The sequence below is a fragment of the Pteronotus mesoamericanus genome, unplaced genomic scaffold (genome assembly GCF_021234165.1).
Source record: "Pteronotus mesoamericanus isolate MK-2021 breed Mesoamerican mustached bat unplaced genomic scaffold, CSHL_Meso_final contig_73, whole genome shotgun sequence".
In the NCBI taxonomy this organism is placed as follows: Eukaryota; Metazoa; Chordata; class Mammalia; order Chiroptera; family Mormoopidae; genus Pteronotus; species Pteronotus mesoamericanus.
The window spans coordinates 5,418,691-5,707,048 of record NW_026555245.1 but is presented as its reverse complement, the minus strand read 5'-3'; positions in this window follow the sequence as shown (position 1 = coordinate 5,707,048).

Genomic DNA, 288,358 nt, shown 5'->3' with positions numbered 1-288,358 from the left:
GCAAAAGCTAAGTGGCAGTAGAAATTGGGGATGTTTAGAAACTTTCATTGCAATTTGACAGAGTAATAATAAAAAATGTCGAGGTTTGTATTTTGTATATATTTTTTGTGTGCCATTTTCCCAGTGATTCTTTTCTATTGCATTTTACATAATGTCAGTCCACAGTGGATGGGGATACGGAGATAAGGAAACTTGTTTATCACCACAGAAAGTTTGAGAAACTGTGATCTAATGTACATGCTTCACTGGGAAGCCTGGGATGAGTTAGCATTCTGGAAGCACACGACAAGACTTTGAGGAGAAATTTGCCTGTCTGCATTAAGGAGGAGCTTTAACAAATGTCCACTATAATCGTGGACCTAATTTGGAGAGAGGAAGGACACTCTCAGTCTTACTTTAGCTCTCTTATTTTTTTATGCTTTCTTCCACATTGATCTGCCGTTTTTTCAGAGTACTTGGTAAGAATTTACTCTGCCTGAGCTTTGCATATGGCCATTTTAATAGGGTAAACATTACACGGGCATTTGTTTACCCTCCCTATTGTAACTTTTATTAGTAGAATCACAGTAATTGAATGGCTGTCCTAAGCCTATGAGAAAAAGGCAACTTCGAGCTAGACTAACACAAAGTACTTACTAATTGGATCTGATATTCCTGTCCATGGTGTTGGCACTGAGATATGGAAACTGCAGAGCCCTATAAGAAGTCTAACAAAATAGTTACTTAGGACAAATTTCAGGGACCTAATTTTGTCATTAAAAATACATTTTAGAATATACTTTCAGATTATCTTTCTCAGGCAGTTGTATAGCAAGGAAGTGTGTAGCCATTTGTCAAACTGGCTTATGGTAGTACCTGGGATTTTTTTGTACATTTTATTTAAGCAATATAAAAATAGGAATAGAGGGATCTGGATAGAAATGCATCAGAAAGTTAACAGTAATTGTTTTGAAGGTGAGAATCTATGAGATTCTTCCTTTCAATTTTACGTATTTTTCAAATTTGCTCTATAATAATTTCTAAATGGGAAGAAAGCCATAAGAAAGATATGTCTTTTACTTATTCCTAAGATAAACATAGTGACAGTTCTTAATTTAGGAATTGTGGACACATAGTAGGCACTCAGCAAATGCATAAATACCTGCATTTACTACCTGCAATGTAAGCAGCTGCCTGAGATTCCCTACCCTGTAGAACACCTGCAGTCCTGTCAGCTGGAGGGGCTCATGTCCTACTGTCAGGGACCTTGCAGGACTTGACAAACTGATCTGCCTCTACCTCTTTGTTCAGTGACACGAATGCTTTGACAGGCATTCTCCTGGGGTTCCCAGAACCAATCTTGCTAGATTCACTGATGGGTTTCAGAGCAATTAAAGCTCTATTGGACCTTCTGTAAACAACAACATAGATATTTGGGACACAGGTTACTTGTACAAGGCCAGGCAAGCAGTGCAAGGTAAAGCCTCCACAGTCGTCAATATTGGTACTATATTTATTACTATGACCTCCTCCTTGGAGTTCCCTTCCGAGCTCCCTGCAAAGGGGGCGTGGCTTGCAGGCACAGCCCCTCCCCAGGCCTGTGGGTAGCTTCTGAAATGTCGTGGAATCCCGCGGGGGTTGAAGTTCTGAGAAAGCACGAGACCAGGCAGTTGGGGATGGAAATGACGGTTGGAACAAAGGATCGTTCCGATAGGGGAGGGGGAAGGTCAATTGGGAGTCCAGAAACTTTCACAGATCTTGTGTTTGAATTAAATGTCAACTCTTAACTTCCATAAACAATGAAAGTAGAGCCAGAAATTTGAGGTTAGACATCTGGCCCTTTGGTCCAGTTTGTAAGAAACCCAAACCTTAAACCTCTCAAGCTCCACCCCTTGATATGACCCCGCCCCTCAGCATCACTGGGCCCTTTGCTTGTGTTGGGTGGAGGATGTTGGGTGAAGCCTCCCCATAGAAATCCTTCTCATTGCTTGCACATCTCTACAGAGGTTTCTGAGCTCCACTAGGTGCATTGGCTTTGATGACGTAAACATAGCCTTGGTCCTCTGGGAGGGTAGATCACCAAACCAGATATTCCACACTGTATGAAAAGTGTTTTGAATTAGAAAGCAAAGATATTTTCTAGCTTGGGAAGATCAAGGAGAGCAATCAAGGGAAATCTTTCAATATAAGTGGAGGGAAGGAGGTAAGAGAAGATGGAGGTTTGTGTCTTGGTATTGTTTTTGTTGTTGAAGTTTCTGGAATGAAGAGTTCTGATTTGATGACTTCTCATTTATCTGTGGTGGTCTATCATGTACACTCAATGAATGAGGAGTATGGATAAGTTGTAGGAAGGTGAAATAGTTTTGAGTACTTAGGCAAAAGAATTGGCTATGAAAACAATCATAGAATCTCCACCAACACAGGGAGCTTTTTCCCCTTCAAGGGTGTGTTCCTAGTGCTTAGACAGTGCCTAGTACATATTAAGCACTGAAGGAATGAATGGACTGTTCATGCAGTGTTGGGACTGACAATTAGCTATAGAACATAAATTTTTGGAGGCACAAATATATTTAATTGTGTGATCTCATGTGAGAGGAATCAGTCTGTAATTAGAAGACAGGTCTAAAGAAGGCAGAGTTGAAGTTTTTCAGGTAAGACAGATGAAAGGAGTATGAGAGAAGCTGCTTAGAGTAGAGCTATTTAGGTTTGGGATTAAGTGATGGATCTTGCAGTTTTCCTTTGAGAGTAAATGAAGCCAAAAGGGTGTAGATGGACAGGGAGAAAGTGTAAAGAGGCTTGTAGTTACTGAATAGGTTGAGGGATTGACATAGTGAAGGCATTAGCTGAAAGAATAAAGTTGAAAGGATGGAATGTCAGGCTATATTTTCAGAAAGCAGAAGTGCTCCTGGTAATAAGGTCTAGGAAATGACCATAGCTAAACTGTAATGGAGGTAAAGAGCTCTAAGATAAGAAGGGATCACAATAAGAGGGCAGATTATTGGATGCTCTGTCCACATGGATATGGGGGCCTTTGACTGATCCTCCCACTTCCAGTTTCTCTCCTGGGCCCCATTCCACCTCTTTCCTACCCCAAATTCTCCACAGTCATCATTTCCTGAAACTCCAAGTTTGAGGAAATGAAATTACTCTGGACAAGAAGGCAGTAATGAGGAAGTAAGAGACAGGGCTGTAGTAGACACCTGTTTTGTTTGGGGACCCAGCTTTTACTCATCTTTGAGAAATAGTCCCTATATCACCCCTGTATTGCCCTTTGGGAAACTAACCTCACACCACCTACACCTTCATGCCACCTTCCTTTTCTTCTTTGAATACTCCCATTTCTTTGATGTGTTTCTACCAGCCTGCACTTCACTTGGACATTAAATAAGTTTTACCTTCATGACATGGATATGGAAGAGGACAAGCACTTATTTGGCACCTTTGGTCACTTTTACTTCAGTGAACTAAGTGAGGTTTCTAAGAAGACACCCTTATGGTAGGAAAACTTTTAAGAAAGTTGCAATGAATCCCACACCTTTTGATATTTATACTTATGTGTAATTATTCAATCCCTTGAGTATAGTTTGGACTTAGTGATTTGCTCATGAATCATAATAAAAGGAAAAGGTAATATCCTCTCATTTCCATTATTAGTTTACAAAAGAGTATAATTTCTATCTTGTTAGTCTCACCTGACTTTGATGAAGCAAACTGCTGTATTTTGAGAGGCCTAGATGACAAGACACTGGGAGTGGCCTCCAGCCATCAGCCAGGAAGGAATTAAGGACCTCAGTGCAACAGGCCTTAAGGATCTAAATCCTGACAAAAAATATAAATGAGTACACAGGTGGGTTCTTCCCCATTTGAGCTTTCAGATGAAAATGCAGCCAGCCCCAGTGGACACCAAAATTGTCACTTTTTGAGAAACCTTGAAACAGAGAACTCAGGTAGGCTTCACCTGGATTCCTGACTCGCAAAACCTGTGAGATAATACATGTGTATATTTTAAGATACTCAATATTGGGGTACCACTTATACAGTAAGAGACCACTAAGACATTCCTAATTCACTCTAACCTTGATGTACTGTGGCTGGGAAGGCATGCAGTAAATAAGAGGACAGCCTCCCTGACAACATCCCTGTAAATACTGTCTTCATGCTCAATAATTATCCCAAATACTCTTTTGTTGAATTGGTACTATTGACTTCTACCAAGCCCTGACTACTTTCTAAAAGGTGAGGTTGAGGTAAGATAGTGTTGAGTGAAAATGATGACTAGGATGTGGTCATGAGGTATAATGATGAGATCATTCTTTTCCTTCTTATTTTTTTCTTCTTTCCCCCTGCCATCTATCATGGATGTTAGTTTCTCTCTATTTTTCTCCCAAATTTTGTGTAGCTGCCTTGTGATCACTCCTGCAGGTGATGGCCAGGTGATCTTATGTTCTTACAATAATGCCATCAAGCTAGGCCAGAAGAGCTTGTGTTGTTGCTCAAGGTACTTTCACAAGCATGAAGACCTCATTGTCAAACTCAAAATGTGCCTTCCAGACAGATTCACATTCCACATAAAACACATTCAGCAGCCAACCCACCCATTTCCTATACCCTTCCCTGGTCAACCCAGTGACCACAATTGTACAACCCATCCATGCACACCCCAGTCCATGACCATCTACCTCTGATATACTCTGAAATAGCAACTATTTCCAAATGAAAATAAGTCACTGTTTTCAGGGAAATATTAATATCCCTTGTTCTTTTCATAATTGCTAGTTCTATCTTCCCTCCTGCTCCAGTAAGTATAGAGAAAATAGCAGTGGTGAACTGCTACACATTTATGTTAGAATATATCAAGGAGTGGGGAACATGTCCTACCACCCAACTGTTTTGTTTAATTCTTTTATACTCAGGATTCACAAACCTTTCTATAAAAACTACCTGAAGTGCTCTCTAAAACACTCATTCTGTTTTTGTGTTTCAGTCCGTACTAAGGGAGTTGACTTTCCTGCAGACCTCTGTAGTAAGGGTAAGTATGTGTGCAGATTTGGCCAAAGAAAGCATTTTTTGGAGGTCCATGTGGAGTCCCTAAAATCTGCATCCCTGGTGTATAGTCAAGAACTCACCTTTGGTTCATGAACTGCAGGTGTTCTGGGGGAGATTTACTATAGCTTTCCACCAAGGCGATGGATAACAAAGGTGGCAACTCCATCCTGATAAATTAAATGTACATGCTAAGGACAAGACCTAGCATATTTCCACTTCCAAAACAGGGATACCATGCATGGTGACATCCCTGAAAATATTGCTTCAATACTCAAAAAACAGTCCCCTGCCTTTTTGGTGTAAGGCATTGGTATGCCGTGCAGTGCTCTGAATTTGCTGTTTCCACTGTCTCCATAAAGAGATTTACAACTTCTTTTAAAGGGTGTGAAGCTCCCAGATTTGGAGTCCACCTCAGAAATCAGGTTGTTTGAGTAAAGAGAGTTGGAATTGAATAAGGAATGTGATGATGTTTCTTTCAGTTTAAAGATCTCTCTGGATTCCAGGACCTTGGACGGAAGGCCCCGCAACATCCTCATGTGAAACATGGTAACATGGGCTTCCAGCATCTACTGTGCACTGGACTCAAGGAAGGAAAGCTTTTGGGATGTATTCACGCAGTAGTCTCCACCCACTGATGGTGGCTAACTTCTCTGTTTTATTTTGGTTTGGGATTTCATTAAAAACCTCTGTTGGATAGCATGTCATGAACTATGCACCATCCCAGGGATCCAACTCTCATTAATTTCCTCAAACTTCTTGCTCAAATATGCTTTCAGGGCACTTTCTAGTTGTCTCTGACTTACATTCCTCCCTGACACAACTGACTGTTCTCCTGACAGACTCATGTATCTGTCTAGGTCTTTCTCAGCATCATGCTCCACATCCTTATCTAAAGAGCTCTCCGAGTCACTCAAAACATGATCTTTGGATCATTCCCTGGGCTGTGTCTAATCCTTCTGCTTATCCTCCTCTAGCTGAAACATTTCTGACCCCTCTCATAGAAGCTTCCTGGTTGGCTCAATCCAACATTTATATCTTTGCTATTCTGACCCTTTTACACAGAGATCTATTAAAGGCAATAATTTTTCTTTGGCTCAGATATGTCTGAATAATCATTCGGAGGCCTCATCAGTGAATAAGACTCATGAATCCTGCAGGGCAGGCCCTGCCAGTGTTGAAGGTGATGCTCTAGTTTCTCCTGAAATTCACAGCTGAGGGGAAACGCCACAGGAAGGATGGAGATTGAAACATGGACATGAGAGAGCCAGCTGTAAGGAGAATTGGGAGCTGAAGAACAAAAGTCTTACTGAAACCTTTGCACCACAGAAGGTAAACCCAACAAAATTTTCTGCTGTTTCTGCAACACATTCCATTCTAGGTGTTGAATTTCAGATGAGGTGAGATATTCTGATTCACTCAGGGGTCTATGAAAATACACTCCACAGCTCTTAATCTGGAGTATAGAACATGATGGTAGAATTGAGTGTGGGCATTGAAGGTGGACCTGGGTCAAATCTGTGTGAGAGATAGGGGCTGGGATTGGGGTAGGATTTGAAGTAAGCGTTGAGGCTGGACCTCAGGCAAGGATGGAGGTAGAGGATATGAAAGTACTGAGAATTCTTGTCTTGTGGATGCATTTGAGATTTAATTGAAAATAAAGATTGAGGAATAGTCATCTGAGACATGAACAACAACAGCATGCAAGGATTTGTTGTGCAGAGATGAGACACCACAGAAGAATGGATAAGATTTGCTAAATTGTCCTACCAGGTCTTAGGGTGTGATTACTGCTAATAGATGTGAAGTTTTTTTGGTTTTCCTTTGTTTTTCCAGAAAGGAAGGGTGATTACTGAATCATGCCCATCAGCAATGGAATCTGACATTTTTCCTGAATAATTTAATTTGGGTTGTAGACAGACCCAAGTAGTTTTGCAAAAGACCTCTTTTCTTTTTCTTTTCTTCCAAATAAGAAATCACCCCTATTTTGTACTTGTCATTCCAGGAGTGCCAGCACATCAGAGCTAAGAAATAAAAGGTTTTCAGAATCTACAAGATTGGCTGCGGGGTCTCACCCAGAAGATGTATTTGTAGAATTTAGGGTAAGAAACTCTTGATTGAAATCACATCATGACAAGGTGGAGAGGAACAAATCTTTAGCAAGAACTCGGGAACAGAAAAAGTCTGAAATTGACAGGCATGGATGCTCAGTACCTTGTGGGACATTAGTGGACAATGCACGAGTGCCATCTGGAGTTGAGTTCTTTGAATTTGAACTGATAGACACTCAGGCTGCTTCCAAATCTTGGCAATTGTAAATAATGCTGCAATGAACATAGTAGAAATATTAACAATATAAGGCCTTGCTTCTGTCCTCAGGCAGGTCTTAGTGCAGTAATTGAAACCTGCACACAACTAGAATGAAGTGATATGAACTAGAAAAGAAGTAGGAATAAGAACACAAAACAGATAAAGAAGAGATTAAGTGTTCTGCAAGGAGGGAGAGGAGAGAGGGGTCAGGGAAAATCTCAGATTTGGTACCAACTGAAATGGGCGTTGTGAGGTCTTCTGGTTCCCCTTCCTTGTTGTCTTCATCGTTCTCCTCCTGCTCTTCTACCTTCATTAGATTTTATTTTTTAGAGCAGTTTTAGGTTCACAGTAAATATAGTATAAAGTGCAAATATAAAGCATACTATATACTATGGTATAAAGTTGTTCACATGTTAGTAAGTATGGGATAATTGCTTGTTGAGTGAAGGAATTATTTCCAAGTGGTTCTGAGACACCAGTAGAATTGGTTGAGAGATTTAATCCAATAATGATCAACTACTTAAAGGAAGACACAGGAACCTGTGAAAAAACACAGGATTGAAATTTTTCCAGACAGGAAGGATTAAAGGGGACTGGAAAGAGCCCATTTGTAGTGGAGATTTTAAAATATTAGTTACACAGTAGACCACCAAGTCTAACTTGATAAGTAGACCACCAAGTCTACCTTGAGGGAAACAGGAGCTTTGTGGACTGACAGGGAGTAAGTGGGAAAAATGAATGACCTGGAGTAGAAAAATTAACAAGGGGCATATATGCTGGAAGGATAGGTGGATGAGGTCAAAGGATGGAAGGCCAGACTATTACTCTGGATGGCCAAGGTGTTCATGGCAATAAGCTCTACACTGTGGCAGTATCTGTGCTAGAGTGGAAGCAAAGAACCCCAAGATGAGATGAGGTAGGAAAGGAGGTCTGGGTTATTGGATAATTTGATCCACATTAATGTTAGAGCCTCTACTGCCTGCTCACTTCATCAGGTTGCCTACACTCAACTCCAGTTCACTCTCTTGTTTCTCCAAGGGCTTCCACAAAATAGGCATTTTTTGTTACCCTAAGCTTCAGACATTGCAGGGTCAAAGGCATAACTCTGGAAAAAGATACAAGTGCGGTAGTGAGAGATGTTTGTGGTGAACATCTGCTTTTTTGTTTGTTTTTTGTTGTGGTTGTTATTCTTTGACACTCAGGATTCACAAAGCTTATGGAAAAACTACCTCACGTGCTCTCTAGGACACTCATCCCTTTCTGTGTCCCGGTCTGTACAAGTGGAGTTGACTTCCCTGCAGACCTTTATTGTAATAGTGGGTATCTCCGCAGATTTGGCCAAAAAAAATGCATTCCATGGAGGTTCATGGTGAGCCCCCAAATACCTGTAACCCTGTTGATTAGCCTAGAACTCACCTCTGGTTCATGAGATGCAGGTATTCAGGGGGAGATTTACCAGAGCTTCACCAAAGCCATGAACATCAAAGGTGACATCTCCATCCTGATAGGTGAAATGTCCATGCTAAGTAAGGGCCAGACCTTGTATATTTCCATCAAGCATGGATGGAAAGAAGGCACCAAGATCACCTTCCCCAAAGACAAGGATGCCTTGCCTGATGACATCCCTGCAAATATTGTTTCAGGTCTCAAGGAACAGCCCCCTGCCTTTTTGGTGTAAGGCATCACTATGCTGTGCAGCTCTGACCAGCCATGGCAGGTGGAGCTTGAATCAGATTGAGGAATCAGGGAGCAAGACAGGGTCACAGTATGGGGATGAGGAGGCATAAACTTTTGTTCCACCAGCAAAGTCACTCTTACCCCTCTCCATTGTTTTTACCTTCTTGCTTAGTCTAAGGCATCTTGCACTTACTTTAGGCTTTATTTACCTCTGAGTTAGGTGACTGCCTGGTTAACATTTCTCCCACTGATAGCTGACTGATGCTTTTGCCCAGCAATAAACAAACAAAAAACAAACAAATTTCATCAATTCTGCAGTGTGAAAACATACCCAGAGACAGGAACTTCAAGGTGACCTTTCAGTGGGGATACTTCAATATCAAGGTTAAAGTATGCCTCAAAACATTAACATGACCCATGACACAGATATTTAAGCAGATCTGTATTGTTACTAGACTTTTTTCCAACCAGCCCAGGATTCACTGCAGCAACATTTGCCCAAACACTCCCTTTCAGTGTTCATGTACCTGTGAGACCTTCTAAATAATGACTAAGCTAATGTCTTTCTTTACTGATAGTTTACGGAAAATATACCTGTCCTTTGTCTTCTTCAGATATAGAAGGCCTTACTTCTCTAATGTTTGAATGGATAGTAAGCATTCCCTGAGATGGGAAGGTGTAGACTTCTATATACCTAGTTTCTTAAGGCTAAGCTACAAGGTAGAGGAGAGAGCCCATGTCCTCAGTCCCATCAGGGAGGAAAGGGGCTTTCTTTTTTTTGTGAGAGAAAGTTCTAGGGAAGCTGGTCACTTTTGGAAGCTAAAGAAAGCAATCAGTAGGAGTTCAACTAACATTCCTTTCCTTAAGAACAAGCCCTGAGATATCCCAAACTCCATCACAGTACACAGAAAAAAACATCATTATTGTTAGAGAAATATTTATTAAGGTGAAACAATATTCTCCACAAGGAATTATTCAGGGGTAGGGAATTTTTCTCCCTGAAAATTCTGCACATGTGTTTTGGTCTAAATAGTTCAGGCTGATCTCTAAACACAAGACCTTCAGCAGTGGCGAGACCCTGGGCAGCCTGAAACCTGCAGGGGAGGCTTGGTTGGGACACAATTCTTCGTAGGGCAGAGATTGGGGGTGCTTCTGACATAATTGCTGGTCTTCTCATGTCACAACTTTCTGTGGGTGTCCGCCCTCATTTATGGTATGTCTGCTACTTGTAAAGCTTGCCCAGCAAAGACAGCTGCTGGGAAGCAGGACTTGATGTTTGTCACTTCACACGAAGAAGCCCTGGGGTTGAAAGGGTGCCCCTGGACATGCTTCACCCAGGCCACACTGCTGCCACCTGCTGAGCTTTTCCAGACTTCACTGCAGAGAAAAGGGACTTTTGAGGGCAGGTGGTATCTGTTGCCTGCCAATGCCCCAGTTTTCCTTTAGAAACTGTCATGACTTTCTGAGTTTCCGTCATTTCAGTAAAGGCAGGTCTACTTTTAACTGGGCCTCTACTCTGCAAAGATGTACAGGGCTTCCTTTTCCTGAGAGTTTTCTTGCTTTTTGCATTTTATCCCAGGATGAAGCCATTGAAAAAGGTGCTTAATTTTATTACTAAAAAGGGCTTCAGAGCAAGATTGTGCCTTCTGAGATAGAACCTGGAAAACCTTGCACCCAAGCATCTCCTCTAAGACCATGTCCTGAGTAGGAAAACTCTTCCTTCTAGTTGGCATGTTCCCAACTCTGCACCTCCTCCACCAGTCTCTTCTTATTTGCAGCCTGTGGGGCTCACTATTCTTGCAGCTGTTGGGAACTTGTTACCCGGGCACAAGCTTAGGACATGTGTAGGGGCCCAAGGCCCCTGCCATTGCTCCAGAATGACTCCTTTATCCTCCAGATGGACATGAAGCACCTGGGGAGCTCACATGTCCACCCTGGAGACATCCAGAGCATGTGTTAGGGAGGCTTTGGAAGTCAAGCTGTCTGAGTCATGGGACATGTCGGTGAGTTGGCCTTGGGTCTGGCTATGCCTTCTGTTCTTCTATTTAGACTTTGACTCAGCAATTAAGTTCTTCTCTAAGGTCTGATGATTTAGAATTTTGGAGAACAGATATGTTTGCTGGGGAGTTTTCAGTGGTCACAGTATTTGATCCTTTATCCTCATTCACATTAAGCCTTTGGGAGATTCTCAGCCTGATGGTTGTCAAGATATCATTAGATTTGGATTGAAAAACATTGATCTTCTCAGCCCTGAATGTCTCCCTGGACATATTGGGCATGGAAACAGGTTCTGATTTCTTCTCCATCTCTTTGCCCAGCCCATTCCATACCATTACAGGTGACTTTATACCTGTAATTATTACTTTGATCCTTTGTCACTTGTCTGGTCCTGGCTTGCCTTGTGGGCAGCTTTGCGGGGAGGTGAACATTGGCTATTGGAGAATGTCTCTCACTTACTCTGCCAATGATGCTGTTTGTGACAGGCAGAAGAGAGAGTCTGGCATCCCTAATTCTCTGAATCTCCTCTGTAAGTCTGTGTGGATATCAGAGGATGATTGTCTCATGGTGCCCTGTCCTTCCTTGCCCCTAAGTGAGATGACTGAGAGGGGAAGATTCAAGATGGGATTTAGAGCTTCTCAGGGGCATGAAGCCTCCAGATTTGGAGTCCACCTCAGAAATCAAATTGTTTGAGGAGGAAGAGTTGGAATCAAGCAAGGACTGTGAAGATGTATCTTTCATTTTAAAGATCTCTGTGGATTCAAGGACTTTGGCTGGAAGGCCCCACAACATCCTCATATGAAACTTGGTAATATGGGCTTCCAGCATCTGCTGTGCACTGGACTCAAGGAAGGAAAGCTCCTGGGGTGTCTTCAGGCAGTAGTCCCCAACCACTGATGGCAGCTAACTCCTCTATGTTATTTCAGTGTGGGATTTCACAGAAACTACTTGAGAGCATCCCCTGAACTATGCCCAGTCCCACGGGGCTGACCCTCATTGATTTCCTCAAACTTCTTGCTCAAATGTACTTTCAGGGCACTTTCTAGTTGTCTCTAACTTATACTCTGCCCTGACAGACTCATCATGTAACTGTCTAGATCTTTCTCAGAGTCATACCCTACATCCTTATCTGAAGACTCTTGATTAAAATCACATTTTTGCCAAGATGAAAGGCAACAATTCTTTGGCATGAGCTTCATGACAGAAGAAGTCTGAATTGACAGTCTTGGCTGGTCTGTGCCTTGTGGGACATGAGTGGACAATGCATGAGGACTATCTGAAGATGAGTTCTTCAGAACAGGCTTTGATGAGATGTAAACTGACTTAGATTGAATTAAGTTAAAGTGTGGTCTGGTGGTGGTGAAACAGACAAGGTTAGTGGTGCCTGATTATAACTAACTGATCCTGTGGGATTCACTGTCTGGGACAAATGTGATAAAGGTTGATATTTTGAGAGATGGAGAAGTCAAGAGGGATGGTATTCAGGGTCAGAGCAGTTTCCCCACTCTATCATGTGGTGGGAGAGAGGGTAAGACAAGTGGTGGAGGTGGGGAATGGTCCACTGGGAATTTGGATTCCAAAGGAAGAAAATGCTCTAGAGGCTAAATTTGACCCAGTGATGAAGGTGACAGAAAATCACCCCAGGGAAGCATTGGGTTAGGACAGTGATTTTCACCTTTTAATCTTATGGCACACAAAAACTAATTACTAATGTTCTGCGGCACAAAAATGTATATATGTATACACACTTATATATTTTTCTGATCTGTCAATAAACATGTATAATTTTGATTCATTCATACTGGACAGCTATTATTTTGTTAGCTGTTGTCATTTTTATTTGACAGTCTAAGGGAAAAGAGGTCAGTGCCCCTAAAAAATAGGCATTGTATGTTTTCAAAATTCATGCAGCATACCAGTTGAAAATTGCTGCGTAAGGGCAGGGGAAGAAGTGGGTGGTGGGCGAGGCTCAGGCAAAGGAGGTGGTAGAACCATAAAACACAGAGAAAGAAACAATAATTGTTCTGCAAGGAGGGAGAGGAGAAAGGGGTCAGGGAAAACCTCAGAGTTGGTGCCAACTGAGATGGGTATTATGAGGTCTTCCTCTTCGCCTTCCTCCTTGTTTTCATTATGGTCCTCCTACTCCTTTTCTTCCTTCATTAAACTTTATTATTTGGAACAGTTTTAGGTTCACAGAAAATATAGCAGAAAGTGCAAAGTTCTCGTATGCCCTCTGACACCCCACCACACACACACCACCTTCCCTACTATAAACATCCAGTGCTGGGAGTGGGCCATTTGTTACAATTAATGAACCTACTTTGACATGTCATTATGACTAAAAATCTATAGTTTACGTTAGGGTTCACTCTTGTTGTCATGTGTCATACATTCTTTGGGTTTGGATGAATGTATGATATGTATTTACCATTATAGTATCATGAAGAGTAGTGTCATTGGCCTAAAAATTCTCTGTGTTCTGCCTGTTCATCCCATTCTCCCCACTAATGTCTAGCAATGATTGATCTTTTTACCGTATCCTGGGTTTGCCTTTTCCAGACTTTTACTGAGATAGATTCAGACAGTAGGTAGTCTTTCCAGATTGGCTTTTTTCACTTAGTAATATGAATTTAAGATTCTTCCATGTCTTTTCATGGTTTAATAGCTCATTTCTTTTTAATGCTGAATAATATTCCAGTGTCTGGATGTATCACAATTTATTCATCCATTTTCCTTGGACATCTTGGTTGAATGCCAGTTTTGGCAACTGTGAATAAAGCTTCTATAAACTTTCTCCTTTTCAGTTTACTTTACTGAGGCATAATTCACATACCATACAATTCACATATTAAAAGTATACAGATCTATTTTGGTATATGAAAGTTGTGCACCCATCACCACAATCAATTTTAAAAACATTTTCATCACTATAAAGAAACTCTGTTCCCTTCAGCCTTTATACTTCAATCTTATCTCCTTCAGCTCTAGGTTACCGCTCTTCTTTCCATGTAAATGTGTCAATTCCAAACACTTAATACAAATGGAATCATACTATGTGTTTTTTAAAAAATATTTGGTTTCTTTCACTTAGCATGTTTTTAAGGGTCATTTCTCTTGTAATATGTATCACTACTTTATTTCTTTTTATAGGAAATATTTTATTGTATGGATATATAAAGTTTTGTTTAAAGATTAATCAGCTGAACATCTGTGTGTTTCTACTTTTTGCCTATTATGAATAAAGCTGGTATGAACATTTGTGTACATGTTTTGGTGTGGATGTATGTTTCTATTCCTTGCTTATTTATTTTTGCGCTAACTTAAAGTTATACTTTGTCAAAGCTTGTTGATTTCTGAAATATAGGTGGTGTGACCATTAGACTCTCTAGGAAATGAGATCGTTGGGGTTTAAATACAGCTTTTATTAAATATCAGGGTCATCAATTTGCCTTCCTGTCAACACTCAAAAATAGTCACTGAATCAGCAGGAATGATGGTGATGTGTGATGCTTACCATTTAAAAATAATGAACACCTTATGTTTTCAAGGTCCTTTTATTAGAAAGCCTGAAAATGGTGTGGGTAGAGGAAATCCAGTGTAGCCAGAGGGAACATGAGCAAACCTATAACATGCATAAAAAGGCATGCCTGGTCACAGTAAAGCATAAAGTAAGTGTCTGAGAAGGAGATTAGGAAAAATTTAGGCCAAAAATGTAGAAGAGAACTCAATTGTGGAAGACATTGAATGGCAGTTTTCAAAGCTGAATTTGAACTTTGTGCTGAGGGCAGTGAAAAGTCAAGTTTCTCATAAGCAGAAGAAAGGCCTACCCAGATCTCTGTTTTGGAAGATGATTGGCAAAAGAGAAAATGGTTGCGAGTTTGTGGAGAGATGTGCAAATTAATCACTGTGTCACATGGGACACTTTCTCTTGCACGTGATAGAAAATCAGGTGAATTCAGGCTTCAGCAAAAATGTTAATTCATTGGCTTATATCTCTCCACAATACAGGACTAGACTGAGCTTCTGACTCACTAGCCCTTGGTTCTGCTTCCTCAGTGTTGACGCATTCCCAATCCACTTCTCTCGTGGTCCCAAGATGGCATCCTGGCAGGAAAAACAGAATTGTTGTCTCAGTGTTCTCAGCTAACGTCCCACTATTCCCCTGAATGGGACTGGCTCAGTCACATGAACATCCTGAAATAATTCCTGGGAACCAGAGAATACTCTTAGCCAAGTCTATGTCAGTGCTACTCAAAGTGTGGTCAGTGGACCACTTGCCTGTCCTCACATCTTTGTTATTGTCAGCAAATGCTAAGTGGCAGTAGAAATTGGGGATGTTTAGAAACTTTCATTGCAATTTGACAGAGTAATAATAAAAAATGTCAAGGTTTGTATTTTGTATATATTTTTTGTGTGCCATTTTCCCAGTGACTCTTTTCTATTGCATTTTACATAATGTCAGTCCACAGTGGATGGGGATACGGAGATAAGGAAACTTGTTTATCACCACAGAAAGTTTGAGAAACTGTGATCTAATGTACATGCTTCACTGGGAAGCCTGGGATGAGTTAGCATTCTGGAAGCACACGACAAGACTTTGAGGAGAAATTTGCCTGCCTGCATTAAGGAGGAGCTTTAACAAATGTCCACTATAATCGTGGACCTAATTTGGAGAGAGGAAGGACACTCTCAGTCTTACTTTAGCTCTCTTATTTTTTTATGCTTTCTTCCACGTTGATCTGCCGTTTTTCAGAGTACTTGGTAAGAGTTTACCATGCTTAACCTTTTCAAATGGCCATTTTAATAAGGTAAACATTATATGGGCATTTGTCTGTCCTCCCCACTGTAACTCTTTTTACTAGAATCAAAGCATTCTAATGGCTCTCTTAAGCCATAGAGAGAAAAGCAACTTTACACTAGACTAACACACGGTCCTTACTACACTGATCCAAATTCCTTTGCCATGTTCTTGGCATTAATATATGGAAACTTCAGAGCCCTATAAGAGGTCTGAAGTAAAAGAATTACTTAAGACTAATTTCGGGGTCCCAAATTTGTCATTAAAAATACATTTTAGAAAATTGTTTTAGATTACCTTTCTAGAGCAGTTGTATAGCAAGGAAATGTGTAGCAGTTTGGCAAATGGCAGCTTTCATTTCTCTTTTAAAATAAAAAAGAAACAATAAAAACACAATGAAAATAAAAGGCATAATCTGAAAGAAAATAATTTTGATTCCTTTTCTGTTTTAAATTCTGCAATGAAACGTTGGCTGGACAGAAGCCTGTGTTTTTCATCGCACTGTCTCTTCCAGGGCTCCTGCAGGCTCAGGACTTGAGGTGTCTGCTGCACTGGGAGCTGGGCATGGCCTTGGAGAAACTTTTAGTGTGGCTTTCTCATTTTACAAACTGGAAAGTGTGGACAGGGAAGGGTTATTTTTCTCTTTAATCTTTTCTTTTGTGCGTTTTTTCCGATTTGTGTGTGTGCACGCATGTTTTCTCATAAAGCTTGGAAACGTGGGGTTTGCATAATTTTAACAATTCAAACCCCATATACTAATATGAGACTTCTTTCTTTTCAGGGCCCTAAATCACCTTCCGGTATAAAGATAAGTACTCAAAAATGACAAAAGGTATCTGGTATTGCCTCAAAACTGGCAATTTTTGCCCGAGTGAACTTTACAAACAATTGAGATAGCAATGCTCTTTTGTGGAAATATAGATATGTCTTTATGGCTTCTGCAATAAAATATGCTTAGCAAGCTTAGTCTACTGAACAACTGAGGTACTCCAGGGGAACACCAGGGGCGGGTAGCCTGGGCTGTAGACACAAATGTGCATTGACTCCAGCAGTGGTCCCAAACCTGCCATCATTAAGGTTTTACCTCTTTTTCATATGAACACCATCATTGTTTATCAAATACACACACAGAGCAAAACACTGACCTATGACAGAACTGCCTTTAGTCAGCCACATAACTACCCTTACAAGTTAATGTAGGTTGGTCACTTTTGTCTGCTCTTGGGGTGAGGGAACAACAGGGATGAAATGGAATAGAAATAATGGTTGGTAAGTACTTAATAAGTGCCCCAAGTGTTCATTTATTCCATTTTGTAACTATCCTATGAGGGAATAAATAGGTTTCTCATTTTACAGATAACAAGACTGAACCCCAGAAACTTTAAATAGTTTCCCAAGGCAACAGAGATAAAAAAAGCAACACAGTGAAGGTTGGAATTAAGCTTGCTGTGGTTCCAAGCCTGCATCTTTACAAGATGCTATCCCAGAGAACAGAGCTATTAGGTCATAATCCCTGAATCTTGTACTCCATTATGATGTAGCTGCTATATTTTATTGCATATTTTATTGTAAAAAAACAAAACAACAACAACAAAACCCACAAAAAACACCACAAAACATACTAGCTTAAAACTGAACATTTTTTTCCTCACTATTCTGCAATCTTAGTTGGGCTTAGCTGGGGATTCTTCTGCTGATCTTGCCAATGGTCACTCATGTGAATCCGTGTAGCTGGTAGGTCAGCAGGGACACTGGGATGGCTGGACTTTTCTCTCAGGGCCTCTCTTTTTTTATGTGGTTTCTCCTATTGCCTCTCCACACAGCTCTATCAGCGTAACAAAATTCTTATAATGCTGATCACAGCTCCTTGGACCATAAAAGCAAAACTTAAGGCTTCAACCAAGAACACTTACAGCATCACTCTGCTACTTCTGGTTAGTTAAAATAAGTCAGATTGCAACTCAGCTTTAAAGGGAGAGGACTACACAAGGGCAAATACTGAGCTGTGGACCATCTCACTGGGGTCAGCAATGTAACAGCGGTCACCGTAATCTTCAATGTTGGCATCACTAACTCTAAAGGGTGCTGTTTCTTCTGTTCCTTACATTATGTCCAGTTTTCCTCTCTTCTGCTGTGGCTCTCCACTTTCTGCTTCCATTTCTTAGTTTTTCTGAAGTGTAACTGGACTTCCTTAGCCAGCTATAAATGGGGGATTCCTTTCTTTCAACTCAGAAAACTGACCAATCATGTCATGTCAGCTCTATTCTTTTGTTGCCAGTCTTTGCAGCTAAAATGTCCTATTTACAAAAATTCCTTTGGTTGTTTTGTTTTGATTTTACGTCTGTGTTCAAAACTGGAAGTCTAGTTTAAAAGAAAATAACACATCATTGCATCAGTTGGCAACTTACATGAAGATGCTTAAATTCTTGTAAATAAATTCTATAATCTGCGATACCCTTTGTCAGTTTTACCTGCAAGAAGGCAATATGTCCAGTTCAATGGCCAAGTCAACAAATCAATGTTTACCATGTTTTACATGCTTTAAATTCTTTTAGCAGCCATTCACCTGGACAAAAAAAAAGAAGATAGGCCTGCAAGAGTAAGATAATCCCCAGCATTATCATTCTAGTTCACAGCAGGTTGTCTCTCACAAGAGGCTAAAATGAGATCAGATTGTGTCCACTGAATCATTCAACCTGTCTGATCACTGTTTTCTGCTGTCAAGAGGGAGTCAAGAGTACCAGGAAGTAGTCAGGGCCAGAAGATCAGGTGTACAGATATCACCAGCATGAGGAGGGCAAAGGAAATGAGAAGAAAAAAAAAAAACTTGAACATGCAAGGTGAAGATCTTTGCAGAAATAAATCATGGGTTTCCATCTGAAATATTAAAGAATTGAAATGAAAGTTAAAATCAGGGTTTCTAAATCTGTTCACTGACAATGTTAGTCATCATTTCTTTTATTCTTCTCCTCAGGCCAGTCATTGAATCCTTGAGTGTTAGATTACATCTCCACCAGGTATTTAGGTACAAAAGTAAAAAAAAAAAAAATTCAATTTGGCTATTTATACATTTAATTTGCACAAGTGAAGGAGGTAGCTGAAAGAAAATGCCTTTGTTATTATTTTAAACTAATGCATTCACTCTAATCTTATCTCTGCTATGTAGTCACAAGCATCAGAAGTTGATTCAAACATCAGAAGGTGTGCATAAATTCCTACTTAAATGGATTATATATAAATTCATTACAATCCTTATGATGATTTACACAAAATCTAATTAACAGTGTATGATAATTTTGGAGCATGACTGCATTCTTATGTTCTCAATAAGAAAAAATAGGCAAGTTTATCAAAGAAAATTTTTAAAGAAGAATCTGAGATGGGGCTAGCCACACTAGATATTTTAATATATTACAAGGCTATGATGATTTAAATGAGACACTACTGAAAGAAAAAAAGTATATAGATATATAAAACATACTAGATGATTCAGAAATTAATTTTGTTGAATATAAAAATGTGTGAGAAAATAAAAGTGACATCACCGAAAAGGAACTAGTCATTAACTCATGAAGGAGTAGCTGGGTAGGAATTTCAGGGAAATAAAATTTATTTAGGTCCACACCTTCACAATGTAGAACAAAATAAATCCAAGATACATTTAAAAGGTTAAATATTTTTAAAAGAGCCTTTTCCAAATGTCCATTCAAATAAAGTATTAGATCTGTGAATCTCAAGGATGACTTCCTAAGCTTAACATCCTTTTAATAAATCATAAAGTAAAAGACCAACTGATCATATTACATAAAATTTAAAATTCAAATCAAGGTCAGGTCAAATCAGGTCAAGTCAAGGAACATGTATAAAGGACCTATGGACAAAGTCAAAGTGGGGGAGGATTGAGGGTAGGAGTTGGGGTGGGTGGGGCAGGGGAAACTGGTGGCAAGAAAATGGAGACAAATGTATTTGAACAATAAAAAATTAAAAAAAAATAAAAAAACAACTTTTACTTAAATAAATTTATCTCTTTTCAAGCAATAATTTCTGTAAAATCAGAACTTTCTTGTAAAGAGTTAAAATGTATAATATAAAATTTAAAAATATAAATCTGTCTGCCTCTGAAAATTACCCATTATTACTGTGACAGTTAATGTGTCACCTTGGCTAAGCTGTCTTGTTCTTTGATCAAATATGAGTCAATATTTCAGTCATGCTATTTGTTAGATGTAATTGCCATTTAAATCAGTAGATCTTGAGAAAAGTTGATGACCCTCCATAATGTCCTCATGCAATCAGTTGAAGAACTTGAGAGAAAAGACTGAGGTCCTATAAAGAGAAAGGAATTCTACCTCCAGATGGCCTTCAGATTCAAGAAGGTAACATCAGCTCCTGGGGGAATTTCTAGCTTGTTAGCCTGCACTGCACATTTTGAATTGGCCAGTTTTCACAGTTGAATGAACTAATTTCTCAAAACTCTGCTCCCATCCCCCACCTCTGCCCCTCTCTCTCCCTCTCTCTATTTGTGTGTGTATACACATCTTATCCTATTGGTTCTGTTTCTCTGGAGAACTCTAATACCTTTACCAGCCTTTGGGAACACTGACTGAACATTCAAATATTCTGGTTTAGGCGTCAAAGTCCACCTTAATCTGTCTCTGCTCCCCTATTTCAAGTTCATTTCATGTGACTTTCTAATGCACACTCTGCTTTACTTCATCCCATCACCTCATGCTTTTATGCTCTGCCCTCTGCTGAGAATGCCTGGGTGTGAGGCCTCCCCGCCTTCTGACTTAAGGCCTTGATCAATTACTTCATGAGGAACTAAAGATGAAGTAATCGTGTAAAACCAGCTTTGGAAAGTAAGGTTCCATCTCATGCACCAATGCTGACTAATTGGTGGTGGCTATTTGAACGTTTTAGGAAAGATTCTGAGGCTCTGTCTGAAGGATCGCAGTGATCTATTAGTGATGCCTGATGGTAGAGAGTGAGAAAGGTCAGAATGAAAATAAGTTTTATACCCATTTGCCACCTCTGGCCTGGTTATTCAGGAAACTAACCAGAATATTTTCCCAAGCCCTTTCCAATGCCTACCAAACAAAGTATTAGATCTATGACCCTTTTTAAAAAACTGATTTACATTCCAGTCATTTCCCAGATTTACATATGTAGGGAAAGTCAAACAAGAGCATTCAAAAAAGACAGAAAGAGTACAGAGAACAGGGAACATTTGCTTCCCCTAAACCCCTTTTCTCCTGTGATACCAAACATTAAGGCAGAACTTGCCTGCTGGGATGGGTGAGTGGGAAATACAAATATCCCCAGCTTGCCCACTTAGCTACTCCTTGGCCAAGCTGCTCAGCACCTGACACTGGAACATCCCTATAAATACTTTTGAGAAATGATTAGGTATAAAAATTCTCTTGGGACATAAAGTTGCATTGGTCCTTCCCTCACTTCACTACCTTCCCATTTCTGGATTGCTGAAACAAGAACAGAAGCAACACTTTGTAGCATAGCAAGAACAGAATTTGATCTTTTGATACAGGTTTTCCTAAAAATCAACCCAAAATTGTCCTGATTTTGAAAAAATTCCCCTATACCTGGTTTTCAATGGTTCTTTTCCGTGGTCCTTAAGATTGGTGGTGGGGTGCAGCATCATTATTTATACAAATGGATTAGGTTATTTTTATTTATTTTGAACTTGAACACCTCTTTCCAACAACACTGTGATAGGCATTAAAGATACAAAGAGAAATCATATTTGACCATGCTTTCAGGAACCTCCTACCTTAATTGATAGTCATAGAATATATGAAATCATTGCTTAGACTAGGGAAGGCAAACTTTTTCTAATATAATAGGTCAGATAGTAAATGTTTGCATTTCTGTGGGTCATTTATTTTCTGTTGAGCCTACTCAACTCAGCTGTTGTAGCACAAAAACAGCACAGAAAGTACTCAAATAAGTGGGCTGATTATGTTCCAATAAAAATTTATTCAGAGAAAAAAGGCTACTGGCCAGATTTGGCCTGTAGGTTGATGACCCCTGACTTAGACTCTATTAGACAAATTAGAACCTGAGATGGGCAACTCTGAGAGAAAGAGTTAAAAAAAAAATTAGTGGACCAGTCTTTGGTTAGTGTGGTCACTTGAATAATCAAAACCTTTTTCCTTGTTTGTGATTTATTGGTTTATTAAAATTCCACATAAGGTCTACGGCATCTCTTGTGAATATACCAGGACACAAAGCAGGCATGTCCAGAGGTATCCAGCCACGCAATATGAAAACAAAGACATTTATTGAAGAAGATGCAAGACACAAGAAACATTGTACATAGGAAAATGATGCCTCGGGCCCCTAAAAATTAGGCACCTTGGGACCTCACATGGTTGTCCCAATCTCCATCAACTGCCCCGTCATATTTTCCTGAATCTCATCGACGGCCTGAAATCTCTTCCTTTTCAAAGGTGATTTTAGTTTTGGAAAAAGCCAGAAGTCACACGGTGCCAAATATGGGATGTAGTGGGGCTGAGTCACCTGGGTGATTTGATGTTTGGCAAAAAAACTCTGCATGAGACATGAAGCATGAGTTGGAGTGTTGTGGCGATGAAGTAGCCAAGCACCAGTTGTCCATAGCTATGGCCTTCTGAATCATCTGAAGAGTTTCAGTGGAGGAATGTTCAAGCTTAATGTAAAATTTCATGCAGATTTGTTGCTCTACTCGCTCAGTCATTTTGAATGGATGGCCACATAGTGCACATGCTCACTTAACAGTGTCTACCACTTCCACTGACTAGTACAGTGAAGTATTCATCATTCATGTATGTGCATTACAGTACTTTCCTTGGGTGCCAGGTTACATCAGTGTCATGCAAACTGTTCTCCTTGTATTAATAATAGCTGGGCTTTTTCCAGACAGACCTTGTAAAAATGAAAACAACAAAAACTGACCTCACAATGAACAAACAAGGCAGACAAAGAAACAAAAATTCATAGGCACAGACAACAGTATGGTGGTTACCAGAGGGAAAGGGGTTTGGAAGTGTATTAAAGGATAAAAGAGGTCAAATATATGGTATGAGAAAAAAATTTGACTTTGGGTGGTGGGTGCACAATACAATACATGAGCATATTTCATGTATGAGTGAAATCATATGGTTCTTGATTTTTCCATCTGACTTATTTCACTTAACATGATGTTCTCAAAATCCATCCATGTCATCACAAATGGCAGAAAGCACTATTTTAATGTTAGGTACACGAATGTTCCAATGAAATCCTGGCCTTACAAAAAGGACTTTTTTCTAAAAAGTTGATTTGAGAAGTCCACTGAAACACAAAGAATTTGAGAAGATAGTGCTACTGGTTCAACTCCTATGAAAGAACAACTTACCTTCCCAAGTTCATTGCACATAGTCTCTCATGATATCATTAAATTTGTACAGTGCTCTAGAAGTTAGGGGAGAAAAGTACTCTGTATTTTATCCTCAAACAAAAGTCCAGAAAGATTCAGCTACAGTCAGTAGTACAACACTACCATCATTCATAAAATGACTTTCATATCTAGAGGAGACAACAGAAGCAAAAACTGAAGAACAGGCCACTGGGCAAACTTCAGTTCCACATGACCGATGTCCCTGCCCTAACCCAATACATAGATTTCCTTTATACTTGAATCTTCATCAAAACATCCCAAATATATCAGTTTATAAATATTAACCTATCTCTTACAATTAGGTATTTACATTTTCAAAGAGGACTCTTGAAGACCAAACAGTTTTTAAGGCCTAACAATGAGTTTGTAAAGTAAGATTTCAAGCATTACAAGTGACAAAATTACTTTTTGGACAAGGAAAGCAGGTTTCTCTGAAACTAATCCTGATTACTAGCTTCCCCAACATGTACAAAGCAGTCTTCGTCAATAAAAATAGTAGTGGATAACCAGCTGTTCATTCACTATGTCAAACATGTTGCAATTTTAACACAAGTTGTCATTATAAACTGTAATGGATTTGGTTAACTAACTTTCTAAGTGTGTTTATGTAAAGCCTCACTCTCAAGAAGCACAATCTCTGAGTCACAAACTCTATTTATTGTAGAGTGTTAGCTGCTGGGAACAACAAGGATTGTAAGACATGGTTCCTGCCCTGAAAATTACATGGTCAAAACAATAATAAATAGTAAAGCAAATCATAGTTTGGCCAATATAAATCTCCTTCCAAAATGCAATAACACACCAAAACCACTCAGTTTTACACTAGTTTCCCACTGCAATTAGAGTAAAAACAAAACTTCTTAATAGGGCCTATGGAAACTCGTACACTCTAGGTGACAATGTTTTCTCTGGTCCATAGTCTACTTGTTCTCTCTGCTCCAGACATACTACCCATTTTTCAGTCCCTTGTTCTTCCTCCCACCCCAGGGCCTTTGAACAGACATTTTCCTGAGCCTGGAAGGCTCTTCATTTAGGTCTCCGTAAATAGTTCATGTTCATTATCAACATTCAGATCAGGTATGACTCCACCACCTTCAGTATATGCTTTCATTGCCCCCATGATATTTTTCACTGTAGTGAATCTTTTATTCATTAAATATTAATTAACATATTTCTCTCTACTCAAAACTCCATGAAAACAAGGAGCGTGTCTAATTTTTGCTTAGCACTGAATCAATAATGCTCAGCAGTATAATAGGGATTCAGTAGATATTGGCCTAAATAAATGTATAGATGTACAAATGAATATCTAACATAAACAAATTAATACATATATTTTTTATTTGATAATAATCATTTTAAAGTCTAGAGGTCACCCAGCAAACATTTATGAAATTCCTTCTGCCTACCTGGCACTCTGCTAAGCACTGTAATATAGAGATAAAGATATTGTCTTTACCTATGCTGCCTACTAAGAGATACAGATGAATGAACAAATAATTTCAACATAACATACCTTATATATAAAAGAAATCCACAGTGCTGTGAAAACATAGAGATAAGAATTAACTCAAAGAAAGTGATATTTGAGTTCTTTGGGAAGAAACAAGAGAACAATGGGCAAAATGAAAAATGGCATTTCATGTACGAAGTGGAATGTGAGAAAGGGCAAAAGTTTTGAAGAGCTTGGTACAGACATGGAAGAGCAAACAGTTTGGTACCATTGTAACTTAAAATGTGTGGAAAGGAAATGACTTGAAATGGGATGGAAATTGTAGGCTGAGGTGAAGTGGTGGGGACATGATAAATCTGGGGTAAGAACAACACACCCAAGAGGAACCGAATGGCAATTAGTGGCAGGTACAGAATAAAGGCTTGGGAAAGTAATAAGAGATATATGTTCATGGGAATGATGATGGGTATTTGGGAATCAGGGGCTCCCTCTTCTCTGATCACCTTTAAGGATCATGCTTTGTAGAACAGTGTTTCCTATACTTCCCTCATGACAACAATCACATGGCTGTTAAAATACACTTGCAAGAGACATATCCAGCCCTCCTGCATCAGCATCTCCAAAGAAGAAGACTGGAATGTTTAACCGACACCCCAGGTAACTCTTGAAATCAGGGAAGCTTGAGAAACATTCTCAAGGGGAACATCCATTGTCACCTTAAAGGTAAGGCTTACCATCCTTTTCCCTGGCACTGTCCACTGGTCAGTCAGGAATGTGCCTGTCCAAGAAAATATCAACATCAATTGACAATTAACATAATGACCTTTTTCCCCAATGCAATAATAAAACATTACTGTCCTACACAGATAAAATACAATCATCATCAGCATGTCATTGGAAGAATTGCACATGCCACTTGAGGAAAAGCTCAGCCAATTATGTTCAGAAGGTAGGGAAACCAAACTCTGAAGGCAGAATGAAGAAAGCCAATGAACTTCTACTAGTATGAAGGCTATGAGTGATTTTTTAGGTCTCCAAATTCATTTGCCTCTCCTCAAGTGACTAACTAAATTATCAGTTGACATCCCAAGAACAATGGGGCTGACAACAGAACAACAGAGATTCTTTCAACTCTTAGTTGTTGGGCCTTCCATAGACAGAGAATGGAGAAAGTACACATATTAAACAACACAGTCCTATGTCTGAGTTTATCATACCCACTGTACTGGGGGGGAAAACAAAACAAAACCTCTTTCTGTGCTATTGAGGTATTCGTGTTCAGAGTTTGAGTTGCTCATACAATAATCATTTGGATAGCAACTTTTCATTGAGCCCGCATACTTTCTGTGACCAGCTGGGTCACTACTTGACTATCCATGACTGCAGATGTAATGGAAACTTGGTTGGTGGCTTCTACCCTTCTTGGGAATCCAGCCTGGTAACTGCCTTCAACGCTGGAACTCATTTGAAAGAATTGGATTGTTTATATAATCTCCTTCATGGCTTTAGCTAGTTTCCTTTACCTGTGCCTCAGTTTCCTCACCTATGATTCATCATAGTGATGAATATAATAGAATGAAAATAAAAAATGTTTTTATTAGTTTGCTTGACAGGATATCAAAATCACTTGTTGGTATGAAAGTATATTTGAACAAAAGCCTTTTCTATTCCAATGGGCAAATATGTGTACCTATTGTTTTTCTCATTTTTAAATTGAATTGAATGAAACTAAATTTACCATAGGTACTCTATTTGAGACAATAACATATTGCTGGGAAGGGATAGATTTGTTCAAAATCAGAACGCCTGAAAAGTAAATACTGCTATGTCTCTATGTCACTTTCTTTCCTAATGGCATTTGAATGTAAAACAAAATGCTCTTAATAAACAATAATTTGTTTTTTCAAAATGTTGTACTGCTGATTAGGTAAAAGGTTTTGTGGAAGGAGAGCTAGGAAATGGAGGAGAAAAATTAATTTCTGAGAGTTACTGAGCTGTAAACAGATTTCTAAAAATACCAGAAATTGTACCGCGTTGGTCAATTATGTATTTAAATAAGGAAATGGCCAGGAAATGCTAGGCATTGCTTTGTAAATGGTCATCTGTAAATTTTACAAATATTGTGTCCAGTCACAAAATGATCTATGGAGTATTCCAAGGTTTCTTTCCCTTTGGTCCAAATGGATTTTCTCAAAGAGTGCTTACAATGGATAACTATAAGAATTATTTATAAAAAAATAAAATTGAAGAGTCATGTTCAGGACCTAAGTACAATGGACATCTGATGTATAACAAAAATGAAACTACAAGATACAGGGAAAGAATGGTCATGACAATAAATAGTGTTAAAACAACTGGATATCCACAAGCAAGAAAATGATGCTGAATTCAAGACTTTAGATAAAAAATAACCACAGTATGCATTTTGCATCTCATGGTATACAACAGTGCTTCTCAAAGTGTGGCCCATGCACCAGCTGCTTCCAAGTCACTGTGTGATATTTAAAGACACAAATTTCTGAGTCTACCTTAGACTTGTTGATTTGCTGGGAATAAGATCTAAAAATCTATATTTTTCTCTCACTCTCTTAGATGATTTTTAGTACATTAAATCTTGAGATAAACTTGTGGAGTGTTTTGCAGTTAGAAAAACAATTACCTGAATCTCAGCTCTGCCCATTATGGGCAAATTAATCTGTCTTCATTTCAGTTTTCTCACCAGTAAAGTGTTGATAATAATAACCTTATAGGTAGAGTATGATGATTAAATGAGATATTGTATATACAGTAGTCCCCTGCCTTATCCACAGTTTTGTTCTCCATAGTTTCAGTTAACTGCAGTCCGATAATATTAAGTGAAAAATTCCAGAAATAAACAATCCATAAATTTTGAATTACATACTGTTCTGAGTAGCATGATGAAATCTTGTGTAGCCCCACTCTGTTCTGTCCAGGATGTGAACCATCTCTTTGTCCCTGGTATCCATGCTGTGCTTCCCCTCAAACGTTAATCACTTGGTAGCTATCTCAGTTTTCAGATCCACTCTTGCAGTATCACAGTGCTTGTGTTCAAGTAACTTATTTTACTTAACAATGGCCCCAAAGTGCAGAGTGCAATTGGGACTTGCCAAAGAAAAGCCATACGGTGTATGTGTGCATAGGTAAAAATGTAGTACATATACAGGTTGGTACTGTCAGCAGGTTTAGGCAGGCATCTACTGGGGGTCTTGGAATGTACCCTCTGCAGATAAGAGGGGACTACTGAACAGTGCTTAGCATAGTCCTAGTTCACTCAGTAAATGTTAGAATTACTCTCCATATCTGATAAACCTACTAGAAATAAAGTGTCACTAACAAAAATTTTCATTGCAAAATTATAATTCGGTACCATGTGACTGCATATACAAGACAGCACCTCCACTTGTGTGTCACTATACTGGGAGAAGATGTGGCGGCGGAAGACAGTGATACTGATGATACTGACCCTGTGAAGGCTTAGGCTAATGTGTGTGTTTTGTGTCTTATTTTTAACAAAAAAGTATAAAAAATAGAAAAGTAAATTTTAAAATAGAAAAATATTCATAGAATAAGAAATAAAGAGTATTTTTAACAACTGTATAATGTGTTCATGTTTTAAGCTACATGGTGTAAAAATTGAAAAGTAAAAATATTAAATTTATAAAGTAAAAACATTATAGTCAGCTAAGGTTGATTTACTATTAAGAAAAGAAAAATGTTTGGTTTTTTTTTTTTTACAAATTTGGTGTAGCTTAAGTGCACAGCGCTTATAAAGTCTACAGTTGGGCACAGTAATGTCCCAGGCCTTCACATTCACCCACCACTCACTCACTGACTCATCCAGGACAACTTTCAGTCCTGCGAGCTCCATGCATGGTAAGTGTCATATATAGATGTGCCATTTTTTTAACCTTTTGTACCATAATTTTTCTATACCTTTTCAATGCTTAGATATGTTTAGATACACACATATTCTCCACTATGTTATAATTGCCTGCAGTATTCATTATAGTAACATGGAATACAAGTTTGCAGCGTAGGAGCAATGGGCTATACCATATGCCCTTGGTGTGTAGTGGGTTATACCATCTAGATTTGTGTAAGTGCACTCCGTGGTGTTTACATGACAAAATTGCCTAATGACATATTTCTCAGAACTATCCTTGTTGTTAAGCAACACATAACTGTATATTACACTAAAACTGTGCTCCTATTGCTTTTCTGATGCCTCAGTGAGTCAAAAACTCTGCTGTCTGCTTCCTAGGTGCCGGGGGGCCACTTCACTGGAATGCAGTCTTGTTCTAATCTGCAGGCCCATGTTTGGGACCAGGCAAATGAATTTCTCTCAAACGCTGGGCCGCATTCAAACATGAAGAACAAGACAGCCTCCCTACATAGTAAATTGCACCACCTGGGTGATGGCTTGGCACCTCCCTGGAATTTTTCACACTTGGAGCTATATCTTAAAGATGGATGAGGTAGATGTGATGTGTTATCTTCTTAGATGTCTATCTCTCTTTTCCAAGCTTTAAAAATTGTCTGTGCATAATTTATTAATTAGTCAGAGAGTCAATCACTTTTTTGTTTATATTCTGATGTCTGTTTTGCAATGGGCATAATAATGTATTAATTACTGATTTAGTTATTTTCTAAACGATTATACCCCTGATTTCTCCAGACAGTGCTGTTTTTGTTTCATCACAGTAACAGTTATATATAGTGTATTATATCAATTAAATGTATATGATATATGATATATTTTATAATAATTCACTTATTCATGTTATATATAATAAAATAATTATATATAATATATGTAATAATATATCCACCATATACAGAACATATAATAAAAGATAATATATGAATATTTATATAAAATCAGATTATAAATATGTATAAAAATTATATATAAATATTTGCCTAGATAGATGGATAGGAAGGTAGGTTTTACTGTCATGACAAATTAACCTCCAAATCTGAATGGATTTATTTCTTGATCACACTGAATGTCTAACATGATTGGTGAGGGTATCTGTTCCATGTAGTTGCTTGGAGTTCCAGTTGAGTCATCATATGATGCTGCCATTTCAACATGTGGCATCCAGGGTGGCCAGTCAAAGAGAAGAGAGTATGGAGAACGCACACCTTCTCTCATTTGCCTCTGACCACATATGGCACGTAGAATTTCCACTCACACGATCAGTAAAATCTAATTACATGGCTTTCTCTTAAGTGGAGAGGAGACTAGAAAATACAGGGAAGTAAATGGACTATTTGGTAAGCATTACTGCATCTGCTACAGTAGTAACTAACAGCTGGATGAACACTGCACTCCCACCATTGGAATGGCATGAGTGGAGTTAGACTTGTAAAGGAAGAAGAATAAATAACCCCAGAATAAAACTATTTTCCTGCCAGCCCTAACTCCAAGATGAGGATAAGGAGGAGCAAATGAGTACATATATATCATGTTTCTGTGTACATGTGTACACATACATGTACCCTTTAGTGTTTTCGAGCTAAAGTATCATTGGCTATGGGGAAAAAAGCATTTTAAATCAGACACAATAATGAAATTTTAAACTGGACTAGACAGGACTCTTGTCATGATCACCAGAAGAAGCAGATGGACTACCCCCAAAATAAATTTGTTTGTGATGCAGAGCTGATGACACCACATACTCACAAACGCCAAGAATGTGTGCAAAGATTGATTACTTACATAATTGAGGTCTCTGGAGAGAGCAGGGTAGGTCCTTTACCTTTAAAGCAGGTTTAAAACTGTTTGAGAGAGCCAGAAAAAGAGTTTTTCCTGTGGTTCAGGAGTGGGGTTGAGTGAAAGTTTGCCCACATGTGTGCAGGTCAGAGCTTGTGTGACTTGAAACTCTTCTTCAATGCCAGTGGAGGAAACACCACTGTTCCTATCAGCTAGCCCCGATGCGGGGTACAAAAGGAAGAGTTAAGGAAACACTTAAGAGTTGTTAGCATCAAGTATGAAAAAATGGAGTCAGAGCCCTAGTTCCAACCCTGAAAGTGATGAGTGATTGTGGAATCTGCCTGAGGCATTCATGTTTGAGGGTCAGAGAGGAAAGGCGACATTTGCAGCATAAGAAAGGGAAGGTGAGAAAGCTCCTGTTAAATTCCCTCTAAGGCAGAATGGCCTCTGAAACAGGGTGAGACGTCATCCATAGGTCAGTTTATGCCCCTGTTACCTAAGTGAGTTTCACAAAGTTGAACAGTGCTTTAGTTACATTAGTATCTGTCAGGCCAAGTGAGGGCAGGGAAGTCCAGCCCATAGGACTTGGGTATAAAGCCCTGACTGGCCAGCTTTACGATGAGCTTCCCCCCACCATAAAGCGCCAGATGTGGTATAGTAATGGGGCTTCCAGAGAGTTGGCATTTAGGCCAGAGGCTGAGAGGAGAAAGGCATCAGGGTACCTGCAAGTACATTATGAACCAGTGGCACGTATCTTGGTACACATTAGTGTCTTACTCAAATAAATTATACCATTTAACATTTAATTAGCCATGTAAAATAGTTCAAAAGCTCACAGTGGAATTATTTTAGAATGGAAACTTAGGTTAGGAGAGAAGAGACATTTGGATGAGGAAAAAAACGTGAATATTATGAATTAAAGTGTCATCTCTTTTCCATAGTGTTTAAAGGTTATTCTCCATAACCTTAATTTAAGGCCTTCATGCTTTTGGGTTAAACTGAAATTTTATAAAAGCACTCTGTGTTAAAGTAGGGATCATACATTCTCCTTCGCTTTTCATGATATACGTATTGCTATAAATTCTAAATTAACTAGGGCTGTTTGTCCAAATCTGCTAATATTTTGAATTAACTGGGACCCATGTTAAAAATATGGATTTCTAAGCCTCACTGCATCAGAGTACTGTTCAGATTTGTCTTTTTTCATATTTCAGATACAAGTGAACCTCCCTTTCCAGATGATTCTGTCAGCAGCCAACTGTTGTTGCCCCTTCAACATATAACCTGGTGTAGGACCTCAGTTGTACTGATAAGGTCTTTACTGTCAGCTGAGGAAAGGCTGGGGCAGTAGAAAAACAGTGGTTTTGAGAACATATGAAGTGACTTTCCTCTTTGCTCTAATAGCACCTTGTCCACACCACTATTAAGCACAGTTCACACACTATTGCCTCTTCAGAAATGTCTTTTCCCTAAGACTGAGTTTCTTAAAGACAGAGAATAAGTGTTTCCTAAATTGCAGCTTTTGCAACTAAGACAGGGATTATTTTTTGAGAAAATGTAAGAATTAATGAATAAATTTATGCATGAATACATAAACACATGAATGTGATAATTACATTATTTAAAGAGGTTCAAAATAATTATGAAACAGGCAGATAACAAAAAGTCAGTCGTTGGTTTTCAAGGAGAGCTTGTATGACTGTTATTCCCAAAGAGCTACCTACATACCCAACACCATACAAATCTGAGGGCTAAAGTTTATATACAATGAAAGGGCAGTAAAACCTTCTCAAGGTCTTTAGTATAAAGGAACTGCTAAAAATTCTTAACAGGGAGAACATTCTAAGAAGAAATAAAATGTGCCTATGTATATAACCTAAAACCATGTATATGTCATGCTAGGAAGCTTTATAAGTAGGAACTTGTTAAACATTTTTACGTAATTTTTATTCATTTATTAGTCTGGGTTCTTGCCTGGCATTGCCATGTTTCTCTTCATTGAAGGATTTTATGCTTGCCTGTCTGTTTATATGAATGTCTATGTTTATGCCAAATTTTTTTAACTTTGTATAGTATCTAACATACTGCACTACACACGTTGGTACTTAATAAAAATTATTTGAGCATGAAGATTTGATTACTGGAAAATGGCAGTTGAATATTTAATAGAAGATGACATCTTTGCATTTAAATGTGCACTCATTTTTTAAATGTTAACCAGAAATAGTTGGGGAAAACCTTAAAGAATGAGCTATTATGTTTCTGGGTTATGTCGGCAATAATTCTCTACTATATTAGTTCCTTCAAAGGTGAATGATTTTTGATTATGATATAACCTTAACTTGCCATCTGTTATGAAACAGTGTGTGATTCTTAAATTTAGGATTTTCAGCTTCACAAACTCTCCAACAATTATGAACCCTGACTTCATAATTAGGCCTAGACAAGGGTAGCGATCACCTGCCACTCTGTTAATGTTATTGTTCATCTGCAAACCTTGCAAATTCTTGTAAGTAGCTGTGATATTTGCTTTGAAAAACACATATTCTTACAACCTTTCAGGGAGTGAAAAATTCTACCACAAATCAGGGATACTCTTGTAGCTTCAGAGGCACCTACAATGACATCCAATCCAACTCTGTCTACTTCTGGGAACAGAGCTCCAAGTTGAAGTACATAAAGAGTATGGAACTTTTTTCAACATCAACTATGCCAGGCAGAGTTGGGATTGGAACTCATGTTTTTCTATTGTAAAATTTTCTGCAGTGTCCCACACAAGTTCAAGAGGAAGATATTTTATAAACAAAGACAAAATTTACCCATGGTAAAGCATTCAGAAACTATGCTTTTATGAAATAATATTCTTATGATTATGCTGCTAGATGACTCCTACATAGGTAATTTACAGCAACTTGCTGCTGTGGGCAGCATCTGCTGTTGCTATATATGATTTGCTGAGTGTTTCTCTCAGTAGACTATATACTTTGGTTACTGGATAGTCAGCATGTTATGAACTATATGTTCATATATAGTTCTTATCGACTATAACTTACTTCTTGCATAGCTCTTAGTGATGACCAGGAATTTAATAATAATCACAGGTGTTTGCCTCTGATATGAAAAACACTTCCTCAAATGATATTAAGCTTACTACCATTACGAAGGAAGTTTCTCTTAGTTCATCCCAGCTCAGCTTAGGGTCTCTCTCTATCTGTCTCTCAGCTTAGTCGGTGAAAGGTAGAAAAGAATTCTAACAAAGGAGGGTTTGACCCCAAACTCTTTGCTCTTAGCCATTATTCTGCACTTCCATCAGTGTGACCTGCTCCTCTTTCCTCCATGGGCCAGCCTGAGCTAATGGACACTCTCATGGCTTGATGCAAACAATTTAGGGTCCTTGCTCAAATGCACCACAGCCTGGGACCCTCTCTGATCCTGTCGCTGTCATTCACTGTGGTAGACACAGAAAGCTGCTTGTTGTGAATATTCAACATTTTGTTGACCTTCAAGATTTTTTTCTCTTGAATGAAAGCCTTCTGGAATCAAATTTTCATAGTCACCAGAAACTCTGTTCCTCTCAGCCATGTTCTTTCATGATGAAAAACACCCTTTACCACTTAAAGCTGCCCTTCCCACATACACTGAATGCAAAGCAACCCAATTTAATGAGAACGTGTCTGGCCAATCACAGGTCATAAATGAATGTCTCTACTCTGGGTACATTTGACATAATAGAAATTATTCTCAGAGGAGGGCTATCAATTTAAAATATACAGTTTGGGGAGATAGACCACTGATTCCACTGCTGAGCTATTCTTTTTGACACAGTCAAATGTGTCTTTTCAAAGAACAGGCTTCACAGTGAGTCAGAGCACAGATATGTGAGGTGCTGCAATAATCAAGCAGCCACCCAGTCGCGCAGCTTTGCATTCTTTCATTAGGTCATTGTCTTCCCCTTTCAGCCTTTCAGAAGAAAGAAAATATTATTCCCCATGGCAACATCTAACGAGTTACATTGGGCCCATTTAGAAAGGAATTCCAGAATGAAAGTAGGATATTTTTAAGTAGTGGAAAGATAACTCTGAAGTGCTCTGCCATGGAAAAGACTGAAGGGTAGACAGAGTTGTAGGCTTAGGGTTTGCAAGAGAGAAATGGTCATTGACCAACCACTCCTTCCCACCCAGCCCTTCTCCTCATCCCCTGTCCTTTCTACATTTTACTCCTCTCACCCATTGTTTCCTCAATTCATTCCTTCCTTTTGCAGAATTGTGTTGAATAACTCCTATATTCCAGCACCTAATGAGATGAAGGGTACAACCTGCCTTCACATGGGACTAACAGTGGGTAACACATGACATTACAGAGCAGAAAGGGGGGCATTGGTGGGGGAACTTCAGAGCAGTGATTCACAGCTGCAACAACAGCTGTGGTTAGAATCCCCCTGGGCACGTGAAATAAATAATAAATGATAAATAAAACAATGCTAGGGATGCACACCAGAACAACTGAACCAGAATTTTTGGAGAATGGTGGCCCAGTGTTTTTTCAGGAACCAGAACCACTGTTTTTGTTTTGTGTTTCTAACTTCCCTGGAGGTAACCTACTAGCCCCTGGCAGCACAGAGCAGATCAAGAATATCTAGGAACACAAATACCGGTTCACTTTCCTAAAATTTACAAGGCAAAGTATCTTTCATTTCCTTACCAGTTTATACTGTGGTAGTTACAAAGCAATCTATTGACCCTTGGAATTACAATAATATACAGAGTCTTGGAGATGGCCTGGTATCTGTCTTCTAGAGGAGGAAGCAAGGCTCACCTGGCATCTCTTAACCTGGGCAGCCCACCTGTTTTCTGAACCACAGCTTGTGCTTCATGAATTTCAAGTTGTGAGGAGTGAGCCGCACAGAAGAAAGCAAGTGTTAGAGACTTGAGGGAAGAGCGAGTTTCCCTTCCAGGGATAGCAGCACTGGAGGGATCAGAAGCTCAGAAAATATTTGCACAGCAGACAGTATCCAGACCATTTTATGGGGAGAGGAAACTGAAGCAGAGTTCAAGTGACTCACAGACCTCCACTGTTTTTTGGTGTAAGGCTGCTTAAAATGCCTATCTCCAGGTTCCATGTCCATATTTCTGTACCATGATTTTTAGTTATGGAACAAACCATGTTTTTAACAAGTGACAAGTATCAGTCATGAAAACAGAAAAGGCAATCTTTTCATTAACGAAAAAAATCATATTTATTTAGCTTATATATATATTGGAGTTGGGAGACTTAGTAATAATTCCTCAAACTGAAGACAGAGTATAAACTAGAGGGCAAAAGGTATGATTTTGGACTTGAGGGATCAGAATAATTGCCTGGCATCCAAGGAAGGAAGGAAAGAAGGGAAGGAGGGAGGGAGGGAGGGAAGAAAAAAGAAAAGGCATGGGAGCAACAGTAGGTAGTTTTGTGGACTGTCGACAACCCAAGGTATTGCTGTGGATCCACAATGATTGTGAAAATGACCATGGGTCTCAGTGTCAGCCTGTGAAGTGCTGTAGAGCCATGTCTGCAAATGAAGCTTCATTCAGTGATACAAATTGTTGGGTATGGCTGAGCTAGAGTCAAAACTATGAAATGACCTTGCTATTTTGGGGGCAGGGGAGGGGATGTGAGAGGGAAAGGGAAGGGAGGAGACGTGATCAAGAGTGGCTGATGTGCAGAACCATCTCTTGGCTCTCTTATAAATTTGTAGTGCTAGGTTTTGTGAAGTTAATTTTGTTCTTGGTTTAGCAGATAATTACCAGAGATGAAACAGGTAACTAGGTGTCCAAACTTTTGGCGTCTCTGGGCCACACTGGAAGAAGAAGAGTTGTCTTGGGTCACATGTTAAACAAACAAACACTATCGAAAACTGATGAGCAAAAAAAAGCTTTTAAGTAAATTTATGATTTTGTGTTGGGCCTCATTCATAGCCATCCTGGGCTGGCTGTGGTCCATGGGCTGCAGGTTGGACACCTCTGACTGGGGAACACTGGAAGAAGATGCCGCTGATGTGATTTTTATATCCTGCTTGGAGGACAATCTGTTTAAAGGTCTTGGCTCTTTCCAGCCCTATGGCGTTCTAGATCAAATAATCCTGAAGAATTTGGTGTTGAACAACATTGGTCTGTGTGAATGTCTTACTGTAACTATAAAGCAAGACCACATTACAACTGGCTCAGGTGGGGTATTATATCATGAGAATGGGTATTCATACTATTAATCAATTCGGAGTAGATTATCACTAGACCAGGAATATGGCCTCAAATAAACCTTCAGCCTTGAGAAAGATACCCCTTCCCTCCTCGGACCTTGCCATGAATGGTCTTGAACTCCAAAGCCTAGGTGCTCAAAATATTCTTGGTGAAATGGGTGAACTATCTCTGCAAAGTAACAAAAATTTATAGGCTAGAAAGTGATCCTTTGGATGAACCAGAATATGTCCTTTCCATCATCCTTGCTGTTTAATTAAATCACTGAAAATCTTACAGTCTGGTCTTAAAGATATTGGGGAAGAATTAAGGAAAGAACTTGCTTTATGTATGGGAAAGTGAAGTTAAATGGAGGTGTGCAACTCCCTCCCACCCCACCACCCCGCAAAAACAGAGTGGTGGTAGCAGAAACAGACACCCTTAAAAGGATGTCTACACCCAAAGGAGTGGTGGTCCTGTCACAGGACCTTTGGAATTGCCATCTATAGAGTCCTGAGGACGGTGAGAGCAGAAATAGAGGATGTGAGCCAAAGGCCATGAGAGCCCTGATTTTGAATATCAAGGAAGCAGCAATGGGAACTCTCAGAAAGAACTTGCAGTGTGCAAGTGGGGCCCTGAGTAATTAGAATTGGAGTATAAAAGGAAACGAAACCAATTAGAGCCAAGTCAGTGACGTTTGTACTCTGACTGGCAAATATCCTTACGACATGATCCAGGAACCAAGCAAGTATTCTAAATACACTGCCAAACATTGTCATCTGTTGTTCTTACAAGCCAGGCCTAATAATGAAAACTGCCAACAAACCTGTATTACATGTTTTTTATGTGCCACATACAGTGTTAACACTTTAAAATTCTTAGGATAACATTTTGAGTTTTATAACACCAGCCTCTTTTTGTCAATGAGGAACCTGCAGTTTTAAAAGGTTAAATAAATTGGCCACCATCACTGCTAGTAAGTAGCGAAGCTGGGAATCAAACAGGGATCATTTGTTCTAAAGCCTAAGCTCTTGACCACAGTGCTATGCTGTCCATTAAGACAACACTAAAGGCTCAGGGGTAGTGGGGAGGGGAGAGGAGGGGAGGGCAAGAAGGACAGAACTAATATAATTCCACCATTTTATGATGTATCTTCAATATAACCACTTTTTAGGAAAAAGAAAGAAGTAAAATATTTAAAGTATGTCAATTGTAAGATAACCCCTACTTTCAGAAATATTAAAGTGAGAAAAATGAGTACCATAGACTATGGAAAATATAGCATATTAAGTACTTCCCATATTCCAAGACCTTTGCATATCTTATTTAATATTCATAAAGATCCTCATTGAAGAAAATTACTTGCCCAAAGCTATGTAACTGGTCAGTGGTAGTACCAGAATGGAAACCCATACCTGCCTGAGTATTAACTCAATACTTAGGGGATATAAAACCTCTTTTCCTATTTTCTTCTTCTGTGACAGGATCCCATGACTTTACACTTGAAAGAATGTTCTTAGATGTCATTTCCATAATGGCTGCTCTAGAAAGCAATGTAGATAAGACTTCTACAGTCACATCCAGACTTTTTGGATGCATTAGACAAAATGATAATGGCTTCTGCAATTTAGCTAGTAACTACCATTTCAAGAGCTTTCCTTTAGAGCCAAGTTACTTATGTGATTTTCAGCCAGTTTACTTTGGAACCTAACTCTGAGGTTGCTCAAGGCATTGTATGTGAAGGGTTATTATTATTTCTTACCTAGAAAAGTTATAAATATATTTCAGCGTGCCAGCTTCTTGAAACGTGTAATATTCTTCTTTGTGTATATATATTTGGAAACTACAACAAATGATTTTGGAAAAATTAATTCAAACTGATACCTATTACCCTTTTGGTTAAAAGAGTTAAATGTAACTTCATAAAAGTTTCCTACTGATCATGAAGGCATAGCTTAACTGCAGGGAGTATTTGTCTCAATGAGTAATAGAATTCTGGAAAATATAATTGCCATGGAAGAGACTTATAATAGAAAGTTCAAATAATTGTTGCAAACTGACTCTATCATCTTATATATATATATACACACATACAAATGTGTGTGTCTACAGATATGTGAATGTATATACATACCCACATACACATATACACTGGGAGAAATCATTTGAACTCCAAAAAAGGTAATAGATATAAAAATATCCTTAGATAAATACATTCACACATTGTCACAGGCATAAATACATGTACTCACGTGTATATATGAAGTCTATCTGGAAAAAGTCCAGCCATTGTTAATATAACAAAAATGGTGTGCATGACATCAATGTAACCTGTCAGCCAAGGAGAGTGGACTGGAATGCACATGCACGAACAATGACAACTTCACTGTATGAGTCAATGAGGCAGTAGATGGCGTTGACTGAGCATGTGTGCCGTGTGGCCGTCCCATTCAAAATGACTGAGCAAGTAGAGCAACAAATATGCATCCAATTTTGTGTTACATTTGAACACTCCTCTGCAGAAACTATTTGGATGATTAAAAGAAGGCCGCAGCTATGAGCAACTGGTGCTTGGCCACTTTGTCACCACAACATGCTGGCTCATGCGTCACATCTTGTGCAGAGTTTTTTGGTGAAACATCAAATCACCCAGGTGACTCAGTCCCCCTGTAGCCCAGATTTGGCACCCTGAGACTTCTGGCTTTTCCCAAAAACTAAAATCACCTATGAAAGGGAAGAGATTTCAGACCATCAATGAGATTCTGGAAAATACAATGGGGCAGCTGATGGAGATTGGGAGAACATTGTGAGGTCCCAAGGTGCCTACTTAGAAGGGGATTGAGGCATCATTGTACTATGTACAATGTTTCTTGAGTCTTGTATCTTTTTCAATAAATGTCTCTATTTTTCATAGTATGCTGGATACTTTCTGGACATACCATGTGTGGGCACATGCGTGTGTATGTGTGTGTGTGCACGCACATGTGCATCCCTCATTAAAGAATAGTTCTAAAAAATTGACTGTAAATTATATTTTTATTGAAATTGATTTTAACTAACTTGAGACAGTATTAACTGAAATACTTTTTTTCTTTTTTTAAATTTATTTTTTGCTCTCTTGTTCTATCTAAATTTTTAAAATTTTATGTTTTAAATTTTATTTTTTTAAATTGAGGTATAGTTGACAAATTACTTTTTTAAGTTAAACATTCTTGGGCAATTTATATGATTTACAAAGACAGAAGTGTATGTTTAATCTTCTCAAAGCATCTACATTTTCAATTGGTACATGCATGACATTTGTTAGTTGTATTCTCAAAACATCTATATTTTAAATTTGTACATATATGACATTCATCCGTGTTAGTCACACAACAAATATTTATTTAGCACCTACTGTGCACCTAGCACTCTACCAGGTACAGGAGAAGTGGTGTGTGTACACACACATAAATAAATGTATATATATATCTGTATACATCTATATCTATTCAGTATATCTAGATATACATAGATATACACAGAATTAAGGTATGTATTTATAAACAGAAACTTACTGAAATTATAAAAATTTCTCGGTCTCCCAGCAGTCTGTTGGTCCTTGGAACTGTTAGCAACTGAGATCCTTAATCTCAATCTTTTAGTGTTCACCAGACATCTATACTTGATTCCCACATACAAATTCAAGCCCCTGGCCAGATAGTTCAATGTATTCATTTTAAAGTTCATTCTGCAACTTCAAAGTCAGGAACAGATTGAGAACATTACTCCAAGCAGAAAAATGCGTATTCAGATCTTTAAACTTTTTACTACTACTTGTAGGGTGAAAAAAAAAAAAATCTAAGGATAGATGAACAAAAGACAAAAGATACCTGATGAGCATTTCAATGTAGTTAGTAATCATTTCTTTGTGTACCCAGGACTGTATGCTTTTGAAAATCCTTCAACAGTTAAGTAATACCAAGAAATTGGCCCCCCTCGAGCAATAAATTACTTTGATATTCACCACAACACAACAACAAACTGGCTGTCAAGTTTGGCAACCAACTGAAAAGAGGCGGGCCTCCTTTCTGAACCCTGAATGGAAACATTATTTTTCCTCCACTAGAAGCCATCATCACTCTTTCACCATAAGGAAGGTCACACCATCTTTCACAAAAGATTTGCCTGCTTGTAATTATTGCCTGCAGCGTACAGACAAACGCAATCTTTTAAAATGCTAACTGTGTTATACTTATACCCAAGGGATCCTGGGTAGAAATGTACGGCGGCCTCACCAGTTTGTCTTAGCGAGACCTTCCAGTGCTGATTGAAAACAGCTGAACTAAATCAACAGTTACCTTGAGCCAGGGGCCTTTGGAGAGCAATTAGAGTCAAGGCTTGGGTTTTGAACCCAATATGCTCTGTCAGTCTCAATGATTTGTGTTTGTTGTACTCAGTCTCATTTCCTGCATGAAATATGAGGCTGTATAAAGAGGAAAAATTCCCAAGATTAAAAAATATTTGACCTCAGTGCATTTGTGAGCATAGCAGTACACATGTCTAAATGACCATTTGGGTTTGTAGTACAAAGTTCTATTGATGTTGGCAGCCTGAGCTTCCCAGTCTCAAAGCCACATGAATGGTTTTGAGTTTCAGTCAAAAAATGTTTTCCACATGCTTTAGTGTGGGCCAATTTACACAGTAGATTTCGTGGAGACAGCGGCCAAGTGCTTCATAAAGGGCTGCCTTCTCTGGGATCAGGGAAACCACAACAGACACATTGCTAATGCAATCTAATTATCTGCTTGAATATTTTTCCAGATGTATCCAATGTCTAAAAATAATGCAATAAAAAAGGTATTATTTGGCTCCCTCGACTGAAACAGTGGCATAAAGAACCTGTTTGTCTAGAGGGAAAGTTATGACATTGTACTTCTATGACTGCATTTAAATCAGTGAAACAAAACAGTACCCACAGTGTGGGCCGGGCTTTCTGTTTGAATGAGTCTTCTTAACCAAGACCTTCGTCTGAGAGATCATTCCTTTCCGTGAAGGGGTGACCCTCTCAGTTATAAGTTAATTCCTCTCATTCGTGGTTTCCTCACTTGACTGAGGTTGGTTAGTGTCATTCATCACAAAGAGCACCCCTGCTTTTCCACTGGGTTCATAGTAATCCTCACACAATGGGACAGCAGGCCCTTTCCTTCCTGTCAGGGGGGAAAAAATCTTTTAACTAATAAGTTGAGATTTTTACCCTGTCCCCGTAGAAAAACTGGCTGTTCTGAAGGTCTTAATGTTTCCCTTTTGTTTTTCTCCAACAGGATTTATTTTTGTATAGCAAGGCCCATACTTCAGCCGAGTTTCCTTTGTGTCATTTGGATCTCAGCTAGCCCAGCGGATACATGATGTTATGCCAGGTTATTGTTCAAGTTGTTGGCAGTAAGACTTATTCCTAACACGTCCAGCTGCCTAGCATACAAGCACATTCAGAAGGAATTTGTTAACTAAATTGAGAGGTCAGTCTTACCAACTTGTGTCCCTACCTACACTTTTACCAAAGGCTCCAGAATGAGCTCTAAAATTCTAAATAAATCACCAAAGCTAGGCAACACACACACACACACACACACACACACCCGCCCCCCCGTTCCCCCCCCAAGAAACTAAAAAAACTTATGAAAAATTTTATCTTTGTCCTTTTTTCCCTAATTCTCCTTCTGGCAACAAGGTCGAGGGTGGGGGACATTCTGCATTACACCTCTCAGGAAGTGATAAATCAGAGGCAAGGTATTACCTTCACTGTTTCAACTGGTCTCAGTCACAACCGTGAAACCACTCTGCCAGTTCCTCTAATTCCCACATTGCACCAATGACGTGAGCAGAGATGCCCAGCGTGGAGAAACCTTTAAAGAGTTATGTGCTGAAGTTGTAGCTGAAATTAAAGAAAAGAAAAGCAGAGAGCCAAGAACTTCTGCGAGCTAATGATAAGTAAGCGAGTCCCCCCAGGCTGGTTCACTCTGTTCTTCTTAATTGAGCTATTCTCCTTGCAATAAGAGCTCTTACCGATTGATTTGACTCCATTGTTTCTTGGGAAATCTTGAAACCATATCCTCATTCACTCCACTGTCTTTTTTCCTCTCCTTGGCTGGGATATGGTTTCAAAATCTGTTCATAGTTCCCTAAAAAGATATCCCTAGGGAATGAGGTCACTTGGGTTTTCCAATTAGAAAAAATAAACAGTTTCATTCTTCTGGCAATCCTTTCCCATTACATGACACTCTCCCTCCCCCTCCCCCTCCCCCTCGATGCAATGTATGATTATCCTATTTCCATGTAGCATCAGGATGTTCTCAGGGAAGAGGGGGAGACAAGGGATGCAGTGAGATGCCAGTCACTTTGGCAAATGGAGAGTATTTTATTTAAAAGAGGATTGTGTTTCAAATGTGTATTTATAATTTAGTTGTTTGGGATTCAATTTGTATTTTCTTGTAGAAGGAATGTTATCAATAGAAATAGGCTCACACAAAGACTTTTTAAACCATAATAAAACCTGTAATTTATGTAAAAGTATTATATTAGCATAAAAAGTCTTCCAGTTTTAAGACACAAACCTACCTCCCATTTAGATAAGAGCCCTAAGACCAGAGTTTAGGAATAAAAAGGAAAAAAAGAGTTTATTTTTACTCACAGGGTTATCCAAGCAAAATTTTGGAAGAGACAAAGCTGGTTTGGCACCTTCTTCCAGAAACTCATCTATAATGTTTCTCTTACTTTCTCACAATCATCTTTTAGGACTTAGCAGCCTCATGTTTCTCTAGAATTTTCTTTTTCTTTTTTTTTTTATTTTGAAGACTTCCTTTCCTATTGTCCCAAGTGTAGAGCCAATTATGTATAGCCTTTCACTGACCTTAATCAAAATACCTTGGTATCATCAGTAGAAATGCCTAGTGATCAAAATGATTTGTGCTGAGGTATGAATAACATCAAAATCAGGCTATTTGCATTTTCAGAAAGCATGCAAACTAATCATACGTAATGTTTAATTTTTTTCATTTCAGGAAATGTGATAAAATTGAAAAAAATTCAATCACTTGGGAAAGACAAAATCTTGGTCTGGATCTCAACCCATAAGTAGGTCTTCCCAGCTCATGGCTTTGTCCCTGAAGTAAGTGTTCTGACACTGCACATATGATTTCTCCCTGAAGCTCTGCATTCTGGAGAAAGGACCCTTTGGGGAAGCTTCACTAACTCCCTTCACTTCTGTCCTTTGTCTGACAGTAAGAATAGTACAAGGGTGATTGTAAACACAAGACTGACTGCAGTAGGAAATAAGGTGTAGCTCTGAGATCTAAATTTCAGTCTTAAAAAAATGCTACTGTAACTTTCATAATTGTTTGGGCAAACAGAGTCAAGATACATTTTTAAAAAATTTTTCACAGAACAAGCTAAGAAATGAGACACTTTGAACTGAATTGCTAGGGACTAGACTCATGGGCCTGAAAATTGGCAATTTTGGTTTTGAAAGTCTGTGTTTTGGTTTTTATGGTTTTGAGAATCACAGTGTGACATGGAAGTGTGTTTTTCAAAGTGTAATTCATGAATCATTTGTGTCCTCTGGTGGCTTTTCAGCAAATAGTTTAGGACTTTTAGGGGGAAAAAGAGATTAAAAAGTATGTTTATAAATTTTCAACAAATTTAAAATGTAGGACTGAATAGGATTCTCACTGAGGTCTGCTATGTTCTTAATAGTCGTTAACATCCTAAAGTTCAACCACTCTGATTGTATCCGAGCAAAGCAGGACCTATGTATGTGGCACCTTGATGCATGACCCAGCAATTAGTGTTGGAAGAAACAAGGGTTTATTTACAGGGGTGAAACCTTGGGGGAGGAGGCTGAGAGCACTTCTGCTAAGAGTCCTCTTCTAAAAGACCCAGTGCTTCCCTTGTTCCCCACCAGGCTATAAGCCAAAACCAAGCCCAATAGTTCCCCATATTCCTATCTGTTTTTAAGCTGGCTGTGCGAACAGTTTTCCAGCCCCCTTGGAAATGCACTTGTGGATTTCAGAGTCTCCATCTTCTCACAGCAGCTCTCTTCTTCAGGATCTGGGGTACGTTGTTCTCAGCCTCCATGTAATAGTCCATGAAAACATGTGCCACGTTGCACTGGATCATGATGAAGTCCAGGAAAGGCAGAAGCCCCAAAGAAAGTGACTTCTCTGTACATTCTCACTCCCAAGAGTCCATATGGAGTCCAGGTTAGCGAGGCAGCAAGTCAGCATCTTGCAAGAGAAAGTCCTTGGTGGCTTCAGAGTCAGCTAGAGTGGGCATGATCAGAGTACCTGCATGCTGTTCTCTCCCTATTGGCTGCTGCTTCCTTATTACACCAGGCCACATGGCCGAATCCTCAGAGGAACAGATGTAGCTATTCCCTCACTACAGGCAGCATGGCTGAATCTTTCTTACATGACTGCCCTCCTCACTAGAGACTGGTACAGCTGCTACCTACTCTTTCAGCCCTCATGGCAGACCCTTCTTCCTCTCTCTGCCTGCCCTTAGTTTAAATCCTGACCCAGAGCTTCCTACGTGACCACCTATCTGGCTCCTCCCATAATGTGCTGCATTTGCCAGTTTCCCATATCTTCTACCCTCTTTTGGCTGCCATTTTCAGTCAGGGCAAGACCGAAAGCAAGAGCTCCCATGACACAACACTTCTGGGGAGGGCATTCGCCTCCCCGGGCTATGTTACAGAGTCCCTGAATGCTCTCAGAGTCATGAAGAACAGCTTTTATCCAGGGGCGGTAGCACAGCTATTAGCTTGCCCTTATGTTTACAAAGTATTTTAAATGTTGTATCATATCCTTCCCACATCTCCCCACCATGGGCCATGGGGACTTTGGAGACCCCTTGCTCTCCACCCCATTACATGTTGATCAGAACTCAGGTTCTACTCAGTTAATTAGATGTAATGCGTTTAGGTTAATTTATTTTTACATTACTAACACATTACATTAATTACATTTGCCTTTTCTTAAAAAAAATTGTTTCTGTCAAAGTTTATTTCTAGATTCTTAATTTTACTAAAAAGAAATCACACACAAAAGCAGTTTATGCTAATGTAAAGATAGCTATAAAAGTAGTGGCAGAAGCATATCTAGAAGCAGCCAGATATAGAAAGTGAAAATAGAAATCCAAAAATAAACAATGGAAAATTGTATTTAAGAAGACTGCCAATTATTTTGACCCTGATGTGTAGTGAATTGCTTTTTATAAAACTTGGTTAAATCAAGTCATGAAGACATCAAAACTTTGCATCTATTACATTTCATTCCTCTCTGGTTTAAAAAAAAATGATTGTTTCCTATAGAAATATTTTCCAGTTTTAAGTTTCTGGATTTTATTGCTAAATAACCTGGGGATATCAAAACTACAGAGACATAACTCAGAAGTTACATTTTTTTGGTAAGCAAAAACAGGTAGAGGTACAAATCACACTTTTCCAAGATAGCTGATAAAACTAGCTGGAAAGTTAATAACAAATAATGAGCTCAAAGTGAAAGCTTAATAATCATTTGCAAAACTTCCCCATCATTTGACAATTGCATATCATGGAACATGAATGGTTTATAATGTGTGTGATTTAGGAGATATTTTGCTTTTCTGTTGGTAAAGCCACTGCTGAATAATGTATGAAAAACATCTTGGCTAATATGTGACACTTAGGGAAAAGTGCTTCATGATCTTTTTTGTTTTGTTAATCATTCAAATTCCATGCTAGAAGAAATTATTAATCTGTCACTAATGTTTTTCTGAAGCATGAGAACCATTGGGAAAGGAGTATTGGTACTGTCCTAACAAGGCATCGGGTGTGTGACCAGCAAGGTAAAGGATTGCTACATAAGACAGGATTATGACAGGCCGCCAATGCACACACGTCGCTGTTTACACAGAATGGCTGGCAATCAACAATATGCCTTCGAATCTTAGCTCTGTATATTTTAAAAAATAAAAATTTGTGGATATAATCAGATGGTAGTATGTCTTTTTAGCATAATCTGGGAAATAAGACTCTTCTTTTTCACTCAGAAGTATGTTGGCTTCCAAGAGGAAGTGTTTGTAGCTTTTGATGAAATATAACACACATAGAGAAAGGTGCATAGCACCTAAATGTGCATTATATTGAATCATTAGAAAGTGAGCACCCTTTGATCACCACCTAAGTAAAGAAATAGAATCTTGTCTACACTGAAAAAGAACCCCCATCTCTGAATTACATTTACATTTCCTTTATTCTGTTTAAATAAAAAAGTAATACTGTATTGATATGTATGATAATTTATTCCTTGATAGTCTCTGTATTTTTATTGCTTTTTATACAACCCTAAATAAAATAACTAATACTGACTGGTTTAAAACATTGTATAAATGCTTTCATTTTAATTAAATAATTACTTAATTAAATGGTTTTTCAATAAATAATGTTTGTAAGATTTGATTAGGTTGTTGTACACAGCTCGTTTAACTGTAGTATAAAATTCCACAATTAAACTAGAGCTATGTACAACTTCAATTGTACATAATTTTTAAAATTGTATATAATTGTACATAACTTCCATTATATTAACAACCATAAATTATTTATCAGTCCTAATATCCTACTTCTGGATGGGTGCTGGAGTTGCTTTTGACTATTGCAAAAATTATTGCCCTGAACTTTCTTTGACATATTTTCTGACACACACATGAATGTGTTTTTCTTTAGACATATAGTTGCCGCAGAGAGCGTTGCGTTGCGGGGAGCGCCGCGGTGGAGTGCAGGGCTCCCGGATCTGACGGTTACTAACCGGAGCCAGCTGAGGAGGGAGCAGGGCTCTAAATCCCGCAGAGCCCCTCCCAGGGTTGTCATGGATGAGGGGAATAAACATGAGTCGTTGCAAACACTTCTCTGTTTGCCAGGAGAGGGGACATGGCTCTTTCCTCTAGGGGAGAGAAGGCCCTGAACCCCCATGTCCGAAGGCTTTTATTGAGAACCATATGCACATGGGTATGGAAGCAAAGCTCATCAATCAATGTCAAAAGGCTAGGTTAACAGAAAACAAATAGAGATCATGGATAAAAATTGAAGGAACACCAGAGATCTGCCTCAGGTTAGGGTCTATGAATAATGTAAATCTCCCTCCCAGTATGAGCTGGTTAAACAAAGCATGTTTAGAGGAACTTCTAGGCCTACTGTCCCCAGGGAACCACCCCATCCAGTTTAGAGCTGTACCTACCTTTAGCATTGTTTCAAGCCTGAGCCAGGTGGGCGGGGCAGAGCCACCAAGATGTCAGGACACTTCTTTCAGATAGAATGAGGACTCTGGCCATGTCTAAGACAAACCAAGGGGTGCAGGCCTTTTTGCCTTTTCTCTGTGTTCCCCAAGTCCTTATCCCACTGCCCGTATTGGCCGATGTCTGCCTTAGGTCATCTCTTCTTGGGAGAGAACTTACCCATCATGGATCACTGACCATCACAGGGTCAAGCAGCGGTCTGTGAGGGAGACAGAGGCTGCGCCCCTGCCAGGGAGACAGGTTTTGTCTCTTTAGGGGCCTATTTGCCCAAGGCCTCCTTGATTAGCTCCAGTCCTGGGGCCCTCTGGCCTATCGGGGAGGCTACAGTCCCTGAAACCAGGCGGGGCATTTCCCAACCTATAACCTGGAATGTAATTGTTTGGTATTGTTTGGTAAAAAGATATTGTTTTGTCACAGATATGTGTGGGTAAGGACAAAATTTGTCTAAAGTGGTTGAGTCAATTTTTGCTCACATGAGCACTACACGAGAGTTTCTTTCTCCATACCTTCACCACACTTAGTATTTCAGACTTTTATATTTGACCATGTAGGCGGACCTCATTGTCATTTTAATATGCATTTCAGTGAGGTAAGTATGTAGACAAATTCTTGAAATTATGAATGCAATAAAAATATCTTCATAAAATTGTTAACAACAGTGAACATCTTTTCTATTATTTGAATGGTTCATTCAAGTGGTGTGACTTAATATATTCTCCAGTATCTTGAAACTATTATTTCAAAGCTGAAATTTCATCACTTTTAATATTAATTATTATACTAATATTAATATCCTAATGTTTATCACAAAAGCTGGGCTATGTCACACAGGCGATATCTGCTGTTTTGATACTTTCTCAATACTTGATACTTTGCTTCATTTGTTAGAGAAATAACTTAATGATTAATTGACTTCATTTGAAAATTACACTCAAATAACAAATAGAATATAAACAAATACTTTCCCAAAGTTAATATCATTAAAAGATGGTGGTAATAATTCATTTGCTGTTTCTTCCAACTCAAAACGTTGATGCCTCCAGCTTTTGTTTACATTCTGCTCACTGACCTCATTGGTGAAAGAGAACTGGATGTTATTGTCAGAGAATTCTCGCCATAATTTTCGGTTCAATGTACAATAGAAATATGTAAATTTTCTGAGAGAGTCTCCACACAAATGCTGGCATTTTAATGATATATAATGTTGCAAAAGGACACTTTAGTGTACTTGATATAAATACTAAAAACAAAACTGAATACAAAAGTCATGGTTAGCACTATTAGAGTAATTTTTATCCTTATGGAGAATGCCACAAAACAATCTCAATCTTTGATAAAATAAATGATATGTTAATAGTAATTATATTTTATATTATGCTTTATATTGTAATTTAAATTATTCTGATACTATTTTAGAAAATTAATGATCACAATTATTCCAAAATACCAGTAAACAGTCTATCAATGATCAAAATTTGTTAAACACTGGTATGCTATGAAGTACAAAGGACTGAGAGCTCGTGATGCGGCTCCAGAATGGACTTGGTGCCGCAGCTTACTGACAATCTGGGAGGATGGCTAATACTCCTGGGTTTCCATTTCTTTATCTGTAAAATAAATTGCATTATAGCTTCCTTGACCTCTTCATATTGTCTTGTCCAATGAAATAACATAAAAAATATTTTAAAGTCCATTCAGTTATGAAATAGCTGGTATTAGACTGTTCTATAACAAGAACTTTTGAAAGTTGGATATAATGCAAAAAAAAAAATGTTTTTGAAGGTGCAGGAGAACCACTGAGATAGTACAGGAGGGGCTAAGATTCTAGAGAGAAAGAAACCGTGGGCCTACATTTGCAGGTAATTTCCCTCAAAGTATTTTGTGACTGTTATTCAGTACTTGAACAGAGCAAGACACTGAGAAAATATGGAGAAGGCAACTACAGGCATCCCTTGGAGATACTGCAGGTTCAGTTCCTGACCACAGCAATAAAGCTAATATCAGGGCATATCTAAGTTATATTGGCACTATGCCATAGTCTGTAAAGTGTGCAATAGCATTACATCTGAAAAATGTGCATACCTTAATTAAAAATACTTTATTGCTAAACAATCTAACCATCATCTGAACTTTTATTGAGTCATAGTCTTTATGCCAATGGAGGGCCTTGCCTCAAGGTTAATGCAAACACATTGCCTGCATAGAGCAATAAAGCAAAGCACAATGAACAAGGGATATCTGTACTAAGTTAAGCAGAGGTTATCACAGCTTCAGGGTTTTCCAAAGAGAAAGGACCCTAATAAACACTATAGGCTTTTAGTGGAGAACCCTGAGAGTCTACTCCTAGGAGGAATAACAAGCCAGAAATAGACTAATCATAATCGAATGAAGTTGATATACTTATATTCTATATGCTTCTGAGATGAAACCTAAATCTTTTCTAGAGGAGATAACAGCACCTATCAACACTAGGTTAATTCATATGTATTGTTTAGCATTCATTTAAAAATGACCACACATGCCAAAACATGTAACTAAGTCTACAAAAATCAAGAGAACATAGAAACAAATTCATAAATGATCCAGGTTTTGAAACTAAGAGATGTATTTTTAAAAAATGAGATGGGAAACGGTACATAATTTCACAGTAAATTAAGAAACTATAAAAATAATGAAATAGAAATCTTTGTAATTAATGCATTTGTTAGCAGATTAGACAAATAGGATTAATAAACTAGAAGATAGGTTCATAGAAAATATCTAGATTGAAGCAAAGGGAGAGAGAAGAAACATGCTTTAAAACCCATAGGAGATAAATGGGACACAGTGAAAAGTCTGAACTTAGGCATAATTGGAATCCAGAAAAAGAAGTGAGACAGAATAAGAGACAAGCTTTTTAAAAAGATTGAGGCCTAGAATTATCCAAAATTGTTGAAAGACCTACTGATTCAAGAATATCTATAAATCAAAAGCAGTATAAAATCAAAGAACATCACACCTAGACACATCATAGTAAATCTGTTAAAAGACAAAGACAAAGAGCAAATCCTAAAAGTATTCATAGGATAAAAAGACACATTACCTTCAAAAGAACATTAAAGTGATGGTCAAATTTACAATAGTATCATTTTTTCTTAAATGTTTGTAAGAATTCACCAACGGATCTATCAAGGCATGAGATATTCTTTGTGAGAAAGTTTTCAATTTATACTCAATTCATTATAGATATTAGACAACTTAAATATTCTTTTCTTTGGTCAATTTGATAAGTTTTTGAAAGAAATTTGTTCATTTCTTCTAAATTTTATAATTATTACATACATTTAAAAATCATATACTCCCATTGTTTTTTTAAAGTGTACTTTGAAGGAATATCTTCTTTTATTTACATGTCAATTTGTGACTTTTTCTATATTTTCTATCATTCTTTCTAGGTGTTTATTAATTTTATTAATATTTTTAAAGACTAAAATTGGCACTTTGTTTATTTTTCTTTATTGTATTTTATTTTCTACTTCATTGACTACATCTCTTAAATATTTTATTTCTTCTATTTCTTTGACTTTAAATTGCTGTTTATTTTATAGCTTCTTAGGTGGTTGCTTACTTCTTTAATTCAGGCTTGTTTCTTTTCTAATGTATTTACTTTTACTCCTAAATTTCCTTCAATAATTGCTTAACACATTTTATGAGGCCTGCATAACTTTAACACCAGAGAACATCATGAGAATTTCTGAGTTGTAATGGCCAACTTTTCCTATTGAAATAGATGCATTTCTTTTTTAAATATAATATTAACAAATCTATTCATTTATGTAAGTGAAACAGAAATTACCTCTCATAGCAAACTTCACAATGTGATAAGAATATTCATTAAAGAGCTTTGATGCAAATTGTGGGAACACAGAGGTCTCTACTAGATCAGAAATTAACAACTAGCACAGAAAAAAAAAGCTAAAAGAAATGTCCTAGTGGTTGCTTGACAACATAATTTAAAATATTTTTATGTGGTCTGTGGAATAAGAGCAAACTTTAGGATTCTTGAACAAACTTCCTTCATTCTGTTACCACATTTTCCACTTTCTCATTGGAGTAATGGTTTCTTAATGCACTGTGTTTGTGTTTCCTGGACACTTTCATTTTGTTCCGAAGATAAGCTGTCAACACAATCCCAGAGAGTCTTTGGAAGGGAAAGAATGCTTGGGGGATACTACATCTGCCTGGAGCCCTGCAGGAGATACATGTCCTAAAAATGTCCCTTTTCCACCAATTCTTGGTTCTTGGAGAAAAACCAATTTTCTTTGTTTTTGGAATGCAGAAGATATACAGAGGAGCAAGGAGGAGAAACTTGGCATATCATCCTAAGAATACCTTGGTCTTTGGTCTGGCAAAACATCGTCACTGGAGGTGCTAACAGCTGTGCAACAATTTACGGGAGTGGCATGGAGTCTGGTGACCGCTTTTATTTTTTCCTCTTCTGGAAGCTTGTTTCCTTTGAGTCACCTTTTGACTGTAATGGATTTATTTTCTGGTGTATATTCATTTCAAAGATCTTGGGCAATCTTTTTCAAGATTCATGGAAACAAAGATTCATGGTACTGATGAAAAAGGGTGTTTCACATCTGTTAGAGCTTATGTTCCTGCACATTTAGATATGGCACATATCTGACATTCTAAAAAGTTGTGTAATATCCATGATGATACATCGAAATTTCTAACTTATCAGTGCTTACTGGCTGCTCCATTCATAAGTAAAACTTAACTGTATTAGAAGATTTAGATTATCATCTGCCCTGTATAGGTATGATTATTTTAAATGAAGCCTATATTACCTCTTTAATATGAGGCTGTTTCAAAAAAGGGAAAATATAACTTGACAAAACAATAGTTTGTTTTCTAATATTAACAAAGAGGGAGCATGATTTTAGGTGACATTCATGACCTTCCTCATTTCAGGCAGCCAACAGGATTTCAAGATAGGACATGTCTTTATTCACTTGTAGCTGTGGGGTTATTGTAGGAGAGTCATTTATGTTTTAACTAATAGTTGGTCTAAGTAGGTAACTGAAATTTTTTGTCTTCTGAAATTATGTATACAAATTCAGAATATTTTTACCTTAGTAGATCTAGTCATTAATAACAATTTTTAAAAATAACAAATTTATATAATGTCTCTCTTCTTTTTTCATGACAAATGTAGGTTTAATGGGAGAAAGGGGCTAGTAAAAACATAGCTAACAACTCTCCCCCATTCCACCACATTATGAGTTTGGGCAAGTTCGATCTAGGCACCCTTTCATTCCCGCTTTCATTTCATTCTGAGTCCTGTGCTGACAGTTTAGATTTTTGCTTATGAGCCATTAGGAAATAACCTAAATTTTTAGAAAAATAACCAATTAGGATATAAACATACAAGATAACAAAAGGGAGTCATAATAAGAAAACTCCATTAGAAGAATATGAAGGACTGGCAAAGTAGGATGGAAGTCTGGTGAACCAACAAGGAAAGGACAGGTACCAGGGAAGGCCTATGTATCAGGAACCAAGGAAGGGTGTTTGGAGAACCGCTGGTTGCCAAGGCTGTGGCAGTTCCAGCCCTTTGTCCATGGTTTGCAATTCTGGCAGGGGGGCGGGTATCTAATTGGTTTAGATTGGGTCACGTGCCACCCATTGACTAGGGGAAGGTAAGACATCTTGATTGACATGCTGAATCAATCAGCTATTGCAGTGCAGCAAATCACTCTAAAATTCCATGGACTGAAATCATACTCCTTTATTTCTTCAGGCATCTGCAGATAGGCTGGAGATCAGCTAATCTAAGCTGGTGCCAGATGTGTGGCTTTGTTTAAAGATGTGGGTCCAGTGGCAGAGGTATGTTTCACACATGTTTTTCTTGCAACCAGGTGAGGGACAGCAGTTACAAGGCAAAGGAGTTTCCCACGGCAAAGTGCAGGAGTGCAAGCCCTGCCACGAAAGCAGAGTTGAAGTCTCTGTTTATATCACATCTACCAGCAGCCCAATAACCAAAGCAAGTCATCGGCCAAGCTGAAAGTCAAGTGAGAAAGCACACTGTGCTTTTTGAGGGAGTGAAGGCAGAATCAAATGGCAACAGGAATAGACAAAGGAAGAAGTAAAAAAAGGGGGTCAATGATTAAACTGGGGTAATTGTACAAGAATCAAAAAGAGAAAATTACCATAAAACAAATCAATTTAAAAAAAAAAGATGTTTAGTAGTGAAAAGGAAATGAATCCAACAAGTGCTTAATTCCTAAAAGACTTTCTTCTCACCTGGTTCTTATGAACTGCACCAGCACCTTAAAATACAAGCTGAAGAGGTCAGATCACAGCTAGATAATGTGCCTACTTTTAGTAACGCACTTGTAAGTGATTGTGATTTTAATATATTTAGAAAATTTATATAAGAGAAGAAATTGTTGCTGTGTTATTTACTATTCTAGAATCTGTGGGCATCCAAGCAGTTGATAAATTAATCCAAAGCAACAAGCCCAGCTCTCCCAGCTCCTCTGGAGCATCTTCTGGTGGACAGCAGTGAGTGTTACCTTGCTCAGAAAGGGCTGATAGAATTTGGAAATAAAACTTTAATGAATGAAATATCACCTCATTCTGGCCCTTAAATCTAGTCTAGGGTGGCTACATCAAATCATATATTCAGACCCTAAGGCTCCACTCCTGAGAATTCTAATTAAATATATCTGTGTTGAAGCCGTAATACCCATTTTTCTTCTGACACTCCAAAAGTTTCCATGTGATTCCAAGGTTTATCCAGGTTTACAATCTTAGGCCAGATTGCTTTACGTATGAAAACCTGATACCTGGAGTAGCGACACTGACTTTCTTTCCAGTGTCGCACAGCTGGTCTGTCTTATGTCAGAACTTGGACTATCACCTGACCCACTTTACTGCTTCCCAGTCCAGTGCTCATTCTCTACACCCTGCCATCTCCTTCATGTAAACACCCAGAAGACCTGAGTTTCTGGAAAGTGAACACCATCCCCTTCCCATTCCCAGACACCTTAATTCCTTTCACCCTGGAGCACCTATGGTTTGAGATATGTTTGTAATTTATGTAGATTTAATTGCTTATGGGTTGACCTATTCTATCAGTCTTTGGTTACTAGAAAAGTGAGCTAAAATCATTTTAAAATAAATCTCTGAATCCTTTTAGCCCCATAGGCACAAAATATAAGCCAAGGGTCACCGTGATAAGAGAGACAGCAGCAGGTCCCTGGAAAAATCCTCCAGAGCAAAATCATCAACCCTCAGTGGAATGTGAATTGAAAGCCAAGAACAGTTAGTAAAAAGAAAAAGAGGAAAGAAGGACAGGGGGAAATGAGCAGGAGGTGAGAACGCAGAAAGCATGAAATAAGCCCAGGGAAGCCTGTCTCTGAGCAGGTCAGCACACACAGGTTGGCACGCAGGATAAGAGACAGCCACCCAAAAGGAAGAAAGATGGTCTTCAGGAAGGGAAGATATGCTTAAAGTTAAACACAGAGGAGGAAAAGGGTGTTTACAGTTTTCTGAGATGAGATTCAAGGCTGAAGTCATAGTTTGGCAGCCAAACCAAAGAAATTTGGTTTCCCTCTGAAAGATTTATGTCTTCTTGGGTTGAGAAATACGCCTGGCTGCCAAGGGTTCACAAAGCAACAGAGAAAGAAATACTACCTACTTTAGTGTTTGGCTGGGGACTTTTCACCTTTATTTGGCAAGGTGTTTTTCATTTTGGAAGAAAGAAAACAATTCATGTCAGCTTCCTATGAAGATCTCAAAGCACTTTGCCTAAATTATCCAGTGGTTCTAATGGTTTATTTAACCATATACAAATATTTTAAATAGGGAATTAAATTTGTTGAGGAACATTAACAGAACCTGTAAAACTCATAAACTTTCTGTTCCAAAACCCTTTGAGATAACGTCACCTTCAAAAAGAACAAAAAGAAATGTAATCAAACCCTTTGGGAATTTCACATAGTAGCTGGGAGCAGTAAAACTCAGAGCCAGCTCTGCCCTTTGTTATTTGTGTGACCTTGAGAAATTACTCAATCCCACTGTGCCACCATGCCTTATCTGTGAAGTGGAGATAATAACAGAATCTACTTCACAGGGTTGTTGAAAGGATTAAATGGCTTAAGCCCTTAGAACAATGCTTGGCACTCAAAAAGGATTAACTTTTATTACTACATATTCTGAAATTTTTGAGATATCTCAATTTCAAATATTCTCTCACTACAGTCATAGATCATAGAAAAATCCTAAAAATGCCAAATAACTACATTTTTTATTTTATTTTTCTGGTTTGGAAGTGACAGAAATTCCTTTATCAGGTTATGTGTCTTTATTTTTGAGGGTCAGAAAATGTAGTTAGGTTGAGAAAGGACAGAAGTTTTGAAACAATGGGGAGGGGAAATTTTCTGCAGTCTTCTCTAGCTCCAAACCACGGTTTTCATTCACGGGGACATGTTCCCCTGGCAGAGTCATCTGCATGTCCTAGCCACAACTTCCCCCACCGCCTGTCTGCCAGCTCATCTTTCCATCTCCTCTGCCTTCCTCTTCCTTCCCTTTCCTGCTCCTTCTTTCTCTTTCCTTATGTCTTTTCCATCCTTTCTCTCTCCCTCTTATCCTTAGTCCCCAAAGCCTCCTCCAGGCACGATGCCTTTTTCTTGCCAATGCCCCCAAGTTCATCTAATTTCAGGTCTAGACAGATGTTAATTTCTCTGCCGCACCTTCTCTTTAAATCTTCCCTCATGCCTTGCATGTTCTTATCATCCAACTCTTCTGCTAATGCTCTGCCTCTAGTTTTTTCTCAACAAGGCTTCACTATTACCCAGGGCACATCGTAGACAAATAATGTAATTGATAGATGGAACTCGAACAAAAGGTGAGCAATCTTGGTTCTCCTCTTGGTTCTTTTAATTGTCATTTGAGTGACCTTGGGCAAGGCACTCAACCCAGCTGGGCTTCATCCTCCACATATGTACACTCTGTGCTAAGGAACAGTACTATCAGATTCATATAAGACAGTTTAAGTCAAGCAATATGTTTAAGTGTCATGTACTGCCATTAGTGTCATCATTGCTCCATCCCTCCTGATAGTCTAAATATCCTGCTCTCTTCCAATTTATGGAAGAGGTGATTTTCACTTACAACCCCATTGTCATTCCTATTGGTAATTATTATATCCCTGACCATTTTTTCCCCAACCTCAACTCCTCTCCTCACACTGTTTCCACCAGTAATTTGAAATCACTCAGAGTTTGCCACACTTGACAAGCTGCCTCTCCTTCCATGACCCCTCAGAGGCTGTTCTTGCTGCTTTCCATCTGCTTGCTGATTGTTGCACCTCAAAACCCAGCCCAAGGATATTTTCCTCTAAGAGATCCTCTCTGTCGGTGACATAGCTCTATTGTCATTTCAGCTCAAAATTGTCTATCTTCATATCTGTCACCCCTATTAAACTTTAAGCTTCTTGGAGGAGGCATTGCTACTCTCAGGTCCTAGCATGGTGCCTGCGCATGGTATGTCTGAGAAACATTCGTTGAGGGGAAATATAAATTCAAGTAATCTTTTCTCTCATCATGTGAATATAGACTGACACTGTTTTTGGAATTCTCAAACTTGGATTCAAACTCTGGCCAGCCATGAATATTGGCTTTCTGACCATGACCAAGTCATTTAACCTCAGAGACAGTTTTTTCGTATGCAAATGGGGGACAATGACAAACCCTGCTTATTGAATGTTCATTATTTGCCTTTTATCACTTAATTCTTAAAATTACTCTGTGATGTACCTATTATTATTCCCATTTTACAAGGAAGAAATCTGAGGCTAAACAACTAGTAACCTTATAACTAGAATCCTTGCTTCCTACGCTGGCATTGTTCTTCAATCCACTTTGTTAGAGTATCAAGGATGATCTTCAAATAATGGTATACCCTTTGCAAAACAAACACACAAAAAACCCGCTAGTGGCTTAACTGCATTTAGAAAAAAAATCTCCACATCCTCTTATGTCCTGCCAGTCTCACATGCAATCTGGCACCTAATTACCTCTTTGATGTAGGTCATAATGTACTGCTTTTTCCCTCCTTTACAGCATTTAGGGAGACTGCATGTGTTGTTTCTTCTGCCCTGAGTATCCTTCCAGCAGATCCTTAGCTGGGTCCTTCTTATTCAGTTCTTTGCCAAAAATGTCACTTCCTTGATGTATTTTTTCCTAAAACCCTGCCCCATTTAGCTTCAGATCTATTGCTTTCTCTTTCAGTGCCCTTTTTTATTTTCCTCAGAGCGCTTATCACAGTCCAAAATCATTCTTCACTTTATTACCTGTCTCCTGTATTCTCAGTTCCTGGCATAACAGATCAGCACTAATTGGTTAAAAGAATAAACTGTCCAAGAAGGATGGAACTGAGGACCGTCTGCTCCAAATTTGAACCCAGGCCTGTCTGGCTCTGAAGCCTATATGCTTAACTGCTGTCTTCTTTCTCTGCCATAAGATTATTGGGAAGAAACAGCAGGCTGACATGGGGACATGCTTTGTAAACTCCAAGGGTCGTATCACTATGAAGCAGCAGAGTTATGCAATTCTGTCCCTCTTTGTCCTCTACTGGATGATGTCATATACATTCAAACTGTCCACTCTCAGGAGGAGAAAAGTCACCACCAATGTTAAGAAAGAAAGACCATTGGCTACAAGGAGTCCTTCTGCTGATATTCCCTAAAGAATTATCGGTGACATTTGTGAGACATGGCCTCCTCTTTTAACTCCACTCTTGGTCAGACCCTTGCTAATGCTAATGACCCTTGTCTTCTATGCTGTTCACCTTGCTTACCTTGCAGCTATTAAGGGGAAATTTACCTAAATCTTTCATTTATCTTTCATTAATCCATCTAAAATATTCTATTTTCATGGAGATTTTAGGTTTCTGTTCAATCCCAACTATGCTGTATCCCACAGAGGGCTTAGGGTAACAAAATTTAACTTAGAGCTAAAATGAACAATGTGGAATCCTAATTTTAAGACTCCCCCCTCTTCCATTACCATAGGAAAGAAAACTGAAGCATATAGGTCAGTCTGAAATTGACAAACTAATCACACAGATAGTTAATGACAAAGCCAGAATGAAAACCTGGTCCCCATGTGCTTCTTTCCTAAAACCTGTTGGGTTTGTGTGTGTGTTCTCTTATTGAGTCAGTTTTTTTGAAAAATCATCATGTAAGTTTACAGTGTGGTTATGATTTGATGACAAAAAATATATTTTTACATCTAACCAAAAGTAAATGTTTATCCTCTGGTACACAAATAAAGTAGCAACTCATATATTTTAACTTTGTATTTATAAAAGTTCCCAAATTTCACAGGCAAATAAACTTGCAATATCAGTGGCACGAATTAATGTCCCTTCACTATATACCTTTGGTCTCTTAAGCTGCAATCAGCCTAATTTTAGAATTTGCTAAGATCAAAAGTCACTAGTATGACTTAATACTTAGGTATTTGATAATTCTGTTTTATAAGGAAAATATAGATCAAGTCTTTAAAACCTACTAATTGCAAGACAGTTTTTTTTTTAATTTTTATGTTGTGAATATTTTTGGAAATAGACTGTAACTTCTTCATGTTTTCGACCTTTAGGTTCCACTGATGTCTTGTCTTACAAGGATGAAGAACTGAAATGAAGACAATATAGTCAAAGCACAGAGTATGATGCAGTTGTTTTAGCAATTAGATCATAGAAATTAAAATAAGATGTGAATTTTTCCTGATCTAAATGTGTAAGTCATTTTTCCTCATTTAAAGAAAGCATGTTCTTGTTTGTATGGCACATACATATAACCAAAAGGAAAAAGGACAAAACCCCCGGGCCTTCTAATTGCCTCCCAAGGTGTTTCTCTCTGGCACAGGCGTGCCATATGAGCCTACACATTCAACCACACTTTCCACAAGAAAGTTTTGAACTTCATTCTTTCCATATATGAAAAAAAATTGTTTTCACTTTTTTCCCCCATCATTTTTAGTCAATGAAACTAGTTTCTCCTCTCTATAGGAAGTAGATTATTATGTTTGAGTCATAGATCATTGCTATTACTAATACATAATGCCACTTGGAGCACACTCACATCCTAGAAAGTTTCCAAGTTTACAATGTCTATTTGAATTTTTCCAGAGAACATTTGTCATTTCATTCAAGAGCAGGCCTATGGATAATCATTTAATCAAAACTACTTATAGTGATTGCCACTTATACAGAAAATTATAAAGCTACAGCAGGAGTAAAGCCAGGATTGCCAAGTCTAATGCCAAGTCTAAATAGGCACTGCTTTTTTTTGTTAAGTGTTGGGTAAGAGTGAATACCACATCCTTAAGTTTGGAGGAAATTAAAGAAAGAGTACTATTCTTTGGTCAGAACTGCATTTCCTAATCTTCATTTATTCTGTTTTATTTATAAATATACCTAATGAAAATTCATAGAAGTCACAGAGAACATTTAATTATGGTTCATGCATTTAGAGAAAAGTCTTACTGTAGCTTTGGGGCCTCTGATATATCACTTTTTTGAAGAGTCCAGAGTTTAAAAAAGAACAATGAAAAACATTACATAGGATATTTTTATGCTTCATTATGATTTTATATATAACAACTATCAAATGGAAAAAATATGTTGAGAAGATAATTTCTGAGATATCTAGTTCTAACATGTGAATAAGAGTTTACTGGGAAGCAAGTTAGGATGGAAATAACGGCTCTTCTGGAAAGAAGCTTTGTTTTGAGATGAAACTCTATAAATTATGCTTTTATGAGCATAAGTCTGTCTTACTATCATTATGTCTAATGGATGTAAGGTTTAGTATATTGCTAACTATAGAGATGACCCCTTAGGGAACAGTTGAATATGTATACTGCAGAAAGTAAACACAGTTCCTTAAAGGGTACCATAGTGAGGTCATATTCTGAAAAGAGATGATAAAGACAATTTTAGCCTACTATTTATTTTCTTTTCCAATAGCATTCTTTAAAAAATGAACTCAAGTTTTACATTAGAAGGTGATTTTCTCAAATATTGGCATAAAAAGCAGGTTCAAATTGTTACCCACAAAAGAGGAATTCATCCCTTATTTATGGTTAATTAAATCATGGGTGAAACATGATTGATACTGGATCTCGTAATGGCAAAATATATCTTCTGTTTGGAAATAAAGCATGTAAGTTCCTGCTGCTATCTCACATTGGCAAAGGAGACAGGAAGCTCTAAATGTGTGGCCTGTATGAGCACTGAAAGACAACATGAGCAGATAGGTTTTGGAAGGACTACCCCACCCTGAGAGATCTGAGCGTGTTGACAGAAACTCACTAATTCACTGCCCGGAGACCAACAATAAACAAGACTGCCCGTGGAGCATGTTTAACCACCATAAGAAAGGATTTTTTTTTTTCTAACAGCAAATCATCCTAAAAAGCTTTCTTATTCAAGTTTAAATATAGTTCTTCATGCTTTAAGGCTATGATGGTAAAATTTGGTTTCTGTGAATTTCCTTACAGCAATAAGGAAGTTGTTTATATCCACCATATTGAGGATTGGTGTGCATTTATTCGGTCCATGGAGTTAAAGCCTGGAGAAATAGACTGAAAATTATTCTAATCTTGGGCAGCAGGAGAACCAAGCTGATTAGAGGGCAGGGACCTGCAGTTCAGCTGAACTGAAGACCTATTTTACTTAGAACAGAAATTATATCCAGGGAGAACAGCAAAATCAGGGAGGGGCAGGCAAGAACTGTGGAGTCAGTCAAGCTAAAGGTGAGATACTTGAAAAGAGCAGAGAGAAAGGAAAATGAAAATATGATTGCTCAGCGATTGAGTCAAAAAGAGCAAGATTTAAGCCCCATCTCTACTTCTTTCTGCTTGTGAGACTTTGGACACTTGTGGTTGATAGCAAGGTTAGCCATGCGACTTGCATAGGCAATAAAATATTAGTAGAAGTAATGAAAGTCATGTCCAGATAGAGGATTTAAGATCCATTATATGTTTGTTTGTTTGTTTATTTTCATTGTTCTGTTTACTCTGCCATGAGGAGAGTATTTTGCAGATGAGGTCTGTTCCTTTAGCTGGGATTCCAAAATAAAAATGACTTGTAGGAAGGGCCAGACCCAAATCGCAGAACTGTAGCTGGCACTTATCATGAGTCTGTGCCCTTAGCTACTTAAATTTGTTACCACAGCATAACCAGGCAAAAACTGACTAATACAAGTTCCATAAATCTCTTTATGTCTCAGGGTCCTCATATGTAACATTAGGGTAAAGCTATCATGAAGAAAAGATGCGATGATGTTTGGATATTTGGTATTTCTTAGCAGCATCTATGAAGTAGTAGTGACCATTGTTTATTCCAGGGACTCAGGCTGTGAATCTGTGAAACGAAGCATCAGGAATCCAGAGGAAAGATGAGGAAAGAACTGATGAAGACCACAAGGCCAAGGGTCTACACAGCTAGATGTTGGGGTTTAGCTAGAGGCATGAGTAACAGACTCTGGGGGACGGAGTACAGGGAGGCAGGGGAGTGAGTATGATATTTTTGGGGCCCTAACTGCTCCCTAAGAAACATTTTGTAAAGACTTCCAAAGTCAACTGAGAACATAGGCAGATCCAAGCTATTTGATAGGGACAAATATGTAGCTGGGATAGTAAATAGTTATTGACATGAGGTTTATATGAAGCAAGTCTTTCCAAAATAAACTGCTTTATTTGTTCCCAAGCAGTTTTTTCCACTCTTTAGTGTTGAGTGAATACATTATGGTTATGTCTGAAATTCCACAATGACAAAATTCTCTCCTTGTGTATTGAGTTACCATTTTTATGAAAGTTACATTATTTATGTGTCTAAAACTACTTTAAAAATAGAAAATGGGCTAGTAGCTATAAGCAAATTTTAACCCTGTTAACACAAACTCATATACTTATAATGGCAGGTATGGTTCATTTCGATGGTAGCGATAAAGTATCCTGTTGCTGCCGATGCTGCATCAGTCATGCGGATTTTCTTCCTTAGATTATTTAGAGGGGAAACCTGATCGGCTACTTTCCCTGATGCAGAACAACTGATACACCAGACAAGGAGGTCAACAGGGCCAACCATGTTTTATTGGGTAAGACACACCTCACCACTAGAATGATTTTGTGAAGCTGTATGGCAGAAGCCAAACCAAGCATCCATTGAAAGCGTTTCAGTGGTTTTCAGTACTGGCCACACATTAGGATCACCTGGGGCAATTAAAAACTGATACTCAGATACCACTCTCAATAAATTAAAAAATAAAATAAAAAAATCCCTAGGGCTGGGGACTAGCAATCCAAACACAAAATCAATAATAATCCCCAGTGTGCATCCAGGCTGAGAACCATGAAGTTAAGGGATGGAGAAGTCCAAGGCTGAGTAGGACTCTGAGGAAGAGAGCAGCTGAGAAGCCAAGATGAACAGAGGAATAGAGAGAATACTGACTAGTACTCCTCAAACTTCAATATGCATTGGCATTGCCTAGATGTCTTGTAATAGTGCAGATTCTGATTCAGCGCAACTGAGGTGAGTACTAAGCATCTCCAGTTTCTAACAAGCTCCCAGGTGATGCTGACAGCCCGTGGACCATAGTGGAGTAGATAAACAAGTAGGAAAAACAAGGAACTGGAGGAGATAAGCAGGAGTTGTCCCCTAGGCTACTAAAGCCTGAGTGACTCTGTAAAGGCTGCATGGGCAAGCCAAGGGTAGATAAAACAATGGTGGTAATTTGCCAATAGACAAAATATAGTGATTACACATAAACAAAATTATGTTTATCATAGTTTGAATTAGTTCTAAGAGTTTCATCAGAAGAAAAAAAAGATTTGGATTACCTTATAGCAGATGAAACACATAGAACTAGAAATTAAACATAGTAGGAACCTTGCATATTAGTCAAGGTAATTGCTTTATAAAGATCATTCACTCTAAGATAAAGTAGAGGCAACATAGCAGAATTGATATACAACCATGACAAGAACCAGCTCAGAAAGCAAAATTAAATGGTCTTAAAAGGCATTTTTAAAACACTGATATTACCGAGGTCATTTTAGTTGGCACCCAGACATGATCATCAAGTATATTGAATCACATAGTAATAACATTATTTCCTTCTTAATTTTCTTTCAATCTTTCTGATTATCTGCAGGGAAAAAAAGTATTAGTGTGAGATTATATGTTTTTAATAATTTTCTAATATCCACTAATTACATTTTTTTCTTATCCTCACCTGATGACATTTTTCTCATTGCTTTAAGAGAGAGAGAGAGAGACAGACAGACAGACAGACAGACAGACAGACATTGATGTCAGAGAGAGACTGATTGCTTGCCTTTCACACACACCCCAAACAGGGATCAAACCAGTACCCTGGGTATGTGCCCTCACCCAGAATAGTACCCATAATCCTCCTTCAGGATGATGCTCCAACCAACTAATGGTTAATTAGCTCCAGCCAGGGCTAATTAACCCTTTTAGCAAAAAGAAAGCAGTCCCACATTCAAAATGCTAGGAGGCAAAACATATCACTGGTTTATTTTTAGTATAATTATATGTGTACTTACTTTCTGCTTTCAGTAAGTGATAGTTTTTGTTTTGTTTTTTAATTCTGGTAGTGATGTTTAGTTTTCTTTTAATATAAATTTAAGTAAATTAAGCTAGTTTCCTTAAATAAAGTATTAGTAATATGGCAATAGTGTACAGATAGGGCAAAATCATGAAGGTGGTATTTGAATAGACAAAGTTTGAAAATCTGACATGGGACAAATATGAAACTACTTTGAAACCTGTGCCATTAACAAACTCAGGTCCTAACAAATATTTATATTGATTTATTTAGCAAAAACTGCACTTGGAATAGGCTTACAAAGACAAACCAAATTCAATCAACAAATATTTGTCTAAACAAAAAGGCAATTTTTAAAATTCAAAAATTTCAATGTAAGAAGAAATGGATCATCATGAAGAAGGCTTAGCTATTGTTCCTGGCTCTCCTTCCTGTGACCCCATGGAATAATGCTAATATCTCATCCAGCTATTTGAAAGACATTATTAGGATCCTTTGAATCATCTCTTTAACACATAGAACATTTGTACTTCTTTAACCTGGTGCGCATGTGACAATATTGAGTGCTATCACCATGGTGTTAGAACTCTCCAACGTGTCTTTGGGCTTCCAGCACCAATTTTGTATACCCATTGCTGTCCTGTTATTAATTTATTGCTGAGAAACCTCCTCTTCTACACATTTGCACCCTCTGACATCTTCAGCTTAGCATCATCCCAATTAACAGGCACATGTCTCCTGTTCCCCTTTATCAAAACTGACCTGTATCATTTTGCATACTTTAAACTCTGAGATATTAGTATTTACAGGTTTATGAATGTTTGCATCTTGACAATCTTCAATTTCTTACCTAAGGGAATGAGTACTCTGGGAATTTTAGGAACAGTGAGATAGTTAGTAAGGGAGGACCTACCAGCAATGATACTTCTTGGCATCTATATCTTGACATGAACCTCTATGTGTTCAATTTCAATAACATGTACTTGGATAATAACTGTTTCCATGAGCATGTCTGTGTGCTTGTGTTGTGATGCAAACAGGCAAGAGGGAGGCCAAAGCATGTGCTAAGGAAAGAGAGCTAGGCACTGTGGTTACTGTTGATTAAAGAGGAGATTTCAAATAAGACTATCTCAGGATATTACTAAGACAGGAAGCCAACAAATATACCTTTATCCTAAAAGCCTATAAACAGGCATTAGCATTAAAATAACTTCCTAACTTGATCTAGTGATTGTCATCAACATTTCTTCTAAGGATCAAACTAACATAATGTGGGTTAAATAGCATTGACCTTTAATACTATTTAATCCCATTGATTTCCCTCATTCTCATTTCTGAGTTTACATTTTTAAGTGACATTTAAAAGTGCATATACTTAACAGCACTTAATCTCTTTTTTTAAATATCAGGGGACAAGTGTATAATAAAATGGTGTCAAAAGCTAAGAATGAAAGGGGAAGGGTGTTTGATATTTTAAAAGTGAGGAACAATAAATGGCAGAGGGATGCAGAGGGAACAAGAGTCGTCCGAGCCCCTTCAGGCTAGGAGTGAAGAGTGCAGACTCAAACAGGGAGTTGCAGTGACCCTGTGCATTCACACTGATTGGCCAGCCTAAACACAGTTTTTAGTAGCTGGAGTAGATTGCTGTTCAGATGCTGTCTACAATGGATCCAAATCATATGACTAGTATCCATGTTCAGCTAAACACGAGGCAGATCAGGACTTATCTCTGTGCTCCATGTTTCAGCACACTTTCACCCTAGACCTCCAAGCATCTTAGAAACATTGGCTCATTCATCTCTACAACATTCCATTTGGGGAGTTAAGTTACAAATATTATGGGGCCTCCTCTATAGTTGAGAAAGCTAAGTTACAGAAAGGTTCAGTAGCTTGCTCAAGGTCAGAAATTGGTAATAGAGATCAAGTGCAGACTGGAGGGGACCCAGCAATAGTTCCCAGGATACTTCAGCAGTGTCACTCCAAAATCCTTTCAGTGATTTCTCTGTGTTATTCCCCCAGGGCAGCAAATTCACAAGTGCTAATAGAAAGCTTCTATGGGGCAATTGTACAGGCAGGGTTCTTTCTCTAGGGGACAGATACTATGCTGTTATTTTAGACTTCTCCTACATTTTCAAAGGGGAAGAATTAATGACTAAATCCATCTAACACTGGATACACTTCACATTTAAAGTCAGAGACACCACCTTTCAATACAGACAGCCATGGTTCAGAAATGCTTCTTGGAGAAGTTTTTGCAATGCAAGAAAACTCTTGGGCTTTCTGAAGCCACAGCCTAGATATAGTTTCTTTTCCTTCAAAGAGGAAACTTGAGAGGGAACATTTAGAATACCTTCACAATCAGTCCTTTTTGTGGACAGTTTTGGCTTAAGAAACTTCAAAATGTTGTCCTTATTCTGTGGTTATCTTCATCTCCAAGTACATTTTGAGAACTTTATATGAAGGGATTTAAGGCATTTTTTGTGTGTGGGTTCTTACATTTTAGCTTTCTTACTGGCAGTCCAATGGGCTCACAAGGAAGGGAGGAAATGGAAAGGAAAATTGGAAGTGTGCAGTTACTCTCATAGGTGAGGCTCATATTTCTGGTGGTGGCCACACTTGCCTCACCAGGCATAGAAGTTTAAGGCTTTTCTATTCTGTTTTCCAGGGTGAAAAGACAATTAAAAAATATCTACAGATTTTTGGATCCAAATGTTTGCGATGTAAGTGACACTATTTTCTAGGATTGTTAACTTTTGATGTGAGCCAAATGTTTTAGATGTTTCTTTACAGCTACTACAAGTTTTCTGAATAATATATGGAAAAACATAAACATTTTTACAAAAATAAGAAATATTTTATTTCTGAACCATTCAAAAATGTATATTCTCTTTAAACACATTGTTACCTTGAAAGTTTACAATATTTTGCACATAAATAAATCAACAATAATTACTATTTATTAAGCTACATACTACCTAACTGTAAAAAATATATATGTAAAAATGTAAAGATATATGTATACATATAGGTGTATATATATATATATATATATATATATGCATAGTTACAGAAAATCTTGTTTAACAATTCTAACAACCCTTCGTGTAAACTATTCTTATTTTATTTATGAGGAAGAGGAGACTCTAAGAGATTCATAGTCTCAGAGTTTACATTGCTGACAGAGTTATCTGACATTAAAGCACACAGTTAAATTTGAAAAAGAGAGACGCAAGTGGTTATCTATATACTTCTTTGTACAACATATCTGGAGAGAAAAAATACTAGAAAAAAATCATTCTCTAATTTCACTGTCAGCATAATCTACATGGTGGTCTAGAACTATTAGGCCCAGTTTTCTGATGGACACTATGAGGCTCACAAGATTGCAAGTCCTTGCTGTGACTTGTGTTCATGGCAACCGTGTGTTCAATAGCAGAGTCAGGACTGTGGGAATCTGCCTTTGTTTATTATTTAAATTCACTAAGAAAACTATGACATTTTTAGATCCTAAAATCGGGATAGAATTGCCTTACCTTGTGCCATTGGTACTCCAACAGTAAGACGGCATAAAGTTATCCATGTTGGTGGGCACAAGTGGTGGGTCTGGGTACACAAATATCCGTGTGAGCCCAAGCAATAGAATCATAGTTGATGGGTCAAAAGTGTCAAAATCTGTAAATAGTAGCATTTAAACTTTGCAGAGTTCAGAAAACATTTGCTGCATCTTCAATCCTTAGAACTTTGGAAACTTGGGGTGAGAATGACTTCTTGAGTTAAAATGTGACTAATGTATTCCTTCAGGTTCTGTTACAATTTCAGAGTCATCTCACACTGGAACTCTTCATTTCCATGACAGGTCAGTTTGTCTCCACTGTGTCCCCTCACCTGCAGGTGGGCTAGTAGGGATAAGGCCGCTGAATATCTTTCTATGTACCAAGTATGTGGGTAAGTAGATAGGTAGGTAAGGTAAATAAGTAGCTAGGTGATGATAGATAGATAGATAGATATTTACATAAGTTAGATGGAAAGAGAGAGAGAGAGAGAGAGAGGTAGATCACTCTCCTGGATCTGATACTGAGTTGCTGTAACATTGTTTTTTCTACTCCAATAAACTCTGAACAGCTGATACATTTTCTCACTCTCTCTATTGGTCCTCTCACAGTAAGTCCTTCATAGCAAGAGGGTTTCAGAAATCCTAATTTACCAGTATTTGAATTATCTACATTTCACCTGGCTTCTCCACTCAAATGCATTTTTAGGCCAAGAGCCCAGCAGTGTTATTCTTTTAATTTTATATGCCCATAGAGCTGAAACATTTGAAGTGCAAGCATGGGACCAAATACATTTCAATTAGATGTTGGCACATACAAACACTCACAGACACTAACTGGCACAGACCAACTACCATTCACTGAACTTAATGTATATGCTCTAATGGCATGGCTGATGGTAGAGCAATTTTGGAGCTCAAGAAATGTAGAAGCAGTGGAAATTATAGTTCACGGCACAACAAGAAGTCCTTTAGAAAGGTTTTGAACAATTAGCTTATTTCAGAAATGAAGAATGCCAATTGGATTAATTTGCCAAGTCTTGGCAGAACATTGATACCGATTTCTTTTTGTCACAACTTATATATCTCTCTGTTTTCTTAGGTCTAGAGGACCAAAAAAAAAAAAAGATTGTTTCTTATCAGGGTCAATGAGTATTTATATTAAAACTTTTTTACTTGAGAAAACACAGAGTGGCAAGTCCTTTTCTCTTTTTCTCCTGAACCCTGTGAATGTTCAACTTCAAGTCCTTTTTTATTTTTTTCATATATAAAGTTTCTTATTAAATATTCTAGGTCTATGCTTGGATTGAAATTTCTTTATTTGGGGCTTATAACTACAAATCAAAATTTTTATCTATTGTTATTATTATTTGCAAATTTCTAGTAATCATTTTTATAGTCTACAACTATGAGTGTTATTGTTCCCTATCCATGTTATAATTTCAAGTAAATCGAGCAATGAAAATTTTATAGTGCATCCCTAATTGTGCACCAGACTGGAACTGTTCATACAAATTCCAAGCAATTATAAGGCTTTCTGGGAAACATTGGCAGCAAACACTGGATTAAACGTTTATAACAGCAAGCCAGATGGGAAACAGAGATAAGGAAAATCTCATGGAAACTTACTTTTTTTCCCAAACCACAACACTATTTTAAATTAACCAGACTAAGGGGAAACATTTTCACATTGCTGACCAATAATGAGTTTTTGGTAAGTAATATCAGTTAAATTGTGGGAATAATTTTACAAAGCTATAACTCTTTGTATCAACTGTGACTGATGTTACAAACAGACGGTTGATGAATGAGACTCCAAGGATGTATTAGAGAATGCAAATTTTTAAAGTGAATACTGAAAAGATGCTCAACATCACTAATCATCAGAGAAATGTAAATTAAAACCCCAATGAGATATCACCTCGCACCTGTCAAAATGGCTATAATAAATCCACAAAGGGCAAGGGTTGGTGAGGATGTGGAGAAAAGGGACCCCTCATGTGTTGTTGATGGGAATGCAGGTTGGTGCGGCCACTATGGAAAACAGAAATGGAAGTCCTCCCCGCACTGCCCAAATTAAAAATGGGGCTGCTTTATGACACACCAATCCCACTACTGGGTATCTATCTGAAGGAACCCAAAACACTAATTCTAAAGAATTCATGCACTCCTGCGTTCATTACAGTGTTATTTATAGTAGTCAGGTTATGGAAGCAACCCGAGTGCCCATCAGCAGATGATTTGATAAAGAAGATGTGGCACATATATATAATGGAATATTGCTTGTCCATAAAAAGAACAAAATCATACAATTTGCAACAGCATGGATGGACCTAGAGGATATTATGCTCAGTGAAATATATCAGTCAGAGAAAGGCAAATACCATCTGAACAAACAAAATTGAAACAGACTCACAGACACAAAGAGTGGATGGGTGGTTGCCAGAGGAGAGGGGTTTGGAGAAGTGGGTGAAAAAGATGAAGGGATTAAGAAATACAAATGGGCAGTTACAAAATAATAACAGGGATGCAAAGTACAGCATAGGGAATATAGTTAATAATATTGTAATAACTAGGTATGGTACCCGGTGGGAACTGGAAATATCAAGAGGAACACTTTGTAAAGTTGATGATTGTCAAACCACTATGCTGTACACCTGAAACTAATACAAAATAGTGTTATAAGTATACTGTACTTGAAAAACAACAAAAAAGTGAATGCTTTAAAATTAAAAATATGGTTTATCTTATATTGAAGATAGAAAAATTACATGGAAATATTAAGCTGAACTTGAAAATGTTTGACATAGAGACTGTGGTGCTTATACGTAGAGTCAACATACACTGACAATACCCTAACTGCTTGAGAACTCAGGGTAAAGGTTGCCACTTTTATACATAAAATCTCTTAATGGACTTGGTCAGTAATATCTCCCACCCCCTTGAGCTCATGCTTGCTTCCTCTAATGTGATTAAAATGATCTCAAAGCTACAGAGAGAGAATTATAGAAAAGTTAATAACACAGAAGTTTCAAGCCTCTTCACTTGCCTGGACATGGTCCCTGGAGAGATTCCTAGCAATGCATTCACATGCTCATATTCTTTTTTAGGTTCAAGAGGAAAGATATTCTAACTGTGATTGGTTAAGACCACTGTCTCATTCTACTCTGATTTCCCCTCCTTCACACTTCCCCCTGTTAGGTGGGTTTAGAGTGGCCACAAGAATTTTTGGATTATGGATAAGTGAAAGTTCAATTTGGGAGACATCTGTTGGGTTTGGTCAATATATTTATGTTAGACGCAGCAAATTTCATGTATGGTTAAGTTAGTGCTACTGTCCAAGTTTAGACATGGCTTCTGGGAGTAGTCTACCCCCACCCCATGCCTCTCCACTTGTCCTGGAGATATGAATGTGTGGGCCGGAAGCACTATTAAAGCACTGTTAACGTGTCTTACCCTGCCTGGCATGCCCTAGTGGTGGAGACACAAGGTTTAAAATGCATACATCAAGGAGGTAGTCTACAGAACATTTTTCTAATCAAAAAATGTGTAAAAGGAATTCATACTTAAAATACAAATATAATGACTTTAAGAATACTAAGCTATATTTTTCAGGGATTAGGAAAAGAACACAAACATAAACAAAGTGCAAAAATGTAGTTAAAATGTTGGTCAGGCTCAAAAACAGTATTTTAACTGCTGGTTGGAAAGATGTTTTAGAGTATTTAAGCGAAAAAGATGAGAAATTACAGACTTCTGATTTGGACAGACATATATGAAGAGAATTTCATTTTGCCACCTTTAATTTTATTTCTCACAGGAGTCAAAAAATATTAATATAAGAATAAATTAGAAATTATTCTTATCGTAAGAAGGGAATTTGACAAAGATTTTCATACCAAACCAAAAGCAGGAATTTAAGTTGAAGAGATACATTTTTAGTAGAAGAAATGTCAAGCCCTGAAATTGTTGTGAATCTAATAATGAAGAAAATGAATCATAAGAATGTATTTAGGAAAACACATTTCTTGTTGTACTAATAAGCTTCTGCTGTGTAACAAACTTTTCTAAAACTTAATGGCTTACACATTACCCTATAGGCCCAATCTGGCCCACAGCTCATTTCTGTGTGTTCCATAGCTAACAATGGTTTTATATCTTTAAAGAGATAATTTATAAAAGAAGAAGAAATGCAGCAATGACTACAAGCAACCTACAAAGCCTAAAATATTTATTACTGGTCCTTTACAGAAAAATTTTGCTAACCTTTGGTTTAAAACAATTTAGTTAGCTCATTTTCACCATGTTGGCAATTTGGTCTGGACTCAGTTGAACAGTTCTTCCACTGCCCTTGGCAAATCTCATTCATGTGTCTGCAGTCAGGCAGAGGGTGATCTGGAATGTTCTCCCTTACAGGTTTGGCAGTTGACTGGCAGTCAACTGGGATGACTGGGCCACAGCCTCTCATTGTTTAGCAGAGAAACCAAGGCTTGTTCTTATGATGACAGTTGCAGTGTTTTCAACAACAACAAGCAGAGAAAAGCCCCACATCCAACCACTTTTTAAGTACCTATTTGCGTCGTGTTTAGTAATAGTCCATTAAATAGTCAAATGACTAAGTCCAGAGGTATTGTGAGAGGATTCTACCAAAAGACACAGATAAAGAAAAAGGAAATAATTGTGAACATTTTTATAATCCTCTGACTTGTTGATTTGACAAGAAATAATGACAATAACAAAGATAATACAAAACTAATAAAATGCCACTATTCTGAGGACATTGATAGCAAACTTTTAAATAAGTGACATCAACTCAATGTGTATTTAAAATTAGACACACTCCTGAAATTTTACATAGGATTATCAATAACAAGTTGTACATTTGAACAAATCTTGGTTAAACTATCAATAATAAAAATACTTGCTAATAGACTCAAGTATTTTTATATTCTTTTTATTGAAAAGATATTACACAGTTATTGTCATGAGTCAGTAAGGAAAGCACATACAGCCAAAATATTTAGAAGAAAGGTAGTATAGATGAGTGCCAGATACTTCAGTTTAAATATTTTTCTGGATTTTGTGGGGTGGGTGGTATTTTTCACTTTCTAAAATTTGTAGTTTGTTGTGATTTCTTTTCATATTCTAAAACATAGTTACTTTCATACCTAAATTTATATATATATAGTTTGAAATTTTTTTCCTTATATAGGGCTCCTAAAATGTCCTAAGTTTCAGGTCCCATAAAACCTGGATTCACCTAGGGAAGGAACAGTAAGTACTCTTGCTTTGAAAGCAGCTGGCACAAAGAGAGGAGGGAGAAGGGGGTTGCCAGTTTCTCATGTGGGGGTGGGAGTGAAGAATAAAGAGGTGGTATTTTGAATCATGAATCTTCTTCTCAGCTCCAAGTATGATTTTAAAACCTTTAGTAAGCCTTTCTGCTCACAATCAAATCACATAAAATCTACCACCTCTAGGGTGATCAAAACTTCAATAGCTTTTGGGACTGCTAAGCTGATCTACTGAATACCTACCCACTTTTGTTGTCCTCATTCCTACTTCTCTGGCAATTTTTCCCACCCTGGAGTGTTCCTATGAGATCAGAAGGGAATTTCACTTGGAAAGTGGAGGAAAAAGCCTCTGAGAGGTCAAATACATTAGGAAAGCCAGGATGGCAAACACTGTTTATCCATTGACAAGGACCATTCTTTTCCCACCGTCTTCCTCAGCTTTCATCCTTCCAATGCAGACTCTGCCTTTCTAAATTACTGAGAAATATATGTTATTTGCAAACTGAAACTTTATCATATGGTAGTTAGCATCTGTCAAATGCCTTCTACCTGCAGAGCCTATATTAATACCAGAAATCCAGGAAAAAGAGGGGAAAATATATTATTTATATACATACTATATATGTAAGTTTTCATAAGTCAAGATTCAGGTAGATGGCTTTGAAGGGACTATGTCAACTGAAGATGAGCAGGTGGGGGCAACTCAGAAAGAGAGGAAGAATGATGAGCAATGACTGGCTTTATGCAGGGGTATATCTTTATATAATATATTATATGATATCTCTCACAAAGTGCAGATTTCCAAAAGGCTGTCCGGATTCCCACCAGTTACATGAGAGGCACTTTATTTTATCCACCCTCACCAACCTGACTCACCAGGGATCAGCCAGCCAACCACAGAGCCATGGTTCTTAATTGTATTTCCTCAGCACACTTTCGGCTAAACTATCAGAACCAACCATGGTATTATTATTTGAAACTTAGAGAATTGCTATTTTCTAAAGCCATTCCAATATTAATTCAGACCCTTAAAGTTACTTCTAGTGTTTACTATGCTGTACCCTCATATTTTTCAGATTTTATTCCAAGATTGAAATCTCTAACTCTTATTCTTAATTTCTACGTGTGGTTTATTTTCATTTTTCCTTGTACTACTGAGACAGTTTAGAGATAGCAATGCACAGAGAGAATGTCTCTTTCAATCAGAATTGGATTCTTCCCATTCCAAGAACAGTTTGAGAACCATATCAAGGAAGCTAGGTGATAAGGCCATTTATATTGAAATTTAGCTCTTGATAAAAGCAAATGAATTCCTTGTACCTTATCTCTTTTGTAAGTGTCTACAATATGTTATAAACTTAATATTTACTTGGTAGTAAGCATCATGGGATATCTAGACAGTGATTCCACATTGTCCTTATAGCTCCTAGTTATCATTTTCCCTTTATGCCAAATGACTAAATTTTGATTCTGGATGGAAAAAAATAAGGTTGAGATAAGCTATTTCCAAATGGCTCAAAGGACAGTTCTCAATGCTCCTAGGAAAAAAATAATGCTAAGCAGTTAAATATGTATAGCCATGTAAATTTTTGTCTTTTAAAAATTATCTCAAATGATCATTTTAAGAACTCTATAAAAGTAAGTAGAACAGTTATTATTAACTATATTGCAGTTGAAAAAATGAAGGTACAGAGACATAAAATGATGAGCTTAAGATTATAGAGCACAGTAAGGACACAACTAGTATAAAGCCCCAGGTGCTGGCCTGGGTTTAATGTTTTTATCCCTTCTCTATACCATTCGTCTTTCCCAAACTATATATAACCATCCCAATGCTTTCTCCCACATCTATACTAAATAAAAAGAAATTATATCCTTGACTTTCCGTATTGTTCAAAATTTTTTATTTTCTTCTTCAATAAGTAGCCTAGTGCTTCTACAATAACTCTAGACAATGATGACGAAGGTCACTTCTACATAAAAATATTTGTGAGTAAATGATAAATAGCTGTGAAAAATCTATAAATCAGCTTAAACATTTCTCCAAGACTTGAAGGCCAAAATGAACAAGAGTTGTTCCATAATACCTGCAACCATTTTATTTGATCATGAACTCCACTTGGGATTGAAGATCAGATGTCTGTATATTCAGGACATTGTTTATAATTTAAAAAATGTATCCAAAAAATAAAACCTAACTATTAATCTATTATATTTATTAGCTTTTGGTTAACATGTCCAGAAGCTATTGCCACAGTGGTTACTCAAAGCTAGCACACAATACTTTATTTTAACATTTCTAGATAAAACAACAAAATCGTACTTATTAAAAACACTACATCACTTTAACGTTCAGTTGCTTCTCACAACTACTCTTCCCAGAGTCATTTGTCACCTGATGTGGGTCCAGGGCCTCTGAAAAGAAAGCCCACAGCAAGGGGACTGAGCTATGAGGAAATCTGGAATGACTGTGTAAGCAGGTCTTAATGAATGTTTTTTGGCCTAATTTACAAAGTCTTCTTCCTACACGTTAGCATTCAGATATTTGAGAAACAAAATTAAAATAATGCCACAACCAAGTCATGGATACAAGTCCAAATGCTGTGCAATTGCTTCATCACCCTTAGGAGATGTTCTGATTAAAATGAGTCACATTGACCTTGGATGACTCGGCTTAAGGGGCAATTATTTCCCAAGGGACTTAATTAAATGCAATTAGTCCAGTGAGAGTACCTTTAACGAGGCCCCTTGTGATACCTATGTTTCTAATTTATTTTTCCAGTAACTTTCACTAGGATTTGATTCACTTAACATCCATCAATAGATAATGATTGGACACTTACTACTACTAGGTGATGGTGAGATGCATGCATCTCATGATTCAGGATACAGAGAGAAAAGGGACACACGACAAGTTAGACAGCCATACAAGAATGTTTGTGTTTATGGGCCAGATGGATAGTGGGAGAAAGGGCAAAAGAGAGTTGAAAGAAGAGGTGCTCACTGTGGATTTGAGGCAGACACAGGTGGCTTTACTGACAACTTGGAGGACTTAGAGGATGTGGATGAGGGTAGATGACACCTCTGAATCATGGGAGTCTAAGCTGGAAAGAATTTTAGGATTCATCTTATCTCATAACCTCATTTTACAATGAACACTCTAGAGTTCTTAATGTGTTATCTGGCTTACTCAAAGCCACCCGACAAGTGGCATGAGGATATGTTAGAAAAGAAGAGTGGTATGAGCGAGCTGAGAGGTATAGATAGATGTATGAGGTGTATTTGGGGGATGGCATGTTAACCAATTGAGTGAGGTAAATAGGACAGGTAAAATATTGGTTGAAAATATGTGGGCCTATTTATAAAATCCCATGTTTGGGGTTAGGAATTTATTTTGTTAAGAAAAAGGAGTGTAGATGCATACTTGAATTGTAAGTTCTTACAATTAAAGTAGTGTTTTCCAGAAGATTAATCTGGTAATTGTGTCAAAATTAATTAAACAAGAGCCTCATGTGGGAACAATGATCTTTAGCAATAATAGGAGCAGCCCAAATATTGTGCAAATTATTCTGGACAAGGGAGGAACAATATCAAATATGACTTCTAGGTTTAAACCAAAGATGTCAGGAGACAGCAGGCAGTGGAGGACGTCAGAGAGAGGAACCATTTGTTGAATCCTGCAGAGTGAAGGAGACACCGAGGAGAAAAGCAGTGGTTCAGAACAAGAGAATTCTGGAAAGACCCAGGAGCTTAGTCAGCAGTGAGCTAGATAAACAGTCTGGACCTGAGGTGAACTTGGGCACTTAAGGCCTGAGTAAAGCCATGGCTTGGAAAAAACACCCTGCTGGAGGCTAGGAGGGCTCAGTCACTGAAGGGAAAAGTACAGGCTGCTCAGACCAATGGTCAAGGGTAGGAAATTTTGAGTGGACTCTAAGATCCTGACCCAGACCAACAACAAACCTGGAGGGTCTGGTGAACAGGCAAGGCCAGGATTCAGGCACAAGATCACAGGCAGGTGTAGGTGAGCAGCATTAAGGAACCATTGAAACTCTTAATCAGGGTCCCTCATAGGTTAAAGTGATTCCTTAGAGCATCTGCAAATCTGGAGAAGCACTAAGGAAAAAAATAGTAAAAAAGTATGAAAGTGTTCATCACAGGAAAAAAAGAACACTATAGGATTCTTTACATAACAGCGCACACACACACACACACACACACACACATACATAGACATGTATATATAGATGTATACATATATATGTGAAACTAGTACTGTTTTTATTTTTAATTACATGGGGGCAAGGATTGTGTAAGGAAACAGAACATGAATTTGTCAGTGAGGCTAAATGTACCTGTCTAGTTCTGCTGAATACTGAGGAAACCTTTGCTCCAAACAGGAGGTTGCTGAGATGTTTCATTTTGTAATATTGGGTTGGTCAAAAAATTAATTTTTTTTGTAAGATGGCTCTAGTGGCACTTAGTTGTCTCTAACTTCATTTGAAACTATTTTGTTGAATTGTATTGTGATAGCTTAAAAAACCTTATCAAAAGTGAATTTTTGTGTAGCCATTTTAATTTGAAGTTGGAAGAAAATAAGCAACATTGTTGGCATATTATGCTTTATTATTGTAAGAAAGGTAAAAACACAGCTGAAACACACAAAAAAAATGTTCAGTGTATGGAGAAGGTGCTGTGACTGATTGAACTTGGCAAATCAGAAGTGTTTTGCAAAGTTTTGTGCTGGAGATTTCTCGCTGGATGATGCACTACACTCAGGTAGACCAGTTGATGTTGATAAGGATCAAATTGAGACACTAATTGAGAACGATCAATGTGGGATGCAGCTGACATACTCAAAATATCCAAATCAATAAAGTTATTGGTGAAAATAAAAAATATGTCTTTTATTTTTATGGAAAACACTAAATGAACTTTTTGGACAACCTAACATTAAGGGACTATCTTATCCCAGAATTGCAGGCATAATTAGGGTCACGCACACTCCTATTTATAGAGAGAAAACTAGAGAGGGAATTCACCTAGATCTGACTTAGTTCTTGAAAAAAAAAAAGGAAGGAGACACCATCAGGAAACAGAGTTGGTGTCCAGGAAGATTGATGAGTTTGCTTTTTTTGTTATGTTAATGTGAAGCTGACAGCAGAACATTGAATGAAAATTCTCTACTATGCAGCTGAAGGAGGCTAAGACGTGGAATTGTAGATTTTGGAGCCATCCATAAACTGATAAATGAAGGTGAGTAAAGGAGGCATGGTTGCTTCTCAGCAGTAGTCACATCAACTGTTATTTATGTGAAATTGTTTCTGTTGCCTCCACTTTGAAGGTGCGGACTCATTTTACTCAAACAAGAGCATGACTGGCTGTAGTAGACTGTGACCTCAGTTGGGCTTGAGCACAATTAGGTGAACAGCTATGGAGGTTTGTGGATTGCAAACCCATCTGGTGGTGCGACATGGATATAAAAAGAGGCATGCTGGGAAGAGGTGGCAGGCCAGGGCTCAGTGGCTGGCTGGTCATCAGCAACCACTGGGCGTATGCTTAATAAAGGAGGATTTATAGCTCCATCAGTCACTGGAATTAAGACTGGCTCATGCCAGCATTTGAAAAATCAGGGGAGATAGGGCTGAAAAGATTCTCTCTTGAGGCTTCAGTTATTTTCTGGTTTCTATTGTAGCAGTCTTATCCTGGCCTTTCACAGTGCAGCCTGGAACATCTACACCATTATAGTCTGAACTACAGGGACAAAGTCAAAACAAAAAATGAGGTCAAACCAAAGTATTCTGTGGGGAAAACTGCTTTTGAATAAAGATTGTCCTTGTTTATATGCATTGGTTTATGAAACCTTTGAATTTAGATTGCGGTGTCTGAATTCTTCAGGTACTTGTTTTTTTTTTTTTTCACTGAGCCAGCCTTAGTGCCATTAACCATGGGTGAACAACTGGATGGGTATGACACGGAATGCAGAGACAGGTCTGGGTCCATTGGCTGAGTAATAGCAAGAATGAGTGTGTTCCATGCCAGCCCTGTTGAAACGCACCCAATTTTGGAATGACAGTTTAATATAAGCAGCTAAACATGGACTTCATCCAACCTCAAATGTCCTACTAAAACTGTGTGATGGCTCATAAAGATAGCTCTGTCTCTAGGAATTTTATGGACTAAGGCAGTGTGTTGAGGTGATGAATAGCACCCCCAATACCTCCATTAAGAGCTATGTTATATTGCCTTGGACCACCATGCAGCACAAAGAAATGTTCAGTAGAAAGACATTAAGTATAAAGTCTATATGTTCCTTCTACCTCTGATTCTGCGCATAAGTCCATTTTTTAGAAATTCTTCAAAATGCAAAGAAAAAGTTCTAATAAGCAAATGAGAGAATATTATGACATCCCACTGTTTTTGAGAAGGCATTTTTTAGTCATTAATGTCCCTTCGGTAACAATTCATGATCCCTGACATGTTTCTTTCAGAATTTACTGCCATGTACCCATATTTTCTAAACATCTTTAAATTTAAATTCAAATATTGAGGAATATATGACACACTGGGTTTGCTTTTAGCACTAGTTTCTGGGGAGCTCAGAGCTAAATTTGCTGCTGAATTTCTTATCCCAAATGTCAAATACAATGACCCTTGCCCTCTTTTCAAAAAAATCTCTATTATAAGCATAATTTGGCAAGTTTTTAATCTCTCAATATTATGGGTAGTTATATGGGGATAAAACATTCAAGAAAATCAAGAAATATGATCAACTCTTCATTACCCATGCTTTGCATGCTCATCCTGATTTGAACTACTTTTCCCAGTGCAGCCTGGTTTCATTGAGCAGGTCACATTAACGCTCGATATATTGTCTTGACACTGAGCTTACTATGTGATCTTATTCCTATTTATTCCAAACTAGAAGGGGGTAGATTTCAGATGGGAGGATAGAGAAGGTGAGGTGTAGAAGGAACAACGGAAGAATCCATAGTCGCGTGAACAAGTAAATGAAAATAAAAATGTGTTCAATTAATTTGTATCAAATACTTTGAAATTTTTTCTCTCTCTCTAATTTTATACATCTCCTCACCATTACTATTAATTAATGAGGAGCTAATGGCAGCACTTTATGAGGTCACAGGAAGAATGATGGCATATAAAATTTTGATCATACGGAAGAACCATTGAGGCAAATACTAAAATTACCTGTATTTTGAGTCTATATTTGGCCTTAGAAACTGATATGTTTTACTGTTATCCAACTCTTTTTGCTCTTGCATTTTGGGGACCAATATAATGTGTCTTAGGGTATCTTAAGGTATCATCAACTATGAGATTTGTAACTGCTAATGAAATCATAGTGTAATGGGATGTAGACAACATGGGTCCCCTGGTGTTAGGACCTCACAGTCCTGCCTACAGGCAGGGTTGGGGGAAGGGAGGAGTGAGTGGAAGGTACAGTGTTTAAGATACATTGCATAACAAAGGGAAATTAACAGCTGAGCCTTCCTGAAAGGAAGAAGAGTACTGCCGGAGCAAACTGTGTTGTGACTGAAAGAATGTGCAGTGACTTGTGACACAGCCAGGGAGGCAGATGACCTGTCTGGGTGCTTCTGTGTCACTGGAAGTTTTGCCCTGACTAAAGATGGCAGCCAAAAATGGTCCGACACTGGGGAGTTGACAAAAACGGTGGGCACTAATGTACCATAGGAAGAGCCAGATAGTAGAACACACAGGAAGTTCTAAACAGAGCATTTAAATTAGAGGAGGTTGCCTTGAGGTCTAGAAGTCAGGAGGTCTGCCTATAGGTCTGTCTGTGGGTCTACCCAGGAGTCTGTCATGAGGTCTGTAGAAAGGTCTGCAGAGGAGGCTGCCATGAGGTTGGGAAGTCTGCCTGGAAGTCTACCTGCAGAAGACTGCAGCAGAGCTGGCTGTGCTGCAGGGATCTGCCTGGCCACCCAGACTTGTGAGAGATGCTTGGAACTGAGCTGTGACTGGGAATACTGAGCTGCAGACTTCTGCTTTTCTGAAAGATGGTATCTCTGAGTGGCATATTCTTAAACTGGCCTGGTTTGGCAGAAGGAGGTTGGACTATTTGTTTTTGGGTATTTTTAAAGGGAGTGGGATTTAATGGCAGAAATCTGCCATTATTCTAAATCTGTATAACTTTTAAATAAACAACCCTTTTCCTTTATCACTAAACTCTTGCCTTGGTAGTCGTGCTTCTTGGAGGTGGGCAATCAAATCCCACGGTTGTCCCAGAACACCACTGTCAAGGTTCTGTAACAACAGGGTACACAACAAAATGAACTTCTGGATTGGGCTGTAACTGATGATTTGGGATGGAAATTGCTCATAGAACTTATGAATGCATTTATTGAGTGAGAGAAAAAAAATACCAAAATGTGCTGATTTTTCTGGATACCTGACGACTAAAATTCTATTCATATTCTCAATGAAGTAGAAGAACTTGTATTCATCTGCTGAAATTTTAAAGTAGACATTGTAGATATAATGGGATTATTTAGGGAAGTCTCTTACATAGCATGAGAAGATGATAGTCAAGAAACTAATTTTATATTTTGAAAAATGTATACACTAAGGAATAACAAAGCACCCACATATGTAATAACAATCTTCATTTATTATGACTGATAGGAGAAATTTGATGAGAAAGGATTGATGGAAAATTGATGCTTTTATCAATAGTTGCATTTCCTCTTCATTTGGTTGCTTAATCTTCATTTAGTTTCTTGAGCACTGCTGAAACGCTATCATTCCTTCTGAGGTCTAAGACCAACTGAGTCTAGGTGGGGTTATAGGGACTCTTCATTCTAATTGAGTTAACCTTTCAAATTCATTAAATAGGCCCAGTTTCTAATAATTGGACATTTTATTGACTAAACTGATTGATTTAAGTTGTTTTAGGATCACAAAAAACATAGCTGTGGTACTCAACAATCTCTGTAGATTTAATAGGTCTTATTGAAATCTAATGCTTGAAAACAAAAATGCTCATCTCTAAGGAGCATGTGATCCTAACAGACAGAACTATTATCTTATTTGCCCCTTAAACTTATAACTAGGGACTGGTGGGTTACTACCATGTTACAATGTCCTTAAGTGCAAGGCAAGGAGGTGCGATGGATGGACATGAGCCGGGCACCTAACCCACACCGGAGCATGAGTGAAGGCAGAGACCAGACCAGGCTCCTCAGAGCATCTGGGAGGAGATGGGGAGAGAATAATGCAACAAATACATGACCGATTTTCCACTGTATCCACAAAACAAAAACAGAAAAGAAGTAGGAGGAGAGTGGAATACTTATGCTTTCCATAGCAAGGATATGAGAGAATACTCATCCAAACTCATCCAATGGTTTCTTGTGTGGGTGTGTGGTGTGTGTGTGTAGCAGGAAACTGCAGTACCATCACTTTCTAAGAGTGAGAAAGAAAAACCAGATGGGAAAATACCAACAGGGAAGGTTGTGTGAAGGACGTAGAAGGGTTGAGAAAACTAAAGCAAATTTGAAATAGCTGCTATAAAGAACCAGAGAGTGAGAATGCCTTAGAAAAAATATAATGGGATTGCCAAGAACATTGAGGGGCCAGTTAAGACTAGAGATCATGACCTTTTAGAGGCATAATTTCCCATCGTTCTGTGATGTTGACCTGCAGGAATCCACTGCCCAGGTGTAGCTACAGAGGAAATGGAGAGATGTGTGAATGAGAGTGAGGGTTTTGTTAGGCTGGAGTCTTAAAATAATCACAGGCAAAGAGTGAGTTCAGAGACATAAACCATGCAGTCTCACCTGAAAAGGAAAAACAGTGAAGTCTGAGTGAGACTGGTTGGAGAGGTTCAAGGGAGTGTGAATCTCAGCAGGGTTAAAGATCAAATCTAAAGAAGTATGTGACTCAGTAAGAGGACTGAAAGATAAGAATTGGTGGGGGTCAGCATATGAATGTATTCTTGGTAGGGGAGCAGTTCTTGACGATGACATGGTGCAGTGTGTGTCTAAAGGAACAGATGGCTGAAGGGAAGTCAAGGTAAAGGCCTGTGAAGGAGGATCCCTGGGTGTCAGGGGACACATCCATGTAGGTGTGGGAGTCACATAGGGGGGTATTAAGATGTAAGGTGTGCTAGAAGACTGAGCCCTGTGCTAGGCTCACTACAACAGGTCAGTATGTCTCTCACAGAAGCAGAGTTTTAAAAAGATACTGGATGAAGGACAGCATGGGAAACTGGGTGAACACCAACCCCACCTTCTGCCCCATGCTGGGAAAATGTGACGCTTCTAGAGAAGGTATCAGTAACCCACTGTTCTCAGGAGAGAGCCTCCAGGAAGAAAGGTGAAGAGTTGAAGATTTAGACATGAAGAGGGGCCATGACTTGCCCACAGTCACCAAATAAGGCACTGCCCATACCCCGTGGTGCTTAAGATTTTAGTACTTGCCAAGGGCTTCTTGCTGCAAGTACCTGCAACTCTCTGACAAGGGCTTTCTATGACTGCAGGACACAGTGCTCTCCCTACCCTTACACAGGGCAAACAGAAGCGGTGGTGGAACTTATGCCCCCAGGATCAACCCTTCACAAACAATGGAAGGAGGTGGTGGATACATGCCCCAGGTTCCTCTGTAGCCAGATAAGACAATTCTAAGGTATATTCTACAGTTTACTAAAGTCCCCAGAGAGACTGAGCTACAGTTGTCCACACTTGCTAAGTAGTACAGCCTGTGTTGGTTTCCTTCCTTTGCCTGTCTTATGTCCCTATTCTCTTAGCTTCCTGGGATTGGGGTTGATGGGTAAAACACAGGATGCTCAACTATATTTGAATTTCTTATAAACAATAACATTTTTTTTAAGTCTAAGTATGTCCCAAATGTTGCACAGGACATAACTTATACTAAAACATTTTCTTGGTTACTTGAAATTCAAATGTAGCTGAGATCCTAAATTTTTCAGTAGTTCCCCTTAACTGTGCTTATGCTTTCCACAGTTTCAGTTACCTACAATAAACACAGTCTGAAAATATTAAATGGAAAATTCCAGAACTAAACTATTCATAAGTTTTAAACTCTGTGCCATTCTGCGCAGTGTGATCAAATCTCATGCTGTACTACTTCATCTTGCCTAGGATATGAATCACCCCTTTGTTTAGCAACACCACGTTGCATACATTACCCACTTGTTAGTCACTTAGTCATCCTCTTGGTTATCAGATCAGCTGTCATGGTATCACAGTGCTTGTGTCCAAGTAATCCTTATTTTACTTGATAATGGCCCTGAAGTAGTGATGCTGGCAATTTGAATATGCCAAAGAGAAGATGTAAAGAGCTTCCTTTAAGTGAAAAGGTGAAAGTTCTTTGCTTAAAGAAAGGAAAAATATTGTATGCTGAGCTTGCTAAGGTCTACAGTAAGAACAAACCTTCTATCCGTGATATTGTGAAGAAGGAAAAAGAAATTCATGTTAGTTTTGCTGTCAGACTTCAAGCTGTAAATCTGGCCACAACGCCTAATGTGTGCTTTGTTAAGACGGGAAAGGCACTAAGTTGTGGGTGGAAGACATAAACAGAAAACGTGTTTTGATTGACGGTAATGTGTTGCCATAGAAATCATGGAGCCTATACGGAGACTCCCCTGAAATGCGTGAAACCAAGCCATTTACTGCAAGTAAAGGATGCTTATACAGATTTAGGAATAGGCTTGGACTGAAAAATATAAAAATTACTGGAGACTGAGAGGGAGAGAGAGAGAGATCACACATTCACGTAACTTTTGTTACAGTACATTGTGATAATTGTTCTGTTTTATTTTTAGTCATTGTTATTAATTTATTACTGTGCCTAATTAATAAGTTAAACTTTATCATGTATAGGAAAAACATAGTACATATGTTACAGAGCTCACCAAAATTGTAAGTGAGCAGACTGAGACCCATCCACATAGCTAGTGCCTTGGTGAAAGGCCCAAGATTTAATGCTGGAAGGAGCAGATCTTTATTTACAACATTCCAACCCTGGGGGTGCTCAGAGAACCTCAGCTTGGAGCCCTCCTTTCCCATGAGACTCAGCCTTTCCTATGCTTCCCACCATGCTATAAACCAGAAAGCCCAAAATTTTCCCATATCCTTATCTGTGCAGGATCTGAAATACATTGTCATCAGCCTTCATATAATAGTCCAGGAAAGCATGTTCCATGTTACTCTGGATCATGGTGAAACTCAGGAAAGGCATAAGTTTTAATAGTCCAGGTAAAATCCAGGTTTAGAAGGGTAGGATCTTGCAAGGAAGTCTTTTGCAGCTCCCCAGGATGCCTGGCCTCCTTCCTCACTATAAACTACGTCCTGCTTTTATTCTTCTTTCTAAGCCACATGGCCAAGACTGCTTCCAAGCCACATGGTCCAGAGCCCCAACATGGCTGCCACACTTGAGTTTAAATCCTTACCCTGATCCTCCTCCATAACCCTATTTCCGACTCCTCCCACAAACGGCTACCTCTGCCAGTACTCTAGTCTTTTCTGCCTATCTTGGCTGCCATTGTTTGTTCAGGCAGGCTTAGCCCAGTGAAGTAGGAGAATGGCCTTCCTGCTCTCTCTGGAGGTAGGGGGGCAGACAGCAGGACCCTCCAGCTACCTCACAATAAAAGTCCTGTCCATCTCCCTGGTTCCCAGTGTCTGCCTCAGCTACTTAACCTATCTATGAAGCTAGCCAGCTATTACTGATATGCAAAGTAACTCTCAATGGCTGTCCTCTGCTTCTCCCTCTCCCAAGCCAGGTTAGTGGGGGACTTCCTCATTCTGGGGACCTCTATATTCCCTGTTACACATATAGCATTTGGAATTAACCATGGTTTCAGGCACTGGCATTCTTAGAATGCATCCCCTGTGGATAAGGGAGAACTGCAGTTCTGCTAAATCTGGAACACTATCTGGGATTGCTTTCTGAATAATCTACTTGCAATCGTATCCTTGCCTCAAGGTCTGCTTCTGATAGAGCCCAAACTAAGTCAAAAAGTATCTTAGAAGAATAAATGTTGAAGGATTAAAGAAAAAACTTCAGGAGCAACATTCTATTGCAACATTCAAATCAGAATGAAATGATAAAGAGCTGCTGCTCTAACACCAGCTATAAACTGGTTACCAGGAAAAGGCCCCAAACTAGCCTCAGCACATTTAGCTTGGTTAGTAGAAGCTATCATCTCATCAGGAAAACATCTGTTTTCCAGTCACCTGTTGATTCCATCATCAAATGTCCTAAATGTCTATCACTGGAGAAGAGCTTCTATTTCAATAGAATAACATAACTGATTAGGAAAGGGGTATCTCTGCATGCCCAGTGCCTTCCTTGACTTGCCACTTCCTAGCAATTAGTTGGACTGCATTACATCAACATTGGGGATCTCAGGTGCATTATTATTAATGAGCTTTCCTACTGAGGCTTGTTTGTTAATAGTTCAATTAAAACCCCAAGTGTTTACTTGTTGCTCTTCCTCCTGAGAGAACCCTCTGCACATTCTGAGTAGGCACTAATTCACCCATTCACCCCAATAATACCACCAACTCTTTCCAAACTGTTATTTACTGAGCCCTGATTCCTTCTTTCCAGGAAAGCCTCCAAGCCTTAATGGAAGTGTGGTTTCATTTCTCATCACTGTAAAAATAAGCTTTTCAGAGTATCTGCATCTCCTCAACATGCCTGGTGATTTCTTTGTCTTGAATTTCGATGGCAGTTCAGTTTGTTTATTACTTCTGTTCATGTGCAATGAATACAAAACATTGGTGCTAATAGAAAGTTGGGTTCAATTCAGGTAGAAAACTTGTTCAAGTATTGAATAAAATTGCTAGTTTGTGAATATGTGCTAACTTCTCTGAATACTTAAAATGATGTCTCATCAATGCCATCTAATTTGGACAGTCACACTATTATTATTTTAATGTAATACTGGGCTCTTTCATTGCAAGGACAGATAGCGCCAGTCTATGGCAGTATCAGCAAACATGAAGGCTTCCGACAGCACCTGAGTCACTGGGGAATGCAGTGAAGTTGACTTTATAGAAAATGATTCTCACTTTTCCATGCATTCCGCAGACTTCTTTTTGATTTTCACGTTGAGCCGATTGACTTCAAAGTGTCCTTTCAGAATCACTCAGAAAGCCAGACACCCATTGTGTCCTGATTCCTAGACTTTGCTCCATGCTCAGCACTTGTTTGAAATCTGTGGGGAGCTGACTAGAAGGAGCTCAATGGGCAGCAAAGAGAGACAAGTGTCTGGTTTCCAATCTCCTTTCTAAAATGATTACATAACCAAGTAGAGACCGGGGAACTGGTTCTCATCTTGCCAATGAGTCATCTTCTGAAATGAGTCCTCAGATCCAGCATGGCAGGAGAATGGCTACAAAGGAAGGTACATTATAGAGAGTGCTCCTATCTCTCTGCCCTGCCTGCACAAGCTGCACCATTTTGAAATCTCAGGAAAGTAGACCGACACCAGTTTGGAGGAAAATAATTTCCTGATGTACACATAATTGAGTTGTTTGAATATAGATGAGCGATCAAGGCAGATGAAGGTAGCTATCACAAACTCCTGATTGGATTTCAGAATTTCCCCAGTTGAATGGATCAATAGCAGAAAGCCTGCCCACGAGAGTTGTACGGGTTCCAAAGGGATGCGTAGAATGCACTGAGCTTCCTCCCATTTCTTTCCAAGGTCGGCATTGTTCCGATAATAAGGATCAGATGATTTTACTATTAATGTAAAACTCAGGTCAATATGTAACTTTATGAGGCCAGCCTGAAGAACCACAGTGCCGCTGTTTCTTTTCCTTGGTCCACATGAGGGATCCCACAATATATTTGATCGTGACATGGTAACAACACAGGCTGATGGCATGATTGGCCATGGTGACAAGGCATCCCAGCCTGTGCCCAGTCAGCTGTCTCCAACTCAGCTTTGTAATTAATTTCACTTAACTATTAAGTGCATTCTGAACAATTTTTACATAATTTGGTGTCTAGACTATGCTTAAATGGCATGAGAGCAAATTGTTGAAATGTGCGAAAATTCAGACAAAATGGGAATTTATCATTTTATTTCATGAATTCCACAGTTCATTTTTAAAAATCACTTTTTCTTTATCACTTGAACCTGGCTAGGCATACTGGTGTTTGCCAAAATGAAAGCTTTTCACAGTGCTGATATCTTCAGACCACCACACATTTGTATCCTTCATGCCAGCTCAGCTTTATAGGGTTTTGGAAAGACCTAAGTGGAAAATAAGAATCCATAGGCATCTCCCTCAAAGCTTTCTGGACCCCACTTGCCACTGTTTGTAGAGCATTCCTCAGAGCATGCTGGGAGCTTGCTGTTACTACACAGTTTTTTCCCAAAGACCCCAGGCAAGGGTCACATCATTTTAATCTGGGCAATGACCCTTTTGAGCAAGTCCCAGATAAAGTTAGTGATTTACAAAAGCTTTTATCAGTCTCCTGATGGCTTTTACAGAGTGAAACACTACATGACCCATGTGATTTGTTTTCATTTACAAAGGTGCAGAGGCTTTGAATTTAAAAATGGAACGTTTTCTTCTCTTGCCAAATGTAAACAATTTAACATCCATTTCCCATCCAGCTATTTTACCAGTTCAAAAGAGTTTATATGAATCTTATCTGTATTATATTTCCTGCTGATTGGCAGTGCCTCCTACTTCAGCTGGGAAGCCAAAAATGTGCTGGCTCAGATTTGAACAGGAAAGGAATAACAAAGAAAACTGGGAAATAAATGTAATGAGTGGTTACAGGGTGCTGAAAACTATACTTATCATTTCTTATTCTCGAAGAGTTGGTGCTGCCATATTGATTTATGCCTGGGAAGTCTTTTATGGAAACACACAACAAAAGCTTCAGATTATTTTGTCAACAAGAAAACACAGTTTACCTTATCTTCAAAGTCCCCATCTATTCCTGATTTGAGCAGTTCCATATTCCTTGCTTGCTGAGATCTCTCTGAGCCCTGGAGGGGATTTGCACTGGATACAGTAATTCACTATAAAAGATAAAAGCCCCCAGAATGTTACAGAGCTGTTTTTCAAGGCCAGTGGAATGATCCTGTGGGGACCAGGAGGAGTCCAGAGAACGAAAAAGTATTGTGGCTCTTCCAGGCCGACTTACAGTCAGTTTACTGAGCCCTTGAGAGCCATTTTTTTCCTTCCAGAATGTAAAAGACATTTATTTGGCCTATTGTTTGAAGGCTTAAGTCTCTTTCTCACATTCAAGATCTGGACTATTGGAAAGGAGAGGAGGGAAAGAACAAAATTAGCTGTCTAGACATTTCCTAGTGGAGTATCGTGTTTATAAGCCATTTTCCTTGCCTTGTCCTAATAACACATTATGAACTGAGATAAAAATGCTAGATCATAAACTTGGCCCCTATTGTAAGGAGGACAGGCAAGAGTTATGTTTTTTTTTTAAATCAAACATTACATTTTTCTTCAAGGTCACATTAATTTCTATTAATTTCTATTAAAGTCCCCCCTCTAACCATCTTTTCCAGAAATGTTCTCATTTGCTCTTGGCTCCCACCCCCACATTCCCTTACACTCCTCAACCTACACCTCACCCTCAATTTCCTCTCTACTTTCAAGTCACAGTTTAACTGGACTTACCAAGTATGCGGAGTGTGGGTTATTTTTCAATACATATCCTGTCAATTGACATTATTACTATCACCACCATTTAAGAGTTGGATGCTCATATTAACACTAAGACATAATGTAAGGTAACTTGAGTAGTGATTAAAGAGGATAGCTGTAAATGCACTTTCTGAGGCTCTCTAGGCAAAATGGATACAGTGGAAAGAGCATTACATGAGCCCCAGCTTCCAATCTTCAAGTAGCCTCTCTGAGCCTCCATATTATTCAGCAGTAAAATGAGTCCATGGAGCCTGATAACCTAGTAAATGTTTGATCCTTGAAAGATTTTTAAAACTTTTTAGCTTTGTGTTTCTAAGAAGCTGACTATATCCCTGAAAATAACTTCCTGGCATTAGATGCCGTTGCAATGAGGGCTATAAAGTATTGTACTAGAATACACAGGTACTGATCTTTGTGTTTTAAGTTTGTTGATTGCTATTGGTTCACCAAGTGTTCAACCATCAACTAACTTCTCAATCATCATTCAACACACCAGTGCCTTGAGTGACAGCACTAGCTGTCATCTGTGGTACAGTGACAATGACATCCTGATGAGCAAATGGGATGGTACATATGATGGCACATATGAAGCTCACCAGCCAGGAAGTATGAACATTTGACAGCTTCTTAACCTCTCGTTATTTTCTCTACACCATGATACATGCTTTCTTTCTCTTTTATTTTTTGCCCGTACAAAAAAAAAGAACCCAAAAAAACCCCACTAACTCCCTGTCTCTGTATTTACATATGGTCTCTATTTGAAAGGTCATCAATTATTTGGACAATGATAAGATATTCTATTAAAAAGGAATCTCCAAATATCAAGCAACCCTAGAGAGGAATATTCTCATTAAGTTCATTTGATAATATGCAATGTGGAGGTACACCATTTCCTCAGCCTCAAAAACCCAGCCTCTGATAGAACATCTTGAGATAAGATTATGTTTTAGGAAGGCACAAATTTATTTAAATGATATACCTAAATACATATAGTTTGCTGTTACCAAGACACTAGTCCTAGAGCAGTTTTGCCTCGCTCAAATTATATATTCAAAGAATATCTGTTAATTTAAAGCAATGAATGGATAAATGAATAAGTTGCCTTTATATTAATATATATTGCACCAGTAACTGAGTAATGAATGGCAGCTATTGTGGAGCCTACTTCAACCAAGATGGAGAAATAGTATCAATGGATCTCATAGGATACCTTCTTTTTTTACCTATTTTATACTTCCCCAAGGACAGACTGTTAAACACATTAGGCATATACACTGTTTGGGCATCTTTGGGATTCAAAACTATACAAAGCTCTGTCCTAAAGTGAAGCATATTAGACAGATAATTTGATGCCCCATTCACATCTAATGGCGATAACTATTAGGTTCATTGATGCCAGACTGGTGCTCCAGAGCTAATTACTCATTTTTCCTTGATATAAATGAGGAATGGGGCCCACACGATCTCCACGTGCCCTCACAGTGTTAATATCTTATGGGTCTGTGAAAGCAGCAACTATGCTCACAGAATGGCTTTAAGATAACATTCAGTGGATAAAAACAATAGCGTTTGTTAATGGTTAACTTTGAGTCATGTGATTACTTATGTTGTGATTTTTAACTTATGATTTAAACTTTATCAGAACATTTTTATAATAACCATACATGATTTTATAATCGTACAGAAAAATATAGAGTTCTCCCCATTTTAAGAGAAAAGAAAACCTCACTCTAGGAAGAAAAATAACAAATAAGAAGAATATCAAGGTCTAGAGCCATGTTGTTCAGACTTTAGCCCACAGGTTTGTGGACTCCCATCCTGGAGATTCTGATTCAGTAACCCTGGAAGGTGCCTGAGAACTTGCATGTTTAATAAGCTTCAAGATCACACTTTGAGGAACCTGGCTCTAACAGTGAAACATCATGTAGATATCAATCCTACCAAAAGTTATTCCTTTCACAGTTATGAGTTTTTATGTATCAAAACCTATTTTACTTACGAAGCATCTAGGGCTAAAGAATTGTCAAAAGACTCAGCTCCACTGAAAAAGTGTGGATATCCACCACGGCCCCCCACCCCCCTGCCCTGCCCACACAACCGAGATGGGACCTGCATGAACCTTGAATAATTAGCTGACCATTCTGGAGTTTAATTTATTTGGACCTGGGCCCCCTGAACCTTCTCAAATTGTGCACTGAGAAAACACAGACTGATATATAACATCAGGAGTGAATCAAGAGAGATTTGGTGCTAGATCATGCTCTCACTAACAAAATTATGGGCCATCCCTTAGCAATGGATTAGCTGGTCAGTCAACTGAACTGACTGTTTTATCATCAGGTTTCATTTGAGATGTCAAGAAAGAAAAACCCACAGAGAAAACAAGAGAAAACATGGCTCTTAAGAGCTCTCAGTATGAACTTATTAAGGGTTAAATCTTGTGTAAATTATATGTATTATAATTAAAAGAATAACAACTGAAAATAAATACCTAATTATGATTTTGTTGGTTTGACCACATTGCTGAGGTCTAAATGAGAGAAGAAAAGCAAAATAAATCTTCCAACCACAAAATGCCTTCAATTTATAAGTCTTTATTCCAGAAACAGCAATGATACTAATGTTACAGTGCCTGTTATGAGCAGAATGTTTGCATCCCCACCAAAGTTCATATGCCAAAGCCTTAGCCCCCAAATGTGGTGGTATTTGGAAAGTGGATTTTGGGAGGTAATTAGGGTCAGATTAGCTCCTGACGGCAGAGCCCTCATGACGAGATTAATGGTCTTTATTAGAAGAGAAGGAAAGCTCAATCTCTCTGTGAGCGGGCAACGAGGAAAGGCCACATGAGAAATGAGGGAGAATCTGGCCATCTACAAGTCAGGAAGAGAGCTGTTACCAGGCACTAAATTGGACAGCACCTTAATCTTGGACTCCCTAAACCTCCAGACTGTTGAGAAAGAAGTTTCTGCTGCTTAAGCCGTCCCGTGTCTGGTATTTTTGTAATGGCAGCCCAAGCAGACCTAAAGCAGTGCCTTAACTGCTTTACCTGATTTGGTCCTCTCCACATGGTCGCTTTAAACAAGAAAACCCAACACCTTACAATGTTTCCAGGGTGCGTGTCACATTAGCAAAAGTGTTCTTGCATGATTTGCTATAGGCTGACAGCTAAAGAATCGGGTTACTTATTTTAGATGTTGTGTGTGTGTGCATGCACTTCTGCACACTTACATAGGATAGGTAAAGATGTGTTTGTGAGTACATGTGCTGAGGTAGGGTGACTGTGTGGACCCAGTTCATTTGGCAGCTAGTCCCCCTGCCCTCACCCCCGTTTTCCCTTTAAGCAATTCTCTCTCTACATATTCCCAGAAGGGGAAAAAAAAGGGATGAAGGAAGAGGGAGAAAGGAAGAGGGGAAGAAAATAACCAAGAATGAAAAGAGGAGAGAAAATGATGTGAATAAGGTAGCAGGATTTAGAAAGGAAGAAATAGAGGATAGACTTCGACAAGCTTTGCTTTCTCTGTGCGACCCTCTGCTCTTCCTTCAAACCCCCAGGCTGCCACCACACCTGTCCCTCATGCTTCTTCTACCCATTTCCTAGCCCCGTGCATACTGATGCTTTCAACCCATTCTCCCAGTTCCACCACCAACACTCCAGCCATAATGATAAATAAAAGAAAAAAATTGCCATCCCCATCATTAGTGTTGCACCAAGAGGGCACTTAAAGAAAACACAAAAACCTACAAGGAATTTCCAATGTTTTCCGATTCTTTCAAACTGTGTGTGATGAGTGCGCAGCTCCTTACAGCCCTTCAGAGGGCAGCCCACCACTTCCACCTCCCTCCGAACCCTGGAGCCCTAATTAAGTGAATGCAGAATGGATACCAGCAGCCCCCTTCAAAATGAATTCGAAACTGCCCATTACATGTCACCCTATCATGAATTCCATTCTTTGCAGAGTTTGCTGTTGAGGATGCACATTGCTTAGGAAAGAGCAGCCTTCAGGGTACAGTCTATTTCAAAATACAATTAAAATAAACTCTTCAAGTGGAAATGTAAAAGGCATTTGTATTCTATTAAAGCCTTTGGCCTTATCAACTGCAGAGTGCTCCATTACAAGGTCATTAGCCACCAGCTTTCTACAATGGGCAGCAGGCATCAGCTACACAAAATAAACAGGGGCCCCAAATGCCACAATAACTTCCTGTACCTGTTCTTGTTTGCTTGCTGAGCCCTTGAACATTGGAAGTTGCTGAAATACATAAAAGTGTAACAGCTTGAGTCAATATTTGCCAACCTAAGCGAGTCATTTTATTTAGCAAGATGACTGAACCCCTTTGAATAAATATATCTCCCTGCAGCAGGAGATCAACCCCAGGCGGGCGCTGAGGAAAGGGCTAAGGGCAGAGCTAGCTCTGGGGCTGGGGCTCTGAGGCTCCAGAAGATCCATCCCAGCCCCTTCCCTGCAATTTACTGCAGCCTGGGGCAAGGGGTCCAGTCCAGGGGCCTGGCATCTAGATCAAGGGCGAGTTGGGGAAATCTCTACTTCCAGGTTGCACTCTATTCTAGGCTATGGGTTCTAGTCATAATCACCAGCAGGGCTTGATAAAAACACTGGTTGCTGGACCCAGAGGTGGATCCACTAAGTCTAGGGTAGGGCCTAAAAATGTGCATTTCTATACAAGTTCCCACGTAGTGTTAATGCTGCTGGTTCTGGGACCACGCTTTGAGAACCACTGGCCTAGACCAACACTGCCACAGAAATGTAATGCCAGCCACATGCATGATTTGAAATTTTCCAGTAGCATGTTAATAAAGTTTAATAACATCCAAAATACAATGGATTAAAATTATAATCAATGTGAAAAATCATTAATAAGATACTTTATATTTTTTTTGTACTAAGACTTCAAATTCCAGTATGTATTTTACTATGCTGTGAATATAGCAACCTCACATCTCATATCGGACTAGCCACATGTGGCTATTGGTTGCCATATTCACTGCATAGCACTATACCATCCTCTGGGGATACAGGACCTAGGAATTCCCAAGATACAGCCATAAGTCTACCTTCAGGGCCTGAGTGTCCTCATGCATTTATCTTACTGTTGGCATAGAGTGCACATCCCCAGACTCAAGGGTGAAAGTGATGGTGGGTGTGAGGGACTGAAGGGTATTGGAATAAACTAGGAGATAAGAGGTAGGGCGCTTGAAGGTATGAACACAAGGCCCTTTGAGGTATGGGGCAGAGTGGGGGTGGGGAGAAAGATGGGACAAGCCAGACTGTGTGTGTGTGAGAGAGAGGGAGAGAGAGACAGAGCGACTGAGACAGAGAGAAAGGGAGAGAGCAGAATGGGGGGAGGTTACACAGGTAAGATGATTGATACTGTTCCAGACTCCCTTTAATTACAGAACAACTCATTCCTCATGACACCCTCAGTGTCACACCGTTCTTGTGGCTGCTGCACTCGCACTGCTTCTTCACTGGTATTCAGGGCACCTTTTTTGTTCTGGAGCTAACCCCCAGCAAGGCTCAGAAAAAGAGATTCCTCATGTGCCTTTCACTGAGGCCTCTCCTTCCCAGCTTTTTTCCCTTTCTTTTACAAGTGGCTTGGGGTCTGACTTGAAGGAGCGATCATAAAGGGAATGATTACTTCTATGCTGGCTGCAAGAGGAGAGGACTCTAGGAGGAGGGATTGATACGTGGAAATCAATACGAGCTTTGGAAAGCATTCCCTTTTGCCTGTATAAGTGCTGCCCACAGGGTCAATAGCGGGAATTAACCTGGATCCTTTTTTTTATTATTATTCTTTTTAATAAAGCTGCTTTATGATAGACTCTGAAGTGAGCTCCCACTCTGAAATGGCACTAATGTGAAGGGAAAGAACCAATAGTTTCATTTAAGAATCTTCTGTTGTCCCAATGGGGGCCTCTCCCCACTCCCACACCCTCACTCCCCAAGGCTCCAGAGAGTCAGAGAGAGAAATTAAGCCTTTTACGAGCACACAATCACACCAACGTAAAAGAGACTGAGCTCATTGCCCTGATTTTATAGGTTGTTTAATTTGTGATATACAATAATAAAAGTTAGCTGTTGTAGGTGCAGTTGTGCCAAACGCTTACTGCATGCACTCAGTAGGACTGTATGACTCCGTGCTTGGTGGTTTATTTACCTTATTTAATTCTTTCAACAGTTCTATAAAAGGAGGAAATGGGGACTCAGAATGGGTAAAGGTCTCAAGGAAGAAATATGTGGTTGACAGGCTTCCTCCCGTTTAACGTCTTTTTGATTCCCCAGACTGCTGTTTGCTGGATGACAAAGATTGAATTGATGGATGTTCCTCATTTGCTGGTAAAGGTGTTGAAATCCTCATGCATTTTATTCCAGCAAACTTCTGTCTTTCCTTCTGTTACAATATACAAAAATGAGGCAGTAAGGAACTGCTTTTATGATAACCCTACAATCACTCGTTGAATCCCCTTTCTTACTCGTATAGCTCATAGTAAATCTGTTAGCTCCACATTGAAAATATACCAGACTCTGAGAATGCTGTGTCGGCTCCACTGATCGTTCACTTCCACTCTCATCCTGCGGCAGACTCTACTCCGCAGGCAGCCAGAGTGAAACTTACATAAATTAGGTCACGACAGTTCTATGCCCTAAGATCTTTTGGTGCATCCATTCAGAGTAAATGCCAAATTCCCCTTCTCATTCAGAGTAAAAGCCAAATTCCTTGCAATGGCCTATAAGTCCCTAAATGCTCTTTATACACACACACACACACACACACACACACACACACACACACACACACACACCTATGATTTCATTTTTTCCCACTTTCCTCCTTGCTCACACCTCTCCAGCTACATTGCCTCATCCATCTCGTGCCTCTGGGCTTTTGCACTACTATTCCTTCTGCCTGGAACACTTTTCCCTCAATTAATAAAAATGGCTTATGCCCTCACTTCCATCTGGTGTCTACCCAAATGCTTTCTTATCAGAGAGAATCCTGCCAGGACCACCTTAAATCTTTCATTCCTTACCATCCTCTCTGAGCTGCATTTCTCTCCAGCACTTTCCACTGTCCAGCACATTAAATATTTACTTGTCTTTCCCACACCCCACTTTCCTCATCAAAATATTAACTCCATAGAGGCTTGTTTAACTCACTACCAAAATAGTTTCTGGAATAGTTTCTGACAGGCAGAAGGGGTTCTGTAAATATTTGCTGAATGAATGGATGATAACAAGTTGGCTGCCATCAGATATGGGAAAAGGGGCATACGTGATTTTTAGGACAATCATTGGGTGATCAGATACTAAGATCTTCTCCATCAGGAGCCAGTTCTGACAGAATCCCTCTAACACAAAGCTGGGAAAAGTTTCAGCACCACTTCTAAACTGGAGGTCAACACTTAACTCTGTCTGATACCACCTAGTAAGACTGTGCCCCTGGTATTTATGGCATTTGAATAAAACAAGAGCACTGCAGTTAACAACTCAAGCTTTTTCTCATGATCCTTTGCATTTCTCAGACTTTGGAGGACAAGTTGCCATCAGTGTGGGACGTTGGGTATGGGTGTCATTCAGCATGTGATTCTGAAGGTTTCTGCCTTTCCCTTGGTTATGCTGCCTCATCTGTCTGAGTCTTTTGGGGGCAAAGATAGAAAGAAAAACAATAGGCAACTTGTAGACTTAACCAAGTCTTTGTGCCAGATGATTCCTTCAAGGTGACTTTCTGTATGTTGGGCTAGGTGGGCTCATTGGTTGGACATTGAGGCATGCGGAAGAGTTGGAGAAAGCTGGTCTGCTACTCAGAGGATATTGACCAGAGTTCAACATATGATTCAGCTCCTTCTGCTCTTCTCCCTGATGTGAACCCAGCAGCTGGAAGGATGACAATGCTGGGGAAAGCCTCAGCTCTTCAGAACAGAGCACTACCAATTCAAACAGACTCAATGCCAAGCGATGTGGTGATTCTATCTCTCTCTTTAACCTTGTCTGGCTTTAGGGATCTTGCCATGCATGGCTGGGATATCATTATTGTTTTAATTAACCAGTAATTTCTAAATTTCTATGGCATCTTCGTTGGTGTAGGCACAGTCCTGCTGCAGGCGTGTGCACCTCATAAGACTGAAACAACAGCCTATATCAGGAAAGCCTGGGAGGAAGGCTCCAGCCTCCCAGCAATATTTTAGTGAGCCTTTGCCTGCCATAGCAGAAGAATAGTTCACAAGGGTAATGTATTCTGGTAGTCTGCTGGAACGCTCAGCTGACAAGGGCCCTATTGAGCTGATGTTCGTTCCCCTGGGAGCTTTTCTGTTTACATGTGCCTTTACTCATCTTTCAGCTGAATCAGAAAGCTGAATAGAAACTCCAGTGTTTGAGAACGCAAAATGGATTTTGATTCTTAAAAGGACTTTTATACAGAGAAACCCAGAGTTAACAATCTTCACATGTGAGCTAGTTCTAAAACCCTAGAGTTTGGGAGTTGTCTGGGACTGTAGGGATTGCTTCCTACGTAGTCCAGTGTAGTTATTTCCATTAAAATTTAAAATAATTTAAATAAAGTAGAGTTAAAAATCCAAAGGAAAAGTTTGTCAGTCATACAAGCTAGTCGCAAGCCACCTGTTGGACAGCACAACGATAGGACACTTCCATCACTGCAGGAAGTTCTACTGGACAGCACTGGCTAGAATTCTCCCCTCACTTTAAAGTAAAGAAAACAAAGTCTTCCAGAGGTCAAGGTCAAATGCCTTGCCATCCTGTCTTACAGATAGTAGCTTGCCTATAACCAGAAAAGATCCAGTCTGTCTTACTCTGTCCGTTCATACTATCAGGTCATCTCCCCCGCCGCTGGTGATAGTATCAAATATTATTCTAATAACATCTAGGTACATACAAATGAAGAAAAGCAAGCTGATGACACAAATCACCATTAAATGTCCCAGTATGAGTAATTATAAAATAAAATTAAAGTAGAGCCAGGAAATCATGTCTCCTTCATGAGAGCTTTTTAAGACTAACACAGAGAGAAGAGACAGTTTTGCCTCACAGCATTGTGCTTATGCCTGCAGCTCCTGTGCTGCCTCAGTTACTGTGGGACTGCATTGTTTATATGCCTAATGAATGCCTTTTATCATGTTTCTTTGGTTTTGTATAATGAACATCATGGGGCATTTTGATTGCCTAAGTAACTCCAGAAAAGCTTCCCTTGTACTGTTTATACAGGGTACATTTAGGGACATTTTGGCTATAGCAACCAATTAGCAATAATGGCTACTATTTGCTTGTGTATAGAAGAAACTATTTTCAATTACCCTGTGATTCAAAACTTGCACTAGAGCCTAAGGTGTTAGGGTTGAGCAAGCTATGGTTTTATAGTTAATGATTCTCTACACAAAGAAAGCTGAAAAATTCCTATGAAGCCTGAAGACTAGAACATACATACAAGAATCTCTCTCTAGTCATTTGACTAAATTTTCCTAAGCACTGTCAAAACCTCCTATTTAGGCCAAAGAGTGTCAAACACACACTACCTTTATCAGAGTTGATGTAGACCTGAGGAAAATTCTAGAGCTTCTGAGGGTCAGGAACAATATGTTTATTCAACTGTATCCCCATCACTCAACACTGTGCCTGGAACACAATACATTTCAGTCACTGTCTGTGGAAGGAAGGAAGGAAGGAAAGGAGGAAGGAAGGAAGGGAAGAAGGGGAGAGGCAGAGAGGTAGGGACAAAGGAAGAGAGTGATATCTTCAAAATTTCATCTAGGTTTTTGAAAAGAAAAGTAGCATATATCATGGAGAAAATTAATGGTCCCAGTTTGGTTCCCTTTTGTCATATGGCTAAAGGTAAATAATCCCTCCAAGGTGAACAACTTATTTTTGCCTGCAATCCTGGAACTGCCACCTTTGGTACCTCATTGACCAATTCAGAGAAAAAAGAAGAGGCAAAAAATGGAGGAAGACAGATGTTTGATGTCATAGTTTGGATATCTAGATCTAGTCTTGAACTTTTTAGTTACATGAACCATAAATTATCCCCCCCCCCCACTTTGAGCCTGTTTTAATTTAATTTCTGCCACTTGGAACAGAAGGGAATGATTAATGCAAATACTAATCCCCCAAAATCACTTTTGAAACATCACCACCATGATCTTTGCAGCTGTTAACTGAGCGTGGTGACTTCTCCAGACTTGAGAACACTCTGGAACCACCAGATGAAGAACATGCTGGCACTTCCCAACGAAACACAGGGTGCCGTAAGCATACATTCATTCCAACAACTTTCAGTGCCTACCATTCGCCAGGAACAGTGTACTAGCCAGGCCCCGCGACAGCATGCTGAAGGAGACCTTCACAGCTTTCCCCAGGTTCCCAGGCGCCTCTGGCCTTCCTGACAGGGATCCATTCATTTCCAGATAGGTGTCCTCAGATCGCCACACCATCTCCTCTGCTTTATTCTGTTCTTGGGCTCACAAATCACCCATCGACTTTCCTTCTGCACTTCCCTTTTCTAGGCTTTCATTTTCTAAACCCATCTCCTGAGTCAGCTCAGTCCAGGAGTGGACAATGGGAAACAGATTTATGTGCCACAGTATATTTTATATTTAATAACTGATCTGTCATGGAATTTATCTACATAAAAAGTTGGGTAACTCATAAGTGGGTTGGCAATCGTAGCCTCTAGTAAGTTATGTTTCCTGCTGTATTTCATGCAGATGGACGGCTTGGCAGATGCCAGCTCTCAAGTGCTCAGAAATCTTCAAATACGTGCACACTGAAGTTTTTTTCTGTGGAAAAATAAAAAGTAGCCTTACCAGAAAGGGGAAACTCACAAGAATGCACTCTATAATGATTTGGTAGCAAAGAATAGATGTTGCATGGTAAACAGGCTGCTAGTACAAGTCCAGTAGTTTCTTTTTGCTCCCATTGCAAAGGCTCAAAGATACAATGAGACACAAAGATACTAAACAGTAAAGTGAGAATTTGCCCAACTCCAAAGCCCCAACTCTTTCCCTTATACCTTGTTTATCTTCAGATACTTTATTACCATGCACTTAGGAGGACAAAACATGGAGAAACTGACATTTTTGTTAAATAAATATTGTATAGTTTATATGCCAGATTCAATTTTGAGAAAAACTGTGGGGTATGGAGACAATAACAAATCTTGCCTCACATTTATGGCTTCATACTATTCTTCTATCATTAATCTACCAAAACATTGTATATTACCTATCTGGTACTGTCATGTCACTCTGTGTTTTGCCTTTTTATGTTTTCATTCATAAATCTCATTTGCATGTGGACTAGTTTGAGAAAGTTCAGAGACCCAATCTGATTCGAGGGTAGCTAAAGACTATGATGGATCATACCTACCATCTGGGATTAAATAATACCACCATATATCCCGCAGTCATTCACGTATCTTCCTTAAGCATCTGGAAGAAGAAGTAAAGGTGTGGATTGAGGAAGTTTTAGGGTCCAAATTTTGACTTTCAGGGAACTAAAGATCTTAAAGAACTAAGATATGGTGATATTCCTAACACCCTGCCTCACTTTCTTTGCAACACCAAATACATTTTTTTTTTTTTTTTACTTTTATCAAACATCCTTACAGACTGTAAGTCTCTTGAGGGCAGGAATTGTGAAAGTCTCCTTCAGCATGGTGTCACGGGGCCTGGCTAGTACACTGTGCCTGGCTGATGGTAGGCACTTCCAGGTGTTGGAATGAGTGTACACTTAAGCCACGGGGCACCATGTGTTTCATTGGGACATGCCGGCATCTTCTCCTTCTGCTGGTTCAAGGTTAGAGAACTGGAGTTGAGAAAAAGGATGACGTGTAACTCTGAGCTAGGTCTCAGAGTTTGAAGATGGTGTTCCTTGCACAGTGAGTACGAATCATCCCAACCTTGAAGAGGGAAAAATAGGAAGGAAGTGGTTTGCCTTCAGGGTTTCTCTGGCAGGGCCAGTCCTCTAGAGACATATGTCAAGTGAAGCAGAGGATGACCTTGGAGGTCCTGGTAGTTCCTTCTACTCCTGGGCCACCCCTACCTCCAGGCTGTTGCAGGGATAACAAAGCAGGTGATGGTTGATAGAGCCCTAGTCCAAGGAATAGTCACTTTGTAGCAGTAGCGCCAGAGGAGAGAGCATCCCTGGAGGCTCCCAGATGGAAGTTCAGCATCTTTACTTGGACCTCTTTCCAGAGGTGGTCCTATCTGGAAGTAGCTTCAACTCAAAGACTTGAGTAGTTCCTGGAAGAAGGACATACCTGGGGAAGGAAAGGCAGCTGTTATGGAAATAACTGAGTCCTGTATTTACCACACTCTAAATGGTTCAGGGCAGGTTGGCTTACAGGTCTATTCAGGCATCTGTGCCCTTTCATGAATTAAGAACAAGAAGCTGCAGACAGCAGCTTCACTCCTTGGGGACAGGTCCATGGTCTGAAACTTCTATATTCTTGTGTTCCCCCTTACGTGCAGTAGAGGATTCTGCGCCTTGACCCGACCAGATTACTTATCCTGCTGTCAGAATATTTGCTACACTTGGCTTGGGGGTACACTGTACAAGTAGGCTGCTTGTCAGAATATCAAACAGGATACAGAGTGGGGATTACAAAAAGCTTCCAACAAATGGTTGTAGGGCTGCTGTTGTACCAGAGTAGATGGTTAAGGAGAGAAAAGCCTATTTCAAAGATGGGTCCAAGTAGGTGTTTAAACTTCATATATTATTACTAAACATTTTAGAGGGGTTTTTTTTTCCATTAACAATAGAAAGGAGGTTTTACTCTGAGTAACTGTCTCAAAGGCCAGGTGAAATGAAGTCTAAGATCAGCAGCTACACATGCACCAATATTTCCCTACATTTGCTTTGGAAGCCAGTCTATGATATGAACCATGTTCAAATAGAGCCTTCTTACAAGGAAAGACCCCCTTCAGGGAGCATGCTGAGAGGTACTGTAGCCTCAGGATCACAGGAAGGCTTCTTTAGCATCCTCTCTGGGACAATCCTGAGTGACGTGCGCACATAGCCCTCTGTGTACACTGTTCCACAAAGCCCCCCACCCCAATTCTCTCCAGCCTCTCCAACAGGCAGCTCTTCAGTTTTCACCACATAGGTGGTCAAACAGTGCTGCTGGGTGACCTGAAGAGATTTAAGTCTATACTCTAACTACTCTGATAGTTTAGAGTGAAACTGGGATACATTTTTTCAAAATACCAAGAAGTGGGTAGATATCCTAGGGCCATAGTGAAAAGACGAAAAATTCTTACTGGCTGCTTTGCTTGGCGAATCAGTGGGGGTTAATTAAATGTCCTACGGAGAATGGGGAATCTGGTGTGTTATAGAAGGCTGAACTATCCTCCTAGAGGCAAAGCGAAGGTGTTCCTCATGGGGACCTGCTGACTACTGTGAGGCGGGTGAGCTCCTTGAAGAGCACTGAGCAAATGCAGCTGGTGAGCAAGTGAGGAGTTGTTTATTCCCCAGAGCCCTGGGGGTCCTGCTGCGGGGAGATGCATTTAGGGCAACTATGAGTTTTTTCTACTCTGCTTCCCTTAGAGTCAGGCCTTGAAGCATTGTTAAAAAAAAAAAAAAGTATTAGAGAATTCTGTATTATAATCATTGTCCACACAATCCTACACCATGCAAAAGAGCCTATGTTCTTTAACCAAAAGCTTCATGTTCTTTTTTTTGACCTCACAGCAAATCTTTAGAAATTTATCCCTCATCTTGCTTTTTGTCATCTGGCCTGGCTTGGTGCTCCTGCGAATGCAGGTAGCTTTAGATCTTTGTCTTCTCTTCAGTGGAATTTGGTCCCCTAAGAAGTTAAGAGGGGTACTTCCAGGACCCATGACTTTTCTTATCATTTCTCTTTGTCTTTGAACAACAGCTTGAAAGATGCCTTGTTAAATGCAAAGTGAGGAAAAATTTCCTGATCAAATTCCTTAGGTTTCTTATTTTTTGGAAGTCTACACTTATAAGATTCTGGTAAAGATCTTTGGAAGACATTTTCAAGGGGAGTGAATTATGGAAATGTTTGACTTTATAATTCATTTTAGAAACATTAAGAATTTGGCTCCATCCAGAGAGAGTTTGGTAAGGACAGGAAAAAAGTCTTCACTCATTTACAGAAATGTAATCAAAGAGAGTCAAACAATAATAGAATTAAAGGCCAAAACTGACCAATTTTAAAAGTCACTAGTATGTTCAAAGGCAGTCTCCAGGTTTACTAGGAATGGGATGAAGGGCTATACTTATGAAGTAATTAATAGCAAGTTAAATACAATGAATGCTGGTAAGAATGTAATGTCACACAGTTATAGAGGTTCATGTTTGTTTTAAAAAAACATATTAGCAACTCCAAACAAAAAGTGTCATTTGAATACATTAATTTTCTTAAAATTGTGTAAGTTGTTTTTGAGCCAGTTTCAAAAGTCTAAAAATTTTGAGTGTACCTTTGGAAGTAAGCCAATTTGCCAGGTCTAGATGCAGTGGGCAAAATCAGCTCCATAAGTGACTCTTAAAATAGTGCTGCAAACTTTTCAAATGATAAGGGATTAATATCAGAATATATAAAGAACTCCAAAAACAAACAACCCAATTCAAAAATGTGTAGAGAACTTGAAGAAACATTTCTCCACAGAGCATATACAAATTGCCAATAATCACATGACAGCATGTTTAACAGCATAGGCCATTAGGGGAATGCAAATTAAAAAGTATAGTGAGATAATACTTCACATCCTTTAGGATGGCAGTTATCAAAAAAATGAAAAGAACAAGACTTGGCCAGGATAAGAAAAATTGTAATCCTCGTGCATTGCTGGTAGGAATCTAAAATGATACAGCCCCTGTGAAAGATGGTATGGCAAGTCCTTCAAAAGTTTAACTTGGAATTATTATATGGGCCAACAATTTCATTTCTAGCTATAAACTCAGAGGAATTGTAAGCAAGGACTCAAACAGACACTTATACCTCTGCTCATAGCAGTATTATTCACGATAGTCCAAACGTGGAAACAAGCTTAATGTCTATATCTCTTAGCAGATGAGTGGATAAATGGATAAACAAAATGTGATACACATACACAGAGGAATATTATTCAGTCATAAAAGAAAGAAAATTCTGTTGCATGCTACACATATTCAGCTAAATGAAGTAAGAGTGACATAAAGGGCAAATGTTATGTGATCCGCTTCCATGAGGTACCTAGCATGGGAAATTCACAGAGACAGGAGGTTGAATAGAAATTCCCAGGAACTGGGAGGAGGAGGAATGGGGATTGTTATTCAATGAGCACAAAGTTTCTATTTTGGATGATGAAAATTTCTGGAAATGTATAGTGGTGATAATTGCACAACATTGTGAATGTACTTAATGGCACTTAATTGTACACTTAAAAATTGTTAAAAATGCTACATTTTATGTCATGTATATTTACCATAATTTTTTAAAGTAAAGATTAAAGAAAGATTCTCTCGCTGATGTGTATTATATATTTTCTGACACCAGCTGAGCCTGAGCTATAAGCTTTTCTTTGTATTCTGACATCTCCCTGTGCTTGTCTGGTTATAAAAGGTGTGATACTACATTTTAATTGCTTGTTCCATTCTCTCCACTAGATTTTAAACTCTATGAGGGCAGAGACTATGTCTGACTTGTTTTCTGATACATCTGATACCTGGCACTGTAACATCTACTAGCTGCTCAATGAATACTGGTTATATCAAACCGAAAGTCATTATTTCTACTAGGATTCCAATTATCTCTTCAAAACTCATTTTAATTTGAGAAAAACCAGACTTCCCTAGATACCATAGTATACTTTAAAATGTCAAACACAAATTTTGAAGAAAATTCAAATTGTTTATTTTTACTGTGTTGCTTTCATGATTTAATATAGAAATAATTTATTTTAAAACAAAAGAAAATTTAGCCACTTGGAAGGAAGCCAGTGCTTCCTTTTGCTATATTACTCTGTCTCTTCGGCAACTTCTGTGGTCTTCAGGACCAATTTAAATAGAGTTTTTTTGGTTTGCTTGTTTATTTGTTTGGGGTTTTTTTTGTTTTGTTTTGTTTTTTGCCTTATTTATTCAAGCCTACCGCCTAGTGATGAAAAGGGGTAATTGCAGGTCTAAGCAACAGACTTTCTGAAGCAGTTGCCTAAAAGGCCTGTTTTTTGACATTCGTCATTCTTTTTCAGAAAGATTTTGAGCAAAGACACAAGGACTGCCTAGACATACATGATTTTCAGTAAGATTTTAATTTAAAAAAAATGCTTAGCTAATTTTTAAAAATGTCTCCTTGAAGAACCACAACACTCCTATTCGTACCTTTGGTTAGTCCGCGCCCACATCTGCTAGCCTGGCCATGTGTAACCGGAAGGTGATAAAGTGACTCTGGCTTCTGAGTCTAGGTCATGAGATGTCATACAGTTCCATCTGGGTGGTGTAGACCACTGGCTTTAGGGGAAGGCGGATTCCATGTAAGAAATTTGACTACCCTAAAATCTGCATACTTTGACAAAGCGCAACATGGAAACACCACACAGGGAATGAGGGAGAAAGGCCACTCACAGCTGTGCTAGCCATCCTTGCCTGGGTGCCAGATACACATTAATGAAAGAACCACCTTAGACATCCCAGTCCCAGGACATGCCATGTGGGAAAGACCCAAGGCCCAAGACAGGGCCTCGGGCATGGAAACCCCCAGGTGAGGCCTGGGCATCATTGGTGCAGACAAACTATCTTTACTGTGCTCTGTCCAAGTTCCTGATGGATAGATTTGGGCACATAAGAAAATGGGTGCGTTTTATGCCACTAAAATTTGGAGAGGTTTATTATATAATTAGAACAATGCTTTTAAGTGTTTGAAAACGTTTTCATTGTTTCATGCTCACCGATACATCGAGATGGGTATTTATGAAGCACCTAAAAAGATTTTAACTTGAAGTTCTGCCAATGGGAAAGTCACCTGATCCCTTTAATCCTCCATTTTATTACCTGTGAAATGGGATAATAAATATCTACCTAAGGGGTGGTTGTAAAAATAAAACAAAATATCGCATGTGAAAACACTTAGTGAGCTCTGAACCGCTGTACAAAGTTTCTAGTTGTGGTGGTGACTCAGGCCGGTGGCAGTAGGGCGGTGGACAGTGGCGATGGCAGTGGCTGATGAGAAAAATGAACCAGGTGACAGTCACTGCTCTCTATCAACATGTGAGCAAACCATGCAGCTGCAAGGACAGTTTTGAGTCTCAGCATTGACAAGTGCTCTGTGAGTTGCAGAAGCATGAGAAAGTTCTTGTCCTTAAAAACACCTGATGGTACCATTTGAAAAATAGCATTTAGCTACGTGAAACATTAATACATGCGCATAGATGAGCAAAAGAAATTAGATCCAAGCGTGTGGATTCCAGTTTCCTGTGGGGGTTCAGAGTTGAGAAAAATCCCTATGGCTTTATAGAAAGGGTAGGTTTTTCCTGGAAACAAGGGACGGATAGTCCCATTGTTTCCCTGGGTTCAGGGAAGAGAGAGGCTTTCAGAGCAAATGGGCAGGGACACAAATAAGGGAGACACAGAGGTGAGACGGTTGGAGCAGATCTGTTTCACAGTTCATCCAGCTGAAAGCCCTGGGAATATTCCCGGGGCCACCGCGTGCTCCAGGTTAACTGCCTCTCTGCACAGCGCTCATGTGAAGCTCTCTTTGATCTGGTTCCAAGGACGCAATTGGTTTTGTGCCTGAAAGAAAACAGCAGACGCCAGTCGTCTTTTCCTACTCAGGTGGGCAGCATTATCCCTCACCTTTCTGGGCAAGGTGTGCATTCCAGGAATTCATTTCTTTTCTTTTAATCTAACGTTATATTAGTTTCAGGTGTACACCCCAGTGTTTAGACACTCATATAACCTACTAAGTTATCATCCCGACAAATCTTGTATCCATCTGACACCATATACAGTTATTAGAATGTTTTCCCTATACTGTACTTTACATCCCCATAACGTCTGTTACTACCAATTCAGAAACTCATTTTTTGAACAGTGGGAAATGAGGAAATGGAGGAGTCAGAAAACATTTCTCCCCCAAGAACAGTGTTACAAATAGTGGTCAAATTCCCAGGCTTCTTTCATGGGAACCTCCAAGAATCCAGCCAGTATGCCTTATCACAGGTGGTTTGGGAGAACTAATTCACAGATTTTATTCGGGATGTTCATGTCATATCTCTTCCCAGGGGAGGAAGAATGTTGATGGCAGCAAGACCCTCCAGATTCTCCCTGATCATCCTGGTGTCCCCATCGCTCTTGCTCTGGGGAAGGCGTGCATTCCAGGAATTCATTTCTTTTCTTTTAATCTAACGTTATATTAGTTTCAGGTGTACACCCCAGTGTTTAGACAGTCACTAGAAAAATCACTGTTTAGTGACCCTTGAAAATCTTAGGAGCCTCTCGTCCAAGCCCATCTCACGAGACTTTCCTCAGGCAAGAGCAGCTTCCAGGTCACTCCTGCCCTTTTTCACTGGCTTTCAGGGAGTTGTCCTGCTGACCTCTCTTTTGTCCCCACTCTTTATCATTTTAAATCATAACCTCCCCTTTCAGACCACAGGCAGGGCCTGTTTCTCCTTCTCTTCAGCCTCTGTGTCATCTTCCACGGCTTTGCAAGAGCTCCTATTCCTACCACAAAGGAAAGCAGGGAGACATGGCCGTCTCAGCAAGTTATTTATCAGAGCTGTCTTCTCTAATTATGGGCTTACAAATGCAGCTGGCCATGCCCATTCCCTAGGCTTCAACTCTCCCCATGCCAGGCACAGCCAGAAATGTCTGCCACCTCATCTCTTTTCCTTAGAAAGAACCTTGGCTCTGTTTATGCTGCAGTGCTCTGTCCCCGCATGGCCTCTGCCTCACTCCTCTTGGCATTTCCTCTATCCTCTGAGTGGCACTGAAAAGGACTCTGCCTTAGAGCTACCTCTGAGGAAGAGTTGGCAATAATCATATTTAGAGCTGCCATTCTCGTATTGAGTGCCTACCATGCTAGGGGAAGCATATGAGACTCAAACTTATTGTAACAGATAAAAGTAATAAGCTCGTGTGTCACATTTAATAGTCCAGCAACACTATCATGTAGGAACCCTCAGTTCAACGCCACAGAGAAGGCGACTGCTGAGAGTCAGAGAGTAAAGTGGCTTGTCCAGAGCGGCATGACACCCGTCCTCTCCCAGGCTAAGGCTTGTCCTCTTTCCTCTGGCATGGCAGAGACTCTTGGCTTTTCTTTTCCAGCCTGCTGCTTTTCACCCAGGAAGTTGTGAAGAAGGCACAGAATCAGAGCTCTGTCCCTGTGGTAACAGTGAGTTCTTCCTTCCTTTCTCCCAGCGCCAGACCCAACCCCATCCCAGTCACATGGTAGACCCCTCACCCACGCCACCTTCACTGACAAACACAAAAACAAAAATGCAGAGAAGTGCAGGTCCAGACAATGTGGGTGGTGGGATTTCTCAGGTCGCAGATGGGTCTTAGTAACTGGGTGAAGAGGAGAGAAAGAAGGATCCCTGGTGCCAGTGAGTTAACATGAACATGTCATGGTGCTCTGGCCACCACTGCAAGAATCATCATGAGGATAAAATGAGATAGAAGGCACAGAGAGCTCTTAAAACTCAAGTGACACAGAAGTATAATAATAGCATGTATGCCACATGTCCTCAACTTTAAAATGTTTTCTTTTTAAGTATTCTAAAAACAAAAAGCATCTTATAATTAATAAATGCATTAACTTTAGTCAGATATTTCTTCCCTGCCACCAAAGGGTGTCCTTAATTCAGAGGTAGATTTCAGGATGGATGGTTCTTAGAATCCAGAGTACTCCATATGGATTAATTTGATATCCCCAAGTCAAGGGCTAGAGATAATGCTGGGGTTATTATTTGCTCAAAAAAGAGTATATTCTGAGATTCATGGTCCTACTTGAGCCATACTGTATGGGGAAGTCTCTAGCTATCGTGATGCCAACTTGGAGGAAAGCAGCTGAAGGTGGAAACAAGCCTTAAACTGAATGATAGGGCAAGGTGGGGCATAAAAGGCCCCCCTCAGTCCCTAACACTTACTAGGCCAGGGGTGAAAGCACAATTGGAAGCCCCTGTGGTCCTCTCTTATCCCTTCTCACTCCAGCTCAGTCCTTTAAAGAGAGTCTTCACATATGTGTGTCCAAACACATAGGACTGCACATAAAACGACCTTCACTTGACCCTGATGGTCACTGGTTAGCCACCGCTAGGTTAAGTGTGCTGCACCAGTGCCGTGGTCCACCTTTTACTAGGAAAGGGCTCACACAGGCCCTGGAAGCATGTTCAGGGCCCTTTGGGCAGGGAATTCTGGAATCCCGGTACTTGGAGCATGAATTAGGCTCTAGACTCTAGAAGAAGGGTTAGGTAGGCACACCTCCTTGACCCTCAGAATTTACAGAGAGAATAGCCCAGAAGACTAACTTTACTTCTAATATCAACTGCAGTTCATGGGCTCCCAAGATGACCCTCAGTTTTGATAATTTAAAAGGATTCACAGAACTCACTGAAAGCTATTATACTGATGATTTTAGTTTATTCCATGGAAAAAGATACATAATAAAATAGGCAAGGGAAGAGAGGCATGGGGCAAGGTCTAGGAGGGCTCCAAATACAAAACTTCCAGTTGTCCTCCCCCAGGGGAGTCATGGGCAATATTAACTCCTCTTCTCACCAATGTGTGATAACATGCAGAGTATTACCAACCAGGGAAGTTCCTTCAAGTCTTGGTATGCAGAGCTTTTACTGGGGTTTGATCACAATGAGGGTTGACTTCCTAACATGCCTGAGTTAAGCCTCAAGTTCATCCAGAGATTGAGCTGATATCTTTAGTCTCTGTCTTAATTGGAGGTGGAACAGATAAAATGTGGCCCAAGTTCCTCTTCATAAATGACAGTATTAGACTGTACAATGTGGTCCAAGACCCCCAGATAAACAACAACACTCTTCCTAGAGATCACCTCCCAGGATATCAGGGCAAAGGGCAAAGATTTCCTTACGTAAGATTAATTCTTTATTACCTAACCTCACCCTTCAGAATCATGGAAAGCGGGGTTACCAGAAAAGATATAAGACACTCAGATAAATTTGAAATTAAAAAAAATTTAATAAAGGTAAATATGGTTTAGTGAACAATATTTTAGTATAATTATATCAGAAATGCACTAAAAGATTATTAGTTGATTATCTGAAATTAGAACTTAACTGGGTATTTTATATTTTTAGTGGTTAAATATGGCAATTCCAAGATTTCGGGACAAGATTGGAGGAGGGCCGTGATAGTGCCTTCTAAGGCATGAGCCTACATGTCAGGGTCCACTTGTCTTGGCGTAAGGGTGAGACTGGGGAGCATATCCATATCTTTCCTGCAAACCTAAGACAGATTTGAGGGTAGACAGGGTTTGGTCCAAAAGTCTCTAGGCTAGAAATGAGAATATAGAACAGGAAGAGTTAAAAACACAGCTATGGCCAACACTAGCGCCTTGACAAGGAGAAAAGGACCAGAGGAGCAGAGAAGGGCTGATCAGCCCAGACACAGCAGGCTGCCAGAAGCCTGCTGCCATGAGTCAGTTTTGGGTATCCCAGGCTCACCCCTGCCAACAAACCTCTGCCCGAGTCTGAGTCAATGGACTGAGATTTGCCTGGTTTCCATCCCAGTTTTACTACTGATTAGCTGTTGTCCTTGGAGAAGTTACTTTATTCCTTTGAAACTGTGGTTTCCTCTTCTATAAATTGAGAATACATATTTCACAAATTTGTTAGAGAGAAACTGAGCTAATTTATATAAATCACCTTGTATGTGACAGTTGCTTAAGAAAATCTACTTCCTTTCCTTCCTTTTTGTTTTTGAATAAACAGTTTATATATTTTATTATGAAGATATCTAATTTTAAGACACCAGCTAGAGAAACTAAACTAACTGATAAAGTGGACTGAATTTTTTTTTTTTTTTTTTTACTAAGAAAGTCTAATCCTATTTGGTTATGTTCCCCATCCCTGTTCTAAGTCCACGGAGAAAACCAAATTTATATGAAAAAAGTTACAAATAACCCACACATAATTGTGTTTCTTAGAAACCTCTCCCCAAAACACCAGCCATTTAATATTGTTTGTGTTGTGGTCTTTGTTCCCAAGCAAGAAAGGAATTCTAAAAGTTCACATGTTCTTCATCAAGAGTAATCTTCGACCCCCAAAAGAAAGCTCTCCAAAGCATTTGAGTTAATACATTCCTCTTGCTAATGTAACCAAAATATTCCAATGTTTTCCCTTAATACTCTCAATTTACAACTAGCAGACAGATGCTTCTTCTCAAAGGCCTTCATAAATCTTCTTATATGAGATGAAAATGAAGGATTTATTCTTGCCCATCTTTTAATTTTATTCAACATTCAATGAGTTATTCTTACAGCTGGCATTTCAAATGTATTAGTAGAATTTATCACTCAAAGGCTTATGCAAGGACTAAATTACACTAATGAATTGACTATGAATTTGAAGCCTAACATGAGGCTAAATATTTTCTGGCTTCATTTCTGTATCTCAGCAAACGGCTTAATTTGCTCCCTACTTATCCATTACTGCTAAATTGTCTTGCTATTATTGTAGTAAATGGCTGCAAAACCTGGCTTGCCCTAAGGCTCAGGCTGAACGCTGTGGAATGAGGACATTTACGGCTATCCACTCATTTTTGCTGAGCTAGAGGAGACGGCAGGGGATCATAATATAACCCACCTTTTTTTAGTACCTCTCACAGTCACAGACAATTCTTAACAGCTGGCATTTCCAATGCATTAATGAAATTTATCATCGAAAGGCTTATGAAAAGGTTAAATTACACTAATGAAATGACTTTGCATTTTAAGTTGAACATGAGGCTAACTACATCCTTCCTTGAGGCATATAGGCTAGACCTTTCTGTCTTCTTTCTCTGCAAAATAAACTCAGTCCAAAATCTCCCAGATATGGTCTAAAACCCAAGCTGGCTCCCTCAGAGAAACTTGCCCCAGGTAAAAGGCTGAGAAGTGGAGGCTGCATCATCCAGGTTTTCTGCAAAGGTAGTCCAAAGCATGGATCCAGCTTCTCACCCCTATGATTCAACTCTCACAGAAGTTGTATTTTAGTTGGGTGTTTTGAAAGTAATCCCTAACCTTGCCAGTCAAACACATAGTCTTGAACTTTTTACCACATGCAATAGAACACATTCAGGTTCATCTGCCCCCTGTTAATTGCCCCTAACTCAACCATCTGGCTGTTCACCTCCTCATAAAAACCTTAAGTAGACATCATCTCGCTCTCTTGTAATTCATCTTCTGTGTTAAAAAAAAAAAATTGTTGAGGAGGAATGAAAAAACCAATTTCCCTATGGCATGCAGAGGCTCTCTTCACATTATGCCAAGGGTGAATTTGTGCAGGGTGGGAAGCAAGGTATTCTCTGTGTTGTCTGGACCATTCTTTAGATGATGTTCTCAGCTTCCATTGATTTTTCTGTGAACATGCCCAATGCCCCTCTAAACACTGCAAAATATTCTGTTTAGGATTCACCAGCAAAAAGACACCTATGAATCTAACCTAACCAATTGATTTTCTTTTTGATAACCTTGAATCTCGGAATAATCTCACACTTCCAATTACTTCAACATCACAACACAGGGCATGTTGCATCATTCACACACCCAGATGCCAGGTGTTGCTTTAGCTTCACCTTTAGCTGAGATACCTTTCTGGCACCCACATTAACTTCACCTTGCATGCAAGGACAATGGGAGAGCCTACTGAACCCTCTGCTTGACATTCACATCTTCTGTATAGCCCTTTTTTTTTTTTTACCCCATACAAGGGAAAATAACTTTTGTTCTGTTAGGTTAAATTAAATTAAAGATGGCATAGAGTACCAACCTCAGGGACAAAATGATTTCACATTTACATGGACCAGAATGAAAAGCAGAGTGCAGCCATGTTTGTTGAGTTCTCTGGCACAGGGAGAGAGCTCCTAAACTCATGATTTTTCAGAGGTGCTGGCAGAGTAGAGTCATTCAAAATAGAATCAGACTAAGGAGGTCCCAGTCACCCACTTTTTAAAAAAATCTAAGTACATTAAAAAACTGTAATTTCTTGCAAAATTTTACATATGCCTTGTGATATTTTCAGGGTAGAAGATCCACTGTTTTCTTTGGGCTTGTTTAATTCTCATAATTTGGTTCCTTACCTTTGTGGGAAACAGAATCATACCATCTCTGATTCTGGCCTTGACAGCAATTGGGGAAAACTCTGAAGGTACATGAAGCAAAGAAAAACCAGAGGGTCAGAGGTGATAATCCTTCACCAGGGAACTCTGTTTTAAAGTCTAACTTGATTTTTTTTTCAAAGCAAGTTCATTCTGCATTTTGAAGATGTATTGGATGAAGAAGTTGCCAACTGCCCATCCTCTTAACTACTTCTACATTTGAAAATAATATTTTTACATTGACAACCAAGTATGAACCAGCATACCCTGATTATAGTGGCAAGCCATGCCATGGAAAACAAAATACTGAGTCACACATACTAATGTAAAACACTTTATGCCACAGCAGACTAATGTAAAACATACACTTGATGTGTTGATGAGTCCAAAGAGAAGCTAATGTTTAAACTTTGTTTGTGGCTTCTTTTTTCAGAGGGCTTGACCTCACTTCATTCCCCGGGCAATTGTAACCACCTTGCATATGCATTGATGGGGAATATTCTGGACCACATGCCAGTAAAGTGAACTCTCCTACTTCAATTCTTCACCAGGTAAATGCATTAACCACCCAGAGAGAGTACATGCACGTGTGTGCGTGAACATGCACACTGAGCAACTGAGAGTTTTTGTGTGACGGATGATTACCTAACAGTTCAGGGTGCTGCAATCAGATGAATTAGAAGACGAATTAGGCATTCTTTCAGAGATACCCTTACCCTGATTTCCTGTACAAGGCCAAAAAATTCCTGACCCCATGCCTTTGCTTTCACTTTCTTCTTTCTACATTTCCCTTCCCTCCTACTCCCATTTTACTGGTTTTGCAAAATCCAGACCAAATGCCACTTCTTAATCTCCCATCTTCTCTCAAGTCTCAAGTATTTACTGCCTCCACTGAATATTGATAGCAGGTATACCTATAAAGAGACATTGGGAAAAAGTATAGTGATTATGAGCAGAGACTTCTAAGACATAAAGATCTGGACTTAAGTTTTAGTTCTACCTCTGACTACTGCAGCTGGGTGACACCTGGAAAATTCCTAATCTCTCTAAATCCTGCTTTCTTCCTCTGTAAAACAAGGAAAATAATATCGCTTTCATAGTGTTGTTGTTGATCTGATCAAATGAGATAATACATTTAAAGCATTTAATCAAGTGACTGGTCTACAGAAAACATACAATACCAAAGCACCTACCACTTTCTTATTAAATTCTATATGTAGCTCTACACCCACCTAAGTCACCCCCACTAGACTCTTAATTCACCTAGACTGGTAATCAATTGTTCTGCACCTTTGTCTTTCCCAGAGGTGACAGGACAGTGCTTTGCACAAATCACATGTGTTAAATAGGTGAACTTTGGAGATTTTGAGCTCGCAACTTATGTTTGGCCCTTGAAAACCATGATCTCCTCAGATTATTCCAGTGAGGCAGATGGAAAAGAGGCACCATGTTTCAAGATTCCAGTGAGGGACCAAAGAACCCCAGTGATCAAGGGATGGGACTGAACGCCTTCCAGAGGACAATGACATATATTTCTTTGTTGAACTGTGAGCTCTCAAAAAAAATAAATAAATAAAAATAAAAACAAGACAGATTCTTCATAGAAAAGGCCACACTTAGTCTGTGAAAGGCAAACTGCCGGTTAACCTGATTGACTCAGTGGAACTATTTTAAAAATGTCAACATTTTGTATGAACCAACTAGTTGTTGACAGAATTAGCCATTATAAGAATTAGTTGTCCATCAGCTCTTGGGTACACACATACTAGGCTCTACTCTGAGGCTTTGCACTCATTGTTAAAGCTACTAACTTACCACATCTCCAGGCCTCATAGAATTCTCACCTCAGTGGTATGTGAAAACTAAACTTAATTTTCCTTAGTATTTAACATTCATAGGACTTCTAAGAAGCTCACCATTGTACCATGACTTTTAATTTCCTCACGGCTTATGTAAATATGAGGCTGTCTATAGCTGAGTATGTGTGAGATTTTCCCTCTCTCTCTCAGAGAATCATTTTTGAAAGATCATCTTTAATTTAGAGAAGCATTGTATATAAAAAGAAGTGTATACATTGCCATCTGCTAAAAAGTGTCAGAAGACTCCCCGTGGCAAAACTTGCAGCATCCTGTGGTTTTCAACTCATTACTTGAGGGATTCAGCAAGGTTTCTCCTAAACACTGTCAAGGCTTTGCCGAACATTTGGCAGCATCAAGATTACTTTAAGCAGCTCATTTTGCTTATAGCCTGAAAAGATTTCCTGTTTTTATGAGGTAGCCCTCTTCCTAAGGGGTGAAGTTGGGGGATGGGGGCTGCCACTCCAGCACAGAAAATGAGCCCTTGTCTCAGACATAGTTGAGCTCTGGAATGTGAGAGATCCTGCTCTAAAGGACATTATCCAGGAACCAGGCAGCTTTGGGGATTTACCTTAGTAAGGGTGTATACTCAAGAGAAAGGTGAACTACCAATTTTATTTCCTGATTTTTACCATCAACATCTGCTTGAATGGGGAGATTATAGATTGAGTCGCCACCTGGACCTGTGTGCATGCACACATACATTCACACACATACATTCAGACACACACACATGTCATGCACAGCTAGAGTAATCTTCCTTAAACATTACTTTTGACATCTTTTGATCAAAACCCTTTAGTGGCATAAGTTTTCAAATCAAACTCCTTAAGTTACTCATTCAACTTTCTCTCAATTGACTTCCATCCCTACATACACCCCCATTTATCCCCCACAACACACACAACCACACACTCACTCCAGTTCATCCCATCATCTTATTATTCCCAAACATGGTAGTTCTGCTCAACACTCAACTAATCCATCTGTGCATATGTCCTTAGCCGCGCATCTCATGCTTATTTATTTCATAACCCAGTCATTTTCACATTTTTAAACCTATAAATCCTTTCAGAAAATGGAATTGTAGATGGAAATTGATTATGTAAAACAGGTAGAAGCAGAGTTCCTCTATTTAAACAAGAATAGGAGGCCTCATTTCTGCCTCCTGAGGTTCCTCTGGTCCTCCTTGCCATTTTGAAGCAATGCCTGAGTCGCCTCTGTAAAGGTGTAGGTTCTATCAAACAAAACCCACACTCACTTCCTCCATTAAAGTCCTACTCATCCACACCCATGGATTCAGGTTGCCCCTTGACTCAGCATTCCCTCAGCATTTATTGCTTTGCTTTGCAGAGCAGCACACTGTGTGGACCATGGGCTACCCAAGAACAATATGACTTCCCCTTATCCCTCCCACCCATCTCTTACCCCTACAACACGCCCAGTGGCTAGCATAACAGGAGCACTCCACTGAATAATGAGGTGTAGAAGTTTCTCTTTCTATGAGGTTTCAATGTACGCCTTTCCATGAATGTGAACAATTCTATGTCTCAAAGACCTAACTCTCCCTATCACTATGAGATGGTAATGCCAGTTGTGTTTGAACATTTACATCATGACCACTGTTTTGATCCTGAAGAAGTGTCTTATGAGTTAATGTAAAACATGCTGAATAGCACTTTTCAGTTACCTTGGAGTTGATATCTGGAGTCCAAAGCTGAAGACAAAGGATCCCACAATTGGGATCCCTCACCTGCAGGGCTTGCTTAGAGCCAGCTTAAAAATACTGGGTGCTACAGCTGCATTCTTCACTTCAGCTCCTCTATACACAGAAAAGTGGGAGGCTGGGGGAAGGGACAGAGAGAGATAGTTCTGAGAATCTGAGTTGTGACAACAGCCTTGTGCCATACGATAAGATTGTGTTAAGATGTTTTTTGTACTTCCTTAAAGCCAGATGAGGGGCCCTTCAAGAAAGACACTTGTAAAAAAAATGGAGGTGCCTGCAAGAATGAGACCCCACATACCATTTTTCTTTGGGACATGGAGAGTTCAGGTTGAACTTGCTGCTTTGTCTTTTTTTCTGTGAACTAAAGAAAAGTGAATTAAGAGGTGGCAGGATGGAGAGAAGAGGATATAGGGAAACAGTCTAATTTCTCATTATTGGGCATTGAGAAAGGTATCTGAATTGGGGCCAGAAAGTCTGCCAGCCAGCCAGTGGAATACCAGAAACAAGCCTCTGTGGGGTGCAGTGTCAACAAGGGCAGCTCGTTGGTGGTGGAAGGTGTAGGAAGACATGGAAGTGGAGGTGGAGCTGGATCCCCCACTCCAGCAGGAAACTGCGTGGTGAGCCCCAAAGGGCCCTGCAAAAACTCACATATGCACCCTGTATATTTGGGTAACTGCACCCTGAGGCCTTCCATAACCATCCAGGATTGGCCAGAGAAGCAACAACAACCCACAGGGAAAGGCCCGCAGCCATAGATAGTTAAGTCAAAAAGAGAGTTACTACTCTTTGTCCCCTCATGTTGTTCCTATACTTCATCACCATAGGAATCAGGGTTTAGATAATGGAAGGGCAAGTTCAAATTCAAATCAGGGTATGTTTAGTGCTAGAGGTGGCACTAAAGTTAGGGAGGGAAATAAAACACAACTGAAACATAAGAAGAGAATTGTAAACTGAATCTCAGTGAAAGGGGCTGAAAAGTCACCAATGTTCCCAGAATATCACTAAAGATATTCAGGGGCATTTGAACAGAATGTGCTTAGGCAATGGTTGGAAGGAGTAAAGTATTTCAAATTATCCCCACTGAGTCAAAGCTACTCGATAAAAAGGTACTTATATTCATTTATAGTTAAAAGAAGGACGCCAAACTGTAAATATCTTTGTATAAAAATTTTAAGAGAACTCCAAAGAAATAAAGCCTATATTTAGATTTTCTACAGACTGTCTGCCTTAACAATTTGTGTGTATATATTAGTCATCTGCATAATGTCACTTTGGATTGACATACAAAGGACCTTAAAACTTAACTTGTATTTAAAGAGAAGTGGTTACTTCAGTATGTGAAGTAAGTTCTTGCTGATTAACATTAGTTTTGAACTACTTTTTAAAGCAAAAAGTTAAAGCCCCATCTTACCACATGCTCGCTCTCTATATCTAACCCTTGTTAACAGTTTCTTGTTTATTTGTCTAGAAATTCCCGAGGCCTCTATGAGCATGGAAGCATATGGATGTGTGTCTTTTTTTCAGCAAAAGTGGCATTTACCAGACATAGTTTTTATGACTTGCTTTTTTCCATTAAAAATGTGTCTTAGACATGCCTTTATGTTGTACACACTGTGGGGTGTAGCGTCAACAAGGGCAGCTTGTTGGTGGTGGAAGGTGTAAGGAGACATGGCGGTGGAGGTGGAGCTGGATCTCCCACTCCAGCAGGAAACTGCATGGTGAGCCTTTATTTATTCTTTTTATTCCTTTTAAACACTACATAATATTTCACTTTATTTTTGCCTCATTTTGCCATTTCTCCATTAATGAGCTTCTAGGTCACGGTTTTTTTAGAAGCTATCACATGATAAATCAGTGCTTATCCTAATACATGTTTTTCAGCTTCTAAATGGAGGGTTTCATTTAATTGTAAATTTACAAACCTATGTTACAGTAATATTGCTCAGAATGCAGAATCTCAAATGTTACATCGATATTGAAATATCAGTGAATAACCAGATAAGATTAAAATTATGCTGGATATAGTTGATAACATTGTTACTTTGTTTTCTGTCTTTTAAGTGATGAAATTTTAGTTTGCTTTTTATTAAATTTATGGGGGGTGACATTAATAAAGCTATATAGGCTTCAGGGGTGCAATTCTAAAAGATATCATCTTTAAACTGTATTGTGTGTTCCCGCCACAGGTCATCTCCTTCCATCACCGTTTATCCCCCTTTCCTCCCTGGTAGCTCCCCCTTCCCCCCGTCCCTCTTGCAATCATCATACTGCTGTCTGTGTCTGAGTTTTTTTCCTAATCCCTTCACTGTTTTTACCCAGCCCCTAAATGCTTCCCTTCTCTGACAGCTATCAGATGAGTACTTTTAAAACCTCCCATTCTAACCCTTATAGTTGGCAGTTTATATATATGACAAAAACAGCTAGATCTCTTATTTAACCAGTACAGAACATTGCGCCATGTTCCATAACAGAATGTACTGAATGTATACACATACCTTCCTCCCCAGAGATATGGTGAGAATTCATAGGGTAATATACACAGCTTCCTTGTGACTGGTGATTGCGGAAGCTAATGTAAACAGGGTGACTCTTTCCTTTCTCGGTCACTCAGGTTCCGCGGATGACAAAGCAAAGGCACCGCTTCAAGGTTTATCTTCCATCTGTTTGTCATTCTTCCAAGTAATCTCAACCTTTCCCCATTTATTTAAGCCAAAATATCTTCTGTTTTAACAAACCAGGGCAAAGGGCAGAAAATACTACTACTGAGGTATGTCTGAGCTGTCTTTAATATCCGAGACTGTGTATTTTGTACCCCTAAGATAAATGTTTGTATCAGCATGAAGTTCTTCTGGTTTTAAGCCACGTTCCCACTGCCCCTGCCCACTCAGCATGGCTGCCCGCCTTGCTGGACCAGTCTCCAGCAGAAGCTCAAGCCTCCCTGGAAGACAACTGTGCCTGAAAATGGTGCATATCCCAGGGCTGTTTATACTCAGTGGTATAAGTTAAGAAACCTCGTCACAGAAGCCCCTCTTCTGAAAGGTGTGTCTATGTGAGTGTACGTGTATGTGTAAAAAGACATTTCAGTTTTCAATAAACTATTTACTGTTCAAACATTAAATAAATGTAGAACTGTTTTAATCAGCTGAACAAATATTTAATATACACTCCAGCACAAGAGCTATGTTTAAAAATATCCTCTATACTGTTAAGACACAGGGAATTTATGGAAACTAGTGACCTGAAAGGTAAAACAAACATTCATGGGGGAAAATGGAGTATATATTTTTAATTTAAACTTCTCTTTCCCCTCTTTTGTTAGCATCCAAAAGTATTTTACATATGTGTGTTTTTCAGTCCTGGAAAGTACTCGTTAAATATATTTTTCTAAAGAAGGTAGTGGTTGGGTGACTACCAAGTTAATTTTCAGTAAATTGTTATGAGAAGATAAAAAATGGCAAAGTTCATGTTCTGTCCAGGACTGTGTTCCTTTAGTGGAGTAAATGTTTGTTTGCTCTTGAGGTTCCAAACACTGGAGGTCATTCATGACAGCAGTAGCTGGGCTTCTGTCCACAGCTGTCAGAAGGGATTGTCTAAGACTCTGACAGGAAATGCTAAGTTCTTGGAAAACATTTAATCCTCAGTAGATTCTGTGTAAATATCATAGGAAGTTGGCAGAAGGTGTGTATTTTTAGAAAAATAACCTCTTACAAAGATACATGAGAAACATGCTTAATAAAATGGTTGCCACCTTCTTTACACTATTGCATTTTTAGTTGTATTTGCAAAGAAGATAAAAACTAAGCATCTCAAAGTGGCTGTGCTTTTGAACGCTTACCTTTCTGCTAATGGATGGCATCCTCTCTGCCTGAACTGACTCAAACGAAGAACTGTAAGGGCATATGGAGAACTTAGTTGTTTGTGGCCTGTATTTCTCTCAGCATTTTGGGGATAGCATCATGTGGAAGCTGTGTTATTTCATGGCCATACTCTTCTGCCATTTTGATCAAAGAGTCCACTCATCCTACCCTATCAGAAGAGTCTTTAATAGCAGTTTTCTGCCTAATTTGTCAAATTATTGATGCAGTCAATTCAATTCAACATTAAGAAGTTTAACACACCAGATTTATTGGCTTTCCAACGCATGCCTTTGTTAACACAATTATAGTTTTTGAGTTTCTTTCCAGTTTACAATAGATATTTGTTACATGAAAAACTTGAAGTTTTCAAGCACTTTTGTTTTCACCACTTCTTTTGGGACATGTCACCATCCTCTTGTTGAATGAGAAAGTTTCCTGCCATTGGTTAAAAAAAAAAAAAGCTTCAATTTTAATTGGAATCCAAGTCACTTCTTGCTCCCTCTCATTCCCTGACAATTCATCCTTCTGTCCATAATCACTGACAAAGCCATTGTGTTTCTGAGAAGACTGGAAAAATAGCACTTCAGAGCCTAAGTTCAGGTGTTCATAACCATAATGAAGAGGAACTGGAAGCTGAGAATTAAAAAGAGAAGAAAGAAAAGGAAGCTATTTAGCAATCAGATGAAACACGGTGTTTATGAGATCATTAGAAACCCATTTGAAGAGCTTTTTCCTAACTAGCTTTAGCGAAAAGGAAGTTGTCAACTTAAGTCAATGAATATAACTCTATATCCACATGGTTATGAACAAATTAATGCACCTTAATGCCATAATGAAATGGTTGGAAATTATAAAAGGCCTCTTCCAGATTTGGGGCTGCTTTTTCAGGAGGGGGCTTTGATGTCTGTCTTGCCAGGCAAAGCTGGCTCTTGTCTCAACAGCAAGATGGTGTGTTTGGCAATGGATTCACAGCATAATGCAAATATACCTGCCCTCCTTTGCAGTGCCCTCGGAAATAACTACTGTATTTGAGCTGGAAAAAAAGGAAATTATGATGTTTGTTTATTTAGCTTCAGGTAGAGCTTTGGCTATAGCAATCTCTGAAGCACCATGAAAAATGGATGGTATTTCCCACTGTGTTTTTAGACATAAATACAGAGAGAGCAATGAAAGGGTCTCCATACTGATGTGGCTTAATTCAGGCTATTTTTGTCTTGCTATTTCTGATTTGAGGGTAAGATATTAACATACCATCATACTGGGGTGGCTTAATTTGAGCTTATTTTCTTTCTGCACCCCAGCTTCCTATACCTAGTGTGTAGATATGATATTAACATACCATCCACATAATGAGGACTTGCCCTGACAGAATAAGAAACGTATAGGTAGGCCCCCATTGCTTTTTCAGACTTTGGACTTTTACATACAAGCCTAGAAAATGGAATTAGTTTCCATGCAACATTTGCATTAGCAATTTCCTGGTTCTAAAACTCATTGTGAAACAATAGCATCTTTAGGTTTTCTCTCTGCCCTGCTGTTTTATTATTGTTATCATTTCCCTTCCTCTCCATACAACAGGCCATAGGTGTGAGACTATCTAGTCATATATTAACAGCTATTATCATTATCAATGTTATTTCTTTCTGTTTTCTTATTTTTTTTTAAATGACGTTTAAACTTAAAGTGTCCCAGAGCACAAAGGATTGGGAGATGTAAACAGGAGGTGCTATATGTTAGGCATACCCACATCACCCAGCAGATGGCCGTTCTTTGCAAGCAGGTAGATAAGCTTATCCTGGAAGACAGTGACTCATCTGAGTCTCCCAGGGGATTAAGGTCACTGCTCACTACTGGGAATCTTAACCTTGCTTACTTAGAAGATTAAGCAATTGCTCTGGAGTGGAGATTGAGAGAGAACGGGCTTAGCTGCCATAACCACTTCTGACTTTATAATCCAGTGTTACAACAAAGATATTCCTCCGGCATTCCAGGCATTCCCACAACGAGTCTGGGAAGCTGTGGAAATAACTGCACTTTCCCAGGACTGTCCCCAGAAGGCCCGTCAACTCAGGGGGCCTCTTTAGGTGTCCCTTCCCAGGTCCTGGAGCTTCGTATTCATGCACTCCACTGTCTGGGGTCAAGTTTGCTCAGTAGAAGCCCTACTGCCCAAACAGAGTGGGTTTCTGGTCAGGAACAAGCATCACCACACACTGGTAAACACAAACAAATCACCCCACAGAGCCCCTTTCTATTGAAGGGCAGTGCAAACCCAAGGGTCAACGGTCAGGAGGAATATCACCAAACAAACGGAAGCTGTGTTTGCTCCACCATGAAACATGAGCAACACATGTCTCCAGGAGGATTTACTGTAGCATGTCCAAAATAAACGGACATGGGTGAGTGGGTGGGGGTGGGGTGCTGTTCCTACTTCAAAGTCCTGTCCCAGCTGCTCCTGGAGAAAGAGACTCCTTCAGGATTTCTCCCACAAGAAAGCACTTATGAGCTTGCCATTTCTGGATTAACTGTCTTTATCTTTTTGAAACTGGAAGAGATGACAGCACTTCTGTGTGTTTTCTGTTGATGTTAAACAGATGCACTGGTTTGTTATAGCCACGTGGGCCTAGTTCAAGATGAGACAGTGAAAGGAATGTAGTCACTGTTGGGCCAATGTGAACAGCATGGACTTGCTCTTTATTCTGCATGTGTGTCTAATATTTTCATTCGATCTAATGTCCCAGTTTCCCTGATGGCTCAACCTATACCTACCTGCCCTTGGCCCTTTTCAGAAGCCAAGAGGTCTTCTGGACAGACAAGGACACAGCCTCCAGAAATTCACCCTCATTTCAAGATCAGCTGCTATTTCTTCAGTAGATAAGACTGTGTCTGCAAGTGTTTATTTTCTCAAAGCATGATTTGGCTGTGAGGGATGGTGAAAGAAAAGAGAGTTGGCAGAAGGAAGGGATGGGAAAAAGTAGATGTTGGGTTGATCTTTAAATATATATTTATTCTTAAAGTTCAAACTCCATTTGAACCATTTTGGGGTCTGTGGGGTGCTCCTCAGTGAATAAGCCTGCCCCCACAGCAGAGCATCCTAACATTTTCGAATTGGTTTCACAGCTCTGCTTTGAGGATACAATGCAATGAAAACTGAATTGAGGATATTTCAGTTTGCAGAATTTTAACATTTTTTCCCCTTTGTTTCAAATTAGACTCTTGTGAGCGTGAGATGGCCAAGAGTTTTGGGAAGTGAAGAGTATATAAAATATAAACAGGTTAAATTAGTGATATGGTAAAAACCCTGGCTTGAAAGACTCTATGAAGTTTTCCCAGACCACATCATTTCAGAATCTTTTCCCTTAGAGAAAAACACCTCCCAACAAACTGCAGCAGACATTTTCCATCAGGTGGAGGGTAACTGGCGCCTGGCGTATCAGTGCCCACATGGAAAGCCACTTGACAGAGCCAGACTTGAATCTGCCTGAAGGTTCCAGGAACAGACGTCAAAACAGGACAGGCTCCTGGAGACAAGGAGACTCAGTCTGGTCCAGAGTTGGAGACCTTTAAACCACTGACCTCCTACTGCACTGAGTAAGATAGACAGTCTATCTTAAAAGCATCAAGGGTTATCATTTTCTGCAAGTTATTTCCCTGAACTCTGCTTCATGCCAGATGATATTTTCATCCACATGGAGACTACATTGTCTGACTACCAGAACCTCGGGTTTCCTAAAGAGATCTGTTTACAGTTTGGGAACCATATTAGTTCCCAAATATATGTGTCCCAAATGGCAAAGTCAGCTTCTTGTATAACCAAAAAACAAACACTAACAGTTCTAAAAATTTTCACTTATCAGAACATCATGTATCTAGGTTTGTTTGCTTATTGGTTTGCCTGGTACATTTTCCAAGACCTATGATTTCAATAATCTAGCTATTTGCCACTAATGAATATTGTAGTGATGGATACATAATGGCAACCAATCATTTTACAAATAAAATGTGCTAATTTGAACACATATGTGCAGCTAACTTGACTCATTCATAAAAGCATATGGTCTAGAAGACGGTCATGTTTATAGTCTCTCCTCTGTACACACCTGATATATTGTATTTGATTCTGGGTACCCAATTCTCAAAGGGACATGAATAAACACAAGTCTATACACAGGATAATAATGAGACAACTGTGGAATTTCAAGCTTTGCACATGTGTGTCAGTTGAAAGAACTGTATATGTTCATCTTAAAATAACAGGAAAAGCATTGAGCTGCTTCTTACGATTTTCAATCCATCATGTAGAAAGTGAATATGACTTATCCTGAATGTTTATAAGTGTTACACCCAACACTAGGTAACAAAACTTGCAAAGTGATTAAATTTGGCTCATTTTACAGAAGAATTTTTTAATGTTCAAATAGTTCCCATCAAGCTTAGGGCAGACACACTCTGACAGGGGCTTGGTGAGTGATATTCAAATGCTACGTAATTGGTTGGAAGAATACATAGAAAAGTCTGTTGCAGTGCTCAGATTCTGTGACCTTATGATATCCAGTATAACCTAGATTCTGCTTTTCTATTTTCCTTTAGTTAAATTTTCCCCAGTCTACCAGATGATTCATGGAAAATATTAGATAAGTCATTCTTTGAAATTGTGCATTTCAAATCATAAATGTGATATCCCATTATGCAGGTACAAATAGAAACATGTTGATAACTTGCCTAATCACTTCTTAATATTTATATTATAAATGAAGGCAAAAATAAAACCTATGATATTGACAGCCTTTGAAAATACCCCACAGGTTTGGATTAGAAGCTGGGCCCTTGCAAAGATCAGAAGGCAATGTCCTACCGTGAGAAAATTGATACCATGAAATCACAATTCTCTTTGAAGCTCAAAGAAGATGTCCACTGAGGAAAGTCAAACACACAAAAGTCAAGATTTGTCAACTATGAGGGGAAAAAAGCATCTGAAACCATTTCAAGCAAAAGTGTGATTTCTAACAGCAGTAAATTGTCAAAAGCAGGCTGTGGAGAACTAATGAAACCATTCTTTACTCTACATATCTCTTGTCTTAAACACATCTAAAAGCAACTGGTCAGTAGGACTGGAGGACCCCCGAGGTCAAAGGGCCTTTGTCTAAGCATCTGTGGAGTTCACTAAATGTATTTTCCTTGGAACCTAACCAATGGCATGGACAGGATTTGTTGGGCATAGTTTCGTGGAGATAGTCAAATATTAACATAATTGAAAGTAAACTTTACAAACATTCTTTTATAAAGGAGCTTATTAGTAAGCATCTGAGATTTCATTCACAAAATCATCTGGCCAGACACGCCTGGAACCAGCCCCTTCCCCCATTCTCACCGCCAACACTCAAGTCTTTCAATTTGCTTATTCACATAACATCAAATGAATCATTTTAAAGTGAAAAATTCATAATCATTTAATACATTGACAACCTTGAGCAGCACAATCCTCCTTCAGCTCCCAAACATTGTCATCACCCTAAAAGGAAACCCCACACCTCAGAGCGGTCACTCCCCACGTGTCTCCCGCAGCCCCCGGCAACCACCCATCTGCCTCCTGTCTCCATCCATTTACCTATTCTGGATATTTCATATAAATGAAATAATACCATGGGCAGCCTTTTGTGTCTGGCTTCTTTTGTTTGCCAAGTTTTACAAAGGAAAAATATAGTTTATGTTTTGTACCATTTTACTTTGTGATATCATTTGTACATTTTACTTTGTGATATCATTTGTACATTTTACTTTGTGATATCATTTACTTTGGATACCATTTTGATATCCAAAGTACCTTCTTTTGGATATCAATAATTATATTCTTTGTACAATAGCTCTCTACAAAGTGGATTTACTCCCCTTATATCTCATATGACTAGACTCTCACAAAAATATTATAAAGTAGGCAGGAATGCCCTTATTAGTACTATTTTACAGGTGAGACTACTGAGGCAAGGAGAGCCGGTCCAGAATCCCGCAGTGAACTTAGTCGGGGCATTTGTCTTCTTATTCCACTGCCTTTTCTAAGGCCCTGTATGGGCTGCTGTCAGAACCCCTAGAACACTGAACACTTAGAAGCATCTATATTTTTAAAATATCAAAAGCATATTTTAAATGAATAAATAAATGAAAATAGCTCTGAATACATTAGTACTATTTGAACTCAACAGAGAGCAGTTTTGACACATAACAGTTACATATGACTAGACGTAAACCATGCACAGAAGACCACATACTGTCCCAAGTCCAAAGCTCCATTTGGAGTCACTTGAAAGCCAGCTCAGCTACCAAATGTTTGGGCCTTGGGTTGTGTCTATGTCTTACTTCTGTTATCTGTACAGTAAGAAAGTTGGATATAAATGATCCATAGAGTCTCTTCCAGATTAAAATTCTATAAAGCTCAGCTAAGCTGTAGCTTAATTCAAACTGAACTTATTACCTGCAATTATACAAGGTCAGTACAACTGTTTGAAATAAGAATCAATCGTGACTAATTTTATGTTTTATTCATGACTAATGTCAACAGCCATTCTTTCTTGCCAAATTTTTTCAAGAAACTGAGAATGTTCTTTATCAAACTAAATATCCCACCCAGATTTTGTTGACTAAATGATTTTGGTATAAACAGGTAATTTGGAGAGAGGTCTTAGTAATTTGGTAATGGCCAGGTTCTTTCTTTTTTGGTGTATCGCACTATTCCATACATTTCTCTGTAATTAGGCTGCTCATTTCATGGTAAAACTGCCCACATTTATCACTTGTGAATTTTGCACAGTCAAATTAGGACTGCAGAAAGCATCTTAAGCATGTTCATAGACACACGTTGTTTTTTTCCAACCTGATGCTCAGACCCAACCATTTATTTGCTGGTGACCAAAAATTAATATCTGACTCTTGTTATGCCCTTTCCATAGATTTTCTTTGGTCAAATTTAATGTTTAACTGTGGCTTCAGCAATTCACCTAGGACTGGGGAGTTGTCAAATTTAACAGAGCTAGACTGCCATCTAGAGACCAGAATTTGAGTTCCAACGTCCTGGTCCTCAGTGAGCTTGCTCTTTAACAGAAAAGAACAATCTGCCCAATGAAGAAGCTCCCACTTCCCACTTACTTTTCAAGGTGGGAGGCCCCCACTGAATCTAGAGAGGAGAGAGTCCAGAGCAAGGAGCTTGAGGTGTCCTGCTTCTGAAAGTCCTCCAGGTAGGTGACCACAGAAGGCATTAATGACCACTAACAGACCAAATTCTGTCCCCTGGCACAGGAATGAGTCTACTCTAATTTTCTTTTATAAACAGAGTCCCATTTGCTGGAAGTGGAAACTACATCGCTGGCCAGTTCAGACTTTCCAACCTGCACTATAGAAAGAAAAGAGTCCTTCAATCTATAGGGCAGGGAGAGTTGCAAAATTCTTTCATTGCATGTGAGAATCCGGTCTCCATAGTTCTCATGAAACTCAAACCTGGCTTCCAACTTTCTGCTCAAATCTAACTTAGTTTCTATATCCTGGGTACATTTGACAGCATCTTTTGTGTGTATGGTGGTACTTTCAGCTTAGAAGGACCAGTAGTCCCTAAGTTTATGGAATTTAGAGCTGAAGATAATAATGTTTTTAGTGTTCCCATGGAAAGTTCATAGTTTGGAAATCACTCCCCCTTTGTTTTCCCCCAAAGATGTCCTTCAGGACTGTGTGCTAAGGCCATCTGTTCCATTAGACAGTCTTTTGATGGATGTGGAGAGGCTGACTGGGGGGGGGGGGGCGGGTAGAGCTGAGACTGAAGTGGCTGAGAATTAATTAACTGCATATCCATTTGGTAACTGTGCCCAGAAGTTCAGCTACGGGAATGTCCTATAAATCACAAATAACAACTATTATAGTTAACCTCGAAATCGTAGGCCACAAGGCTTCCTACTTTGCTGATGCTAATTAAATGATCAAGTCTGTCCTACAGAATGCCAGGAGTTTTTCAGTTCATGATGAGAATGGCCAAAAGATGTGAACTATCTTGAAATATTTTTATAATACAGAATGAAGTGCACCATATGCATCCCAAGTTCCAGTGATGTCATTTTTTGGCCAGACCTCACATATTTTAGGAACTTTTAAAACCCCAAATTGCAAGTATTGAACAGGGTCTGGAAAACAGACACTTCTGTGTGGGATAGTAGGAAGAGCTTATGTTTAGAGTCTAAGCAACTGAGCTTTGGATCTCTGCTCTCACTCATCAGAGATCGTGGGAAACATCTAGAACAGCTGGGGAAAATGACAGGAAAAGTTATTATGAGGATTAAACAGAATAACATATCTGAAAGTGGCTCATATATAGTAGATGCTTAACAAATGCTCATATCTTTTCTTTAAAGTCTTACATCTGTTTCCCTTACCTTAGTGGTGCTCTTCAGCTGGAAACAGAATGTTAATAATAATATTGGGTCTGATAATTTTGTTTTATCCCTAGAATGCTAAATCTTCCAAACCAATACTTCTTAAGCTTGAATATTCATAAAAATCATGTGGGGATCTTGTTAAAATGTAAATTTTGGCTCAGTAGGTCTAGAGAGAGACCTGAGATTCTGCATTTCTAACAAGCTCTCAAGGACTGCTGCTGATGTAAGGACCACATTTTGAGTAGCAAGGCTCAAAACCAAGGAATGGCAAACTATGTACTTAACTGCCCATTAGTGAGTGCCTTGTGTTTGTAAATAAAGTTTTATTGGAATACAACCACACCCATGGATTTGTATACAGGTGGACAAAAGTAGGTTTATATTTGTAATGCAAATAAATAAAACGATAATTAATAGTAATTCAAGAATAAACTGTTTTGTGTACTCAAAATTGTAAACTTACTTTTGCCCACTCCTGCATAATGTCTAAGCATGTTTTTCAGCCACAATGGCAGAAATTACTGTTGGGCAGCACAGTTTACTGACCCCACTCCAAATCTCTCTTGGACTTGCTCCAGACGTGCAAACTAAGCCAATCTTTGGCAGAAGCATATGGAGGACTGGCAAAATAAGAGGGAGGAGTAGCTATCTGTATTAGTTTCCTATTGCTGTTGTTACAAATAGCCACAAAACTAGTGGCTTAAAACAACACATATTCATTGTCTTATAGTTCTGTGGTTTAGAAGTCGGACAAGGGATCACACTGGGCTAAAATCAAAACATAGACAAGGCTTCATTCCTTTTCAGAAATTCTAGAAGAGAATTCACTTCCTTGCCTTTCTCAGCTTCTGGAGTCTACCTGCATTCCTTGGCTCCAGGCCCTTTCCTTCATCTAAAAGCCAGTAATATTGTCTCTCTGACTCGTCTTCCAGCATAACATCTCTCTCTGATCAGAGCTCTGAGAAATTCTCTGCTTTCAAGGATCTGTGTGATTAAATTAGTCCCACCCAGACCCAGATAATCCAGCTAAATCTCCCCATCTCGAGGTTTTTAATCACATTTTCCAGGTGAGGTAATATATTCAGGGGTTCCCAGGTTTGGGGCATGCACTAAGATCTCTCTGGGGATTTTGCCTACCTCCAAGCACATGTTTCAAAAGACACTCTTCTAATCATTTCTCTACTGTAATATGTTATGGTAGTTTTCACGTTATGATGAAAAGATGTTAGATGAAGCAGAAAGACCATGGAACATGCAAAGAAGGTAGCCAAAGGGTTTACCTTTTAAGTGCTTTTTCTCCCACCAAGTAAGGGTGCGAGCTCACTACCCAAGGGAATCTTGTGCCTCTGAAGTCATGGTACACTGCACAATTCGAGGAAAGGCCCCGAAGTAGCCCAGTGTACAAAAAAAGTGAGCTGAAGGTTGAAACCTGAGATCAGAATTTTTCTATACTTCCAGCTACTGATCATGATTAAATTGAATTCTTTGGAAATATTTTCTTTAGCTCACACTGCACATAAAACATTTGCCCACACTAGTGTCTTGTGCTAAAATTAACTACTGATTAATTAAAATCAACCTGCCAAAATAAATAGTAGAAAAACATACCCTAATAGCTATGGAGTGAGACCACTCAAGTATCAAGAAGCATAAAAATGAAATGCAGTCACTCAATCTTATACCCATACACAGTGTCGTTTTCACAATAAGATCAAGCAACCCAGAACCCAAGACTGCAAGAGGGAGGGGAAATGTTGACCTGTGGCATTGGGACAAGAAAGCAGGGAAAGAAACAAAGAGAAGAGAAGGGAGTACTCCCAGGAATACTTTTCAGTTGCATCTAAAGCCCAAGGAGAAAGGTTTTAAATATAAATCACTGACAACCGCCTGCTAGGCTTAATCCTTCATATTTTGAGTATGTCATGGAACTCCATAAAAAATCTTTATTGCATAAGCCTTTCTCACTCTCCTAAGCTCATTCTATTCAACAATAGCAGCAATAAAGTAACTGGTAAGTGACCAAGAAAATATACGTGACTTAACCATTGTATAAGATTTTATTTTGCTAAAGGTCAAGACAAATTATCATGAAATCCTTAGAGATACTGTTACACGGTTGCTGGGGACAAAAGGTTTCTTTTAAGGAAAGCTTCTTAGAAAAGCGAAGGGTGCTGTGTTTCAATCCTCAGCTAACTTTTAGCTAATGATTCTTGCCTTTTCTCCTATCAGCTCTGCTTATTAAAAGGAGAATGCAATTTGGAGTGTGTGTTGTCAGAATGAACAGCAGGGTCAGTCATTAATCCCAAATTGTATGCCCCCGGGATGCCTGCTACAGAATGAGGAAATGCTTACATTTGATTGTGTTTGATTAACCTTCCAGGTAGTGAAAGAGAGACAGCCAGGGGTCTGCAGCCACATGACATGGCATTCCCGAGGGGAAGAAAAGTCACAGCCAGGGTGCTGACTTAGTGTAACAAATAAAGACTGTGCCTAAACAGTTGCAAGTAAGACTTTGGAGGAAAGAACCTCACCAATCTGGACATTTATTTTCTTCAAAATATTTGTTGCAGTACAATAACCCCTTCTGCCCATACGGTGCTTTAGGGCATATATAATGTTGCAAGGAAGCCACCACCACCCTGTTTGATCTTCACCGCACTCCTTTGTGTCAAAAGGTTAGAATTGAGGGGCACTTTCCCAGTTAAAAAATCCCCAGTACCTGTCGATGTACTTGCTTCTTGCCCTGGTGTTTAACAATTCCTTTAGGTATAAACCTTGAAGAAGGAAGACACATCACTAGGTGCAGGAGGGGGATGTTGGGGCAGTTAGAGGATGTTAGAGGTTTGAAAAGACATCTGAAAACATGGGTCTAAGATAGCACAGGACACTTCTATTTCTGGTCACTTCTTATGCAGGTGCAATAAGAAAAAAATCTATCAGGTTTATGAAAATTGTTTAATTCTATTGTTAATGTAACATTATTTAGCAGTTACGTCAAAAGTTGAAGTTTGCTTTTTTAATGAATATGAGTCCCAGGCCAATGGTTTCCCTAAGCACTCAGCAGTAGACGCTGCATTCAGTATGCTACTAAGAAATGACTATGGGTTAACCAGAGGTAGCTCTCTCATCTCTCAAGAAAAGTGTGCTTTTATATTTATTGCCTGTTAACCCTTGACTCTATATCCATACATTGAACAAAGCTCTGCTTGTCCTTCAAGGCTCAATTCAAACCCATATTCACCGTAAGTTTTTCCCAGACAGAATTGTTTGTTCTGTCTGTGCTGGTGTATCAATGACACAGTTACCATGTTATAAGTCATTTATGTACTTTTCATGATCTTTTTCTTATGAGACAACGAGTTCCAACTGGTCAGGGAGAGTAAAACACCTATTGCTTTGTATATACTCATATTATGTTTGCTGAATAAATGCATGAATGGAATAAAGAAGCAAAAAGAGTCACCATAGAATAATTAAACCCACTGATGCCAAGTTTGATCAAATACATCTTGGGAAACTTATGAAATATATATTTAAACTGGGCATTTTTCAAATACAATTGTTGCTGACTCTTTTACCAGGAGTTCTTGTCATCATTAGCTTGATGTGATCATTTTACCATAGACCTGATATAGATGACTTAGGTAATGCATATTTTTATATAACTTCTTTATTCTGGGCAAAATCTGATCAGAGAAATAGCAGCTTAAAAGCCTGAAATTTCCTCTGTTGCTTCATTTTCTATAGGTTAATACTGGCAAGGTGTATATCCAGAGTAGTTCCTTTTCCAGACTCAAAAGCACCTTCGTTCTTCTACAACTGGGCTCCTAAAGCCAATGAGACTCTGAATTCTTACTTACCAGCAACATCTTAAACATATAACAGTAGATGAAAACTCACTCTTTTCTACCTTGTTTACTCAGCACAGGCACACATCTTTTAAAGCTGTCGGTGAAAAGATTGAGAATGTAGATTGATGTTGGATTAGATTTTCCCAACCTAATGAAAAAAATATCTGTTGATTACAAACCAAACCTTCCCCAAAAAACCCAGCAAAAATGAGTCTTCTTGTAGGAGTTGCTAATTTCTTTGTACAAGAACCTTAGTTGAGTGACTATGCCTAAGTAGAGTTTTTTCTAGATAGAAAGTAACTGTGATAAGAAATAGAAGTGGGCACTTTTGCTTGAGTTGAGGTTGTAATTTCAGGTGGAAAAACAGCATGAATTCTTTTGGAAAGGAGAAGGTGATGGAATGTTAACTTTTCAGCCATCAAAGGGTACTTCTAGAAATTTGTCCTTATCTCTAATTTTCTGCACAGCTATCTGTTACCATGATAACAATGTGTTTTATGTCTGCTCTCCATTAGCCAGCGCTATAGTTTTATGAGCCATACAAAGAAAGTAAAGGAGGAGCTCAGCCTCCTTGGGAGTGTTATTTTGTTGTTAGTTTTCACAGGAATTCAGACAATTACTTTTGTTCAGGTAAAGTGGGAAGGGGGGTGTTTTATTATTGGCCAACTCCAAAAGGTAACTGTTGTCTGGACTCCAACCATACTTGAATTTTGAAAGAGATAATAAAAGAGCAGTCTGAGCTATCCAAATGATTATGAACTCTTCATGACTTATTTCTCAAAAGAAGAAAAAGAAAAGGGAAAAAATAAGCACGTGGAAGAATAGTGTTCCTTTCCTTTTTTAAAAAAAACCATGAAATATGTTTTAAAATATTTTATGAGGTCACACTAAAAAAAAGAGTAATTGGAAGAAAAATTCTGCTTGTCTAAGCGAAGAGCACATTTGTAGCGGTAGGGTAAATGTTTTATCGATTGAGAAGCTGGGAAACTCAAGTCATTACTCACCATGGGCTAAAGAATAATTGCTAATGCTCTGGCGGAAAGATTAAAAACAGTTTCTGGAAGTATTTCTTACAATGATCAATGGTGTATCATCCCAGGCCATTGGATCTTCAATAACATTTTTCCCTTTTGGGATACAATCAATTTTTATAATATGATTCATTTGCCAGTGGGCATGCTTTCTTCATACAATGAAAAGGCACTTATGCATCTTATATTGTTGAAAAGTAATCTTATACAGCCAAAGATCAGTCTGTGGTATAGGAGACTTGCTTGAATCCATCTCTATTTTAAATGAGTTTGGGAAATCATCAGGGGTGGGGAAGTAGGGGGTTGGGGAGACTGTTGCTAGCTTCTTTGTTACTGCTTTGTTAACCCTTTAAGAATGCATTTAGCAAACTCTAACAACAATGTGATCACCATAACACCAGGGGAGTGACTGAGGCTGCTATTCTAGATGTGAGCATATGCCACAGTAAGCTTGACTCATTTACAACACTAATTACCATGGTGGAGCAGTCAGGTCAAAGGTTGCCTCACAGCTGTCTACTGGCTGCACACATCTGACAAGGTCTTCTGCATCCTGTGGCAGAGCTCAACTTGTGACCACTGCTGCCGAAGCCATCAATTCATCCTTGCTTTAATATAGAACAGCTTCTGTCTGAGAGGATGTGCTCACTCCAAAATTTCTCCCAGGAGAGAAAACGCTGAAAACCTAGGCACAGATGTCTCTCAGGTTCCACTTTGCCATTGGACTTGTGATGAAGGAAATGCATGACCCCATAAGCAGGGTCTTTCAAATGAAGAAGCCAAAAAAAAAAAAAAAAAAAAAAAAGGAGCAGGAGAGCCAAGCTCAGGAAGTGGTCCAATGTTCTTTTGAAGGGTGACATGTACCTCAACCTGGAATTTTGTTGCAATCTGAGAACAATGGCTTTTATAAGAGTACGTGAAAGTTAATCCATTTTCTGCCTATACCAAATTCTCCTCATTTAACTCCCTGGCTCTGCACCCAATGAACTGAACATCCCAAATTGAAAGAAAAGAAATAAAACAAAAATGCTGAAAATATTGCTTAGATTGCTTACATTTCAAATATCTCATTTGATGGTGAGATTATGCTCAACCTGGGTTCCTGACCCCCTCAAATTTTTGTTTTCATTTGGATGTTTAACATCGCATAGACGGTGTTTTTCATTTTTGCATGTTTCTAGTCTATTTACTTGATGAGTCAAGTTATTTGGTTTCCTATCTTTTTTTCTTGTTTTCAAAGAAAAAAATATCTTAAAAATAAAAATTAAAATAAAAAGTAACATATCAAATAATTTAGAGTTTTTACTAAATAAAAATTTTCTTAAGAATGTCACTTCAACAACTAAAAGCTAAATATAGATATTTATAACAACTATTCTATAAGGTATTATTACTTACACTTTTTACAAAAGAGAAAATTGAGACCTAGAGAGGTTAAATAACACTAACCATGTCCATAAAACTAGGTCAAAGTAGGGCTAAGAATAGAGCCAGGTATGTCTACCTTGAAGACAAGGCTCTTAGCTACGTTACTTTGTTTCATTCTCATAAACCTTCTTGGTTTTAACAAAACCAATGGATGTAATCATGTAGGTTAATTTCACATATAAATCTAGAAATCATGGCATTCCCTCATCTATTCCCAGTGAACTACACTTGCAGTGTTGTCTTTGGTAAATGGTACTCTGCGAATCTTACACTACTCCCAAATGCTCTTCTTGCTATTTGGTCTACTTATGCCTACTATCTCTCCTCTGTTCCAACTTCACTTCTGCTATTGCAAATGTCACATTCCAAGTGACTTTGCCAGAAGTTTTCTCTCACCACTCTGAATGTACACATCACTTATGTTTCTGTGTATTACAGTCATTTAAATATGTCATATATTTTATTGAATATATGCATGACTCTTGGTGGCTTGCAGTAAGTTCTGAATTAAAGTTTGCTAAATGAATGAACAAAAAGTATACATCAGTGTCAGTCCATCAGGAATAGCCAACACTTGACTTCTGGCCAAGATAGAAGCAAAGGTAGATACACATTGCCTCTTTACACAACCAAAGGAAGAACAACAACAAATTTAAAAACAAAAAATAACCAGAACTGCCAGAAAATTGAACTGTATGGAAGTCCAATAACCAAGGAGTTAAAGAAGAAACATTCATCCAGACAGATAGGCAGGGCAGAGACGGGCAGCTGGTGTGGAGAGGATGCGCAGCAAGGTGGTGGCTGGAGGACCAGGTAGGCGAGGTGGCAGCTGACAGACCAGGCAGTCCCACATTTGTGTGCAGATAAACCAGGAGGAACAGCTGAAGAATGGGACAGACAGAGTAATCCAGGCTTCCAGCACGGGAAAAGAAAACCTCAAAACCTCTGAAGGTAAAAACCTGTGGAGGTTGCATGGCAGGAGAAACTCCCAGACTCACAGGAGAGTCTGTTGGAGAGACCCACACGGTCCTAGAACATATACAAACTCACTCACCTGGGAATCAGCACTAGAAGAGTCCAATTTGCTTGTGAGTGTGGGGGAAGTGACTGAAAGCCAGCCCAGAACCCAGCAAGTGACATTGTTCCCTCTCTGACCCCTCCTCCAGATAGAACATCACAACACAGCAACCTGGGTTGCCCTGCCCTGGCAAATACCTAAGCCTCTGCCCCTCCTAATGTAACAGGCACACTGAGACAAAGAAATATGGCCCAAATGAAAGAACAGATCAAAGCTCTGAAAATAGAACTAAGAGATGAACAGATAGCCAACTTATCAGATGCACAGTTCAAAACAGTGGTAGTCTGGATGCCCACTGAATTGGCTGAGTATGGTTGCAAAATGGAGGAGAAAGTGAAGGCTACACAAAATGAAATAAAGAAAAAAACACAAGCAATCAACAGTGAAGGGAAGGAAACTGGGACTCAAGTCAACAATTGGGAGGAGAAGGAAGAGATAAATATTCAACCAGAATAGAATGAAGAAACAGGAATTCAAAAAAATGAGGAGAAGCTTAGGAACTTCTGGGACAACTTTAAACTTTCCAACATCCAAATCATAGGAATGCCAGAAGGAGAAGAGGAAGAGTAAAAAATTGAAAACTTATTTGAACAAATAATGAAGGAGAACTTCCCCAATCTGGCCAAGGAAATAGACTTCCTTGAATCTTCCAAGAGATCCAGGAAGCTCAGAGAGTCCCAAATAAGTTGAACCCAAGGAAGCACACATCAAGGCATATCATAATTACATTACCCAAGATTAAAGATAAAGAAAGAATCTTAAAAGCAGCAAGAAAAGGAGACAGTTACCTACAAAGGAGTTCCCATAAGACTATCAACTGATTTCTCAAAAGAAACCTTGTAGACAAGAAGGGTTGGAAAGAAGTATTCAAAGTCATGAAAGACAAGGACCTACATTCAAGATTACTCTATTCAGCAAAGCTATTATTAAGAATGGAAGGGCAGATAAAGTGCTTCCCAAATAAGTATGAGTGGAATGACAGTGAAATGCACTTCTTCCAGCTATCTGTTGCATATGCCATGAGAGAATATTTTTCGAATTTCAAAAACCAGACGATTCATTTTAGGGCAGAGGATGTGTAGATGAGTGATTTAAAACCATGTCTCCTTCAACTTCTTTGTCACTTCACCTAAAAATGTGTCTGACATCATTTCTAGAAGTGAAGTTGATGTCAGGATGTTCCAGAGCCGTATCGATGATGCTTTTTACCTGGATGACAACAGCCTGAAGTTTCTGGGTATTCAGCCCACACTGAGACCCACTTATCAGCTACCTGTCACCATATGGATGATTGTTTTGGGGGTTGTGATAGGAGTGGTAGTGGTTGATTGCCTTGCTCATCTTCACCAGGATCAGAGACCAAAGGAAGAAAAATCAAGCAAGCAGTGAAGAAAATCCTTATGCATCCATGAATTTGAGTAAAGGAGAAAATAATCCAGGATTCCAAAATGGTGATGGTGTGCAAACTTCCTTTATTTCCTCGTGAGGGGATTTTATTGTATATAAGTGTTAATTTCATGGTACAGAAAATATAAGATTACAAAGATGTCATTAAACATCAACACCATGGCTCTGTTCAGGAAATTTGTCCAAAAAAGACATGCCAAGGAGAAGACCCCTTCACTTACATTGCTTTTGCCACTTGTTTCTGCCTCAAAATTTGACTTCTCCTGTTTTCTAAAAGAAATATTTAACTTTGAGAATAATAGAGAAAGTGTATCTTTGGCTTCCCAGGCCATTCACGGGTAATGGAAATGCAAATGTCCGTTGTGTTGCTGGAGTTGAGGAAAAATGGTGTACAGGGCAGGAGTCAGTGTAGTATGTATGGAATCTGGATGGATAACTTTTAAGAAAGGTGCAGGTGAACTGATGGAGCTGCAGGGATTAATATTGACACACATTGTTCACTTTATTCTAATTCAAGTGTAAAGGATTACATGCTGTCTTCACATTAACTAGTTAATCTAAGTACTATAGTGACTTGCCCAATGATGATTGGACTAGACTGTGCCTTCCTCTCGGTGACAATTCTAAAGAAGAGAGAAGAATCCAGACAGTGTCAGAAGATGTGGCCTTCTTACTTCCAAGCTATTTAGCCTCTCAGGCCTCATTGATGCCTCCTACACAGCACACTTGGTAAAAACTAACTTCCATTGTTCTCAAACTGTGAAGTGAATGGAAAGTCCAATCTCATGTCACCCTCTGAAGTGGGCACCCAATCTCTTAAATCTTTTGTATTTATCCACAATGTCTGAGTAGTGCTGACACTCAATAAATACTAGATTTGTGTGTGCACACACACACACAAAAACAATAACCAACACACTATTGGTAGGATTTATTTTAAACAATTTCTAGATGCACAAATCATTCCCTAACAAAATTTTAGGTTTTTAACCTAGTTAAGATTTCATCAGACTTTGGTTTTTGGGTGGTGTGTTACTTTGCTATGGCTTCCATAGCAAAATACACAAAACACATGGCTTAAGTAAGAGAAATTTATTTTCTCCTATTTCCAGGGGCTAGAAGTCCAAGATCTAGCTGTTGGCAGGTTTGCCTTCTTTTGAGGCCTCTCCCTTTAGCTTACAGATGACTGCCTTCTTGGGTGTCCTTACATGGCCTTTTATCTATGCATTCACATCCCTGGTGTGTTTTTGTGAAATTGGATTGGTATCTACTGTAACAGCCTCATTTTAACTTAATCATCCTTTTAATGGCCCTATCTCCAAACAGTCGCATCCTGAGATACTGGTGGTTAGGGCTCCAATATACGAATTTTGGAGAGAGAAAAGTCAGCTCATAACAGATAGCTTTTGATTAAAAAAACAGAAGACACAATATTAGGATGAAAGCCTTAATAATTCTTAAAAATGGTTACTTCTCAAATTGACTGGCATTCTAAACACAAATGCTTTAGAATCCCTGGTCCTATAATTCAGCCTTAGTTTTAAAGAGTGGGCCATTATTTTTGATTGTCAACCTGTCAAAAAATTTAAAAATATCTAAATTATACAATTTATGTGAACAAAGTAAAAACCCAAGGCTATTTCAACTCTAGCATAATCCATCAACTTTAAAGAAGAGTCTCAAAACACAGATTGAGTTATGGTAAGCAGGGCGGTATATGCAAAATTATTCCTCCAATATAAACTTGCAATGGTCTCTGCAGAATGGTATGACAAAGCTTGGTTATTTCCATAATTGCATTTGCTCTACCTCTTGGGCCAGCACATTTTCGATGCTCCAATGAAGTAGAAAAGAGCTCATAGATTTTCAAGGCGTCGACTCAAGCCAGAGATATGCCGTTAACAGTTCAAGACAGGGGAAAATTGTAATATATGGCCTCCAAATTTATACTCTTTCTGACCTAGGTAATGAAACATAAACCACACATCCAGCTTTTGATAAAGCAGTGCTCACTTGCACAGTGAGGGACTGCAGGTAAGTATTTCTTTCTCTGGTTGCCACCCTAAGTTGTCCTTGACTGGCAAGGCTCTTGCATTAACCCTTTTTTTCAGAGGATTGTGAGGAAGCTGGCTCTTGATGATGAAGTATTACAACATTCACCGCCCATCCTTCAAGTTTCCATGTGCTTGTAATTATCTCAGTGCTGTGCTCCTGTGTGCTACGGCTGCTGTTACAACGATACCATCTTGTTGAGTGATTATAAATAACCCAATGGAGAGAGAAGGAGAGAAAATTTCTGCCCTGTGAGCCAGTCTCCAGTAAGTAAAAAACAGGTTGTCAGAATTTCCCACCTCACAGATGCACCCGACCCCGCAAGTGACCCTTCTTTGAGCCACTGTCCTTCCTTATGCACAAGATAAAATGGGAAATTCGCTGACCCAGTTTTTGAGAGTCAAGAGAATTATGACTGCAAAGTGATATAGAATAGAAATCACTATAAATATTAAATAACCATGGCCATCATTAATGGAGTTGTGGAAATAAAATACAACTCAAGGGATCAGAAAAAAGAGGTCATGGTGGGTGGAGGAGTTGAGAAGAAGACAAAGAAGAGAAGAAAGAGTGAAGGAGATCCTGAAGATTAATATCTGCAGTCTTATTCCAGATCTTCAAAAATCTGTTCATTTGACACAGGTGTGACCCAAGGTAAAAATATTGTGAAATGAGAACTTTGAAGTGAAACATAAGACTTAGCTCCAAGGAATGACGGGGGGTTTTGTGTGTGTGTGTGTGTATTACAAGTGGGATGGAGGAGGGTGTGGCTTTTGGAAAGAGAATGGAATTGATCTCTGAAGGAATAGAGCTTAAAGAAGGGGCTTCTTACTGGGTACTTTATGACATAGTAATGAATAAGGCCTGACATTCACCTCTTCATCAAAGGGGGCACTGGTACAGGCAGAGAAAGAAAGAAGACCAGTGACAATCCAAAAAATGAAGAAATTTAATCTTCTAGGAGAAGAAAGGTTGTGACTTTGACTGGTTCAGCCACTGGAGAGGCTGCTTGCTCAGGGGCTGGAAAGTACATCTTCAAGAACTGACGTGTGAAAACACAGAGCTGTAATGGGGGAGCACAGAGGCAGCAGAACTATGACTGGAGCTGGGTATCATCCCAGCAGCCTGGGAGAACAAAAGACCATGGAAGGTGGGGGCAGATTCCAGGTTCACTCTCAGTCCTCTGTGACAAAAGCTGTAGAGGAGATCAGGACAATTCTCGCAGAGGGCCTGTGGTAGGCAGTATGGGCTTGGTCTCCAGTGGTGCCCCCTGACTGTACCTTCAGAATAAAGTCATGTTAGAATTGACTCAACACAGGTCTGAACAAGGGATCCAGCACCACTAAGAGACCCCGGTAGTACATGTAGTTTATTGAACATGAAAGTACAAAATCAGAATTTAATTCAGTGACTAACCAATGTATGAGTTTAGGTCTCTTATGTAACTTTTCCAAGCCTCAGGTTTTTCATGTGCAAGTGTGAATTATAAGAATTGCCTGAAAGAGGTTTTTAAATGACACAAATGGAAGCAAAATACAAGTATCTGTTGAGCATCTATTATGTGCTTGGAACAGAATATAAGCTGAAGAAGAAATGCAAAGGCTTTGCCCTAATGAAGCTCATGTTAGAGAAAGTGCATATATCAGTTAGTGCTCATCAATACTTACTTGCTTAGTTCCCATCACAGTTAAGTGGTGGCCATGGGACTGGATTCTGACAACATGATACAGGTGGATGTGGTGTGAGGGCCTGGGGTCCAGCCATAAGTTATAGGTGGATGTGGTGTGAGGCACTTCTAGGCTTGGCCCTCAGAAAACATCCTTCATGACCATGCAACACCCCTTCTGTGATGATCCTGGAGGCCACATGTTCCAGATCATAGAGCAACATATAAGTAAGAGCTACCCAGTCTGCCTCTGATAGTGATGGGAGCCAAAAGTAAATTTTGTTGTCTTGAGCCACTGAGCCTATCTCACTAGGAACCTGAGGCCTGCCAACATGGCCTCTTGTGTGAGTGAGCTCCGAAGAGGAATTTCCTCCAGTGAGTCTTAACATTACCATAACCCTGGCTGAAGTCAAAATATTGCAGTCAATTGAGGGACCTGGAGCCAGAGGCAACCAGCTACACTGCACTCAGATTCCTGACCCACATAAACTGTGAGGTAACAAATGTTTTGTTGTCTTAAGCTTCTCAGTTTTAGGGTCATTTGTTACACACCAACAGATAACAGATATAAACCCAAATGTCAATTAATAGGGGAGTGGAAAAATAGCCTGGCATATCCATTCAGTGAGAGGCTACACATCAATAAAGAATAAACTATGGGACTACAACATGGATGAGTCTCAAAGTAATGATTAAGTAATTGGAAGCCAGAAAAAAAATACACACTATAAGATTCTATTATATAAAACCTAAAAAATTCAAACTGATTTATAATGGAAAGAATCGTATCAGTGACTGCCTGGGAATGGAAATAAGGTGGGGCAAGAAGTAAAAGAGGATAAAAGATTACAAGGGGGCATGCAGAAATTTGGGGAGTGATGGCTATGTTCATCATCTTGATTATGGTAGCACCACAGGTATAAACATGCCAAAACTTACCAAGCTATACTCTCTAAATATATGCAGATAATTGTATGTTAATCCTAATTTAATAAATCTGATTAAAAAAATACCTGTGTTTAGCCATATAACTCTAAAATGATTGGTATTGTTGGAGAAATAATTTTTGTTCCAGTACCTTGAAAATCCACTAGTGTGCTCTTCCTCCTAGCCTTGCATTTGTGCAAAACTAGCCTTGTTTATTTGTTCATCCACTTAGGTTTCTCTGTTGCAGGAACACTGTCAAATGTAACACACACTTCCTTTTAAAATAATGATTCATTAAAAGTAATTATCTCTCTCCTTGTCTAGGTTTGTGGGTATTTCATTTACTCTTCTGGATTTGACCTTTCTCTTCATAGTACCCCTGAGGCAAGACTACATGCTCCTAGGCTTAGGCATTCCCAGCCCAACACAAGCAAAGGAAGCTTGTCAGTGGGTAAACAGATGAGTGTTTGCTCAATCAAGTTCATTAGCAGTGTAAAGAGGAATCAAGACTTTATTCTGTACCTTGTAGGGCCTACAGGGGAAAAAGAAAACCTCTCAAAATCTCAGCCCACTGTGCTCTGAATGAGGCAGCAGGTCCAGTCCTCACCTTTTCAGGCTTCTTTAATGTGGCTTGTTGGTTGGCTTGTTTCCCTAAGAGCTGGGTTTATTTCTAGTTTTCTCCCACTCATTTCTTTAACTTATCCATTCCTTTGCTTGCTATCTGAAGAATCACCAGCCTCTGAGAGAAAGCCTTCCTGACCCGGGCATAAGGTATTAATCTAGCTACAATTCTAGCTGTGATATGACATGACCTTAACACCTTCAACACTTTATATTCAAGCAGCAGAAACTTAATGGGTGACTAAGCTTCTAGTCACCCAATGCATTAGAAGATACCCAATGCATTTTATAATAAATGAATTAATGAATCATTTGGCTTCAGCAGAGCTGAATAGATTCAGTGGACTTAATTATTTCCTCATTAGAGAAATTACATTTATTTATCTGTGGGATTTGCTAAGGAAATGGTGTCAAAATATTTTTTATTAATGGATGTATACAACTAAACAGATATTATAGACATAGAAATTTATAAAATCATAATTTAATTGTATACTTTTTAGGATGAGAGTCATATTACAAGGTTGTCAACAAACGCTGTTATATCTTACCCCTTGGAAAAGACTTGAGAGTCCCTCAAATATTTTGAGATGCCCAGGATTACTGGTTAACACTCTGCCTTTCTGATTCTGTCAAATTCTTTTCTGCTCGAATTTGGAGTGAGAACCAAGGATAGTGTATATCCAACCCATCAATGGCTGTCCGTTGATACCTCATTCTCTCTTGACGTCTACCTTATTTATTTACTCTTCTTCCCTCCCTCTTGCCCTCTAACGCCACAGCAACTCTCTTTAGACCTCCAGGGAAGGTGATACTTGTTTATAAGAAGGCAGAGGCAGAGCCGTGGAAGAGGTGAAATGTACAGTCCATGATTTTTCTCAGTGATATAGTCTCATTTGAAAATGAGAGAGTGAATTTTAAGTCAAAAGCCGCATGGGAATTAAGGGATGAGGACTTGATGAATCAGAGGGCAGAAGTCCACCCACATCTTATTTGTAGGTACGACATGAGGCTCTGAAGGTTGAATCAAAGCTGATGAGAAGAGAATGTGACATCAGCTCCTAGGAAAGCCACTGAAGGGCTGCTGCTCAGTGCTGGCTAAATTATGGAGAGACATGAATGAAGTCTGAATCATAGCTCCATTACTAAAAGGTATGTGACCTCACTCCATTTCTTCATCTATAAAATGAAGATATATTTGCCTTATTGTATTTACTCTAATCTGACATGTTGTAAATAATGTAAAGTGTATAAATCTGTTAGAATAGTCCCCAACACATAATCAAGACTTAGAAAATGATCCAGTATTTCTAAATTATTTTCCAAAGTGTGTTAAAAGGAAAATTTATTTTATGGGACCTAACTAGACATTATATGAAAAATTGTTCCGTGGTCAAATTAATTATAATATATAGAGTCAAATAATTTTAATTTTTTTAATTAATTTTGGACCTCTGGAAGCATTTAATAGGCTAATATGTATTGGAGAGTTATTGTATTTAACTTTGCCCAAATTGATTGGATCAAAGGACCATTTTGGCTACATTCTATAGGAACATTCCTTGGCAGTGGTTAATTGCCTAATGGAAGACAAAAAAATTCACTTTGGGTACCAGCAAATGAGAAATTTTAGCTTAAATGAGTGTGTTTATTTCTAGAAATAAATTAGTCTTAATTTTAGCATACAGGTATTTTTATATTTTAAGACTAATATTACTTTATTATGTAGTTTTATTATGCAATAAATGTAAAATAAATATTACAGGGACCATAATATTACCAATTCTCAAGGCTTCTAAAAAGTACTAATGTAGCCCAGACCTAGTTGATAAAATAGTCACTAAATATCACACTCATGGGAATTAGAGAACTCAGAGCAGGAATGGACTTTTATAGTAATAAAGTGTCAGTTCACCAGCAAAATGTAGGAATCCAAAATGTACATGTACCCCAAAACCTAGAAGGCAGGGTCTCCACACTAGCAGGCTCAAAGAGAATTTTACCTCATAATGAATTAATTATACCTCATCTCTCACCCATATTGATTTAGATTATATTTATGAGTTTTGGGACTCAGACTTGATGCTGCAATAAGTTAAGACTTTGGGAACTACTGAAATGAGGTGAATGTATTTTGCGCGTGAGAAGTACATGGATTTTGGGAAACTAGAAGAAAGAGTGTTAGGGGTTGAACTGTGTACACCCAAAATCCTTATGTTGAAGTCTTAACCCTCAGTAGCTCAAAATGTGGTTGTATATAGAGATAAGACCTCTTAAGAGATGACTAGTTTGAATGAGATCATTGAGACAGCCCCTAATCCAATAGGCCTGGTATCTTTATAAGAAGAGGAGATTAGGACACAGACACACATAGAGGGAGAACCATAAGAAGACACATGGAGAAGACAACCATCCATAGCCTAGGAGAGAGGTCTCAAAAGAAACAACCTTGTTAACACCTTGTTCTTGGACTTTTGTTTTCCAGAACTGTGAGAAAATAAATTTCTGTTATTTAAGCTACCCCAGTCCTTGGTTCTTTGTCATAGCAGTATAGGAAACTAATACAAATCCAAAAATACATGAAGTAAAACAGACAAAACTGAAAAGATAAGTAGACAAATCCACAATCATGGTTGCAGACTTCAACACTAGATAAAAGAACTGAACAATATTATTAATCAACAGACATAATTGACACATAAACTATAATTTGTCTTTGTGATTATAAATTGACGTCTATAAATTACCCCAAACAGTAGCAAAATACATTCTTTTAAAGTACACATGAAATATTCACCAAGAGACCATACTGTGGGTCACAAAACAAATATTAAAACATACAGCCAAGATCATACTTAATGGTGAAAAACTGTTTCTTCCCAAGACCAGGAACAAGGTAAGAATGTCCTCTCTCATTACCGCTATTTACCATCACAGTGAAAGTCTTTGCCATTGCAATAGGCAATAAAAATAAATAATAGATAAACATATAAAAAATAAAATTATCCCTACTCATGGATGACATTACTGTAGAAAACCTCACAAAATCAGCAAATAATTTTTCTCTAGAGCTAAAGGATGAGTTGAGCAAGGTCATAAGTTACACAGACACAAATACAGACACAAAAATGTCTTCATATTTCTATATACTAACAATGTATAATTAAAAACTAAAAACTTAAAGATAGACATTTATACTACTTCTTAAAAAGGGGAAAGTCAAGGAACATATAGCAAGGACTCATGGACAAAACCAAAGGGGAAGAGCTGAGGGAGGGAAGGTGGGGGGGAGGGAGAAAAAACAAAACTAAAAATTAGTTCTTTCCTTCTTAAAAAGGAAATACATAGTTATAAAACAAACAAAACATAATCAGGCTCTATATACTGAAAACCATGAAGTGGTAGTGAAAGAATTTGAAGATCTAAATAAGTGGATACACACTATGTTCATGCAAGGCTCAACATAGTAAAGATCTCAATTCTATCCAAATTAATCTAAAGAATTAATGAAAATAATTTTAATCAAATATGGAGCAGAGTTTTTTTTTTGCACATATAGACAAACCTATCCTAAAATGCATATTATAAAGGCAAAGGAATTAAAATAGCTAAACCATTTTTGAAAAAAGAAAAGTTGAAAAAATCACACAAGTCTCTAAGAAGCTACAATGATTACTAATTAATGTAGTATCAGCTTAGAAGTAAATACATAGATCATTGAAATAGAATGATGAGTCACACAAATATAGCCATTTGATTTTCAACAGAGATACAAAAGCAATTCAGTGGAAAAGTGATAGTCTTTTCAACAAATTAGAACAATTGGACATCCACATGCAAAAAAAAAGTCTTGATGTAAAACTCACAATTTATGTAAAAAGTAAAAAACAAAAGCTCACAGATATAAGTTTAAAGAAAACATACAAAGAAAATTTCATGATCTGGAGATAAGAGTTCTTAGATGTGGCACCAAAAGCATAATCTATAAAAGAAAAATTTGATGAATTTAATTTAATTTTTTTGTTGTTCAATTGATAACGTTGTTATAAGAATGAAAAGACAAGCTACAGATGCAGATAAAATATCTGCAATTCACATATCTGTCAAAGGACTTGTCTCTAGAATATATGAAGAACTATCAAAACTCAACAGTAAGAAAACAAAACCCCCCAATCAAGAAATATTTAAAAGCATTCGATGGATAGCAAAGAGGGTATATGGATGGAAAACTAGCTTACAGAAAGATGTTCAGCATCATTAACCATTAGAAAAATTGAAATTAATGCCATAATGATGTATTTCTACAGATCTATTAGAATGGTTAAAATAAGTAATACTAATAGTACCAAATGCTATTAAGGATGTGGAACAGCTGGAACTTTCATATATTGCTCATGGCAACACAGAATGGTAAAACCATTAAGTGAAACAGTTTGGCATTTCCTAATAAAATTAAATATTTATGTATTATATGACCCAGCAATCTCAGTTCTGGGTATTCATTCTAAACATATTGAAACATATACTCATACAAAAACTTATAAATGAATTTTTATAACAGCTTGATTCTTTTTTAAAATCCTCACCTGAGGTATGTTTATTGATTTTAGAGAAAGTGTGGGGGAGAGAGAGAAAGAGAGAGAGAGAAACACCTATATGAGCTAGAAACATCAATTCGTTGCCTCCCATACACACCCCAACTGATATTCGAACTTGCAATCTATAAATGTCCTGACTGGGAATCAAACCTGCAAACGTTTGGTATATGGGACAGTGTTTCAAACAACTGAGCCACCTAGCCAGGGCAACAGCTTGATTCTTAATAACCAGAAACTGGAAATGATTTAAGGGTCCTTTAATAAGTGATTGGATACAAGCTATGGCACATCAAGACAGCAGAATACTGTACAGAAAATAGAAGAAACAGACTATTGATACACAGAAAAGCATTATGCTGAGTGACAGAAGCCAATATCTAAAGGTTACAAACTGTATGATTCCATTTATACAGCATTACGGAAAAGGCAAAATGATAGTGTAGATCAGTGCTTCCCAGGAGTTAGTGGTTGGGGAAGTGGGACTTCAAAATTCATCACCTCATTTGAGGAGAGAATATTTTTTCTTATTATTACTCAGCCTATTCAGTTATTTTCCATACACAAAATATTTCTATTCTTCTGCAAGCCTAGGATTTGGGAGTGCAAAAAAAATATTAATTCAATATTTCTTTTATTTTTGATCATGTTTCTCCTTCCCTAAAGGAGTGAACATAAAGGGCTGAGCTGATTGAATATGGGAGGAGCACAGGTATGAGAGACTGTAGTTGTGATATTTGTTTACTGGAAAGCAAACTGAAGTTTGGATAGGCTAACAACTTGCCCAAGGTCACAGAGAGAATAAGTGGTAGAAGTGTATTCAGATCTGAGTTATTTATTTTAAGTTCCATGACATTTCCACTACAGTGTTTTAGTGAGATGGGAAGTTTTGTTAGAAAAAGAAGAGAACTTTTGCAGAGTGAACAGAGCAGGAAGGCACATGTTGTGACTTCTGTGGTCCCTGGGCAGTTTTGCCTTCGTGGGACCGTTCTTCCATTATAATACCTGTATTAAACAGTACTTTTGATATAATTTTAATACTTTAAAATTTTTGCTACTTTAAGAAAAATTAATAGACTTTCAAGGACCTTGAAAGTTTAATTTGCTTTAAATTTTCATTTCAAGAAAATTTAAAACTTTTTATTTCAACTCTAAAAGTGTATTTTTTCTCCTGATTTTAAAAGAAATTAAAATATTTTTGTGGTTCCCTAAAAGGACCCTCAGCAATGCGCCTACTATGCCTAATAGATAAATTGCCCTGCCAAAGCAATTTAAACACTGGAAAGATTTTTTAAATTTCTTTGATTCCTCTGAGATTCCTCTGTCATGATAGCAGCATTACAAAAATGATACTTCTGATTCCAGTCAGCATAGAGCAGCTCTTCAGGGAAAGAGTTAATACACAGTTACCACATTACTGAGCAAACGCATTTGAATCCATGCATCTTTAAATTTTCTTTTCAATAAAACAACTGAAACTTACTCCTTTGAACCACACCCAAATACTGTAAATTGCCAAGTGATGGTAAAGAGAGGACAATTAAGGGAGGAGATCCTTGGTTGCTGGGAAACTGTCAATTACACAGCTTCCTTTCTTCTGTGTAGCGGGTGGACCAGCCGACCTCCTGGAGCTGCAGCAATCAGCAGTGGCTGGGTGGGCAGAGAGATCATTACTTCCACCCCCTACAGGGCAGAGGGAAATTGACATTTTCCACTTGCAGACATCGGGCCCTCATTATCCAAAGGCCCTGTATTTCTCCTTCCTAATTGGGAAAATGTTACCGGAATCACCTTTTGCTTATGCTCCTCAAATATCATATACATTTATTTAATCTGAAGCTCTCTTTAGTTATTTCCTTTATTGCCCAGTGGTGGGCCTTTATTCATGTGTTCTTTTTTTCTGTTTCAAGGACTTTTTTCCCTCTTCCATTTACCAGCCTTCAAGACCCAGACTCCAATACCACCTACTCTACATCTGCTTTCCAGATCCTGGCTTTCAGAATTAATATCATTTTTCCTTCTGTGGAAATTCTAATTATCTCTGCCTCTACTATAAAATATGTATTATAGTTGCATTCTTCCCCAAGTCCAAGAGGAAAGTATCTTCCCAATTGTTTTTTCATTCTGCCTCAAACATATTCAAAAGCAATTGTTGAATTTTGAGATTGAGTTGAAGTCCTTTCTTTAGGTTCATCATTGCTACAATCCTTTCTATCCATTCTCCCATGTATCTTGATTTGAAAGATGTGAAATATGCAAGCATTAGGCTTCTGAAGAGCTAATGCATGTTGCCAAGCACTTCAGACGATCCTCAATTTCTCTGAAATGTTATACTTCAAAGAACCTGTTAAGGATTCAGGAAGCCAGCCACTGAGTTAAGTTCCCATGTATTAGATCAAGTAGTTCGTTAGAAACCACAAGTGACACCAGAAAGCAAGATCCCAAGTTACCTTTGATCACAAAGTCCTCAGTAGCTGTCAGTGTATTCAGGGAGAAATGTCTTATGCTTTCTCATGTCCAAGTTCTCAATGGCCGTAGTTGTACTGGCCCTACTTCCTACCACCTCATTGCTTCAACTTCCTTTGGGATTGTTACAACAGTAACATATAAAACTATAATAGTTAACATTTCCCAAATATTTATTGTGTTTCAGGCACTATTTAGTTCTTACATACATTGTATTACTTTCCCTTAAAAAATCCAGTAAGGTGGCTATCACTATTATAGGTTAAGTAATACCCAAATAAATTATGATTGGACACAAATTATGCAAGATGACTAGGTATGTTCTGCACGATACTGTTGGTTCTCAGACCACATCTATTTCCTCTGGCCCAGACTGCAGCATGCAGGAGAAGCAGTGGAGATGGTGACAAGTGTGGAGATGGGGGTGTCCCTTCTCAAAGTGGTTGAAGTGGCATAATGCTGTGTTAGGTTGCATGTCTCACAAGTGCTTTGTACAAAGTAGGTTCCCAAGAAAAGCAAGGCTAATACTAGTGTTTAATGACTATATGAACTCTTGAAAATAAAAGGCCAAGAACAAGTAAGTGCTTTTAACTGTGCAACAATAGGATTGACATCTAGAAGAAAGAAAAACTAGAAATTAAAGATACACTCAGAAGTTCATGCCTCAAACTCAGCAACCAAACACTTCATCACACCCAAAGGAGGTCTTAGATGCCTGAGTGTTTCTGCCATATGTACTTCCTGCTCCTTCTTTCCAATATATATATAGGAGGTAAGAAGAAAGGCAGTATCGCCTTTACAAATAGCCATTTGGAATCTTTGAGATATAGGAAGAGGAGGCATTATAACAGATTGTTACGATACTCTTGGTTTTTTGGGAACCACTTCCTTCCAGAATATCTGTATGAGGGAATAAATTAAGGGAGTGAATAGAGGACCCAGCTATCTCATATTAAGAGACTGTAAGCCAGATAAAGAATGTCCTTTTTGTTTTCACAGAGCCTTCATACACCCCATAAACATCCCACTCAGTGTCCAAAGTGATTTAGGAATAAATGAGTATTAAAATAACACATGGTGGGAGGTCTCTGTGGCTCCCATGTTGCCCTTGAAGACTGTGTAGAGCACATGCGTGAGTCTGTTCCGCAGCCTAAGAAAGTTCTCTTAAAAATGAGGCTCGCTGTAATGGAAGAGGCTCGGAGTTGGATGATCAACTATTGAGTGGGAACTTCATGCTGCTTAAGGCAGGTATGCCAATCTGGTGGAGTCACGTGTCACAAGTCCCCATTTACTCTTCTGTGGAGCTGGTATCTCTAACACTTATGATACTGATAACCAGAAGTATTGTGAGACATCAGTGGGATAACATTTGAAGCTTACTTTGCAGTCTGTAAAAGAGCTATTGAGTATTTACTTCTCATTCTTCATTACTTTTGAAATTGAAAAAATTAAAACTAAGACAATCATAATAAAACAGCTCACAAAAAAAGGACAGGCTTAGCATTCATTCAGGAATTAAACATGTAACAATCCTTTAAAAATGTGCTTTTATTCTATGTGGACATTGATTTATGATAAGTTATTCATTATGTCTGTGAGGCTTGTTTAATCAGACAGACAATCAGAATCAGTGTGGGTCTAAGAGGCTTTAAATATGTGCCCATAGGTTCACAGATTACTGTGTTGTCTGAGACAAAAATCCTGGAATGGGGCTGAGAGTCCTGGACCAACAGGATTTCTCTTTTCTTTCCTGCTTCTTCCTCTTGCCTTTTTCCCCCTGGGAGATCTATGAATACGATTTTCTCATAGTATTCTGTTACCTTGTCTGGGCCTCTATTTGTTCCCACAGAATTAAACATCAAAGGCAACTGTAAAGAACAGGTTCATGAAACTCTGCAAACATAGGAGAAATAAATCATACACTGTAAAACTTGGAATCAGAATTATTTTTTCATAAACAAAGCCTGATCTCCTTAAAGGACGCAATTTAAATGGACAAGACCGATTTCCTCTGTGTTAAATGAGGAACTCCCTGCTAGAGGTCTTCAGTAAGATCATTTATAAACTGAAAAAGACTATAGAGTAACCAAAATTATTTCTAACAGTAGGGAAAAGACAGCCACATTTTTCTAAATTTCTGACTGTAAGGGAAAAAGTAAATATTTGTATCACACTTAATCCAACCTTCCCTTTGGGTAAGGGAACTCCATGTTGTATAAACCAGTAGCAAGTTCAGAGAAAAGGTAGTTACTGGTAAAATTGAAAGTTACATAATATGGTAAGCCATCATCGCTTTTTGCTCTTTTAGAGGACTTAATAAGGATATTATGGAAAACAAAAAAAATTGATTTCCTCTGGAAATAGAAATTTTTTTGCCAGGTGATTATACCATGATTGGTTTATGTTCTGCTTACTGGAAAGAACTTGCAAAGTTTGGCCAAGAATCATTTCAAGTTTGTTCTGTACTGACAGGTATAAAAATGATGGTTGCTTATTTGACATTCTGAAAATTGTTTTCAAAGTATCATTACTGAAATGAGCATTTCAGAATGATTTTTTCCCTGTCTTCTTTCACTAACAGCTTATATGAAATATTTTTCCTCCTCACATCCTTTTAAATAATACATCAAGTTAAGTCTAGCAAGATTCTAACTGGGGAGCACTTTGATTCCTAGGTGGATATTGCAACAATGCAACTTAGCTCAACACTTGAAGAAGGGTTTCCATTTTTTAGCATTCTGAATTTCCAGAAGTAAATCAAGCTTTGTCTTTTTGCCCAGTTGGAGCTTATGGGAACACTCCAGCGAGTGATTTTGGTTGCAATATGTGCCAGAGAAACAAGTTCTTTCATTGTACAACATGAGCTACGTCATGAAAAAAAAAGATGTATAAACAGCAGTAGTGAGAGGGTCTATTGTAAGTTTAATCCAGCAAGAAACAGACATGGAATGTAAATATACATTTTCATATTTCAAATTTATCAATGCAAACCAACACTCCATGGCCCCAAGGGCCAGACTCATGCATTGATCCCAGGAGTTCTAGGTTCCCCAAGAATTTGACCTAATGTCTGCATATCGATGTCTGTCATTTTGATAAATTGGAACATGATGTGTTCATATAATCCTAGGAAGATAAAAACATAGACATAATTCTTAGTGGCCAGCCACAAGTGAAAATCCCTAAACTCTTTGTCTAGTTTAATTTTGAGTAGGATATGGTATCTGAGGGGTGGGGCATAAGGACAATCATTCTCTGTATGAGTGTTTCAAGGGTATTGGCTAGAACCTAAGCTCTTAGAGGCCCACAAATATTAATTAGGGTTTGTGGGTGTCAGCACTGACATTATACAATAGTATAATATATCGTCAAAAAATCTGCAATGCAGTTTTTCTTTTCTGTTCATACCAGAAGATGCCCACTATAAAAGGCTATAAATATTTCTTAGAAAAAAAACCAAACTATAAAGATAATCTATTAATGCATGGCTCTGAATTTCTATAGAGTTGACCCTTGAACAGGGTTTTGAAATGTTCAGGTCTACTTATATGCAGATTTTTTTCAACAAATGCTTGTACTGTTTTCGACCTGTGGTTGGGAGTCCATAAATGTGGAGGGCCAACTGTATGCAGTGATCTACACCACTCAATATAGGGTCTTTGAGCACTTGTGGATTTTGATATCCACGAAGGGTCCTGGAAACCATCCTTTATGGATGCTGAGGAACAACTAAGTTTTGGGGGAGTCAGCAGTTATACATAGATTTTCAATTGGCCATGGGGTTTAGTGCCCCTAACACCACACATTGTTTAAGGGTCAACTGAATTTTATGTTATCTGAGGTGCTGTATTCAATTTATTTGGTTGAGGATGCAAGTTAGAATGAAGTAAAATCAATTTAATATTTTTGCCTTAAAGTAATGACACAAGACTTGCACCATATGATGCTAAGCTTCCACTGCTCAAGCCTTCCAGCTTTCTCCATAGCCAAGTGCAAGGAAGGGGAAGAATGGATTGACTTACAGCAGGGAGGTTAAGAAACATGTGTCCAGTTCATCACACTGTACACAAGATCGCTGCTAGGAAACAGGTTGACAATCTGAATGGGGTGGTTAGTGGAACCTTCTGCCTCAACCTTCCAATATTTCTTATACATATCGTGGGTTATAAATTATAAACATTTTGTTGGGCTGTTTTTTTGGTTTGTTTTTGCTCTGGACAGAATATAATAATGTTGGCCACTACAAAGGCAGGCTTAAAGGTCTGAGAGTCTCCAGTAAATTATTCCATGACTCTGCCACATTGGAAAACTAGGGCAGAAGAAGCTCTCTGCTCTTCACAGTGTACAAATGAGAAGGAGTCATCCTCCCAAGTCCTAGCAAGAGCAGGTGCGTGGAGGGTGCTCTCACACACCCCATCTCTCCATCTCTGGTCATATATTCTGAAAACATGCACTCATTGACTAACATGTTTTTCTTTTCATTTATAATCATAGGATGGTTAGCATCCTTCTGTCTTAGAGCCTGACTCAGGATATCACTTGCCTGGGTCTCAGTATTAATGGGAGTCCAGCTGGCAGTGGGTGGGAGAATAGGGAAGGGAGGGAAAGCACCTTGCTGAGGCAGAAGGCCACTAACTGTCACCAAGGAGTCACATTCCAGGTTTCTCTATTAGAAAAGTGATGATTTTTATCGCACACTTGTGCCGAGTGGCGGGCGAGGGCTGGTGAGTGTGTGTGTGTGGACCCGCGTGGGCTGGCGAGGGCTCGCGCGGGCTGGCAAGGACTCCCACAGGTTGGCACCAATGGGGTCTGTGAGGAAGTACACAGATCGGCGAGGGCAGGTGTAAATCAACCCGCTGGGCCCGCGAGTGCAGAGCGGTCCGCAGTAATAGTGGATCCCTGCCAAAGAGGTCACAGAGCTGCCCAGAGTCCCTGGAGGAGAGACTGGAGACAGGATTAACCGGAGAGCCCTGGAGCTGACTTCCTCCCATTTCCGTAGTCTCCATTTGGCAAGGGCAGGCAACGCATCCAAAGAGCCAAAAGCGGGGAAAGTACACAACAGAAGACCCTAAACGGACCAGTGCCAGGGTGCCCGCTGGCCTGGGGAGTCAGACGAGTACGCGAGGTTGTGAAGAAGCCCCCTGGGCTGGGGTAAGCACTTGCGAGCCCAGGCTGGCGGGGGATCCTGCTGGGTGGGGAGCGCGATCAAGGAGCTGGCATGAGAGTGCAGAGCGATCCACAGAAATAGTGGATCCCTGGCCGAAGGGGTCACAGACCTGGCCAAAGCAGGAGTCAGACACAGACAGTAGACTCCTGGCAGGCTCAAATAAACAACCCAAGGTCATATAGGGTCAACAACTGACATCATCAGAGTCAGGCCCAGAAAGAAAAGGAAATAAATAAATGAATGAATGAATAGAAAGACCTGCCTACTACCATAGAAGTTTAATCCACAAAGTCAGCCAATCTAGACGGCCCAATTGAAGCAGAAGCAAAAATAAATAAATAAATAAATTACTTAACAGACTCTCACAAAAATGAGAAGAAAAAGAAGTTCCCCCCAAATGGGTGGAAAAGGGGACTTCCCACAGAGAGAGTTAAATGAAATAGAGGCAAGGGAACTATCAGATATTAAATTCAAAAGAGTGGTTCTAAGAAAGCTCAATGAGCTCAGCCAGCTCAAAGATAACTATGAGAAACTGCAGAGAAACTATCAGGATCTTACAGGAAATGCTATCAACCTGGAAAAGGACATAGAAACATCAAGAAGACACAAGAGGATATGAAGAATACCATTTCTGAATTGAAGAACAGAGTAGAAGGAATCAAAAGCAGGCTGGATGAAGCCGAGGATCGAATCAGTGAGATGGAGGATAAAGTAGAAAAAAGCTCCCAGAAAGAACAAGAAATGGAAAAAAGACTCAAAAAGAATGAAGAGGCATTTAGGGAAACGCAGGACAACCCGAAATGCAATAATATCCGTATAATAGGGATACCAGAAGGAGAAGAAGAGGAGCAAGGGATAGAGAACTTCCTCGAAAAAGTAATAATGGAAAATTTCCCTAATTTGAGGAGAGAAAGGGTCTCATGGATCCAGGAGGCACAGAGGACCCCACTCAAGAAGAACACAAGGAGGTCCACTCCAAGACACATCATCATTAAAATGGCAAATGTCAAAGACAAAGAGAGAATCCTCAAGCCAGCAAGGGAGAAGGAGAAAGTAACATACAAGGGGGAACATACAAGGGGTGCCCAATACACCTAGGAGCTGACTTTTCTACAGAAACACTACAAGCCAGAAGGAAATGGCAACAAATATTCCAAGTAATGAAAAGCAAGGGCCTACAACCAAGGCTGCTCTATCCAGCTAGGCTCTCAATTAAAATAGAAGGGGAAATACGGAGTTTCCCAGACAAAAGAAGGCTAAAAGAATACATCTCTACCAAACCAGCACTCCAAGATATGCTAAGGGGACTGGTTTAAGCAGATGAAGGAAAAGAATGAGACAGAGAGGAACACAGGTACAAAGAGAAAAGATGAGTAAGTTTCTATCAGTAATATCTCTCAATGTGAATGGACTATTTGCCCCAATCAAAAGACACAGGGTAGCTGAATGGATAAGAACACATGACCCACACATATGCTGCCTACAAGAGACCCACCTCAGAGCCAAAGACCTACACAGATTGAAAGTAAAGGGATGGAAAATAATATTCCAAGCAAATGGGCAAGAGAAAAAGGCCAGGGTTGCCATACTTGTATCAGACAAAGTAGATTTCAAAACAAAGGCCATAAAAAGAGACCCAGAGGGGCACTTTATAATACTTAAAGGAAGAATCTATCAAGAAGACATAAACATTGTAAACTTATATGCTCCCAATTTAGGAGCCCCCAAGTATGTGAGGAAATTGTTGGACGACTTCAAAAAAGATATAGACAGCAACACACTGATAGTAGGAGATTTCAACACCCCGCTGTGAAAAATGGACAGATCTTCCAAACAAAACATTAATAAAGATATTGTGGAGCTGAATGACACACTGAATCAAATAGACTTAACTGACATATATAGAACCTTACATCCCAAAGAAGAAAAATACACATTCTTTTCAAATGCTCATGACAGTTTTTCAAAGATAGACCACATGATAGGACACAAAGCAAACCTCAGCAAATTCAGGAAAATTGAAATAATACCAAACTTTTTCTCGGACCACAAGGGCTTGAAACTGGAAATCAACCTGAAAGAGAAACTTCAAAAACCTGCAAACTCATGGAGACTGAACAGTAGACTATTAATCAATGAACGGGTCAATAATGAGATAAGAGAAGAAATCAAAAAATTTCTGGAAACAAATGAAAATGAACAGACAACAGTCTAAAACTTATGGGACACAGCAAAGGTAGTCCTGAGAGGGAAGTTCATAGCAATACAGGCTTACCTAAAAAAGATAGAAACATTTCAAATAAAAGACCTAACACTACAACTTCAAGAACTGGAGAAACAACAACAAATAAATCCCAGAGCAAGTAGAAGGAAGGGAAGAGTCAAGATTAGAGCAGAACTGAATGACATAGAGACGAAAAGAACAATTCAAAGTATCAACCAGTCCAGAAGCTGGTTCTTTGAAAAGATAAATAAAATCGACAAGCCTTTAAGCAGACCCATCAAGAAAAAAAGGGAGAGGACTCAAATTAATAATATCAGAAACGAAAGAGGAGAAATAACAATTGATACCACAGAAATACAAAGGATCGTCAGAAACTACTATGAACAATTATATGCCAAGAAATTTGAAAACCTTTATGAAATAGGCAAATTTTTAGAAAAGTATAATCTTCCAACACTGAAGGAGGAAGAAACAGAAAGCTTGAACAGACCGATAACAGCTGGGGAAATTGAAGCAGTAATCAAGAAACTCCCGGCACACAAAAGCCCAGGGCTGGACGGTTTCACAGGAGAATTTTACAAAACATTTAAGGAAGAGCTAACCCCCGTCCTTCTCAGACTATTCCAAAAAATCCAAGAGGAGGGAAGACTCCAAGACTCTTTTTATGAGGCCAGCATCACCCTAATCCCAAAACCAGATCAAGACCCTACAAAGAAAGAAAACTACAGGCCAATTTCGCTGATGAACATAGATGCTAAAATCCTCAACAAAATATTGGCAAACCACATCCATCCAGCAATACATTTGAAAGATTATCCACCACGATCAAGTGGGATTCATCCCAGGGATGCAGGGATGGTTCAATATATGCGTCAATAAACGTGATACATCACATAAATAAAAGAAAAGACAAAAACCACATGATCATCTCGATAGATGCAGAAAAAGCATTCGATAAGGTACAGCACCCATTTATGATCAAAACACTCAGCAAAATGGGAATAAATGGGGCATTCCTCAACGTAATAAAGGCCATATATGAAAAACCTACAGCCAACATAATACTCAACGGGCAAAAACTGAAAGCTTTCCCACTAAGATCGGGAACACAAGAAGGATATCCACTTTCACTACTTCTTTTCAACATCGTATTGGAAGTCCTAGCCACATAGGTCAGACAAGAAAAAGAAATAAAATGCATCCAAATAGGAAAGGAGGAAGTAAAGCTATCATTGTTTGCAGATGATACGATAGTGTACATAGAAAACTCTGTAGACTCTACCAAAAAACTCCTCAACCTAATAAGTGAATTTGGCAAAACAGCAGAATACAAAGTCAATATTCAGAAATCAAAGGCATTTTTGTACACCAGCAAAGAAACAGAAGAAGAAATCAGAAAAAAAACACCATCCAATATAGCAAGAAGAAAAATAAAGTACCTAGGAATAAATTTAACCAAAGAGGTAAAAGACCTGTACATGGAAAACTATACAACATTGAAGAAAGAAATTAAGGAAGACACAAATAAATGGAAGCATATATCGTGCTAATGGATTGGGAGAATTAGTATCATCAAAATGTTCATACTACCCAAAGCAATTTATAGATTCAATGAAATCCCTATTAAGATACCAATGACATATTTCACAGAAATAGAACAGACATTTCAAAAATTTATATGGAACCATAAATGACCCCGAATAGCCACAGCAATTTTGAGAAAGAAAAACAAAGTAGGAGGGATCACAATACCGGACATCAAACTATACTACAAAGCCACTATACTCAAAACAATCTGGTACTGGCACAAGAACAGATCCATAGACCAGTGGAACAGAATAGAAAGCACAGAAATAAGCCCAGGTCTATATGGTCAAATAATATTTGACAAAGGGGGCCAGCATCACCCTAATCCCAAAATGGAGAAGCATAAAATGGAAGAATAATAGCCTCTTCAACAAATGGTGTTGGGAGAGCTGGACGGCTACATGCAAAAAATTGAAATTGGATCATCAGCTGACAGCATACACAAAAATAAACTCAAGATGGAGAAAAGACTTAAATATAAGTCGCAACACCATCAAAGTCCTAGAGGAGAATATTGGCAGGAAACTCTCAGATATCCCACGCAGCAATTTTTTCATTGATGTCTCCTAAAGCAAGGGATATAAAGGAAAGAATAAACGAGTGGGACCTCATCAAAATAAGAAGCTTCTGCAAGGCAAAAGAAAACATCAGCAAAATGAAAAGGGAGCCAACCCTATGGGAAAATATATTCACTAATGATACATCGGATAGAGGTTTGATCTCCAAGATATATAAAGAACTCACTCGACTCCACTCCAAGAAGACAAATGATCCAGTCAAAAAATGGGCAAAGGACCTGGACAGACGCTTTTCCAAGGGGGAGATACAGAGGGCCCAGAGACATTTGAAAGGATGCTCAGCATCATTAGCCATCAGAGAAATGCAGATCAAAACCACAATGAGGTGCCACCTCACACCGGTCAGAATGGCCATCATAAACAGATCAACAAACAACAGGGGCTGGCGAGGCTGTGGAGAAAAGGGAACCCTAGTCCACTGTTGGTGGGAATGCAGACTGGCGCAGCCATTGTGGAAAGCAGTGTGGAATTTCCTCACAAAGCTGAAAATGGAACTGCCTTTTGATCCAGTGATTCCCCTGCTGGGACTATACCCTAAGAATCCCCAAATGCCAATTCAAAAGAACCTATGCACCCCAATGTTCATAGCAGCACAATTTACAATAGCCAAGTGTTGGAAGCAATCTAAATGCCCATTAGTAGATGATTGGATCAAAAAGCTATAGTACATTTACACAATGGAATACTATGCAGCAGAAAGAAAAAAAGAACTACTAAACTTTGCGACAGCATGGATCAAACTCGAGAGCATTACGCTAAGCGAAATAAGCCAGGGAGCAAAAGACAAATACCATATGATCTCATCTATAAGTGGAACCTAACCAACAATACAAAGATGCAAGGAAAATAAGACCAGCAACATTGAAAGGAAAAGAAACCAACAGAGACAAGAGGGAAGGAGAGGGGGGCAGGGAAAAGGAAGGGCAGGGGCAAGTCAAGGAACATATAGCAAGGACTCATGGACAAAACCAAAGGGGAAGAATTGAGGGAGGGAGGGAGGGAGTGAGGGAAAGGAGGGGGCAAGGGAAAGTGGTGGGGGGTAGACAAAGACAAATGTATTTTAAAAAATAAATTAATTAATTAAAAAAAGAAAAGTGATGATTTTTAAAGCATTGTTTTACTTATTTATTTACATTATAGACTTTATTTTTAGAGCAGTTTTAAGTTTACAGAAAATTCAGCAGAAAGTACAGAGAGATCCCATACTCCCTCTGTCCTCTTCCCTCTACCAGAGTTTTCCTATTATTAACCTTTTGCATTAGTGTGGTATATTTGTTACAGCTGGTGAATCAATAATGATACATTATTACTAACTAAAACCAATAGTTCATATTAGGGTTCACTTTGTGTTATACCCTGCTATGAGTTTTGACAAATGTGTAATATTATATATTCGCTAGTACAACATCATACAGACTAGTTCCACTGCCCTAAACATCTTCCTAGGCTCTGCCTATTTATCTTTCCCTCCCTTCTAATCCCTGGCAACCACTAATCTTTTTACTATCTCCATAGTTTTTTCTATTCCAGAATGTTATAGTTGGAGATACAGAGTATTTAGCCTTTTTACACTGGATTCTTCTACTTAACATATGTATTTAAGGTTTCTCCACGCTTTTTTTTTTTTTTTTGACCTGTGTGGCCTGATAGTTCATTTGCTATCACTGAATAATACTTACTTTTATGGATGTGCACATTTTGTTTATCCATTCACCTATAAAGGGCATCTTGGGTTCTTCCAAGTTTTGGTAGTATTTATGTGAAGGTTTCTATATAGTCATTTTTTCAACTTATAAGCTTTTAACTCATTTCCATAACTATCGAGAAGTATGATTGTTTACTCTGACTGTTCACTATGGATGTTCCTTTTTGAATTCCCACCAGCAACGAATGAAAGGTTCTATTAATCCACATCCTTGTCAGCATTTGATATTGTCAGAATTTTGGATTTTTGCTGTTCTAATAGATGTGCAATGGTATCTCATTGTCAACTAAATTTGCATTTTTCTGATGACATATGATGTTGAACGTCTGTTCATATGTTTATTTGCCATTTGTATATCCTTTTCAATTAGGTGTCTGTTCATCTCTTTCACCCATTTTTTAATTTTATTTTTTGTTGTCATCTTATTGAGTTGTATGAGTTCTTTGTATATTTTGGATGTAAGTCTTTTATTAGATGCGTATTTTGCAAATATTTTCTCCACTTTAACTTTGTTTTCATTTTCTTAACATTGTCTTTTGCAGAGCAGAAGTTTTTAAATTGATTTTAATGAAATTCAACTTTTTATTTCATGGATTGTTCTTGGTGTAATATCCAAAAAGTCATTGCCAAGGTCATCTAGATTTTCACTTACATGATCTTCTAAAATTTTCATAGTTTTATATTTCCATTTAGGTCTGTGATTTGTTTTGAGAAATTTTTGTGAAAGATGTAAGGTCTGTGTATAAATTATTTCTTTTTAATTTGTCTTTTGCTTGTTTGTTTTGTTTTTGTTTTTGTTTTTGCCTGTGGATATCCAGCTGTTCTAGCACCATTTGTTGAAAAGACTTGTTTCTTCATTGGATTGAAGTTGCTCATTTGTTAAAGATTAATTAACTATATTTGTATGGTCTGTTTCCAAGCTCTTTATTCCATTGATCTATTGGTCTATTCTTTTGCCAATACCACACTGCCTAGATTTCTGTAGCTTTATATTAATTCTCAAAATAAGGTAGTGTCAGCTCTCCCACTTCATTGTTCAATGTTATATTGGCTTTTCTGGGTCTCTTGCCTTTTTATATAAATTTGTAGATGAATTTTTATGTTAATTCAAGCATATAGAGTCTATGGTTACTAATCAAAATAAAAACATGCATTTCTACTTTTACATATAGTAGAGTAAGCATCATAGTGACCATTTAAAAATAAAAATGATTTATGTGCCAGGAACTCAAATAACCTTTTCTGGAGCCCCTATCTTATGAGCTATGTTTCTAGAGAAAGGTAAGCTTCTCTTTCTTGCTACTTGGTGGCCCATTTCACAGAGCAGGGCAAACAAGATCGGAGTAACTTTCCAACTGTCATGTCATAGAATGTGTGGAGTGATTGGCTCTGTTAAGTCTCCTGCATATTTATTAAGTGGTATGGAAAACAGTACATTCTGAAAGCTACTGACTAGCAGTAAAGATAGAACTTCATTTTATTTCTCCTACAGACAGGGCACAGGGAATTTGAGATACATCTTTCTCTAAAGTGCAAAGTCTTCAAGTGATAACTGACTTTTCAAGCAAACACTTAAGATTCTCTGTAGACTTATAGTAAGTTGGGCAATATTGAAGAACAAACATATGTGGACTGTGTGTATTAAGGCCAAACATGAGTTAAAATTCTGAAAGGAATTAATACATGTAGTAGATTAGGTCATTCTGTTTATTTTCCAAAATCTTCCATCAGTTCTTATAGCCTTCTTTATTATTGCACTACCTGCCTAAATTCATCAAACTGCTCCCATTCCTCCATTCAGAGGGTATCTCCAGAAATCTTGTTCTAAAAACCGTTATTTTGTGAGCAACTTTTCATTAATAGGCATGTTCCACATTTATTTAGCTGCTTTGCTTTCCTTTATGCCTGTGCAAACAGTGTTGCATTGAATCTGTTAAACTTTGTAGGGCAAAGATGAGTGTGTTAACCTGACCCCATATACTGTGACATTAAAAGCAAAATTTCGACAAGGAATAGCATGGCCATCATAAATAGGAATAAGTACAATCAGCATGTCTTCAATGAGAATCCATGGCCGTATTGTCACATGATGGTGTTAACAATGGACTTTCAATTACAATTGATTGAAAAGAATCAGCAAACCTTTACAAGTGCATGAACACACACACACGCATGCGCGCACACACAGCAAAATCAAACTGTTCTCCTTCATAATCTCAGCAGGGACCATCCTTCATTGTCCAGTCTTCTCATTTTCTAAAGAATGTGAGTCCCACCCAGTGGAAGTCTTCCTTTGGAGTGACTCACCTCTTTCAGTAACATTACCAGCATTTCCACTTTGTTCCAGTTACAAGAGGCAGTTGCCAGAATAATTTAATGCCCTCCTGATAATTGCCAAGGCTAATAGAGGAACTGCTACAACTCTTCAAATGCTTTTCATTTACATGTTGATTTCTCATTTCCCACTTGGGGAAGGTGTGTTTGGCTCTAACTGCTTTTGATCTAACGGTTCTGTGGTCTGACCTACTTTCATTTTTCTTACTGCTGACGTTTATATTATTTTCTTTATTTAAGGGCAGAAAATAACAGAAAAGGTAATCAGCATGTATTTAGGTCATTGTAAGTGTCCCAGTTACATTTGCATTTTTCTACTTAAAGTCTAATGCTGTCTTTGCATGATTTAAGATATTTGGACAGGGGAAAAATAACCCTTCCCTCCCATAAATCCACAGTAAAAACAAAGAGAATACATAATCTACTTGCCTTGATCAGGACCATGTAAATTACAACAGCTGCAGTCCCAGATTTTGTCTGGCTCCTAGAAATCATCCCTTAGGACCAAAATCCAGGTAAGGCAGAGGGCCCCTCATTCCCCTGCAGCGCCAGAGGCTTTGAAGGACGCAGCGGACAGAAGCCTACCTTTTTGATTACTGACTTTCAAGGCAGAGTGTGATCTTTGTCCCACATAGGAGAGGTGACATCCAAAGGAGGAATCCCAGAGCTCTGTCTCACTTTCTTACTGTGAGGGATAGTATAAGAATTATGCTTCAAGGGTCATTTACATACTGTATTTCAAGAATCAGAATGAGGTTGGTACAGACCTGCAAAATGATAAAGTAGCAATGAGGGCAACGAATCTAAGAAGACGAAATTGAACCACATTATGAAGGTATTTGGGGCAGGTAACAGAGACAGACAGGAACCATGGTGATGAGTTTAGTAATTAAAGAGCTACAGAGAGTGCTAGAGCTAATCTTAGAGCAACCAGTTAAAAGGCTTTACATCAATTTCTCAGTTGTGGTTTTCTTTTACTCTTCAAACATTCAGAGTGCAGTATTTCCCAACTTCATTCTGTTTTGTGATAGTTGCTCATAAGGCTACTACCTGTTTTTATGGTCAAATAAGTTCAAAGAATGCTAGTTTACAGAAAGTTTCTTTCTTTTATTTTTACTTTACAATTTCTCTGAATTTTTATTGTACAAATGTGTGTTGTGATTCTCTAAAAGAGAGGAAAAGTATTAAATATATTCCAAATGAACTGACCAAGGAATCCTCTTTATGGAATGACATTATTTTATAATTTTTAATTGAAATAACATGCATATTGTTACAAAATCAGACGTTACAGATGAAATGGTAGTGACAACCACAGTCTCTGACCTCCTTTTGTGGCCAATATATTCCAACTTCAGTAAGAAAATTCTTTTAATCAAGACTATTTAAAGATTTTTCTGGTTAAAAAAATACACAGGAAAGCTCTATTATAAAACGCCCCACTGTGAATTTAAATGTATTCCAAGTCACATGACTTTTACCTAATAATTAAAGACACATAGAGTGAATTTTCTTTATAACAAATTAAACCTATAAAGCATCGTTAAAAAAAAAGATTTTCTGGTGATTTTCCAGCTTTTCTAAATAATACACTTAGAAACTTATTTACTGATTTATTGACTTTTGAAGTGAACTTTTGACCATCTGAATTGATAGGTCAGGGTTTTTAGTTTAGTTACACACTGTCCACTCTCCACTTTCCTCTTAAAAGAGTTGTATAATTATTTTTAGTCACTTTAATCATTACCTTTGTAACTAAATGAACACACAAAAACTATTTCTGATGTCATCCACCTTTTGGTCCCTTTTATTTCAAGGTAATTTTAAATACACAGAAGAGCTGCAAAGACAGTGCAGAGAGATTCCACATGTCCTTCCCCCAATTTCCACCAAGGTTAACATCTTATTTGGCCTACTTCATTTATCCGAATGAAGAAACTAACATTGGTGCAATACTATTAACTAAATGAGAGACTTCATGTCTCCCTTAGTGCATTCTTTTTCTGTTTCATGATGTAACCCTGGATATCACATTATATTTAATCAACTTGTTTTCTGACTTTCTGCCAATATATGAGTTTCTAAGTCTTCCTGGTCTTCTTTACACTTAATACTTTCAAAGAGTAGTTGTCCGTTTTCCTGGCTGTTTTTATCATGATTATACTGAAGTAATGGATCTTGGGAAAGCATTTCAGAGATACCCTTCTCATCATATCTGGGGTACATAATATCAATGTGACTTATTACTGGGAATGTTAGCCCTGATCACTGGGGTGAGGCCCCATGGCCATGTTTCTCTATTCCAAATGGCCATTTTTTCCCTTTCCACATGCTATTCATTAGAAGTGAGTCACTAAGGATAGCCATTCTCCAGGGTAGAAGAATTAAGCTTCACCTCCTGCAGCCTTGACTATCAAAAAGCTTGTGGGTGTATGCTAAAATCACCACAAAAATATCTGGGGGGAAGATACTTTGAGACCACATAAATATTGCCTTCAAGATTCTCCTGCTACTGTAAAATTTTTCTGTGGATCTTGCCTGCAGTAATTATTACTGTGGTATTCTAACGGTGATTTTCTATTTCCCTAATTCTATGTTTATAAATTAGAATTTTTCTAAGAAAGATTTACCTCCTCTCTTCTATTTAGTCATATATGTGTGTATGTATATGTGTGTTGAGGCATTATTTATATCAGTATGGGCTCATGGATATTTATTTTTCTTTAGGTTATACTCCAATAATATAATTGAGAAATTTACTTTCTCACTTGAATTTTTTCAGCCTTAACTATTGACAGCTATTTCAGGTTAGCTCATGTCCTCTTATGTCCTTTTGACATGACATGCCCCATCCTTTTTTTTTTAAGGACAAGATAGTTTAGATTCATTTTTCCTACTTTAGCCCTGGAATCAATTCTCTGAGGTTTCTCTGGTTCCTTTTATTAAAGAAAGGTATTTAGAAACAAATATCTAGGCACTGGGTGTACTCATTGTGAATAAAGATCACTGCTTGTACCCCTTTCAGTGGACAGAGCTAGAAATAGACTATGCACACTAACCATGTGTATGCAAATACCTATATTTATTGCTGTACCTGTGTGTGTGTGTGTGTGCGTGCGCGCACATGTGTAAAACCATGAGTTCATACTAACATCTCAGATTCTAATCTGGAACCATATGTTTCAGTCAAGCACTTCCAACTTGCTTATTTGTAACTTCTTTCCCCTACAGTGACAGTGACTGGGCTTTTATAATCTACTATATATTTATTTATTTATTTATTTACTGAACCTAGCATACAGATATAGTAGTTCCAGAATTACTAAATCACATTCCTGTAAGAAGCAAATTTGTAAATGAGAATTTAGTGTTTGTGTACAGATTTTTTTTCTTTAGGTTTAGGAAAATCTAACCTTACAGTTTTTCAAAGTTATTTAGCTGCTTTCTTTGATATCCACTTCAATGAGCTCATTATGCCAGGCAGCTACTGTAGAATACTATGGTTTGTGGCCAAGTCATATGTCTACCATCACAGTACCATATAAAAGAGTTACATTGCCCTGAAAACTGCCTTGTGACCCTTTTGCAACACCCCTCTTCCCCATTCCTCCTTCCTGGAGACCACTGATCTGGTTTCCATCCCTACAGTTTTGCCTCTTCCAGAATTTTTTAGAAATTAAATCATACCATATATAGACTTTTGGGTCTTGCTTTTTTCACTTAGCAAAATACATTTATAATTCATCCTTGTTATTGAGTAAATTAAAGTTTGTTTCTTTTAATTGCTGAGTAATATTCCCTGTGCAGATGCACCCAGTTTATCCATTCACCCATTGAAGGACTTCTGGGTTGTTTCCAGTTTTTGCCAATCATGAATATACAAGTTTTTATGTGAACATAAAACTACAGTTCACTTGGGAGTATTACTGATATTGTAAGTGTACATATATAAGAGAATTGCCAGATTTTTCCAAAGTGGTGCAGCCATTTTGCATTTCCATCAGCAATGAATGAGAATTTCTCTCCAATACTAAAATCATCACATAGAAAGACTATGCAAATATTACCTTAAAGGTTATTGTTCTTCATTATCTCTAGTGTTTTAGTATTGTCAGGGTTTGGGGCTTTTGTTTTGTTTTTAATGTTAGTTATTCTAAGAGTCATATTTTATTGTAGTTTTAATTTTTATTCCCCTACAGAAATAGCCAGTAAAGCTGCCTGGGAATACAGTATTTTGTTGTGGAAGATTATTATTACTGATTTAATTTATTTAATAGATATAAGACTATTTCCTCTTAAGTGAGTTTTCATAGTTGGTGTCTTTTATGGAATTGGTTCATTTTCCTCAGCTGTAGAATTTATGGACAGAGATACATTCTTAGTAACCTCTTATTATCCTCTTAGTCTGTGTTAGGTCAGTGGTGAAGTCCTCTCTTTCTTTCCTGATATTAGTCTTTTGTGTCTTTCTCTTTCATTTTTTGGTCATTCTGGCTAAAGATTTGTTCATTTTAATTATTTTAACAAGAACCAGCTTTACATTTCATTGAGTTTTCTCTATTGTTTTTTCTGTTTTCAATTTTATTTATTTTGATGATAATCTTTATTATTTCCTTCCTTGTTGTTTTAGGTTTAATTTTTCTTTTATTTTCTTAAGTTGGTGACATAACCTAGCAATTTTTAGATCTTTTTCATTTTCCAATGTAAACATTTAATGCTGTAAATTTGCCTTTGCGTGCTGTCTTAATTGTATCATGCCAATTTTGATAAATTTAATTTCTATTTTAAGTGCAAAAGATATTTTTAAAATTTCCCATACAACTTCCTATTTGACCCATAGAAAATTCAGAAGTACATTGCTTAGTTTCAAAATAGTTTTGAGTTTTCCTCTTTCTTCTTTTATCTTTAAAGTGAGTTTTTGTAGATAACATAGTTATGTCTTGTTTTTTCATCCATTCTCAAAATTTGTCTTTTAAATGATGTGTTCAGTTCATTCATGTTAAAGCATTATTAGTACAGTTGGATTAAAATTTATACTAGGAGATTTCTGTTTGTTCTTTTTTTCTTTTCTCTGTTTTCTCTTGGATTCATTGGATGTTTTTATGATTCTATTTTATTTTATCTCTTGATTTATTACTTATATTTATTTTTACCTCCTTTCTAAATCTAGATGTACATTTATTTATATATTGCCTATGCTGACAACATTGTGCTCTAAAGTCATATTTCTGAAATAGTCTCCTATCCATTGCCTATAGTTTGGACCTACATTTTATATTTACAGTAAGATGGTTGTATAATATTATTCACTGGAGAATTGTAAATTGTGTTATGATTACATTTACTTCTTCTCAATTAAATATATTATCCTCTGTGTACTCAAAAAAAATGTCCAAAAGATTTTACAGTTTTATGTGCCAGTAACCACTCTAAAGCATGCTGCATTTTCTTTATATTTGATCCATGGCTTTCTCAAGCAGTTTTATCCCTTGTTTACAGGGTTTCTTATTGATGTTGTTTTCTTTTTCATGAAAATGACAGGCATGCAATATTCACTTACCATATCCTTACCTTTTCCAAGGTTTACATCTTTTCCTACTGGTAGAACCCACTCAGCTATTTGCCCCTGAAGTCCTCTCACTTCCCCTCGCAATTTGGATCGTGATATTTTTGCACAGCATGCTATTCTTTCTTTCATAAGTACCTAATGTCTTTTTTTGTTGTTGTTTTTCTCTGCCTTTATCACATTTTGAATTTATTTCACTGATTCATTATTCAAGAGTCCTTGGTCCTTCTGCTCAGATTTGGACTGATTTCTTTCTAGGCCTCTTGTGACATCCTTTACTGCTCTCCTAGTATGGGAGAACTGTTTCTTGGATCATATAAATTACTTTCTAGGATTACTTACTTCCTTACATACCCTCATAGGAAAGTGCTTTGGGAGGAGTAAGGGTAACATTTTTATCCTTTACTTGTGTGAACTGTCTTTATTCTTCTCTCAAAACGAGGAACAAAAAAACAAACTAATAATTTGAATAAAGAGAGCCACATTAAAATTAATTTAAACTTTTTCATTACAAATTAAAAGGCATGGCTCTGATTTCATCATTAAGGGTTTTGATACTCTGGTTCTGGATTCTTTGAGGTGATCAGCTTTTGCTCTCTGGAAGCTCATTTGACGGTTATGATTTCCTGAACTGAAATCATAACCATGGGGTTTTATTGCCGTTTGGTCTGCTTAGCACTCAGGCCTTTCTTTCCAAAGCTACCATTGTTCTCACATTGTATCTCTTGAATTGACCTTAAATATATTTTCCTCTCTCTCACATTTTAAGGTTATTTGTCTTTTTGGTCTACATTTTAGGGAAATTTATTTGCTTTATTGGTAGTGGCATTTTATTTTAGCAACCATAATTTTATTTTTCAAGATCTTTTATTATCCAACTATTCCAGGTTTGTAGCATTTCCTTGATTTGGGAGTTCATATTCTCTCAATTTTTTTGAGTATAGTAAAAAGAGCGGTGTTCATTTTCCATTGTTATTTTTGTTTATTTGTTTGTTTAAGTTCATTTCTGTGTTTGAAGCCAGGGATCAGTTTTCTATTTGTTTAAGATCTGTTTTTATCAAAATCTAGCCTTTCTATTTGTTCACGATCTGTATTTTTCCTGTGTTAGCCTGTTCTCAAATATTTAAGTAAAACTGGTTATCCAGTCATGCATAAGAATAATGCAATAGGAAGATTGGCTGGGAGTCAGTGTTACTGAGAGAAACTTTGTAACTGCCAGGGTTAGTTTTAAGAGAAGTGAAGTTGATAGGCTCTGCAAGTGGGAGAAAATGAAGGATTTTATTCTGGGGCACAGTCATCCACACTGGCTGCTCTAAAATCATCCAAGACAATTTGTTCAACTCATTTGGGGATGAAAATAGTTGAGGTTAATTTGGACTGAGAATGAAATGCCTGGCTTTCAGCCCTTCGTAATTCAATATAGGGCTGTTTATTGTTCTATATAGACTTCAGATTAATTATTCCCTATGGATTCAGGTCCATCTTTCACTCATGCCTCATTGTACTTGCAAATTTGAGTTGGGAGCTTTGTCAAAGTTCTCCTAAGAAAGATCAGCTACCTCACTCTCAGAGATCTTTGCCTGTATATTGAAAGCTCTGGTTTCCACTTCTTAGCTTCATCAGATGAAAATCCATCTTTTTTGCATATTCTAGAAATTTGATGGAATTTCTTGTCCTATATTAGGACATGTATTGACATTTTGGGAGGCAGAAGGGATAAATGCAGTTACTTACTCTGCTGTTCTAAATGATTTGATTATGCAACAAGTATAAATATTCTCAAAAGAAACGTTAGGAGAAAATCATGATAACTGTAAAGTTGATGTGATGGAAAAAGAAACAAATAACAACACTGACTGGGAGTTCAAGAAGCATGTGACTGAATTCCAACTTTGCAGGCGAAACCACTCCTTTGTACTTGAATCGTTTCTTCATAAATCAGGTGTTTGTCTCTATACTGCGTGTATGGTCATATGTGACTTTTACCCTTTTCCATGGAAATCACTAAGATAAAAAAGAAAGAACATGGAGTTTGTGGTAGGTGGACTTCGTTTTGTACCCTGACTCAACCCCTCTCAGTTTTTAGGACATTGGGAATTGTCTACAACCTACAGTTTCTAAATTTCTCAATGAAATTTATCTCCCACATTTGCCAAGAGGAAAAAATATGTACACTGTATGCTAACACATAAGAAACTACTAAATGAAAATAAATAAATATATCATTTGGGTTTAAAATAAAATTTTACTAGAATACAGTGGTGATAAGTATTCTCTGCTTGCTTTAGATCCATTCCCTACATGTTTCTGCCCAGCTCAGAGTCCTAGGAAGGCCGCACAGAGAATTTATCAGGCACTCTGTGTTCAAGATTAGAGAACAAGAGAAAGAGACATGAGGGAGGAATTTGTGGGGAGGGGTTTCTTTCCTTCCCCTTCACTGCCTGCCAAATGCTTTCCTCTACGAGTAGTCCTGGTCCTGAGCCCTCCTCTGCTTTTCCATATTTACCTGGGCTTTATTAACTCTATTTCCCCTTTTGACCTTCTGAAGTAACAGCTTCCTGTGATGCTAATCTCTGGGTGTTTCTCCATCCTTTGTTTTTCCTTTAAGCCTGCCCACCCCTCTGTAACTAGAATCTCACTAGAGTCTCTTCATTTGAGTTACCTGGGTGAATTATTTCTTTCTGGATTGTGGTTGATATAATATCTGGTAAAAGGAAGGTTCCAGCACTTTTTCAGAGAGAAGAATAATGGAAAGAAACACTAGGAAAGTGTCTTTTTCCTTTTTTCTGGGTGAAGGCATGAACCCTGTGACATTTTCAAAGACCAGCGCTTTTGGGGGGCACTATTCCAGCTCTCATTTTCACTCCCATCATTTAATCAGGTTTATGAAATGAAAATTTTCGCTGGCATCCACCTCTGTAACCACCCCTCTCTGCAATTGGGCTCAGTGCAGGAGGCTGTGGAGTGGCTTCAGGAGGGATGGTGTCGCCTCCTTGAAAAATCTACCTCAGCATTCCCCCGATGCAAAGATCTGACATTCATTTGTTCAACTTACGCAAGTCCTCAGAAAACACCACTATTCTATTTTCATCTTTAAACCCATTGCCAAGTCAAAGCTCCTCCTATGAAGAAATGTTTGAGCTGTCTTTACCATCAGGTCATCTCTGACCTGCCCAAGGTTAAGCAATGGAAATTGCAGGTATACTGTCATCAACAGGACCCTGGATCAGGACATGCACCTGCCTGGTGTTGTTAAGTCTAGTACCTTCTATAAACACCAAATCTCCAATGTCAACAAAGCTGACCTAGTTACTGAACAAAGAGAATTAATCAGAGGGAAACTTGTCTTTAATAAACTGAAGGTATAGCAAGAAAACACAAATCAATAAATTTTCAATTAAATACTAGTGAAGTTACTTTTATTTGATGAACTCATTTGGTAGAGCAGAGAAAGCTGCTTGTTAGGTATAATTACCCCTAATCTCCTAAGAAGAAGTAGAGGCTTCTGGAAAAAGAATTGAAGTGTTCTTTGAATGCAAGGGAGAGAGAACTTACCTAACTGGGTGGATAGATTCTTTATGGCTAAAAATATATGTAGGGGAAAAACTTGAGACTAACTTAAGAGGAAGAGTCAATTCGTTTGAAATGGAATGAACAAAGCAGCAATTACTTGTTTTTAAAAGCACATTGCACATAAACACAAGGACTGATCTTGAACAATTGATGTGTTATATTTTAAGTTTATAAAGAAAAAATTTAAAAGTGTATGAAAATTTGCCAAGTAACATAGTAAACTGTTTTTCAAACAGGGATGGTTATAATCCTCAATTCTATAGTATTTAAAAATATGGTAACATAGTTTTAACACTAGTCAAAGGAGGACTGCTACCCACCGCTTTTGATTGTCTTTCCCTCTGTAGTTTATACATAATTCTATGAACTTCTATTATAAAATTCAACACATTTAAGGAGGTACGTTTTGATCCATTGGAAATTGCTCTGAAGAAATACCATAATGGCCCTGGCTGGTATGGTCAGTGAATTGAGTGCTGGCCTGAAAACCAAAGGGTTGAGGGTTCTATTCCCAGTCAGGGTGCATGCCTAGGTTGCAGGCCAGGCCCCCAGTAGGGAGTGCACAAGAGGCATCCACACATTGATATTTCGCTCCCTCTCTCCCTCCTTTCCCATCTCTCTAAAAATAAATAAATAACATATTTGTAAAAGAAATACTATAATGAAGACAAGTTGATAAATCTTAAAATACAAAATAATATTTTTCAAATGCCATATTTTTATGTTTTACTTAAAGATTTGTGTGTGTGGTTATTTTTAATATTTCAGAGAATTTTTATGGATTATAAAAGTAAAATGTATAATATAAAAATTAACCCTTTCATCAGCCCCCAAATTTCATATACATTGATACTATAGTATATTTTCTTAGTTTTTTAAAATAAAAGAAATAATTACAAGAAAAATGAAGTTCATTAATATTACTCCTAATCCTGTTCAACTTTCTCTCTTCCCAAAGGTTATAACCATCTAGAATTTGACATCTTACCTTTCCTGTTTATGCTTTGTTTGCTGTTTTTATTTTTTACTTTTTATACATTTACATATCAAAGTAAATAATAAATATAAATGTTTTACTTTTAAAAAATACGTTCTGCAGGTTTTTAATACATCACTTTTTGAGAACTATTGATGTTGATATCTATAAACTTTTTCAGGTATTTTAAGTGCTGTATAGTAGGATATCATGTGATTACATCATATTTTATTTACTCATTCTTCTACTGTTGCTATGTGCAACTTTGTGCATATAGCATTGTCCACAGGTGCAATAATCGCTTTTGAGTATTCACCTAACTGGGAAATTACTGGGCTATGTTATGCAATTTTCAATTTTGCTAACAACTGCCAGGTTGCCTCACAAGGTGGCTGTACTAATGAACATGTTCTCTATCAGGATATGAGAATTCCAGAGTTACCACATTCTCTCTAAACCTTGATTGACATTGTAAATTTATATATTTCCCAAGCTAACTGGTGTGAAAGACAATCTCATTGTTATATCATTCCTTGACGTCCTGTGAAGATGAGTACATTGTCACTTGTGTATTTCCTATGTGTTTTTTCCTCTATGAATTGCCATTTCATGTTAGTCCCATTCTAATTTGTAAACTTTTTCTATATTTTCTGAATACTTCTTTGCCCTTTCTCTATATTACAAAGGTCTTGCTGTAATCTTTTAGCATTAACTGTGGTTCTTTTTGCCCTGTAGAAGTTTTAATTTTCACACTGTAATATTGATCTGTTTTACCTTCAAGGTTAAGGGCTTATGTGTATTGTTTAAGAAATTGTTTCCTATCTTTTGGTTGTGAAGATATTCTCTAAATTTAGTTCCAAATCATTTTATTTTTCCAATTTAGATCTTTATTTCACCAGAAATCAGTTTTCATGTGTGAAGTGTCATAGAAATCTGATTTCTTTTTTCCTTCCATATAAAATGCACAGATGGAAAGGAAAGCAAGATGTTCTAATTCCAGTTATGGAACAGTATTTTCTTCTTGTTTTGAAATGCTGCTTCCATCAGCTAAGAATTTTCAAATATCCATGGGTCTCTGGAGATTCTTGCTTCTATCTTATTGATCTAAATCAACAATAAATGACACTATGTTATCTTTATATTATCTTAACAGTATCACTTTATTATAAGTCTTAAAATCAGACTTTTTAAAAAGTCCTTTTTGTTAAAAAACGGTCTTAGTTATTTTGGGGCTTATATACTTATTTATGAATTTAGCCATTAATTATTCAACTTTGACAGAAACAATCCTGTTGGGGTTTGAATTTTTATTAGAATTTATAGATTAGTTAGTGTCCTTCCCATAGTTTATATTTTTTAAATATCTCCATATAAAATAGCATAGAAATTCAGGAGAACACTAAGACATTAACCAACACATAGATATGTGGTGATTAAATTATGAAATTAAATTTGTTTTAGCTGTAATATGTTGAAGAGAAAGTGATGAGTGAAATCTTTTTTGTATAGTGTATTTTTTGCAGTTATTTTACCAATTTGGCTAAATCTGACATGTGATCTCAAATGGCTTTATCACTCCAGATCAGCCAGTGAGCTATAAACAGAGAGTCAGAATAACTGTATAATCAATATTTGGAAGAAGATAATGATTGAGCAGTCTATGGTTATTGAACACCTACTTTACTCTCAGCACTGAGCCCAAATGTACAGTACGCAGAAAGTTAGTTTCAGAATTGCTATACCACTATGAAAAATGAATCTGCTAATTAGATTAAATATATTTTTACAGTTCTTTTTTGTCTGTGGGCTAAGGATATAAAGTCAGATCATTGTACTTAAAAATTATTTGAGTATTTTCTTCTTTCATGTGGCTGTACTTTTCATAAGAAATACAATTAAGGGTTATTATTTTTGTTGGTGTTCCATTTTGTTTTCTTTACCCTCATTCTTATGTATTTAGGTTTTTGTTTCTTTGTTTGTTTGGCCTTGAGTATGTAAAACATTACCATGATTTCAAAACTTAATATACTACCAAAGGTTATATACAAGAAATGTAACCTCATATCCCTTTAACCTCATCCCTACCATTGCTTTCTAACAATCACACTACTTTCTTCTTCCATATGCTTTTTTTTGCAAAAATAAGTGGAGATATGTTTATTTTTAACACAAAAAGGAACCATTCTATCTATCGCTTTTGCTCTTCATTTTGTCACTTACCAATATATCTAGAAAATTACTTCATTATTTTTTTCCCTTAATATTACTCCATATTGTAGACAAAGCATAGCTTATTTAGATAATCTCCAATGTTAGGTGTTTAAAATGTTCCCACTAATCTGCAATTTAAAAAAAACACTGCAATGAATAATCTTGCATGTACGTATTTTTGTGTTGTTGCAAAGGTGTCTTCAGGGTAAACCAATCCATAAGAATGGATTACTGGATCAAAAAGTACACAAGTATGTAGTTTCTCTAGTAACTGCTAAATTTCCCTTCAAATTACATTTCTACCAACAGTATATGAAAGTGCTGATTTTCCCACAGATGTACCTTTGGTAGATGAGAAATTATACCTCAGTATATTTTTATTCTGTATTATAAAGCTTCTTTATTAGTAAAAAGTTTTTCTTCATAAGGTTGTTACTCAGAAGTTGAACACATCTCATTAGTTTGAACTTACATGACCATACCTAGCTGCAAAGGAGGCTGGGAAATACAGTCTCTAGCTGGGTAGTCAATAATAAAACTAAACTTTTCTTGGATGTGGTATCTATTATTAAATGTAAGAAAGGTATTAGGGGATAACAAGGGATAATAAGCATTCTCTATAACACAAGTTCTCTGATTGGTAAACAGTAGTCTATTGGATGTATTACATTTCTCAGGAGTTAGTTATTTATAAAGTGATCACTCTATGAACTATGCCTACTAAAACACACTTATTCAGCAATGTTTTTATTTTTATTTTATTTTATTTTTATTGTTCAAATACATTTGTCTCCATTTTCCCACCACCACTTTCCCCTGCCCCACCCACTCCCACCTCCTAACCTCAATCCTTCCCCACTTTGGCTTTGCCCATGAGTTCTTTATACATGTTCTTTGACTTGACCATTCCCCTTCTTTTCCCCATTACCCCCTCCCTCTTCCCCTCTCATTACTGTTGGTTTATTTTTTCTTTCAGTGTTGCTGGCTATATTTTTCTTGCTTGTTTGTTTTCTTGATTAGGTTCCACTTATAGGTGAGATCATATGGTATTTGTCTTTCACCCCCTGACTTCTTTCACTTAACATGCTCTCCACGTCCATCTATGCTGTTGCGAAGAGTAGTGGCTCCTTCTCTCTTTCTGCTGTGTAGTATTCCATTGTGTAAATATACCATACTTTCTTGATCCACTCATTTATTGATGGGCACTTAGGTTGCTTCCAGCAGTTGGCTATGGTAAATTGTGCTGCTGTGAACATTGGGGTGTATAGGTTCTTCTGAACTGGTGTTTAGGGATTCTGAGAGTATAATACCAGCAGTGAAATTGCTGGATCAAAAGGCACTTCCACTTTTACTTCTCTGAGGAAATTCCATACTGTTTTCCACAGTGGCTGCACCAGTTTGCATTCCCACCAACAGTGTACTAGGGTTCCCTTTCCTCTATAACCTCGCCATTACTTGTTTGTTTGTTTGTTTATGATGGCTATTCTGACAGGTGTGAAGAGATATCTCATTGTCATTTTAATTTGCATTTCTCTGATGGCTAGTGATGTTGGCCACCCTTTCATGTCTCTAGGCCCTGCATATGTCCTCCTTGGAGAAGTGTCTGTTCAGATCCTTTGTCCATTTTTTAATTGGATTGTTTGTCTTCTTGGAGTGGAGTCATGTGGGTTCAGCAATGCTTTTTAAAACACATGGATGAAATATAAAAACGAGCTTACCAAGAGATGACAGCTTGGTGGTGGAGAAAAAATTACAAATAGAAAATTCTAAGAAAACACATAAAATTGTACATAAACCAGTCTGAGAGGTTAAAAAAGGTGTCCTTGGTGGAGAAGAATTTAAGCAGAAACATTAAGAGTTGTTTTCAGGAAGAGATGTGTCGGGGCAAAGGAGGAATGGAGAATTTCTGGAAAAAGGATCTGAATGTTCAAAGGCTTGATATAGAGAAAGAGTATAGTTTAATAAGTGTTGGCTACTACATGCAGCAAGAGGAGAGGTGAGAGGTGGCCTGAAGAGGGAAATTGGGCAGATCACCAATTACCTTCTGGACTTTGCCAAAAAGTTTACATTTCCTCATTCAGAGGGCAATGGGGATCCACTGTAGGGTCATAAGCATGAGAGACATGTTAGACTGGTGATTTAGAAAAACCATTTCATATGGAGGATGCATCACAGAGGAGTGAGACTGGGCTAGAGGTACTAGAGATAGAGAGAGATTGAGAGCACAGTCAAGTTACAAAAACATCATTTCTAGCCATCTTACTATAGCTAGTGAAGATTCTTAAGTTAACTCTGATTAAAATGGTTGAAATCAGAAATATTCTAAACCAGAATAAGAGACATAATGTGGGGGAGGGGGATTAGGATGGTTTGCTCTTATGCCTTTATACACACACAAAATTTTATGTTATCATCCTATTTTTATGAGGGGTATGCCAACAAAATGGAGAAAGAAAATATATTCTTAGTCAAACATAAGGTTATTAAAACTATTATTCTCATCACTGAAACACTTGAAATAATAGATTACAATGGAAAAGGAAAATTTTGGACTCTAACATAAAAAAAGACAATCATTTCAAAACAATGTGCATTTAAATCAACCTATCTGTTAAATGGTGTGAATTTTTAATTAAGATGAAATGTATATTCTCAAGATCAGTGGAGGATTTCAGCAATTATCTAGTTATTTGAGGAAACTCGCTACTCTTCTTGAAAATCTCTAGCTAATCATGATAAAAACACCAAGTTTATTACTTGCATTACCTGATAATTGCCTCTCTTTCCTCTTTCATTTAGCATTCGCCAATATAGCCTCAGAGTCCTTCATAAGACCCAAAAGTTAATAACATTGAAGACTTTTCTTGGAAATTCACTGCTGCTGTTTTATAAGCATAGCCCATTTATTGGTTCATCTTAAGGAAATAAGTGGGGAGCTTCATACCCTCAGAAGCTGACTGATGCTTGTTGTGTCTCCAAGGGCAATTTGACAAAAAAGAAAATGTCCAAATGTTCCTTATTCTGAGCATTATGGATAATTAATCACTTCTATTTTCCAAATAGTCAGCCCTTCCTAGCCCCTTTACCCTTTAATCTGCTGCAGTGTGACAGAAATGGCTGGTATAAGTCAACTCATATCACTTAGTAGAATTGCTCCTTAAACACATTTGAAAGGGAGAATCATTACTCTACACAGTGTTAGGAAACTGTTTTTTTTTCTTTTGTTATCCCAAGTTTAATCTTTATAAAAATCAATAAAGATAGTAATTGTTTTTACAAATGAGTCCACACTTTTTCCATTAATGAGGTAACTGAGGTTCAGTCTGCAGTGTGCCAATAAAGTTAGGAGCCAGGAATTCTTGTCTAGCATTCTACAAAGTCAAAATGATGCATTGACATGCTTAACATCCAGTCTAATGTGGATTACATATTAGTTTAGTTGAAACTTTGAAACTTCACCTCTAATTCTAAAAATTATCATTTTACACTAGCTCTATGCACAGAACATTTTGACTGTTTCAGGTGTCTTTCTCCTTTGTGAGTTTCCACAAGTTTGAGGTATGTTGGAGAAGGATGCAGATGTTGGAATGATTTCTTGGTATTCTAGGGGCCAAGATAGGTGATTCCTCTGATTTTATCATGCTGGAAGATTTTATCAATGGTTTGAACACTGTTCACAAATAAAGATTTTTAGGTGTTTGTACAATGTGCAAACATGTGCTTTTTTCTAAATATTATATTTTATTGGTCAATTGACTGATATGAGGTTTGAGTCAGAAATTTCCTTGACTCCCAGTAGTAATTCAGTTGCAACTAGAAACTCTTTAGTAAATTCTCACTTAGAAGTACAATGACTTTACCTGTTTCCTGAGCTGGATCCTGTTTCAAGGTTACAGTTGGACTGGTCAATCCCTCCTACACCTTGATCATGAAATGTAGTATCAAAATATCCATATGCTGCTCCACAGGTTGCAGCAGAGTGATTGTGCTGAAGCTAATGGATATGAGTAACAGTGATCAAAGCCACTTCCAGGCCTGCATTTTCAAACAACATTCCACTTGATCTTCTAATTCTGCCTTCTCTTATGAGTTATGTATGTTCTGCAAAAAAGTTACTGAAGAATTTAGTGTCTTAAATAATCTTAGTTCCTGAGGGTCAGGAATCAGGAGTCTCTCGGGTTATATTGAAGGTACCACCCATGGCTGCAGTCATCTCAAGGCTCCACTGAAGAAGGATTGCTTCCAAGTTTACTCATGTGCCTGTTGGCAGGACTCAGAGCATCACTGAATCTTGGCCGAAGGCATCAGTTCTTTGTTATCTGGGTTCTCCATGAAGCTACCTACATCATGGCCACTTGCTTCTCCCTGAATGAGGTCTCCAAGAGAAGGGAGGTAGAGAGACAAAAGAAGGTAACCAAGACAGAAGTTACAATCTTTTTATAACCTAATCTCAGAAGTGACTTCCAATCAATTTTGTATATTTTCTGTATTAGAAGTGAGTACTTAGATTCATCCCACACTCAAAGGAAGGGCATGAATACTTCGAGATGGGGATCACTGGGCTCCATTCTACAGGCTCTCTACCAACAGTGATCCTCAAGGGCATGTGTTCCAGATGATACAACTGCAAGATGGAAGCAGCCAGAAGAAAGCACTTCACTTACTCCAAAAACATCAACTTTCCATGAGGGAACTGGTTGCAGAAAGAGAATCTCTGAACGCCTCAGGGCTCCATCCTCCAAAAGAGCACCTGAAAGTTGTATAGGTGCAGAGGTACCTACTGAGAAAATAGAAAACTTATTTTCATCTTCTGGATCAAATCTAAAGAGTTACTGACATTTCTTTTGTGCAAGTTTTCTTACATAAAAGTGGAGATTATTCTTATTCAACATCTTTATTAAAAGAATTAAAAGAGATAACTGAAAAACATCTGGGTGACTCTCACAATAACATCAAAAATGAAAAAAATGTGGAAATAAATGTAATCAAGGAGGTATGAGATCTGAATATCTATACAATTAAAGCAATAAAAATTGAGGAAAGATACTGAAGGAGGAATAAATAAATGGAAAGATATTTAATGCCCATGGATTTAAAAATTAATATTGTTAATATATTCATATTACACAAAGAAGTCTATAGATTTAATGCAACCTCAATTAAAATTTCAATGACATTTTTCAGAAAAGGGAGAAAAACAATACTAATTTTTTTAACTTTTTAAAAATTTTTATTGTTGTTAAGTTACAACTGTCTCCATTTCCCCCCATTACTCTCCCTGTCTTACCCACCCCCACCTCCCATATTCGATCCTCTCTTCCCTGTTGTCTTAGTCCATGGGTCCTTTATACATGTTCTCGATAACCCTTCCCCATCTTTCCCCTGTTATTCCCCTCCCTGTTCCCTTCTGGTTACTGTTAGTTTGTTCTTTATTTCCATGTCTCTGGTTCTTTTCTGCTTGCTTGTTTGTTTTATTGATTAGGTTCTACTTATAGGTGAGATCATATGGTATTTGTCTTTCACCACCTGGCTTATTTCACTTAGCATAATTCTCTCCAGTTCCATCCATGCTGTCACAAAATGTGAGAGTTCCTTCATTCTTTTTGTAGTATTCCATTGTGTAAACGTACCACGGTTTTTAGATCCATTCATTTACTGATGGGCACTTAGGTTGTTTCCAGCATTTGGCTATTGTGAATTGCACTGCTATGAACATTGGGGTGCATAGGTACTTTTGAATTGATGTTTCAGGATTCGTAGGGTATAATCCTAGCAGTGGAATCACTGGATCAAAAGGCAGTTCCATTTTTAGTTTTTTTCAGGAAATTCCATGCTGTTTTCCATGCCTAGGGAAAGCATCAGCAAAATGAAAAGGGAACCAACTGTATGGGAAAATATATTTGCCAATGATACCTTGGACAAGGATTTGATCTCCAAAATACATAAAGAACTCACACAACTTCACACCAGGAAGACAGACAATCAAATTAAAAAATGGGCAAAGGATCTGAACAGACACTTCTCCAAGGAGTACATACAGAAAGCCCAGAGACATATGAAAGGATGCTCAGCATCACTAGTCATCAGAGATATGCAAATTAAAACCACAATGAGATACCACTATTTCCCAGTCAGAATGGCCATCATAAACAAATCAACAAACAACAAGTGTGGGCAAGGTTGTAGAGAAAAGGGAACCCTAGTACACTGTTGGTGGGAATACAATACTAAATTTCACATGGAACCACAAAAGACTTCATATAGCCAAAACAATACCGAAAAAAAACCCCAACAAAGCTATAGACATCACAGGTCCTAATTTTTTTTGTTCTTTTTTTAGATAGAAAGATAGGGAAACATTGATTTATTTTTCCACTTATTTATGCATTCATTGGTTATTCTTGTGTGTGACCTTACCAGGGATTGAATCCACAACATTGGCATATTAAGGTGATGTTCTAGTCAACCGAGCTAGCCAACTAAAACTCACAAACTATATAATTGATATAATTACATAGTTTGATATAATTTCAAACTATATCACAAAGCTATAGTAATCAAAACTGGCATGAAAATAGACATATAGATCAATGGAATAGACAGCACAAAAATATATCATGCATATACGGTCAGTTTTCAATAAAGGAGTCAAGAATATACAATGGGGAAATGATAGTCTCTTTAATAAATGGTCTTGGGAAAACTGGATACTCGCTTGCAAAGGAATAAAACTGAACCTTATCTTATACAGAAAACAAAAATCTATTCAAAATAGATCAAAGACTTGCATGCAAGAATTAAAACCATAAACTCCCAGAAGAAAACAGAGGGTAAGTTCCATGACCTTGACTGTGACAATGATTTTGAATTTGACATGAAAGGTAAAGATTACGAAAGTCACAAGTGACACCACATCAAGCTACAAAGCTTCTGCACAGCAAAGGAAATCATCAAGAAAATAGAAGGCAACCTCTGGAATGGGAGAAAATATTTGCCAACCACACATCCAATAACAGATTAATATCCAAAATTCACAAGTTGCATATTCAACTCAACAGCAAAAAAAAATCCATTTAAAAAATGGGCAAAGGACATGAACAGAGAAATGCAAATAAAACCACAAGGAGATATCACTTCCCACTTGTTAGGATGTCTGTCTATTATCCAAAGGACAAGGAATAACAAATGCTGGGGACATTGTGGGGAAAAGCAAACTCTTGCATACTGGTGGTGAGGTTGTAAACTGATACAGCCACCATAGAAAACAGTATGGAAGTTCCTCAACAAGTTAAAAGTAGAAATATCATATGATCCAGCAATTTCACTTCTAGGTTTCTATCCAAAATAAACAAAGTCACCATCTTGAAGAGATATGTCTACTCCCATATTTATTGCAGCATTATTCACAATAGCCAAGGTATAGAAATAACCTAAGCATTGGTCAATGGATAAATGGATAAAGAAAATATGATGTGTATGTGTGGGGTGTGTGTGTGTGTGTGTGTGTGCGCGCGCGTGTGTGCACGCGCACACACATGAATGGGCAATGGAATGTTATTCAGCTTTTAGAAAAAGAAACATATGCTACGTGAATTAATCCAGACAAAAAAAGACAAATACTGCATGGTATCATTTATATGTGGAATCTTAAAAAAACATCAAACTCGCAGAAACAGCAAGTAGCGTGTTGGTTGCCAGGATCTCAGGGGTATGGCGAAAAAGGAGAGGCTGATAAAAAGGAACAAATTTTCAATGATAAGATGCAAAGGTCTGAGGATCTAATGCATAACGTGGTAGCTATAGCTGATAATACTGTATTGTACAATTGAAATTTGCTGAGAATTAAAGTTTTCTCACAAACCTCCCCCCAAAAAAAGGGTAAGTATGTGAGGTAAGGGATGTGTTAAGTAACTTGATGGTGGGAATCCTTTCACAATGTATATGTGTATAAAACCAACACATTGTATGCTTTAAATATGTTAGAATTTAATTTTTCACATAAACCTCATTAAAGCTGGGGCGGGGGGTAGAAAAAGATGGAAGCAGCTCAGATTCACAATTCTCTGGTAATTGAAAAATGTGAAGGAAATCTTCCCAATCCACATCAGACTGTAACAGGAGCAAGTCATAAACTCCTGTTGTACTAAACCCCTGACATTTCAGAATTCATTTGTTTTAGGATTATTGTGTGAGCTTAGCCTGACTAATGCATCAACTTTCATTTCCTGGTGCCCTAAGTGTATATACGCATTTCTTCATTCTTTTACAAAACATTTTTTTTCAAGTGCTAGTTTCCATTTTGATCATTGTCATGATCATTGACAAACAAGAATCATACTCTTGATCTGTACTGGTCATTTTGTGAGTGCTGAGGAGTAAAAAGGGCAAAAATGTACATCTATTAGATTGGAAATTCCTTCATAGCATAGCTGAGATGTATTCATGTATTACTCATTCAAAAATATTAACTTTATATGCATTATCATATAATCTATATTTATCTTATATCCCCTATAGTGTTTTACTAAAAGTAGGTAGAAAATTAACTTTATTAAATGAATGTAGGTAGAATCCAAGGAAATGTTTGTTGAGTTATCTTCACTTCTATCTTTATCTCCTCTTGTCATTTATCTCCTATTCACCCAGACCCAGGTTTTGGCTTAGATAATTATTTCAAGGAATTCCTGAAAACCTCCATGACTGAGTTGGGTGCACTTCAAGTGTTTCCAAAGAACCATGCATTATTTCCTGCTATAGCCCTTATCACACTCTATGTCAATTGTCTGTTTGCTCACATGACTTCTCTAGAGCAAACTAGTGACTTGAATGCATTCCTGTTTTCCAAGCACTTAGTACATAGTACACAGTAGAGATGCTATCTTTCTTTAATAGACAGATAAATGAGTAAGTAACACAAATAGTAGAGGCATTAGATCTTTCTTGGAAAGCTTTTGTAAATATCTCAAAGAGAAGGAGATTAAAATACCCAGAATGTGACTAAATGATGACTTATTTGACCAGGCTAAAGAGACAGTTTTCTGATCAGTCAGGGTAAATAGAAGGGTTTATATCTCTGTAATCCAAACAATAGAGGAGACAGGAAGAATGAGAAAAGAGTGGTAGGTATTAGCTATTAAACAGCATTGATTCAAAAGCTGAAAACCAAAGCAATACAACATGGACCATTGTGCTCTGCAAGACAGGATAGATATGCATGTAGAGGTGTTTATCTGGGAAGAAATACTTCCCAAAGTATGATAGAAAAATTATATTTGAATTTAAAAGCTTTTTATGTATAGGCCACAAGTGTGGGCATTTAGGAAAAATGTCCAGAATAGGCTAATCCACAGAGACAGAAAGTAGATTAGTGGTTATCAGAGGATGGGGACAGGTAATAAGGACAAGTAACAGGGAATGACTGCCAACAGATGTGGAGGGGTTTTTTTTTTGACAGAAGGATAATAAAAATGTTCTGAAATTAGATAGTATGTGGATTGCACTCCTCATGAATATAAATATAAATATCACTTAGTTATACATTTAAAATGGTGAATTTTATGGTATGTGAATTATATCTAAATAAAAACATTATTGAAACACAAGATAAAAGGTGGTAAATAAACAATGCAAAATTTAAATGTCATTTTAAAATGTCTTACAGTTTTTATGTTGTAAAAATGAAAACATTCAAGTTAATACCAGACACTAAATTTCTCCCTGGGAACCATTCTAATAGTTAAACAAGTTTTTGCAGGCCCTGGATTATTTGGTATAATATTATAATCTAGTTTTAGGCCTGGACTTTTAAATTATATCTGGTATTTAAGAATGGATACTCAGAGGAAATATGCACATTGTGTCTTAAAATCGGTTATTTTTCATGTAGATGTTAGTTGATTCTCTTGTAGACTAAACTTTTTCTCCTATCCCAACTTTCAACCATTGAGAATTGCTTTAAAAAAAAAAAGAAAAAGAAAGAAAAAAAAAGGATTTTGTGGTATCTTCCTTCATTTTCTCCACTCTTTGGAATATAAAGTTTTAAAAAATGTATTTTTGCTTCACAGCATTGAACACAGTTATTTCAGCTGAGATTCAAGGCTTTATGAATAATCTCCAGTCACTCAAAAAGATGAGAGGCCTCTGGCTGTGACCCTTTTATTAAACATCCCTACTCTCCCCTGGGAAAATTTTTCCTTTAACCTTTGGAACCTGGCGTCACAAATTGGAATTCTACTAGCAATACGTGGTGAAAACCATTTCATCTTCATAATATAGCACTATATGTGTAATATACTTCATGAGGAAGATAGGAGCTCAGTTTGTAAATTTCACTAAATGTTTCCATTAAAATAGCAGAATTAGGATGGCAAAACAAAACTGAATAAGTACCTCTGGAAAAAAACTGGGTGGTAAAGTATCCCCATGAACCCGTGAATATGAGCTTTCATTTGATATTATGGTTTCTCTGCCAGCTAGAGTCCATGGCTGCATCGAGATACCCCCAAAGCTTCTGTAAAAGACAAGTCAAAGTGCTCTGACAAATTTCCAAATGAATGAAACAGTGAGCTGGATGAAATCATTATTTATCAGTCAAACAATTATGCTTTGAGTCTATTTTAATGCCAGCTTCTTGAGGAATGCCCAGTACACTCACCAACTTTTATCTCATTAATCCTTATAATGACTTTGTGAGCAGGAAACAGGACTCAAGTTATTATCCCCATTTCACATGCAGAAAAACTGACTCTTAAAGAAAGTGAGTGGTTTGCTGAAGGATCCCCAAGCAACTCCCTTATGAGATGTTATTTTTTCTAGTACTTGTCATTCTTGGTAAGTAATTAAGGTTCCTATACTCAAGGACATCTCAGCAATACTTTAAAAAGCAATTTGCTTTCTCTGACACCTAACTCTCCATGAAGATGGAACTTGGATGCTCAGTGTAATTGAGCAAACCCAAACTGGACTCAGACATTCGAGAATTAAAGGGCAGTTTATATTTCTGAGCTCCTCAGAGTTTAATGGCACAACCCATGGACTGCTAGAAAGATAGATAGAAGGTAGATAGATAGGCAGACAGACAAACAGATTTATTTAGCAGAGAGATATAAAACTAGGCATAGCAATACACATACTAATTGCATTTTTTCTTTTAAGAGTCACAGTAAGTTTAGGAGGATTGTGTTGGGTGGGACATGAGATGGGAGATTAGAGATGGAACAATAAGAATCTCTCCCCAGATGACATATTCAGGTCCTCCCCAGGTGATTTAGTTTCGTAGCAAGATTTATGCCTGGGGCACCTTCCTCCACTAGATAGATTGAGACAAGACCATAGGCCATTATGAAGTCAAAGGCATGAAATAGTAATTAGCTACAAGTAGCCCAAGGAGACTAGAAAATGCTGTCAAAGTCCAAAATTTGCAAAGCCAGCTGCAGCTTCACTTGGCTTTATGGAAGGTCATTTGAGTTACCTATACAAAGCCTAAAGGAGCTTAAAGCAAACATCTCTTGGATGGGTTTTCCCTGCTGGGAGGAGGAAAAACTCCCCCTGGCCTCTACGCTTTCTTTAAATCAGAGCTTTTCTCAGTAAGAAGTAGGCTGCGTAGATTCTGATGGATGTTGTGGGGCAGGGGAAAGGAGAAGGAGAGGGAGATGAGTTCATGAAGTTGGGATAGCATCTCCTGTGTTTAAAATAGAGAGCACCTCCAAGAAGAGAGGCCCTGGGTAGACTTTATTCACTTAATAGACTTTAAGTGCCTGAGGACACAGTACAAACTTGTATCACATTATCAGACAGGCCCCCTCACGGCATCAGTGTCGGCAGAGGCTCATGAATATGTAAATACTATATGTATCTTGGAAACATGCTTGACAAGAGAATAGCTAAAATGAACTGATTCTAGTTATAAGCCCATCAGCCTGCCATTCTTTATGTTTGAACAGGCAGGCTATTGCTAGGTGACAGATCATTAAGGCTATCTACTCAGTCAGCGGAAATGAAGAAATAATTTGTTCCTAATAACCTTCAGATGACCTCCCAGGCAAAAGGGAGTCTTTAAAGTGCTGTCTCTGCCAATACATGTCAGGCATGCGTGGGGTTATTCTGGCCCCAGAGTCAGAGTAGGGCGGCTGGTGAAACAGATTAATAAACACCTACTGACAGGGACATATCGGGAAAAGATCTCATCACCTGCCATTATCAGGTTGATGAATAATTCAGAGCTTTCCATCAGAGATGGGAATTTCAGGCAGCGCTGAGCTCTACACTACCAGAGATGGTGTGAGGGTGGGGTGGGGGGTGCGGGGATGAAGGGGCTCACTGCCAGGATTAAATTGGGGCCTCAAAGTTATACTTCTGTGCAGGCACTAAGGCCCATGGTGGAATGGCATGAAAAGTAGATGTGCCTCTTCAGAAGATGGCTGGTAAGGTTTAGGGCCAAAGAGCCAGCAGGAACTTTCTCAAGACTCCTGAGTGTCCTGAAATGCTTGGTGTTCATGGCAGGACCCCAGCACTTACTGGTCTGGCATTGCTGTTGGTGGAAGAGGCCACAGCCTTTGCTTCCTCACCTTGCAGGTAGATTGCCGAGGAACAGATAGACTCTCTGATATGTCCCTTACTCCTTGTGTACTTAATCTTTCCCCAATTTCTAATCTTTCCCTGTCTATGAGGAACTACTTGCACCACAAAAATAATCACTGTAATAGCTTTGGGGCCGACAGGTTTCTATGGGGATCTCAGAACGGTGTCTATTGCCTGTGTGATCCTGACCATGTTATATGAACTCTCTGGGATTCGGTTCTCCAGCCTGTAAAATGGGTTCAATAATATCTGATTCAAACAGTTATTGTCAGTTAAAAACCAGTATGCATGGAGAGATCCTAGCAGAGGCCTGGCACCAAGCAAATGCACACTTTATACTGGAAACAAATGGCTGCCTCCATCTCCCTACCTATTTTTTTAACCAGAGACAAAGCAGAAAACATTGCACAGCCAAATTTAGTAATTCAAGGAGACTTAAATAAAGGGCCCATGTCCATAGGAGCTGGAAACTAGCAAGGGATAGCAATGTGCTTCACGACTAATAACAGCTGGTATCCCGAAGGCCTTAAAGGCAAGAGATGATTTTCTGCATGACAGAAGCCTTCCATAGAGGGTCCCAGCCAACCATGGTGACCTGGCTGTTGGGGAGCACAGGACAAATATCCCCACTGCACTCTTCTCCTGCCCTCCAAGCTCCTGCCAGGGTCTCCCTTTCACTAATACCAACTGGATGCCTGGCAAAAGCCCATTGATGGACTCTTGAAGGTCAGCTGCCTGGAACATAAATCGAGGTGGAGAAAGGCAGGATTTGAATCCAACAGGAGCAAACAGAAGAGATTCAGCATTTCACCTTGGCTGGTCTGATTGTCAGCACTTCTTCACCTCTGATGTTTTTCAATGTGTGTAGTGAATTCAGAACAAAGCAAAAAAAAAGGGCACATCTATGCATTTTAGGCACTTATAGGCTAGACTAGTTGGGGGTGGGAGAAAAAAGGAGAAAGAATGAAAGGGGAAGAGAGAGAGAAAAAAAGAGAGGAAAAATTAAATACTATAGTGGAGTCAAGAAAATTTAGGTCATTGCTTAAATCATTGCAGATCCTTTACTAAGCCATTTCCTCAACTTTCTGGCTCTGTCACCCATAAAATGAAAACTTTGGACTGACTACCTGATGTCACAGATCTTTCCTAGCATGATTAATGACCTTAAGTATGATACTCTCCCCTCCTAAGTACCTGAGGTAGGCATGCAAGAGAAAGATCACCACTGCTTGGAGATCTTTGCATTGCATTTTTTCTTACAGAGTCACACATCATCTCTTCCTAACCTTGAACTTGACATAATGCTCAGCATGGTAAAAACACTTTTTAAAAAATATTTTTTTTATTTATTGCTGGGGTGGGGGAAAAAGGAGAAAGAGATGGAGAGAAACATCAATGTGTGGTTGTCTCCCATGCACTCCCTAGTGGGGACCTAGCCTGCAACACAGGCATGTGCCCTGACTGGGAATCAAACCAGAAACCCTTTGGTTCTCAGGCCAGCACTCAATCCACTGAGCCACACCAGCCAGGTCTCTTTTGATAGAATCTATACATCGCTTAGAGCCTCGTCATTCCATGTGCCCAGCTCAATTTGAGTTAGAGACTTTTCACTTTGGTCAAGAGGCAGAAGGGAAAGGTGATGTTCTGTCCCTAAAAGATAAGCATAGAAAGACCTCTGGCCAGAAAGCTAAAAAGACTAGGTATTTTTGAGAGTCAGTCAGCTTCCATGAAGCATCATTTTAAAGAATTTTGTTAAGTGCCTTAGAGATGAAGTGCCTTTTGAAAAAACATTTGGTTTCAGGAAACAGAGTAAAAGTTAGAATGCATTTGGTAATTTGAGGACTGAGAAGAGACAGAGAATAAGACTAGAGGAGAGCTAGAAAAGAGACAGAGCAAGTCCAGCATGGAATGGTCCTAAACAGGATGCAGCAGAAAGTCAGGGTCATCCAAATTCTCATCCATGTGGATCATTCTCTTTCATAAGCATTCTGAATACCTTTGGCTCTACTCTATTTTGTATAGAACCTTTAGAAAAACAAAGGATATAGCATGCTAGAGAAAAAAGGCTTCTAAAAGGGCTCAGCTGGCCATAAGGAAGAAGTTCTTTGGTTATTTGATTACAGAACTAAGAGGTAATTATTCATTCTCTCACTCATTTGTTCATTCATTTGTTCATTCTTTTTTTTTTCAAAAAACATTTATGAAGAGCTATTCAATTCCAGGAAGTCTTCTGGAATATACTCATAACTTGCATAGGAAGTATAGTCAGGACAAGTTTCTGAATTTTAAATGACAAATAATAGCCAGTCATGACATAATCAGCAGAGAGAACATCCCAGAAAGAGAGAACTAAAGCAAAAGCCCTGAAGTCTTACCATGCTTGACATATGTGAGGAGTACGAAGAAGGTGGCATGGCTGGAGGGTGGTGAGTCTAGACAGCAAAGCCTGAGACTGCTCAGGAAGGAAGGGAACAGGCCACAGGGCCTTGTGAAGAACTCAGGACTTCATCTCCAGACTCCAAATAATGAGCAAAAGCACATTTTAATGGGAAGTTCAAAGTCTGGTCAAGTTCAGTCTTCATGTGTTAACCTTGCATTCTGATTCAGCTGATAGAAACCACAGGGCAAGTACATCCAATGGCATTAAGGTGCCTCAGGAATGCAGGTAGGCCACAATGAAGCTGTGCAAGAGGCATCTCCTCTACCATTCTTTTTATAATCCAATATATTTGCATTTCTTCTTACAGTTTTGATAGAAAGGTCTAAAAAGCTATGTTTACCAACATATTCACCTAAGGCTCTACTATAGGATGGGCAGTTCGAATTTCAAAAACAAGACACGTCAGACTAATTGGCCAAAAGCACGCAGCCCATTTACTCACAAGGAGGATGGCAGTACACCCTGGTTCAGGAATGGAGAAGGGTTCCAACATCTCAACTACTCACATGGTCTTTTTTCTTTCACGTGGACTTTTTTTTGCCCTTGAGATGAAACTTGGACAGAACTCCCGAATATGTTTTACTTCTGAGTTAATTTCCAATCTCTCCAAAAAGGTGGTTTCTCTTCTGCACACAAAAAATGGGAGGGCCAGTCTGTTTTAGAAACTTGCCTGAGTATGAACAAGTGTGTGTGTTGTTTCTGGAGAAAATCCATGATCATTTCTGTCCCTGCCTTGGTTCTGCTCTCCTCTATGTTTCTTATTATCTGAAAATATCTGACAGGTTTTTCATTGTTTATTCATTTGCCTCTGGGCTCCACCATGCAATGGAAACTTCCTTCAGATGCAGGTTCAGTAACCTTTACTGATAAGTTTTTTCAAATGCATAACAGTAGCCATAACTGCTGAAAGCAAAGCAGTGACTGAGGTAAATAGTTAAACTCGTAAGTAACAAAGATACTAAGCCAAAGATAACAGGGAGAGAAAAGAATAAAAGTGAAGATGATTTATAAAGAACATCAAAAGGGAAAAGGATGTTTTATTGTTTCTTCCTTCTCTATGCCATCAGAAGGAATGCCGAAGAGCTTCTTACACCAAGGATTAAGATGTCTGTTAGAAAGAAAGTGACACCAAACAGAGAGAAGTAAAATCCTAATCGGGAAAAGTAAATCCTAATTAGGGTGACCATATGTTCTAGTTTGCCTGGGAAAGTCCAAGTTTCCACCTATTCTTCTGGCATAGCTACTAACAGTGGTCTCCCTTCAGTTTCAAAAGCGTCCTTTTGGGATAATAAATGATACGGTGGCCCTGCCCTGGTCACGCCTCCTCCACTGTGCAGGTATGTGTCTCTATGTAAATACTCTCCCACTCTGGACCTCAGTTTCTCAAGGATTTGCATGAGATTATAACTAAGGTACTGCTTATCCTCTTATTCCATGGTCCCATTAAAGATACAAGAAGACAAAGTAGAGTTTTGTGATTATGACATGTATATGCTTTGAATTAAAGAATATCACTTATTTCCGAAAGCCATGTTTGCCTCCTAGGTTAGTACAAATGCCTTTGACTTGTCTAACAGTGTTTGTTAGTGATGATTGGAAAGATGTCTCTATGTAGACATTACAAGATCTTAATCTTAACAAAGCAATTATCATTTCTGTTTAGTTGAGCTCCTGGTCACTTTAAACCATCTTTCAAAACTAATTCTGACTAGAAAATAATGTATTCTTAACCACTATGCCATATCTAGGATGCTCAGGGCAAAAAAGGTACTTAGTATATCTGTTAGGGTAGGCTAAGGTATGCTGCAGTAACAAACAACCCAAATTTTACTGGTTTAAAATGTTTATTTTCCAATCATACTATTCCCTCTGTAAGACCCAAATCAATGGGGCAGCTACCATGCGGACTGAGGCCCCAGTACATTGGTACAAGAAAAGAGGATGGCAGATTGCACTCTGAATCTTTTTTTTTATATTTTTTTGATGTTGTTCAATTACAGTTGTCCCCGTTTTTCCCCCATTGATCTCCCCTCCCCTACCCACGTCCCACCTCCTACACTCAATCTTCCTCCCATCCCATTGTCTTTGTCCTTGGATTCTTTATACATGTTCCCTGACTTGACCTTTCCCCTTCTTTTCCTGGTTACCCCCATCCCCCACCTCTGGCCGTTGTCAGTTTGTTCATTATTGCACCCTGAGTCTTAAAGCTTCATCTAGAAGAGTCACAGCACTTCGATTCACACTTTCTTGGCCAATTCAAGTCATATGACCACACCTAAGTCCATGAAGATAGGAAGTAAAATCCCAAAAACCCAGAAAGAAGAACAACAATTTTTGGTGAAAAGCACTAGTGACTACCATACCAAGGCATGTGTAGAACAAAAGATCTAAAGTCTTTCTTGCAGCTTTTAAATTCTTCAGAGTTCCAATTCCTTTGAAGTGAAATTTCATAGACCTATGTGTGCATTTTCATTCTATTTCTTTAATGCTTCATTAAACCCTTTGTTAACCACAAACTTACCAGCTCATCTCTGCTAGAAACAGTTTCTGTCTATCCAAGTGTGCAGGTAGAACGATATAAACCACTCCTAATGCAGCCACATCCCTCCTCTCTCTCAGAAGGTCTTCGCTGTATCAACTATACAACTAAGAGATGGCAGCTCAATGAAGGGAAAGGTGTGTTTACCTCGGGAAAGAGTGTCTTTATGACACTGATCTGCTCTGATGAATCCACTAATGTGAAATTTCTGACCCAGTAGGCAGTGATTGCACAGCTCTGAGCCTCCTCTCATTATTCATGAAATATGTGCTGCGTGGTGTCAGTGCTCGCCCTGCCGACTCGCTGCCAAGCAATTACTCATTTCCATCACTTAGCTTTTTTATTATTATTATTTTTCAGTGGGTGTCTATATATTCAGCACACTTCAAGAAGCAAAGCACAGTCCCAGAATCAAAATGATGCTCATCTTGTTTGATTTTAAATAGAAAAGCACTTTCAGGTCCTTAAAAATTGATGTTGTTTTAAACTTTACAACAAGCAAGAGGGGGAACTGAGAGCTGCAGAAATAAATGGAGAGCAATCAGGAGCCTTTCACGGCTACACGTATTTGCTACCCAAGAGCTGCTAGAGGGATTATCTCACATGTCCTGATTTATTTCTCCAACTCCCCCCAGGAGCCCTTAAAAGGAACAATGATCCGGAAAAGGCTACAGAGCTGTGGCTGTTGTCCTTTACCAGAGGCAGGAGTAGTCATGCACAGTGGCCCATGCTGACAATGGGGCAGGGTCCAGGAACCATGATGCCTTCTCACCACAATGCTTGCTTGCTAAGTCCTTGTAGACAGTGAGTCTAATGTGAAAGGGCAACTCTTTTTTGCATCTACTGATATAATCTGTGCAGAGTATTTGTAGCTCTGTGGACATCACAACTGAGGAACATTCCAACCCCAGAAGTTGTGCCAACAAAGATTTGGAAGTGATAAGAGTCCTCAGTCCTTGGCTCCAATCTTCCTGTGTGAGCAAAATCTTCTCGGACTCTAAAGTCAATCACAGCTCCAGCTTCAGCTCTTCACTGTCCCTGCATCTAACCTTTCTTATGTAAAATTGCCATCCTTATTTAAAGGCAGCATATCTTGCTCCATTTCTTGAATGTGAGCTGGTCTTATGACTTCCTAGGCCAATAGGGTGTGTAGAGTAATGGCAAGCCAGTCTTGAACCTACACGTCTAAGTCCTTGCATGTTACCCTTTAACCTCTCTTGCACCCTTGCTATCACCATGGGAATGTGCGTGGGCCATAGCCTGTTAAAAGATGAGAAACAAGAAGCAGCCCCAGGACACCCTAGTTGTCCGCATCAAGGCCAGATGGAATAGCTGATAGCCAGCTGACCCTCCAGACAGATGAATGAGCCTAGCCCAGATCAGCAGACACCTTGCCAAAACCCAGCTGACCCCAGATGCATGGGCAATACATGTCTATTGTTTATTATTATAAGGTTTTGTGACTGTTTATTAAATAAGTCACATAAATAATTGGCTCATTTTCTACCAGGAAATTACGATTTCCTTTTTTCCCCCTCTCCTGCACCCTAATATGACATACTTTATTTATCATTTGTATTTTGGTCTTTCAGTTTTCTTCAGTTTCTTTACTTTATTCCACATATTATTAAGTACATATCATTGTGCTAGACAAAATGGTTAATATAGAGACTGGTGAATCAGAGGAATTTCTCTTAAGGAAGACTCATTCTAACACCCCAGTTCTCAATGTTTTTATCTTGACTAACAAAATGGATGGCATAAATATGTGTAAGACACTCTCAAGAGCAAAGTTGGAGTTATAAACAATTCCTGGTACAATTTGCTTTCTCTTCCCATGTCTCCTATATCTAAGAAATTGCACTTGAATGCTCGAGAGTTATAGGAGCATTAGGAAGTTCTAAATACATCAGAAATGTCACCCTGAATCATTTGCCTGTTGTTATGTTACCTACCATTAGTTATAAATTACAACACACTTCACTGCTGATTGCTACATCCTGGGTTTTGATGTCCCAGATGAGAACTGACCTAGTGAAAGGAGAATGCTGACATCCCAGCTATTAACTGCAATCCAGGCAGATTGAAAGAGGGGCTTAGCAGAAATACAAGCAACAGACTGTGGAGGACCTCAGAAAGGGACAGTGCTTTCCAGCTGGGGCACAGAGGGAGGTTTTTCTGAAGAGCTGACATCTGATCCCAGACCCAGAGTTTTGACAGAGATTAAATCATTTTTTCCCATCTCCTCCAAATGCAAATGTCCCCCAGTCCTTTTGAAGTCCCCATCAGTCCTCCAGGCTGAAATTTCAATCAGAGCAAAAATATTGCAGTCATTGCCACACCTTCCTGACACAGGTGATAGGGAAGGTAACACCTCAGAACCTGGAGTTTTGAGTCTAGTATCACTGACTGTTACTGTATCCAAAAGGCTGTTCAAAGAATCAGCATCCCTACTTGCATTACAGACAAAGGTACAGGCCCAATTCCCCAGTTCTCTATCATCTGGTTAATGCAGACCTGGGACAAACATGGCTTTCTTCCCCCTGGGCTAATGTCCTTTCGACTTTCTTGAGTGTCTGATGATCTTTAGAAGTCCCTTCTAACCTTGGTTTCTGAATCATGTTTTCTTGTGAGGTTTTCCTGCCAGTCAAAAGGCAGGATTTACAGATACCTTCCCTCCCACTCCTGCTTGAGGACCAAATCACAGGCGTCAAAGCTGCTCTTTACAGACAGAGGCCTTGGGGATTCCAGAGGACTCTATTTTAAGAAAAATTCTTTTTGCATTTCCTCCTCCCATGTCCCTAGCAAAGTGTGATCTTTCAGCTTCACTCTACTGCAGAGTTTTCCCAGGTGGTTGCTCCATTATGTGATAGAACAGGAATGGAAAACAGCTCCTGCTGGAAAAAGGTGTCACAATGACAGCAACAAAGTTCTACAGAATGCTATTGCCTAAAGAAGGCTCAGAAAAGAGCATTCTTTCATGTAGTTTGAAGAGAGGGAGCTTCGCTGGCATGTGAGGGCAGTGTATGGAGGCTTGGCTCCCCCCTAGGAAAATCACAGTACAGACTTTTAAGGTGTAAGAGCAAAGCTAGGGCATCCTCTGCAGTTAACAATTCCTTTGAGAAAGAGCTGTGGTTTGCTGCTCATCCCTGATAGAGACTGAATGCTTGATGATAGGCTGCAATCCAGAGACTTACAGTATACCTTGTTACTATTGTGTCATTCTGCATAGCAGTGCTTCTGACCGGGAACTCATGAACAGTGTGAGTTTGATACACCAAGCCAGAGAGTTGGGTGGCACAGTAGAGCTCCATCACCCAGTGGAATGCTACATATGAGACTCTCCATGAGCACATGGCTCAGATTTTCATGGTTCCTACATTTGCTACATTCCCTCCTTTCTCTCAACACACCTCTGGGGACTCAGTAGGAGTTCCCTATAACTTGATGACCAAGAAAGAAAGAAATCAGACTTGCTTTATAGATGGTTCTGCGTGATATGCTGGCAGCATCTAAAAGTAGATGGCTATTATACCACAGCCTTACCTAGGGGTGGCCCAAAGGCCCTTGGTGAGAGGGTGTACTGTCAGCAGGAGGACTCTTCCAGAAGTGCACCTGAGTTATTTATTTTTGCCTAGAAGGAACTAGAACATGGTAGGGACCTATATTGACTCAAGGGCAATGACTATGGTTTGGTTGGATGGTCAGGGACTTGGAGAATGACCACTTAAAAATTGGTGGCAACAAGGTCAGGGGAGACTCCTATGGGTAGATCTCACAGAACAGGCAAAATATGAAAGGGAAACTTCATAATCAGGGGAGCAAGGTGGCATATTCTGTGGCTGTTGGTTAGCTTCTTTCTCAGCCACCCTTGTCCTTGCCCATGGGCTAATTAATAAACACAGTGGCCATGTCAGCAGGGATGGAGGTTATGCACAGAATCAGCAACATGGACTTCCACTCGCCAAGGCTATAGCCAGCTCTGGGCCCACCTCCTATTGCCTGTTGAGTACTCACAGATAAAGCAGCTACACAGAGACAGCAGTTTTCTATGGACGGCTCCTTAAGCTTCCTTTTTTGTTGTCCTAACCTAATTTGGTGGTAGGATATGCTGGGCTTCTCATATTTCTCTTCAGACTCTGACTTCAGGAGCTTGCCAGTAGATATCAGGAAGATGTATTAATAATTCTTTCTCTGATCTTTCAAATTTCACTTCTAGATCTCCACTTCCCCAGCATGAAGCCATATTTGTATAAGGTCTAATTTCCATAATACTCATGGGAGCTTTGCTTCCTTGACTGAACCTTTGCTGGTAACAGGGATTAGAGGTTGGGCATGTAGACCATGTATTTAATCTAACTGAGGCCATTAGGATCACTAGCTTTTGGGACATGACTTGTATGTGTAGTTTGTCCATAGTCTGAAAAATGAGGAGTAGCATGGAATGAGATTCTTAAGCATAGAAAGAAAGAAAAGACTGGAAAGAAATACCCCCAAAATCCAAAATAATATTACAAACTTTCTTTTGCTGGTGAGATTGTGTAAGATTTGTTTTCCTTTTTTTCTACTACAATATAATTTCTATTTTTCATAATATACTTCATCTATTGCTTAATTAGTGAAAAATAACATACCTTGTTTTTAAATAAAATCAGGGAATTTAAAAAGTATAGATGACTTTGGTGACTTGTATACACTCACTAGAGTATAATACAAAATCAATTTGTTGAATAGAGTTAAATTAATCAGCCTGCACCCAATATATATCCATAATGAGGTTACTAGTTCTAAAAACACTCTGGCTTTCAGTACCTCAAACAATCGGTGAGACTAAGTGGTGTGTTAGTGAGGCTCCTTCGGCCACAAGAAGAGGCTTTCTGAGGCTCAATATATAGTGGCTTATTGTGAGAACACAGAAGACATTAAAATTCCTACAATTTTAAATTGCCCCAAATTTCATGGAGGGCTCAGAGACGCTGGGAGGCTGGGCTAGGATTGAGGTTCATTTGGCTCTGAAGCATCTCTTGGGAACTCGGGAGAAAGTTGTGGCCTTTATTTGAATACTTTACTAATAGGTGATTCAGCTTCTTCTTATGCTTGTCACTGTGTGTGTGTGCACTAATAAAGAAAATCAGATCATTCATAAACAAACATGAAAAATCTATCTCATTCTTTGTATATTCACAGCATTTTATCTTAAAGGCAAGGAATGGAGTGCATGTAAACTCTTCAGTTGAGGGTTCTGAAATGGGGTGGAAAGAGAAAAGTTACAGAGGCAAAGAAGGCAACTAAAACATGAGTGCAGCAATCTAGGCAAGACGTAATAGTGGGCAGATTCAAGAAACCAGCAAGCAAAACCCAGATTAAGTTGGAAAAACTAATGAAAGTGTCAGGATAACATATTTGGAAACCTATTTTTTTAACTTTAATAAAAAGCCACATTTTTATTGGCAAAACAAAAAACAAACCAATAAAAAGGGTTATCTTGCTTTTAGCCAAATATTTTGTGGGGTTTGCAATCCTAAGGGTTTGTTCTGTTTTGTTTTTAAGCAACAACCATTTATTTAGCTCATGGATCTGTGGGTCAGCCGGACTGTTCTGGTCTAAGCTGCCCTGAATGTTTTCTGCTGGGTTTTCTCATGAATCTGTGATGAGCTGGCAGGTCAGCTGGGCAATCTTGGATGGTCTTATTCACATGTGTAGTGGTCGGCAGGTTGTCAGCCTGGGAAATGAAAACAACTGGGTCACATGCCTCTAATCATTGAGCAGGCTAGTCCAGGCTTCTTCACGTGGTGGCAATCACAGGGTTTCAAAAGCAGCAAGAAAAGGCAAGCCCCAATACACAAATGCTATTCGGCTTCTGCCTGCATGTGTTTCCTACCATCTCACTGGTTAATAACAGGTTTCTTCCTATCTGTGTGATAGAGCAACCTGTGATTGCTAATGTGAATGGGGAAACACTGATTACCATAGACTATGTTGTGTTGCAGTAACAACCCTAAAACCTCAGTGGCTTAAAACCACACATCACTCACATTATATGTCCACTAACGGTCAGCTGAAGGCACTGTTCTGTAGCACTCTAGCTCTAGGATCAGGTTTAGAGAGCAGCCACCCTCTACCACCATTTGTCTTCCACTGTGAAAGGGAAAGAGAAGTAAACAATCATATACTAGGTTTTAAAGTGTGCTGGAAATTTCATTTCATAGAACTGTACTGGCCAAAGTAAATCAAATGGCCCCATCCAATTTCCAGGGAGTAGAGTAGGGCAATCCTACTGTATGCCCAGTTAGAACTAAACATCATTCTAAGAACAGCGCTAATGTTTACCCCCTTGATCATGGCTTCATCTTTAGCACTGTTATCTTGGTTTCCTTGGATCTCACGAACTACCCAGAGATCAGGAAGAATGTTCCAAAGTAAGACCCCACCTGCAGCAGCAAGTAGTGATGTTATTAATTCTCACAGGCTTAGTTAGGAAGCCCTAAGGCCTTTGCTATTTATAGTTGCAAACACCCAAGACATTTCCTGACAGATTATGGATGTGCAGTACAGGAATAGTCTTAGTAGAATTTCCGTTCTGGTTTCTGTCTTGTCAGGAATGTTCCCTGCGGTCTACCCAGGGCCTCCCAAGCCATACCCAGAGCTTGTTCTTCCCCTCTGTCCTGCTGTGCACAGTCACTACGAAGCAGCTGTCCTCTCCCACTGCGGGGAGGGCTGTGTGTCCACAAGGCATTGTTAGTGCAGCAGCATATGCTGGTGTAGCACTTGGGAAGAAGGCTGGATGAAAAGCAGAGGGACTTAATTGAATTAGAAACACACACTCTGGATATTCTGATCTGCAGTTTTTATAGCCCTCCCTCTGTTTGTCAGAGAAAAATCTGTCGACTTTCACCTGACCTGCAGGCCTTTGGGATTTATTCTCTGCACCTTCTACTAAATCCAGTTGCCATCTCTTATCTTCTTGCATCCTCACATTCTGTAAGACAAAAGAGGGATGCTCTTTAGCAGCAGTTCTGTAGTCCTTGCCAGATGTAGACAAAAGAAGGAGTGCTGAGAATGAATAGGAGAATGAATAAGGGTCACAGGGCATCCCACACCTTGCTTTGCACCTGCCAGCCCTCTAAGCAAGGGTCCCCACACTTCATTGATGCTAAGAAGCAACCAGAGTGTTAGTTAAAGTACAGACTACCTAGCTTCTCCTGGGGAAGAGATAAATCAGAAGGCCTGGACAGGCCCAGGAACCTGGTTTTTACTACACTTGAGATGAGTCTTATTGTCATGGCAAATTTGGGAAAGACTGTCCAGCATTTGTTTCCTTCCTCTTACACTACATGTATGCTTTTCCACTTTATCAAACAAAGCTACAAGGCTGGAAAACTTTCTCAAATAATTTCAAATGAACCCACTCTCTCCTTTAAAAATTTTTCAGTCTCTAGATACATCATATCTACTGTACTTTCATTTAATTTTTATAGTACTAGACTATAGTCTTTGGCTGTTTTCCCTATATATGCTTAGTTTCTTCCTAGAAGTATAGTATACTTTAGGTCAAGGCTAGTGTCTCTACTTTGTTTTGTCTTCCTTTTCCTCATTCTACAGATAGTACCATCTCTCTCCCTCCCTCTCTCTCTCTCTCTCTCTCTCATCTATCTCTCCATCCATTCATCCATTCACCCATCCATCCATCCATGTATCCATCCATCCATCTATCTATGTACATCCCCATTAGAATGGAAACTCCATCAGGGCACGGTGCTTCCTCTTCCACAGCATCTACAATTGTGCCAAGCATGTACTGGGTACAGCTTGTGGTTAAATTAAAAAGGAAATTTGAACAAGTCTGAAACATCTCAAGTGCTATAAGGTTGCTTGCTATCTTCACTGTGCTTTTTCAATATGATCATTCCCTTCTTTCCTGCTTTTTGCCCTCTTCCCAGCCCCTGCCTTTTCTTCTGTCTAGATTTTCCTAAAGAGCATTTACCTAATCTAATGGACAGAGAAACAGAGGCCCAGAGCTGAATTTTAGTAAAGTTTTGATTTTTGCCTGCCTACCCTCTGATACAATCCTGTTTCGCTGGGACTTTGGGAAACAATGGCTCTTGTACTGCTGAGGTTGCTTCTCAGAGATTATTAGAATAGCTTAAAGTTTGGGTGGCTCTCACATGGAAAGGGCCTACCTGATATTGAAACAGGACAAAGAGAACAACAGGACAAAGTACTGACCAGAGAAAGAGACAGGCATGGGGAGAGCCATGGAGACCTGGGAATAGGCCATGACCCACTTGCTCCTTAACTCATGCAGGCGTCCTGCACATTGACTGCATGAGCAGCCCAGCCATTGTAGCCAGAGCAGGTGTGGAGTGAAGAAGGGAGATTGATTTGCAGGGAACATGCTCCCAGGTGCTCCCCCATCACGTGCACATGACCAGGCTAACCCTTGTCACTCTTTGCCAGTACCATTCCTAGGCTTTTCTAAACACCCTTCCATGCTCTTTCTTAGAAAATATTTTTTATTATTTTCTTTAATTACAGTATACATCCAGTGTTATTTTGTAGTATTTTCTGGTATACAGCATAGTGGTTAGACAACCATGTACTCTACAAAGTAAAAGGCCAAAGATTTATACAATCTGAAGAGAAACCAGAGTATACAGTGTTCCCCTCAATATTTCCAGTACTCACCTGGCACCATATGTAGTTATTACAATATCATGGACTATATTTCCTATATTGTACTTTACGTCCCTGTGACTATTTTGTAACTACCAACCTGTATTTCTCAATCCTTATACCTTACACTTTGCATTCAAGTTGTCATGCTTTCAGCAATAAACTTGTTTCCTCTCTAATCTAAGAGCTTCAGCTTGAGGGTCAGGGCCAGCTTTTCTACATGCTGTACCCCCACATGTGCACAGTGCCTGGAGGGGCTTCATGCTCAATCCATGCTGATTACACAATTCAGGTTGTGCCTAGAGTAGATTACATCCCTGAGTTTCCTGATCTGAAAAGACAAGGGACATACCTCCACCAAAAAGTGGAGATATGAAGGAAAAAATGCTTCTTGTTTTCTCAAAATTGCTGGGGCAGAGAAGTGTCAACTATGAACAGAAGTTGTTGGCCCCTCTCCCTCTCTGCACAGACAACAGCCTCTGGCCAGTGTGTGAGGGGAGGTGGCACCGAGAGGCACACAGCAGCCTGTGCTCCTGCCAGCTGAGCCCTTTCCCCACAGGACTCTAAGGAGCTGCGAGAGATGGGGCGTGACAGAAAGCTAGACCCGCTGCCCCACTCACTGGAGGATGCCCGAGGCAGCCAGAATGACCCACTCCACGCTGTGAGAAACAGAAGGAGAGTGTTTCAGCCCCCAAATAGAGAGGACAGAGGGTAAGAGAGAGCAAGTAGAGATTTGGGGTTTTGTTTTGTTTTTGGCATCTAACCCCAAGGGAACTGGCAGCAGCCATCCTTTTGTGCATATCCGGATCTCACTGGATGGAAATGCAGGGCAAGGCACCTGTACCTGGTTCTTTTATTTATTTTCCTTCTTTTGTTTTCTCATGTAATAATACTTTCCTCTAATTCTTATAAAAGGTTGGTAAACATTGGTGATTTTGTTTGAGGAGCATTTTTAAGAGACCAATCAAAAGGCCATTTTTCCAAATCTTGGCTATTGTGAATGATGTTATAATGCACTTGGGACCATAGATATCTCCCTGAGGTACTGATTTTATTTACTTTGACTATATACTTATAAATGAGATTTCTGGATCATAAGGCAGTTCTATTTTTAATTTTTTGAGAAACCTATATATTGTTTTCATAATGGCTGCGCCAGCTCACATTCCCTCCAATACCAGGTAAGGGTCCCCTTTGTGTTCATTAATGGATGAATAACACACACAGTAAAATATTACTCAGTCTCAGTAAAGGAGACACTACTATTGGCAATAATGTAGATGAACCTAGAAGACATTATACTAAGTGAAATTAAGCCAGACACAGAAAGAAAAATACTTCATGGTCTCACTTATATTTGGAACCTAAAAATGCTGAACTCATAAAACAAGAGAGAAGAATGGTAGGTAAAGATGCTATTGGTGAGGGGAGAAGGTGAAAAGCAGGAGATGCTGGTCACAGGGTACAGAGTTTCAGTTATGCAGGATGGGTAAGCCTAGAAACCTAGTCTACAGCATGGAGATTATAGTCAGTAATACTGTATTGAGTATCGGAAATTTGCTAAGAAGATAGATCTCAGGTGCTTTCACCACACATACAAAAAAATGCTGTGTGAGGAGATGTATATGTTAATTAGTTAATATGTTTGACTATAGTAATAATTTCATCTATATGAAGACATCATGTACATCATAAAAATATAGAATTTTTCTTACATGCAAAAAATTCGCTCGTACTTGGTAACCGATACCTCTCCCTGAACAGGATTTCTACAGTATTTTTCTTCCTAAAGGGTAAGGCCAACTTTACCTGCCACTTCACAGAAACCCTTCCTTCAAATCATCACATTATCTCATATCCATGTTGCATAGGGGCAACCTTTTCTTTTCTGAACCCCTGTTGAAATCATGTTCAAAGTAAAGATAACAAGTTGCAGGCAAGACTGTGGTCATGAAACAAATATTGTACCTGAAAATAAATGCCTGTGAAAATAATTGAGGCATTTGGATGAAGACTTCCTTCCTCTCAGCAAAAATTTTGACGAATAAGATTGGGCCTTGGACCAACAGCATGGTCACATTCCATGTATCCTCCCCTCCTCTTTGCCAGGCTTCCTTCCTTTTATGGCCTGTCTGGAGGACAAATTCTGATCAACATTTTTATGCAGTAAATCAAGATAGCAGAAGGTTCCTAAGACATGAATAAAGCCAAATTTTACAGTGCTAAAGGGGTGATATTTGTGCAAATATCAGCACCTCTAATTCAGCTCTTGAGGAAGGAAGGTAAATAGATTCCTATCAGTTGTGCCCAGGGGCTGGAGACCTAGTGTCTTATTCTCTTTCCTGGAAAAAATGCTTTTAGAATACAAGCAAATCTCTTAGGGGCAATTTCATGCACTTTATGAATGTTAATAATTTTCTAATCACTGACATGATGTTTTACATAATGGTTTCTATTAACACAACAACAAGTTTTGCAACGGTGCCCTACGTTTATTTGGTGCCTCTTGGTACAGCCAGCTCATGACAGTGATGAAAAAGAATCTCCTATCTTCCTTGATATTTTGAGGTAATTTTTAACAGTTGCTATAATACAAACTGACTTGGCTTCAGTGGAAATCCCATTAATAGTGACAACCTGATATTTGCTATCACTTAATCTCAGGAACAAGAATACTGCTTTATATGTCTCCTGTTATATCTTAATGTGTAAACTGTTTACGAACAGTTTATGAACAGTTTACACATTAAGATATAAACAGTTTACAAATTGTCATTGACAATTGTTAAGTTGTGTGTCCCAGAGACAGCTAGGCCTAAGCTACGTGTGACCTCTGAAACACATGACCAGTTTAGGTAACACACTCATCCCTCAAATGACTGAGTAGGAAACAATATAAGGCATGGCTACTGTTGTTGTTATTATCATTTATATCTTAGCTTCCCTCCTCTACAAATTTTTTCATCAAATATTTTAGCAAGTAGCATTGGTTATAATATATATCACAATTTAACAAATATACATAGCTATCACTGATAAACTGTAAATTTATCCTATTTTATATCATTTTCTATTTTTATCTTTCCTTTGTATTGTGGTGATAATAGTAACAGTTTTAGGCAATTATATAGCATAACATTAATCCTCATAAAACAGGGTTGAGTATATATTGATGTAATAGATAAAGGCATAGAAAAAGACAGTTAGAAAAGATTGCAAACAGGGATATGTTGGAGCTGACTTGCACCAACATATAAGAGCTAATTGTACACATTTCTTCCAACTTTGTATTCAGTGACCTCATGTAGTAGCTTGAGATTGGCCACCATGAAAGTGTTTACACCATGGAATTTAGCAAATGCTACAAATCAGTGTGCCTCCCTTCCCTAAAAACTGATTTTTAAGCATTTACCTGTGCACTGCTGGTTACAAAATAAATAAGTAGCTGAGTTGGGATTTAAACACTGTTCTCTCTGACTGCAAGCTGGCTGGAAACCTGTGGCCAAAAAAGTCTGGAGAACTTTGTTGTACTTGTAGCTTTGCCATAGAATTGTATGTCCTTACACAAATCCTTTTATCTATCGCATATAGCTGAATCACTAAATAATGAATCAAAGTATGAAGAACCATTGAAAAGTACTATCAGTATATTCTTATTTGGTAATAACGAGAACTCTGAGATTGCTAATCTCCTCCTCCCCAACCCTGCTCATGGAGTAGAAGTGAACAGGGGGCATCCTCTTCCTCATCCCTCCTTCTCTGATCCCTCTTCCCTGGCCCTTTGGCAAGTTTCTCCCAGAAGTCCAGAAGCAGACCCTAAACAAGGATTCCTGTGCAAGAGATTTATTATGGGATTGCACCTCAAGAAACTGTGGGAAGCAAGATAAGCATGGGGAAGAAAGCAAAGGCATGATTTCAGAAAAGCCGTAGGACCACAGGCTTACACATTACATCGTAGTATGGCCTCAAATCAAGGGAGCTGGGCTTTGGTGTCCCCTTCTCCACTACTACATAGCTTTTGGGGGTTGGGCTCCAGTGCTCTCCGCTGAAAGCCACAGTTGTCAGTCATTAGAAGCAAAGACTGCATGCACAGAGCTGGGAGAAAGGATGTACCAGCAGTGGCTACTGTACTTCCACAAATTGCGTGTAATGAGAACCCTGCTTCATCCAGCCTGGCCACAGGTAATACAGCTTGTTTCAGAAAACTCAGCATGGATTTTCCTATTCTCCTCTTGGCTTAATGGGGAGCATTTGAGGGAACTAGAGCACACCAGAAATCTGGAAAATAAGAAAATCGAACCTCTGGATAAAGGTATCCAACTCCATTTCAGAGACAGAAACAGAGACCGAGAAAGACCATACATGATACAAAAAAGGTCACAGACGAACAACCACTTGGGGAGGAGACACAGTGTGTTCCCCAACCACATCGAGCCTTTGAAGATGGAGTTTTGTATGCTGTGAAAAATGATGGCACTTGATCATTTTATTTTCACCCACTCTTCCCCCACCTCAAGTAAGAATAAAAAGTACATGGCCAGTACACTTTAATATAAGGATGTTTATACCATTCTTTTAAGTTTGTTCAGCAAAGAGCTTATACCAGTCTCCTTTACGGGCATTCAGGCCAAGTATAATGCAATACTATCTATTCAATCACATAAATTATTCTTGCCATAGGAAGTCATAACGCATTGAGAAATCTCTTTATATTCCTGCGTAATTTCTATGAAATCCTGACATGCTACAGAACAATATTTCCCCTTCTGCAAAATGTCAACAAATAATGTAGTAATTATTACCTCATTGTATCCACTGGGAAAACAGGTACCAATTAAGTGGCAAGTCCATTAGAGGAGCTCTACCACCTCCTGTTTTGAAATAATACCTCATTGTATAGAGACTACTTTTGAATTGCATATGAATAGTTTGAGACATTACTTAGTTTTGCTTCTAAACAGCCACACCTCACACAGTGCTAATCAGCTTGTTGGGTTTGGGTTTTTATCTCCTATGTCATGCAAAACTGTATTTTTTAAGCTCATTTTCTTATTCTCTTGTTTTATTTTAAAATGTAATCCTAGTCATCACAGGGAACAGAAAATCCTAGTGTGAAATAGTTAATAACAGTTTTTAATAATCATTACTCATAAAATCTCAAGTGGCGTTGGTGGGCATCTGGTAGTCATTAAGAGGATTGAATTTATCAGACAAGTCATTTTGCTTAATTAGGTGGCTAACTGGCAGGGCCTTCCTTACTGAAAAAAATGTTAAAATCATCAGCAAAAGCCTCAAGAAGTCCTTGGCTGGACTGTTTTGTCATTGTTTTACTAAGTATCATTAAATTCCCACTTGCAAACCCAAGGAGTTAATTCAAGTTCCAGGACCCTGCACAAAGCTCACATTACCAGCTACACAACTTAAATTGAGGGCAACTTAATTGAAAATAATAAAGTGAATCAATATCTCAGGTCCGACCTTACATGGAGGAAGTCATGCTTTAGTCTGATACTTACTTTAAATACGTTCCATTCCTTACATCTGCAAGTCTAAATCTTAGAACGAGTGTGATCTAACAGAGTAAAAATGCCCAATTAGCAAACTACAAGTGATCTTTAGGTATAGGCGGGATCTGCAGAGATTACAACAGATGTTTTAATTGGACAAACACCAACTGTTCTTTTATGCCGGAACTAATAAGCTACAATTCAGTGCTATCTTCATTTTTCATATATATCAAAAAAGAGGAAGATAGAAAGAAACATCTAGTCTCAAAGTTAAAAATAAAAGTCATCTAAGCTTTTTGAAAAGGGATTAACCCCAGAGTTAAATGAACAAAGTAAAAGATTGATTTAAGTGGAAAATGCTAGGGCAGAAATCTGGAGTACAGTATCTCACTTCACCATTTCTAGGGGTTCTGACACTTTAATAGGCAGTTCAAACCTTTCTCTTCTGGTGATGTCCTTTTACCTTATCCCTGGTTAGGAAGCTGAACTCTAGTCTTTGAATTCAAATATTCCCCAAGAATCCTGTGGAGGCTGCCCACAGGCTCATAGGTTTAACAACTCTATCAGGGAGGAAGAAACAGTAATAATTGGATCCCATGAGCCTCTACTTGCAATAATCAAGGAATGGAAAATAAACAGATTGAGATGTGTGGTCAGGCAAGCAAACTTGGGAACACCATTTGGCAGAAAACAACCAAGAAACAAGAAGGAGAGTCAGCCCCAGGGACCTCCTAATGCACAGAAGTGCTCTGAGTGTGTGTGCACGCTCACTATCCAGAATGGAGCAGTTCCAGGCAGAGGTTTTCCAACCACTAATGCTTGCTTACAGTGAAGAACGGTGCTATAACCTGCACTTTAGACAGATTCCTTCTTAAAATCTGAAGTCACAAACCACTGGTCTGTCCTCACATTTAACTGTCTTGCACAGGCTACCTTGTCCTCTACATAAGCTGATTTTCTTTTTAATTTTAATATTTTCCTCATTTTTCCCCCCACAAACAAAGTTGACTAGAATCTTGCACACATCAGTTTTTAAAGCTTTCCTATATAATTAACTGATGTGCCAAAGCAACATGATTCTGGTAAAAAGTAGGATTTTCATATATTTTGCTGATTCATAATAATTTGATATATTTTTTAAATGGCAGGTAGATAAATAACAGGATAGGCTTTGTCACATGATAATTTTATTAACAGAAAAAAGAACAACACAACTCATGGGTCTTGGTTCAAAGTAGTCTCTGTGACTCTCTATCTTAGTCCTTAATCAGTAGATCCAAATAGGGTAGGCTAAGAGCCATGGCTTTTCCTTCACGCTGCCACCAACTACTTGTGTATTTGGGTAGGTTGAAAGTTTCTTATCTTCAGGTTTCCTAATCTATACAATGTGGGGGTTGTAATCCAAAGGGATTTATTCTATTTTCTATTGACTATAGTCTGTAATAAACTAGAAAGTTCACGGTAACTGGGGATGATTTTGTTTAAGTGAGAATGTAAAAAGAGAAATTTGGTGGCAATGTTCAATACCAACCACATAAAGGTGATTCTGGAATGTGATGCAGAGAAATAATCATCATAAACCCATTTACTGAACAGAGCCCACAGGCCACAGGAGCTGCCAAGAGCTTCTGTGGACTTTACCAGTATGTGGAGCCAAGAAACTGTTATCTAGAACCCATATCAACTTTAAGCACTTCTCAGATGGGTGGCTTAATTCATACCATGGATACACAGGTAAATCTGTCTACTCTTTCTCTTTCAGAGTCTGGTAGAGAAGGGGACATGGGAAAATGAAGATTTTAGTCTCTTCCAGGGATGCAAAGATAAGACTGGTTTAGAGGTATGAATGAAACACTAAATAAGTTTAATAGGTCTCCATTCAAATGAAGAAACAATAATAACCTAAGATGAAGCATCCTCCCAGAGGATTCAAGTTTGAGTTGCTCAGAAAAATGGAAAGGGCATATAAGGAGCATTTACAGCCAGAGAGTTTAGCAAACTATATAAATACATAAAGCCCCCTTCATGTTCCCAACCTGTAAACTGAAAGGCTCAAGTTCTACAAGTCAGAAGGGAATCAGCATAGAGGACATGAGAAATTAGTTCAGCAGGAATTGAACCCCAGACATAAAGCAGTCATAAGATAGTGCTATCCCATGGAGTTCTCAAGAATCCTGAAGAAGGTATTCCTCCATACAACAAGGAATGGAGACATTGCACATGTATTTCGATCTGAAAGTACAAGAAGACCTCAACCTGGAGAAACCTCATCCCCAAATCTTACCACAATCCTATAATGTATATACCATCATCCTCATCTTACATCTTTCTGTTCCACAGTGGTCCAAGTAAGAGACTAACCCTGTGATTCAGGAAGAAAAGCAAAGAAGGTTTGGAGCTTTTAATTGTTTTTCACGGTATCAACAGAAAGCTGCAATCTTGAATAAATAGATCTAGGATTAATAGTTGGGGGAGAGGTGACATAATTGTGGTATCCATCTTTAAGTGTCCAAATTAAGGGAGGTTAATAATTAGCAGGATAGGATGCTCTGTCTTTACCTATATGTCTCTTTTTCATGCCTATGACTCTGACCTGAGCAACACAATCCCATCTGCGGTAACTGGATGTAGTCAGAGTACCCACGGCTTACCTTTTCGCCCTGTCAGGGTTCCCACAAACATCTAGCGAGGGGAGGTTTGGGGTTGATTATAAAACAAAAACAATACTCAAAGAAAAGATCTTTCTTCCCAAATGTCCTAAGTAATCTTTTTTTTAACTCTCTCTGTTTTTTGTAAGATGAAAAATAAAAAAGAGAGAGAGAGAGAGAAAAGAAAAGAAAAGAATAAAGGAAAGTAAATTAACCCTTTCAGAGGATTCATGAACCCATCAGATAAATTTTCCTCTCATGGCATCCATACTAACTGTCATCCTTTTGCCTTTAAATGTACTATATTTCAGCAAACCTTCTAATGAGTCCCTCAGAGTGGTTCTGCATAGTGTCAATTATAGCATCGAAGTTTTTGTGCTTTTAAAACTCCCAAGGGTGTCCAAACTTTTGGCATCTCTGGGCCACACTGGAAGAAGAACTGTCTTGGGCCACTCATTAGATACATTGTGATACTTAATCACAAAAAACTTTCATAATGTTTTTAGTAAATTTACGATTTTGTGTTGGGCCACATTCACAACCACCCTGGGCTGCATGCAGCCCATGGGCTGCAAGTTAGATATCTCTGCACCATGTACAGGGATGAAAATGCTGGAGAACATTATTATGCTAAATGAAATAAGCCAGGTGGTAAAAGATAAATACTGTATGATCTCACCTATAAGCATAACCTAATCGACAAAACAAAGAAACAAGCAAATATAACCAGAGGCATTGAAATAAAGAACAAACTGACAACAGCTAGAGAGGAGGGTGTTAATGGGGGAAGAGTCATCGAGGAACTTGCATAAAGGACCCAGGGACAAAGCCAAAGGGCAGCAGGATTGAGGGTGGGAGGAAGGGATGGGTGGGGCAGGGGAAAGTGGTGGTAGGAAACTGGAGACAACTGTCCTTGAACAACAATAAAAAAAAAAAGAAAAGAGAAAACACATAGATCATACTAGAAATTTCATAAAAATAATATTGACCCTAAAATAATTATTCTTCATCACTCTTAAAAATAATGAAAGAAAGGAAATGCTGGCAGAATAGGAGAAGATTTCGTCAGGGCCTTCACACATTTTTACTTTTTCCCCTTGTTTGGAATATCTGGTCAGAATTCAGGATGAATTCTGCATTCTGGGCATGGAATAAAACTAACCAGCCCGTTATGAACTCAAAGCTGGCCTTAATGTTAATGATTCTTGTCTGTTGAGTTAACAGCTTTCTAAGGCCTAAGAACACCTCCTGAAGCAGAGTTGATCAATAAAAACTACTTGCTCTTAAGAAAAGAAGTAGGCAAATGAAACCAGTTTTATTTATGTTACATAAAATCAAGATTTATTTTTTCCTAACCATAGAAGTATTAGAAACTCATCACAGGAAATTTGAGGAGAAAAGTTTTTAAAAATTTAAAATGATCTGTTGTTACAATAACATTTTGGTACATTTTTCTATGTGTTTTTCATATATTTGAGATTATGGTTTTTTATTGATGTAATACTGGTTTATAAAATTACATAACTTTCAGGTGTACAACATTATAAGGCAGTATCTGTTGACACTATAGCATGGTCACCGCCCAAAGTCTAGTTTCCATCCTCACCATGCATTTGACCTTCTTACCCATTTCATCCTCTAACAAGCTTTCTTCTTGCTGGTAACCACAGGTCTGTTGTCCTTATCTATGAGTTTTGTTTCTTTTATTTTTCTTCTTTCTTTTTTCCTTTCTTCCTTCCATTGTATATATATGTATATATATGTGTGTATATATATACATAATTGAGTACATATATGTACCCAATTGTATATGTGTACCATATCATCTTCATCCATCAATGACACTTAGGTTGTTTCCATATACACACTTGAGTATACTGTTTTTTTAACATATCATTTAAAAGAGCCAGGTTATAAGCTCTCCCTAAAGATAATTTTAAATGACAAAATAAATTCCCTATTTTGTAAGTAAACTATGATTTATGTGGATGATCTACATTGAGTATTTAAGCAACTTGAATTATTTTTTATTAGGTAGAACTCTGATAACACAGAGTAACATTTAATGGCACCAAGTATATAATTTAATATTCCTTTTTGACATGGTCATAAAATTAATGTAGTTATAATGCTCTATCCACAAATATATTGGGAGGAAAGCAGTCACAAATGATGCTACTTTGGAGACATAGAAATTGCACCTTTTGGCTATATATGTCTGCACTTCGCACATGACCCTGGTCAGAACAAGCAAAACAAAAATGTTGTTCCTTCTGCTGTGAACAGTAGAAATGACCCAGGGGTGAGGAGAGGCTACAGCTCCAACAACAGACTTCTGTTGCTGGAACCTACTCATAGCCTCATTTTCTGTTGTGACCCTTCTCCACTTTACTATTTCCAACTAGATTCTAGTACACTTGCTGTGGCTGTGGGCCAGATATTTGTGTTTCTTTTGGCCTGCCCAGTTCCTGCTGCAAGGTCACTCTGGGGGCTGTGGGAGTTGATTTTGTTTTGCTCATATACTAGAAAATCTCTTTCAAGTTTTAACTTTTCTTTCTCACTTACATGTTCTCATGCAACTGTCTGCTTGATAGTTTATTTCTCACCCAACCTTCCCAACATAGTGTCCAGGTGTTTTGTTTTCTTCCTGTCAGATCTTTTTGTCAATCTTTGAATGGACTGACTATGAAGGAAGGTCTTGCCTAGCTACTGGCTCCACCAGATCTCAGAAGTCCCTCTCAGTCACAGAAGGGAACCCAGCCAGTTAGAACTTAGAAGGCCAGCAATTCAAAAAGGCATGAGGCCAAAAGCCTTGCCCTAGTGCTGAAATGTTGTTCTGCTAATGTGTATGTCATGCCTAGTATTTCTTATTAATAAGGCACTAAATAAGGCCATCCAGTGTTTCCATTGCCAACAGAAAACTTCTCTTTTTTAATTAATCAATGTAAGTGGGCTTTTACTGGAAAATGGAAGGGAAATGTTTCTAGAACTCAGGATATAATGTTACATCAGGGAATAACATGCCCTCTTTGTATTTCAAAGTGGAAAATTTTTTAAAATGCAGAGAGGCTAAGTCTGGACTGGCTGGGAAAGAGTTCACAAATTATTAAGGAACGGGTGCTTTTGGAAACTCAGGACTTTGTTTCCCAGTTCCCTGTCAGTACAACTCACTTGCATTCAATCTGATGGGAGCTCACATCAAGCGGATTATCTGGATGGAGTAATTTATGAAATAAGATACAATTTACAGCCAAACACTATGTCTTCTTTATTTCTATTTATCTTTCCCTCATGGACCAGTTCAATTATTGCTCAACCAGGGACCGACATAAATATTGATCAAAACAGGAACACTATAGGATCACTGCTTGGCTTGGCTTGACTTCAACTTACTGTTTTCCTAAGTGCCTTTCCTGATGTAAAGGTTAACTCTTCTTTCATTTCTCAGTTCTTTTTTACTTCAGTTTTTCTTTCAAGACAATCTGATTTCAAATTGATCCAATTTGATTGACCAAAAGCCACCTCATTTTCCCTCCAATGTCACATAGTCTATTGTTTAATGTAGACCTTTATACACTATTATACATTATGTAAATCAAATAAACTGACTTAATTAGGAAAATCAGAACTTAGTATTTCAAAATGTGTACTGAACACATGCATTTTTCTCCTCTCTTCTCTAACAGCAACACCTACAAGTGGCAGGAGCCAAATGGAGATGTCTGCAGATAAGAGACTGAAGAAATTCTTCAAATATGAAGCCTAGAAATGCAAGTCTGATTGGTCTCAGATTTTCCATCAGAATAATTATATACTGCCCTTCAAAAAAGAAGTGACTCTGCCCTTCACACTTTGGAGTTAAAATGATTTAAAAGCTGTAATTCTAAACCTGGCCAATTTTTCAATTGATTGTAAGGGCAAAACAAAGTTTTTTTTAGTAAAGCATATTTTTTAAAAAATAATTTTTTAGTTATCATTTACAATTGATATGCAACATTATATTAGTGTCAGGTATACAACATAGTCACTAGACATTTATGTAACTTACAAAGTGACTGGCCTGATAAGGCTAGTGCCCACTGATACCACACACAGCTATTACAATATTATTGACTATATTCCCTATGCTGTTCTTCACATCTCCATGACTGTTTTTATAACTGTCAATTTGCATATCTTAATCCCTTCCCCTTTTTCACCCATTCCTCCAATCCCCCTCCCAGCCGACAACCATCAAAATGTTCTCTGTATTTGAGTTTGTTTCTGTTTTGTTTGTTCATGTGTTTTGTTTTTTTAGATTTCATATATAAATGAAATCACTTGTTATTTGTCTTTGTCTGATTTATTTCCCTTAGCTTAATACTATCTATTTCCATCCATGTTGTTGCTAATGGTAAGATTTCATTCATTTTTATGGCTGAGTATATTCCATTGCATATGTATACCATCTCTTCCTTATCCATCCATCTACTGATGGACACTTAAGTTGCTTCCATATCTTGGCTATTGTAAATAATGCTGCAATGAACATAGGGATTAGTGTTTTGGGTTTCTCCTCATAAATACCCAGAAATGGATTTGCTGTGTCCTTCTTTGTCTCTTGTTATAGCCTTTGTTTTAAAGGCTATTTTGTTTGATGTAAATATTGTTGTCCCAGCTCTTTTTGTATGTCCATTTACATAAAGTATCTTTTTTTCATCCCATTCTTTCACTTTGTGTGTGCATTTTGATCTGAAGTGTGCCTCTTACAGGCAGCATATGTATGGGTCTTGTTTTCTTATCCATTCAGCCATCCTGTGTCTTTTCATTGGATCATTTAATCCATTTTCATTTAAAGTAATTATTGATAGGTACGTAGCTATTTCCATCTTATTATTCATCTTTTTTATCTTTTTTCTTCTTCTTAAACAAGTTCCTTTAACATGTATTGTAATACTAGTTTGGTGGTGATAAACTTTAGCTTTTTCTTGTCTGGGTTAAAAGCACATCATAAAATGTTATTACTTTGAAACCTTTTCAGAAGAGGATGCTTAGAGTTGTTGAAGTCAAGGAATGTAAATATGACACCAAAAGGAAGAAATGGGATAAAGAAGCACCTGAGATAACACAAGAAAAAGCCAAGAAAGTGGCCTGGGACAATTAGTCCAAATGAAAGTAGAAGCAGGCAAAATCACCAAAGGGTTGATTTGATGAACATTTAGGACTTTATGGTGAAGGCTTTCTTTAAATGTTTTTCAACTTTTTTGAGGCATAATTTATTTACAAAAAATTGCATGTATTTGATGTATACATCTTTTTTTTGTTGTTTACTGTCACCTGAGGAAATTTTTCATTGCTTTTAGAGAGAGGGGAAGGGAGAGAGGGAAACATCCATCAGTTATACACACCCTGACCAGGGACGGAACCTGCAACCCAACATGTGCCCTCACTGGGAATCAGACCCATAACCTTTTGGTTACAGGACAATGCTCCAACCAACTGAGCCACACTGGCCAGGGCTGAGTTATACATCCTGATGAGTCTGGACATATGCATAAATCCATAATGTCATCACCACAAGCAAGTGAATAAATACATCCATCACCTCTCACCTACAAAAGAGATTTTTGTGTCCCTTGGTTTTTGTTTTCACTAAGAACACCTAATCAGAGATTTACCCACTTAAATGCATAACTGTACAGGTTAACTACAGGCAGTATTTAGAACTCTAAAGCTCATTTATCTTTTATAACTGTAACTTTACATCTGTTGAACAATATTCTATTTCTGTCCCACCACTCTGGAAACCACTAATTGTGTTCCCTTAAACACAATCCCCTAGGGTGTTTTGACAACATGTTCTTCTTCTCTGCTGCCTTGGACTGAAACACTTTGTCATGGTGGTTTTGCCACAGCAGGAGCAAGGACAGGACACGAGTTCAGGAAAATAGAAAAGCCAATAAATATTGTTAATAGGAATTCTACTTATTTGTTTCTATACAAACTGGAAAGAGTGAAAGCAGATGAAAGATAGGAATGAGAAAAGAGCAAATATTGAACTTTCATACAGGGAATATAAATTCCCTGAAAATTGACAATTCAATGATTTAAATATTTGACAAGTTGACCAGGGCATTTAGATCAGTAACTCAGGAGGCTCCAACTAAAATATTTTCAGGTAAAGGAAAATATTTTAAGAAAATACAAAATAAATAAGAAACGAGGTTATCAGGAATTTAATGACAATGGTATATGTTATCGTCTCCTAAGAAAAAAAGCAAAGCAGTCAGAAACTCCAGAGGGAAGGAAATGCTACACAAAACATGACAGAGCCAATATGAATCTGGAATCCAGAAGAATTTGAACAATGTGTACAGTAAAAGAAATCATTTGTGCTTCACATGAGGAACACTCTTGGTTGATTGGCATGCAGTAAAAGATGGGGTGGCACTGGGAACAGCAGAGAAGGGAATGTGATCACAGCTGCCTATAGGAAAATGCAAAAAAGCAGAGAGTGCGCTTCGAATATGATCAAGACATGGTTCCACTTTTCTGTAATTCTTGCTACTTTTCCTTTTTCTGTCTGCTAAGCTCCACTGCAAGATGGCTGCTCATATCAATGCAACCTCATATGTCTTGTTCCTAACTGAAGGGCGAAAGAGGTAGTTCACTTTGGGACCTACTAAAATGGGATGAATGTCTGTGCTGTCTTCAAAAGGTAAGTTTCTTTGCCTGACACTTGAGCAGGTTTTTCTAGCAGGTATTCTCACTGGGCCAGATCTTCTAATTCCTCAGACTGCCAAGATCATATCCCAAACAATCTATGTTCTTTTTCTCTTTATCTAGGGACTCTCCCATGAAGTCTAAGAGGCTTCCCACAATCAATGAGCTTTGTGCTCATTAAACCATCCCTGAACCAGTCCTCATGACCAGCATGCCATGTGCTGACTGGTTTTGGCATGGTGGTCAAAAGAAAACAGGTTACTTGGACAAGGTCAAGTGTTACAAGGATAGGGTTTTGAGGAAGCAAACACAACATGCAGCATATTCTATCATTGTCATAGCTTTTAAAAACTGTATAAAAAGATTTTCCATTTCCTTTCATATATCATCAGGGTCTAAAACCACAATGTGCAGTACAATAGCTACTAACCATGTATGACTATTTACATTTAAAATTTAATAGTTATAATTAAATCCAATTAAAACTCATCCCTCAGTGTGCTGGACATACTTAAAGTGTTCTATAAGCACACATGGCTAGTGCCAGCATATAGGACAACATAGTTTTAAAAATGTCTATCATCAAAGAAATTCCTATTGGACATCAAGCATTAAACATCAATAGGTTGAAACAAACAAACAAAAGAAAAACCGCTCTGACTTGAGAATGCATGTTTCCTATGGAGGATTCTCCTTGTAGATGCTTTAGCTGGGACTATAATGTCTGTTTCTTCCCAAAAGTTTGCAGTGTAAATAACAGGCACAGAGATTTTCAGCTTTGGTTAACACATCTTTCTTTTGTGCTTACTTTTTCAAGGGAAAGCTTCCGTGGATGACTGCACAGAGATTATGAAGTAGAGCAAGTATTTAGCCCTTCGGCATCCCTTTTTGGTTTTCCCGTATTCAAATCTTTCCTCCTAGGCTGTGCTCTATTCCATGATTTCTCTCCTCAAGTAGTAGCTGATACTCCATGAGGCAGCTACCATATAACTTAGTTTTTAAGGTGAATATGCTCATTACATTGGAATTGATCTGCATTCGTGCTCATGTGTATAGTGGTTACAGTAGAGCTGGCACAAGCATGGAAGCAAAACTCAAAGAAAGGATTCAATAGTTATTGAGTTAGCTAAATTTAATAACTGATTGCTAATGTAATTGTTTCTGATCAGAAACTGACTTCATGGGGTGTTTGAGGGGTCTCATTTTCCCATTCCCCATTCCACAATTCCTTTGCCCTCAGCCAGAGCCTCGGCTGGCCAGAGTTTTTTACTGATCCGGAATTCTACTGCCTAGCAGTCCAAGACGTCAAGTCTTTAACCATCAGCCTTTTTTGTTGTTACTGTTGATATTTTTTCACTATAACATTCACTATTGAGCATGAAAGTCTGAGACACTTCAAAGAATCCACTGGATAACAGACATATTCCCTCTTGCCTTCATTCATTGGGTAGCAGCAAACCAATTTCCCCTTATTGATTAAGATTAATCTGTTCAGCTACTAAATTAATACTTTTTAAAAAAATGTGTTGGTTAAGCACTAGTCGTGGGCTAGTCAGGAACAGAGGCTATGCTAGACTATTAGTGCTCTGGCCCATGTGGCTGAAAAAGAGAAACAGCATCAGTCTTGGCCCTTCTTCAGCTTTGATTATGTTTCCTTGTGTTTGAGAAGGAGTAAGCTTTCTTTCAAACTATCTAATCCTTTTCCTGGATCTTCCCAGGGTTTCATGCCCTCGTCCTGTTCTATCTTTTTCCCAGATTTTCCCAGACTAGACTCTTCCCCTTCATGGTGGTCATTTTAGCTTCTACTGTGCATGCTTCATAGTTTTGAGATCTTTTTTCCTAATGTAGGAATTTATCACTATAAACTTCTCTCTTAAAACTGCTTTTGCTGTATATATCACAAGTTTTGGTATGTTGTGTATCCATTTTCATTTATTTTAAGATTATTTAATTTCTCTTTTGATTTTTTTTCTTTAACCTATTGATTGTTCTGTTCTGTGTTGTTAATCTATACATATTTGTGAATTTTCCAGTTTTTTTCTCTTGTAATTGATTTCTGGTTTTCTAGTTTCATACCATTGTGGTAAGAAAATATGCTTGATACGATTTTAATCTTCTTAAATTTTTAAGACTTGTTTTGTCACCTAATATATCTTGCACAATATTCTGTGTGTGCTTGAGAAGAATATGTGTTCTGCTGCTGTTGGGTTGAATGTTCTATACATGTTTGTTAGATTCATCTAATACCCTACCCTCAGGCAGCAGCTTGTGGAGTATTCAGTCAAACCCCTCCCAGGAAAAGACTAGGAGATGAAAATTTTTGCCTACTCTTCCTGCACTGAGCCCTGGGGGTATAGCTGTAGCAAGTGCTTGTGTGCCCTTTAACAATTGCTTCCTTGTTTGCTGTAGGCTGTGGGATTGGTAACTGAATGCAAACTCCATTTGCATTCACAGCTAGGTGATTTGGGGCCTGTCCCTAGAATTATAGCCTTAAAAATTGGGGTGCAAGAGATTGTGGTCTAAACCTTTACCTCTTCAGGGAGAAGCTGAGAATTGGGGGTTCTCCCTGACAGCGTGGCACTATGACGGGGGTGAGGTTTATGACAAGAGTGTGTCTCAGCCTTTCCAACTGTTTTGATGTGGGTATTTTTCTCTCACTCAATGTGTAGGATTCACTCAACTCATTTCTGGGTTTCCCTCAGTGGGGACTGGTTTGTACGACTGTTCTCAGTGCGTCCACAGGAGGAAAGAAACTCAGGAGCCTCGTATGTCACTATCAGGTCCAGACGTCAGGTTGCTGCAAACAGTTTGAAGCACTAGAAATCTAAGAAATACTATGTGAGAAGAAATTTCATCACAGATGTAAAAAGTAATACCAACATATTAGTTGTAAGAGAAATAACATACGTTGTGTCATTTAATCCTGATGACTCTCAGAAGCAGGGGTGTTATAACTCCCATTTTCAAGATAAGAGAACTGAGGTCCAGGAAAGATAAATGACTTTCCTATGTTCCTAAATCACAGAAACCAGTTTACAGCTGGTTTACCTCCTTCAAGGATCTTATTTTTCTACTTTTTTGCCTTTTAATAACAAATTTTGTTACAATATTTGGAAACTAACTAAAATATCTCTCTACACAGGAAAATTACATCAATAATCCAGGCAACTAGAACAAATAAAACCAATGATAGGAGATGAGTTTATAATTATTTAGGCAATTAACTGGTTGTCTATTCTTTGCCCATTGTATGGTAACGGCTCTCCATTTCTTCTCCTTATCTTTATTCTTTTCTTTCTTTCTTTCTTTCTTTCTTTCTTTCTTTCTTTCTTTCTTTCTTTCTTTCTTTCTTTCTTTTTTTGGTTAGGAAAGTAAATAAAAAATGCACCAAATATAATTTCTCTCACAATATTTATGGCCTCCATCCTTCTGTGCAGTTTTCTCATTTTAACAGGGTCAGCTTCAATTTGCCATATGGAAACTTAACTGAAAATAAGTAGATAATCCAGTCTACTAATAGGTCAATCTTTTAAAAAAGAAAAAAATAGGTGAAGTTAGTAATGTAGTATCATATAAAATTTACTGGCTTTTGAATGTTCTATGCTTTTACACAAGTTTCCACGAGCACTTATTCTAGCTTTGAGAATGGTAAAACCTGCCTTTAACATGTTCTGCAAAGTAAACCACTGAAGAACTCTGAGGCTATCTGCTTTTCTTCTAGGAAAATGTTAAATAAACTTGACAGTATTATTTGAAATGATATTAGTTGAAACACTGCTTTGTTAAACATGATTCCCCAAAACAATGGAAAGTAATGAAAACGTGTTTTTGTGAGTCTCCCCCCTTCTTGAGTTGCACAATGTTGGGCTAGAAATAATAAACTTAAAAAAATATCTTTTCAGTTGTAGATCCCTTAAAAGCAGAAACTACAGACCTAGCACCTTGAGTGGCCCCCTGCCAGCCCTGTCTCTCACCTCGTCACAGTCCCCACTGTTCATACATACACATCCACACAATCATCAGGCTTCAAGAGGTACAGGTCACACATCAAAGAAACACACACTTGAAACGCATATGATCCTATGAACCAATGTGACCCCAATAAAGTTAATAAAATAAATAAAAATAAATAAAATTATTAGCTAGTCCAACCCTCCTTTCCTCAGATGAGGAAATGTGCCCAGGGATGTCAAGGGCTGAAATCACAGTTTTTCACAGGCACAGGGTGAGGATCTAAGGCCTCAACTGCCATTCTTTGAACTACGGTGAGGCCACTCCTTCAACCAGTTCTTCTTTAACCAGGGGAAAGGGTCATATTTGCAGCCACAATTTACTTTGGCATTTTCAAAAATCACTCACTTCAAGGAACAGTTTCACAATCGCCTTCCCCAAAGAATAAAACATGTTAACAAGATACCCATCCATTCAGGACTATAAAGGAGCTTTCTGGGGAATTTGTTTTCTCCCCATGTTTCTACCCTTCTTCATCCTACCTGATACTCAAGCAGATACCATTTAGTTTAATCTTCAAAGTCATTGTTTCACTAAAGAGTCCTATTATTTTGATAGGGATGTGTACAGATAATCCAAATTTATAACTCCTCTTTAAAAATAATCTTCATTAAAGAATAATTTGCTTATAATACGCTGCATCCATTTAAAATATAAAATTTGATGAACTTTGACAGTTACATAATGCAGTGACCACTACCAGTATCACACTACAGTCACACATGAACATTCTAGCTGTGTTGCCTATTTGCTAGCACTTCATATTATCAACTTTTTTTGTTTTAATAAGTTTAATGACTATTAACATCATGTGTTCTAAATTATTATTTCCCCAATGGTTAATGATGGTCAGCATCTTTTCATGTATTTGTTGGTCATTTATATATCTTCTTTTTATAAGAGTCTGTTCAAATCTATTATTTAGTTAGTTGTTTTCTTATTATTGAGCTGTAACAGTTTTTTTTTAATAAATTCAGGATACAAGTTCTTTTTCAGGTGTAAGTTTTGTGAATGTTTTCTCCCATTGAGAATTTTCACCATTTACACCATGGAAACACTAACGATCCCAACAATCCTTTTTTAAGGCATATTATATAATTGGTAAAGCAAAAAAAAAGATTTAACAACACATTATTCCATAATTTAATTTTAAAATACACACTATTCACTTATTAGCAGTGATAATCTTCTCCAGCCCAGGCTATAAACTATGTACTTTACTGTCTGATTCTTTTTCTTTGGAAATAGTTATACAAATGTCTAATTATTTTGTTTTACACCTAAAACTAATGTAATTTGTATGTCAACTATTATTGAAAATTTTTGTATTAAAAAAAGAAAAATAGTATATTATGGTTAATGCACAGGGATTTTCTTGACACTAATAGTCTTGCTATTTTCATGTCTAGTTTAACACAGGCACACACGTACATAAACACAAACACACACAATAAAATTAAATGACCCAAAACCATAATTGCCTGTTAAGTATTTATCTTCTTATGTAAATGGATCTCTTTCCAAATTTGTAAATATCTGCTTAACAATAGTCTTGTCATTAGCCCACAAAACAGGCATGAACATTTATTAGAAAAACAAAGTAGACTCAGATTATTCCCAGCCTGAGATGCTGAGCATCAAGGTTGAACTCAGAAGAGCTTTTACAATCAATTGATGCAGCCCTGAAAATGGAGTTTTCCACTGTTAATACCAAGGGACCCGTGCAAACAGAACCACGCACTGTGGTGATAAACATCTGACATTTTCATTTGCAAGTATTCATGTTTCATTTTAGATAATGTTCCTCCTATTTACTTCTTCAGCAGCAATGCATCAAATATCCTACAGTATAATCCTTCTCTCAGCACTTATCAATGAACTATGAAATAGTATTAAATAGAATTAATTAGAAGTTTTAATGAATCATGTCTGTCCTCATTTATTATACAATGTAATTTTCAAGGAGTGATTAATTACGAGTTACAGATGAGTGAATGGTTAATGTAGTTTGTTAACCTTAGTAAGGAGTGACTGTACACAGCAAGCTGTTTCTTCTCTGTTTATTAGCACGTGGCTTTGTACTACCATTAGTTTAAGTGAATGGAAAGGTTTCAGTGACTTTGTGATTAACATATCAGCTAATATTTTACTTCCTTATTTTCTTTCCTGTACATCATATGGACATTGTTAAGGTTCAAAAGTAGAATTTAGCCATCCTCATTTTGGAGTGTTTCTATATAGCTATTAGTTTCCCCATATCATATCCACCTGAGCTACATGATTATTTTAAGTAAATCCCATTTAATACAAGATGGCTTTTTTGAAATGAATCTCCCTTAACATTTCCTTGAAGAATATACCAATTTACCACATCATTACTGTCATTATCTAAAAAGTGGTAGCTGGTTGCCCTTCATTTTCAATTTTCTTACATGTGCCTTCCAGAAGCTGAGTAATGCCCAAGCTCAGAAAAGGTAGTGGCTAAATACAAAGTAATTTTGTGGACAGGAAATTATTGGGACTGGCCTATGGGAATGCCAGGGGGGGCTTTTACCTTCCCAACAGACACACTAACAAAGACCGCAGGATCCGTGAGGATGAGTCACCATTTTACAACTTCCTAGTCTGTATCTTCTTTAAAAGACTCATTGCATACAGCTATATAGAGGTGGGAAACCCTCATAGCATGCCTTCCACCACACTTCCATTTGCTGGCTGAACTATTAAGAGCAAGTGCTTCATTTTTGCTGTGCTCAGCAGACACAAGAGTGTTCTGCTCTGAAGCTAATTCAATAGCTCTGTGGAGGTCCAGCTGATCTCAGTAGGAAAAATAATAATACTTATTTATGTTAGTGTGATATTTAATGATTTTCATTACTTTTCACAGGTATTGTCTTTTTAAATGTAGGTAAAAAATCCCTTGAATGAAGAAACTATGATTGAAAGATGTTAACTGATTTATTCAGAGCCCCATGAGCAGTGAATAAATGAGCAAAAGATTCATTAATTCAACAAATACTTATTGAGCACCTAATATTAAATATGTACTACTCTTTTTGTGAACACAATAAGATAAAGTCTTTTCCATCATGGACCTTAGGTTCCATAGGAGAGATAATAAATGAATGAAGGCAGTCATAATGAGGCAGGAGATAGTCAGGAAGGAGGAAACTCCAGAGGTGCCCCAGGAGATAAAGAACATGGATAAAGGGCGGAGACCCTGTCCTAAGTCTGGTAGTTTCTGCATCTGGAGAAGCATTGAATCCTAGTGAATCAGGATTGCCCTTGTGCAGAAGATGCTGCCTGACCCTTACTTCATTATATGAATTAGCATTGTGGGACCCTCTTCCCAGTAGCCAATCAAGGAAAGAAAGGCCCATCCTAAGGAATAAAAGCCCTCTAGCCCCTGAGTTCCGCCCTTTTGGTTTTTTTTTGCCCTGCTCCAGCTGCCCCCGCTGCTGCTGCTGCGGCTGCTGCTGCTGCTGCTGTTAGGCTCTTCTCCTTTCTTCTCTGCTCCACTCTGCTCAGAGTTGGCCTGTTCCCATGTTCTGTGTGGCTTAATAAATCTGCTTTTCCTCGCTTTCTGCTATAAACTCTGTGTGTTCAGTTCAATTTTTTGTCCGTGATCACCAAGAACCTGGTTACCTGTGCCCACCTGTGACAATAAGTCCTGTGAAGAAAATAAAAAAAGGAAGGAAGCTAGAGAGAAACTGGACGTGAGAAAGGTTGTCATAGACAAGGTGGTCAGAGAAAGCCTCTTGGAAGAGATGTCATATCAGAAGAGAACTGACTGATGAAAAGGGAAGAGATCATTCCAGGTAGAACAAATCGCAAATATAAAGGTTATGAGACCTTTATATGTTTGGGGTGGTGTGAGGCAGTGATGTAGCTAGAGAGAAACGAAGCATGGTAGAGATGAAGTTAGAGAGATAGATAGGGAAGACATCTTCTACTTAGTTTCCTTGGTGAGTTAGCAAAGACTTTGGATTTAAACTCAAAAGATAAGGGGAGTTAAAAGGGTTTTCCAATTCAATTCAGCCCAGAATTTTAGAACATGAAAAATGGAAGATAACATGCTTCCGTCAGGCAGTATTTTAATTTTCATTTCTTATTATAAAGAAGAAATGTGGAAGAGTTTCTCCTAAAACTTTGAATTTGAAGCTATTAATATAGAAATACACTGATAATACCCTTTTTATTAGGGGACACAACTTTCAGATGAGCAATGCTCTTTAAAATCAAGAGCTATGTTTTATACACTTTTTATTCTGTACTGGTCACAAATCAATGTCTTGTGTTTCCAATCAGTGCTCTCTGAAATAAACTGAATGGCCTGATATTCATTGCTCTGCTCATTCCAAGTCTGAAGAATCCTGATAGGAGACGACATGGTATTTGGAATCACTGTAACAGAACAAAAGGATCCAGAAAGCAGTCCTTACATAGCACTTGGTTTCACAGCGTACATGCTATCCACGCAGGCATCCAATTGTAGCGGCATATTGCTAATCCCTGAAGCAAGGGTATAATAGATAATAATGTACTTATTTTGCTAAGCCTTTTCTTTGCTTATACCTACATTTTCTCAACTACTGCCTCAAGTAAAACTATGGAATGTTAATTCTCTAAGGAACGCTATAGAAAATGCTTTCCTACTTCCACTCTACAGACTCTGAGAGGTGATGAGCTCAGATAAAAGAGCAACACCATTTTATGTTACAACAATAGGATTTTACCTGGGAATCTCAATACCATAGTGTCCTAAGGGCCAACATTTTTTATTAAGCTGTTTAAAAAAATAATCTATTTTAAAGCATATGTTTTATAATCACAAAAGCAAATATAGAAGAGAAAAAACCTTTTTTTGCTACTCACTGGGTTTCAGTGGCTGGGGCCTGTGAGGTTCATTACGTTAATGTGGTGGTGATCTACTCTATTCTGCTAATCATAGAGCACAAGGTAAATTGCAATGTAGTAAGCACAACATATGGACACAGACATATGAAACAAGGTTCTGTCTTTACAAATTTTTATTTCTGTAATAGTTGACAACACTAAAAGGGAAGAAATATTTTTAAATCAGAAGATATTATGCAAATGACAAGCTATATATAAAACATAAAAAATGATGAACTGCATTATATAAAACATACTAAGTTTCTCAGAAAACATGTAAGTTAGAGTGAAAGTTTAAGGAGAAAATACACTGGTCAGTTCATAATTTGTTTTAATAGATGTTATTTTGAGAGCACTTTCACCACAAAATCAAGCAGAAAGTACAGAGAGGTCCCGTATGCCCTGTGCCTGCCTGCCCCAATCCCCATGCACACACAGAACTACGCCCCCTAATTCACATAGCACACCAGAGTGAGACGTTTCTTACCACTGTGAGGAACCTACCAGATGAACCTCTGTTGACGTTCAAAGTTCGTAATTTACATTAGGGTTTGTTACCTGTGGTATTTAGCTAGGAAAGAGAGCAAAGGGAACTGGACATTGCATTTAATAAACTGGGAAGCATAAACCTGTTTACTTGCTCAGCCAGGAAGCTATAGCTTCACACTTCAGGGGATTATAACATTTCTCCAAGAGGATTAATACTCCTACCTCTCCCTTTCTGGTGCCAGATTGTGGGTGGGAGCAGGGGAAGGCAGGCATGTGTGCAATGGAAGTCAAAATGCTGCGGGGGAAGGTGCTGGACTAGAGAAGCCCGCAGTCTAGCATGAGGGGAAAAAAGGATTAGTTGGGAAGTGAACCAACACAAAACACGCAAAACTTTGAAAGCTTAATTGGTCATTTTGAGGGAGCACATGGTCCATTGCAAACCTAAGCTAATACAACCCCAAGGGAAAAAAGAAGCTCTCTCTTTTGCCTGGGCGACCCACAATCACCCAGTGCATTTGCACATCCTCTTTCCATGGCCATGCAGCCTTAGCAGCCCCGTGGCCCGTGGCCATGCGACACCACAGGCAAGGTCCAGGAAGAGGGACCCGAAAATTGATTACACCTGGAAACACATGCTAAGCTAGCTGGATGCTGGATGGACTGTGTTTTGATATGGAACATAAACTGTGGCAGTTGCCTTCATCCTGGCTCTACTGAAAACAAGACTGGATTTTTCCATGGTGAGATGGACAGAGATTTGACATTGGGAAGTCAGGAAGGGAACGTCCTTAACTGTATATCATCAATAAACCGTAACACAGGTCCCCATCCGCCCATGTGGATCTCAGGAAATTCTTTTCCTTTAGATACTGCAAGAGTCACACTTCCACCAGTAGCGGATGGCCTTCCACCAGTAACATGTTCATTCTTGCTGTTGTACATTCTCACAGGTTTTCTCAAATGTGTAATTACGTGTCTCCACTGCTATAACATCAAACAGAATAGTTTCACCACCCTAAACATCCTCTGTGCTCTGCCTATTCATCTCTCCTTGTCTCCGACCCCTGATCTTTTTACATTCTCCACATGAATCTACTTCTTCAACAATAAATCTTACGAAGTCTAAAAACAAATCAAGTATTTTGATGAAAATTTAGCATTCAATTTGAGATGTATTTTAAGAGTCAATTGCAGACCAGATTTTGAAGATGGTATAAAAAAAATGTAAAATTTCTCAATGTTTTTATGTTGAATACAAGTTGAAATGATAACAGTTTGGCTATATGGAATGAATTAACACATGTTCTTAAAGTTAATTCCATCTATTTATTTTTACATTTTTAATGTGGCTACAAAATTTTAAATTACATATGTGGCTTATATTACTGGACAGTGTTACTGTAGAATTATGATAGCTAAACTACAAAAATAGCATTAACTGGGAGATCAAGCATTTCCCAGACATTATGAATAAACTGCTTTCCAATCTATTTCATTAAGTTTATATTAGATAAAAATTTAAGAAATTTGCCTTAATAAATATGATGAACTATTGAATAAGATCAAATGATCACAGGTTGTTAAATAGATATAACAAAGCAGTATTGGAGAATTAAACATTTTAGTCATAAATATATAAGTCCCTGTTTTTATAAGATATCCATGGGTCTTATAACCACATGATTCCATTTTGCTCATAAACTTCACCCCTCACAATCCTCTCAGCTCTTTGGTATGTACCCCATTCTCCATGTGGTACTTCAATATAATAAAAATTGCCAGAATTTTTCCAAGAAAATGTAAGTAGGCAGCTAGAACTAGTTTATTTTTATCCTGAGCTGACAGCCTTTTCTCTTCTTTCTACCTCTTCATACATTAAATATGAAATCAGAAGGAAGGGCACCTAGGAAAGCATCACAGAGAGTTTTTGGAGAGAGAAAAAGTGGAAGGTTACACACCTGCACTCTCCTTTCCTTAGCTCTTGGATTCACTGATGCTTAAAGGAGGGAAAATAGCACTTAAGAGTGTTGTATTGGTACTCATGCTCAATCCACAAGCCTCCTCTCTCATCTGTGCTTCTACAAAGCTGGGGGTGAGGGAGCCAGAGTGGAGAGAGAGCCAGGAACAGTGTCTAAAAGTGTTCTTTTCATGCTTGCTCAGCTCTCTTCTGGTTCTTGGATCCCACATAGGACATGCAGAAGGACACGAAGGACATCAAAAATCTTCAGTTAAATTCACAATGGCATGTCATTGTTTCTGTTCCAACACACATTCTTAGTGTAGCTTTATTTTGGCCTCTAAGTCTGATGGTTTTCATTAGATATTTGGATTATCCCACAATTAAATAACAAACCTGTTTGTTAAGTGAATGCAGGGGTTTTCCTGTCTAAAAGGGGAGCTAGGATATATACCTCACAGTATTTGTAAGAGCTCAGAGGGATGTCTAACAAGTATTTATTATTTGTACCTCCTTTTGTATCTGAGTAGAAAGATGGCTTGTTTTTTCTTTTAAGTTGCAAGTTCTGTGTTAAAGAAATTAGAATTCAAGAGTAGTGAGGAACACTTGAAGAATGAAGTACGTGTATCTCTGATTTTACAGTTCCATCAGGGTAAGAATTCACTTCCTGTTCATCTACTGTACCATGTTAGTCCTAACTTCCTAGTGGTTCCTTCTGTCTGGAATTCTCTTCCTTCTCCATACCTGTAACTCCTCATCCACCTCTTCTTCACCATTCATGTCTCAGTTTCAATGCAATGTTCTGAGGGAGATTTAGCATAGGATCGTATAAAGTTAAAGTTAAGATAATGATTAGAATTTTTCTCATTTCTTTAAATCAGTAAATGCAGTAAGATGCTGAGAGAAAGTAATAAAGCTTTTATCATCTATAAATAGCCTGACCTTCAGGGTAACATGAAAGTAGCCTTTTATCACACTTACAAATTACCCTACACTTCTACATAACACACAATACAATTACAATTATCTGTTCAATACCTGTCTCAGTAACTGGACTAGAGATAAAAACAAGGAAGCTGTCAGCTCAGAAAATAAGCTCCATGAAGGAAAATATTGGTCTGGATTTTATTCCTAATGCCTAGCCTAGTTCGTAGCACGTAATAAGCATTGAATGAAAATTACTTAGTGAATAAATAAATAAATTCAAGAATGAAGAGGTTATGTTTCATGTTCATCAGTAATGCTTTACTAGAAAGGACATTTTGGGAAATAGACCACAAGCCCATACATACGGAATAATAGAAATAATAGAACTCAATAAATAGCATATCTCACTCAGTTTTCAATGTAAAGTAATTCAATATTAAAATTCTGTACTTGTTTTTTAACTAACTACTGTGGTGTGATATTGTGAGCTAAATTATCCTCTTTATTGAAGGATGTAATAAAAAATCTAAAGTTAATAAGCCAATCATGTGTGTGTGAGTGTGTGTGTGTGTGTCTGTGTGTGTATTTAGGATATACTATTAACATCAAAAGAAAAAAAGAACAGAAATGATTTAAAGTAATTGACTCTAAGGAGTGGATCTTGGGGTACTTTATGTGACTATATCTTTATTTGTAAGTGCTTCTGTATTTTTCACAAGTTTATATTTCTTTGATGAAAAAACAAACATCTCCATTTGCTAATAAGGCAACTTCAGTAGTCAGTCACTCATTTCCCACTTAATATCCTTTGCTTTATAATACTAAGTATCATATTTTTCAAATCAAATTATAAAGTTCTTGACATTACACTCATGTCAGATATGTATTCATGCTCCTCATGACATAGAATGAAACATGTTCTGCATAGTGCATGTTAGTATCTATTGACTTATTAGTAAAGATTGAGGTTATCATTTTTAACTAAAATAGGTTATGTTTATAATTTAATTTCTATTCATATTTACGCTCTCTAAAGAAGCCCATTATTATAAAGAATCTAACAATAATGGGTATTATCGTACATTTTATTTAATTAAATAAGTATTATGAGGACATACCATGAAGATATAGGAGTTAATATATGATCTCCTGTTACAAACAGCCTAAACATAATGGTATTCCAGGTCAGCAACATGGTGACATTGCCAGGTAGACATCTAATGAGCCTACATCATGGTAATCAAATGTAATAATAATAATAGAAATAGAACTTTTGATGTTATTTCAAAAATTATCCTTGAAATGGTTTCCTATAGAGAAGTATAAAGTAAAAATTAAAATAGTGACTGGGATTCTTATCTTTTTTTAAAAGCTAGTGAAAGCAAAAAGAGGCTGGGAGAGAATGATAAAGTTTTAATCATCTGTAAATTCAAAGAAATGCCCATGTGATCAGGCTATTTGTTGCCTATTAGAATCATTGTATCATGTAATCATATAATCCCAGGGCTAAAGAGGCCAGAAATGGCCATTTTTTCCAATTTTCCATTCTGTGATTCTTAACTTTTTGCTAAAACATAGCAACAAATAGTCATCTTGCATGGTAAAACATTCTCCCCTCAAGGAGACTCATGGTGACTCTACAATGTTCTAACTTTTAGAAAATTTTCCCTTATACCGAGGCAAAAATTTCTCTGTGTAACTTAACTGGGTTGGTATGACCCATTAAAGCCATTCAGAGTGAATCCAATGCTCATTTCCTGTGAGAGCCTTTCAGGCATTTGGGAAGCAGTTGTTGCACATCTGAGTCTCTGTCCCCTTCAACAAGATAGGATGCGATTCTCCTCTCAGTTCTGCAAGCTGACCTTAGATGAAATAAAACTAAGTGAAATAAACACTTTCACTTGTGTTTATTTCCATAATTATCATGGCATTTCTGTTTTCAGGAATCTCTGTTATTCTGGGTTAAACTGCAGAGGGAAATGTGGAAAGACCTGGAAAATCTAACAGAAAGATCCTGGTAACAGAAGGAAGCTGAGAAGAAGGAAATCTAAACATTTGTTCTTGGAAGACTGTCAAGAGCTTGGAAGAAACCCATAAAAACTTTTACCCTTCTTCCGCCTTCCAGTGTGTCTGGAGGAGGGAGTTCATTTTTAAGACCTACATCATAGCAGCTCTGAATTGCCCTCCAGAGCTATGGATACAGGACTCGCAGCAGCAGGAGGCAGAGCAGACAGGCTGTGTTTCCACCTTCTTTTATATATATATATATATAATCTATGCTATAGCTTAACTTTTGTTTCCCCTATCTCATGACTTAGTTCTGAGACACCACATAGTCTTTCTCATTTTTATTCTGCTTGGATGCAGTTGTTGACCTTCAAGTCTGTTCTCAGGCTTTGAGTGGCAATGACCCTGTCAGCAATATCACTTTTGCACCCTGTCTGACACCTTTGCAAATGTACTGGGCCAGGCGTCTTCTTAATAACTTTTCCTTCCATTATTTCATTAAGCTGCCTTTTATTAAACTACTCTTATCACTTCAAGGCAAAGGGATTTCTCATTGAAATAAGAACAATATTTTGAGTGCTCATAGAAAACGGAGTTTAAGAGTACCATGCAATTACATTTCTTTTTACTCAGCTCATATCATTAGTCTTACCCTGAAGGTAATCAGCATGAAAACTGTCAAAATCTTTGCTTTTTCAACTTCTAGGTTTCCAAAATTATGGTCTTCCATTGAGAACAGTTTAAAGCAAGGGATTCGAACCAAAATCTTATAGCTTTCAAAAATACAGAAGATTACATGGAAAAATCAATTATTCTTTGGACTTCCATTTCTTATTTGTTGGGAACATCTCAGATATCCTCTCAGAGCTGAAAGCATGGAAGTCATTAAAATGGCTAAAAAATAATAGGTGAGCACCCACAGAAGCCGTAGGTTGAACCAAATGTGGGAGTCAAATTGAAAAGTGACATTGACATCTTTCTTGCTATGATTAAATTACACTCAAAAGTTTTACTATTCCCCAGTCATCAACTATGTTCAAGTCCATTCTATTACAGTCACATTCCAGATAATTGTCAAATTACAATTTGGTTTAATTTTTAAGCTGGAGGGGACTTACATCAGTTTTCAGCTTACCAGAGAATACTTGGGAAAGGCATAGCTATTTTTGCCTGTTGATAAGGAGAAAACTGTAGAGAGTTTAGAATCACTTTTACCCTATTGCCATGTGCAGTAATGTGACAGCAAGCAGAGGTGACCATCAGGAAAGTCATCACAAATCTTAGTCTGCTTCTCAGAATGTGGCCTAAAGAGTCTACACTTACTTCACTGGGAGCTTGTTAAAGAAATGCAAATGCCTAAGTCCACTCAGATATGTCTGAGAAGAAATCCATTAAAAAAAAGTCTTCAAATATGTGACATCATGCAAAATTTCACCATGAAGTCTCAGTCTTACAACGTTCTTCATAGTCTTGGTCATTTACTAAATCTTTCTTTCTCTATATTTTAATACAATAATTCAGGAAATTATTTTTCCCCATTCCCTTCATATACACGTCTCAAAGTCCCCACACAGTTTGCTATGCAGATAACAATGCAGATGTCAGCAGTTTCCCTTAAAAGATCTCAGAATGCAATCTGTCAAAAGGCACATGCCTTGAGTTTTACATCATACACTATAATAACCTGACCCAGATTAACATCACGAAGTCTACCATGTATTCCACCTTCTTCTACTCATCTTCTGCACATTCAAGTTGTTTTCCACTTACTTTACAATCTGTAATCCATTCCTTTTCCATAGTATCTTACTGTTGTTTCTATCTGTTTTTAGAAAATAAAAAGAATGGTTGTTAATTGATATAATAAAGTTCCCATAAAGTAGAGGCTTATTGGCTGATTTTCACCATCAGCATTATCATTCTGACTTGTGACTCATCACTACTGCTTAACAGTCACTTCTATCAGTTTGAATCCCCAAGAACTCATAAAATACCCAGAAGAACTTTACATCTATAGAGCTGTATGGTGCCTGAAATTGTGCTTTGGGGGACTGATCAAAAAGAGCTAAACTTCTTCACTTTCCCAAACCCCAGACATCCTACCTGCAACTCACAGTCTGCCCTGCATATAAGTAGTGAAGTCAAGGTTTGCTCATAAAGATCTGCCCACAAGCCTGATACCAATTTTTAGAGACATTCCTTGGAACTAAGACATTATCATAATTTATTCAGATTTCTATTGCACTGCATATAAAGAGAAGAGAAGGCACAGAAGGTCACCTATACCTTAGTATGTTATCAAATTAGCTTGTCACCTTGAGACACAGAGTCAGTGAGGCAGAGGACTGGTCAATTTTAATACGGTGCCAAAGCACAGAACATCGATTTATAAACTGAAGAAGTGAACAGTTCTCTTTGAAATCACTACCATATCTAGCAAGTCATTGATCTTTATATTTGTTGAATAATGCTTAATGCAGAGAGCACCAAGAAGTGAATTATTTAATAAAATTATTTAATGTGCTTGTCGAAGGCTGGCTCTTTTTACCTTGGTTTCTGTCACTTGAATTCAGTTACCTTTGACTTTGGTTTATTGCCGTTTTGTGTACTTGTCTATTATTTTGACATTTCTTCCTCTGTGTTTTATGTAGGTGAGTTTAGACTTCCTCAGGTTTTATTTCTGACCATCTTATCATGGAAATAAGGAAAGAAGAGCAGATATCAGCCTCTGTGTTTGTGACTGTGGTGGTAGGAATGAGGGAGTTCTAGAAATATTGTTTATATCATTTCAGCTTGAGAAAAGAAGTACAATTCACCTGTAATACGCTTAGGTTTAGATATGGAGTATTTTTTAATTTAGCGTGTATGGCACTTAATACAGCAAAAACAAATGTTCAGATCAGCGCAATCCATTTTGGATTTCTTTTTTAATTCTAATATTTTTTCATCTCTACTATGTAATCTTTTACTGTTTAAGCTAATATGATGTAATCACGTTAAAGAAGGCAGACCATTAATTAGGTGCCAGTTTTTTACGGGAGCTTTAGGAGTACAAAAACCAATAAAATGAAGCATGTATCAATGAGGAGCTGACTGGGTTTTGATTGAGGGGAGTGGGGAGACGGTGCAGAACGGGCAAGGAGGGGAGGACCCTGGTTAACAGTAAACCAGGACCATGTCTTCTATCAGGGACAAAAGGAACTGCTGCAGGCACAAGTCCCTCTCAAAGGAGGCAGGCGCTGAGACCCCACTGACACAGCCGTCTTTACATTTTTGTTTGGTTGTTTTTTTGTTTTGTTTTGTTTTGTTTTGTTTTGTTTTTGCAAGCATTGTAATAGCTTATTCTTTTAACTTTGGTTACTTTTATTTCTTTTCCATGTTTATTGAGGTTTAATGAACAAAAACAACATATGTATTTAAGATGTGCAATTTGATGCATGGTAAAATGATTACAGTCAAGTTAATTAACATATGTATCACTGCATATACTTACCTTTTGGGGGTGTCATAAGAATACTTACTGAGCTACTTACTCTTTTGGCAAATTTCAATGATCTAATATAGTGTTATCAATTATAGTCACCATGTGATACAGTAGAATAGATTCCCAGACCTTATTCATCTTTTGACTGAGAGTTTGTACCTTTTCAATAATCTCATCCCATTTCCTCCATCTCCCAACCCTGAGAGCTATCATTCTACTCTCTGTTTCTATGAGCTTAATGTTTTTAAAATTTTACACATGTTATACCATACAGAATTGTTCTTCTCTGTGTGCTCTGCCTGACTTAATTCATTTAGCATAATTCCCTCCAGGTTCATCTGTGTTGTTGCAAATGCCAAGATTTGTTTCTTTTTTAAAGTTGAATAACATTTACACACACACACACACACACACATATACCATTTATTTTATCGATTCATCTGTTGACCAACACTTAGGTTGTTTCTATACCTTGACTGTTGTAAATAATGCTCCAAAGAACTTGGGAGTGCTGATATCTCTTTGAGATACTAATTTCATTTCTTTAAGAAACATACCCAGAAGTAGCATTGCCAAATCAGATGCTAGTTCTATTTTTAATTTCTGGGAATCTCTATACTGTTTTTCATGGTCGTTACACAGTTTACATTCCCATCAACAGTACACCAGTACACAAGAGTTCCATTTTCTCCATAATCCCACCAGCACGTATCTCTTGTCTTTTTTATCATAGATATTCAAACAGGTGTGAGGTAATATGCCATTGTGGTTTTGATTTGCATTTCCCTGATGAATAGTGATTGAGAACACTTTCAATCACTGTTGACCACTTGTATGTCTTCTTCACAAAAATATTTATTCAGGTTCTTTGCCTATTTTTAAATTACCATGCTTCTTTTCCCTTTGTTTGTTTTGGTCTGCTTTATTTTCTGTTGGGTTGTATGAGTTCCTTGTATATTTTGGATACTACCCTCTATTGGATATGTAGTTTACAAATATTTTCTCCCATTCCAAAGGTTGTCTTTTCATGTTATTGATAGTTTCTCTGCTGTGCAGAAGCATTTTATTTCCATGTAGTTCCAATTTGCCTATATTTGCTTTTGTTGTCTTTGTTTTTAGTGTCATTTTTGAGGAAGAGAATGCCAAGATCCTGATATTATCTCATCTGCTTAAAATCTTTCCTGGTATAGACTGGGAGAGGACAGAAATCAGGCCAATTTATGCCATTTCATTTTTCTGTCCACCACCACCACAACAATAAACAAATATTTTATTGAGTAATTTTTTTGTGATAGGAATTGTAATAACATTTACATAGATTATCTCTTTTACTCTCCCACATTGTGAAGGAGGTATTATTTTTAACCCATACCGGTTCAGGAACTGAGGTTTAGTGGGCAGTTCAGGATCTTATACAAGGTCACATTGTTACTAGGTGCTGAGGCCAATATTTGAAATTGTGTACTGGCGAATCCAGAGGTTGCATGTGTATGACATTGCCTTTCAATAAACCCTCCCCTTCCATTTTTAAAAATCCAAGTCTTGTGTGTTTTATTCAGTTTATCTACAGACGTGAAACAAGGAGAGCTGGAACAGGCAGTTCATTTCTGAAGCTGCCTTAGCAGCCATCTGAAATCAGTATTTCCTGAAGGAGGGTATTCTGTAATCTATAGACCTTAGAGGAGAGGGGCTAGCCCACTAGCTGACTTGGACACAGCAGGCTGTGAGAAAGAGTGTAGAGTATACCCTATTCCAGCTCTCATCAACACAGCTCAGTTTCTACGTGTGAGAGAGAAATCAAAATAGTCAGCCCAATTTAGGGGTACACAAGGGTAGGTAAATACTAGAGACTTGAAAGGTATGCTTGTTCCATTACCTTTCTTGGATTTCCTGCATCTCAGTTTTTGATTAGTTCTAGAAAGCCGTCAATGGGAGATTGAGTTCTTTAATGAGTTTTTTAAATAAGGGTGTTTTGTATTAACAGTAAATCTATATGGCACTAAATCCTTGCCAAGGAGTAGCAGGTAATGATTTTACTTTTGTTTTGGGAGGTCTTGCTTTAAGATCAGTGCCCCACATGTAAGGTATTACCAGTGAGTTCTTTCTAAAGGACCTTATCTCTCATGTTTAAAATCCTTCTATGCCTTCTGATTTTAGTTGAAATTCCTTGCCAAGACTTACAAAGCCTTCCTCTCACCAGTCCTTTACACAACCCCACACTTCATATGGTACAAAACCTCTTGCAAGTTCCAAAACATGTCTCACCCTCCCACCTTTGCAGGCCTGCAGTTGCAACTGTACTGATCCTTCTGCCCCCAAAATGGCTCCCCTTTGTTTACCTGGCCAATTTCATTCAACTAAACCTAAAATGTCACTGTGTATCTCCTCACTCTGAGTCAATTCTCTGAATCATCTCCCTTAGACTGAATGAAAAGCGCAGGCTAGTGTTCTCACCAGTGTCTATAGCCCAGCCTGTGGTCATTAGCTCAGTTCTGCAGTCTTATAGCAGGATTTGAATGATCCACCCAATAGTGGAGTCAACTTAAAGTAAGTTATTGACTTTTCTGTGCCTCAGTGTTCTCACCTGTGAAATGGATATTAATTATTGTAAAGATCTAATGGCAACTCATAAGGAAAGGACTAGCACAGTACTGATTCATTGTAGCTCTCCATAAATGTTAACTAATGATCACTGATTGGAAACACTATGTTGCTTAGCATATTAATTGTCATATCTTTCACTAAACTGTGAGCAATTTGAGTTCAGGAACTCATCTTTTGTCTCTGTTTTCCAGGGTGTTTAGCACAGAGGTGCTTCATAAATGTTAAATGAGTGAAAATTAAAGATCATGAATATGATCAATGAATAAATAAGAAGTTTGTGCTTAAATATACCAGCTACTTAATTATTGTGTTAAACATGTCCAAAGTTCTTTAAAATTCTTCAAAGAAGTGTTTACCTGCTGGCAGTTTTACATGGTGCACTAAGCATTAAGTCATATTCATAACAGGTAAATTTGAGAAAGTGACCTTTTTCTTAAAACAGTATAAATCTATCTGATGTGGAAGCAAAGAACAGCTTCAGAATCAGAGCCTCTAGATGGAAAAAGATCATTATAGACCTATTCCTCAATTCTTTTCCCCTCCTCTTGCTCCATGTGAGGTTATTTCTGCTGCCGTCAACCATCATATAATACCCCTCCCCCAACAAGCCCCACTCTTGTAAACCCTACCTCAGATGTGGACTGAACTCTCATTCTCTGCATACTCAGAGCAATGGCCCAAAATTTCATGCAACATAATAATGACCAAATTTTTCAAGTACAGGCACATAATGGTAAGGCTAAGAATTCCTATTGCTCTAGTACTCTTTCTCCATCCCGTGGAAACAACCAATTGATTCATTTGTTCGATATCTGCTCTAATTTCCATCTATATTCAGGAGTTATAAAGATATGACCTATACATCCCAAATGTCCTTACAGCTCAGTTGCAGACATGACTTAGGTTCTCCGATCACTTGCACTGAACTAAGTGGGGAGAACGTGCAGAGAGAGGGAGTGGCTTGTGCAGTGTCCATTTTGCCTGCAAGGCTAACGCTCCCTCAGGCACAAGCGGACTTCCTCAGTCATGGGCTACAGCTGGGATGCTGTGCTCCGAGGGTCATCACTGGGGCCATTGTTGCTCTAACACCTTGGCTCTCTTATGGTGACAGAAGCAGCTGTGGCCAGGGTATGTTATTTGTGTAACATTATATTAAGAGATTTTTCTAAGGGGCTGAGTCTGGAGCCCACTTTCTCCAGCCCAACCACAATTTCATAAGCACCTAAATCCTGGTATTAAATTATTTACTGCTTAAAACAGCTTGAATATTAATGCTACAATTCCTTTGGCAGCCTTTCTTGGCAGTATTATTGTTGTTGTGGTCGTTTTGTCCTTTTGCCAATACCTTCCCCCCCCGAGCTCTCCTTACACCTACCTGCAACCCTACCTATCCTATACTGGAAACTGAATTACTAATGTTGCCTTTATCCAGAGAAGAGTTAGAGCCAGGTCATACCTCTTGGCTGTCAGTCTTTACCCAAGGTTATATAACACACCACACTCAGGTTGCTCTAAGCCCAAAGGTTGAACTTCTCACTAGGAGGACACTGCCCTTTACAAATGATTTGCAAACACTCACTGAGCCTCAGTTGAATAACTTAACAGAGGAAGGGCTCTGGATCCTCTCACTTAGGAAGAAAAAACCTTTTCCTCTTTTCTTAGTGTCAAATAGTTTGACCCTCTACAAAATCCCACAGAGAAGAACAGCCCAAAAATGCACACCTGAAGAATATCCCAAGAAGACAAACTCAATAACATGAGAATTAGCACAAATAAAACTACAGGATGGCCACAGGAATATAATCCCTACTTTCACAGGTCACAAAGTGTTTGTCCATAAATGGTAAAACCAAGAGCCTTTGCTTTCTCTGTATATTTTTACTCTTTCCACTCCCTTCTGAAGAGAGGATGTTACCTCTCTTATGCTAAGATCACATTTTGAAAATGAAAAATTTACACAGCCAGGGTTGTGAGCACTTTGAGAGTGAGCTGTCTTGCTCATCTCTCCATCCACAGCGCTTAGCATTGGGCCTGGTCTGCAGTCACCACATGTGTTTCAGCAACTATCCTGTGACACCAACTGGATGTCCAGCGATTCAATTAAATTCTGCCACTATCTACCTGGAGTTAACAGGTGAAGGTGGTTCCAATCCAGAAGATCACCCCACTTCAGATGTCAGCCACAGGTCGCTGCTGTCTCCAAGCTACCTATCCGCGCCTCCGCCCAGCTAGATAAAAATTCAGGTGTCCTCACAATATCTTTCAGGCTGATAATTTACTAGAATGATTTACAGCACTCATTGAAAGCACCATACTTATAAGTAGCATTTTATTATAAAGGACACAGCTTAAGAAGAGATATGCAAGAGATAGATAGGGGCAGATTCTGGGGAGAGGGGTGCAGAGCTCCCAGCCCTGTGGACTCGGGTTGTGCCGCCCTCCAGTGCATTACGCAGTATGTTCACCAACTTGGAAGCTTTCTGAGCCTCATTGCTCAGAGTTTTTATCTAAATTGCACTAGGTTGGCATGACTGAATCAATGGCCACATGTTTGAATTCAATCTCCAGTTTCTCTTTTTCAGTGCCCTTGGAGGTCAGGGGTGAAGGGGCCAAAATTCCCAACCCTGTCATCATGCGTTTGGTCTCTCTGGCATGGCCAGTGCCTCCTTGAAACCATCTAGGGACCCACAGTGAGTCACCTTGTTAGCATAAACTCATGTATGGTGAAAAGGGGCTTGTTATGGACAATAAAAGATAACTCTTATGAGGAAAATTCTAAGGGTTTTTGAAGCTCTGTGCCAGGAACAAAAATCAGATATATTTTTTTTTATCACATCACACCATTTGAGACACATTTGCCAAATTGAATTGCGTTGGCTACCTTCAAGTTCCCATTAGTCACTTTGTAAAAATTAAATAAAAGGGTCTTCAATTCTAGGATCAAAATGCTCCCACTGGAAGTAATGATCTTTAAGCTCTTCCTTGAACATCCATTTAAAACACAGCTTAAATAATTCCCAGTTGAAAGCCTGAATTTAAGTCCCTTTTTAACTACAGATGATAGGAAATGAATTCTGCCACCTGAGATGGGCAGTTAAAGCTTTAGTATATTTACTACTAACAGTTTTATATTACCTTTGAAGTTGGTATTGTAGGAATACCAAATACTTTTATGGTCCAGACTCTGGGTGAATATACTACCCTGCCTGCCAGAGTAAATATCAAGCACTTCGAATTTTATCAAGGTAAGTGCTCAGTAGAATAAAACATCTCTTTGTGTATATGACCAGTGTTGTTTTTAACTATGAAAATAGAATAAGAGAATAGAGATGTACCGTTACTATGCTGCAGAGCTTACGTTACTTTGATTAGAAGAAAGAAAAGCTGCCAAGAAAAGTTTGCTTTTGTATAGAAAAAAATTTTAGTTAGATAATAGATTAATAAATAGATAGATGATAGAGATTTACATTTATGTGTACACATATATCTGCAAATATGTGAAGGCAGGTATTTAAATATAGAGGAAGCCAGTGATCTTTATTTTGCAAAGGGACAAATAGGCCATATTGTCACCCTCACAATTTCTCAACTCTGCCATTATAATTCTACAGCATCTGTAGGCATTACATAAAGGAATAGTCATGTATGTATCCTGATAAACTTTATGGACACTGAATTTTGAATGGTATGTAATTTTTATGCCACAAAATAATATTCTTCTTTTCATTTCTTGTCAGCTATTTAAAAATGTAAAAACCATTTTTGCTCTCAAGCCATACAAAAAGAGGCAACAAGGCCATAGGCTGCTGGTCCTTGGGGGCAAAAAGTTATTCTGATGTCGATGCCTCTTTGCTCAAGTTGAATGATCTGAGTGAACCTGCATTAGCTGGGTACTCTAACAAATAAGTTATCTGAATTCCACTGGATGTTAAAAGATTCCCTCCTATATGCCTTTGTCAGATTTCTCACTTGATTAGAGAGTCATCTGATATGCCAAGGTTGTGGGTTCAATCCCTGGTCAAGGCACATAGAAGAAGCAATCAATGAATACAAAAGAAGTGGAACAAAAAAATCAATGTTTCTCTCTCTGTGTCTCTCTCTCTGTCTCTTTGTCTCTCCCCCCATCCACTCTTTCTCTAAAATCAATAAAAAAAAATTTAAAGATATCCTAAGTATCTTTTATTTCTTAAATATCTTTGTAGCAAAGATTTTCTAAATATCTTCTATTTCTTAAATATCTTATAGACAGTATTATCTGTCAAACTCTCCAGCCCACTCGCCTGCCCTACTCCCCTCCCTCTGTCTGCCTTCTACCTCTAGCTTATTCTTGAAAGACAAGAGAGGTTTAGTGTCAAATGTGACCCAGATACATCCAACATTGACTGTTCATTCTATTAATATCAAGGTAACATAGCTTCTTTCATTGATTCATAATTCATGTTCCTGTTAAAGGGTATCTGATCCAATGAGTGATACATATTTCACTCTGAATATGCTAATGTTGTCAGTTTCTATCAAAAGAAAACCACAACTTATTTTTTTCTTGACTGGGGAATTAAAGGAAAAATGCCTCTATTGGGGCTGGAAATGGGGGTTAGAAAATCCCAAGGCCAGGAAAATACCTCTGACTTTGAAAGATCAAATCCTGTTCAAATCTCAATCAAACCACCTCTTAGAGATCCTGCCCAAGTCAGTGGTGGGTGTCCTATGGTAACATGGTAGTATTTTTATGTACTAGCTTCAGAGTTTCAAGAGATAGCTTTCCTTTACAGATATATTTCAGGAAGTGGTTGTATTTTTTAAAACAATTTTTAAAACTCTGTTTAAGTGAATAGGTTCATCAATCAAAAAGCCCGAAGGCAGATGTAAAAAAAGGTCAAAACTTTTTTTATTGTTATTATAGAGGAAGAAATATCTGAGCCCCGAGGCTCAATTTGTGAAGAGTGTGATCCACAGGACTCCTGTTCAAGGTAGGCGGCTGCTGAGACACTTCAAAAGATCATCTTTATTACGGAACAATTGCCTGACCCAGTTTCCTGGTCAGCTACATGTTTCTGTAGAAACTTCAGGAACTGATAAAAAAGCTCAGCAAAGTTAGCATGTGTACTTTCATCTGGGGCTATCAGGAGGGAAAATATGAGAAGGTTTCCAGGTCCCTGTATTTAGCACTACCAGGTCTACTGGCAGAGAAGCAGAGAATGAAACAAAAGATATGAGCATGTTTGAAAAGGCGGTGTCTAACATCTTGGCGAATGTGCTTTCTATTAGGGTTTCTAGAACACAGACATCTCTCTGCATTCATAGTCTCTCTGCCTATCAAAATATTTTGATATCATAATAAAATCCTGCTTTAAAGTACATTTTGGCCATTGAGTAAGGATTCACTGCCTTGGTATAAAAGATATTCTTCTATCTAGTCTTATGTCTCCTTGAGAAACAAAAATTCTTGGTGCATAAGCATCTAAACAATATTTAATTTAGAATTCTGACATGCATCATAAAACTAACATAAAGAGCAACAATGTATGTTTTAATGATTTTGAAGGGAAAAACACATTTCCACAAACAGCTCTAAGTTCCATTCATTGCATGCTGGAAAATATGACATCTTTAAGCAAAAAGATCTTTAGTTCTTTATTTTAAGCATCTGTGTACTTACATTTATTCATAAAAAGAGTCTTTCAAAAGAGCTATTCGGTTTTAGAATTTCCTCTCCCAGTTTTTTTTTTGGGGGGGGGGTTGGTTCATTTTGGAGAAAGTCTTCTTAATTCATTTTTAGCACCTCTTGTTGTATAGGTTTCCTAAGGCTGCTATAACAAAGTGTCATAGAACTAAATGGCTTGAAACAATGGAAATCTATAGTCTCACCATTGTAAAAGCTAGAAATCCAAAATCTAGGGGTCCACAGAGATGTGTTCTCTCTGAAGCTCCCAGGGGAGAATACTTCTTTTCGTTTCCTAGCTTTTGTTTTTTTTCCAGCAATCCTTGGTATTTCTTGACTCATACATAGGTTACTATGGTTACATGGTCATCTTCTGTCTGTGTATCTTCACATGGTCTCCCCCTCTGTGCATGTCTGTCTCTGCATTCAAATTTCCTCTTTTTATGAGGACACCAGTCATATTGTATTGAGCCCATCCTAACAACCTCATTTTAACTTGATTACCTCTGTAAAGATCCTATTTCTAAATAAGGTGGTATTCTGAAGTACAGGGTGTTAGGAATTCAACACATCTTTTTTTAGGGGAACACAATTAACCCACTACACCTGTATTGTTATGAGTTCCAATTCATATAATAACATTTTTGTTAAATAACAAAAAATGGTAATATTTACAGAGTGTGACTGAAAAAAACTCAACAGCAGCAAAGAAGTTGCTATAATTCCTAAGTTATTTCCAGTTCCCTTAGGCCTTCACGAGTTTGGGTGACTGCCCACAGATGCGGCTTGGTCCAGGCTAACTGTAAAAGGAGGACAGGTCTGCATCTCTTTTTTGCAAAATTTTTTCTTAAGGTTTCTAATAAAATATCTGGGGACTCCTTCTGACCCTCTGTCAGAATATATTTCAAGGCCCTCCAAGTCCTTCCAGCCACAGTGACTGCAAAATGAGCCAGCAGCAATGGAGACAAGAAGTGCAAATTGCAATTATCACATTTTGCCCTGTATAATGTCCACTTTTTTGCCCAAATTTTTGAGGGAGAAGTAAGGATGCACATTATACATGGGCAATACTAATTCCATATCTATAGAAATGTTTTTAATTCTTTTATTTATGCTTATATGTTACAAGTGTAACTCTAGAAAGCAGTAATAACACCCATATGCAAAATAACACCCTGGAATATGATAATTGGTTTTATATATAAATAAAAAATTGAATTAAAAAATTAAAGTGAAAGATTTTTTTCCCTGAAAGTTTAGGCCAAAAATAGGGGTGCACATTACACATGGCAAAATACATACTCTGCAGATCTGATGAGGAAGCATCACTCCTGGCTGATGCTGTGGCATTGGGAGACACCATGGCTCACAGACTTACAAAGTCTCAGCATGTACAGACCAATAAGAGAAGTTTTCAAAGAAAGCACATCTGCCAACACCTTGATGTTGAACTTCTAGCCTTCAGAACTGTAAAAAAATTAATTTCTGCTGTTTGAGCCTCCCACTCAGTAGTATTTTGTTGTTGTAGCCCTGGCGAACTAGTTTATCTACAGATAGATAGGCAGATAGATCAATAGTGTGAGAGTTAAAAAATGTTAATGCTTCTCCCCCTACCTACTAAATTCTTCCTGCTGGGCTAATAATTAAATTGACAGACAGATTAACAGGAGAAAAATCAAATTTTAATGCATATGCATGGGGAATTCACATAAGCATTAAAATTCCAAAAACAGTGAGGCAACATATGTGACTATATGTGACTAGTTTAGACATAGGGAAAAATGGGAATGGAAATGGAGCCTTAGATTTCAGAAGTGAGAATGGGTGATTAACAGGTAATTGAGGAAGAGCAGAACACACATGGCAGACAAAATCTTCCTAGGCAACTCAGAAACAATGGGGCACACGGGGTATCTAGCTAACGGCCCCTGCTTGGAGCCCTTCTATTTAGCATACTTAATAAAATTAGGCTAAGGCAAACATCCTAAGATTATTTTCCTAAAGCAGGTTTTCCTATCTGAAACTCTTGAGCAAGAAGTTGGGGGGTGAGTGTCAAAGCTTCTTTCTGAGTTTTATTTCTTAATAAACATCTTAAAATCAATATCCCAAAAAAGGCAGCTTCAGGGTGGCAAGACTTTGGTTCCCTTAAATAAATGATAGATAGATAGACAGATAGATAGATAAATAGATAGATAGATCGATCTTGTATGGAGGAAATAGTGTTTGGTGCTCCACTAAGAATGTAAATTCCCACTGGATTTGATGGGAGTACAATCCCCAGTGCATTCATCAATTATCTCTACTTGACAAACAACCACAAAAATTCCAGCAGCATATACATTTTATTTTATATTCACACAACATAAGACTGGCTGGGGTTTAGTTAATCTTGTCTGAATTCCATTTTACCTAGTTTTAGTTTGCAAGTTAAGTTCAACTGTGGGATTCTTATGGAACTAGCGTCTCAAGCCTCTTCTTGAGTCATGTCTACTAATATCCCATTAGCCAAATCAGGGCACAATATCAAGCTCAAAGTCGAAGATGGCTAAGTACACTTCACACACCAAAAAGCCATGGTAATAGCATGAATATACAATAGTAGTTGAGGGGGAATGAAGAATTAGATTAACGGTTTGACCTACCACATTTATGTTCCATCAGTGTATTTTTAGGAGTTGAGTGGCCATGCACTTGGCCTTAATAAATAAAATTTAGACTAGGGACTTACTACCCAGCATATCTAAAATAATTATCTCTGACACTCTTCTGTGAAGCAGTCACTTCTCATTGCTGAGCCTCTTTCTGCAAAAAGATAAAAGTCTTTTAACTAGAATTACAATTATTATACAATACAGCAACTACTGGGACCACATGGTGTTTTGTTTATTTGTTTAATTAATTGCAAATATTTAAAAAGATTTCACATTAAAATTCCTTTTCTCCCAATAAACTAGACAATCTGACAACAATGTGCAACAAGGCAGCAATCACCAGAAATGAAGTTGCATCTGCCCCTTTAGATTCTGCCCTTTCCTGATGCCACAGTCCCCACCAAGCAACTTCTCTTATTTAGGCAACATGCTTGCCTCCTTCAGGTATTTGAGTTTGGACCCCTTATCTACAGTGTCTAGCTACTACAGTCTGAGATTCTAAACTGAGAGAGGATATTCTCACAGGACAAGCTCACTTCCAATATTGCTTCTTAAACAATCTCTGTGTTGGACAATGTTTAAGTTTGGGGAGAATTTCTAATTACAACTTTTGCCTTGCACATAAAATCGATTCTTCCCACTCTTTGTTCACAACCTGAAGGGAATGACTTGTGAGTCACAATATTCCAGGTTTCCATGTAGGGAAGTTCTCTTAAGGGTGGGAAGCAAGGTGAAGCTATAAGACATCCTTTTCTGGGATTGTTCGGGAACTTGTCCTGTATAGAAACACAGATAGAAATCTTTTCAGCCTTCTTCCCTTCCTACACAGCTTCAATCCATTGGCAATGCTGTCAAAAGAACCATAGCCAACCATCCTGCCCAGCCATCGATTCAGCTTGTCTTTGGGACCAGCTGCTCTGATAAGTGGGCTTTCAGACATGCTCTGCTACCCAGCGCTTCATTCAGTGGTGAGCAGTACCTCTCACAGAAAACCTCAGAGCAAAGACACTGGAACCTGGAAATGAAATTGCAGGCGGGAAGGTGTACTCTGTAGCAAGAGTTGAAAAATGTAAACGCGGTTGGTTTTGTTATTGTTGTATATTGATTTGGGTTGGGCAGCTGCCCCAGAAAAGAGAAAAGAGAGAAAGAAAAAGGTGGCAGGATCAATATATGAGAGAGACCCAGGAAAGCCAAAAGTACCATGAAAAGTAGTTGAAGAAAGGAGCTGTGTCCTCTCGTCTTTGACCCGTTTGAACACTGATTGGAATCCTCATGTAAGGGTACCCTTCTTGGAGCTGGAAATAACATTTCCAAGACGTTTGTAATTAAATTTATTCATGGATTTTTCTCTCACTTAATCTTTTTAAATGTCTGGTCTTATTTATATGTTACCCTTAGAAAAGTATATTTTTGACTGGACTGAGATTTAGAAGTTCTCAGAAAGGACAAGCCTCTGTCTCTTGCCTCTGTTTCTGGCATTTTTCTTTGGCCTGCGTTATTCTCTTGGCCAAAAGGTTATCACAATCTGCTGTTTCTTTCTTATTTTTCTTAGTACACTGTTTCTTCAGAGCAAGACACTGACATTTGTGTTGAAGGACACCTGGGGTAACAAAACACTGAATCTTGAGCACTTTGACCCTGGGTTTCTTATCTTCTTTGTTCAGGGACATTATCTCCTTTAGAGAGATTGAAAACTTGCCAATTCTGATGGCTCTGTAGGGCCCCAGCCACAAGGCACAGTAGCTATCAGTCAGTCAGGATATCCTTCTCTTCTCTTTTCTTTCTTTCTTTTCTTTTTACAATCCCCCAAGTTGAGAACACTCAGATTGGCATGCCACCTTGAACAGATTTGTTTTTCCTTTCTCCAGTACTCTTTGGTCTTAACAAGAATGCCCCTTGCCCAGTAGTAGGCAGACATAGCAATGGGTCAAGATAGCCCCTTTCACGGGGAAACCTTTTTTTCGTTCCCACCCCTGATCTGAAGCACACAATATTTTCACTCTTCACCCAGATCATCAGCAGCAACTTCTGTGTCCATACTCTTCCATAAAGGAATGATGTTCGCATTTATCATCTATTTCAGTGAGTTTCTGGCAGTCAGTGGCTGGGAAGGAGGTGTTTAACTTCATCCTGAAGGAACTGATCACCACCGAGATGCTGCAAGAGAAAAGCTTATCTCATTTAATCTTTACTGCAGTCCTTTACTGGGCATCATTATCTCAATTTTTGTATGAGAAACAGAAGCTCAGAGATTTTTCTAAAAATTGTTCATAACATAAATGGTAGAGGCAATATCTGAAACTATGTCTATGCCCCAGAGCATGCTCCTTCCGCTGCAGGAAACCTGTCATCTTTAGATAAATAGGTGGGGTTAGAACTAAAGTCTCAGGCTGTTAAAACACTTGCACAATTCACACAGCTACAAAGTAGCAAGGCTAGGATTTGAAGCCAGTCTTTCTGACTTCAGGTTTTAAATTCTTAAGCACTTTGATAATTAGGATTTCTAAATCTTTCCACATGGGTGAGTATCATTCTGGAGGTTAAATGTTTCCTGGAAAGGGAATTATATAAATTTATAACAATTGAGAGAAAGTAAAGGAAGAATTATTTATTTTCCAAATAAAAAAAGATCTTCCTGGCAAACAGGATCTCAGTATTCAGGTACAGAATAAAGAGCCAGAGGCCTCTGTGATCCTGCCAGCTGTGTGTGTGTGTGTGTGTGTGTGTGTGTGTGTGTGTACATGCGCACGTGCGCACATGTGAGTTAGGGGTGTGGAGTTGTGAAGCTCTGATGGAGATGGTGATGCTGACGGAGACAGTAATGCTGAAGTCAGGAAACACACCTTGCATCTGACACCTGGTGGATGGACATAGGGAAGTCACCCTAGTGCAGTGGAGTGGAGGGTCCAGGGTCCATAGGATCAGAAACCAAGCATTAAGGTAAAAATAAAGCAGAAGTGATGACAATAACCAAAGCTGGAAAAAAGTTCTATGTGTTATTTTTTAAACATTGTCTCGGCTTTGTGGATGAAGAATTTGGACTTGAGAGAATTTAGACACCTCACCCAGTACCAGAGTTAGAACGTGGCAGAACCAAGATTCAAACTCCCAAATACCTGGGTTCTAAAATATCAAGATGAGGACAAGGAGCTCCTGTGAGCAGGAGGGTTCAGGTGAGTCTAAGCTATTAGGAAATGTACCAAGACCCAGTGAAAACACAGAGCCAATTGCCCTTAGCATGGCCTTAAAGAGGAAGTACTCAAAACCCGATATCCTGGAGTCACATTCTGGGAGAATAGAGAACACTTGTCATTTGTTTTTAAAGAAAACCACTTAAACTTTGTGAGGTAAAGACAAGGAGAACAAAATATTAGATTAAAAACTTCAATATCTTGGGAGAAATTGTCAAATAAACTGTTCAGGCAAAAGAAAGATGGAAGAAAGGGAGGAAAGAAGGGAAGGAGAGAGGGAGGGAGGGAAGGGAGGATGGAGGGGAGAGGGAGGGAAATAGCGAGAGAGGGTGAAAGGGGAAAAAATGAACAAAGGATGCAAAAGGTGGAAAAAGAGAAAAAAGAAAAGATGGAGGAAAAAAAGGAATGAAAAAAAGAGAGAATTTTAAAGAACGCAGGATCCGTCCTAAGTCCCAGCCTTCAGCAGTGAATCTATAGACAGCTGTCACTAAAGGTTATTTTTAGATAACAAAATTAAATACACCCTTTTATTGTCTGTGCCCCTGTAGATCATGAGTTCTGGAGATCATTGTCTGCAATACATACACAATTTTGATAATTCCCCAAGGACTTAGAACAATACTGTGCATACAGTGGGTGTTGAATAAATAAAAGGTTGACATTGATTGATGGTCTCTTCTCTAAAGGAAATTGATCTCCAATTCAAATCTTCAACATAACACTGAGCAAGGTTAATCTTCATATCCCCACAGATGGAGACTAATGGGATAGGCTTAAGTAGGCAGAAATGCATCAGGAAACCAAATTGGGAAATGATAGCTATTGTCACCCAGGGAATGGCCAAAAGTGGATGTCACTCATGGCCCCCAGCTCCAATGTCTGAACGTTTTCTTCCTTAGATATCAATAGACCGGTGAAAGAACACTGATAAAAGTGAAAAATGCAGGTAAATAAAGTTTAAAAAAATATTCAAAACTGATGTTAACAAGTGTGTCATGAGCAACTCTTAGTTATTTGGTTTTGAAAAGTGGTAGCTGCTGAAATGCCATAGGTAGATGAAGCACAGCTCCTTCCCTTCACCTTCAGACCAAGTTGCAGACAAAATGCTGTCATATACACAGACAAGTATTTCTTTATTTTTAATTGAACTTATGGGGGTGACATTGGTTAATAAAATTATACAAGTTTTAGGTGTATGATTCTATAATAAATCATCTGTGTATTGTATTGTGTGTTCACCACCCCAAATCAAGTCTCTTTCTATCACCATTTATTCCCCCTTTACCCTCTTCCACCTCCCCTTCCCTCTGGTAACCACTATACTTTTGTCTGCGTCTATAAATTGCTTTGTTTTTTTGTTTTTTGCTTAATCCCTTCACCTCTACAGTCCATGTATCTTCAATACCGTTCATTTCACCAATGAGAAACATTATTTCTAATAACCATTATGCTGCTGATTAGAATCGCCAGTTTCTCCAAAAAGAATTTATTTCTCATATCCACTGTGCTGGTTAACAAAACTACCAGGGTGGATAAGCAATAAGGATAAAATGATGCCTCTAAAGTGTGGCCTTTGTTAAATACTATTAGATGACCACCTTTGAAGTCTGGATTTCTATTTATAGCTCACTACCTCTTAGGGTAGTAAAACCAGCGCATCAGTTTATATTATACTAGTTTTGTGTTGACTATTTTAAAGTATGTAACAAGCAACTAAACATAAATGACCCATATTTAAATATTTTTTTCATTTAAAAATAATGATTTTAATAATTGTGAAATGAGATACATTCAATATATGCATTAAATATATTTTATATTCTCTTATTCTTGAATGTGAGAGACTACAAAAGACATAACCACCTATTACCGATATAAACACAAGAAAACCCAGTCACTCCAAGATAACTCCGTACCCTGCAATATGACCATATACTATTCTGAGCTCCAACTTTCAGGCTTGTCTTTTCAGTTGAGGGCACACACATCAGCTGCAGTCACTCTGCTTGCTAGTTCCCGGGGATTTGGCTCAAACCCTGATTCCAAGTCTGTTGTCCTCCCTGAGACTGGGGGAAATTCCCAGAGGGCCTTACAGTTTTATGTCCCCTCTGGTTCTGACAGGCACACAAAGCTCTATACTTGGACTCAGCACAGTTCAGCTTATGGGTCTTACCCTCACATGTATCCCAAACCTTCTCATCATATCGACCTTAACATGCAAGTTAGCTTTTTTCACTGATTTTTACAGTATGTATGCATCTACTCCTTCCCTCTCTCTCTTCTTCCCTCCTTCCCTCCCTCCCTTGCTCATTTATTTGTTCACTGCCTTTACTAAAGTTTTGGCAATATTGAGGGGTTTATACCTCAAAATACAAAAATCTAATATTTAACAGAAAACAACTTATTCCGGTCATTCTGCCACACAGACTAAGGCCCCACATCTGACTACTTACTCATGCTCTGCCACAATGAAGTTATTGGCTTCATGACATATTGGATACATTATTTTATAGAGCAGACTTAAGACACTTCCCTTCAATGCCTCCCTTCCCCAACACCAGTCCTTTTAAATTTTGCACCATGAGGTGATTTGATTTTTCCAGTAACACAAGACATTTCAGAATTGGGAAAAACAACAAAAGGCAAAGATATTCAATATAATGGTCATCTGAAAGCTGTATTGTGTGTAAGAAAGAAATACCAGGAGCATTCATACCACAGGACAATCATCTAGAAATTGTCAGTGCACCTTTTCTGACTTTAGATTCTGAACCATTTACATAAGAACTGTCACCCACCAAGGGTCATTTCTCCATTCTTCTCTTCTAATGGAACAGTACATTATTATTTTTCCTACATCTAGTTTTGTGATATATGACCTTTCTTCACTTTTCTAGAGAAGAAAAGATGGCTTTATTTACTACATGATGGAGATATTATTCTCCCAGAGACAACTTTTCTCATTCCAGTCGACTCTCCAAAGATGAAAAACTGACCCTGTGAGATTATAAAAATAATCCTCAGATATGTTTATATTCCCCCTGAGGTCTGAAATGAAAGGTGACAGAGAAAGAGGCTGGTATATTTATTACAGGTAAACTTCTCATGTTTGTTCCCTTTATTATTATAAAAAAGATAAATCCAGGGTCCATTTACCTATCCAAGTGCAAATTAGGGAAATACAGGCCCTAGTATCTCCGAAAGCCTGAGGAGTACTGCAGAAACCAGAGTTTATTTAGCCGAAGGGGCAGGAGCAAGTATGTTTGTTCCCAGAGCAGCTCCCCCAGATCCATGTTTGGGGAGTGTGGACTGCCAAGAACTGAGTTTATGACCATTTAGGAACACATATGCTAGCAGTGAACTAGCAAATTCATAGCAGTAGCACCTCTCAAACTTCAGCATCTAAGAGAATTACCAGGGTGCTTACTAATATACAGTTCTGACTCAGCAGGTCTAGGGTGGGGTTGAGATTCCCCATTTCTTATAAGTTCCTAGGTGATGTCAATGCTGTTGGTTCAAGACAAGTAGCAAGAAGACATTACAGACAAATGGAAACTCTTATATGGACTATAGAGGATATTTAAAATACAAGATATTTTGAGTTTCAGTTCAAGGTTACGAAGGATCTCAAAAGTATGTGTGTGTGTGTGTGTGTATTGTCTAAAGTCATGCTGTTTTAAATTTTTCAATTCTTTTCTTTCTGTGGAAGAAAATAGCATACATAAAAAATGAGCAAATCATGCTTCATGGATTTTTCACACCAACCAGACCGAAAAAGAATAGCACCAGCACCTCAGAAGCCTCCTCACACCCGGATCTAAATCATTCCTTCTTCCTTCCCCTTCCCAAAGGCACCACTATGACTCCTGGAAGCAGAGAGCAGTTTGTTGTAAACTTTATATAAACAAAATTGTGCAGTAAGTATTCTTCTGTTTCTGGCTTTAATCACCATTATGTTTGTGATACTCATCCACATAAGTGTCTGTAGTTTGTTGTTTTTCATTCTTCTATACCAGGGGTCAACAAAGTTTTTCTTTAAAGGGCCAGATAGTAAACATTTTTAGCTTTGGCTGCCCTAAGGACTCTGTTGCAACAACTGAACTCTGCTGCTGGAATAAGAAAGCAGCCCTAAATAACATGTGAATGCATAGGCCTGGCTCTGTTCCAATCAAACTTCAGTTACAAAGGCAATCATAAGCCCAATTTGATCTGTGGGTCATAGTTTACTGACTCCTGCTCTATCCTAGTCCATTGCAAGGATTAATAACAATTTATTTCACCATTTTCTTCTTAATGAGTAGATTAGTTTTTACTGAAATTACTACAAATTTAGCAATTTAAAATAATGCAATTTTTTTTTCTCTCTCTGTTCTGTAGATTAGAAGTATGGGTGGGCTCAATTCGTTCCCCTCCTCCAGGTCTCACAAGGCTGAAATCAAAGTGTCAGCTGGCCTGGAATCTTATCCAGAGGCTCTGGGACAGAAATTGCTTCCTCGCTCATTCTAGTAGTTGGTAGATGTTGGTTCTTTGTAGTTAGAGGACTAAGGACCCTGTTTCCTTGCCGGCTGTCAACCGGAAGCTGCCTTTAGCTCCTTGAACTATTTCCTTACTCCTTGCATGTGGACTCCTCCATTTCAAAGCAACAACACCCCAAATCCTCTTCACACGTGAAACCTTTCTTCTAGAAGCTTTATTGTTTTATGTTTTATATTTAAATGTGCAACCTTCATCAACTGACTTAGGGTACAGTATGAGGATGTGATGAAGAATCATTCTTACTTCCATGTGGATATCCAATTGACCCAGCATTATTTATTGATAAGATTATCCTTTCTCCACTATTCTGCAATGTCAAATTGGTCAGTGGGCATTTATATGTGAGTTTATGTTTGGACCATTTGTTCCACTGGTCTAGTTCCCTATTCTTACTCTACTATGTGCTACCTGGTAGGGAGGTTGTAAGGATGTCCTCCATCTTTCTCTAATTGATGAGACTACCAATGCTCATTGTAAAGAACCTAGGATACACTGCATGAATTAATTGGCTATGGTTGGTTTTCTATGCATTGCTAGGTAATTTTGAACTTTATCTCGAAGGGTAATGGGAGGCAGTAAAACAATTTAAGAAAGCAATTAGCTTTTTATTGCTTTTCAATAAAGATGTTAGGTGGGAACAACATAGATAAATTGTGTTTTAAACAAATATACTAACAATTATAGAGAAGATGAGTGGTGAATATGGAGTTTATTGAAGTGGTCAGGATTAGAGATGACAGGTCCCTAAGAAGGGCTTGTGATCATGGCGGTGTAGCTATAAATGATTTAATGAATACTACTTGGAGACTAATTATACTTGGAGTGTTGACTCCAATGATAAGGGACATGGTAACTAGCAATGGTACTAACAATGAAGTTGGGAGGAGTTATGAGTTCAGTACTGAGTATGTTGAGATTAAGTTGCTCACAACATATCTAAATGTAAGTATTTATCAGAGAGCAATAGGGGCTGGTGCTCAGAAGATAAATCAAAGCTGGAAATAGATTTCAGGGAGTGTTCTGCATTTAGATGATAATTGGAGCCATGATTGAATCCGGTCATCTGGGGAATGTGTACAAAGCACTAAGAAAAGCATACTGTAGATAGAATCTTGGTGAACCTCATCATCCAGAGGGCATTCTGAGAGAGAGAGAGAGAGAGAGAGAGAGAGATTGATTTTTTGTAAAGTAAGAAGGGAATCAGGAACGAACAATAATCTCTCTTACATTCATCTCATGCTACGAGTTACTCTGTTAATATTGCCATCTCAAAACTAACAACTGCTCTAATTGAAATATATAGTGCTGTACAGAAAAAGATTGACCTTTGTCCTTTTCTATAAGAATCCATTAAAATAATGTTTTCTATAGTTGAAGCATTACTTATGTTAATCAAATTATATGACGACACTAGAGATTAAATTGATGAGAAGGACATTCATAAATGATACCAATAATTATCATGATGCAGTCAGGTAGCCTCATATTATTTTAATTAAAAACAGGTAAAGACAGAGAAGTGGAAAGAAAAGCATCTCAGCTGGAATGACATGTCCAGGACTGCAAAGAGTAAAGGAAACATTCCTTGGAGCAGGGAGGTGGTTAAGAAGGTGAGATGCTTAGACCAAGAGGGGGTTGGTGTATCCTTAGCTGCAATCCAGGGTTCCATTTACATGCCCTGGTAGATGTTGGATATTCCAAGATTTTGATGATGAGATTGGGGGTTCCTAGTGATCTATCTCCCTGAGATTTCCTAGCAGAATCTATACAGTGAAATGCCTGCAATGCAGATAAAGGTGAAAAGCCAAGCATGCTTGGACAGGAAAGCCACTCAGCCAGTTCAGCTGTCCTCAACCTGTGAAGAGTATGTTGCCCCCCAGGCTCTTGAACACAACAACCAAAAGCCATCAGTTCACGGGTTCCATGTTCATTTCATCTAGTAAAGGAGTTGCTTCATCCACAGGGCAGCAAAACAACATAAAATTAGAGGGGGGAATCAAATCAATAGTTGGTCCAGCAGGAGACAGTGTATATTCTCCTTTGAGTTGTTAGCAGGTGCACTGGCTGAATACAGATAAGTTGATAAATGGCTGATTCGATAGACTGGTAGCAAACACATGCTTTGCCAGAAATGACTTTTAAAGTCACCATACATCAAACAGACATTGTCAGCCTTTGAGGATAAACCTGTGAAGCCCTGTTGTGCTCTTTGAACAACCTCTGAGACCCAGAGACTGAAAAGGGGCCTGAGTGTTCCTCTGAATCCACTGGGAGGATTGCGAGCTTCAAAGAGGAACGCCATCCTATCCAAGGGGAAATACACTGATTGAAGGAACCAGTGTGAAATAGTCTTTAATAATTACCAGAAAGCTGGAATCGACTGGTGTTTTGCTGAGCTATATTTTATCTTTATTGGATTAACTGTGACACAGTAGGTTATGTCAAAGGGAATCTGCATGAATATTAAAAGTAAATGTGGTGTGAATAATAGATAACTTACATTAGATGCACCAGCATGCAGTAATTTTTATTCACCTACATAATTAGATTAAAACAAATCTGCTGAATAAAATACATTGTCTTACTATAATCTGGTTTGAAAACACCCAAAATTTATGGCCAAAAGGATGTTTGCTGATATTTTACATATAAATACATAATTCATCCTAAGAAATGTTTTCCAAAAGGTTCATGGTAGTTATAAAAGTGGGTGATTATGAATATGAACAGTCTAGAGCCAGTAAGAATCACCCTTTAGGTCAAATAATTCTCCTACAATGTTGACATCACAGGAAGTGATGAACATGTGACTTTTATGCTTATGTCTGGGAAATTACAAGGGACAAGAAATTATCTAAGAAGATTAAACACAGAAAACTCCTTACCTGCAAACTGAAATTCCACCAGTGATTATTTTTGTCTATTTTTTTTTGCAAGTTCTGTTTAAACAAGTTCTGCAAGGTAAACTTGTTTTTCAGGCAAGCTACGTTCCCCGTTTGGGCTGGGAAAACTGACATTAAGATTTTTCTGGTAGATCTCAAGCCTCCCAGTCTTCAGACTGGCATCTTCCCACTTCCCACCATTGTCTCCCCAGATGCTGTTTCCCACTGTAAAAGAAATTTAGCTAGAATCTGCTGTAACAACAATGCATTCCAAGACTGTCTAATTCCACCCACCTCTGGATGCTGAGGACTCCCCCATACATCTGTTTCAACTCCTAGAAGGTTCTGAATATCATGAGTCATTGGAAAAAAATTTAAAAAGAGTGTCCATGTATAAAAGTTTGTGTGGCTCACCAAAGTCCATGGGAGGAGTAGACATCATTTCTGCTATGTGATGCACAGCCCATATGCTGGCGGATACAGGTGGAAGGCTCTCCCCAGAGAACCACATGGCTCATCAGGCAGCGGGGGGAGTGCAGTTTACTCTTGAACTGATGGATGGGCTGCTGGGCCTAGCTAGTCCCTTTCAGCTCTCTCTGGTGCTGGCAAGAGATGGTGTTGGGCTCTTTCTGCTGCTCCTGTTTTCCTCCATGTAGTCCCAGGTTTCTGTTTCCTCCCCCTCTCATTGGCTCCTTTCCCCTTTCTCCTCCCATCGCACCTTGGCTAGGTGGCCACATGCCCTGATTTGCCTGCATCATTTTCTAGCTCACTCATTTGGTCCCAGCATGATGAATAATAGTGTCCTTTTTATTCTCAACAGGGACCTGTTTGGACATTGAATTAGGTGGTCACCCTAATCTTCTCCGGTCTTTCTGGGAGGTCATTACTTGAGTCCCTCAGTCTTCTCTGGTGATCTGTTGTTCCAACAAAAACCTGATTCATTGCCTCCTTCAGGGCCTTGGATTCTTAAGAGCCTTTCTTTTTTTCCTCTTTCCACAAAGTCAGTTCTTGCAAATGAAAGGGTTAGCTATCCAAGTAGGTTTTTGAGGCTGGATTCACAAGCTTATTTTGGCCATCCAAGATGGAACATTAACTGCTTTGCTTTCTCGTTAGTAACCCTGCCACTCTAATTCTCCTTGAGGCCATGTAGATGGCTGATGCCAGAAAGTGCAAAGTGTCATATATAAAAAGTCCAGAAAAAAAATAAAACCCAAGGGTTTTATATAAAAACATATTTCCACGCCGTTCTCTCACTTCTAAGCCCCTGTTTGCAACTTGCAATCGCAAGACATGCTTGTCACACTTTCTAGAGTGCCTAATGTAAGCTTTGTGGGGGAAAAAAATTACTATTAATTATTAAGTATTTACTAGCATCCAGCCCACAGGTTGCCTCATGTACTTGCAATAATCCCTTAGGGGGCTATTGTTATCATTGTCTCCATTTAACAAATGTGACAACCAGTGCAGAGAGAGGTTAACTCACCTGTACAAGGTTATACGGGGCCTAAGCGGGTGAGCCAGAAGATAAGCCAGAGCAATTTGACTCCAGAGCTCCTGCACTTAAAACAAAAGTCTCTCCTAAAGACACAAAGCTTGCAGATCTATAACTTGGCAGATTAATAAAAACACAGGATAAACTTCTGTTCCTGAGAGAGAAGAGGGTATGGTAAATGCTGTCAGAAAGCCGTTTACACTTGTGTAGTTTCCAGTGAATGACCCCCAAATCCTCCCATGAGCAGTGTCCAAAGGAGCCTTCAGTGATTTTCTTCTGACAGGATGGGCCAAAAGCCTTCCCCCCAGAATTGCTCTCTCCTCATAATTATTCACATCTGTGTGCTTCTTCTCGGAGGGAAGCTTTCCGTGTGGAAGGGGTCAATGGAGTGGGCTGTTTGGTTATAAGCAGCAGCAAGTCCCTCCAAAGGCAAAGTGTAATGTGGCACCTGAGCTCCACCTACCGTGCTTCTGGAGGTTGCTTGAAACCAGATTCCAGCCTCTGCTCTGCTCCCAGAGGCCTCTGTGAGCCCCGAGGACCCCACTGGGAAACAAGCCATCAAAGAGGCTGCCAAGATCTGAGGGGCTACATTCTCTTACAGCTCCTCACAGGAAGTGAACGAGCTGAAGGGACTCATGACAGAGGTAAAAATCTGCAAATGTAGCTGAAGGTGTGTATTTTAAAGAATGGCTGAAAACAAATGAATAGGTTCTAGAAATCTAATTTAACATGCATATGTGCCAGAGCAGAAATCATTTAAGCTAGTCTCTCGTGAGAGTTGATACAGTACATAAATACAATAACCAGCCTTTACAGATATGGAGTGCCTTAGGATTGTCAAAACAATCACACCAAAATTACCCCAGTGATCCCTAATCTCCATCATACATTGAATATGTGCATGGCCCTATACTGATAAGATGGAATTAATATCTCAAAGGCAAGGCTGTTATTTCCCTGATCGAGTTAGGTGTTTTTCAGTGATGGATGAGGTCAAACCAGGACGGGCAGAATTTGTCAGAATTAACACAGATGTTCCTACATGTGGTGTTTGGGTTGCAATTCTCATTTGTGGCTTTTATTGTTCCCTCCTCAACGTTTTGCCGCAGTGGCAGATGTTTCCTAAGTGTGCACCTTTTGTATGACTTGACATCCCTCTGCAGAATGATACTGGGCCAAGGCCTCCCATGAGGTTACAGCGAGTGAATCTTGTATAAATTTTTTTCCCCTTGATCAATGTAATGTATGCATGTAGCAGGAAATCAAATAGAATAGACTGGCTTAGGAAATACATTGAGTCTGTCACCTCACAGCTTCCCACTCCACTCTCCAAGGGCAACCGCGTTTAACTAGTCCTGTTTCTAGTTCTTTTGCGAGTAAAATGTGGATTTTAGTAGGGCTAATTTTTGATGTACAAACCTCATAACTTTAGTTGAACTTCCTGTTATTATTGGAAAGGATACTAGTATCACCCTCATACCCTTTTTTCCTTCTCTTTATTTTTAATGACTATATCACTATTTTTAGGGCTTCTAATAGTTACCTTTAAAATTGCTAATGAAATACGTTTCCCAATTTTGTGTTCCATACTTTTTTGAAAATATAAATTAAATCCCCATTTTGTAAAATAAGAATTTTAAGTTTATCTATCCCTCCCTCTCTCTGACCCCACCCTCCCACTCCCCAAACTATTTTAAACATTCAATTGTACATAGCTCTTCTGTTGGCTACGGATTGATTACAAAAGTTTACTACCACTCAATATCTTAGCATGGTTGTGTTAAAAGAAAAACTGAGGCATATTTTTTTTTCTTTTTAAGTTTGTTTCACAAAAATCAAGTTGAATCAGGCAGCATCCACTCTAGCAGATAGAAAATTGCGTGGAGGAACTGCACAAAATGAAAGACTTTCATGTGCAGAAGGGCCTGGGAAGAAGGGAAATATACTAGGTTAAAAAAAAAAATGGGCCAGTTATTATGAGGTTACTTTGCTTGAGGAGAAGGCCGGGGTCTGTCTGGCAGATTACTTAACTAATGCGGATCAGGTGATCCCTGACTGGTTTAAGATTCCATTTCTGGGAGAGCCGAAACTGTAAGTTTGGGTTTGGTGACATGGGGCATAGCATAGCGACTCCTTTTGGGGCCTATTGTCTTTGTTTGTTTGTTTGCTTTAACAATTATAACTATAAATATTGCTCATTGTGAAGTCAAAGAGCATGCTAGAGTTATATTTCATTGTCTGCAGTTCCAATGACACACAGCTCTCTCTGTCATTTAAATCACAATGTTTCCATTATCAAAGTCACTGACTCTAGACAAAATCAAAGTCACTGGTGATATTTCTCCTTTCTTTCCCTCTACCAATAAATCAAAACCACGCCATATTTTGGTTTGTTTTGTGTTTGGACTATGAGTTGTATTTTTTTCCTGGCATTTTTTATTTTCTTTCTTTTTTTATAGTTGAAAAATTATATCCCTCATCATGTGTCTAATGCTTTTCAAGCTCTCATTCCCTTTTCCTTGATATACATCCCCATCTTTTGAAGATATTTTTCTTGGATCCCACTAACTCAATGTTCTAATTTGGACTTGCTGCTTTGTCGACTTTCTCATCAGCTACTGTCTTGATATTTCATTTTATTGAATCCTTGATTTCCGTAAGCTCCCCCTTTTGGGTGCTGTAGTATATCCTCATTTCCTCTCATATTCTGAATAAGAAGTAAGCTCTGAGGTCTTGCATGTTTGGAATGATTTTGTTTAGCTCAGAATGTGACTCAGTGTGTACTGGGGTTTGTTTGTTTGTTTGTTTGTTTGTTTAATTCATCCTATTTCTGGTTATTGAATTTTTGTTGCAATGAATCTTTATAGTCCATAAATCTTCTTTCTTTAATGCTTTCCTCCTCTGTATTCTCTCTGCTTTCTCTCCCTCTTTCTTGCTGAAGATCCTTATAGTTCAGTCCTTGAACTCCTAAACTTATCTTCTGTATCTTTTATTATTTCCCTAGTGTTTTCTTTCTCTTTGTATTTTTGCTCTACATTCTTCAAAATTTTCTATTAAATTTGTTGTTATGTTAATAATGTTTTGTTTCCCATCATATTCTGTCTTCTCTGATTTTTCATTTCTTAACCTGTTGTTTCACAGGTGGCATACTATTTTGACTCTCTGAGAATTCCAATCATATTTTCTTCAAGAAATTTTTATTGAAATATTTATTGAGGTAATTGGGATTCATATACAGTTGTAAGAAATAGAGATCCCAAGAACACTTTACCCAGTTTCCTCCCCCTAAAAATTTGCAAAAGTATAGCACAATATTACACCAGGATATTGACAACCCATTGATATTCAGATTTCCCCAGTTTTATTTAAACTCATTTATGTATGTATTCAGTTCTGTACAATTTTATCGTATGTGTAGATTTGTGTATTCTCTACCATACTTGAGGTGCTGAGTAGTTCTATCACCACAGGATCCTTCATGCTGACTTTTTATAACCTTCCACCTCTCTTCTAACTCCCTTTGTCTCTACTTTACAATCACTAATCTGTTCTCCATTTTTATAATTTTGTCATTTCATAATGATACTTAAATTAAATCATATATTATTAACCTTCTGGGATTTGCTTTTTTCACTCAGCACAAATTACCTGGAAATTCATCCAAGTTACCTGTATTGATCTTCTTTTCTTTTTATTTTGGAGTACTATTCTACGATATGTAAGTAACACAGTTTATTTAACCATTTCTGCACTGAAGGACATCTGGGCTATTTCCATTTTAGGGCTATTATGAGTAAAAATGCTAGGAATATTCATGTACAGGTTTTATGTAAACATATGTGTTCATTTCTCTGGGATAAATACCCAGAAGTGCTATTGCTGGGATATATGGTACTCACATGTTTAGCTTTATAAAAAACTGCCCAACTCTTTTGCAAAGTGTCTGTGCAACTGTACATTCTCACCAGTACTGTATGCATGACCTGATTTATGCACATCTTCACCAGCATTCCATGTTGTCATTATTTCCTTATTTTAGCCACCCTGGTATGGTATGTAGTGATATTGCATTACACCTTTAATTCATATTCCATTGATAGGTAATGATGAGTATCTTCTCATGTACTTATTCACCATCTGTATATCCTCTTCAGTGAAATGTATCTATTATCTTTTGCACATTTTCTGATTGGGTTGTTTGTATTTTCCATGCTGAGTTTGAGAGGTTTTTTATATATTCTAAATATTAGTCTTACTGAATAAGTGGTTTGCAAAAATTTCTCCTGGTTGGTAACTTTTCAGCTCCTTTATATAAGCTTTTGTGAAACAAATATTTTCAATTTTGATCAAGTTTGATTTACCAGTTTTTCCTCACCCCTCTTTTTTTTAATGCTTTTTGTGTCAAGTCTAAGAAATTTCCTCTTACCTTTGGATATTGAAGTTCTTTCCTCTATTTTTGTTCTCTAAATGTTTTATAGATTTACATTTTACATTTAAGTTTATGGCCCATTTTGAGTTAAATTTTGTATAAGGTTTCAGTCAAGGTTTTTGTTTGTTTGGTTGTTTTGTTTTGTTTTGTTTTTTGCCTGTGGATGTCCAATTGCTCCAGCACCATTTGCCATTTCTTGAAAAGGCTGTCTTTTCTTTACTGAATTGCTTTTGGACCTTTGCCAAAATCAATTGGGCATATTTGTGTGGGTCTATTTCTGGGTGTTCTTTTCTGTTCTATTGATCTCTGTGTCTATCCCTCTGTCAATACTGCATTGTCTTGACTGCTGTAGCTCTATAGTAAGCCTTCGTCTGTGATTGTGACTCCTCCCACTTTATCCTTCTTTGTCAGGTTGTTTTAGCAGTTCTAGGGCACATACCTTTCCATATAAAAGTTAGAACAAGTTGGTCTGTGTGTGCAGAAACTGTTGCTGGGATTTTGATAGGAATTGTAGTAAACTGATAGATCAATTTGTGGAAAATTGTCATCTTTACTACATTGAGCCCTCCAATTCATCAACACTCTATGTCCCTCCATTTATTTCTTGATTTCTTTCATCAGCATTTTTAATTTTTAGCATACAGATCTTACTTATGTTATGTTAGGAGAATATCTATTTTACTTTCTTTAGAGTGTAAATGGCATTATGCTTTTTATGTTGGCTTTTGCATGTTTATTTCAAAATATAGAAATGGGATTGATTTTTGTGTGTGTAAATATTGTATACTATGACCTTGCTGAACTAATTTATTTGTTCTACATGTTTTTTTTGTACATTCTTTGTAATTCTATATGTATGTAATCATGTCATCTGCAAAAGAAGACAGCTTTATCTATTCCTTTCCAATCTGTATGCCTTTTACTTTGTTTTCTCGCTTCATTTCAGTAGCTAGAACATCCAGTACTATGTTGAATGAGCAGTGAGCAAAAACGTTCTTTCCTTATTCTTAATCTTAAGAGAAAAGCATTCCATTTCTCACCATGATATTAGTTGTAGATTTTTTATACATGCTCTTTATCACACTGAGGTAATTCACCACTATTCCAAAATTGCTATTTTTTGTCATTAATATGTGTTAAATTTTGTCCAATGTTCTCTCTGACTCAATTGAGGTGATCATATGCTTTTTCTTATTTAGCTTGGTAATATGATCTATTACACTGATTAATTTTTGAATGTTGAACCATCCCTGCATACTTGGAACATTTTCAATTTTGTCATGGTATACAATGTTTTTTATATATTGTTAGATTCCATTTGCTAATATTTTGTTGAGGATTTTTGCATCTAAGTTCAGGAGAAGTATTGACGTGCAGTTTTCTTTTTTTGTGCTGTCTTTGGTGTTGATAGGATAAGGAGGTCTACACCATCTTGTCTACACTGGAAGTCTCCAATCACCTTTTTAAAAATTCTCTTCAATTACTTGTAAATTTTCCCTTTCATAAATACTTGGGTTTTTTTATTATTTCCTCTTCCCTACTTCAGGATTTCTTAAATGTCCAGTGATTTTTACTTTTCCATTCATGTAAGTATGGGATATTAGGAAGCCTGAAAACAAGTTCCATGTGTGTGCATGGGGCTTGTCTACCTTATTTTACAGTGTATAGGCAGGGAGCAAGCCATCAGTACATGAAATATGATTAACAACTTTCTTAAGAGAAATAAAACAGAGCAGAGATGTTGTCCCTAGAGTACACATAAGGAAGCTGATTGGTTACAAGGGAGATACTTTCAGCAGCAGAACCCCCGAGAGGTGTAAGCTGTAGCAAGTGCTATAGAGAAGAGAAGTGAGAAGTGGTCATGAAAACACAATCATTTGCAGTTCTATATTTAGAATTCTATACTTTTTCTACCTCTTTATTTTGTTCTGTTCTCTTTTTTGTTTTGTTGGTTTATCTGCAGATAAGATCTCTAAGTAAGTTGAAAATATGATTGGCAGAAGTTAGTGAAACTAGATTTGTGTCAGGGCTCAAGGAAAAAATCCTACTTCATTCCAGCTTTTGTAGATATTCAGATATTAAATGATTGCTTCTCAGCTTGTCCACACATGTTTTCAAGTTGCTGTTTTGAGTTGGAAGGCTGGTAGAATATGTTATTAAGTTTCTCTTAGGAAACATTGATTTATATCAATGCCTGAAGAGAGTGGTAGACAGTTTTCACCCAGTTTTCTTCTTTATTAAAAAGGGTAAGAGCCCTGACTGTTTTGGTTCAGTGGGTTGGGCATAGTCCCACAAACCTAAGCATCAAAAGTTTGATCCCCGATCAGGGCACATGCCTGGGTTGCGGGCTAAGTCCCCAGGTTGGGGCATGCAAGAGGCAACTGATTGATGTTTCTCTCCCTCCCTCCTTTTCCCTCTCCTTAAATATAAATAAATAAAAACTTTTTAAACAAAGAAACATCCCTCTGCTTTTTAAAGCACTAACCAATAAGTAAACTATTCCATTTCCTCCTCTATAAATAACATACTTAATGCTTTGCCTTCAATCTCTGACATTAAGTTCCCCCCTTCCACTCTCATCTTTGTGAATTCAGTTCCATAAGGCAGAGTAGTGCCTGGCATGGACACCAAAGGTAATCCAAGCCTTGGCCATTGGTAGTGAGGACTCAGGGTAGGAACGTGATAAAATTTGAAAAAGACTAGTGACAAGTTTATCAAACACCAAAAAAAAAAAACCCACCATCCATCAGATAGGTTCATAGGACAGGCAGAAAACAAAGATATGTCTTCTTTTTCTTAGATAAAAGGACTCTCTATAGCCAAGCAAAACAATATGATGGCTTTAGGTATATATCAAAGAGCAGTGCTCTTAGGGATAGAAAACAGGACCTCAGATGTCATTTATTATCATTACTGACAGAGAGTCTTACTGAGTACTTTCAATGGCAGGGAAGTCACTATCATAGGAGACTGCTTATGTTATCAGAAAATATTTCTTCCATAGTTAAACATATATAACTCCATAAAGGAAGCATGGTTGTGTGCTTTGGTTTTACCAGAACAGCTCCAGGTTATAACCTTATTGTCCTGATATAACTATTAAGTGTGCTCTTTTTTATTCTCAAGAGTCTACTGGTCAAACAAATGTCAAATTTTAGTTCTAGGTTGGTCCCTGAAATTAACTACAAGAAGTTCTCAGTATATGAAGATACTCAGTACTCCAAAAAAGGTACACTTAAAGTGAATCCACTTAAAATGGGAACCAAAATCTGATGGTGAAAAGTAAAATATGTCTTCATTAGGCCAGTGCATTGAAAGTAAAACTTGAAAATATAGAAAGAGTGTATTTATCTTATATTACTAATAAAATTTAGGTAAGAATTGCATCTTTATGCCAATTCTAAGACTTAGATTTTTTTCTTTAGAAGGCAAATTTTTTAAGATATAAAATATTGAAAGAACATTTATTATGTCACATTTTACTTTTAAAATATCACTATAAAGTGGGTAATTTTTCATAAATCCTCAAAGGTTCCAACCATTTCCCAAGGGTTTCTCTTAATCCTTTATTATATTAATTATTCTTGTTTGTGGTACTGACTGAACCATTTTTGCATGTTTATCTTTCCCCACTCTTCCTTTGAACAGCCTTGTTTTTCGATGGCTTTTCATTAATCTAGTAGTTCTCCAACATCACTTTCATAAACTTTATAAAATCCTTCCTGGTTTGCAAGATAATTTGCAATTTCTCCATGCAGTAAATTTACATTGATTCACATTGTGTTGTGGCCCATTTATCAACATTAGACAATGTGGGAGAATAAAAGACGAAAAGCTTTTGATGTGATAGGTATGGTTATACACCAATATTGAGCAGTAAGAATGTTTTATGTCTCATTTTTTAAAACTGAGGAAACTTAATTAAAATTCAGATGTATGCTCTGTCTCTACTTTTAACAATAATGCCATTAAGTACCACTTTTGAACATTTTACTATATGTTAGGCTCTGTGTTTGGCAGTGTGAATATATATTCCTTGACAACAACAGACAACTTAAAAAAATTGATAAATTAAGAGATAAGGAACTAAGTAAACAAAATGAAATGAGACCTACAGATAATCAGTGATTTTCTAATGGTTGGGATATTTGAAGAAGAGTAGAATTAGCCATGTAAATATGTGGGTGGTAAAAGGAGGCATCAGGCAGAAGGAGTAAATGACCTGTATAAAGTTAAAAGATGAAACCAGCAGGGCACTATCTGAGAACAGTATTGAAATTTTTCAAAAAAGGAAAGAGCATGGCATGCAAAGGAACAGTGGCAAGAAATGGGACTAAGAAAACTGTCAAGACTAGGCATTGGCCCAAAAGTACAACCAAATAAAATCAAACAATTGTGGCTGAATGAGAGTTGAGAAGCAGCCTACCCAATCAGTATCACCCTAGCCACCACCCATAGACTATGATACTGAGGCACTTAACCGGAAGTTTTCCAACCCAGTGTTGTTGTTTTTTTAAGTATACATGCTGCTTTTATATTAGCAACAGATAGTTATGTTGACCTAAAAAAAATGAGACTTTGTGAGTATAAATACATATAAAAATAGATAGATAGATAGATAGATGATAGATGATTGACAGATAGACACAAAGGTAGAGAGAAATACAGGCATTTTTTTGTACAACATTTCTGAGTATTCCAATTTCTATTCCATTATTTTCTAACACCTGAAGAGTGCATCCACAGTCTTGACTATTTTCAATTCTTATCTCTAACCAACTAAAATGGGCTCAAGCCCACCTTTCAAATGTAAAATTCTTCTGGCAAGTTATTTTGGCTAAAGTTTCTATACAGCAGGGCTACAGTTAGCCAAGAAAATAAGACTTCGCAGATCTGACCTTGACTATGGTTGAATATAAAATATAAAATTTTATATGAAAGAACATCTTGTAAATCATAACTTTGACTTGTCCTGTCTTTCCAGAAAATGAGAAAAAGCTTTTTTACTGTAAAATTATGTAAATCTCAGGAAATAACCTACGTTGTGTAATTGAGTATCTTAGGTCAAATTCCCTTGAAGCATACTCTGTGACAGGGATTTGAATATACATGATGAATTGATGGAGTGCTCTGCAGGAAAAGTCCTGTTAGGGAGTGATTAAAGCTGGATAAAGAAGGGGCAAAAGCTGAACAAGAATGGAGTCCCAGAGCCACAAATGCCCTGGGACATGAATTGTACCAAAGAGTTGTATTCCCTTGAGGCAAGGGCTTACCTTTTGTACTCTCATATTACTCGGCAACTGGCCCTTTCTTAGGTGGAGGGTGATAATTAAAAACCCTTCAAATAAAAGCAATTTCTACAAAGTAGAAGGTCACTTGTGAGCATTTACAGCCAACATTCACAGCAGCCTGCTAAAGAGGATTGGGTAGGACACCAAAACAGAGTCCACCCCTTGCACTGCACAAATCCACTAGTTTCCCACATTCTATTCACTCTATCTAGCATCTAGGCACAGCTACTCTAAAATTCTATGGTCACAATTCCTAGAGAAATTTACAAGAGGGGAATTTGTGAGTCAAACTACAGTACCTGGTGTTGCAGTTATACTCTAGACCATAACTGATATTATTATTTCCATCTTTTACCATCAGTTCTAGACTTCTTTCACTCTTAGCTCATATTTGTGCTCTTTAAGTGGCCCATCTAGTGCAGTGACTAAGATCCTCACTACTAAGGGATCTGAGGCCCTTACAAGGCCATAATTGCTCTCCTTGACCATTTCTAGTTAAACTGAGCATAGAAATACCAAGGGATGCCCTACTGGGTTACCTTAACAGCAAACATATTCTCCTCTGCCCCATTATGTAGCAGCATTCCTACTACATATAATGATCAGAGATAATTACCCTTGCCAATGTAGTAACTCCTTTCTTTGCCTACTGGTCTACTAGCACAGGAACTCAGAGCAATCAGAAAGCAGCCCTACCCTTAAACTGACTGAAATACTGTCTTCTGATGGAAGTACTTTCATTTGGGAACTTCGGGAAATGGAAAGAATAAGTTCCCCCATAAGGCCTTTAGGAGTGATAAAGAGCAGAACCACTTCTATATCTACCCTTTGTTTCCCCGACTCATGAATTCTACCCAGTTGGGATTCAGTCCCATATAATAAACATCCCTCTACTTGTGCCTCAACACTGAGGACCAATGGAATTTAAATATGATGCTGGAGGAATTGGGAGGGTGAATGTCTTAGACTGGTTTATCCAAAGGAGAACCTGAGGTAGGGTTGTGAAAGCAACAGGCTTATTTGTATAGTGATTATAGGGATCCGTCATAGAGAAGTAGGGGAAATAAAATGGGTAAGAGAAGAAAACTAGTTCACATGCATTAATAAAAAGGTTACTAATGTGGGCAACTTTGAATCAATCCCAACAATGACTTATGGAGAGATTGTGATATACACCTCTGAGTTTTCCACCTGAAGGGTTAGGAAGCAAGAGTATTTATTCTCCAACTCCTATCCATAATTGACTGGGGGATACTCTTCAGTACTTCCATTTTGCCATCCATGTGGGTGACTGAGAGAGTACCCAGGTAGAGAGTCATAGCAGTTGGCAGTAAGACACTGCTGGCATGTATGGGAGTGATGAATGCCGAGGGAATATGGTGAGGGCACAAACAGAATTTATTCAAGGTGGGTAGCCAAAATAAAATGAAATTAAGTTTTTAGTACCAATAGAACAGGGGCTTGTAAATAGATATTTAGCCTGAATTACTTAAGGGGAAAGAAGTTACATTTCTTATATTTTGTTGATGAACATTTATAAACCTTACAATTGCATTCAGAGTTCACTTTGATATCAGAAAATAAACTCAGAATGTTGTTATTCACCATGAGAGCCATGGGGAAAACAATTGGTCTGGAGTTGAGAATTTGCAATATGGCTTCCAATGGGCCTCGTTTTCTCCCTTGGTGAAAAGGCTAGCACCTAATTCCAAGGAATTTAGTTTCTGTATAAAAGCATTAAAGTTCTGGTGTATGAGGAATTATAAAATGACACCATAAAAGTTGACAGATCTCAATATACTGGTAAAGAAGTACAAACGGCACATATCAGAACTGCATTAACCCCAACCCAGTAATTACAGATATTTAATAAAATTAATTTAATGGCCAATAATCCCAAATTGTAAAAGCACATGTGAAAAATCCAATAAAATGGAATAAAATTAGAGTGCATCTTAGACTTTTAAGAAAATTATGGACTAGTGATTTCTGCAGCAACCTTATGTCAAAACAACTCCAGGTTTCATGAACACTCTGAACTGAGTCCTAAACTCTAAAGCAAACCAGAAGCAGAATCTTCCATGATTAGGGCACAAGAACCACAAAGAACTCCAAGAGACAATAATACAGTATAATATTAGAATAAATATAAGACTATAATAAGAAGATTTGAGTTTTGGTCTTATTTTCAACACTTACATGACTAAAAAAAACAAACAAACAAACTGGAGGACGTTCGTAAGCTTTGCGGAGCTTATTTCCTGTAACTAACAATGATACCTTCCTATATTCATTATTGCAGGGTCATAGTAACTGAGATAATATATATAAAAGTACTTCATAAATGACATATGCTCAGCATGATTAAAACCTTGGTTTATGTTTCAATAATAAAAGTACAGAGCAGAGACAATTAACCAGAAAACAACAAATAAAAATCTCACACTGTGAAATTAGAAAGCAAAGATGAATTCTCAGTAGTAAAGGTCATTTTGTGTAGACTATTGAAAAAACAGAGAATTGTGTCTGTATTACTGTGACTTCTAGTTCTTATATTTATCCAATTCTCCCGTCTCCTGAACACGTAAGAGGATTACCTTTCCCTGATCATGCAGAATTGGATGGAGCTATGTGACAAGTTCTAGGACAACAGTCTGTCAGCAGAAGTGATGTCTGACTCTACTGGGCCAAAACTTTAATTGTCAGTGCAAAGCACTCTACCAATCTCCTGCCCTACAAAGGTGACTGAGTAGGCCTCAGCTCAGGTGGTATAACAAAAAGATTCAAACTGCCTGGATAAATGAGTTGCTAAATGGAGGGACATTGCCCTGGAGAGTCACATGGACCCACAACAGATTTTGCATGAGGAGGAAATAAAGCTCTATGAAACTGAGTTTGTTTTGTTTCATTGATTTTGTCACTGCAGCACAACTCAAACTATCCTGACTAGTAAAATCACTGAGATAATCATCCAGGACTTCTGTATTCCTACATATGACATACCACAGAGTTTTACAGTTGGTTAACTTTAGGTATTTGTATCTCTTAAATACTATTAATCAAGAAAAGTTTTGTATTATTCACCCTTTAATTCACTATTTGTCTTTTGTTGGCATCTTCACAATGCTAGAAAATTTGGTTGATTTAATAAATTCAATTTTTAAAAAAACTGTTATTTTCCTTTAAAAATGTTCCTCCACAGAGATATTTACAGAGTCAGTACTGAATTTTTCCACTATCCCAAGTTTAATTTACATTATTTATAAAATATGTAGCACAATGCACCTGGCCAATTGCAACATGGTTTCTAAGACAAGAGGATGAAAATTATTTTATTATTTATTTATAATCCTACATTTTTCTAAAAGGATTTGGGACACAAATGATTAATTAATTTCCAATTTCCTTCACTGGTCTTACTCCACAGCAAATTGCATCGCTATGAACCAATTACAAAAGGACCCATCCATTTATAAATATTGTAAAATATGGATTATGAATCAGGAGAATGAGTACCCATAAATATATCTCTACTATTACCACAAAATCTCTATGACTTTGGAAAAATTGTTTCTATCCTATTATTATTTCTATACCTATTTAATTGGGAATGTGTTAGCCATTCCAAACATAAAAACATACAACATTGAGAGAGACAGGTATCACTAGGGAAAGAGCGCAAGAACTTGTATAAAGAATAAAAAAAAAACATTGCAAAGGGCATTCAGCTCATTAGAAAAGAGACTTGCAAAGTAAAATGAAAAGAATATATTTTTTGTTACAGTGGTTCATGAAATTTATATTTGGTTTTCATTTCTCTTTTATTTTTAAAGAATTGACAGGCAGAGAAGAACTGCCATTTAAAGTGGAGAGGGTTTGGTCATGGGGTAGATTTCTGAAGGGGACACTTTGTTTCCTACATGGCTTAGAACTTGGTTTTGTAAGTGCAAATCAATGTCACTCACCTTTGAGATATGTGGTTTGGAGATCTGGAGTTTTGTTTTTTATCCTTATTCATGGTGATGACTGATGCAGTAGTTGTCAAGGTGTGGTACCTGGACCAGCAAGAGCACCATCACCTGCAAGCTTTTGAGAAATCTACTAAATCAAAAACTTGGCATGGGGAAAGTCCTGCCTGTGGTCCTGATGCATGCTGAAGTTTGAGAAACACTGAACAAAAGGATCTTTCCTAAGAACTCTGCAAAAAGCACCCCGATCTATTAAATGTATTCTAGCATTCGGAGATCAGGTATCAATCAAGTACCTGTAAGACATTTTCTAACATTTAGACTCACATTTTCTGATTCTCTTAGATTAATATTTGACTCTTTAAATTTCAAAACATAATCAGTTTTTATGTTAAGTAATAAACCCTTAAAAATATGTGATTTCTATTGGAAGTGTGACACAGTCTTAATGGCAGTATTGCAAATGGCAATGCAATAATTAAGCTTCGATCTCCTTTGGAAAAAAAAAAAGGAGGAGAAAACGTGAAGAAGGAGGTTACTGTTCAATGAACTGCTCTGTCATTTGCCGCAGTGATTCTTAATTGTGTCTCATTACAGCAAGATGATCATTACTCTACTTGTCTGTCTGATTTAGAGACCACTAAAAGTGTCTTGTAACATGCAGCCGTCTCCCTTGCAACAGTCCTTTGGCTCTCACCCTCATTACTCAGAATCTGTCCAATTATTTGTCATTAAAGTAATAAAAAGGACTGCAGCAGAAAATGTAGGAGGTAACTGTTGGAGGTCTGCCCGGGGAGGAAGGAAAAAATGCAAACTGTTTTCAAGGCACTGGGAAGGTGACATCGTTAATTAAGTATTAGGGAATATGCAAATCAGTCCCACTCTCAAGAGACTGTAATAAAACTGAGAAAACATTATTATCACTGCACGTAAGGGAAGGCTGTATTACCCCATCTGGAAGACTGTGTCATTTTCTGGTGGAGATTCAAACAGGAAGTGAAGGGGGCTGGGAAAGAGATGAAGGAGGTGGGAGTTGTTCAGGGCCATTGAGTGTGCGCAGGCTGTTAAGCATTCAGAATTAAGGTGTCAACACGGAAGGCCAGCGGATTACAACTTTTAATGAGGGATGTTTGTCTAATCACAGGATTTGCACACCCAATTTCCTCTGCAAAATGACTTACAACTCATCGGCAGGCAATGTTTTTGTAGGTTAAAGGAAGGGAAGGGGAAGTGAGAAGGAGGCTAACAGCTGGCATAGGAGGCATCTTGGGTGTTGTTTTAAAGGCAGTAATGAAGCAAAGCACTTAGAGGTACGTGGACACTTGATTATTTATTAAAAATACACCAAGCACCAACAGAGACCTCTGGACCTTTGCGCAAGCTGAAACCTCTGCCTGGAATGCCTTTTCTCCATCCTCCTACACCTTATTACCCTGGTCAACTCATTTCTTACCTTTTGAAGTTCATAGTAATTGTCAATTACTTGTGAAAACTATGCCTCATTTTAACTTCAGATAAATATACCAAAGCAAAAACAGTGCACTTGCTATGCAAATAAATTTTCAAGGCAAGTTCTCTTGTTTCCTTACTCCAATAGGTTGCAGATATTTACACAAACCTTTCTATATGGAAATATTGGACGCATACACGACCCTAGAGTTTCCCAGGCAGACTTTCATTTGATCACAAGGAAACTAAAGCCTTCTTAGTAACCTTTAGGAAAAATTGTCTTGCATACTGTGTTAGTTAATAACTGCTGCTTAACAAATCATCCCAAAACATAGATGCTTCATTATTACTTTGGAGTCTATATGTCAACTGGGTCTATGAGCTTTGGTCACCTGGGGATTGGGTTAGGTGACTCTGCTATTAAATAGACTGGACTTGCTCACGAATTTGGATGTCTGTTGTCTCTAAGTTCACTGAGAAAGGGCCTAGTTTAGACCATTGAGCTTCATGATACCTCTCATTCCTCCAGTAGGCTAGTGTATGCTTATTCACAGGCTTGTAACAAGGTTCTGAGAGAGTGAAAGCATGAAAGACGTTGAGGCATAGGCTTGGAATGTTGGTGTTCTCACTTTTGTCCCATTTTATTAGCTAGAGGATTAATTCTAGAAATTAAGAGGTAGAAATATACTCCACCACTTGATGGGAGGTGCTACAATGCCACACTTCAAAGGGCTGATAACAGGCAGGATTGAAGAACCAAGGTACTCAATTCCCATTTGTGAGCATGGACAGAGCTGGATGTCCTGAACTGTATGGATCATGAAAATACCTTATTTATGCCAACAACCAGTCTCAAGAGACTGTAATAAAATAGAGAAAATTAGTTCCTCCCAACCACAGAATGAACTTCCTTGCTGTATTAATTTCCTGAAGCTGCTGTAACAAATTACCACTAACCCAGTGGATTGAAAAAATATAAATTTATTCTTCCACAGTTGTGAAGGTTAAAATCCTGAAATTCTCCTCTCCTAAGAACCCTTATCATTTTATTTATGGTTCACCCATATAATCCAGGACAATATTCTCATCTGAGAACCTTTGACTCAATTGCATCTGCAAAATAAGGTAACATTCAAAAGTTGCAGGGATTGGGACTAGACCTATCTTTTTGGAGGTCATTATTCAGCCTACTAAAGTCCACCCTCTGGCTCCACTTAAAGCATTTACATCATTTCCACGTGCCAAATTCGCTTCATCCCAGGTCCCCAAAAGTCTCAACCCATTAGAGTCATCTAAGTTGATAGTCCAAATCCTCATTGAACATCAGTTCAAAGTCCTAAATCTTATCATCAAAATTATTTAACTTATAATTTTTAACATATATAGGTGAGACTCTGAGTATGTTCAGTCCTGGGCAAAATTCCTCACTATCTGTGGACTTTTGAAATTATAACACAAGGCTTCCAAAATATAATGGTGGGACAGGCATAATATAACATCTTTTTCAAGGTCACCATGCAGTCTGCCACATTTGCTGTCACCATGTTACTGTAGCTGATTTTGTTGTGAGGCTGGTAACAGCTCTTAATTCTCCCTTTATGTTGTTGAGAAAGCAAAAGAAGGGGAAAATGAATAATGGCAGGACTCTGAAACAGAACTACAAATGATAGCAACTTAGTTGCTCATTCTTTCTCTTTTCCCATTCCTCCACTATTTCAGTCAATGGCTTCAACTGGGAGCAAATATAGGGAATCATGTTTGTAGAGCACTTTATAGTAGAGTTCTGAGAACTCAAAAAACATTAATAGTGAGTAACTCTGCAATCATTAATTCAGATCACACAAACCTCAGTTCTCACTAATCCATGAGAATTCCTTTTCAGTTTTCTACTATTGTATAACAAGTCATCCCAAAATTTAATGTCTCAATATTATCTCTCATGATTCTGGGAGTTGACTATATAGGTCTTCTATTTCATTTGGTATTAGCTGGGGCATTTGAATAATTGAAAAGTCCAACTGGCCTAATTCATATGGCTAGCAGTTGGTACTGGTTCCTGGCTGGGAACTAAACTAGGGCTGTGGCTAGGGGCCATATTTCTCCACTCTGTGGCCTCTCCTTACAGCATCTGGGCTTCCCTATAGCATGGTGACTTGATTCCAAGAAGGAGCATCTCAAGGAAGCAAGCAAAAGCTAAACATCATTTAAAGATCTGGGTTTACAAATATTAGATTGTCAGTTTGATAGAATTCTGTGGGTCAAAATAGTCAGGAGACCAACCATATTTAAAGGAAGGAGAAAAAAACTCCAGTTCTTGATGGAAGTACATCATAAACATATAGAACCTGGAGAAATAGCTGAAAATCATCTTTGGAGGCCAGTCGTTATAGCTTTCCTTCCTCTGCCCACCAGCAGGGCTACCATTAGTGTTTCACAACCATATCTGGCTGAGTGGATAGGTGAGGGCTGAGATCTGGTTCATGTTCCACTTGCTGAACCCCTTACTTTGGGTAACTCACGGGTGGATCCACTCACAGGAGGGACTTTTTTTCACATTTGCCTCCATGAGATAACGGCAGCTATGCCTACCAGCAGACACATTAGTTGGCCCTGTAGCTTCCATTGTCATCACTCAACAAAGCCAAGATTGTTAACACAGGTTTTCTGTAATAAAGCCAAAAGTGTGTTGATCTTGAGGTTGGACGTCCTTTCTTTGAGACTGGCATCTGCTGCTTACTAGCTAAGTTGACTTAGACAAGTCACTTAACTCTCTGCAACAGAGTGTCTTCATCTGCAAAAGAGCGATGGTAATCCTTGCCCTGATCACTCTCACAGTGTGGTAGGGGTCAAGTAATATACATGCAAGATGACTGTGGAAAATATAGGCTACTATGTAAATGTGAGTCTTTTATCTAAAAGTATGCTCACTGCCCCCTACTTTTGCTGATGTCAATCTCCTTTCTTTGTTTGGGAACTAGAGCACAAGGGACCATGAAATATTGGCTTAAAGAAATCTCTCTAACTGGAGGAAATGAGTAAGAATAAGGGTATCTGTTGTCATGAAAAAACCTTCATACTGAGTCAAAGATCATCAGACATTATCACTTTCATACCTCGTTTGCTGGGTCTTCTCAACTATGAAACATAAGCTAAGAATCAGTTCTAATTCCTGCATTATTGTGTATTTATTTTTCCAAAGCCCTCCAGGAGGAAGAATATTACCTGCCCACTTTAAATGAGTGCAATGCCTGTTGAAAACACAAGGCACCAGGTAAATGATAGATAATTACCAAGTCAAGAACACATTAACATTATGTAAAACACTCTGGCATTTTTCTGTGCTGTGATCCATTAAACTGTATCATTCTGATGACCAAGTAATGAATTAGAATCCAATTATGAAAGCACTGTGTGTTTAATGCTAAACTTCTCCTATGTCTCCTCTGTACCTTGACAATAAGTGTGCACACAAAGTGGGTGTGAATGCATCAGATTTCTCATTTTTATAGCCATTGAATATGTTTTTCCAACTGATGCCTCCAAGATAATTTTTATACCCCAATTTGTCACATAAAAAGGATTCATCTGCATAGTTTCCTTGTTCCATATCTGTGTTGTAGAATGAATATAGATGCCAATATATAGCTACAGTTACCCTTAGGGAATAGGAACAGAATTTATCCATTGTCTATCATCACATTAATGCAACATGATAGAACTTGATATATTACAGTGTTGTACTTATTATCATTTATTATAAATAATAAGCTGCTACTAACTATACGCCAAAATTGGTGTCAAGTGCCCTACACATATTTACTTATTTAATGCTCTTCACCCTAAACCTACAAGGTAGGTATCCCTGTTTTTGTTTCATAGAAGGGGAATTTGAGGATAGAGAGGTCACCTATTCTGTCCGTTGCCACTCTGAGAAGAGGTGCTGGAACTGGAGTTCAAATTAGGTCTAACTGCTTTCAAATTCCATGCTCTTACATAGTCCATTATATGGTCCTGGCTTCCAGAAAATGTTAGTTTTTCCAGTAAGCTCATTATGGATTTGTAAACTCCATGGTCTTTGGACCAGAGGAAGTAACAAATCCCATTCAGTCTTATCACTCCCTACCCCATCTTTAGAGCAGAAGGAGTTCTTGGTTTTACCTCTCATCTGGATCTCAGTAAATGAGTCAATGTGATGTAGACTTTCCAAAATCAACAGTGCAGAAAATCTCCAGAGAAGTACAGGATGTCTCAAAAGTGCAGCCCATATGAGTAGCCTTGGAATAGTTTAGACTATTCAAGCCCACTTTGAGACCACTGAGTAGTGTGCAATATCCCAGAACAAACAAATCTGACTCTAGAAGCCATGGCTAGTTGGTGCTAATTTTACTGATTTTTTTTTTATGCTGATGGAGAATTCACATCATATAGCAGATGGTTGTAACCTAAAAGAACAATTTTATTAAACATCTTTGTTTCCCCAGAGTTCCCTCCTCTTTATCATACATCCACTTTATGATTCCCTTCTCTCTTTTTCTCTGCAATCTCTTAAAGTGCCCTCTTTTGATTTGTTTTTCCCTCAGTTACAATACCCAATTTACTAAAATAAGACTTCATTAGAAAAGAGAATTGACTAATAAATAATAATTTTGATTTTTTCTCTCTCAAGTAACTTAGTGACAATGTTAAGGCATTTCAGAAGAGACACTTTTTTAAGTGAATGCCAAATATCTAGATGTTTTCATATAAGTGAAGAACTAAAAATTAAAATTCAAGATTAATGTTACTATTCTCATTTTTTTAATATAGAATGGAATTGAGTCCCAGAGTTCATTGATTTGTTCATGTCCACACAGTTCATAAGTTGAAGAACCAGGTTAGGGCTCTATCCACATAAATTTTGCTTGTTCCTCACTGATGGCTTGATGCAAAGTCCCCTGTAGGTACTCAAATGTTATTGGACTGAATTTATGCTTAGTACAATGAATTGATACCTGCATTCTGGTGTTGCAATCAAGACCATCTCTTCAGTAACTAGGCAAGTACTTAAGGACAATAAGAAAAACTGCAATCACAAGGGACAAGCTGTGGAAGTCAGTTGATGTACGCAAACTCCTTTAAAAGCATCTGGAAACCAGAATTTCAAAGGAAAAGAAGCAGAACATGTTTCACTTTTGAATAAAGTGGAAAATATAGTACAAACTTCTAACACTGCTAAAGCAAAGCAATTAGCTTTGGCCTCTCCTATCACTGACAAAAGAAATGAGTTTTGTCTTACTTCTTTAAGACATTGAAATAAAAGTTTTGAAACTTAGCACAGAATTTCAGCAGAGAATGTAATTGTTCTTCAATTGCTGTTTCCTCTTTCTCATGGGACAAAGGTAGGTAATAGTTCTAAGCCTCCCATATAATTAATTGAATTCTGGTCAACAGAATATGGAGGGCAACATCAGGTCTGCCACTTCCAGATCTGACCATGGACACCACCCCTACCACTCTTCACATTCGTGCACTTGCTTCTGGAAGATTTAGAGAATGGAATAGCTGTAAGATGGAGAGAACCTATATCCTTGAATATCTTAGATTTGTTTCCCATGAAAGCACAGCTTCAGAAAGTGACTTGGATATAAGTGGTTTATTAGGGCACTGATCCCATAAAGTAGGGTGAGGAAGCAGAAGATAGTGAGACACCTCCTGAGAGTTCTGAAAATTGCCCCCGAGAATTGTCTGCCCTTAGGTTGAAAAGTAGGAGCATCTGTGTGTCTGCTCTCATCTGCCATCCTCTCAACAGCTAAGAGCTGCCCTCAAGGTAGTTACCCTGCTGCTGTTCTAAGCTCTGCAAGTGCTAATGCTGAGTGAGCTCCTCCCACACGTCTTGGGGGATCATGGAGTTCAAGGATCCCCAGGGAGATAGCAAAGGTAAGGAACAGGGTGCATGCTAGAGGTGGGATGTGCCTGCAAGAATTTCTCATACCTGTCAGAGTTGGCAGTTAGAGACACAAGGCCCAAAGAGTGTGGGCTGGGGCCCACAGTGTTTCTGCTGAAAGGCAATGTGGCCCAGATTCCTGCCCTACGAACCAACTCACATTGAACAATGACCTGAGTAAAAAATAAGCTTTTATTGTGGCAATTCCCTGAACTGTAGGGCTTTTCTTTTTTTTCTATTGAAATGTCTAGGTTACCTTCTTTAAAACAGATGAAATAGTGGGCAATCCAGAACCTGTAACGTTTTTTGTTTTGTCTTACCATGATGGGCATTTTATCACTGTTATCAGTTAAATGTTAGATCTTCAGATATCTTAGAGAGGTAAGCCATGATGATGTGAAAATTATTTTCCTAAGCCTCATTGGCAAGTTGAAAATTTAATACAAATTTTAACTAAATGAAAACAAACATTTTCATTTTTTAAATAATTAAGATTTTAAAGAATAACAATATTTATAATACTGCAAGAGTGGTAAATTAGTTATATACAATAAATAATATGGGAAGTATAAACTGGTAAATTTTTCTACTAATTAGTTTGTATTAATTATCTATTAATGATATATATATATATATATATCAAGAATATCCTAAAATTCCTAAGTTTATATTCTTAGATTCTAAAGCAACTTATTCATTGGTACCTTGCCTTACCCAAGAAAGTATTCAGAATTACTCCTTTGAGCCTTCCATAAAGCATTCCCTAAGGAAACAGTCATAAATTCAAAAATTTCAGACCAGAGGAAATAATGCCCCATTATTTATAATAGCTTACAACTGGAAATGAACTGGATGCCCAACAATTGAAGATTCATTAAATTATGGCATAGCCATAGCATAGACTCTTATGTGCTCATCATAATTCATGCACTAAAAATATTGAATGTCCTCAGGAAGTATTCATGCATAATGTTAAGTGAAAAAAAGATACAATTTTGAACATGAAATATAGTATGTAACACAAAATATACATGCATAAATTAACAATTGGAGAAAAATATTAAAGCATTAAAACTATACCAACATTTTAACAATGTACCTGCTTACAATAGGATTATCTAATTTTAATCTTCTGCTTTGCTCTTTTTACTTCCTAAATTTGATACTATGAATATTAGTTTATCTTTTCTTTACTATTGTAAAATTATTAAAATGTTTTAAATTGTATTTTCCGAGTGTATTTTATAAATAATGATGGGTCTGCTTTGGGTATAATCCAGGTGTGTGGGAACAGTTGCCCTGAGACACGTGGAGCCTTTTGCTAGCAAACTTTGCAACTGGTAGACAAGGTTATGTAGGATATGTTATATATAGCATTTAATTAGGGCAAAAGTGCTTAAATAGAAATGTTATCATGTTGCTTCACAGCTAAAAATTCCGTGGCTCATCCCTTCCTTCAGCAGAAAGCTCCACCCTTTTAGCGTCTGCCCCAGCCCTTGCCTGCCTTCCCAGCTCCCCTCTTATACTGCCCACAGGCACCTGCTCTCCAGCCAAAGCAATTCCCTGGATGCTTGGGAATATGTAGCAATACTTCTGGCCTCAGTGCGTTCAGACAGTTGTTTGGCGTGCTTAAAAGGAAGAAGGAGTGAGAGTGGAAAGAAGAAAAGCCAGTATATAGGTGAATTATCATGGTCACTGCTGTGTGCCAAAGGACTCACTATACTGGGGACCTTCAGGTAAACTTCCAGGGGGCCTCCCTGGCTTCTCCATCCAAAGGACAAGAGTGAAGGGTGTTTATTGGTGGATTTCCATCTTATATTGTTAAGAGTTGTTCCTGGGGTATTAATCCCTTAGATATCTGAAGTGCATCTACACTAGTGCCACCTTCCTTCCTCCTGTTTACCATTCAAGATTCATTTCTTAGTTTCATTGGGAAGGCCTCCCTGATTATCCCCCATACCAAACTCCTACACCCCCCTTAGGTCCCCATACTCCAAGCACCCTTAGTATAATGCTGTACTTTAACAAAAACAGCGTTGATCATACATCCTGTCATCATGAATCATGTAACTAAGTCTTCCCTCCACCACTGGTGACACAGGGCAAGGAGCAGACTTTTTCTTCCATGTTTTTATTTTGACCTGTATTCTGTACCCACACGGGATCTCTCACGACAATAGTAGGCACTTAAGAGATAAATGTCTGTTAAATGAATGTAGCAAATAGTGATATTCTTTAAATAAGCATTCACATTTGGCCATATCCCTTATATTGTCTTCAGAGTGCCAACTAAGTCATTTTTCTCTCCCTGAGCCACATCTCTAACAACCGCTGCACTGCATCTCACTGAGTTCTCGGATCAGCTGCAGAAAGGAGAACAATCTGAAAGCCTGCATCATCTGTTATCTGCGTGCCAAGATCAAACCCTAAAAACAACTTAAACCCTAAAAACAGTATAGCATGTCATGATAATATCTTTTTCCAAATTTGCCCTACTTCCTAGCTTTATGACTGTTCACATGCCCTTTTCTGCCAGTCTAAATTTGCTTTCTCAGCCAAACCTGTTCTGATTTCATCATTAATGGTCCCTTTATGTCCCCAAGTCCTCAATTTTGACTTTTAGGAGATATTTTTTTCTTTTTTTACCTGCTGACCCTCCCTAAAAATTCCCAGTCTAAAACAGGTTGAGATTCACTGTATCTTCCTCAGTGTGCTTTATACATTGCATTTTATTTTATTCATTAGAAATGCCAAGGGGGGCTTTCCATGTCATATTAAATTTTTATTTATACAATGACAAAAATATACATGATGATGTTGGTTTTTAACCAACAGTTGTTCAGTTATATTTTGCTCGGCAAAATTTGTTAAGTATCTCTCTCAAGCTTCTTAAACAGGTCTTCCTGTTTACTTCTTCCACCCATAGCACTCAATCTCTCTGGTAAATACATACAAAAAATAGTGAAAGACTATAAATTTGAAGAGACAACAAATGACTAGCTTCCCAGGACACCCACATGTGTCAGTCTGACTGTGGGCTCTGGCTGAACCATATTTTTAGTTATGGCTTTGGTTAATACATCCTTCTTCTACATAGAGATATGCCTAACAAAACTATGCCTGTAATCTCATACAGCTATAGGTGACATGTTATGACTTACAAGAAGCAACTGGATGCATCAAATGGCCTCAGACTTCTTGAGATATCACACCAAAATTGAAATCATTGAATACTAATAATTCTTAAGCCATTAAAAATTATTTTCTCATAAACAAACTGATACAAAAGAAATTCTGCAGTCTAGACCGGAAGTGAGTGAAATTTTTCTATTAAAGAACCAAATAAAAAATATTTCAGTTTTTTTGGGCCACATGGTCTATCTCAACTACTCTCTACTGTTCTAGTGCAAAAGTTGCCACAGACACTATGTAAACAAATGGAAGGGTCTGTGTCCCAATAAAACTTTATTTATAAAAACTGATGGTGGGCCACATTTGGCCCATAGGCTATCATTTGCTAATCCTTTGTCTAGATAAATAAATTATTCTCAAAAACTCAAAAGAGTTGAATGTAAGACTACTCCTTTCAGTCATCAAGCTCTTCTTTACCAGGATGACAAGAGGGTGACTAATTCTTTTATCAATGCCAAAGTAGAACATTGATCCCCTCCTCTAAAATAGATTAGACATCAAAATGCAGCACTGAGGAAGCTTGACTCTCACAGAGTCTTACTGATAGAGTTCAAGGTATCGTTTGGTTTTCAGCAATACCCAGTAATTCAGAGAGAAGTGTATGCTAAGTAAGGAAATCTAATTATATTCAAATATATATTCAAATGTTTTATATTCAAAAAATATTTAATCAATATTTTGATTAAAAGTAACAGGAAAAAGCTAATTTGATTTCCCAATGTGATACACAAAGTCAAACTTTCTATGTCAGAGACTCCCTGGTAATCCTGCTGGAAGGCTCCATCCAATCAAGGAGGAACAGATAAGCCTCTTGGAAAAATACAGCTGGTGGATTGTGTATCTCCTCACCTCTGCTTCCTCTTGTCCAGGTAATTTCTTGCTGCAACTGGATTTATGCTGATTAGAGGTTTATAGGTTATAGTTTCCAGAGAAATCAGGATAGTGATTACTGTGCAACCTTACAAGGGAAAAAAAATCTATTTCCCATTCAGGTTTAGTTTCATTTGAAGAAAAGAAAATTAAACTATGATTCAGAAGAACTTGAGTGCATGTAAAAGTTACTACCAAAGGATTTCAGACAGGGATAATGAAGTGTTTGAAGACTCAGTTACTCAGAAGTAAACCCCAAACATTTATATGTTCCCTCTTTGAGCTGCTCCTCTCTGCCTGGTGCTCCAGTTGTAGAAATTTATTGGCATCAGCCCTTTTTATGATCTTTTCCAGGCAGGGGAAAGAAACAATTGATTTAGATGAACTCACACTGATGACCAATTTTCAGAGGTAGCTTCCTTTAGCTAGGACTAATGAATTTGACTCTACTAGCATAATCAGATTTTGAATTTGTATTCTAAATTCTAGGGGTTTTCTTACCTTTTTGTGCTATGGACCTCTTTGGCAATCTTCTGATGACTATGGCTCTCTTATCAGAACAAGGTTTATAAATTTATAAAGTAAAATACAAAAATAAAATACCTGTGAGTACAAAGGAAACCAAAATTTATTGAAATACAATTGTCAAAGTTTTTAACATCTTTTTTTTTTTTTTTTACATTTCTGCTGTCTCTACTTCTTTTTCTCAATTGTTCAAGTCCTTGTAATTCCTTCTCTTTGTTCTCTGAGTAAAGAGGTTGAGGGACCAAAAAATAAATTGTTAAAGAAGGCAAGAGCCCCTGTCTTTTTAAGATTCCAACCAGCTTTGAAGTAAACCTGCCAGTAATAGAGGAATGCTGAGAAAGGCTAAGGAATCCTGCCAGCTGAGAAAACACCAAACTTCTTTTGCTGAATCTAGTTCTAGGTAAACCATGGATTCACCTCATCCTTGGCACAGGATGTGTCTCCCTAGTGTGGCCAGTATTTTCTGACTGTAGCTTTACTCTTCCAACAAGAAACCCATACCTAGGAACTCCTACGCATCATGCACATCTCAGCTTAGATAATAGATCAGTTCTGGGAACTTTCACTGACTTCCAGGATTGGGCAAGGTTATAATACTTTGTATGCCTATTGCATACAACACCAGAGGATTCACCAAGCCATAAAATAATTTCCTATTTATGTACTAACATGTTGGTCCCCTACATTGGCTTCTTCCCAATGCCCAGTACAAAACCTGATACAATATACAGAGATGCAATGAGTGTTTGTTGGGGAAAAAAAATTCTAACAAGACAGGCCTCCCCCACTACTTTTTTATTATCACTCCATGCTAATATACCAAAGCTAGATATTCCCCCCTGAAGATATGCAATATGTATGGTGTAAGACACCTCTTTAAGATATTAAAGACTTCGTATTAATGACTGAGTTGCAAAATTTCTAGTTGAATCACAAATTTACTGAAATATAATAAAAGCTTTTTTTGTAGTATATGATAATTAGTAACTGTTCTTATGATAAAGCTGAAGTCTAAGATTTTAGATATCCAGCAACCCACTTCTAGGGTTGATAGCTAGATAGAAATGCATCCAGATATTCACAAAAAGACATATGTTAAAATGAGCATGTCCACACTCTCATAATAGTCCCAAATTAGACACTATGCAAGTGCCCAACAGAAGGAGAATGGGTAAGTAAAATATAACATTCATACAGAAAAGTACCAGAGGCCCATGAGAATAGAGACTATACAAATATATGGGTGACTCTCACAATAAAATTTTGAGTAAAAGAAACCAGTAAAAAATGTACACGTGTACATAGTAGATGAGTGCATTAAAAGTGGGTGACATGGGTATCATGGTTTGGGTTTGTTTTTTTTTTTTGGATAAATGGTGGTAGGACAACTAGATATCCACACGCAAAAGAATAAATTAGGACTCCTACTTTACATCATATAAAAAAAGTACATTAAAATGGAGCAAAGACCAAAATATAGGCCTAGATATTCATGACCTTAGATTAGGCAGTTTTTAATATATTGTATCAAAAGCACAAGCAACACAAGAAAAAATAAACTAGACACCATCAAAATTAACCATTTTTGTGCTTCAAAAGACAACATCAAGAAAGTAAAAATACTGCCACTAAATGAAAGAAGAGTTTCACAAATCATAAATTTGATAAGGTACTTGTTTCTATATTACAGAATGAACTATTACAGTTCAATAATAGAAAGCTAATACAAATAAAAATTAGTCAAAGGAATAGACAGTTCTCCAAAGAAGATAGGCACAAATGGCTAGTAAGCACATAAAAAGATGCTCAACATTGTTAACCACCAGGAAAAGACAAATCAAAACCACAATAAGGTACCACTTCATACCTACTAAGAGGGCTATGATTGAAAAGACAAAGACAGGAAATAACAAGTGTGGACAAGGAAGTAGAGAAATCAGAATTGTTATACACTACCAGGAGGAGTGTAAAATGGTGCCCCTGCTTTGGAAAATAGTTTGGTAGTTCCTCAAATATATAAACATAGAGATGACCTGTGACCCAACATTTCCAGTCCCAGTCCATTCCCAAGAGAAATGAAAACATGTCCACCCAAAAACTTATACATGAATATTTATAGCAACATTATTCATAATATCCAAAATGTGGAAATAATCCAAATTTGTGTATTCATATATGAACACACAATTAAAATGTGATATATCCACACAATAGAATATTCTTCAATGATATAAAAAAATGAATTGTTAATACATGCTGCAATATGAATGAACCTTGAAAACATTATGCTAAATGAAAGAAGCCAGTCACAAAGGAATACATACTGTAGAATTCAATTTATATAAAATGTCCAGAAAAGGTAAATGTATACAAACAGAGAATAGATTAGTGGTTACCTAGGGTTAGGGATGGAAGAAGACGTTGAGAAGTGATGGCTAAGGGATATGAGGCTTCTTTGGGGGTTAATGAAAATGTTTTAAAATTAACTGCATTGATGGTCGCACACCTCTTTGAATATACTGAAAGCCATTGAATGTAAAGAGAGCAATATTTGGGTTGGCCAGTGGTGACTTGATGGGAACTTCAAGAAGGCTTCTGGGAAGACAGGGGTGTTGTGTTTCTTGACCTGAGTCCTTGTTTAAAAGTTATATGAGTATGTCCACTTTGTGAAAATTCATTGAGTGGTTTATTTATCATTTTTGAAATTTTTAGTGCCTATGTTTTCATTAAATAATTTTTTTGAAAATATCTGTGTGTGGTAGGCAAGATGATGCTCCCAAAAACTGTCTACATCTTAATCACTAAAACCTGTGAATGAGTTACCTCATATGGCAAAGGGAGTTTGGGGTCACAGGTGGAAAGTTTTAATGAACTAATCTTAAAATAGGGAGATAATCCTGGATTATTCATTAGACCCAAAGATAATGACAGGGTACTTTAAATTGGAAGAGGGAGGTAGAAGTGAGGTCCCCAGAATGTGAAATGATATGAAAAGGACTTAATTCATCATTCTTGGCTTTGAAGGTGGTGGTAGGGGCCATAAGATAAGGAACCCAGCAGCCTCCAGAAGCTGGGAAAGGCAAAGAAATGATCCTACCCAGTGTCTACAGAAAGAAATGCAGCCCTGGAAGCACCTTAAGGCTCATGCCAGATTTCTGACCTCAAGAACTATAAGATAATAAATTTGTGTTGTTTAAACCACCACATTTGTGCTAATTTGTTTCAGCAGCCATAGAAAACTAATACACATCAATTTCTAAAGACCTCTGAAATGAGAATTCATAGATTTTTTTCCTAAAAGAGACTTCAGGAAACATGGAAGAATTACAGAACAAAAATCATAACCCCTAATAAAGGAAAATAACCTTGCTTATGGACACAGATGCAGCACCAATGTTAAACTCTCCCATGTCCCATCTGTGACCAGTGACACCAGATCCTAGTAAAGAAAAGAGTTAATGGCTAAGGTGTCCCCAGATGATGTAAACCATGGAAGGTAGCCAGCTTAACAAGGTATTGAGGAGTGGGCAGATAAATCTGGATAGCTAC